Raw genomic sequence first — 288358 nt, forward strand, 5'->3', positions numbered from 1 at the left:
AGTGTGTAGTACCACAGGTCGCAGAAGAACTCACACACAGGCAGCAATGTCTTTCAGGGTTTTTACTCACTTTCACATGGTAGCTGTGAGTCAACCCGGGCGATGCTATGATGGACCAGGTGCAACCAGGTATCCCTTCGGCTGATGTAGGGGTGACTGCTGACTCGCCTTCCTAGCCCTTCTTGTTTGGGGTGACTCCTTACTTGTAGTATTGCGGGGATCACCCAGGGAAGTCGCAACTGCCGTTCTCCCCTTTCTGGCCCGTTTGCTGGCAGCGTGGACCAAGGTTAAGATGGCTCCAGGCTCAATTCTCCTTATGGGCCGCCTCGTTGCTGCTGATGCTGCGGACTCTGTGTAGGTTGGTGAGGCACATTCAGTGCCCTCACCAGCAGGTTTGGCAGGCCAAGTAAATGGGTTCCTGCTCTGGGGACCTGTTTCCCCGTGCGGGCTTGGTCTACCGGTAGTCACCTTACTTAGCCACCTCTGCAGTAGGTGGGTTTCAAGCAGCACCACTGGGTAGCCTCTCTCCCCTGCCAGCAGCCACTACAGGTGCAGGGTCTGAGCATGTCCTGATCATCTACTCCACACCTCAGACGCGGCTCCTCCACTCCAACTCCTCTGGCTGCCACTGCACAACCCCCGCCAGCAGCCACTACAGGTGCAGGGTCTGGCTAGTGTCCTGCTCTTCAGCCCTCCACTCCAGACTCGACTGCTCCACTCCTACTCTTCTGACTGCCACTGCACAAATCTCCATCTCCAGTCCCACTACCTACCACTAGCTGGGATGCGAGGGCTACGCCCCCTCCCTGGGACTGCCCGGGGGTCCCCTCTAAGCTGTGTATGTGTCCTGGTTACTAAGGGTCTGTGTGTCCACACCCTAGTTAGCCTTTGGGATTACCTGTTTTGCACTGACCCAGCATGGGTGCAGTGTACACAGTGGTGCCTGACCAGGTCAGGGGCGCCACATGAGCGCGCCCTAGCGCGCATGAGCGAGGCCCGAGAGCCGGAGACCAGTGCAGGACACAGGGGAAGAGAGGGAGGTGATGCAAGGGAGCCAGATGCAGAGTCCCGGACCGCAGCAGGACGCCAGGATCGACGGACAGGGAGCATGGAGGGCGAGGAGGAGCGGGAGCAGCAGCCACAAAGGATGAGGAGGAGTGGGATCAGCACCCGCTGCGCCTGGGAACCGGATCGGTGTGTGACGGGCGGTGCCGGGATCCTGGGAGCGTGACATCGACCAAAAAAGTTCAGTACACATGCTCAGTGTCCTATCCAGAGGCTGAGTTTTCAAAATAGATGTATGAGTGCTACCAGCATTGCTGCAGAGGTTACAGGGGTGGAGATCAGTCTGTCACTGCTATGACCACACTGCATCAAACTGGTCTGCATGGCTGTTGTCTCAGATGGAAGCCTCTTCTAAAGATGTTGCACAAGAAAGCCCGCAAATAGTTTGCTGAAGACAAGCAGACTAAGGACATGGATTACTGGAACAATGTCCTGTAGTCTGATGAGACCAAAATAAACTTATTTGGTTCAGATGGTGTCAAGCGTGTGTCACGGCAACAAGATGAGGAGAACAAAGACAAGTGTGTCTTGCCTACTGTCAAGCATGGTGGTGGGAGTGTCAAGGTTTGATGCTGCATGAGTGCTGCTGGCTCTTAAGAGCTACCATTCATTGAGGGAACCATGAATGCCAACATGCACTGTGACATACTTAAACAGAGCATGATCCCCTCCCTACAGAAACCGGTCCACAGGGCAATAATTCAACATGCCAACGACCCCAAATACACCTCAAAGATGACCAATGCTTTGCTAAAGAAATTGAAGGGTAAAGGTGCTGGACTGGCCAGGCAAGTCTCCAGACTTAAACCAAACTGAGCATCTGTGGGTCCTCCTCAAGTGGAAGGTGGAGGAGCACAAGATCTCTAACATCCACCAGCTCTGATGTCGTCATAGAGGATGGAAGAGGATTCCAGTGGCTCCTGTGAAGCTCTAATGATCTCCATGCCCAGGAGGGTTAAGGCAGTGCTTGAAAATAATAGTGGCCAAGCAAAACCCTTTGGGCACAATTTGGACATTTTCATTTAGGGTTGTACTCACTTTTGTTGCCAGCGGTGTGTTGAGATATTTAGAGGGCAACAAATGCACACTGTTATACAAGCTGGACACTGACTACTTTACATTGTATCATCAAATCTTCATTGTTGTCCCATGAAAAGATATAAAAAAATAGTTACAAAATGTGAGGGGGGTGTACTCACTTTTGGAATATATTGTTTGTATATATATATATATCTAATATTTAAAGCTCAGTGTAGGTGTGTGTGTGTGTGTGTGTATGTCTGCTAAAAGAATCCGCACCGTCGCATTTACAATCACGAAATTTTGCACAGACGCCCCATGTGACCCAGGGAACCTCATAGACTATGTTTTGACGGGAAAATGTAACAGTTATTCACCAAAATCCTGCCTCCATTTAACTGAATGGAGGTGGGAGCTACTGGCTTTTAATAGCAACTGTCAGTGGTTGCTATAGGAACAAAATAAACTGTTACTATAAGAAGCTTCTGTGTGAGGTAATATGATGTCGGTGGTGAGACGGATAGAGAGAGACAGAGAGAGATAAGACAGAGACACAGACAGAGACAGACGTGGAAAGAGACAGAGACAGACGGCCAAAGAGACAGACAGCCAAAGAGACAGACGGCCAAAGAGACAGACGGCCAAAGAGACAAACCTGGAGAGAGACAGACCTGGAAAGAGACAGCCCTGGAGAGAGACAGACGGGAAAAGAGACACCCCTGGAAAGAAACAGCCCTGGAAAGAAACAGCCCTGGAGAGAGACAAACCTGGAGAGAGACAGACCTGGAGAGAGACAGCCCTGGAAAGAGACATCCCTGGAAAGAGACAGCTGGGCAAAAAGACAGCCGGTCAAAGAGACAAATGGGCAAAGAGACAAATGGGCAAAGAGACAGACGGGCAAAGAGACAGACGGGCAAAGAGACAGATGGGCAAAGAGACAGCCCTGGAAAGGAGACAGCCCTGGAAAGAGACAGCCGGGCAAAGAGACAGCCCTGGAAAGAGACAGCCGGGCAAAGAGACAGCCGGGCAAAGAGACAGCCGGGCAAAGAGACAGATAGGCAAAGAGACAGCCCTGGAAAGAGACAGATAGGCAAAGAGACAACCCTAGAAAGAGACAGACGGGCAAAGAGACAACCCTGGAAAGAGACAGACGGGCAAAGAGACAACCATGGAAAGAGACAGACGGCCAAAGAGACAGACCTGGAGAGAGACAGACCTGGAGAGAGACAGCCTTGGAAAGAGACAGACCAGGAAATAGACAGCCCTGGAAAGAGACAGCCCTGGAAAGAGACAGCCCTGGAAAGAAACAGCCCTGGAGAGAGACAGCCCTGGAGAGAGACAGCCCTGGAAAGAGACAGCCCTGGAAAGAGACAGCCGGGCAAAAAGACAGCTGGTCAAAAAGACAGCCGGTCAAAGAGACAGACGGGCAAAGAGACAGACAGGCAAAGAGACAGACGGGCAAAGAGACAGATGGGCAAAGAGACAGCCCTGGAAAGGAGACAGCCCTGGAAAGAGACAGCCCTGAAAAGAGACAGCCCTGAAAAGAGACAGCCCTGGAAAGAGACAGCCCTGGAAATAGACAGCCGGGCAAAAAGACAGCTGGGCAAAGAGACAGACGGGCAAAGAGACAGCCCTGGAAAGAGAGAGATGGGCAAAGAGACAACCCTGGAAAGAGACAGATGGCCAAAGAGACAGACGGCCAAAGAGACAGAATGCCAAAGAGACAGCCCTGGAGAGAGACAGCCCTGGAAACGACAGCCCTGGAAACAGACAGACCAGGAAATAGACAGCCCTGGAAAGAGACAGCCCTGGAAAGAGACAGATCTTGAAAGAGACAGACGGGCAAAGAGACAGACGGCCAAAGAGACAGCCCTGGAGAGAGACAGCCCTGGAGAGAGACAGCCCTGGAAAGAGACAGCCCTGGAAAGAGACAGACCTGGAAAGAGACAGACCTGGAAAGAGACAGACCTGGAAACAGACAGCCCTGGAGAGAGGCAGAAGGGAAAAGAGACAGCCCTGGAAAGAGACAGCCCTGGAAAGAGACAGCCCTGGAGAGAGACAGCCCTGGAAAGAAACAGCCCTGGAGAGAGACAAACCTGGAGAGAGACAGACCTGGAGAGAGACAGCCCTGGAAAGAGTCAGCCCTGGAAAGAGACAGCCGGGCAAAAAGACAGCCGGTCAAAAAGACAGCCGCTCAAAGAGACAGATGGGCAAAGAGACAGCCCTGGAAAGGAGACAGCCCTGGAAAGAGACAGCCCTGAAAAGAGACAGCCCTGGAAAGAGACAGCCCTGGAAAGAGACAGCCCTGGAAATAGACAGCCGGGCAAAAAGACAGCTGGGCAAAGAGACAGACGGGCAAAGAGAAAGCCCTGGAAAGAGAGAGATGGGCAAAGAGACAACCCTGGAAAGAGACAGATGGCCAAAGAGACAGACGGCCAAAGAGACAGAAGGCCAAAGAGACAGCCCTGGAGAGAGACAGCCCTGGAGAGAGACAGCCCTGGAAACGACAGCCCTGGAAACAGACAGCCCTGGAAACAGACAGCTCTGGAAACAGACAGCCCTGGAAAGAGACAGCCCTGGAAAGAGATGGACGGGCAAAGAGACAAAAGTGCAAAGAGACAGACGGCCAAAGAGACAGACGGCCAAAGAGACAGCCCTGGAGAGAGACAGCCCTGGAGAGAGACAGCCCTGGAAAGAGAAAGACCTGGAAAGAGACAGACCTGGAAAGAGAGAGACGGGCAAAGAGACAGCCCTGGAGAGAGACAGCCGTGGAGAGAGACAGCCGTGGAGAGAGACAGCCCTGGAGAGAGACAGCCCTGGAGGGAGACAGATGGACAAAGAGACAACCCTGGAAAGAGACAACCCTGGAAAGAGACAGACGGGCAAAGAGACGGGCAAAGAGACAGACCTAGAAAGAGACAGACCTGGAAAGAGACAGACAGACAGATGGGGAAAGAGACAGATGGGGAAAGAGACAGGCGGGGAAAGAGAGACAGACAGACACCCACACAGACAGACGGGGAAAGAGACAGACACAGAGATAGAGATAGAGAGAGAGAGACAGACAGGCACAGAGATGGAGACAGACTGATACAAATACAGAAAGATAGAAAAAGACAGAGACATAGACACAGACAGACAAAGAAAGACAGAGAGACAGACAGACAGCGACACACAGACAGAGACTGGGAGAGAGACAGAGAGACAGTTACTATCCCGGGCAACGCCCGGGTACTACAGCTAGTGTATATATATATATATATATACATATATATATATATATTTTTATTTACTATGACATTTAAACCACTGCTAAGTGAAGCAAACCACTGCGTGACTGCATAAGGCTATGTGCGCACAGTGCGTTTTTCGCGGCGTTTTTGCGCGTTTTTCGGGTGCGTTTTTGGCCTCAAAACTGCATAACTTTGCTTCCCCGGCAAAGTCTATGAGTTTTCAATTTTGCTGTCCGCACACAACTGTTTTTTTAAGCTGCGTTTTTGAGCTTGAAAAAAAAAATGGACATGTCAATTCTTTCCTGCGTTTTTCTGCGTTTTCCCCCCATGCAATGCATTGGAAAAACGCAGCAAAACGCAGAGATCAAAAACGCAGCAAAACACAGCCAAAAGCGCACCAAATCGCGGTAAAAACGCATGCGTTTTTTTATGCGTTTTTTCGACGCAGGTACGTTTTTGTGCGTTTTTAGCGGCCAAAAACGCACAAAAACGCAGCGTCAAAAAAACGCAGTGTGTGAACCTAGCCTAATTGTGTCAGCTTGCAATGCACTGACTGTCACAATTCCCCTGTATCCCCATGTATGCGATTTGCATACTTTTGGTGACATACTTCCTAGACTTACCCGACTAGTCTCAATAGAAGGAAATTAAAAGTAGAGCAGGAGTCTAGTAGGCACTTATCTGTAAGGATACAAATTGGATACTTGGGGAATACAGGTGAGTTGTGACTGTGGGCGCATCACACACATATTGTCATATCATATCAGCACTCTGCAGTCACATGGAGACTGCGTTTTAGACTACACAACAACTTTAACAACCTTATTGCAATTGCACCTGTCAAAGGGCATGATATACTGTATATATTAATTTGCAAGTGAACAGTCAGTCCTTCAAATTGATGTGTTGTAAGCAAGTAAAATGAGCACTTAAAAATATCTGAGTGTCTTTTGAATAGGTTTAAATTGTGATAAGACAACAGGGTCAAAGCACCTCCAAAGATTTTGTGGTGTGTTACTTGTATACAGTGGTTAACACTATAGATGAGTGGATTATTTGAAATCCAATTTCGCCGGCATTGACGAATTTTCCCAAAAGTTGGGTTTGAGGCCAATATATTCATGCAAATCTAAACATTGGAAAGCCTGTGATTGATGAGGAAATACACATGTGGGAGAGAGGAGAGCGTAAAGGCCCCTTTACATACTGAGACTTGCTACCGATTCTACCAGCGATCCCAACCTGGCCGGGATCTCTACAAAGTCTCTGGTGAGTTGTCAAACAGGCAGACCTGACCAACGACGCAGCAGTGATACGGACCTGCAGAACGACCTAGCTGGTCATTGGGGATGTGTCAAAGCAGCAATTTGAAAGGGAAGTTGCTAACGAAGTCGTTGTAACGGTGTCAAACACACCGATGCATGCCGCACAGCGGGAAACAAAGGACCAAAAAATGGTCCTGAAAGATGTCGTTAGCGATGTTGCAGTGTGTAAAGGGGCCTTAAGAGAGAAAGGACACAGCTGACTATAAGAGCTCACACTTTACAGGCAGAGATAAAGGATCATGCTGATCATAATGCGGGCGTCACATGGGATGATAAATCGTGCGATCGTACCCGCCTCTGTCGTTTGTGCGTCACGGGCAATTAGTTACCCGTGGTGCACAAAGTCGTTAACCCCCGTCACCCGTACTTACCTCCCGGGCGACGTCGCTGTGGGCGGCGATCATCCTCTTCCTGAAGGGGGGGGATGTTCGGCGTCACAGCGACGTCACACGGCAGCCGGCCAATAGAAGTGGAGAAGCGGAGATGAGCGGGACATAAACATCCCTCCCACCTCCTTCTTCCGCATTGCCAGCGGCCGCAGGTAAGCTGTGTTCGTCGATCCCGGGGTGTCACACGGAGCGATGTGTGCTGCCACGGGAGCAACGAACAACCAGAGCACAGAAGGAGGAACGAGATTATGAAAATGAACGACGTGTCAACGATGAACTAGAAGGTGAGTATTTCTGCTCGTTCATAGGTGTCACACGGTACGATATCTCTGACGATGCCGGATGTGCGTCACTAACGACGTGACCCCGACGACATATCACCAGATATATCGTACTGTGTGACATCCGCATAAGAGCTTACACTCCAAAAGAGAGAGAAAGATAGAGGACCCTCCTGACCATAAAAACATACAGTGTTTGTGTTAAAGAGTTCAAAAGAGGTTCAATACAGTCTTTGGAGACTTGATACACGTGGTTTTGGGGGCAATTTTAGGCTTTGACGTATTTGCCAATCGCAGTGAATCAATTCTCTCCAAATCAAATTTTTGGAAATGATTCAAACTGGCGAATTTTTATTTTAAAAGATTCACTCATCTCTTAGATATAGTCAATATCAACAATGCATAATGAAGTGTAATGGGAAGAATTTATATCACCATTATTACCATGAAATCCTAATACCGTACATTTCCTGAATAAAGTATTATCTCTGCACATTGTTTTAGGTGACAGAATGAAAAACAATCTATATAAAATTATATAAAACTTCATTACAGGCAAGTGTTATATTTACACGCTGATCGGTTTTACAGTCAAATTACAATGCATGTTCCAACATAAGTAAACATTTCTTTGTGACTTGTTACTGTAGATTTTCTATAGGATAATGGAGAGAACAATTTAACCAGATGGTTTCCAAAAATTACATTATCTAGAGCTTAAGTGTCAAACAGCCAACATCCACAGTCACTTTATAGCTCTGCGGGGACTGTAACAAAAGTACTAATGACTATCTGGGAAATAGATAGGATATGCCGGATACGGATTTTGATCACTGCCTTTACTTCATAAGTTATACAACTAGCTAGAACTGTGGGTGTCATAGTGGCATGTAGTAGGAGTTAAAACCCTTCCTGGATAAGGGATTATATATATTTGCCTTGTCCTTCACATATTTTCAACCTAATTTTATTAGAAAACGAAAAGAAAGTACAGCAATAATACGTGTGCATAAATCAAATTTTTTTAATAGGTTTTTGAAATTTTAATTTTTATATATATGTACCGTATATATTTATATATATATGCGTATCTATATAAGTTATATCTATACAGATATATATATGAGTAGATATATGTGTGTATATATATATGTTTGATTTTATATATACAGTTAGGTCCAGAAATATTTGGACAGTGACACAAGTTTTGTTATTTTAGCTGTTTACAAAAACATGTTCAGAAATACAATTATATATATATAAAATGGGCTGAAAGTGCACACTCCCAGCTGCAATATGAGAGTTTTCACATCCAAATCGGAGAAAGGGTTTAGGAATCATAGCTCTGTAATGCATAGCCTCCTCTTTTTAAAAGGACCAAAAGTAATTGGACAAGGGACTCTAAGGGCTGCAATTAACTCTGAAGGCGTCTCCCTCGTTAACCTGTAATCAATGAAGTAGTTAAAAGGTCTGGGGTTGATTACAGGTGTGTGGTTTTGCATTTGGAAGTTGTTGCTGTGACCAGACAACATGCGGTCTAAGGAACTCTCAATTGAGGTGAAGCAGAACATCCTGAGGCTGAAAAAAAAAGAAAAAATCCATCAGAGAGATAGCAGACATGCTTGGAGTAGCAAAATCAACAGTCGGGTACATTCTGAGAAAAAAGGAATTGACTGGTGAGCTTGGGAACTCAAAAAGGCCTGGGCGTCCACGGATGACAACAGTGGTGGATGATCGCCGCATACTTTCTTTGGTGAAGAAGAACCCGTTCACAACATCAACTGAAGTCCAGAACACCCTCAGTGAAGTAGGTGTATCTGTCTCTAAGTCAACAGTAAAGAGAAGACTCCATGAAAGTAAATACAAAGGGTTCACATCTAGATGCAAACCATTCATCAATTCCAAAAATAGACAGGCCAGAGTTAAATTTGCTGAAAAACACCTCATGAAGCCAGCTCAGTTCTGGAAAAGTATTCTATGGACAGATGAGACAAAGATCAACCTGTACCAGAATGATGGGAAGAAAAAAGTTTGGAGAAGAAAGGGAACGGCACATGATCCAAGGCACACCACATCCTCTGTAAAACATGGTGGATGCAACGTGATGGCATGGGCATGCATGGCTTTCAATGGCACTGGGTCACTTGTGTTTATTGATGACATAACAGCAGACAAGAGTAGCCGGATGAATTCTGAAGTGTACCGGGATATACTTTCCGCCCAGATTCAGCCAAATGCCGCAAAGTTGATCGGACGGCGCTTCATAGTACAGATGGACAATGACCCCAAGCATACAGCCAAAGCTACCCAGGAGTTCATGAGTGCAAAAAAGTGGAACATTCTGCAATGGCCAAGTCAATCACCAGGTCTTAACCCAATTGAGCATGCATTTCACTTGCTCAAATCCAGACTTAAGACGGAAAGACCCACAAACAAGCAAGACCTGAAGGCTGCGGCTGTAAAGGCCTGGCAAAGCATTAAGAAGGAGGAAACCCAGCGTTTGGTGATGTCCATGGGTTCCAGAATTAAGGCAGTGATTGCCTCCAAAGGATTCGCAACAAAATATTGAAAATAAAAATATTTTGTTTGGGTTTGGTTTATTTGTCCAATTACTTTTGACCTCCTAAAATGTGGAGTGTTTGTAAAGAAATGTGTACAATTCCTACAATTTCTATCAGATATTTTTGTTCAAACCTTCAAATTAAACGTTACAATCTGCACTTGAATTCTGTTGTAGAGGTATCATTTCAAATCCAATGTGGTGGCATGCAGAGCCCAACTCGCGAAAATTGTGTCACTGTCCAAATATTTCTGGACCTAACTGTATGTATATATATGACGCCCCTGGACTATCAGGTCGTCACAGGGTACTGCACAAACTGCCCTTCCGTGCAGTATTCCAAGTCCCTTATCACTAGAAGTCCCAGAAATTTTAAGCTACATAGGGTTCCAATGGTAGAAATGTTAAATGACCCCTCTTTGGGACTTCTAGTGTTATGGTTTTGGGTCCCTATCTTACGGTGTTGCCTCCAACAGCAAATCAAATCCTACATACACTCAGGGAGGGGAGGTGAGGAGTGTAGTGAGTAGTGAGTGAGTAGGGTTAGTCAGTGAGAGGAGGTTGGGAGTGGTGGCTCCCAAGAGAAGCTGTCTAGGTTGCAGACGGTGGTCTGGACCTAGAGGAGTCGGACCCCCGGTCACAGTGGATTGCGACTAGGTGCCTGGACCTGTTAAGAATGATGGTCAGCAGCCTTTCACTGTCACAGGTCCGGGACCAAAGGCACGGCGGGGTACACGGACCCTAGGTCGGGGAGAAGCTTTAGGCAACCCAGCAATTAACCTGAGGAGAACGGAGCCTTTATGATCTGTTCCCACCCGCTCCAGAATTGGGGCACTAGCGCAACGAGGGGGGGCCTTCCAAACAAGCGGTCCAGGAAAATCCCAAGCGTGAGCCCTGAGAGCAGGTTCCCACACTTAGCCACAGTGGGGAGCGGGGCCCGACAAGTTTCAGTCTAATGGGCCACTATGTTGAAGTTAAACTTAGTGCCAGGAGGCAGGTCACGGATCACCAGGCAACACTGTAGGGGACGGGACCCGGACGAGCTTCCCTGTCTCTCTCTAACGGTTGGACTGTTGCCTTCAATCGGGACTTGGTTGTTGGGAGACCCAGAGGTCCCCTTCACTGACGGATTTGGCAAATTCACGGCGACTCCTAGCCTTGCCGGGATCCGAAAGGCCCCTGCCAATGGTGCTGACTGCTCTTTGTATACCGCTCCGGTACCGCCGGGCCACCACCCGTCCACGGTCCTTTTGGCAACCTCCAAGCAGCCTCTCCTGCAGACAGTCACCGCCGTCTGCTGACCTTGCTGTCTCAGTCCGGGGCACACACCCGGACCAACTTTAGGCTTTCAACTGTCACTTTCTCTGTCACTACTCTCACTGTCCTCCTTCTCCTTCCTCTCCCTAAACTCTAACTGCCTGGTTCTCCCGCCTCCAGGGCTGTGAACTCCTTGGTGGGCGGAGCCAACCACCTGGCCCACCCCCTGGTGTGAACATCAGCCCCTGGAGGAAGGCAACAAGGATTTTTGTGTAGCTTTGGTGTACCTAACTGGGGTGTAGGGTGTGGTGGTGTTATGACCTGTGACCCCTGGCTTGCCCAGGGCGTCACATTCCCCCTTAGCAAAATGCAGACCGTCCGCGGGCTGCCCGTCCAACACCGGTTTTATTTTTCTGAAAAGATATAAAAGGTAAACATACAAATAAAATAACTTCCCACATCGGGAGGTTCATTTCTTAAACGTTACTAACATTTTCAATGGTTGCGGCTGCCGCTCTCTCCCACCCAAGTAACCTGGCCCTGATGCTGCCCCTAAAACCCAGGCAACACCTTACCCCAGTCCTGCACCAAGTTACCCGAGCGGGATCTGTCCTTCCCCTCCAGAGGGTAGCCACCGGTTCCTGTGGTGGCTGGGCCCCAGCCTGCTCCACTGCGGGCCCTCCCTCCAACCTGCCTCTCCGGAGGCGGTAACGGTTAGCTGCAACAACAGATTTTTATTTATTTACAAGCCACTAATGTTTGTGGTTGCCCTGCAAGTTCTCGGGCCTGTTCATAGAAGTTTCTATGCAGCTAGATGGTCCCCACGGGGACAACGGTGCCGGCAACGACCGGTTTCAATCACAGTTGCAGATAATCAGGTTACTGTTCGGTAATCATTTTTCCATTTGTCATCATTTCAAAAACTTTCAACACTTTTAAACACACACGGATGGTGGTCCCAACGGGGACGGTGCAACGGTGCTCTGCTGCCATTACTCCGAGTCCTCGACATCACCTGAGGGAGGGGGCGCAGCACTCACTTGGGACTCCTGGCTGCCCCTCAACTTGACATCCAGCGCGAACCACCCCCTCTTCCCACAGTGCCGGGTGTATTGGACTATGTCGCCCGGCATCAGGTTATGACCGGGGTGCTCCTCTGGCAGATGAGCATTCACATCCCGCCGGGCTACAAACACTTCGGCCTCCAGGCCCGGTTCATAAATAAATCCATAGCTCCGGCGGACATCAAACCGCCTCACCTGCCCTTCATACAGCGGGCCCCGGACCCGGAAGGTAGCTTGTCTCAGGCTCTCCTTCTCCCGGATTGTATGGGCCACCATCTCCGCCTTCTTTCGTTCTCTTTCACCGATTTCCAGGCCCAACGGTACCGGCTCCCTGTCCCAGTATGGCGCTGCTGCAAGCTCCGGCGCACGGGTCGGGCCCCGCGAGACCTGTTGGACATTGCCCACTGCTGGTACTCTGGGCGTCAGGTCCCGCGGTGACTTGGCCTTAGACGCTGCCTTGCATCGGCAACCCGGTGCAACCTCAGCCGAGGTGGGGGGGATGGGCACAGGGGCTTTCCGCTGCTGGGCCTTCGGCACGGAGCGGGCTATCGGCTCCGGCTCGGGGGAACTTCTCGGGGGATGCCTCCGGTTCGGTTTTCGGGGCTTTCCATGGCAGCACCTCCGGTCGACTACGGGCTCCGGCTACAGGTCGGCCCGCCGGGGCGGGCATGCTGGGTATAGCTACCGGTTGCGGTGGTAGCGGGCCTAGTGGCGGGGTCACGGCTTCCGAGACGTGTGGCGAGGGAGGCAGCAGGGCGAGAGGGTTTAGACCGGGTCCCGCAGCCGCGATGACCGGCCCTTCAAGGGCATCGGGGCGTGGGTCACTCACCCTCCCTTCCTCTCCTTCCTCCTCGCGTCTCCGCATGGTCGCTATGACATCCGCCATGTCGGTCTCCCACTCCTCTATGAGGAGCTGCATTTTAACCTGCAGCCTTTGGTAGAGCTGCGCGGTCCGGATCTCCACCCACGCCGCGGTTCCAGGCGCGGGGGCTACGGTGCTGCGGGATGGCATCCACATGTCGCTGGCGGCTTCTCCCAGGAACAAGATGTCTGCAGAGTCCTGGCGTCCCTGCTTTTATAGCCGCGGCTACATGCGACCAGTCGCCATTTCGTCCCCCTCAGCCTCTTTCCGGCCCCTTCTCTCTCGGGGCGGGGTCTTGGCCTTCGCGCCTCCGCTACTCGAGAAGACGCTCGAGCGGGAAATTTTCGCGCCAAAGATGGCGACTTCCGAAATTTTCCGGCCGGACACCTCCGGCGGTCACAAGGCGCACCTCTACCCAACGGCAGAGCGGTAAGATCCTGTTCGTGACGCCAAGTTGTCGTGGGCGGAGGAGGGGACGCCGCGCTCTCCCACTGCTCGGGTCCGGCTGCCGCTGCTGCTGCGGCCTGCTGCTGCTCGGTGGCTCGAGCGATGGGCCGGATCCCGGGGGTTCTCGAGCGGCGCTCCTCGCCCGTGAGTGAAAAGGGATTGGTTTTTGGGATTGTTTATTGTCCGTGACGCCACCCACGGTTGTGGTGATTGTGTTGACACCACCGCTGCTCTGTATGGGGATGAGGGTAGGGGGTAGTTGTCCCGGGGCCCAGTGATGAGGTGGGTGATGAGGGATGGCGGGGCCGGTGCAGGGCTTGGTGGGGTGCAAGGACGCGGGGGCAGCGCTGTGCCTTGCGGCACTGTGGTACCCACTCAGCCTGAGACAGGGACACAGTTCTCGGTAAAACACACGGCTGGAAAGACGGTTCCCACGGACAGCTGCAGTTGTTTTTCCCCAGTAGTTGACGGTGACGGTCCCTTTTCCTGCACCTGAGATGATGATGGTAGCGATGGGTTCCCACCGGTAACCCGCTCCCCGACTTGGATATGGGCCGGAGGAGCCCTACTTTGCCCGCAGGCGCTGGCCCTGAGAAACTGGTGCCCTGGTGGTGGCGGTGTCTCTCTCTAACGGTTGGACTGTTGCCTTCAATCGGGACTTGGTTGTTGGGAGACCCAGAGGTCTGACCAACTTCAGGCTTTCAAACTGTCACTTTTCCTCTTGCACTCCTTTCCCTCCTTCTACTTCAAACTCCAAACCTAATCTCTCTTCTCTCTTCCTCCTCCAAACTCTAACTTTTTCTCACTGCCTGTGTTTTCCCGCCTCCAGGACTGTGAACTCCTCGGTGGGCGGAGCCAACCGCCTGGCCCACCCCCTGGTGTGGACATCAGCCCCTGGAGGAAGGCAACAAGGATTTTTGTGTAGCTTTGGTGTACCTAACTGGGGTGTAGGGTGTGGTGGTGTTATGACCTGTGACCCCTGGCTTGCCCAGGGAGTCACATAAGCAAAGCGCTTTGCTTAGCAACCCGATGTGTACTATGGTTACCAAGCACAGCGTCGTTACACGGGTCGCTGGTGGCTGATCTCTGATCGCTGTGGAGATCTGCCTGATTGACAGCTCACCAGCGACCATGTAGTGACGCTTCAGTGATCCCTGCCAGGTCAGATCGCTGATGGGATCGCTGGAGCATCGCTAAGTGTGACGGTACCTTTACACTATCTGGCTACAACTCACAGGCAGCCTAGTCCAGCTAACTCCACCCCAATCATTCATTAGCAACTTGCTCACATTGGAAAGTTTACACAGGAAGCTGCCTGTCAGGGCATTGAGCTGGGTTATATATTGTTTAACTCTTAACTCTGCTACATCTCCATCGGAGAAAACAAGTATTCTAGGAAAACTTTATCAAGCGGTCCAATAAGTGACACATCCATGGAATCAGGCTTACTTGTCCTATATTATGATGCTATCAGATTATATGGTAAAAACCTGCTGACTGATTTACCTTTTTAGATGTGGATGAACCACTTATTTAATGCTTTTACATGTGTTAGAAAAAAACAAGAAACCAATACCATGAATTCAGAAAAGGTTCTAATAAGACCCTCAGAATGCCTAGAATTAAAAATGAAGTTTTCACCTATACATACTGCGGCAAGTAAGAAAACCTTTCAGGATTTTTGAGGAGCAGAACAATCTGGTGCCAACTTGGAAATAGTGAAGAGCATTACTTAGTACCATCATTTTTATAAATAATCATCTTGGCTATCTCAGAAATAAGATTGACTTGCAACTATTTAGCATATAATTAGTTATGCAGATTATCATGTCACTGCATTGTTACTGTTTTGCTCCTAAAATTCTACAGTTTAACTTTTATTATGTTTTTAGTATTTTGTAAAGCTCCTTTGGCTTTCAGCACTGCCTGAATCCTTCTGGGCATGCTCTCGATCAGATTCAAGCAAGTCTCAACTGAAATTTGATTTCAGGTCTCTTCTACATGGTCCCAATGTTGTTGTATACTGGGTGACTCACTTGGGTATATATACAGCATTTTCTTCAACTCTACCCTCAAGTGTTTGATTGGGTTGAGGTCTGGGGACTGTGGGGGCCAATCAGCATCTCTACTTCATTGTCATCAAACCATCTCTTTGCCAATCTGGACATATGCTTCGGGTCGTTATCCTGTTGGAACACTATGTTGTCCTTTTCATGCCCATAGTACTTGAGTGTATGAAGTAACTTGTATCGTATAATACTCACATATAGCTCAGCATTGAGACCACCATTGTTCCTGGTCCAGTATCCAAAACCTTTGGCTGTGAAATAGCCCCATATCATCAGGCTTTCTCCACTGAACTTGACAGTTCCTTCAACACATCCCCTTTATTCCTTTTTTCTTCCAGACCCATTTGCAATCTTCAGAGCCTAGTCTATCCTTTCCAATCTTATACTGTCCATTTTTCGAACTTCTTTGCAAACTTGAGCCAATGCTTCTATGATGATATTGAAGTTGAGGCTTCTTCTCCTTTTTTCAAGCCACTATTCCTGACTTACATAACGTACGTTGCACGGTGCTTGCATGGATGTCTGTGATCTCACTATTCTGAAGCATACGAGCCACCTCCAGTAACGCCAGAACTTGGCCTTTGAGTAGATGGACGGACTTCATTTCATATTTTTCCAACTGTCATGGCACTCATACAATGCAGTTTGCCAATTTTCTTGTCCGAAAGACTGCTATCGATGAGCGGGATGAAGCTGTTTCTCTTTTCTTGGGAAGTCTTCTTCATGGCTGCTCCTCAATTTGAACTAGAGACCTTTCGCTTGGAAATCAACCTAATAAAACACTGAGCTATTAGGGAATGTGAGAACTGGTTGTAATTTGTAGCACACATGAAGAAAAATAAAATCAAACACAAGAAGCAAAACAGTAACAATACAGCAACATGACAAGAATCTGCATTATTGATCATATGCTAAATAGTTGCAAATCAAATTTATGTATGAGATAGCCATGATGATTGTCTATAAAATGACGGTAGTCTCATGCTCAAAGATGTAGTAAATGGTGAGATCTGGAGCCTGAAAGTCAAAAGTTAGAAACATTGTTACCCTTTTGCTTGTCATTGCATATTCCACTGACTACCAAATGTCAAATGATCTGTGTGAAATGTAAATGTCTCCCTCATCCTGGGAACATAATTATCACATTACTTTCACCTGTGACACCTCACACTCCTCATTTACTATGGTAATTCAAAGTGTAATCCAGTGTAAGCATATGGCTGCTACTCCAAATGAGTGACATCCTATGACAGTAATATCATTCAGGCAAGGCTGATATCATCTGTATAAAATCTCAAATTGAATGGATGAAGGGGTGAAAGGGCAGCGTGCATGTGTAAGGCCTCTGCCACACTCACATTAAAAAAACGTACGTGTTATGTAGTCCGTTTATTGTGTCCGTGTTCCGTATTTTGTGTCCGTTTTTCCCCTCCGTGTAGTGTCCGTATGCATAACGTGTGTCATACGTGTGTACGTTTTCCTGTGCGTGTTATACGTCAGTGTATGTTCCGTGAGCATTCCGTATTTTGTCCGTGTGTAACATGTTTTACAAATTGAGATAATGGTGATTACTTGGAATTAAATGACACATAGGTGTATGTGATTAGGACAGAAATATAAGTTACCTATAAACTGTTTCCTGCTTGTATTCTGCCTTGGAGCACCTATGTGTTGTGACAATATCTTTTGCGATGTCATTATCCACGGAGGCCTTATTTTTTTTATGTTGGATTATATCTCGTTGTTTTGGCGTTAGACGGCACATGTTACAATATGATCATTTTAGAAGAAACAGAATGTGGGTGCATCCACTAATCATGATGCGACCTATGCATGGTCATTTCCATACGTTATTTTTGGAGTTACGTCATTACTCTAAGTTTTTTTCATACTGCCGTTTGACTGTGGAGAGTTTTGATTACCTCCTTAATATTTTACGACGTCATTTGCAACACCAGGACACTTGGATGCAGCTTTCCATTTCCCCAGAGGAGAGATTCATGGTGACTCTGAGGTATATACAGTATTTTGTAAATATTTTTTTTTTTTGACATTTTAATGTTTAATTGATATTTCTTGATGTAATCTCTCTTCATACTATATTTATATTTTTTTTTTCTTGCCTTTCTTAACACAACATATTGATACTTTAAATTCATTGTTGTTTTTAATTTTTTTTTCTTAGATTCCTGGCGACTGGTCAATCTTTTAGGCCTCTGCCACACTCACGTGAAAATCACGCACGTGCTGAGAGACATGTATTTCCTCTGCGTGTTGCGTGCAGGTAAGTACGTGTCTCTGGTACGTGCGGGCCACGTGTGTTCTACATGTGCTATCCGCGATAGCACACGTAGAACCGGTAATTTACATACTCACCTGGTCCTTCCTGCTGTCCGCACTGCTGTCTGTGGTGCTGATCTTCGGCTCCAGCCCTCCCGTCTCCCCGCTGCTGCTGCTGCCAGGCAGTGAAGTGAATATTAAATGAGAATAATGAGCGGCGGTCGGCAGCAAGAGGCAGCAGCGGCAGAGACAGGAGGGCTGGAGAAGGTGAGTTAAGGTTTTGGGTTTTTTTCACTGACACGTGTGTTTTCTCCGGCGCGTGTCACACGGGACCGCATCCACACTACACCCGTGTGGTACGGGTGCGGGCCGTGTGACACCCGTGCTGCGGAAGAAAACACTGACATGTCAGCGCTTTGAACAACGCACACACGTACAAACGCACATGGACACACGTTCCGTGTGGTTTTACGTGTGTGTGCCTGCTACAATAGGGTAGCATTGCTTAACGTGTCTCCGTGCCGCCGGTATGTGTAAAAAATGACAAACACGTGCCGGCGGCACGGATGTGTGTCGCAGGCCTTAGTGCGTTACATTTTGATTTTTTGTTGGGGAGATCATCAACCATTGCCGCTATAGTACGTCACACATGCGACATGATATGGCAACATTTAAAAGAAGAAATGATGCCTCAGCCAAACAGCCAAGATTGGTTGAAGATATCTAAGGGCTTCAAGGACTCTGTGAACTTTCCTAACTGCATTGGAGCTTTGGATGGGAAGCATTTCAGAGTTAAAAAACCACCAAACTCTGGATCCCGTTATTTCAATTATCATAAGTTTTTTTTCTGTTGTTATTTTGACATTGGTTGACACTGATTACCGTTTTATTTATGCAGACATTGGGGCCTATGGTAGTGCCTCAGATGCTCATATTTTCCGTTCTTCAAGATTAGCCCAACGGCTGCAAGAAAATTCATTATTGATCCCACCCCCACTTCCCCTACCTGGTACATCTGGACCGTTGGCACCATATGTCATGGTAGCAGATGCAGAATTTGCATTTTCAAAACATGTGATGCGACCATATCCAAGGAGATCAATTGATGACAGGAAACAGTACTTTAATTATCGCGTAGCAAAAGCAAGACGTTATGTGGAGTGTGCATTTGGTATATTATCTAACAAATGGCGCATTTATCAGACAACTATTCAGTTGCAACCAAACTCTGTCAAATCTGTCATCAAGGCTACCATAGTGCTTCGCAATTTCTGTCGTATACATGAAGGAGGACCTTATGTTGATGATGAATTTCAGATAAACCATGATGTTAATCCAACAGGTGAACCTATGTCTCATAATTCTGTGACATCGGGTTTACAAATTAGAAATTTATTTACTGATTACTTTAATTGTTTTGATGCTAATAATAATAATAATGTTTGATAATTTTTTTATGACAAATTTGGATTGTCGATTTATTCTTTTTCAGTTTAAACTATACGAAAAAGTTTTATTTGTTAAAAAATTATGAGAGATTAAAAATATTTTTTTTTTTAAAGTTAAAAACAGTTAATCCACAACTTGCTTTTATGTTAACAACATGGAGATCTGAATGTTGTATGTATGTGTTTGTAATTTTCTGATATAGCATCATCATGACCTCAAATATTATTATTTGTTTTTTTTTAAAAAAATTGCTAATGTTATGCGTCTATGCAAAGAATGCAATATTATATATACATGGAAAATAAAAACTTCATATTTTGGTGAAATCTTTTTTTTTTATTAATAATATGCATATCATTCAAAAATGTAATGATGTTAACATTTGTTTTTTTTTTAAAAAAAGCTTAATTGCTAGTCGTAAAGAATCATCAAACAAATATTAATTTTTGTTTCTTTCAAATAAAATTGTTCATATACTTTACAAAAATTATTAAACTTGCAAACATTTTTGCAGCGATTACTATGTTGAAAAATTAGTGAACTTAAATAAGTATGTTGGTCTCATGTTGGACATTTAAATTGACATAATAAATTTAAACTTTTGATGTAGAATATAAGAAATCATCTAACAATCACATTTTTTCAATAGAAATGTGTTCCCAAAAAAAAAAAAAAAAAGTCACTCAACATATATGTCAACAGGCACAAAAGATAATCACACATGCTATTTTGTTTTTGTCAAGACTCTGACTTTCAAACATTTATTAAAACACAATTTTTTTTTAAATTTCTATGTATTTTTGGTTACATTTAAAAAACAAAAAAAAAATGTGTCTCATAAGTCTACCAGATCTTCTAGGGAAGTAACCTGAGTGTTGCTGAGTATGTTGTTTTGGGTCGCCTCAGCAATTGTATTTTCAGGAATGGAAGCAGTTGTTTGCTGTACAACATTCCTATTACTAACTACAGTGGTGTGTGGAGCAGTTTGTTGCATGGTTGTTTGGACCAACACATTGCCTGTTGTTGAGTACACCTGTAGGTCTACATGGGTCAATGGGTATTCTGTCTGTGTATGTTGTTGACCTTGAGGATAGTTGACTGATGTTTGTAAGGCTATGTCCGCACGTTGCTTTTTACCTGCTTTTTTGCTGCTTTTTCAACTGCAGCGTTTAATGCCAAAATGGATGTGTTCTGCTTATCAAGCAAAGTCTATGGGAATTTGGGTTTCTTGTCCGCACTATGCTGTTCAAACTGCAGCCTTTTTGTTGCAGAACTTTGGTCAAAAACTCAGCTTTGCAGTGCAAAACCCAAATGGCAAAAACAATTGACATGTGATTTGTTTTTGCCATTTGGGTTTTGCACTGCAAAGCTGAGTTTTTGACCAAAGTTCTGCAACAAAAAGGCTGCAGTTTGAACTGCATAGTGCGGACAAGAAACCCAAATTCCCATAGACTTTGCTTGAAAAGCAGAACACAACCATTTTGGCATTAAACGCTGCAGTTGAAAAAGCAGCAAAAAAGCAGGTAAAAAGCAACGTGCGGACATAGCCTTAGTGTGGTGTGGGAAACATAGTTGAGATTGGATAATGATGAGGCATCATGAAGGATTGTGGGTATGTTGAACCAGAAAACAAGTTAGGTAGAGCACCTATATTTGTGGGTTGTGTAAAGTAACTAGTACTTTGAGTTGGTTGTAAATTCACATAGTTTATGGGTTGCTGTGAAGTTGAACTTTGTACAGTGCTTAAGGCGCTAGTATTGGTTGAAACATACCCTTGTCTAATTGGTGTTGGAAATACTGTACTTGAAGCAATAGAAGGTGGAGCAGATTGTTGTAATACTGGATTAGTGGCAAGTACTGTTGGCATTGTTGTTTGTGTAGAAATGTTATTTTGATTGTCTGTTGTGTTTGTGACTGTATGTTGTTGCATAATGCTACGCCAATTTTCTATTGCTTCAAAAACTCTCACCGGTTCCTGTTCTGCCTGGCTAGCTGAAAGGAGTGTCAGCATAGTAGCACGTACACGTTCCTGCCTATCTGATGCAATTTTGGTTAAGCTAGTAGATAAAGACCGACAAACAATTTCGGCATCTGTTTCTGGAATTAAAGTGTTCATTATGTGAATTATGCGGGTGTCAATAATTTCAGGTAAGGATATTATTTCCTCAGGTCTGCGGATTCTCCTTGCACGGAGAGGTTGTGGTGCAAAACGTGGATGTACGTTTGTTTGTGTTGATTGGGTTGCTGGTGTGGTTGTTTGTTGTGTTGATGACCCTTGGGTGGTGTTTTGGGCACTTTCTGTTCCACCCTCATTTAACTCACTAGCTGCAGCTTCATCATGTTGAATCTCTTGCTTTTCACTGTCTTCTCTGCCAGGTTCTTGTTCAGATGCAGAGGTGGCTGTAGCAGAGGGACCTGCTGTTGGTTGTTCATCAGAATCGTCCAGATTATCCTCCGTTCCATTTTTTTTTTTATTATATAAAATATTAAAATAATTTAAAACATATTTCCAAGATTTTATTTTTAATAAATTTATATAAAAATTAATAAAAAAAAAAACAAACTAAAAAAAAAATTAAAAAAACCCCCACAAATAAACATTAACACTTACTGTGTTACTTCTAAGATGGGTGCTAGGAAGCATATTTGTTCATAGCAAACATATCTGCGTTTGCGGCCTAGGCTGGACGAGGATGGTATAGGGTTCTACTCCCTTCGGTACTGATCACGTGCCGAACGCCAACGCCTTTTTACCAAGTCAACTGTTGATTAAAAATAATTATGTAATTTACAACATTTAGCATAATTTTACACACATTAATATTAACAATTTAAAAAAAAATAAATTTAAATAATAAAAATGTGGACTAACACATGTGGTCATTATAGGAAAAAAAATTATTAAATATATTAATAAATAAAAAGCATTTTAAACCATTCACACATTATAAAAAAATATTTATCTACAATGATATTGCAAGTAATTGTAATATATAATTTTAAAATGTTGAATTTAAACAAATAAACCATTACTTTACCCAAAAATGTAAATAATATTATTAAAAAATATATAAAAAGATATTTAAATTTTTAACAATTTGATTTATAATTCTCCTTCAAGCTGAATTTAACAAACATGCTTGTAAATAGGGTTAAAAATTGATACTAATAAAACATGGTGTTATATTTCACATGACACTTTTATTTGTTAATTAATTTACTGCATGAAATATTGGAAATATTTTTACACATAAAATTACCCATTTAATTTTTGCAACTTTGCAAATTTATGCAAAATTAAAGATAATTTAACCTTTTAAAAATAAATTATTAAAATTTAAAATATTTCAAAAGAATGTTTTTCAAAAATATTTTAACTACAATAACATAACATACACACTTTGAAAAATAAAAAAATATATACAAAAAAGATAATAAAAATTAACAAACTACAACACTTACTATATTTTGCACGCTTTGAAGGTGAACATCTATCCCATGCATTATTGGGGTAAACTTCCTCTGCAACTTGAAGCCAATGGCGGTCAACTGTCAGTCTGTCATGGTAACCATCAACACGTGTATTCCATAATGCTGGGTGAGTCTCAACAGCTGCTATCAGTTTCTCCGTGTCCACCCGTGGAGCCATTATTATTTTTGGAAGGAGAAATTGTGGTCAAAACCGTTCTTTAAGTCCACAGAACAACAACTGCTTGCTCACTCCTTCTGCAAATGCAAACTAAGTTTTGAGCAAAAAAAGTATGTTAGCTAGGCCACCTGCAAGTATTTAAAATTGTAACAACCTTGATTTTTCAAACACGGACCGCACGGATAGCATACGGAGGCCATCCGTATGACGTTCGTGCAAACACGGACTCATAGGATTTAATGGGTCCGTGAGTACGTTATGCCGGAGCAAAACGGACATGTCAGCGCTTTTTCGGCACAGTCATACATATGCACGGAACGGACACACGCTCCGTGCGAAAACACTGACGTGAGGCTATTAATATTGAAATGATTGTGGCAACATAAGCACGTGTCTCCGGTACGTGGAAAAAATGTCAAAAACGTGCCAGAGGCACGGATGTGTGTCGCAGGCCTAATGAAGCACACTCCCAATGGGTGGACCCAGGAAGGAGGAGAATGATTTTTAACACCATCCAAAATGCTGGACAGTAACCAATCAATGGATTAGCAAATTGTTTTTTGTGCACATTCTGACCCATGTTACTCGAAGCCATTAAGGATTTTCTTACAGCTTACTGATAAGTATAGGACTTTCCTGCATTTTTCCACATTCTGTTTTTATAACTGTTTTGCACCTTTTATGTATGTCCTTCAGTTCCTTACTTTGTTAAATATCTATTAAGCAATAGCTGATCGCTGAGTTGTGGAACTGCACAGTACAGTTCTATCAACAGAATAGAGGTCACGGCCGAGTACTGCACGTGTCCCCAATTTGAATGTATATGGGGAGGAACCTGGCTGCGACCACTAAGCAGTTGACAAAAGTTTGCTGTGCTTCACCGCAAATCAGCACATCCAGCCGTAACCCGAGGCAGCGGATTGGCAGGTGTGCCAGGAGTTTTACCCCCACCAATGAGTTATTATTGACCTATTCTAGAAAGTCCCAGATAACCCCTTTAATGCATATGACCTATGTTAAGCTTGTGAGCCGTGAGCACATTCTGTGCTTGCCATTGGGACTTACCAACCTTTCGGTAATTAAGCGCCTTGGGTGTGTGAACTAGTTGGGGATACATTACAGTGGCTGGGTGAGAGCCTTAACAATGAGAGAAGTGTATTTCAAAAATACCCTGAATACAATTCAGTTTGATTGTACATGTAGTGTGTTTATTATTCAAGAGATCCTTATACCAAAAATTCATCCATATTGCATATCGGCATTTCGAACTATACAATGTCTGTTAGAGTTTTTTTTAGAACTCGTCGTGATAACATATCTGCAGTTCTCCTTTGACTTTTTAGGAATCCGTTTGGTAAGTACGACGATTGTCTCCGATCAGCTGGGTTTTCTCATGTGCATTTGTTGGTTGCATTACAATAGGAATTTGACCATCTAGGACAAAAATAACATAAAACTATTATTATTTAATTATTTTTATGATTTCTAAAAGAACAATTAAAATAATCAACATATACAGTATTTATTACTAGTGATAGGCGAATAGTAACTATTCATGTTCGAATAATATTACCGAATACCGAGTATTATTTCAGTAATCATCACGACAAGAAAAATCCTCAGGTTCCCCATTCACTTGCATTAGATTTGTTATTCATGACAAATACCAGAAAAGTACTTTGGGATTCTTTACGAATAATACGAACACGAATCCTTACTAGTCGCACAGAAGTATTTTTACATAATATAGTGAATGAACACTAGAGTAATCTAATATATAAAGCTGAGTGTATGTGTGTGTGTATGTATGTGTGTGTGTATGTGTGTGGATGTGTGCGGAAAATTTAACCCCGCGATTTACAGTTACTCTCCAAAAAACCTGCCTCTATTAAAGTGAATGGAGCTGCAATCTACAGGTTATTAATAGGAGCTGTGATTGGTTGCTATAGGAACAAAATAAATTGTTAGTATAAGAAGCTTATGTGTGAGGTAATAAAATGTCGGTGGGGAGACGGATAGAGAAAGAGACAGACAGAGAGAGAGAGAGAAAGGGAGACAGGGAAAAAGACAGACAGACATAGGGATAGACAGAGTAAAAGTCAGACAGGGAAAGAGACAGACAGAGACAGACAGGGAAAGAGACAGACAGAGGCAGACAGACACAGACAGACAGGGAAAGAGACAGGCACAAACAGACAGGGAAAGAGACAGGCAGACAGGATAAAGGGCAACAAAGAGACAGACGGGGAAAGAGACAGACAGGGAAAGAGACAGGCACAAACAGACAGGGAAAGAGACAGGCAGACAGGATAAAGGGCAACAAAGAGACAGACGGGGAAAGAGACAGACGGGGAAAGAGACAGACGGGGAAAGAGACAGACGGGGAAAGAGACAGACGGGGAAAGAGACAGACGAGGAAAGAGACAAATGGGGAAAGAGACAGACGAGGAAGGAGACAGATGGGGAAGGAGACAAATGCTGAAAGAGACAGATGGGGAAAAAGACAGATGGGGAAAAAGAAAGATGGGGAAAGAGACAGACTGCTAAAGAGACAGATGGGGAAAGAGACAGTCCTGGAACGAGACAGACCTGAATTGAGACAGATGGGGAAGGAGACAGACAGGGAAAGAGACTGACAGACATAGACAGACACAGAGATAGAGAGAGACAGACAGACACATAGATAGAGAGAGACAAACAGACACAGAGATAGAGAGAGACAGACAGAGATAGAGACAGACAGAGACTGATACAGAGACAGACAGAGAGATAGACACAGACAGACACACATGGATAGAGACACACACAGACAGACAGAGACAGACAGAGAGACAGACAGACACACAGAGATAGACAGAGAAAGAGAAAGACAGAGACAGACACACAGAGACAGACAGAGATAGACAGAGAGACAGACAGATAGACAGACACACAGCGACAGACACACAGACAGAAAGAGACAGACAGAGACAGACAGACAGAGACAGACAGACACAGACAGATAGACACAGACAGACAGAGCCTGGGAGAGAGACAGAGAGACAGTTACTATCCCGGGCAATGCCAGGGTACTACAGCTATAAACATATAAAACACATTTTATCGCAGTATTAGATATCAACAAGTCATACATTTGTGGGGATCCACCATAACCTTTTTAGTATGGAGACAGGCTAATCTTCCCCAATAGAAAAAACATTGATTTTTTTTTTATACCTATATAATCATTTTTGTCTCTAGTACTTAATTTGAACTTCAGGAGAATGGATATGGGTAAGGAATGGTAAATAGGTAGCCATCAACTACCTTATGAGAGGAGTCAAGGCCAACTTCAGGATTATATGGAGCACTGGGCATTATCCTAAGAGTGAGCTTCTGTAAGCTCACTACTAACCCTTGCACCCCCTAGCCTGTTTTCACCTTCAAGACCAGACCAATATTTTCAATTCTGACCACTGTAACTTTGTGAGGTTGAAGATCAGGATTAAGGCTGATGTTTAACTATTACTGTGCTGCTGAAGATATAACGTAAATCCAGGAAAGACTGAATGAAGGTGGTTTTAAAATCAACGCGTTTCAGAGTGTCACCCCACTTCTTCATGAGGAAATCTACCAATATGACAGACAACAACATTAATGCAATCTATAAATGGCTGCAAGTTTTTTTTTAAAAAAAACAGCACCATTTTGTTTTATTTGTTTTGGTGCTCTTTTTTGAAAACTTGCAGCCATTTATAGACTGCATTACTGTTGTCTGTCGTATTGGTGAATTTCCTGATGAAGATGTGGGGTGACACTTCGAAACACGTTGAGTAAAACCACCTTCACTCAATCTTTCCTGGATTCACGTCATATCTTCAGCAGCACAGTAATAGTTCCACATCAGCCTTATTCCTGATCTGCTTCGGCTTTTTTGACATGTGGACTCTGCAGCAGCTGATTACATGCTTTGAATCTGGTTGTGTGACACACAACCCAGTAAGGTGAACACATTCCCTTATTACTTTTATATGTGCATTGGATAAGACCCTATTGCGCTTTGTCCCTCCATCTTTTGTATACTTTATGAGATTATAACGCTGGAATGATACCAGTGATTCTGAGACTGTTTTTTTTTCAGGACATATTGTTCTTCCTGAAAGCTGTAAATTTAGGACAATATTTTGTGCATTTATTTGTGAAAATATTGTAAATTTGAAGAAAATTTAGAAAATTTTGCAATTTTCAAAACATTTAATTTTTTGTGTCCTTAAAGCGCACTAATCACCAGGATTTTCCTATACATCTTAAAGTCAGTGCTATACTGGCACTATCAGGCTGATTCTACAGATACCTTTAGTTGTCAGCTAGGATGTATAGGTTTTTAAACACAAGCAAGTGAAGTTTGTAAAATAAGCAGCTTTTTGAATGACAGCAGCTGCCGATCAGCTGATATTTGGGGTTAGTATTCATAGTTCATTTCACCCCGCTGCCTGTCCATCCTCACCCTATCCGTTATTTATGATAATTCTGTTATAGAATCGTTTTAGTAACTGACTAGAAGGACCTTTGCTGATATCATACCCATGTGACCAGAAGGGGCAGGACCTCATGCAACAGAAAAATAATGTTGCTTCATAGTATCAGCTATGTTGGCTGAGGCTCTTTCCCTTCTGATCACATGAGTATGACATCAGCACAGGTCCTTCTAATCAGTTAGTAAATTGATTCAACAATAGAATTATCATAAATAACAGCTCCTCAGCGGCTGTTATTCAAAAAGTTGCTTCTTTTACAAACTTTACGTGCTTGTGTTTCAAAACCTATACATCCAATCTCATAACTAAAGGTATGTATAGCATCAGCATGATACCGCCAGTATAGCACTGGCTTTAGGTTATATAGTAAAATCCTGGTGATTGGTGCGCTTTAAACCAGAGAGTTGGCACACAAAATCATTAATAAATAACATTTCCCACATATCTACTTTACATCAGCATAAATTTTGAAACATTATTTTTTTATACTAAGTTAAAAGGGTTAAACATTTATCAGCAATTTCTCATTCTTCCAATAAAATTTACAAAACCATTGTTTCGTAGGGACCACATCACATTTGAAGTGACTTTGTTCAGCCTAGGTAACAAAAAATGCCCAAACGTTACATCATTCTAAAAACTGCACCCCTCAAACTGCTCAAAACCACATTCATGAAGTTTGTTAACCCTTTAGGTTCTTCACAGGAACTAAAGCAATGTGAAAGGGAAAAATGAAATTTTTAATTTTTCCCACAAAAAAGTTATTTTAGCCACAAATTTTGCATTTTCACAAGGGAAGCAACAGAAAGTGCACCACACAATTTGCTGGGCACTTTCTCCTTAGTACACTGATACCCCTTGTGTGGTGGAAATCTACTGTTTGAGTGCATGGCAGGGCTCGGAAGGGTAAGTGCGCCATTTTTTAGAACACAAAATTGTCTAGAATTGTGTCACTTGATTTTGTTTCAATATCGAAGGTATGGCTTTTTGGCAGTAATTCATTCAAGAAGGCCATTTCTTGTCGGAGTCTCCAAATAGTAAACGGGTGAAGCTGGGATCAACTGTTTGATGTCAGTTCTAAGCTGCTGACAATGCTAAATAGCTTCCAATTTCAAATGGAAGTAAGCATGATGTGTATTTCATTAGCAGCATTAAGTTTCTTTGGCCAACCACAGTGTCTACAGTCAATGTTGCCAATTTCTTGGTACTTCTTGAACAGCACATCTTAAAACCCCTGGTTTGAACGCTTTGCCTGAGACCTCACTGATGCATTTTAGCTACCTTGTTCTTGTTGCTGTGTACAGTCTTGCCACAATATATGACCTGAAACTGTTTTCTACAGCCTCATCTTTGTTGCACAGTTTGGCTTTTCCAAAACCAATTTCAGGCTATGATCGCACTTGGCGTCGTCCTAGTTGCATTTCTAAACGCACGTTTTGGCATTAATTGATTTACCCAAAGTTGTCTTTTTAAGAAATTTAGCGCTAAAAACGCATGCGTATTTACAGCATTTTAGATGCATTTTCAGCGCTTTTTACATGCTTTTTCCCTTGCGTTTTGACAGATGCGTTTTGAACATCAAGACACTGCTAAATAAAAGTTTAAACAGTCAGACAGAAGGAAAAAAGAGAAAAAAAAACGAAAAAACATATATTTTTTGAATTAATAAAGAAAATAGTTATATTTCATGAAATTCTAGAGGTTTTATAATATTTATTGCTAAAATAGCAATAAAATCATAATTTCCTTTAATTTCAATGTCGGAGTATGTGTGTGTGTAAAGGGACATATTAATCCATTATTTTCATGTCAGAAAAGCATGGGTTTTTGAAGTTAAAAACGCACTCTTTCTGCAGCTAAAAAGCAGGTAAAACGCTGCAATTTTGATGGTTGATGCTTTTTGCTACTTCTCATTGTCTTCAATGTTAGCGAAACGCTGCAGAAATGGCAAAAACAATTGACATGCTGCTTCTTTGAACGCCTGTTTTTTGCCATAAATTATGCAAATTAAACGCAGCGTTTTGAAACGCAAAGTGCGGACAAGAAATCTTCCTTTTCCATAGACTATCATGGAAAATCAAAACACATGCCTTTTGGCATGAAAATGCTGCTGCTCAAAACACTGGGTATGACCACACTTTACATTTCCACCTGCATTTCAGCTGCTTCTTAGGTCCGTTTTGAACTGCACCTTTTTCATGCCAAAAGGCATGCGTTTTGATTTTCCATGATAGTCTATGGAAAATGAAGATTTCCTGACCGCACTTTGCGTTTTAAAACACTGCGTTTAATTTGCATAATTTGTGGCAAAAACCATGCGTTCAAAAAACTTTGCCATTTCTGCAGCGTTTTGCTAACATTGAAGTCAATTAGAAGTATCAAAAAGCAACAAACATCAATATTTCCTGCGTTTTACCTGATTTTTAGGTGCAGAAACACTGCGTTTTTTACTTAAAAAACGCATGCTTTTCTAACATTAAAATAATGGAATAATATGTCCCTTTACACACACACACATAGTCCGACAATTAAATTAGTGAAAATTATAATTTTATTGCTATTTTAGCAATAAATATTATAAAACCACTATATTTTCATAAAATATAACTATTTTCTTCATTAATCCAAAAATTATATATGTTTTGCTTTTTTTTCTCTTTTTTCATTCTGACTATTTAATCTTTATTTAGCTGTGTCTTGATGTTCAAAACGCATCTGTCAAAACGCAGGTGAAAAAGCATGTAAAAAGCGCTGAAAACGCATTTAAAACGTGGTAAATACACATGCGTTTTTAGCGCTAGATTTCTGAAAAAGGCAACTTTGGCTAAATCAATTAAGGCCAAAACGTGCGTTCTAAACTGCAAGTAGCACAACGCAAAGTGCGGTCATAGCCTTAAGCCTCCTACACAGCTGTTTCTGTCTCAGTTAATGACTGTTTTAACCTACATACGAAAATGTTGATCTTTATCATCTGTTTGGTATATTTGATTACTCATACACTTGACTATAATAATGCAAAATCTCTGATTTTGTGCAAGAGTACCCAGAAGAATTGCTGCTGATGATGTATATGCGCTATATGTATATTTTAATTACGGGATCCTTCTATTGGCAGTTTTGTATACAGTGCAAGAAACTGTAGATATACAGACCATAGCAAGCAAGTAGTAGTCATGAAGTTGTTTCTGCTCCTAAATAAGATATTATTGTGTCAAATCTTTGAAAAATAGAACCTTGCTGAGACATTTTAGTGTATGTAATTACTTTTCTTTTACCATTATTGCTTTGTGAAATGAAATCTCAGCCTTGCACGCATATATTGCTTATGACAATCTACACTGAAGTTTAAGCCCTGGAATAAACATTTCTGAAGTATTTTTATAACATATTTGTGGAATAATTTAGTATATTGCTTTCTTTATATAGCATCAGTTCTTTTTCCATCTCCTGCAGAATCAAATAGCTATGCTCGATAAGCCATATTTCTCAAGGATTACAGACTTGCGTGTAACGTTTTAAAAAAAAAAAAATGGTGGCGTCAATAAATAACGTGAACTGTGAATTAAATTGATGACGTTAGAGATACAGTATATTGTTTCTGAAATAGAATATCCTGCAATTCAATATAACAAGGAGATCATCATGCGCTTTTTCTGTCCAATACATTTTAGAGTTGAAATGTATCTTACTGTATTCAAATTTGGAGAGCAAGAGTCCTTTGCATATGGTCAATGACATTTCAAAAGCCGACATTTGCATATTGTGAAAGGGCTAGAATCGTCCTTACAGAAACCAAGTAATGGTAAAAATTAAGACCTATAAACTGTTAAAATATCTGGACTCTCTGCCCTGCAGAGGAAATCTCAAAATTTATAGGGCTTTATAGAAAAATCAACTCCTTTACGACATTTGACTTAAGGGGGCTTTACACGCTACGATATCGTTATCGATGTTGTTCCTCATTCCTGTGGCACCACACATCGCTGTGTGTGACACCGCAGGAGCGAGGAACATCTCCTTACCTGCCTCCACCGGCTATGCGGAAGGAAGGAGGTGGGCAGGATGTTTACGTCCCGCTCATCTCTGCCCCTCCGCTTCTATTGGACGCCTGCCGTGTGAGGTCGCTGTGATGCCGCATGACCCACCCCCTTAAAAAGGAGGCAGATCACCGGCCAGAGCGATGTCGCAGGGCAGGTAAGTCCATGTGACGACCGTGCGCGATTTTGAGGGCGACGGGCAGCGATATGCCCGAGTCGCACAAACGATGGGGCGGGTATGCACGCTAGCGATATCGGCAATGATAGCGTAGCGTGTAAAGCCCCCTTTACACTTACGTCAAGGATGAAAAGGGGTTCCCACAAAATGGATGTCTTGGCAATCATGCGGGCACAGGATATGTGCTTGCACGATTGCTGTCAGTAGCTCAGCGTAAGTTGTAGCCAAGCCCCAGCTGTTACACGCTGCCCTGGCTGTTTAACGTCACGATTGCAGCATTTAGGTGCTGGGAGAGGGAGTGTGCTCCCTATCCCACCCAATCGGTACCCCATCGACGTGATCATGGGGGCTAAATCATTGCCATAGCAACCTGAGGTCAACACAACTTCATCCAAGTTAGCCAGCTATGGCAAGCCTGTTAGACCACGTCACGAACATGGTCTAAGAGGCTTCTGTCAATGCAGCTCTGACAGGTATAATGTATTGGAATGCTTGTGCATTGCAATATATTATACCAGCAATCAGAGTAATAAACATTAATGTCCCACATAGGGACTTAGAAAAAAAAAAAAGTTTTTAAAAATTAAAAAAATATTTAAAAAGAAAATCAGAAAATAAAGAACAATAAAAAATAGTATACCAATAAATACGTATATTTATGTAAAAAAAAAAATGACACACATTTTGTATTGCTTCTTCCAGAACAACCCGGTCTATGATACTGTCACACTAGGTAACCCCCTCAGTGGACACTGTAAATAAATAAATATCAATAACTATTTCTTTTCATCATAAAGCTGACAAAAAAGTGAAAGAAAACATGATCAAAAAGTCATACATAAATAAAAATGATATTACTGAAAATGTTTCTATGTTGTAAAAGCAACAAGACAAAAAAAAATATTAAAGTAAAATCGCTATAATTAGTCAGGATCAGCTCACATTTATCCTGCGTTCTACGCTGAGTGCTTACACTGGGGTTTCCATCTAATTCTCTGAAAAACGTAATTCTGATAAAATTCCAATGGAAAATTCACTGTAATTAGGTAGATGGACCAGTGGTTTGGCGGTGTCCATCTTTTTAGACGTCTTTTAGGCGTGCACAAAAGTGCGGTCAACAACAGTCACTTTTGAAAAGACGGACACCGCTGAACAGAGGCCAAACAGAGTCCGGAGTAATTCTGCTGTCTCATTAGTGAGAGGATCCATCGAGGGTTTCACCTAAATCGCTTATGTTGGCGATGTAGATGGAAACCATAATGTAAGTGCTCAGCATAGAGCACAGGATAAATGGGAACTGTAGTACAAATTACCACTAAATAGAATTCAAATCAATCTACAAAAAAAAAAACAAGTCCCCACTCAGGTCTGTTATCTATTAACGGAAATATAGGGGGCTTCCACATTAGTGGTAGCACAAAGGATCTGGAAAAGGGCAATGTCTCCTCCCCAAAACTCAGGGGCTCTGTAAAGGAAGTATGAAAACTATTCTAGGAAACTCTGTGCTCCAAAAGTCATATGTTGCTCCTTTCCTGCTGGGCCCTGCAGTGTGGGCAAACTGTACTGGATAATCGCATGAGGGATATTGCCACATTCAAGAGAAATTGTGTAACACATCAGTATAAAAATCTTGTGACACACCTGTGATGTTAATATGCTTACTGCACCCCTAGATGAATTCCTGAAGGGATGCAAGTTGTAAAATGGTGTCACTTGTGGGGGATTTCTGCTGTTTGGGAAACCTCAGGAGCTTTGCCAATGTGACATGGCACCCACAAACCATAACAGAAAATTCTGAAGTCCAATGTGGCACTACTTCCCTGCGTGGTCCAACTTCTTTTTATTAGAACTTATAAAAATTAAAAAGTTGGAGCTAAAACAACATTTTAGTGAAAATATATAATTATTCTTTAATCATCTCCCAATGGTGTAAAATTCTGTGGCACACCGGTGGTGTTAATATGCTCACTGCACCCCTAGATAAATTCATTGAAGGGTGTACTTTGTAAAATAGTGTCACTTATGGGGGCTTGCTTTTCTGGCATATTAGGAGCTCTGCCAATGGGACATGGCACCTCCAAATCATTCCAACAAAACCTGAACCCCAATATGTTGCTCCGTCCCTTCAGAGCATTGTACTGTGCCACAAAAGTAGTTTTTGACTACATATGGGGTATTGCCGAAGTCAGGAGAAATTATATAATAAATTATGTGGTCCATTTTCTCCTATTACCCTTTTTGAAAGTTAAAACTTTGGGGCCAAAGTAATATTTCAGAGGAAAAAATTATATTTTTTTATTTTCACGGCCCAATGTTATACAATTTTATGAATTGCTCATTACACCTCAAGATGAATTCCTTGTATTTGTAAGTGTAAGTGTAATTTCCAGAATGGGTTCACTTGAGGGAGGTTTTTGCTTTTTTATTGGTTTTAACTGTATGTGTTATTTAACCAATAAGCATTTTTTCTTATCATGTGGCCTGTACTCTCCTATTTTTCTGTAGCTTCTGCTAGCTAATAAGGAAGGCCAACAAAAAAGCAAACAAGCACAAAAGTTGTTGGGTTATGCAAATGAGATATAAAACCAACTTTTGTTTGATTGGTGAAAATACGCTATACATGGGGTTGAAAGTATTGGAGTATCTGCCCTTGCAATGCCCCTGCAACACAAACTGCCCAAATTTGAAGCCTGGAAAACCATAGGACATCTTGAAGCTGGTCAAACACAGATGACAGTGGTAACAACACTTGGAGCATCCTAAAGTGTGACTGTGGAATGGCTTTCAAGAGCTTGGCACAGTACAAAGAAGATGAGGGCAGGGTCGCCCATCTGCCACAACAGCAAGAGATGACCGCTAGTTGACCTTATTGGCAAGTAGGAACATGTGCAGGAATATAACAGAGCTGCGGCAAAGGTTTCTTGCTTCCAATAGACTATGGATATGCATCCAGACCATATGAAATCAGCTTCATCATGTTGGACTGCATGCCTGGCAACCAAAGGTACACATTTCTTTATCTGCTGAACACCGTAGAACCCGTAGAAAGTGAGCTGATGAGCATCGTCATTGCACCTGTGAAGAGTGGTCAACTGTCTTCTGATGTGTCGCAGTTCAGTCTGCAGCCTGACAATCATTGTGTCCTGATCTGGTGTGAACAAGGAAGAGAATTCACGTTTCATGCGAGAAAGGGACTCTTTTGGTAGTGGTGGACTCATGGTGTGGGCTGGCATCAGAAATGGTGATTGAACCGACATCCATGTCATCAGAAACAGATCGCTGACTGCTGTCAGATATCAAGATGATGTGCTGCAACCTATAGTGGTACCCTATGCTGGAGCAGTTAGAAACAACTTTCTTTTCATGGACGATAATGCAAGGCCCCACAGGCCACATCTCATCAACAACAGGAGGCAGAAATTGAACCCATGGACTGACCTTCCCGTTCTCCAGACCAGAAAACCATTGAACATGCTTGGGATGTGTTGGGAAGATGTCTGTCAAACCATCCAATGCAACACTTCTTGAGATAGAAGTTGCCCTGCAGCAAAGTGAAGAAAATCCCGCAAAAACTGCTGGATAATCTGGTCCTGTTCATGCCCTATCACTGTCAGTGTGTTTTGGAATTATTGGGAGTCTTGGGTGACCATACACCCTACTGAACAGTCAATGTGTGAGTCAATGTGTAGCACTCTTGTCTAGTTTGACATGCTTCTGCTTCCCCCCATAAATATGTCGCTTGCTACTCAATCACGATAATTGATCAGGGAATGTGCAGATACTCCTGTCAGCCTTTTCTATAGAGAATAAAAGTTGGTTTTGCATCTTATTTGCATAATCAAACAACTTTCTTTGACTTGTCTTTTGCTTTTCCGATGTTCTTGTTTAATTTTTTTTTAAAAAAAAAACATTTTGTGTATTGCTTCATATTCATTTTGAGATATTCCATCATTTTAGTGAGCTGATATAGGTAATGGAATACAAAATTGCACTTTTTCCCATTTTCCAGTACAGTGTGTGGTGAGTATTACCCGTCCTGCATAAAACATGTCCTCGCACATCTTTGTGGACAGAAAAAAAAAGTTATGGCTCCTGGAAGAAGCAGAAGAAAAAATGAAAAAGAAAAAAAATAATCAATTGGCCACGGGAAGGAATTAAGGATCTGGCAATTTTTATATTTTGTGCATTTTTTCCCCTTTCTTTGAGAACCACAACTTTTTTTTATTTTTCTACATAACTGTATGATGGCTTGTTTTTTGCAGGATGACTTGTAGTTTTCAAAAACATCATTCATTTTACCATGTACTGCATGGATAAACATAGCAAAAAATTGAATGAAAAAAACAACAACACTTATTGTTTGGGGATAAGAATAACCTAGCAAGAAAATATGCACTATAATTATTTTTTTCATGTTTTTACATTTTAAGACAGTTCCACTATGATTGACTATACATGGTTTGCAATACTCTAGTATAGTGGAATTCAGAATCATTACATATATATATATATATATATATATATATATATATATATATATATATATATATATATACATCATTAAGTCTTGACTATAAATATGTCAAATTAACTAGAATTGTAAGCATCATAACGTAAAAAAATGAAAACACCAGAATTGCTTTTTTTCATATATAAAAAAAATGTAATACAATGCAAAATCTCATATAGAATCCCAAATGTTATCAATCATTTAGAATCCTGAACATTATCAATAAAATCCTCAGCTCGCCAAGCAAAAAACAAACCTTTAGGCCGGCGTCACACGGAACGATATATCATGCGATCGCATGAGCAATCGCACCCGCCCGTGGCGCACAAAGTCGTTTACCCCGTCCCACGTACTTACCTCCCAAACGACCTTGCTGTGGGCGGCGAACATCCTCTTTCTGAAGGGGGAGGGACGTTCGGCGTCACAGCGACGTCACACAGTGGCCGCCCAATAGAAGCGGAGGGGCGCAGATGAGCAGGACGTAACATCCCACCCACCTCATTCCTTCCGCATTGCTGGCGGGATGCAGGTATGCTGTGTTCGTCGTTCCTGGGGTGTCACACGGAGCGGTGTGCTGCCTCGGGAACGACAAACAACTGGCGTGCAGAAGGAGGAATGACTTTATGAAAATGAACGATGTGTCAACGAGCAACGATAAGGTATTGTTGCTCGTTAACAGTTGTTTGTAGCTGTCACATGCTACGATATCTCTAACGATGCCGGATGTGCGTCACGGAATCCATGACCCCGACGACATATCGCCCGATATATCGTAGCGTGTGACACCGCCCTTACACCATATCATTTGCAAAAAAGTTGGGGGTTTTAGAAAATGGAGGGAATAGCATAATTTTTTTTACTTTACGAATTTTTTAGATTACTTAAATAGAAAAACCTATACAAGTTTGATATCATAATAATCATCATAGAAGCATGGAGAGCCATGTTGCTAGGTCATTGTTATTAAATGAAGAACACCGTATAAAAAAAAAGACACTTTTTTAATTTTTTTTTTTAAACGTCACTGCACATTTAATTTTTTTTAATAATTTTCCAATGTATTGGATGACAAAATGAATGATGTCATTCAAACCTACAACTTGTTTACCAAAAAACAATGATTTTGAAAGAAAAGAGGAAAAAAAAACCGAATGAGCATAAGTAAAAAAAATTGCCTGTGGTCTCATAAACTTTGTATAATTCGTGTATAATTCGTGAGTAGTTAACTGAACACTATTTCAAGTTTTTGCATCCTGGCTTGGCTTTGGATGACTGTAATCATTAAGATTTAATTTATCTCTTAGAGATATTACTTTGACCTATGAAGAAACAATTCTGCCAATACACTAACAGGCATAAGTGTCCGTGACACACATAGATGAATAGATGACTTCATTACATTATCAAGATTTCACACAAAAACCTTCAAGGGATTTGGCTGCTTCTATAAAATACTTTAGCTCCAAAAAAGATAAGCAATGTTGCTTTATACAAGTAAACCTTACATAAAACTATGTAAAAACAGGTTTAAACAATGTAAAGTAACTTGTACCTGTATCTTTTACATGCGTCATCATCTAAAAAAATATATACATACACACAAATGTACTGATTGTACAATATAGACAGTATAAAGAAAAGTGAGTATGTAACAGGGTGAAAATGTACATAAGATAAAATTGCATGTTTGTTAATGTATATATATTTTTAAGCTATAACTTAAATGGCCACTAGGTGTCACTAGAGGGCAGCCACACTGCTAGACAGTAAGGGGTTACATTAGGTTTCCCTAGTAACGTAGATACAGAGAGACGGTTAAAAATTTCAGTCAGGATCTGAGGGACTGCGCAAGAGAAAGACGGATGTCATTTTCCCGTGTTTGGATTCATAGGATTGCCTGTTTTTTTTTTCCTTTTGTGGACTGCTTACTTGTTTTTTTTTCTTTGGAGCTCCTACTGCCCCTGACGAGGGGAATTCATCTGAGTGAATTTTTCTCCAGAAACTGTTTGGACAAAATCATCTAAGAGTGAATCAGAAGCAGTCTGAGGGGACGGACGCCATCTTGAGTGAAAGACTTCAGTGAGTAACAATTGACCTGAGACCGATCGGTGTATAATAGTCAGTCAGGGACAGATAGATAGATAGGATAAAGAAGAAGGAGGATTATTCTACAGATTATTTACTGAGAAGGAGCGGTGGTTGCTTGCTTATCCTGAGGCGTTTGCTCTGAACCGGAAGTTAGTGAAGGTTAAGCTGTGTTGTGCTGATAATAACAGACTATTCTGCCTTTGCTTCATCACACTATCTGGGGGCAGTGAGGTACAGAATATTGAATAGAGGTACACAGTAGAGGTAGAGGTACAGGTATAAAGGTACATGTACATATATTTACTTGTTTGTGAATGTATATGGGAAGGTGGCCGGGTACTCTAATTGAATTGTAAACATAAGGGGAGGTGGTTGTAAGATTATACCCTTGGAGGGATCACGTGCCATTATCTGTAGTAGTGCACACGGGTAAGCCCCATTAATAGATAAGGGAGGGAGCGGTATAGTGGGGGGGGAATATAGTCCAGTTCATCCCTACAGACCGACACTTGAAGTCCTCCGAGTTGCATAAACTGTCATTGTTTATTCCAGGCTGTTGTGGCCCATACATTGTAAGAGAACTGGTTTTTTTTTATAAAGAAAACTGTTAATCACCATCTTTGTGTCCCTGGGTTTTCCATAGTGCCATCGTATCTTAATAGTCATAACGACAGGCATTCAGTCGTTACAAGTAAACCTCACATATTGGAACATGTTTCATTTTATCTTTTCATGGGAAAATACTAAATATATGACACTTTGATACAATGTAAATCACTCAATGTACAGCTTGTATTACAGTGTAAATTTGGTGCCTTCTAAATAACTTATAATATTAAAACTGCTGGCAACAAAAGTGAGTACACCCCTATGTTAAAATGGCCAAATTGTGCCCAAAGTGTCAATAATTTTTGTGACCTCCATTATTTACAAGCACTACCTTAATTGTCTTGGGCATGGAGTTCATTAGAGCTTCACAGGAGCCACTGTAATCCTCCACCACACTTCCATGATGACATCACGGAGCTGGTGGATGCTTGCGCTGCTCCACCTTCCATTTGAGGATGCCCCACAGATGCTCAATAGGGTTTAGGTCTGGAGACATGCTTGGCCAGTCCAGCACCTTTGCCCTCAATTTCTTTAGCAAGGCAGTGGTGTTGCAATACTTCTCCTTAGCCCAGTTTCCAAATGGAGGAGATCACGCTCTGCTTCAGTATGTCCCAGTACATGTTGGCATTCATGGATCCCTCAATGAACTGTAGCTCCCCACAGCCGGCAGCACTCGTGCAGCCCCAAACCATGACACTCCCATCTCCATGCTTCACTGTAGGTAAGACACACTTGTCTTTGTAATGCTCACATGGTTGCCACCACACAAGCTTTACACCATTTGAACCAACTAAGTTTAACTTGGTCTCATCAGACCATAGGACATGATTCCAGTAATCCAGTCTGCATGTCTTCTGCAAACTGTTTGTGGTCTTTCTTGTGGACCTTAGTATCCATGGTTATGACCGTAGCAGCTAACTAAAGGCCGCTTTAGACGCTACAACATCGCTCAAGCGATCTCATTGGGGTCACGGAATTTGTTACGCACATCCAGCCGTTTTAGTGATGTCGTTGCGTGTGACACCTATGAGCGATTTTGAATCGTCGCAAAAACGTTCAAAATCGCTAATCGGTGACATGCCCATTTATTCCCAATTACCATTGCTGCTGTGTGTACGATATAGTTTGTCGTTCCTGCGGCAGCACACATCGCTGTGTGTGACACCGCAGGAACGAGGAACCTCACCTTACCTGCGTTCGCCGGCAATGCAGAAGGAAGGAGGTGGGCGGGATGTTATGTCCCGCTCATCTCCGCCCCTCCGCTTCTATTGGGCGCCCGCTTAGTGACGTCGCTGTGACGCCGAACGAACCGCCCCCTTAGAAAGGAGGCGGTTCGCCAGTCACAGCGACGTCGCTAGGCAAGTAAGTAGTGGGATGGGTCTGAGCGATGTTGTGCGCCACGAGCAGCGATTTGCCCGTGTCGCACAACCAATGGGGGCGGGTACGCACGCTAGCGATATCGGTAATGATATCGCAGCGTGTAAAGCGGCCTTAACTGTCATTACAAGAGTGGTCGTAACCAAGGATACTTAAGGTCCTGCAATGCCCTCCACATGAGGTAAACAATGTAGTGATTCAGGAGAACTATACTACATTTCTAATTGGAAGTATTTGCAAATATTATTATTATTACACCTACAGTCATGGCCAAAAGTTTTGAGAATGACACCAAAATTGTATTTTCACATGATCTGTTGCCCTCTGGTTTTTAATTGTGTTTGTCTGATGTTTACATCACATACAGAAATATAATTGCAATCATATTATGAGTATCAAAAGGTTATATTGACAGTTAGAATGAGTTAATGCAGCAAGTAAATATTTGTAGTTGACCCTTCTTCTTCAGGACCTCTGCAATTCTCCCTGGCATGCTCTCAATCAACTTCTGGACCAAATCCTGACTGATAGCTGTCCATTCTTGCATAAGCAATGCTTGCATTTTGCCAGAATTTGTTGGTTTTTGTTTGTCCACCCGTCTCTTGATGATTGCCCACAAGTTCTCAATGAGATTAAGATCTGGGGAGTTTCCAGGCCATGGACCCAAAATCTCTATGTTTTGTTCCATGAGCCATTTAGTGATTACCTTTGCTTTATGGCAAGGTGCTCCATCATGCTGGAAGAGGCATTGTTGGGCGCCAAACTGCTCTTGGATAGTTGGGAGAAGTTGCTCTTGGAGGACATTTTGGTACCATTCTTAATTCATGGCTGTGTTTTTAGGCAAGACTGTGAGTGAGCCGATTCCCTTGGCTGAGAAGCAACCCCACACATGAATCGTTTCAGGATGCTTAACAGTTGGCATGAGACAAGACTGGTGGTAGCGCTCACCTCTTCTTCTCCTAATAAGCTGTTTTCCAGATGTCCCAAACAATCGAAAAGGGGATTCATCTGAGAAAATGACTTTACCCCAGTCCTCAGCAGTCCACTCCCTGTACCTTTTGCAGAATATCAGTCGGTCCCTGATGTTTTTTCTGGAGAGAAGTGGCTTCTTTGCTGCCCTCCTTGAAACCAGGCCTTGCTCAAGCACTCTCCGCCTCACAGTGCGTGCAGAAGCACTCACACCAGCCTGCTGCCATTGCTGAGCTAGCTCGGCACTGCTGGTAGTCCAATCCCGCAGCTGAAACAGTTTTAAGATACGGTCCTGGCGTTTGCTGGTCCTTCTTGGGCGCCCTGGAGCCTTTTTGGCAACAATGCAAGCTCTCTCCTTGAAGTTCTTGATGATGCAATAGATTGTTGACTGAGGTGCAATCTTTGTAGCTGCGATACTCTTCCCTGTTAGGCCATTTTTGTGCAGAGCAATGATGGCTGCACATGTTTCTTTAGAGATAACCATGGTTAACTGAACAGAAACAATGATACCAAGCACCAGCCTCCTTTTAAAGTGTCCAGTGGTGTCATTCTTACTTAATCATGACTGATTGATCGCCAGCCCTGTCCTCATCAACACCCACACCTGTGTTAATGGAACAATCACTAAAACAATGTTAGCTACTCCTTTTAAGGCAGGAATGCAATGATGTTGAAATGTGTTTTGGGGGTTAAAGTTCATTTTCTTAGCCAATATTGACTTTGCAAGTAATTTCTGTTAAGCTGATCACTCTTTATGACATTCTGCAGTATATGCAAATTGCCATTAGAAAAACTTAAGCAGTAGACTTTGTAAAAATTAATATTTGTAGCATTCTCAAAACTTTTGGCCATGACTGTACTACATATTGGGATACGATTTTGGAGATGGGAATACCCCTTTAAGCTTTCTTTTGTTAATATTCTTGCTTTGCTAGCATGGAAAATTTCATTGAAAGAGCTTGTTAAAAGGTTATCTACACACAAAAAGGCGTAAGTGGAGCAGACTGCTATCAGACTTTTCATAGATTGTTTAATAATTATCTAATCCTGGGGGTCCCATGAAGGGACACCTGAAAGAAAACCCTGACGATTAGCTGTTTCTGAAAACCACAAGTGATTGAGAAAGCCATTCACTGCAGCTTCTCTCTGTTATGGCCTCAGCTAAGGGACTATCATAGAGAATAGCAAATATATTTTAAGCCCAAAACGCATTACTATATAATTATTCATGAATGTCAAATGCTGCTGCATGTATTTCACATATTTTACATCACCTGATTCCATATCTGTTTTAATCTGTTCTTCCAGGTCCTCCGGAGACACGTAGTACTCATACTCCTCTCCTGATGCTGATTTTGGTTTGCATTTTCCACAGCAACAGTTGCAGCAACAACAGAGGCAGCAGCAAAAGTAACATCCAGTGAGGAGTCCACAAATGGCAAACAAGCTCTAATGACAAAGAGAGATTTAATATCTGATTAGAGGAAATTAGACTGTGCATTAAAGGGAATCTGTCATGTAAAAAAATGCTATGAACCTGCAGATACGGGGTTAATCTATATGGTTATAGCCTTCTAAAACTGCCCAGCTGATGAACTGACAGTCTGGCTAGTGGGAGGAATTGAACTTTATTTCTCTCGGCAGCCTCGGGCTTTCAGTCATAGAGGCGTGACTTCATCTGCCACTCAGTATACAGTGATCATCGACTGATTCAAGATGTCAGTGCCACTGATCACTGTATGTTGGTGACTGAAACCACGCCTCTATGACTGAAAGACCGAGGCTGATGAGAGGAATAAAGTAAATTTAATCCCACTAGCTGGACTTTCAGTGCAGCAGCTGGGAAATTTTAGAACATTATTAACCTACATATTAAACCCATATCTGCAGGTTCATAGCTTTTTTTGACATGACAGGTTCCCTTTAAATAGTTCAAACAAGACACATGCTAGAGGTTGCGCAGCATTGCCTGCCTGCAGATCCATGCTAAAGTTATTGCCAATTTGCACTGAAAAACTGGAAGGTTGGATAAAGGTACAATATGACCGTGTGTAGCAATATGTTATATGGTGAATGTGTAGCGCCCCTGAAGCTATCAGGGCGCTACAAGGTTCTGCATCCTCACCAGAATGCAGTGTCCACCACCTAGGGCCTTGGAAGACCAGTGCCGGTCACATACAAACACTCCAGGTAATCCCAGTTTTCCCCAACAATCCCCCATACAATAGTGCAAAGCTAGGGTCGGACCGATGGATGGCTGCCTAGAGATGGAGCCAGTCTAGTCCACTAGTTGACCAGGTGGGAGGGGCAGACAGTGGACAGTCAGTCAGAGGAGTAGTGAAAGTAAGAGAGTGAAGGTGGACGGGAGGAGACGCACTGACAGGGAGTTGACAGTAACCTGGTGCCCAGGAGGGTAGTTGCCGGTGGAGTACGGTGGACTAATCCTGGAACTACGCATCAACGGGCTACAGGACTTTAGGTCAGGTATAAAGCTCCAGGCAAGCCTGATAACACCTGCACAGCGAGGGGACCATCAAGGACCTTGCTGACCCTAAAAACCCGAGACTCCGTAGCAAAGAGAGAGCCGGGGACAAGACCAGAGACTCCAACCCCACAGGGTTCACGCTACAGTCATACGGACAGCAGTGGCAAGACCACCGGACAGGGACCCCCAGTTGCTCCACGCCACAGGGACCCACCAACCAGAGACAGGTGCAGGGGAAGAAGGTACCAGATTGCTACACTGACACTGGGACAAAGGGGACCTGAAGGTGAAACCAGCCGGCTTCGGGTGAGCAGTTACTACCAGAAAGTGAGTAAAGAACCAGTTGCACTGAACCCTTTGTGTGGACTACTTTCTTCCAACGCCCATCATTACACCAACACTCTGGGGATTGTCCGTGCTTGCGGAGGGTCTAACATCCAGGCTGCCATTCACACCAGCCCCAGTAGTGGACATTGTGCGGCTCCATCCACATAGCCGCAATACCGCAAGTGGCGTCACGTATGAACACTAATCTAATCCCCTGTAAATATATCCCCTTTACAAAAAGGGCCCAGGGCACGGAACTGGGCAACAGCCACCAAAGTGACATTTTCCCCAGTTACACCGCCTGGGACCGAGTACCCCTTATCCCTGGGCGCGACATATAGCCTCCATGGGTCTCATTAGTTGTATGTGTACACCACAGAAAAGAGGGAACTCGCTGGTACTACAGACAAGGTGCAGACAGCATGGAGAGATGTAATGGCTGACAACACAACTTGTAATAAAGAGCCTGAAGATCTCCACTGAGTCTGATTTATGAGAGACGCAACAAACAGAACATGGTGGCAGCGGGGCACAGAACTTTCGTTTGACACACCTGCAACTCCTCAGAGCTTGTGTGTGAGACTGGGACTATACAAAGTATCATAGCAACTGTAAATACAGATTTCCTGTCATTACTAGAAAATGGAGGCTGGTCTGAAACCCCCTCAGAAACTGGATGTCACATCATGTAATCTATCCCAGACGTGGAGACATTGGAAAGAAGAGTTTACTCTGTATGTGGATCTGACAGTGGTCCCCAGTGATGACAAACGTAAAGTAAAGCTGTTTTATTACTTAATTGGGGAAAAAGGCAGAGAAATAGCCCAGACCTCACTCCCAGACACAAACCGCCTTGTCCTAGCACACATTGTGCATGCATTTGATAAATGACCCATGACCCACTTATGATCCAAAGAAGAATGAGACAGGGGAGATATACAAGTGTTCTTCACGAGGCAGCAGAAGGATGGTGAAAATGTAGACAGAGATGTGACAGAGCTGAGGACACTTGCTGCAACATGTGGCTTTGGAAAAATCGGAGACATCTGCAAGAACAAGATGATTATGGAGTTTTGAACAGTCTCCTGATACCCAAGATAACGATGCAGCAAGTACAAGCCAAGAACCAACAGTGATTACTGACTATCAGGGTGAGGGTGCTAGCCAGAGACAGGCAATATCAGAAGGCATATTACCAGTGACACTTCTTATGTTACTAGGGCAGGCAGAATGATCAGAAAGCCTGCTCACCTCAAGGATTATATCTAACTGTATGTATTATAGTTATCTCTTATGGGGTCAGGTTAACCGTTGTGTTTAATTGTTCCTCCAGTTAAAAGAGACATGATGTAGCATTATGTTATACGAGGGGCTGCTGATAAGTTTTTGGCGTTGTGATTTTTTTTGGTTTTATGGTAGCGAATGTTGCATCACATGAAAGCCTTATGTGTCTAATATATCAGTGTTCTATGCATGCGGGAAAACAAAATGGCGGAGTCTAATGCGATATTTACATCAACTGAGAGCAGAGGAGTGCTAAAATTCTTGTTTCTGCAAGGAAAGTCCACAAAGGATATTCATGGTGATACATTGCAGACATTGGGGGATCAATGCCCTTCATATTCCACAGTTAAGAACTGGGTTGCCAAATTTAAAATGGGTCACTTCAGCACCAACGATCAGGAACGTCCTGGACGACCGAGAGTAGTTGTTGTTCTGGAGATGGTCAATGCTGTGCACAACCTCATACTGGAGAATCAACGAATTTTCGCTAAAGCAATAGCAGACATCATGGGGATTTCCCGTGAACATGTTTGTGTCATTATCCAGGAACATGACATGAGGAAGCTATCTGTAAAGTGGGTCCCCAAATGTTTGACAACAGATCAAAAAAGCATGCGAATGAAAACTTCTCAGTCCATTTGTCAGCGTTTCCGGACTGATAGGAACTTCCTGGATCGATAGGTGAGACCTGTATTTATTTGTATGACCCTGAAAACAAGGAGAAGTTGATTCATACATCCTTCGCAAAGATGTTTGTTGAATTTTCTTTACCTAATTTTCAGCTTTGCCCAACACCTGGTCATCTAATGGTTAGACAGAGACCTGGAGAGGCGTACAAGCCACAGTGTCTTGCACCCACTGTGAAATTTGGTGGAGGATCGGTGATGATCTGGGGATACTCTGGGGATGCTTCAGCAAGGCTGGAATTGGGCAGATTAAACTTTGTGAAGGATGTATGAATCAAGCCGCATACAAGATTATCCTATAAAAACAGTTGCTTCCTTCTGCTTAGGCAAAGCTCCCCAACTCTGAGGACTGTTTTTTCCAGCAGGACAATGTGCCATGCCACACAGCTAGGTCAGTCAATGTGTGGATGAAGAACCACCACATTAAAACCCTGTCATGGCCAGCCCAATCTCCAAACTTGAACCCCATTGAAAAACTCTGGAATGTTATCAAGAGGAATATGGCTAGTCACAAGCCATCAAACAAAGAACGGCTTACATTTTTGTGCCAGGGGTGGCATAAGGTCACCCAAAGCAGTGTGAAAGACCGGGGGAAAGCATGCCAAGATGCATAAAAGCTGTGATTAAAAATCATGGTTATTTGACAAAATATTGATTTCTAAACCCTTCCTGAGTTAAAACATTAGCATTGTTGTTTCTAAATTATTATGAACTTGTTTTCTTTGCATTATTTGAGGTCTGAAAGCAATGCGTTGTTTTGTTATTTTGACCATTTCTCATTTTCAGAAAATAAATACAAAATCTTTTCTGCTTAGAAATTCAGAGACATGTCGTCAGTAGTTTATAGAATAAAAGAACAATTTCCATTTTACGCAAAAATATACCTATAAAGAGAAAAATCAGAAAAACTGACAATTTGGAATGGTTTCTTAATTTTTGCCAGAGCTGTATATATCCTTACAATATAAGAACTTATGTACATCAGCTTGAATGACAAATTAAAGGAGTGAATGTTAAACATTGAACCCTCATACTGCTTAGACGCTCAGGTCAGGATGACCCCCATTGTCATTTTACAGAATTTTGCTCGTTTACCTTTGCCCACCAACTAGACAGCATGAAATATGTGTTAACATTTTCTTCTCCAAACTGCTCTGCAACGTACAATCCGAGGGAACCATACTTGTCATAAATATTCCTCTTAGATATGTCGGATAGTATTGAATGAGCATTGTTGATCTCCTTGAATGTTTCAGCTGCTTGGGGATTGTCAGGATTTTTGTCTGGATGATGCCTGAGAGCCAATTTTCTTTCACCATGAGAAGATACAAATGAAAGATGTATTAGTATGTAAGCAAAGCAAACAGAATAGTATAATGTACTGTATATTTATTATTATTATATTTCTATTTTTATTAATCTACATCGTTTTATATAATTTCTGGTTACAATATTTTTATTATTACATATTAGAACATTTATATATTACATTAGTTTAGTGGAACAAAGTAGAAACATTAGACAATTTCTTTGTAAACAGTTCAAATATTTGCGTTTTTTGTTTGAGGAGAGGTAAGCCGGGGAGGGAAGGCGGAAGGAGAGATCTTTATTGGGGAAACCGGGAAAAGAAAGGTGAAATGGGATTAGGAAAATGGTTAGAAGGAGAACTACCATGCATAATAATCATTTGCAAAGACTTCTGTGCAACATCTATATATAGCTTAGTTTAGTTATATCTTCTTTGCAAATATTGAGAATCATTACTTTGAAGAAATATGTACAAGAAAGAAAAAAAGAGGAAAAGGAAAGAAGAGAAAGAGGAAGGAAGGGAGAAAGAAAGGAGAAAATTGATTGGGATATTTGTCAGAGGACTATTTGTGTTTTTAGCTTCAAAATTTCTACTATAGAAGCTTATGGTTTGGATTGCTCTATGTAGGATAGCCAGATACCCCATCTCTTTTGATAGGGTTGGAACCGGTTATTGGATATCGCGTGTTTATTTTCAAATTCGTGGTGCATGGATAGCATCTTGATTATTTCAGAAATATTTGGAACAGTATCACTTTTCCTGACTTTTCCATTTGGCCAATAAAAGTTGTTTGGTGATCAAAGAAATGTGAATCACAATCGGGATCTGCATTTGGTCTAGTTTTTCCATATCCATAGAAAGAAGCGCCATTTGGGGCGATAATTTGATGTTGGAATTTGTAACTCGATTAATTAGATTTGACACTTCCCTCCAGAGATGTCTTATCTTTGGGCAATTCCATAAGATGTGGACCAACGTTCCTTTTTCGTTACAATTTCTCCAACAAAGTGGAGTATTTTTGGGGTCTATGTTATGTAGTTTAGAGTGAGTGAAATACCAATTTGTTATTACCTTATAGAAGGACTCGTGTAGTATAGCCGAAATGTTAGAGGAAAAAGTCGCTTTTAGGCTAAATTGCCAGTTTTCTTCTGTAAATTCCTTGTTTAAAGTTTTCCCACATTTAGCCATGTAGTTTAAAAGAATAGGTTTAGTGTCATTATTTACAAGGTCATAGATATATTTGGTATTCCAGATGGTTTTCTTTTCCGTATTACAAAGGACGTGGTTTATAATCTCTGGAAGGAGATGTTTACCAACCAATAATTTATTAAGGGATTCCCTTAGAGAAATCAATGTTTTGAAGTCCAAGTCTGTGATCTTATATTTTATTTTTAGATCTAAAAAGGAAATAAAATCTTTTCCATCATGTATGTTACTAATTGTTTTTAGGCCAAGATTTTGCCATGAGGAAGGAACCTGCACATCAGTTAGAAATGTTCAAATATTTAGAGAGAAGTTTTAAATTTGATCATATTTCGATATCTTGGTTTTAATCTTACAATAAACTCCGCCAAGCAAGAATAGTAGATGCAAGAGTAGGGTGGTAAGGCAGGGAAAGTTTGGGATTAAGTATATGGGTTAAAAGAAGAGAACGGAGAGAAGAATAGTTGTTTAAAGCAGACTCAAGGTCCAACCATGTCGGAGAAAAATAACTATATAGCCAACAAATACTTTGTTTTATTATATTAGTTTTATAATAGCTTTCAAGGTTTGGCAAACCATATCCGCCTCTGATTTTACGTTTCATTAGATTGGACTTAGAAAGTCTTGGTTTTTTATGATTCCAAATAAACCCATTTAGAATTGATTGAAGTTTACCAATGAATTTTATTGGAATGGTGAGTGGAATAGCCCTAAAGTAGTAAAGAATCTTGGGTAAGATCATAATTTTGTAGGACATGAGTCTGCCTATCCACGTAATTTATTCTTTATATAAATTGTTAGTGGCCTTTTGAGTGGCTTCGATGAGATCCTCCATATTTATTGTTATTAAGGAATGTAAGTTGGCGGTAATTTTGATACCCAAATAAGAGATTGATTTAACTTCCCATGTAAATGTTGAAAACTTTTCTATTAAGTTAATAGTTTTATCTTCCAAGAAAAAGGGAAGTATGTTGGATTTCTCCATGTTCAGTTTATAATACAAGGCTTTGGAAAAGGAATCAAGCACTTCCTGTACTGCTCTAACAGAGTTTATTGGGTCCGACAATGTAAGGATAACATCATCCGTGAACAAGCCTATCTTATGATGGTAATTGCATGTTTTAATTCCTTCTATTTGCTAATGCACTCTAATTAATTCTGCAAGTGGTTCAATGGCTATTACAAATAGTAAGGGAGATAGGGGGCAGCCTTGTCTAGTTCCGTTTGTTATTTTAAATGGGTCAGATAAATTATTATTTGTATATATTTTGGCAGAAGGACATGTATATAGTTATTATAGTTATAGTTATAGTTTTTATAATTTGGTGATAAATCCAAATTTAGCAAGAGCAGCTTCTAAATATTTCTAGTTTATTCTATCAAATGCCTTTTCTGCGCCTAGAGCCAATAACAAAGAAGGTGTTTTCCTATAGTTAATATGAGAAATTAGATTTAATAATCTTCTAGTCCTGTCTGAGGTTTGGCGACCTTCAACAAATCCCATCTGGTCATGACCAACATTTTTTGGCAGTATTGACTTTAATCTATTGGCAATGATTTTTGAATATATCTTGATATCCGTATTTATAAGTTGTTATGGATTGAATTTAATACATATTGAATATAACAGAAAATCTGGACTAATAAAATGGCGCTTGTTTTCTCTATGCAACACGCCCATGTCTGGATTTTTCAGACATTGGGATTTTCCACTTTATCATAAGACATACTTTTATTTTAATACATGCTGAGTTAGCTTAATATAACATTATGAGATGCATACATATATATTACTCGACGTAAGCTCTTTTTGCAACTTAACCAATAGGATTATAGTAGGCACCCCTGGCCCTCAGCCAAGGGGCTTAGATATTATCTCCTGTAACTTCCTAATATATCAGACTTCTGCATTGATCATGACTAGCTGTCTTTGATTTGTGTAGTGATATACATCGCATGCGATAAAGGTCTTTAATTACTAATTTGGAGTACAGGTGTCAAAGGGATAGATGCGTATCATATGAATGGCATCAACCTAAATTAAGGCTTTAACATTTTGGCATCCCAGCGCGGGGCTAGGGCGGACTACAGGTCCGGATGGAGGAAAGCCATGACATCACCTTCACTCTACCTTGACCACAGAGGCCCGGAGATTGCAACTCTAAGGAGGTGAGAAAATCTGTGTTATCTTATCTTAGCCTTCTGTGTTAATTTTTTTTTTCGGGGGAAGAGTGAGGTGTCGGCTAACAGAGTTCAGACACTTGATGACCGACCTGTCTTAAGTCCTAGCTCCTGAACCCGGTCATAATTAAGACTTTGACACCTGTGTTATCGTGCTAATCGTTGTGTTTGCAGCAGGCTGGCTGCCTGAAACGGGAAGTTCTGTTTTGTTCAGTTAACGGCGGCAGAAAAGAGGAAGTGTCACGATAATGTATAGAGCTGTCTTTTGAGTGAAAAAGGAAAAAAAAACCAGCAGCTTTACTTCGAAAAGGTTAAAGTGCCTACAAGTAGTATTCAACCCCCTGCAGATTTAGCAGGTTTACACATTCGGAATTAACTTGGCATTGTGACATTTGGACTGTAGATCAGCCTGGAAGTGTGAAATGCACTGCAGCAAAAAAGAATGTTATTTCTTTTTTTATTTTTTTTTTAAATTGTGAAAAGTTTATTCAGAGGGTCATTTATTATTCAACCCCTCAAACCACAAGAATTCTGTTTGGTTCCCCTAAAGTATTAAGAAGTATTTCAGGCACAAAGAACAATGAGCTTCACATGTTTGGATTAATTATCTCTTTTTCCAGCCTTTTTTGACTAATTAAGACCCTCCCCAAACTTGTGAACAGCACTCATACTTGGTCAACATGGGAAAGACAAAGGAGCATTCCAAGGCCATCAGAGACAAGATCGTGGAGGGTCACAAGGCTGGCAAGGGGTACAAAAACCTTTCCAAGGAGTTGGGCCTACCTGTCTCCACTGTTGGGAGCATCATCCGGAAGTGGAAGGCTTATGGAACTACTGTTAGCCTTCCACGGCCTGGACAGCCTTTGAAAGTTTCCACCCGTGCCGAGGCCAGGCTTGTCCGAAGAGTCAAGGCTAACCCAAGGACAACAAGGAAGGAGCTCCGGGAAGATCTCATGGCAGTGGGGACATTGGTTTCAGTCAATACCATAAGTAACGTACTCCACCGCAATGGTCTTCGTTCCAGACGAGCCCGTAAGGTACCTTTACTTTCAAAGCGTCATGTCAAGGCTCGTCTACAGTTTGCTCATGATCACTTGGAGGACTCTGAGACAGACTGGTTCAAGGTTCCCTGGTCTGATGAGACCAAGATCGAGATCTTTGGTGCCAACCACACATGTGACGTTTGGAGACTGGATGGCACTGCATACGACCCCAAGAATACCATCCCTACAGTCAAGCATGGTGGTGGCAGCATCATGCTGTGGGGCTGTTTCTCAGCCAAGGGGCCTGGCCATCTGGTCCACATCCATGGGAAGATGGATAGCACGGCCTACCTGGAGATTTTGGCCAAGAACCTCCGCTCCTCCATCAAGGATCTTAAGATGGGTCGTCATTTCATCTTCCAACAAGACAACGACCCAAAGCACACAGCCAAGAAACCAAGGCCTGGTTCAAGAGGGAAAAAATCAAGGTGTTGCAGTGGCCTAGTCAGTCTCCTGACCTTAACCCAATTGAAAACTTGTGGAAGGAGCTCAAGATTAAAGTCCACATGAGACACCCAAAGAACCTAGATAACTTGGAGAAGATCTGCGTGGAGGAGTGGGCCAAGATAACTCCAGAGACCTGTGCCGGCCTGATCAGGTCTTATAAAAGACGATTATTAGCTGTAATTGCAAACAAGGGTTATTCCACAAAATATTAAACCTAGGGGTTGAATAATAATTGACCCACACTTTTATGTTGAAAATTTATTAAAATTTAACTGAGCAACATAACTTGTTGGTTTGTGAGATTTATGCATCTGTTAATAAATCCTGCTCTTGTTTGAAGTTTGCAGGCTCTAACTTATTTGCATCTTATCAAACCTGCTAAATCTGCAGGGGGTTTGAATACTACTTGTAGGCACTGTAACTGTTTATGTATACTGCTGTGTATACTGCGAGATACACCGATTTGTGACGATGTGTCCGGTCGATAGTTGATGATTGATAAGGCTTTGGATCTGGTCTTTGGGAATAGAAGACTTGGAAGGAGGGTTTTCTATGTACAGGTGCAGTGTTAAAAAAGTGGGGGAAAGAGCCCTGACTGTTACCTGGTACGGTTTTCCTGCTAAGCAGTGAGTTGAACATTGTATGCGTACTCATTGGTCTTGTTTTAGTGGATGTCAATGTATTCGATTACCTAGGATTGAATACAGTGGGGAAAATCCTTAACTTTGGTCTTAATCAGTGTCATTGATGTTCTGGACGGACCGTCCTTATGTGGTGTATATAGGGTGAACAGAGGTTACTAGTACTTGAAGTAACATATAGTAAGGGTGAATTTAGTTGCTTATCACTCACATGACACTTCTTCCTAGTTGGACAACCCGTTTGTGTTGTGGTTTTGTGGATTGAGATAGAAATCTGTGTATTCTGTGGATTAATAGCGTGATCAGCTGTATTCAGCGTTGGCCGTGAGTAACCTCAGTGACAGCTCAGCTGATCGCGCTATTGCCTTCATTAGCTGCATGGAGGTGACAGGAGCGGCGGTGTCTTCTGCAGCTCAGGTCACCTCCATGCAGCAGAGCTGGATGCGACGCTGGAGCATCCTGGATTACACCGGACATGGAGGGCTTTTTCAGGCTTATTAAAGTGGTGAACCAGGGTATACAGTTAGGTCCAGAAATATTTGGACAGTGACACAATTTTCGCGAGTTGGGCTCTGCATGCCACCACATTGGATTTGAAATGAAACCTCTACAACAGAATTCAAGTGCAGATTGTAACGTTTAATTTGAAGGTTTGAACAAAAATATCTGATAGAAATTGTAGGAATTGTACACATTTCTTTACAAACACTCCACATTTTAGGAGGTCAAAAGTAATTGGACAAATAAACCAACCCCAAAAAAAAATTTTTATTTTCAATATTTTGTTGCGAATCCTTTGGAGGCAATCACTGCCTTAAGTCTGGAACCCATGGACATCACCAAACGCTGGGTCTCCTCCTTCTTAATGCTTTTCCAGGCCTTTACAGCCGCAGCCTTCAGGTCTTGCTTGTTTGTGGGTCTTTCCGTCTTAAGTCTGGATTTGAGCAAGTGAAATGCATGCTCAATTGGGTTAAGATCTGGTGATTGACTTGGCCATTGCAGAATGTTCCACTTTTTTGCACTCATGAACTCCTGGGTAGCTTTGGCTGTATGCTTGGGGTCATTGTCCATCTGTACTATGAAGCGCCGTCCGATCAACTTTGCTGCATTTGGCTGAATCTGGGCTGAAAGTATATCCCGGTACACTTCAGAATTCATCCGGCTACTCTTGTCTGCTGTTATGTCATCAATAAACACAAGTGACCCAGTGCCATTGAAAGCCATGCATGCCCATGCCATCACGTTGCCTCCACCATGTTTTACAGAGGATGTGGTGTGCCTTGGATCATGTGCCGTTCCGTTTCTTCTCCAAACTTTTTTCTTCCCATCATTCTGGTACAGGTTGATCTTGGTCTCATCTGTCCATAGAATACTTTTCCAGAACTGAGCTGGCTTCATGAGGTGTTTTTCAGCAAATTTAACTCTGGCCTGTCTATTTTTGGAATTGATGAATGGGCTATCTAGATCCATCTAGATGTGAACCCTTTGTATTTACTTTCATGGAGTCTTCTCTTTACTGTTGACTTAGAGACAGATACACCTACTTCACTGAGAGTGTTCTGGACTTCAGTTGATGTTGTGAACGGGTTCTTCTTCACCAACGAAAGTATGCGGCGATCATCCACCACTGTTGTCATCCGTGGACGCCCAGGCCTTTTTGAGTTCCCAAGCTCACCAGTCAATTCCTGTTTTCTCAGAATGTACCCGACTGTTGATTTTGCTACTCCAAGCATGTCTGCTATCTCTCTTATGGATTTTTTTTTCAGCCTCAGGATGTTCTGCTTCACCTCAATTGAGAGTTCCTTAGACCGCATGTTGTCTGGTCACAGCAACAGCTTCCAAATGCAAAACCACACACCTGTAATCAACCCCAGACCTTTTAACTACTTCATTGATTACAGGTTAACGAGGGAGACGCCTTCAGAGTTAATTGCAGCCCTTAGAGTCCCTTGTCCAATTACTTTTGGTCCCTTGAAAAAGAGGAGGCTATGCATTACAGAGCTATGATTCCTAAACCCTTTCTCCGATTTGGATGTGAAAACTCTCATATTGCAGCTGGGAGTGTGCACTTTCAGCCCATATTATATATATAATTGTATTTCTGAACATGTTTTTGTAAACAGCTAAAATAACAAAACTTGTGTCACTGTCCAAATATTTCTGGACCTAACTGTATTTTTGTGTTTTTTATTTCTAATAAAGGATTTTTTCGTGTGTGTGTGTGTTTATTTACTGTCACTTACAGATTAATCATGGAAGGTATCTCAGGGAGATGCCTGACATGATTAATCTAGGACTTATTGGCAGCTATGGGCTGCCAAAAACTCCTTATTACCCCGATTTGCCAACGCACCAGGGCAAGGGAAGAGTCGGGTACAGTCCCAGAACTGTCGCATATAATGTATGCGGCAATTCTGGGCGGCTGCTGACTGATATTATTAGGCTGGGGGGCTCCCCATAACGTGGGGCTCCCCATCCTGAGAATACCAGCCTTCAGCCGTATGGCTTTATCTGGCTGGTATTAAAATGGGGGGGGACCGCACGCCGTTTTTTTTAATTATTTATTTATTTATTTTACTGCACAGTATAGACACGCCCACTGGCTGCTGTGATTGGGTGCAGTGAGACAGCTGTCACTCAGTGTAGGGGGCGTGTCTGACTGCAACCAATCACAGGCGTCTGTGGGTGGGGAAAGCAGGGAATACGAGATTGATTAATGAGCGGCCGGCATATTCAAAGTAATTGTTGCCGCGTATTCTCTGCACAGCTGTTCCTCGCCGCGCTGGTGATCGGGGAGCGGTAAGTATGAGAGAGGGCTGCTAACTTCAGTCACTCGGGGGATTAGCGGTCACTGGTGAATCCTTCACAGGTGACCGCTAATCAGTATGCGGCACACAGACAGAGCTGCGGCATGACAATGAAGTCGGGTGAAGTTCACCCGAGTTCATTCTCACCGCGCAACTCTGTCTGCTGTCAGTCGACATGTATCAACGACATTGTGCAACACACAAACGGACATTCCACGTACACATACACGGGCATTTTACACACAAACACGGACATTTTACACGTACACACGGCTCGCATACACCATCACATGGATGCCATACGTACCGGAGAAACGCCCCAAAAAAACGGAACACGGACCCGAAAAACGTACCGTGTCACACGCACTTTTTTTTGCGGAAGTGTGTTTTAGGCCTCAAGTAGCAAGAGGTGTGGAGATGAATCTAGCAGTGTCCGCACCACGTACAAATGTGTTACTCGCACAGTCACCTGGAGAGAATCAGGGACGTAAGAAGTCCGACATCATCTGCTATAGATGTAAAAAACCTGGGCATATCAAAAGATGATTTTTGTAGGAAAATCTCTCAGCACAATAACAGTCAACAGCAATCAGCATTTGATCTGCCTCCACCACCTCCTCCTCCTCCTCTCCAATAGGAGATTGGCAAGCTGGATCCACCACCGTCTTTTAACCTGCTATACAATCATACCCCCAAGCAAGCTAGCGGTCCTACTCCTACCATACAGGTGGAAGTAGAAGGGAAATCCATTCCCTATTTGGTGGATACCGGTGCAGGCAGAAGTGTCATTAGGTTTGCAGATTTACCTGACCCAGATTGTCTCACAGATGAAGTTGTCCCATGTGTGGGTATTGATGAAACCACCCGAAATACCCCAATGACACGTCCTTTGAATCTCAGCCTGCAACCTACACACAGTATGCTTTCATAGCTCGTGGTATCTAACACATGTCCCATGAATCTATTAGGCACAGACCTGCTCAGGAAACTGCATGCTCGTATCTCTTTCAACAATGATGGTACTGTCTCTTTAACTACCCCCCCTGGATCAGGATGAAGTGTCACAAGTGTTCGGTCTCTTCTATATATCCGAAGATGTGAAGCCCACCTCTGACACCTGGCTGTCACAGGTCCCTGATACACTCTGGTCACAAGGCCCAGAAGATATTGGAAGACTGCCAGTCCAGCCAGTGGAGGTGAAGCTAAAACCGGGAGCCTTAGGCTATGTGCGCACGTGTGCGTAATTGATGCAGTTACGCTGCACTTTGTAGTGCAGCGCAACTGCATGTGTCCTGCGTCCCCTGCAGGGGACATGTCAGTTCTTCCGTGCGCTTTGCCGGCAGCCCCTGCTCTGCCTATGGCAGGAACTGCAGGCAGAGCGCACGTTCTCTGCCGGCACCAAACGCTTCAGAACGGAGCTTTTTAGCTGCGATCTGAAGCACACCTTTTAGGTGCGGTGCAGAGCGCACACGTGCGCACATAGCCTTATGTCGCGGGCGGAGGAAGGGACGCTGCACTCTCCCACTGCTCGGGTCCGGCTGCCACTGCTGCTGCGGCCTCTGCTGCTCGGTGGCTCGAGCGATGGGCCGGATCCCGGGGACTCGAGCGGCGCTCCTCGCCCGTGAGTGAAAAGGGGGGGGAATTGGTTTTGGGGATTTATTGTCCGTGATGCCACCCACGGTTGTGGTGATTGTGTGGACACCACCGCTGCTCTGTATGGGGATCCCGGGAGCGGTGACAGGGAGCAGCTTTGTTGTTATTTCTCCCCTCCGTGGGTAGGGGGTTGGTTGTCCCGGGGCCCGGTGATGGGGTAGGGATGGATGGCAGGCCGGGTGCGGGGCCTGGTGAGGTGCAGGGTCGCGGGGGCAGCGCTGTGCCGTACGGCACGGTGGTACTCACTCAGCCTGAGACGTTGACACAGTTCTCGGTAAAACACACGGCTGGAAAGATGGTTCCCACGGACGGCTGCTGTTGCTTTTCCCCGGTAGTTAACGGTGACTGTCTCTTTCCCTGCACCTTGTGTAATGTTGGTAGCGATGGGTTCCCACCGGTTACCCGCTCCCCGACTTGGATATGGGCCGGAGGAGCCCCTCTTTGCCTGCAGGCGCTGGCCCTGAGAAACTGGTGCCTTGGCGGTGGCGGTGTCTCTCTCATACGGTTGGACGGTTGCCTTCAATCGGGACTTAGTTGTTTGGAGACCCGGAGGTCCCCTTCACTGACGGATTTGGCAAATTCACGGCGACTCCAAGCCTTGCCGGGATCCGAAAGGCCCCTGCCAATGGTGCTGGCTTCTCCTTGTATACCGGTCCGGTACCGCCGGGCCACCACCCGTCCACGGTCCTTTCGGCAACCTCCGATCAGCCTCCACTACAGACGGTCACCGCCGTCTGCTAACCTTGCTGTCTCTGTCCGGGGAACACACCCAGACCAACTTCAGGCTTTCAAACTGTCACTTTTCCTCTTGCACTCCTTTCCCTCCTTCTACTTTAAACTCCAAACCTAATCTCTCTTCTCTCTTCCTCCTCCAAACTCTAACTTTTTCTCACTGCCTGTGTTTTCCCGCCTCCAGGACAGTGAACTCCTCGGTGGGCGGAGCCAACCGCCTGGCCCACCCCCTGGTGTGGACATCAGCCCCTGGAAGAAGGCAACAAGGATTTCAGGTCTAGTTTAGGTGTACCTAACCAGGGTGTAGGGTGTGGTGATGTCATTACCTGTGACCCCTGGCTTGCCCAGGGCGTCACATTCCCCCTTAGCAAAATGCAGACCGTCCGCGGGCTGCCCGTCCAACACCGGTTTTATTTTTCTTTTAAACTGTAAAAAGATAAAAACACATACAAGTAGAAGAACATCATCCCACAACTGGAGGCACTTTTCTTAAACGTTGCAAACGGTTTTAAACGGTTACGGCTTCCGCTCTCACCCACCCAAGTAACCTGGCCCTGATGCTGCCCCTAAGAAAACAGGCAGCACCCCTTGACCCCAGTCCTGCACCAAGTTACCCGAGCGGGATCTGTCCTTTCCAGGGGACCCACGTCCATGGGGAGCCCCTGGAACCACCAGAGGGTAGCCACCGGTTCCTGTGGTGGCTGGACCCCAGCCTGCTCCACTGCGGGCTCTCCCTCCAATCTGCCTCTCCGGAGGCGGTAACGGTGGAAGCTGCAACAACATATTTATTTACAAGCCACTAAGTTTGTGGTTGCCCTGCAAGTTCACGGGCTTGTCCGTAAGGAGTCCCTTACGCAACCTTAAACGGTCCCCACGGGGACAACGGTGCCGGCCACGACCGGTTCAATCACGGTTCAATCAGATGACTTCCTCAGTTGATCACTTATTTTCAAAACAAAAACTTTAATCTGCACACTGGTGGTCCCAACGGGGACAACTTTTAGGCGGAGGACCGCCGGCTTAACAGTCCATCCTCAATCGCGGGGCTCTAGTGCCACCTTCACATGGTGCACCACTGTGGACCCCGATGGTAGCTCGCTGCGGGTGATCTTCCTCCATATTCATGCGGGCATGCACATCCGCTCTACACCCCTCTTGGGCATCGATCTCCCTGCACAGCTGCTGTTGCCGCCGCTCCCAGCCGGGAGCACTTTCTGTTTGCTCCGGTTCAGCGTGTGTGGGGGACGGACCCAGCCAGAGTCCCTCCGTGTCGGCTACGACCGGCACTTTCAGTAATGAGGGACCCCGCTGTGACATGGCCTGCTCTGCCTCCTGGCAGCTGCATCCCCGCCGTGCCTCCGGTGCATCTTTGCTGACGGCCTCAGCCTTCGGTTTCTTCCATTGAAGCGGATCAGGGTGGTCACGAGCTTCTGCTGCAGGTCGGTCCGCCGGGGCGGGTTGGCAGGGTACCGCTACCGGTGGTGGTGGTAGTGGGCCTAGTGGCGGGGCAGCAACAGCCAACACGGGTAGCGGGGGAGGTAGCAGGGCGAGCGGGTATGGACCGGGTCCCTCAGCCGCGATGACTGACCCACTAGGGGTACAGGGGCGTGGGTCACTTACCCTCTCTTCCAAGACTCCCTCCACTTCGTGTCTCCGTATGGCCGCCACCATTTCCGCCATGTCGGCCTCCCACTCCTCCAGGAGGAGCTGCATGCGGACCTGCAGACGGCTGCTTAGCTGGACGGTCCGGACTTCCACCCACGCTGCGGGGCCAGGTGCGGGGACCACGGTGTTGTCGGTCGGACTCAGCATCTTTAGCAGCAGCCTCCTCCAGGAACCAGTCAATGGCCGCAGGGTCCTGGCGTCCCTGCTTCTATAGCCGCGGCTACATGCGGCCAACCGCCATTTCGTCCCCCTTAGCCTCTTTCCGGCCCCTCCTCTATCGGGGCGGGGTTTTGGCCTTCGCGCCTCCACTACTCGAGGAGACGCTCGAGCGGGAACTCTTCGCGCCAAAGATGACGGCTTCTGAAATTTTCTGGCCGGACACCTCCGGCGGTAACAAGGCGCACCTCTACCAGACGGCAGAGCGGTAAGATCCTGTTCGTGACGCCAAGTTGACGCAGGAGGAGGAGGGGACGCTGCGCTCTCCCACTGCTCGGGTCCGGCTGCCGCTGCTGCTGCGGCCTCTGCTGCTCGGTGGCTCGAGCGATGGGCCGGATCCCGGGGACTCGAGCGGCGCTCCTCGCCCGTGAGTGAAAAGGGGGGGGGAATTGGTTTTGGGGATTTATTGTCCGTGACGCCACCCACGGTTGTGGTGATTGTGTGGACACCACCGCTGCTCTGTATGGGGATCCCGGGAGCGGTGACAGGGAGCAGCTTTGTTGTTATTTCTCCCCTCCGTGGGTAGGGGGTTGGTTGTCCCGGGGCCCGGTGATGGGGTAGGGATGGATGGCAGGCCGGGTGCGGGGCCTGGTGAGGTGCAGGGTCGCGGGGGCAGCGCTGTGCCGTACGGCACGGTGGTACTCACTCAGCCTGAGACGTTGACACAGTTCTCGGTAAAACACACGGCTGGAAAGACGGTTCCCACGGAGGGCTGCTGTTGCTTTTCCCCGGTAGTTAACGGTGACTGTCTCTTTCCCTGCACCTTGTGTAATGTTGGTAGCGATGGGTTCCCACTGGTTACCCGCTCCCCGACTTGGATATGGGCCGGAGGCGCTGGCCCTGAGAAACTGGTGCCTTGGCGGTGGCGGTGTCTCTCTCATACGGTTGGACGGTTGCCTTCAATCGGGACTTAGTTGTTTGGAGACCCGGAGGTCCTCTTCACTGACGGATTTGGCAAATTCACGGCGACTCCAAGCCTTGCCGGGATCCGAAAGGCCCCTGCCAATGGTGATGGCTTCTCCATGTATACCGGTCCGGTACCGCCGGGCCACCACCCGTCCACGGTCCTTTCGGCAACCTCCAATCAGCCTCCATTGCAGACGGTCACCGCCGTCTGCTAACCTTGCTGTCTCTGTCCGGGGAACACACCCGGACCAACTTCAGGCTTTCAAACTGTCACTTTTCCTCTTGCACTCCTTTCCCTCCTTCTACTTCAAACTCCAAACCTAATCTCTCTTCTCTCTTCCTCCTCCAAACTCTAACTTTTTCTCACTGCCTGTGTTTTCCCGCCTCCAGGACTGTGAACTCCTCAGTGGGTTAAGCCAACCGCCTGGCCCACCCCCTGGTGGGGACATCAGCCCCTAGAGGAAGGCAACAAGGATTTCAGGTCTAGCTTAGGTGTACCTAACCAGGGTGTAGGGTGTGGTGATGTCATTACCTGTGACCCCTGGCTTGCCCAGGGCGTCACACTTACTCCCCTGCAAGCAGCAATACACACTCTCAATTCAACAGTCTGCTGCTATCTATCATCAGTTAGAATGCTATCTCAAGAATGGAGCAATCATACCAACCAAATCTCCAACACACCGTTGTTTCCAGTGAAAAAGAAAACGCAGAAGGGAGAACCAGCCAAGTACAGAATGGTACAAGATTTGCGTGCAGTTAATGAAGCCACAGTGCTGGACACTCCAATAGTGCCTAACCCACATACTCTGCTGGCATGCATCCCATCTACTGCCTCCTGTTTCACCGTCGTGGATCTAGCTAATGCTTTCTTCAGTGTCCCATTAAGTGCAAATTGTCAACATCTTTTTGCTTTTACCCATGAGGGCCAGCAGTATACATGGACAGTGATGCCCCAAGGGGCCCAGAACAGCCCATCCATGTTCAGCCAAGCAATGACTGATGTATTAGAACCATGGAGGATCACTCACCCCAATGTAGTTCTGCTTCAATATGTTGAATGATGACATCATATTGTCGAGCTTGGATAATGGATGCCTCTCTGTTAATGGAGCCTTTATATGAATGCTTGAAGAATCAGCCATTCAGTTTAACACAGGAGATATAGATGCTTTCTACAAGCTGAAAAATATCATATCTTCCTCTCCAGCCCTGGGTTTGCCAGACTATCAAAAACCATTCTGCCTGTTCGTCATGGAGAAAGCAGGACATACAACGGGGGTTTTGACCCAGTCCCATGGAGGAAGACAGCGGCCCATTAGATACTACTCAGCCAGACTGGATCCTGTCGCCCGAGGAGCACCAGTCTGCATGAGAGCTGTGTTTGCAACCCACCTACTGTTGGACAAGACCTCTGACATTGTCATAGGCCACCAGTTGAAGATCAAAGCTCCGCATGACATTACTGCCATCCTGGAACAGACTCAGCCGAAACAACTCTCTGGCGCTCGTCACTTGTGGCTACAGTGCTCCCTACTGCTTCCTGACAACGTCACCATCTCCCGGTGTGCGGTCCTTAAGTTTGTGGTTGAGTTGGCTAAACATTTGACTAAAGTACATTCTCGAGTTTTCTCTTCCATTCCAGCTCCTCAGGACCTAGAAGGCACACACCAGATCCAACCAGGTGAATGGGTCCTCATCAGGAAATTTACCAGACATGCCTTTGAGCCCAGATACGACGGGCCATTCCAGATCCTTCTGATGACTACTACCACTGTCAAAGTTGAAGGAAGACCCACATGGATCCACGCATCTCACTGCAAAAAGATGCCGGACCCAGGAGCAGGAGACAGCTGTCTCCCATCTTCTACCTAAGTCTGATACATTTCACTTTCTTGGGGTTGGTGACTGGTCAAGGGGCAATATCCAGAGAAAATGGTGTGGTTACTTTCTGGTTTAATGTGTCCGTTCCCTCTGCCTCATATCAGTTTGACTATTGCGACATAGGGACATGCCCTACTCCCACTAACCAATATCTTCTACATCAACGGGGTACACATTACATATGTATAACCACTGCTGAAACCGGATGGGGTTCAAATTGTGAAAAATGGTCCTTTGTCGGGTGGACGACTGGCAATGTAAACTGGGGATACATGCCCACTCAAGCTGTAGAACGCAAAGACAAGTTTGGGAAAAACTTACTGGCTCGCATGACACTGACCAAATGGCGCTTGTTTTCTCTATGCAACACGCCCATGTCTGGCTTTTTCAGACATTGTGATTTTCCACTTTATCATAAGACATACTTTTATTTTAATACATGCTGAGTTAGCTTAATTTAACATTATGGAATGCATACATATATATTACTCGACATAAGCTCTTTTTGCAACTTTACCAATAGGATTATAGTAGGCACCCCTGGCCCTCAGCCAAGGGGCTTAGATATTATCTCCTGTAACTTCCTAATATATCAGACTTCTGCATTGATCATGACTAGCTGTCTTTGATTTGTGTAGTGATATACATCGCATGTGATAAAGGTATTTAATTACTAATTTGGAGTACAGGTGTCAAAGGGATAGATGCGTATCATATGAATGGCATCAACCTAAATTAAGGCTTTAACAAAGTGATATAGGCCTATAATTATTAACATATTCCAAATCGCCTTTTGGTTTCAGAAAATACCGATATTAAGGCCTCCAGCATTTCCATTGGAAAGAAGCCTATCTCAGCTGCCTTGTTGTAGACCCTGACCAAATGGGGAGCCAGGACTGCAGAAAAGGCTTTAAAATACTAATTTCCAAACCCATCTGGACCTGGAGATTTTTTAATTTTTAGGTTGGAAATCGTTCTAATCACTTCCTCTATAGTATATATATATATATATATATATATATATATATATATATATATATAGTCCTTTATATAAGTTCTGGCCACTGTAATTCTAGATATTGTACAATAAAGTATGCAAAATGCAATTTTCCTAAAAACTTGCCAAAGTGAGTGGTGCATGCAGCGGATGAGAGCAATGTCTGCCCGTCTAATTGATGACCAGACATGAAGCAGCTTATGCCAAAAATCTTACTCCAGTCCCTGAATGGAGTAACATTTCTGTTGGGGTAATCTCATCAAAGATTTTATCCTTTTAATATATTATAATAATCATATTACACAACACTTTGTACTTAAAATTGCTCATTTATAGAGATGAGCAGATCCGTGGAAATTCGGGTTTGCCGGATTTGGCTGGACTTTAATTAAAAGTTTGGTTCAGGACCCGGACTTGACCCAAACTTGACCCTGGACACTAAACCCCATAAAAGTCAATGGGTACCCAAACTTTGTTGTTGTAAAATGGCTGTAAAATGGTCGCAGTAAGGGCTGTGAGGCTGCAAAAGGAAGCCAAATGGGGGTAAGAGCAGGATGCTCTGCAAAGAAAGTGGATAGTGAATAAATAGAAAAAAATAAATTAAGTGGGGTCTCCCCTATTTTTGATAACCAGAAAAAGTAAAGCAGACATCTGGGGGCTGTTATTATCAGGCTGGAAAGGCCCATGGTTGTGTGGTCCTTCTTAGCCTAAAAGTAGCAGCCTGCAGCCACCCCAGTAGTGGCACATCCATGGCATGCACCAATTCAGGCGCTTTGTCCAGCTCTTCCCGATTACCATAGTGTGCTGGCAATCCAGGTAATACTTTGGATCTGATGTCAGCTGTGAATGGACAGCACCAAGTCCAAAGGTTAGTAATGGATAGTCGTCTATCAGACACCCCCATTACTAACTTGGTAAGTGTACAGTTAAAAAACACACACAGGAAAAAATTGTTTATTTGAATATACTGTAGAATGTACTGTAATTTTTTTTTAAATTCTCAAATGTCCAACATAATCCAATGGTAAATAAAGGTTCTCCCAAACTCCCTCAATCACCAATGTATTAAATAAAAAGAAATTCTCCAACTTCTGATGTAATCCAATGGTTTCATGTCTCATAACACCCATCAAATCCTATGTAGCTTTGAGCCTTGTTCTGAGAATGAGGCTCCATAGGTCACTCCTGGTCAGCGACAGACCCAGAATTTCTCATGCTCATGACATGAGAAATTCCCTACCTACTGCTGACCATGAGTGACTTATTAAGCCTCATTCTCAGAATGAGGCTCTATAGATCACTCGCAGTCAGCAGCAGGTACGGAATTTCTCATGGATGTGAAAAATTTAAGGTCTGCCACTGACCGGGATTGGCTTTTGGAGTCTTGTTTTGAGAATGTTCTCAGAACAAGGTTCCATACATCACTCGCGGTCAGCGACAGGTACGGAATTTTTCACGCTTGTGAGAAATTCCATACCTGCCGCTGGCTGGGAGTGACATATGGAGCCTCATTCTCAGAATCAGGCTCCATAGTATTCAATGGGTGTCATGGGACATTACACTATTGAATTACATTGGAACTTCTAGGATTTATTTTTAATTAATAAATTGATGAACGAGGGAGTGTTGGGGAGTCTTTATTCACAATTAGATTATGTAAGAACTTAAAAAAAAAATTAAATTGATGAACGAGGGATTATGGGGGAATCTTCATTCAAATAAACTATTTTGTTACTGTGTATGTGTGTTTTTTAACTGTACACTTACCTGGTTACTAATGGGGGCGTCTGATAAACACTTTTCCATTGCACACTCCTCGGCTTGATGCCAGCTGTGAATTCATAGCTGACATAAATCCCAAAATTATTTCCCCAATTGCCACGATACCAGGACAATCAGGAAGAGCCAAAGAACCAAAATAGGCACATCTAATGGATACGCCACTTCTGGGATGACTGCAGGCTACTATATTTAAGGTGGGAAGGGTCAAATAGGCCTTCCCAGCCTGATAATACCAGCCCCCAGCTGTTTGCTTTTCCGTGACTGATTATCCGCTTACTTATCTGTGCTGGTTATCAAAAATAAGAGGGACCCCAAGTCATTTTTTTGTATTATTTATTTTGTTCACAGCAGCATACAGGCATAGTCCTCATGCTGAAAAGCTTGTTGATTGACTGTGCTCTACCCTTTCAACAAATTTTATTACCACACAAGCAGCACCCAAACTCTGAACTCGGACATGGACTTCCGTGAAAAGTCTGTGTTCGAGTTCGGGCCTTGGACATCAGACGTCCAATATGAACTCCAAACTTTACAGTTTAGGTTTGCCCATCTAAACTCATTTAGCCTTGCTGCCCAGTTAATTCTTCTCTTTTCTCTGCTTTATGTAAAGATAGGAAGTCACTTTTCCTTGTATGAGTCATGCGTTTCTTCAACTCCTGACCAGCTGCTCTGGGTCTGGGTTGGGCAGGGAGAACACGGTCAGCTTTTCCATGTATGTTGCAGCATTTCAAAATAAAACATACACGGTTGCAGAAGCAAAGTCAGACTTTAATTTATACTGCTTATGAGACAGACAGTATGAATATGATGACAGGTTCCCTCTAATTCTTCCCTCACTAAGTTGTAATTTATCTCAACATAATGAATGCAAAGTAACATTATTTTAAATGTTACTTGCTCATTATCGTATAACCAGATCTAAACCAAAGTATGTAACCTGTGCTTTTTATTGGAACAAAGCAATTTAACAAATAAGTCAAAGTTAAAAATAAAAATTAATAGTTTTTAGCATTCTGCGTAATATATCTTGTGGAGTCGAGGTGTGAAATATTTGATCAGACATAAAAAAGATTAAATAGGAAGAAATAAGAGCTTAATTAATTAAAGATTCCTAACACAGATGCATCCATGTCATCACAATTAATTGCTAAATTAAACAGCATGCTGTAAAAAATACCAAATCAATTTACAATGATAGGATTCAAAATAAATTAAGAGGTGAATTGGTACAAAACTACCAGAAAACTATTCTAATATAAAATGTGCGACAATATATTAGCATGTATTATCATAGTAATTAAACTTTTCAGAATGAATCAGTTAACTCCCAACTAATGCCATAGAGATGAGTACTTAATTCATAAGTGCTATCTAATATCCTCATAATTACTCATTATGCAGAATCTACCAATATTGTCAGTTTTAACAATGATTACTATGTAAATATTCAACCGCTGTCAGTTATGTTCAATTCAATTTTCTTCATTGTGAAATTTTCCATAATAGATTTCACCTTTACCAAATAAAGAAATGAGTCGCTCGTTTATATAAAACATTTCAAAGTAAACTTATATGGACAAATGATGTGGTCAGTAAATAAGGGAAAATGCTGCAACATACTGTACAGTAAATCTATAAACCGCATACAGCTATGTACAGACCTGAAAATGTAAATGTTACATTTATTTAATTTATTGATCACAGTTGACCTATCAAATTTAAAGAAGTTGTCAAGGAAAAAAAATCATGCCTGGTATTACAACTGATGAAAGAATTCATAGACAAAAAAGTACAAATGAAATGTATTTTATAGGGATTTTATGTGATATACAAACACTAAGAAAAAAGTTCCAGGCGGCACTCAAAAGTTGATGGTGCTCAGGTATATGGAAGGCATCCACAATCCAAATGTGAGAAAAGACCGGCACCCCAATATATTTACCAACACTAAAGGGTACTTTAAACACAACGATATCGCTAACGATATATCGTCGGGGTCACAGTGTTCGTGACGCATATCCGGCGCCGTTAGCGATATCGTTGTGTGTGACTAAAAGGAGCGACGATCAACGATCGCAAAAACGTCAGAAATCATTGATCGTTGACACGTCGCTCCTTTTCATAATATCGTTGGTGGTGCATGCCGCTGGTTGTTCGTCGTTCCTGTGGCATCACACATCGCTATATGTGACACCGCAGGAACGACGAACATCTCCTTACCTGCGTCCACCGGCAATGAGGAAGGAAGGAGGTGGGCAGCATGTTCCGGCCGCTCATCTCTGCCCCTCCTCTGCTATTGGGTGGCCGCTTAGTGATGCCGCTGTGATGCCGAACGAACCGCCCCCTTAAAGGACAGATTGTTCAATGTCTCCAGTGACGTCGCTAAGCAGGTATGTGCGTGTGACGCTGCCGTAGCGATATTGTTCACTACGGTAGCGATCACCCCCATGACGAAACAGCGATGTGGGCAGGTACTATCGCTAGCGATGTCGCACCGTGTAAGCATCAAGTATGTGTGAAGTATATAGAAAATGATTCATGCTTTTCTAAATATCTAAAATATCTAAATCTGAAAATTGTGATGTGCATTTGTATTCCACTCCGCTGAGTCAATACATTGTAGGGCCACCACATTGCTGCTCGAAGTCTTTTGGCCTTTTGGGGTATGTCTCTACCAACTTTGCACAACTAGAGGCTCAATTGTTACCCCTCCTTTGCAAAATAGCTCTAGCTCAGGGAGATTGGATGGAGAGCATCCGTGAACAGCAATTTTTAAGTCTTAATGGGATTTAGATCTAGACTTTGACGGTGCCATTCACACACATGAAAATGCTTTGATCTAAACCAGGGTCTCAAACTCGACTGGGCTGGGTATATGGCCTGCACATAGAAAAAAATTGAATTTGGGGTTCGCATTCTTTGCAGGACAAGGTGACATTTTTAGTGATGCCATTTTTTTTTCTATACAACTTTTAATTACTTTTTTTGAACATTTTTAACATTTATTTTATTTTCTAAACTTGCATTCATCGTATGGGTTATGGTAAATTTTTACAGCTTGGGGTATTATGGACGGGACCACAACAAACGTGAACTTTATTGTTTATTTTAGTGTATATTTAAAACAGCCTTTTTAGTGGTAAACTAAAATTTCATGCCTTCTTTTGAAATATTTTTAGTATTTTTTTTTTTACTTTTTTTAGATTTTATCCCTTTCTTGTAAGTAATATCATCTTACAGTTAGCTACAAATATATCAAAAAGACTGGCCTGTGCATCCTATAGGTGTGAACAGGTGCTAGCTGAAAACACAATATAACTACAAAACACATACAGCTGCATGCTAAAATACTAACAATGGTATTCCATTACTGCTATAGGAATATTTGAAAAAAAAGAGATATTTAGCTTATGTATTGGCCAATGCATGGGAGCCCAGTAACCAGCGGCATGGAATATCTCTATATACCGAGAACCTAACTTAAATGTCTCTATCTGGGTTAAGTTAGGTTCCCGGTATATAGAGATATACCTTGCCGCTCTTTACCGGTGATTTTATGAACATGGTGAGTGCCTCTGATCTATCGTTTGGACTTTAAATGTTTTTCCCTGCTCTGGGATATGTCAGGTGAGTACCGTTCACGCAATAGACTGGAGTGGTTAGTACCCATTCCTTTCATGACAGTGCTGAGCTTTCTTGGTCTTGGACACCTCTACTTTAATATGGCCACAACTGACACAGTATGCATGATCATATGGACACACACATATCCCGATCACCGTATGCAGTTCTTCTGGCATCACATATGACATATCCCATGTGCACGCTCTGCTGAGCACCACTGGTTCACACTAAATGAGAGACACAGTAGTGGCCAGATGAAGGGATGAAGCACCATGAGACCCATGAAACATATGACCAACAATAGGCAACACAGAGAAATCCAGCTCACCATGAGACATCAGTCAATATAATTCCAGTGTGTTCGAAATCACATTCTGACCATACGTGCAAATTAGTAGAGGAAAAAAGGGGGGGGCTCAGCACCCCCCTTTTTTTCCAACATGCAACAAATCCAAGGCATCTGAGCTTGCTACGGTAGAAGTTTTTGAATGGAGCTCAATCCTCTAGGCCATTTAAGGTGGTTACTTTACCACTGCCCCAACACTCCCTGAGCAAGGACATTGCAAAACGTGCACTGGAATATGAAGCAGCAGAACCAATTTACTCTTTCTTCATGAACATACCATGAGTCAGTGGAAAGTTGCTATGACTAATTTGCAGCATGCTAATTACCAGGCATTGGGCATACCGATTACTGTTGCCCTCCTTCTCATGTACAGTCAGGGCCAGAAATATTTGGACAGTGACACAAGTTTTGTTATTTTAGCTGTTTACAAAAACATGTTCAGAAATACAATTATATATATAATATGGGCTGAAAGTGCACACTCCCAGCTGCAATATGAGAGTTTTCACATCCAAATCGGAGAAAGGGTTTAGGAATCATAGCTCTGTAATGCATAGCCTCCTCTTTTTCAAGGGACCAAAAGTAATTGGACAAGGGACTCTAAGGGCTGTAATTAACTCTGAAGGCGTCTCCCTCGTTAACCTGTAATCAATGAAGTAGTTAAAAGGTCTGGGGTTGATTACAGGTGTGTGGTTTTGCATTTGGAAGCTGTTGCTGTGACCAGACAACATGCGGTCTAAGCAACTCTCAATTGAGGTGAAGCAGAACATCCTGAGGCTGAAAAAAAAGAAAAAATCCATCAGAGAGATAGCAGACATGCTTGGAGTAGCAAAATCAACAGTCGGGTACATTCTGAGAAAAAAGGAATTGACTGGTGAGCTTGGGAACTCAAAAAGGCCTGGGCGTCCACGGATGACAACAGTGGTGGATGATCGCCGCATACTTTCTTTGGTGAAGAAGAACCCGTTCACAACATCAACTGAAGTCCAGAACACTCTCAGTGAAGTAGGTGTATCTGTCTCTAAGTCAACAGTAAAGAGAAGACTCCATGAAAGTAAATACAAAGGGTTCACATCTAGATGCAAACCATTCATCAATTCCAAAAATAGACAGGCCAGAGTTAAATTTGCTGAAAAACACCTCATGAAGCCAGCTCAGTTCTGGAAAAGTATTCTATGGACAGATGAGACCAAGATCAACCTGTACCAGAATGATGGGAAGAAAAAAGTTTGGAGAAGAAAGGGAACGGGACATGATCCAAGGCACACCACATCCTCTGTAAAACATAGTGGAGGCAACGTGATGGCATGGGCATGCATGGCTTTTAATGGCACTGGGTCACTTGTGTTTATTGATGACATAACAGCAGACAAGAGTAGCCGGATGAATTCTGAAGTGTACCGGGATATACTTTCAGCCCAGATTCAGACAAATGCAGCAAAGTTGATCGGACGGCGCTTCATAGTACAGATGGACAATAACCCCAAGCATACAGCCAAAGCTACCCAGGAGTTCATGAGTGCAAAAAAGTGGAACATTCTGCAATGGCCAAGTCAATCACCAGATCTTAACCCAATTGAGCATGCATTTCACTTGCTCAAATCCAGACTTAAGACGGAAAGACCCACAAACAAGCAAGACCTGAAGGCTGCGGCTGTAAAGGCCTGGCAAAGCATTAAGAAGGAGGAAACCCAGCGTTTGGTGATGTCCATGGGTTCCAGACTTAAGGCAGTGATTGCCTCCAAAGGATTCGCAACAAAATATTGAAAATAAAAATATTTTGTTTGGGTTTGGTTTATTTGTCCAATTACTTTTGACCTCCTAAAATGTGGAGTGTTTGTAAAGAAATGTGTACAATTCCTACAATTTCTATCAGATATTTTTGTTCAAACCTTCAAATTAAACGTTACAATCTGCACTTGAATTCTGTTGTAGAGGTTTCATTTCAAATCCAATGTGGTGGCATGCAGAGCCCAACTCGCGAAAATTGTGTCACTGTCCAAATATTTCTGGACCTAACTGTATCTGTGTCGCCCTGGGCAAGCCAGGGACACAGGTCACACACCACCACACCCTACATCCCAGGTAGGAACATCTAAGCTAACCAAAAATCCTTGTTGCTTTCCTCCAGAGGCTGATGATTCACACCAGGGGGTGGGCCAGGCGGTTGGCTCCGCCCACCGATGAGTTCACAGCTCTGGAGGCGGGAGAAACCAGGCAGATAGCTCAGGGAGGAGCAGGAGTGAGGAGCTAAGTAGAGGAGTTAAGAAAGTGAAAGTAGAAAAGTGGTAAAGGAGGAAAGCAAGTGAGGTGACAGGAAAGAGAGAAAGCCTGAAGACGTCCAGCTGTGTGCAGGACAGATCAGCAAGGTCAGCAACGGCGGTGACTGTCTGAAGGGGGACCGTTTGGAAGTTCCTGGAAGGACCCCGTAGGCTGTGTGCCCGGCGGTCTGGAGCAGTGTTCCGAAGGACAGTCAGCACCAGGGCAGGGGCCTCTCGGACCCCGGCAAGGCTTGGAGTCGCCATAATTTGCCGAATCCGTCAGTGAAGGGGACGTAGATCCCCCAACAACCAAGTCCCGATTGAAGGCAACAGCCCAGCCAGTGTAGAAGAGACACCGCCACCGCACCGCACCGCCACCGCACCCGTTTCTTAGGGCCAGCGCCTGCGGGCAAAGAGTAGAGCTCCCCCGGTCCAGCTTGAAGCCGGGGAGCGGGTTACCGGTGGGGACCCATCGCAACCAACAAGTACACAAAGGTGCTAGGAAAAGGGACATCACCGTCACCTACTGGGAGAGCAAGTGCAGCCGTCCGTGGGACCATCTATCCAGCCGTTTGGTTTACCGTAAAAACTGTGTCAACGTCTCAGGCTGAGTGAGTACCACAGTGCCGCAAGGCACAGCGCTGCCCCCGCGTCCCTGCGCCCACCAGGCCCTGCACCTCCCTCACCATCACCGGGCCCCGGGATCACCAACCCCTACCCACGGAGGGGCAACACAACACCTGGCTGCTCCGTATCACCATCCCCGGGAGCCCCGTATAGAGCAGCGGTGGTGAAATCACCACAACCGTGGGTGGCGTCACGGACAATAAATACTTCCCACACCCAACAAACCCCTTTCACTCACGGGCGAGGAGTGCCGCTCGAGAAACCCCCGGGATCCGGCCCACCGCTCGAGCCACCACTGAGCAGCAGCCGCCGGACCCGAGCAGAAGGGGTGAGCGTAGTGTGCTGACACCCTCCTCCCCGCCCGCGACATATCTCTATCTGATCGGGTGTTTTACACCTTTATTATCATTTCTGTTTAACTTCAGAATTTATTAGGATATCTATGCTTTTACTATATCGCCTTTAGATTTTAATGTGTCGATTGTGTCTATATGCTAGTTTCTAAATATCTGTGTAAAACCATTTTGTGGCAAAGATCTATTTATATTTTTGCACTTGCTTGGTCTAATTCATGAACATGGCTCGAATAGGTTTTGCTGTTCTTTTTTTGTAAATTCACTCTGGTTTTGTGCAGTTATTGCAAATGTGTTTTTTTTATAAGGATTTGGTTTACCATCTCTTACTGTAGTTCATAGACATGGGATTATTTTTTATTATTATTATTTGTTATTATAGCACCATTAATTCCATGGTGCTTTACAAGTGAAAAAGGGTATACATAAAAACTAGTACAACAATCATTAACAGTACAAAACAGACAGGTATAGGAGGAGAGAGGACCCTGCCCGCGAGGGCTCACAGTCTACAGGGAATGGGTGAGGGTACAACAGGTGAGGACAGAGCCGGTTGCGCAGTGGTGTACTGGACTGAGGGTTATTGTACGTTGTAAGCTTGTCGGAAGAGGTGGGTCTCCAGGTTCCTCTTGCAGCTTTTTATGGTAGGAGAGAGTCTGATATGCTGGGGTAGAGCATTCCAGAGTATGGGGAACACACGGGAGAAATCTTGTATGTGATTGTGGGAAGAGGGGATAAGAGAGGAGTAGAGAAGGAGATCTTGTGAGGATCTGATGTCTGAGTCTTACCATCTGTAGTGGAAATCTATATCAAATCAAAATATCTCAATTTTCCTTTTTTGGCTTACTGAATCCAGGATCATAATAAATAGGTACAGAAAAAATAAAAAATTTAGAATTTTTAAAATCTCCAAAGATGTTACCTTTAGCATTTACAGAACTCAAGTTCAAGACTTGAGAAATAAAATCTGAAGAGATATCAGCAAAATCAATATCGTTGATGCATAGCAGTGGGTGCTTCTTCAGAGTGGAACTTTTAGATCATTTCGTGGACAGATACCTCTTTATCCTTGTCATACTTGAAACTTGGGAACCTCAATTAAAAATCTTAAAAAACTTCTCGAACTGTCAAGGATCTTTATTAGTATTGGTTTATTCATGTGGACCTTTTTGGTCTCTTGGCTGCTATTTCCAGAGCAACTGCAACACCTGTTCCTACCATAGTAATGCCCCTCACCCTTGTCAAGGAAGCTTCTATTTAAATAGTCCACACACATTAAAGTTGACTGAACACACAGATTTTTATAATGTGTAAGGGGACCTCTAACACAGCGGATGAGAAAGAAGAAAGTAGCAAATGTGCTGGATTAAACATGCCTAATTCTTTGTACCTAATGAAGATAAACTACTGTCTGACAACAGATTATTCCCTTTCACCTGCAGCAAATGTACTGTATGTGAGGGAGTTGGGGAAGATAGTGTTCAGATCACTGGCGGACACAGACAGAAAAGAGAGTCTGAGCAAGAACAATATATGGGCCCTTTGCAGCCCAACAGCTCATCAAAATGCATAATTCCACCTGCTTTAGAGTTGATAATGGCCTCCCAACCTTTTGGGCCCCTGTGTGACTGCACAGGCTGCACCAATGATATGTCCGCCCTGGGTCCAGATGTATTAGCTTTTTTGGATATACCGTATTTTTCATTTTATAAGACGCATCGGATTATAAGATGCACCCCAAATTCAGAGCAAAAAAAGGTGAAAAAAATGGGGTCCTTCTTGTAATCTGGTGGTGTCTTACCGGAGGGGGCAGTAGTGGTGGTGGAGTAGTCACAGGAGGCAGGGGCAGTGGGTGTCCCAGAAACTGTAGGCTGTGCTGGTGCAGCGGCGGAGGCTGGGGCTGCAGTGGAGGCTGGGGCTGCGGTGGAGGCTTTGGCTGATGTGCTGGGTCAACTGCTGCAGTGGCGGTGGCGGCTGCGGGTGGTGAGGGCTTCAAATAAATGGCACCCGGAGTCAGTACATATTGAGCTCTAGGCTCAGTGACAAGTTGAGATCTCATCTGCGCAAGGGCCACCTCCGGGTGCCATTTTCCTGCAGTATGCTGGAGGGAGATCAATGGGTCGGAGGTGGCGGCTGTGCAGATGAGAGCTTGATCCAAGAGTTCCATCTGAACGCGCACCGAATCCGGGCGGCATTATTGGAAATCCTCATCGCCCAACAACAAGTGTCAGTCCAACCGCCGGAAACCCCGCACAGCCGCCCCAGCCACCGGAGACCCTGTGCAGACCCCGCACAGTGGCTGCAGGCACCGCACAGCCGCACCTTCACCAACCGCCGAAGCATTCCCCCAGCCTCTTGCGACCACTCTCCACCACCCCGGTAAGCTACATTCAGATTATAAGACGCACCCTTCACTTTCTTCCCAAATTTTTGGGAGGAAAAGTGCGTCTTATAATCCGAAAAATACGGTAGCTATCTCATGTATATAGTGCGCTTTTCACTGTGCATCCCTTCTGCACAAAGATGGCCTGAAAGAAGAAAAAAATACAAAATGCATCACAGCTGTTATCAATAATTTTTAGTTGACGGCTTTCTGGATTTCTATGATAGAATTTACATTTCTGATGGTGAATCAGTTGCTTAAATCTAGTTTTGGAAAAGTAATTACATCTGTAAAACCCTTTCATCTACAGTTTAGTGGCCTAAAGAGGAGATGATTGCTTTTCCAAAACAAAATCTTGAAAGATTTAAAGTTCTACTTTCTTTTTATTATAATGGGTAATTTACTTTTAGTCTGGACTGGGGGCCTTACATTTTTAACAGACCATGTTACCGTATATTATTTAACACAAAGATCTTATAACCCTTGGATCATACACGACGCACTTTATTCAGTGGTGGTCAAAATATCAAGACATCTGTATATCTAATACAGCAACAGGGCCCATATTATGTTATTTTAGCAGGGCTTTTTTAACATAGCTTTTTATACCCTATTCTGCTGACTTACAGATATACCGTATTAGAAGGAGTTAAGCTATGCAGGCTTTAAGATGCCGTTAAAAATAATTGCATCTAATAGAAATCCATTATTTTGGTGTTTAAAAATTGTGGGAAAGATAAAGTTGGTTAAAGGGCTTATTGAATTGAAATCATTTTTAAAATGTTCTTGTGTGTACATATTGCTGTAACCTATTTATCAGAGCGACTTCTGCAGTTCTTATAAAGGGAACCTGTCAGCTGATATATGATGATCAAAATGTGGGCAGCATGTATCAGCCACTGTCTGTACAATCACAGCCAGGTATGTTTCACCCTGAAACGCTATGGAAACACATGGTTTAATAGCCGCTGGGGATCGAGCCGTGCAGGCGGGTCCCCAACGGCTTTTCCCCACCTGATAACAGTGATTGACAGGTATTTTCGTACGCGAGTGTAAAGGCAGAGACCTATCAGTTACTATCAGCAGGCAGGGAGAAGCCGCTGGGGACCCACCTGTGTTGGAGGAGTGATGGGGTGCAAAGGCAGCCATGGCAGGGACTACCTTCTTGCTGTAGTGCAGCCTTAGATCACCACTTTGCACCGCTGTCTCCATTCCAATGCAGGTGAAGGGTTGCTGGGACTTGTGGTGCGGGACACTTTTTTTCAAGCTGTAGGCCAGGACGATCTCTCACTTCTTCTGGGCCACTTCCCAGCTGCCGACTGCAGCGGGCCCCAGAGTCCCCAAACACCACACAGAGACTGAATTCTTCTTAACCATAAACTTCTTTTTACTTAAACCAGTCACAAACAATCTTATATCTCACCAATGGCGGGCACGTTCTTTCCTAGTTACAGAGGTCACTATTGCGTTGAACATATCTACTCCAGCTGTCCACTCTGATACTCCACTGCAGTCGTTGCTATTAGCAACCGGAGTTGCATTCAATTTTCTGGCCAGACACTTCCATGGTACTCAGGCCTCCGAGCCCCTCATCCTCTTACTCATCTTCATTCTGTGGGGCAGATTCATATAGTTCTTCAGGGATCTGTCTCCCACCCACAGAGATATCTATAAGCCCTGGGGACGGCGCTCTTCTGTCCCGCTTTGTCAAAACCTACTCCCTCTGCGGAGTCCACTGACCTTCAGCCTGGTGAGGGGGATCTTTGGGTATACGCCAGGGGGTGGCTGAATTGAACCTCATACTGACGACAGTCTGGACACCTTGATGCAGCTGAAGAACACAGGACACAGCAACTTTCCAAAAGGCCTCCAGAAAATCAAGGACATCAAAGGTAACCGGGTCTCTTTTCTTCCACAGACGGCTTCTCTGCAGGGATGCAAACATACTCACCGCTGCTGCCGGCTTGTGCCCTCCCCGCTTCTCCACAGCCATCGATGTGTGCTTCTGCTGCCTCTTACTCCCAGAGCCTGTGCACGCTGCACAGGCCTTCCGGGAGTGCGCTTAGGGTGAGCGCTAGGTGAGATGCCTGAGTAACATGGTAAGTTAGTTATTTACTCTTTTATGAACAGTTATTTACTGTCATGCTAGCTAGTTGCCAGGTTCTGTGTTACCTGTCCCTGTGTCCGCCTTACCATACCTGTCAGTACCTGATTTACCCTCCATACCAGCCTGCAGTAGCCATCCTGTCTGCATCACCTGTCCCGCCTACACCTGCCTGCACTAGAGACTCTACTTGCCCGTACCTAAGCCTGTCTCTGCACTGGGTCAGCTGACACAGCCCCCCCCTGTGGTCCAGTGGGTCCACTGTTGCTTGCCCTCCCTGTGAGAGTAACAAATACTTTACACTGTACCTGAGTATCATATCTTCAGTGTTATCCCATGAAAATATATAATAAAATATTTACAAACGTGTAATCATTTTTGTGATATATAGTGTATTTTCTATCTATATATCATTTTAGTGTACATAAGATAACAGCGAGACATGAACTTAATACATGCACAGTTTTAAGTTTATGCTTCAACATTCCATGTTAGATAGAATCTTATTGAGTGGATGGAAATGTAACATCCTTCCACATTCAGATCTGTAATCTATCACATATCTCAATATATGTAAATGCTTCTGTTGATTTCAGATAGGGCTTCACACAAGTAGCACAAGATGGATGCCAGTAAACACTATGAATGATTAGAGTGTTTTTGCATAGTTAGTAAGCTAGTACCGTATATCTGACATTCAGAAAAAAGTAACTCTGGTTTTGCACTTAAAGAATACCCATCATACAACTGTAGCAGCCCTCCTTATTTAAGGAAACAGTGGACAAAACTGGTTATTTTTCTAAAAAGCACAAAAATGATGATGTGTCTCAAATACCACCTGAAAGGACCAGACTTTCTAGCAGCAGTTCAAACTTCCAGGTTGTGGCAACCTAGTGGGATGCCACAAATCTGAGTGGGATCCCGCAACCCCCCTCACAATGAAAGCATAAGCTCCCACCTGATAATAAGTGGGATTTAGGCAGGGGTGGGATTCAGCCGGTTCTGTCCGGTTCTGGAGAACCAGTTGTTAAAATAGCAGCTGGTTCCCAGAACCGGCAAGAAACAGCTGCGGCGCCCCGTTTCCCTGTATTCATTTGTGTTAGTATCTCTTTAAGACACTGACACAAATAAATCCCCATACCTCCGCGCCGCACTTCCGGGTACAGTGGAGCCTGTCTGCTCCCTGACCCGGCGTGCAGCGACGCGCTTACGCTACAGAGGTCACGGCAGCGTGGGGAGGCAGCTCCTCCTCCTGCTGTCTGTCAGCGTCAGTGTGCAGAGACGAGCCACGGAGGAGGACGGAGGACAGAGGAGAAGCTGCTGGTGCTTGCAGCAGGTAAGCGCTCAGTGAGCCGAAGATGCAGGGAGAGGACCCGCATAAGATGGCAGCTATATAGGGAGAGGCCACATAAGATGGGAGCCATATGGGGAGAGGCCACATAAGAGGGAGCCATATTGGGAGAGGGGCCACATAAGATGGGAGCTATATGTGGCTATATGGGGAGAGGGGCTACATAAGATGGGAGCCATATGGGGAGAGGCCAAATAAGATGGAGCCATATGGGAAGAGGGGCCACATAAGGTGGGAGCTATATGGGGAGAGGCCACATAAGGTGGGAGCGCTATATGGGGAGAGGGGCCACATACGATGGGAGCTATATGTGGCTATATGGGGAGATGCCACATAAGATGGGAGCCATATGGGGAGAGGGGCCACATAAGGTGGGAGCTATATGGGGAGAGGCCACATAAGATGGGAGTGCTGTATATGGGGAGAGGGGCCACATACGATGGGAGCTATATGTGGCTATATAGGGAGAGGGGCCACATATGATGGGAGCTATATGTAGCTATATGGGGAGAGGGACCACATAAGATGGGAGCCATATGGGGAGAGGGGCCACCTAAGGTGGGAGCGCTATATGGGGAGAGGGGCCACATAAGATGGGAGCTATATGGGGAGAGGCCACATAAGATGGGAGCCATATGGGGAGAGGGGCCACATAAGGTGGAAGCCATATGGGGAGAGGGGCCACATAACGTGGGAGCGCTATATGGGGAGAGGGGGCACATAAGATTGGAGCTATATGGGGAGAGGGGCCACATAAGATGGGAGCTATACGGGAAAAGGAGCCAGATGGGACAGGATCTGCAGGGGAAAAGGAGCACATGGGATGAGATCTGCAGGGGAAAGAGGCCATAATGGGATGGGATCTGCAGGGGGAAAGAGACCATAATGGGATGGGATCTGCAGGGGGATAGAGGCCATGATGGGATGGGATCTGCAAGGGAAAGAGGCCAAAAGGGATGAGATCTGTAGGGGGAAAGAGGCCATGACGGGATGGGATCTGCAGGGGAAAGAGGCCACATGAAATGAGATCTGTATGGGGAAGGTCGCCCATTCCAATTTTAGCAGGGCTCCTTTAGTAATAATTTTTAAAAACTGTAGAAAAACCATTTAATACAATATGACTGGAACAACTGGTACTGGACAGGAGAGTGACAGTATAGGAGGGGAAGGAGATTTTACTTTAAATTACTTGTATTTTTTGGTTGAGGAAACTGCGTGAAAATGGGTGTGGCTAACAAAATGGGTGTGGTTACAGAATGGGTGTGGTTTTCAAATAGGCGGAATTTACAGATAACCTGTTGTTAAAAATTTGAATCCCACCCCTGGGTTTAGGATATAAATGCAACAAGTGCAAAAATCAGATTGGATGCAGACTAATGTTATTCAATGAGGCAATGGTGATCTGCAATTTTTTCCTCAGCTGTATTCGGCCTGTATTCCTAATGCTCACCAGGGGGGAACGGCGGTGGTGGAGCGGCTCAGGAAGGTCACAGGAGACCGGGTAGGCGATGCTGCGGGCTCAGGGGAGGGGGTGTTGTGGCTCATGAAGGTCGGCGATACTGTGGGCTCAGGGGTGTAGTGGCGGGCACAATTGAATCACTCAGGTATGGCTTACTAGGGTGACAGTGGTGGAGCGGGATCATAGGAGGCAGGTCACAGGACGCGCTCAGGGGTGTTGCGGCAGATGCCATTGATATGCGGGCGGGCGATCTGCGAAGTTGTCACAACTCGCGGTGTCTCAGTGGCGGGTTCGTTGATCTGTGGGCAGGCGGGCTGCGAGGGTGTCTCGGCGGCAGGTGACTGCCGGCTCCATTGAATTAAATTGAGCCAGCAATCAGCTCAATGCACCTGCTGCCGAGACACCCTCGTATCCCACTCACCTGCAGATCAACGCACCCGCCATCAAGACACACTAGCAGCCCACCTGCAGATCAATGCACCCGCCCCTGAGACACTTTCGCAGCCCCTCCACCCACAGATCAATGCCGCCTGCTGCAACAACCCCAAGCGTGTCCTGTGAGCCTGTCTCCTATGACTCCGCTCAACCACCGCTGCCCTGGTAAGCTATATCTGTTTTTTAAGACTCTCCCCCATTTTCCCCCTAGTTTTCGGGGAAAAAAGTGCATCTTACAAAGCGAAAAATACGGTATTTTACTAGTTTGTAGCATAGAGCACTGTAAATGGTCCGGTAAATGAATGTACTGTAGACTAATAGTTGTACTTTTCTGTATGAGAATCAAACCGATTTCACTGGACAACGAAGAAGCTTCCTGAACACTTTTGGGTGTATCTTATGTAATTTCAGCTGTTGATCACGAAAATCACCTTGAAATTTTCCTGTCGCATACTGGTTTTCTGAAAACTTCTGTTTGAGCAATTATTTTTTCATATTTTCAGGCCGTCCATGTATTGTCCACAATATATGTCCTGTTATGTACCGTAATTTATAGGCAAGCAGGGGCGGTCACTAAGAGTACAGGGTCCCTGTGCAAGAATTGTGTACAGGACCCACCCCCCTCTCCGAGGCTAAAAGTCACCTCTGGGACACGTAGAGCAGCATGTCCCAGAGAGTCTGCAGCTCGGTGACATTACCGAGAAGAGGAAGCTGGCACTGGACACCAAAGAGAACAGCGGTACGCAAGTATATTATGACACCCACACCATATCACACGCACATACACACATTTAATGAATACAAAATTGAATGGGAGCCTCCTTTAACAGTGGTAAGGTTGTTACCAGAAAACAGATTTACCTCTCCATACTGTCCACCCATGCTCCCACTTCAACATATAGTTACTCTACTTCTCCATATTATCCCCCTACGCTCGCACTTCTCCATACAATCCCCCTATACTCCCACACATCCACACTGCCCCTATGCTCCCACTTATCCATACTTTCCCGCTATGCTCCCACTTATCTATATTATCTCCTATGCTCCTGTGGCGCCCTGGACCCCAGGGGTCACAGAATAACATCACATACACCCCCCCTCTCCCAGTCAGGAACACCAGTCAAACAAAACCCTTGTTGCCTCCCTCCAGGGTCTGATGTCTGATGTCCACACCAGGTGGGGCAGAGCCAGGCGGTTGGCCCCACCCACCGAGGAGTTCACAGGCCTGGAGGCGGGAAAAGTTAGTCGGTCGAGTGGAGAAGTCAAGTTCAGGAGGAGAGTGTGTGAGGAGAAAGTCTGTGTGTGTCTGGGTCGAAGCCCAGGCACAATCAGCAAGGTCGTCAGACGGTGGTGGCCGTCTGCAGGAGTTGGTGGAGGTTTGCTGAACCGTAGGACCGGGGTCGGGCGGTGGCCTGCCGGTACCGAACCGGGGAGCAGATTAAAGCCAAGCACCAAGGCAGGGTACTCAGACCCCGACTAGGCTCGGAAGCCGCCGTAAAGGTCGAATTCTCTGATTGCGGTCTGGACCTCAGGGGTTCATTCCCAACCAAGTCCCGTCAGAAGGCAACAGCCCAACCCATCCGGATAAGAGAAACTGCAAACGGGCAGGGATCCAAGGGCCAGCGCCTGCGGGCAAAACGGGCTCTCCCAATACGTACAAGCCGGGGAGCGGACTACCCGTGGGAATCCATAGGAGTCAAACACTTACACATAGGTGCAGGGAACGACAGCCACCATCAACCCGTCCGGGGAAAGTGAAGACACCGCAGCTGACTGCGTGCCCCGTCCATCCAGCCGTTTGGTTTACCAGAGACTCTGTTCTTGTCTACCTGAGTGAGTACACCAGTGCCATCCGGCACCACGCGGCGCCGCAATGTTGCCCCCGCATCCACGCTGCCTCCCCGCATCGGCACCTGCACCTATCCCGCCTCCCTACTCCCCAACAAAGGGCCCCGGGACCAACAGCCCCTACCCACGGGGGGTCAACACCTTAGCTGCTCCCCTCCATCGCTCCCGGGATTCCCTGTTACCAGCAGCGGTGGTGCCCACCATCACCACAACCCGTGGGTGGCGTCACAACCGACATCCCACCACAAAGCTCCCCTTTTCACTCGTGGGCAAGGAGGCGCTGCGTGAGCCCCCGGGTCCGGCCCCGTGCTCGAGCCACCGAGGAGCAGAAGCACCGGACCCGAGCGCCAGCGATTCCCAGGCGAGCGGCGTTCCCAACCCCTCCACCCGCGACACTCCTACTTAGCCATACTGTCCCCCTATGCTCCCATTTCTCCATTTAATCCCCTATGCTCGACTTATCCATACTGTCCCTTATATGTTCCCACTTATCCACACTGTTCCCCTTATGCTCCCACTTGTCCACACTGGTCTCTCTAAGCTTCCGCTTATCTATACTGTCCCCCTATGCTCCCACTTATCCATACTGGTCTCCCTATGCTCCCACTTATCCATCCTGTTCCCCCTATTCTCCCACATATGCAAACTGTGCCCCCAATACTCCCACTTATCCATACTGGTCCCCCTATTCTCCCACTTATGCATACTGTCCCCCCTATGCTCCCACTTATGCATACTGTTCCCTCTATTCTCCCAGTTATGTATATTGTGCCCCCTATACTCCCACTTACCCATACTGCCCCCCATGCTCCCACTTATGCATACTGTTCCCCCTATACTTATACATACTGATCCTCCTATGCTCCCACTTATCCTTACTGTTCCTCCTATGCTCCCACTTATGCATACTTTTTCCTCTATGCTTCCACTTATGTATACTGTACCTCGTATACTTCCACTTATCCATACTATCCCCCCTACGCTCCCACTTATCCATACTGTTCCCCCCTATGCTCACACATTTGCATACTGTCCCCCTATACGCCTGCTTATCCATACTGTTCCTCTATACTCTCACTTATCCATACTGTTCCCTCTATGCTCCCACTTATGCATACTGTTCTCCCTATACTCCCACATATCTATACTAACCCCCTATGCTTCCGATTATCCATAATGTCCCCCCTATGCTCCCACTTATCGATACTGTCCCCCCATGCTATCACTTAAGCATACTGGTCCCCCTATGCTTCCACTTATCCATACTGTTCACTCTATGCTCCTACTTATCCATACTGTCCCCCCTATGATCCCACTTATTCATACTGTCCCCCCTAAGCTCCCACTTATCCATACTGCCCCCTATGCTCCAACTTATCCATACTGCCTCCCTATGCTCCCACTTATCCATACTGCCCCTTATGCTCCCACTTCTCCATACTGTCCCTCATGGTCCCACTTATCCATATTGTCCCCAAATGCTCCCACTTCTCCATACTGTTCCCCATGGTCCCACTTATCCATATTGTCCCCATATGCTCTCACTTATCCATATTGTTCCCCATAACCCCTTTTATCCATACTGTGCCCCCAAGTTCTTATCTCTCCAAACTGTTCCCTTGTTCTTCATATGGTTCCTTCACTTTTAAATACTGTTCCCCCCATTTTCCATGTGGTCCATCCACTCTACACTGTTCTATCACACTGTCACATAATGTGCACTCAGTCTCTGGCAGCAGTCTGACGCTGTGTCATTGCCATCTCTGCGGCACAGTGTGATGCGGTAGACAGTGATGGTCATTAAATATCAATGCTATGCAGCGCGCATTGATGACAGTTCCAGGCACATAGCAGTAACATTTAATGGCGGCTGGCCTATCAGAGGCCGCTTGCTAATGTGGCACCCTGGACAAGCCAGGACGTCACAGGTACTACAACAACACACCCTACACCCCGGCTAGGCACACCAAAGTCAAACAAAAATCCTTGTTGCCTCCCTCCAGGGGCTGATGTCCACACCAGGGGGTGGAGCCAGGCGGTTGGCCCCACCCGCCGAGGAGTTCACAGTCCTGGAGGCGGGAAAAGTAAGGCAGATAGAGTTTTGAGTTTGAGGAGAGGAGAAGTGAAGTGGCAGTGGAGGAGACTGACCGTGTCCGGGTGCGTGGCCCGGGCACATACAGCAAGGTTGGCAGACGGTGGTGACCGTCTGCAGGAGAGGCTGATCGACGTAAACCGTAAGGACCGGGGACGGGCGATGGCCCGCCGGTACCGGATCGGGGAGCGAAGAGAAGCCAGCACCATTCGGCAGGGCTTACGGACCCCGACCATGCTAGGAGTTGCCGTAAAACCGGTCAAATCCGATAGCGAAGGGAACCTCCGGGGTTTCCCAGCAGTCAAGACCCGATTGAAGGTAACAGCTCAAACCGTGAAGGGAAATACAGTCACCGCCAAGGCTACAGTTCCCAGGGCCAGAGCCTGCGGGCAAAAGAGACTCCCTCAGCATCCATCCAAGCTGGGGAGCGGGTTACCGGTGGGAAGCCATTGGAACCGTGAACATAACACAGGTGCAGGGAGAGGCAGTCACCGCCAACCTACCGGGAGAAGAACAACTGCAGCCGTCTGTGGGACCCGTCCATCCAGCCGTTTGTTTTACCGGAGACTTTGCATTCATCATTGGCTGAGTGAGTACCACTGTGCCGTGCGGCACCGCGCTGCCCCCGCGTCCCTGCACCTCACCAGGCCCCGTAACCCGCCTGCCATCCTTCCCTCACCGGGCTCCGGGACAACCAACCCCCCTACCCACGGAGGGGAGAAAACAACATCCAAGCTGCTCCCTGTTACCGCTCCCGGGATCCCCGTCCAGAGCAGCGGTGGTGCCACAACCTCACCACAACCATGGGTGACATGACAATATCCCTAAACCAAACCACCCCCCCTTTCACTCACGGGCGAGGAGCGCCGCTTGAGTTCCCGGGATCCGGCCCACCGCTCGAGCCACCGAGCGAGCAGCAGCAGCAGCCGGACCCGAGCAGTGGGTGAGCACAGCGTCCCCTCCCCGCCCGAGACAACTTGGCGTCACGAACAGGATCTTACCGCTCTTCCGTCTGGTAGAGCAGCGCCTTGTGACCGCCGGAGGTGTCCGGCCGAAAATTTTGAGAAGCCGCCATTTTGGGCGCGAAAAGTCCCCGCTTGAGTGACTTCCCGAGTAGTGGATGCGCGAAAGCCGAAACCCCGCCCCTGTAGAGGAGGAGCCAGAAAAAGACTAAGGGGTACAGATGGCGCCAGGCCGCATGTAGCCCGCTGCTATAAAAGCAGGGACGCCAGGACTCTGCGGCCATCTTTTGGTTCCTGGAAGAGGCCACCGCAGCGATGTACCAACCGTCCCGCAGCACCGTAGCCCCCGCGCCCGGGACCGCGGCGAGGGTGGAGGTCCGGACCGCCCAACTACAACAACGGCTGCAGATCCGTGTGCAGCTCCTCTTGGAGGAGTGGGAGGCCGACATGATGGAGGTGGTGGCGGCCATACGGAGACGCGAGGTGGAGGGAGTTTTGGAAGAGAGGGTAAGTGACCCACGCCCCTGTACCCCTAGTGGGTCGGTCATCGCGGCCGAGGGGCCCGGTCTACACCCGCTCGCCCTGCTACCTCCCCCGCTACCCGTGTTGGCTGCTGCTGCCCCGCCGGTAGCGGTACCCTGCCAATCCGCCCAGGCGGACCGACCTGCAGCCGGGGCCCGTGACCATCCGGAGCCGCTCCCTTGGAAGGTGCCGAAATTCGAGGCCGTCAGCGGAGAGATACCGGAGGCACCTGTAGTGATTGTGCCTGAGCCCGAATCGGTTCCAACAGGCCGCTCCGCTCGAGTCCCCGGGATAAGGCCCACCGCTCGAGCCACCGAGCGAGCAGCAGCAGCCGGACCCGAGCAGTGGGTGAGCGCAGCGTCCCCTCCCCGCACGCGACACTAACATGCGCGACCTTTGAAAGGTAGTGGCCATTAAACGTCAATGCTATGTGCTGGATGCTGATGTCAGCAGGCGGCGCATAGCAGTGACGTTTGATGGCCCATAGGCTCATTCTAATAGGCCTGATCTAACAACCACGGTTACAGGTGGAGCTCCCCCTCTATATCCATCTCAGGGGCCCCCCTCCTGCAGTATATCACCCCTCTCATCTATACATAGTCACGTATTGCAGTAAATCACTCACCTTTTCTAAGCACAGCCCTCTGCTACAGTATATCACCTCTCTCAGCAATATACACAGTCCCCTCCTGTAGTATAGTACTCCTCTTGTATATACACAGTCCTATCCTGCAGTATATCACCCCTCTCATCTAGACACAGTTCATCACCATGGCCAACTATAGAGTCCCCTCCTGCTATATATTACTCTTCTCATCTATCCACAACCCCCTCCTGCAGTATATCACCTCATTTATCTATACAAAGTCCTCTTCTGTTATATATATAACTCCTCTCATCTATATGTGGCACCCCTGACCTGATCAGGCACCATTGAGTACTGCACCCATGCTGGGTGAGTACAAACAGGTAATCCCGAAAGGCTGATTCGGGTGTGGACACACACAGACACATAGTGGCTAGTTCACACACACCATAGAGGGGACCCCTGGGCAGACCCAGGAGGGGGCGTGGCCTTCACATCTCAGCTGGTGGTGCGGTGGAGAAGCTAGTTGCTAGGTTGCAGTGGCAGGCACAGAGGGGTGGCAGTAGTGAGCCGAGTCTGAAGTGAGGAAGCGCAGTGTGCAGAAGGAGGACGTGCGCAAAGTCACTGGTCAGACACTGTACGTGTAGTGGCTGTTGGCAGGGGAGAACGGCTATCAAGTAGTCAGCCTGAAAGACATCTCAGGAAGAAGCGGGGTGATTGAGTACGGGGACTTTTGAAGTAGGCCAGGCCCGCACAGGGAAACAGGTCCCTAGAGCAGTACTCCATTTATTTGACCTGCTAAACCTGCTGGTGAGGGTGCTGGATGTGCCTCACCAACCAACACAGAGTCCGCAGCATCAGCAGCAACGAGGGGGCCCATAAGTGAGATACGGCAAGAAGCTATCTTTACTTGGTCCACGCTGCCAGCAAACAGGCCAGAAAGGGGAGAAAAGGCAGTTGCGACTTCCCTGGGTGATCCCCGCAGAACTTCAAGTCAGGGGTCCGAAACAAGAAGGGCTAGGAAGGCGAGTTGACAGTCACCCCTGGATCAGCCTGAAGGATACCTGGTTCTCCCTGCAGTTTGTCTCAATATCGCCCGGGTTGCCTCACAACTACAAACTGAACGTGAGTAAAAACCCTGAAAGACATTTCTGGACTGTGTGTGAGTTTTTCTGTGACCTGTGTTACTATGCACAAACACCTTAGCACCTGGGGCCAGCCTCACTCTCGGGAGACCATAACACCAGACTGCAGACACCATCAACCCCAGACGCTCGTTAAACTGCAGTGGCGGTCACCCCCTGACCGCAACACCGAGAGTGGCATCACGATTCCTATTAAACTTAACCTGACATACCTGTTGCCAGAAGATTCCCGACACGTGAAGCCCTGTGGCGTCCCTGGAGGTGGAGAAAAGTCCCGGAGGTGACCGCTAAAGGTAACGACCACTGGGCTACACATTTCCACAGTCTCCTCCTGCAATATATTACTCTTCTTGTATATACACAGTCCCCTCATGTACTATATTACGCCTCAGTGCTCTCTTCTATGCACAGTCGCCTTCCATAGTATATTACACCTCAGTCCTCACTTCTATGCACAGTCGCCTTCTGTAGTATATTACTCCTCAGTCCTCACTTCTATGCACAGTCGCCTTCTGTAGTATATTACTCCTCAGTCCTCACTTCTATGCACAGTCGCCTTCTGTAGTATATTACTCCTCAGTCCTCACTTCTATGCACAGTCGCCTCCTGTAGTATATTACTCCTCAGTCCTCACTTCTATGCAGAGTCGCCTCCTGTAGTATATTACTCCTCAGTCCTCACTTCTTTGCACAGTCGCCTTCTGTAGTATATTACTCCTCAGTCCTCACTTCTATGCACAGTCGCCTTCTGTAGTATATTACTCCTCAGTCCTCACTTCTATGCACAGTCGCCTCCTGTAGTATATTACTCCTCAGTCCTCACTTCTATGCAGAGTCGCCTCCTGTAGTATATTACTCCTCAGTCCTCACTTATTTGCACAGTCGCCTTCTGTAGTATATTACTCCTCAGTCCTCACTTTTTTGCACAGTCGCCTTCTGTAGTATATTACTCCTCAGTCCTCACTTCTATGCACAGTCGCCTTCTGTAGTATATTACTCCTCAGTCCTCACTTCTATGCACAGTCGCCTTCTGTAGTATATTACTCCTCAGTCCTCACTTCTATGCACAGTCGCCTCCTGTAGTATATTACTCCTCAGTCCTCACTTTTATGCACAGTTGCCTCCTGTAGTATATTACTCCTCAGTCCTCACTTCTTTGCACAGTCGCCTCCTGTAGTATATTACTCCTCAGTCCTCACTTCTATGCAGAGTCGCCTCCTGTAGTATATTACTCCTCAGTCCTGACTTCTTTGCACAGTCGCCTTCTGTAGTATATTACTCCTCAGTCCTCACTTCTATGCACATTTGCCTCCTGTAGTATATTACTCCTCAGTCCTCACTTATTTGCACAGTCGCCTTCTGTAGTATATTACTCCTCAGTCCTCACTTTTTTGCACAGTCGCCTTCTGTAGTATATTACTCCTCAGTCCTCACTTCTATGCACAGTCGCCTTCTGTAGTATATTACTCCTCAGTCCTCACTTCTATGCACAGTCGCCTTCTGTAGTATATTACTCCTCAGTCCTCACTTCTATGCACAGTCGCCTCCTGTAGTATATTACTCCTCAGTCCTCACTTTTATGCACAGTCGCCTCCTGTAGTATATTACTCCTCAGTCCTCACTTATTTGCACAGTCGCCTTCTGTAGTATATTACTCCTCAGTCCTCACTTCTTTGCACAGTCGCCTTCTGTAGTATATTACTCCTCAGTCCTCACTTCTATGAACCGTCCTGTAGTAATCATTTCTTTTATGCATATACAGTCAATGACTGGAAAAAAAAAGGAATGTGTCATGCAAGAGGGATCACCAAGAACAAATACATTTTATTTAACACATGTAAATTACAAGCAAAGAACTTACAAGTTAAAAAAATTCAAAATAACAAGTTAAAAACATTCAAAATAAAAAAGGCTAAAAAAAAATGCATCCCAAATACGCACTTATAATAAAGTGCTAAAGAAAGTGACCTCCATAGCTAACAGCCCCAAAGAAAAAAAAACACTGACAACAAGAAATAGAAGTGTGACAACCCTTAAGGCTACTTTCACACATCCGGCTGTAGCAGTGCGGCACAATCCGGCGCTCTGCTGAAAAAACGAAACTGTTTTTTTTTGCCGCCGGTTTCGTTTTTTTCCAGCATTGACTTACATTGGCGCCGCATTGTGCCTCATGGGCTTGCGTTATGTCCGTTTTTTGCCGCATGTGGCAGATTTAGCCGATGCGGCGGCCGGATGGAACGTTCCCTGGCATGTTTTTTGCTCCAGCAAAAAAACTGCATCGCGCCGCATCTAGCCGCTGCGGCGCATTTTTCAATGCATGCCTAGGGACGCCAGATGCGGTTTCTTCCACTGCGCATGCTCAGTAGCGTGCCGCAACCGGAAAAAAACGGACGGGCCGCAGGTAAAAACTTATACAAAGGATGCGGTGTTTTCGCCGCGTCCGTTGCATATGTCGCGGGCGGAGGAGGGGACGCCGCGCTCTCCCTCTGCTCGGGTCCGGCTGCCGCTGCGGCTGCTGCGGCCTGCTGCCGCTGCTGCTCGGTGGCTCGAGCGATGGGCCGGATCCCGGGGACTCGAGCGGCGCTCCTCGCCTGTGAGTAAAAGGGGATTGGGTTTTGGGATAGTTTATTGTCCGTGACGCCACCCACGGCTGTGGTGATTTGTTGACACCACCGCTGCTCTGTATGGGGATCCCGGGAGTGATGGTACGGAGCAGCCAGTTGTTGATTTACCCCTCCGTGGGTAGGGGGTTTGGTGGTCCCGGGGCCCAGTGATGGGGTCGGTATGGTGGACAGGCGGGTATGGGGCCTGTGGAGGTGCACGGAGGTACTCACTCAGCCAGTAAACACGACACAGTTCTCGGTAAACAAACGGCTGGTTGGACGGGTCCCTCGGACGGTTACGGTGCTGCTGCTCCCTGCAGTTAGCGGTGACGGCCTCTTCCCTGCACCTATGTAAAGTCTTTTTGGTAGCGATGGGTTCCCACCGGTAACCCGCTCCCCGACCTGGATATGAGCCGGAGGAGCCCCTCTCTTGCCCGCAGGTGCTGGCCCTGGGAAACTGGTGCCTTGGCGGTGGCGGTGTCTCCCCTTAACGGTCAGACTGTTGCCTTCAATCGGGACTTGGTTGTTAGGAGACAGAGGTCCCCTTCACTGACGGATTTGGCAAATTATGGCGACTCCTAGCCTTGCCGGGATCCGAAAGGCCCCTGCCCTGGTGCTGACTGTTCTTCGTATACTGCTCCGGTACCGCCGGGTCACCACCCGTCCGCGGTCCTTCCAGCAACCTCCAAGCAGTCCCCCTGCAGACTATCACCGCCGTCTGCTGACCTTGCTGTCTCAGTCCGGGGCACACACCCGGACCAACTTCAGGCTTGCTTAACTGTTCCTTTTTACTTCTTCACTCAAGCTCCTCTACTTTGCTCCTCTACCACTTCACTCCCTTCTACTTTCACTTCCCTAACTGTTCTGCTCGGTTTTCCCGCCTCCAGGGCTGTGAACTCCTCGGTGGGCGGAGCCAACCGCCTGGCCCACCCCCTGGTGTGGACATCAACCCCTGGAGGAAGGCAACAAGGATTTTAGGTTAGCTTAGATGTACCTGCCGGGAATGTGGGGTGCATGTGATGTTGTGACCCTGGCTTGCCCAGGGCGTCACATTCCCCCTTAGCAAAACGCAGACCGTCCTCGGGCTGCCCGTCCAACACCGGTTTTATTTTCCTTTTGTTTTTCTGTAAAGATAAAAAAAAATGGTAACATATATACAAGTAGAAAAACATCATCCCACATCGGGAGGCTCATTTCTTAAACGTTATAGTTTTAAACGGTTAACGGTTACGGTCTCCGCTCTCTCCCACCCAAGTAACCTGGCCCTGATGCTGCCCCTAAAGCCCAGGCAGCACCCCTTGACCCCAGTCCTGAACCAGTTACCCGAGCGGGATCTGTCCTTCCCCTCCAGAGGGTAGCCACCGGTTCCTGTGGTGGCTGGGCCCCAGCCTGCTCTGCTGCGGGCCCTCCCTCCAACCTGCCTCTCCGGAGGCGGTAAATGCGGAAACGGTAACGGTAACACAACTTATTTACAAGCCACTAGCGTCTGTGGTTGCCCTGCAAGTTCACGGGCATGTCCATAGAAAGTTCTCTATGCAAACAATTTTTCAAGCGGTCCCCATGGGGACAACGGTGCCGGCAACGGCCGGTTTCAATCACAGGAGAATCAGATGACTTTTCGGTTCCATTTCACTTATCATCATTTTTAACTTTTAAACAAACACACTGGTGGTCCCAACGGGGACTGTGCAACAGTGCTCCGCTGCCTTACTCAGATTCTTCTGCTGAGGCGGACCCATCCTCCGCCACCAGCATATCAAACATGCACTGACATGCCTGCTGTGACAGGGATACCCGGTACCCATTTCCACCGGTACGCGGGGTATGGAAAACCACGGGGTCTCCTATATAGCGGGAACGCTCACTTGCCTCTTCAAACTCAGCAGCGGACCCGGGGCTGGGGCCGGAGTCATCATCTCTTGTTCCTGCACCAGGCGGGTTACCGCCAGCTGCCGCAGCCTCCTGGCCTCCAGCATCCAGCACATCAGATCCCTCTGCAGCAGCACGGGGCAGCAGGTCAGGCGAGTTTACACTGAGGCGCTCCAGAAGTAACGGCAAGGATGATGCATAGGTCGAGACTAGGCCGGGCCCCTCAGCCGCAGCGGCCGGTCCTGGTAGGACATAGGGAAGTGGGTCACCAGTCGGTTCTGCTACATCTGTTCCCCCTCCGTACATCGGGGCAGTCGCAATCAGCATCTCCACCTCGTTGGTCCACTGCTCCATCATCCGGAAGATCTGATCCTGTTGGCGTTGGTGGAACGCAATCACCCGGGCCTTCATCCATGCTACGGTCCCGGGCTCGGGGCCTGGCGCAATCACTGCCGGGACTTCTAGCACATGTTTGTTAAGGGGCCGCGGTCCTAGCGGTTCCCCCAGGGATGATTCGGGGACGTCCTGAGTGTCTGCAGCCGGTTGGTCCGCCGGGGCGGACTGGCAGGGTATCGCTACCGGTTGGGCAGGTAGCGGGCCTAGTGGCGGAGCGGCAGCAGCTAACGCGGGTAGCGGGGCGAGAGACAGGGTGAGCGGAGGCAGGCCGGGCCCCTCAGCTTCAATGGCCGATCCCTCGGGAATACAGGGGCGTGGGTCTCTTACCCGCTCCTCCAAATCCTCTTCCACCTCGCGTCTCCGCATAGCAGCCACCACGTCCGCCATGTCGGTCTCCCACTCCTCCAGGAGGAGTTGCATGTGGGCCTGCAGACGGCTACTCAGCGGGACGGTCCCTCAACCACGTCGCCGTGCCGGGCGCGGGAGCTTCCTCGTTGGGAGTTGGGTTGTACATCTTGGCAATCATGCCTTCCAGGAACCCAGTATTGCTGCAGAGTCCTGGCGTCCCTGCTTTTATAGCCGCGCTCACATGCAGCTAGCCGCCATTCCGTCTCCCTTAGCCTCTTTCCGGCCCCTCCTCTATCGGGGCGGGGTTTTGGCCTTCGCGCCTCTACTACTCGAGAAGACGCTCGAGCGGGAACTTTTCGCGCCAAAGATGGCGACTTCTGAAATTTTCCGGCCGGATACCTCCGGCGGTCACAAGGCGCACCTCTACCCAACGGCAGAGCGGTAAGATCCTGTTCGTGATGCCAAGTTGTCGCGGGCGGAGGAGGGGACGCCGCGCTCTCCCTCTGCTCGGGTCCGGCTGCCGCTGCGGCTGCTGAGGCCTGCTGCCGCTGCTGCTCGGTGGCTCGAGCGATGGGCCGGATCCCGGGGACTCGAGCGGCGCTCCTCGCCCGTGAGTGAAAGGGGATTGGGTTTTGGGATAGTTTATTGTCCGTGACGCCACCCACGGCTGTGGTGATTTGTTGACACCACCGCTGCTCTGTATGGGGATCCCAGGAGTGATGGTACGGAGCAGCCAGTTGTTGATTTTCCCCTCCGTGGGTAGGGGGTTTGGTGGTCCCGGGGCCCAGTGATGGGGTCGGTATGGTGGACAGGCGGGTATGGGGCCTGTGGAGGTGCAGGGGCAGCGCTGTGCCGCACGGCACGGAGGTACTCACTCAGCCAGTAAACACGACACAGTTCTCGGTAAACAAACGGCTGGTTGGACGGGTCCCTCGGACGGTTACGGTGCTGCTGTTCCCTGCAGTTAGCGGTGACGGCCTCTTCCCTGCACCTATGTAAAGTCTTTTTGGTAGCGATGGGTTCCCACCGGTTACCCGCTCCCCGACCTGGATATAAGCCGGAGGAGCCCCTCTCTTGCCCGCAGGCGCTGGCACTGGGAAACTGGTGCCTTGGCGGTGGCGGTGTCTCCCCTTAACGGTCGGACTGTTGCCTTCAATCGGGACTTGGTTGTTAGGAGACAGAGGTCCCCTTCACTGACGGATTTGGCAAATTATGGCGACTCCTAGCCTTGCCGGGATCCGAAAGGCCCCTGCCCTGGTGCTGACTGTTCTTCATATACTGCTCCGGTACCGCCGGGTCACCACCCGTCCGCGGTCCTTCCAGCAACCTTCAAGCAGTCCCCCTGCAGACTATCACCGCCGTCTGCTGACCTTGCTTTCTCAGTCCGGGGCACACACCCGGACCAACTTCAGGCTTGCTTAACTGTTCCTTTTTACTTCTTCACTCAAGCTCCTCTACTTTGCTCCTCTACCACTTCACTCCCTTCTACTTTCACTTCCCTAACTGTTCTGCCCGGTTTTCCCGCCTCCAGGGCTGTGAACTCCTCGGTGGGCGGAGCCAACCGCCTGGCCCACCCCCTGGTGTGGACATCAGCCCCTGGAGGAAGGCAACAAGGATTTTAGGTTAGCTTAGATGTACCTGCCGAGAATGTGGGGTGCATGTGATGTTGTGACCTGTGACCCCTGGCTTGCCCAGGGCGTCACACATAGGTTTCACAGCCGGATTGAGCCGCAGTGCTCAAACCGGATGCGTGAAAGTAGCCTAAGAGGAGACAGAGTAAACTAGATTACAATGTGTGTCAGCAATGAACAGCACAACTGTATTGTCAGGTAGGTAATGAACATGTCCCTCAGCAGAAAATAAACTGCCAGGTAAACAAACCAATGCTGGCATATATATATATATATATATATATATATATATATACTAGAAGGTGGCCCGATTCTACGCATCGGGTATTCTAGAATTTACGTATTGTGTAGTTCATGTATGATTTTTGTTATATATATATATATATATATATATATATATATATATATAGATGTTGTTGTGTGTAGTTACCAAGTGTTTGTGTAGGGCGCTGTACATGTTCTGGGTGTTGTCTGGGTGTGACGGGGGGTGAGAGCAGTGTTGTATGTGTGTTGCGTTGTTTGTGGAGCGCTGTGTGTCTGTAGCGTTGTGTGTGTGTTGCGCGGTTTGTGTGTGTGTTGTGTGTTTTGGGGGGAGGTATGTTTTGTGCAATGTGTGTGTTGTGCGGTATGTGCGTATATTTGTGTGTGCAGCGTTGTCTGTGTGTGTGGGTGTCTGTGTAGGGCAGTTGTTTGTGGTTCCCAGTGTGTGTGTGGTGTGTTGTGCAGTGCGCGCGCGTGTGTGTGTGTGTTGGGGGGAGGTGTGCACTTCCCATCGTGCTACATCCCTCATGCAGCGCACTCCCCATCGTGCTCCATCCCCCATGCAGCGCACTCCCCATCGTGCTCCATCCCCTATGCTGCGCACCCCCCATCGTGCTCCATCTCCCATGCTGCGCACTTCCAAACGTGCTCCATCCGCCATGCAGCGCACTCCCCATCGTGCTCCATCCCCCATGCAGCGCACTCCCCATCGTGCTCCATCCCCTATGCTGCGCACCCCCCATCGTGCTCCATCTCCCATGCTGCGCACTCCCAAACGTGTTCCATCCGCCATGCTGCGCACTCCCAAACGTGCTCCATCCGCCATGCTGCGCACTCCCAAACGTGCTCTATCCGCCATACTCCACACTCCCCATCGTGCTCCATCCCCCATGCAGCGCACTCCCCATCGTGCTCCATCCCCTATGCTGCGCACCCCCCATCGTGCTCCATCTCCCATGCTGCGCACTCCCAAACGTGCTCCATCCGCCATGCTGCGCACTCCCGAACGTGGTCCATCCGCCATGCTGCGCACTCCCAAACGTGCTCCATCCGCCATGCTGCGCACTCCCAAACGTGCTCCATCCGCCATGCTGCGCACTCCCAAACGTGGTCCATCCGCCATGCTGCGCACTCCCAAACGTGCTCCATCCGCCATGCTGCGCACTCCCAAACGTGCTCCATCCGCCATGCTGCGCACTCCCAAACGTGCTCCATCCGCCATGCTGCGCACTCCCAAACGTGCTCCATCCGCCATGCTGCGCACTCCCAAACGTGCTCCATGCGCCATGCTGCGCACTCCCAAACGTGCTCCATCCCCCATGCTGCGCACCCCCCATTGTGCTCCATCCCCCATGCTGCATCAGCATCAGCCTCTCTACCCGCAGCATCAGCCTCTCTGCCCGCAGCATCAGCCTCTCTCCTCCCAGCATCAGCCTCTCTACCCGCAGCATCAGCCTCTCTCATCCCAGCATCAGCCTCTCTCCTCCCAGCATCAGCCTCTCTCCCCCAGTATCAGCCTCTCTCCTCCCAGCATCAGCCTCTCTCCTCCCAGCATCAGCCTCTCTCATCCCAGCATCAGCCTCTCTCATCCCAGCATCAGCCTCTCCGTCCCCAGCATCAGCCTCTCTGTCCCCAGCATCAGCCTCTCTCATCCCAGCATCAGCCTCTCTCCTCCCAGCATCAGCCTCTCTGTCCCCAGCATCAGCCTCTCTCATCCCAGCATCAGCCTCTCTCCTCCCAGCATCAGCCTCTCTGTCCCCAGCATCAGCCTCTCTCATCCCAGCATCAGCCTCTCTGTCCCCAGCATCAGCCTCTCTCCTCCCAGCATCAGCCTCTCTGTCCCCAGCATCAGCCTCTCTCCTCCCAGCATCAGCCTCTCTCCTCCCAGCATCAGCCTCTCTCATCCCAGCATCAGCCTCTCTCATCCCAGCATCAGCCTCTCTGATCCCAGCATCAGCCTCTCCGTCCCCAGCATCAGCCTCTTTGTCCCCAGCATCAGCCTCTCTCATCCCAGCATCAGCCTCTCTCCTCCCAGCATCAGCCTCTCTGTCCCCAGCATCAGCCTCTCTCATCCCAGCATCAGCCTCTCTCCTCCCAGCATCAGCCTCTCTGTCCCCAGCATCAGCCTCTCTCCTCCCAGCATCAGCCTCTCTGTCCCCAACATCAGCCTCTTTCATCCCAGCATCAGCCTCTCTCATCCCAGCATCAGCCTCTCTCCTCCCAGCATCAGCCTTTTCTGTCCCCAGCTGATGCCTTTTCAGTCCCCAGCATCACCCTCTTTCCTCCCAGCCTACCCCAGCCTCAGCCTCCCCCAGCATCAGCCTCTCTTCTCTCAGCCTCCCCATCCCAGCCTTCCCCAGGATCAGCCTCTCTCCTCCCAGCCTCCTCCAGCATGCCGTGCTCCTCTGCCGACACTCACAGATCCGATCGCATACACTCAAACACACCCACACACACCCGATCGCATACACTCACACACACCCGATCGCATACACTCACACACACACACACACACATTGACGATATTGCACATACGCGCTCATACTCACAACATCCGGAGATACCACATGCTTCTGGCCATGTGATCCTCCGGCAGGTCCTGGAAGCTCACAGCACAATATCGCCGCCGAGAAGCAAGCGATATCCCAGGATGTTGTGAGTATGTGGATGCGATGTGATGTGTGTGTGAGAGTGTGTGAGAGTGTGTGTGTGTGTGTGTGTGCTGTTATGTGTGTGCGTGTGTGTATTTTTCGCCGCTGCAGGACCTTGATGCGCTGGTAACTATGCTACCATGGTTACCAGGGCATCTCGTCCCCCGCTCGCACGGGAGCCCACACCAGCATACGCCGGCCAGCCCCAGCAATGCGAGGGTATGTGTCGGCTGGTTTGGCGGCGTACGCTGATGTGGGCTCCCAGGGGTACAGTACTCACCTGGTAGTCGTAGCTCCGTGACCGTGTCGGTTCAGGGAATGCGGGGGGGGTGGGGCCAGAGCTAGCGTGCATTGCGTGAGGGGGGCGGGGCGTGGCCGAGTTGCCAATGCCTGCAGGGTGCCGGGGCGAGAGGCCAATCTGTGGGGGGGAGGAGCCTGGGCGAGCGGCCGGCCAATCCGTGTGGGGGCGCAGCCTGGGCGAGGGCCAATCCGTGCGGGGGGGCGGGGCCATGGCGAGCCCAGCGGCCAATCAGCTTTGTGTCACCGTAAGGACACAATTTTGGAGCAAGACAGACAGACAGACAGACAGAATAAGGCAATTATATATATAGATATACACAGATATACGTATATATATGTAGAACTCCACACTAGAAACAAAGGTACAGCAGAACATTGAATCAAATGGTGGTTGGAATTATATCAATATTACACCGAATCCCGAGGTCTACAGGTGCATCTCATTAAATTAGAATTTCATCCAAAAGTTAATTTATTTTAGTAATTCAATACAAAAAAGAAAACAAATATATTATATTTAGTCATTACACACAAACTGATCTATGGTGAGTATGGCTTACAGCCAATGAAACCCCAAAAGTCATTATCTCAGAAAATTAGAATAATTACCACAAAACACCTCCAAAGGTTTCATAAGAGTTTAAAGTGGTCCCTTAGTCTGTTTCAATAGGCTAGACAACCCAAATGTCATTAACTCAGAAAATTAGAATATTATATAAAACCAACTGAAAAAATTATTTAAAAATCAGAAATGTTGGCGCCTACTGAAAAGTCTGTACAGTAAATGCACTCAATACTCGGGGCTCCTTTTGCATGAATCACTGCATCAATGCGGTACGTCATGGAGTCAATCAGCCTGTGGCACTGCTGAGGTGTTATAGAAGCCCAGGTTGCTTTGATAGCAGCCTTCAGCTCGTCTTAATGGTTAGGTCTGGTGTCTCTTATCTTCCTCTTGACAATACCCCATAGATTCTCTATGGTGTATAGGTCAGGTGAGTTTGCTGGCCAATCAAGTACAGTGATACTGTGGTTATTAAACCAGGTATTGATACTTTTGGCAGTGTGGACCATTGCCAAGTCCTGCTGGAAAATGATATTTCCATCTCCAAAAAGCTTGTCGGCAGAGGGAAGCATGAAGTGCTCTAATATTTCATCGTAGACGGCTGCGATGACTTTGATCTTGATAAAACACAGTGGACCTACACCAGCAGATGACATGGCTCCCCAAACCATCACTGATTGTGGAAACTTCACACTAGACATTGAAGATATTCAAATTCATTGAGATGCACTTGTATATAAAAATACTGGAAAAGGTCATGTTGTCTGAAGAAGAAATACCATTGAAATGGTGTTTCAGCAGGACATGTGCAGGGATCACCACCGGCTCACCCCAGCAGCTGGTGGTGGTGATAACCCCTTCAAGATTTAGGACATACCGTTATGTCTTAGGTCGTGAAGGGGTTAATACACTAACAACATTTTATAGAAAAAAAAAGGGAGCCAGCACGATCTGAAATTGGCATGCATCATATAAAAAGTGAAAATTCACAGATTTATTCCAACTGTACTGTAATATAAATGAGATTTTTAGCAAATAATTGATCAATTTTTTGAGCCACCCCTGCCAACGTCACGGCAAATCTCAATAGGGGGGTCCTACTCTATATTCTGTATTTCATGTGCCGCGGCCTCCTAGATAAAGTTAAAAGCAGAACCATAATGGAGCACACATACCTGTAACCTGTATATAGCCGCTTCCATGTTGCAAAAAAGGCAATTGTGGATAGAGACCAGCCTAGGTCCCAGCATGTGGAGCAAGCTCTACACATACCAGGACTATATCAGAACTGATCCTCCCAGTGCCAAACAGCAACCATTGATAAAGGCAGACCAGATCCAAGAATGGTGCTTAATTAGCATTGCCTGTGGAAAGGGTGGGCACATGAAATACAGAATATAGAGTAGGACCCTAACTTTCCCTAACTTTCCCTACAATCACGTACCAGTCTATCCCAGAAGAAGATGCCGCTCCCACGTCGCAGGCATGGAGTCTCACGATGATGGGTCCCGGTGCAGCGCTGAAGGGATGCAGCTCCTCGGTCTTTTCCTTTGATCTTCTCCCGCTGGTAACGGATTCTAGTCAGTCTTTTAGTCCCGGGGCACACCGAGCAGAAGAAGGGAGGTCACAGCCCCTGCACTTGCACTCAGGGTGCGATGCTCTGCAGTCAAGTTGTCACAGCCCCTGGATTTGCACTCCGGGCGCGATGATGTGCAGTCCGGGAAGATCCTCAGCGAAAACAAAGTCCTGCAGCCCGTGGATGGCAGGAACCACTTCCACAGGGTGATTCCTCCACGAATCCGCGGGATCCCAGCAGTGGTGCGGTCAGTGCGTCTCAAGGGTCGGTTGTTCCCCTCCCCGTCCCTGTCTTTACGTCCCACTTCAGTCAGCACTCCGGGGGAAGAACTGGGTTGTGTAGGTGAGTCACCGGCCTCAGAGTCGATGTGATCACTACGCTGGGAAACGTCCGTGACGTCAGTCGTGTTAGCAGCGCCACCCCCTCCGGGTACTGTGGTAGGGGAGTCAGGCTGGGATCGGCAGGGACGCAACATATTTCGGTGCACAGTGCGAATGCTGCGACTGTCTTCACCCTGTACTCGGTATACATGCCCGTTGGGGTAGGGGCGTTCGATTACCCGGTAGACTTCAGTCTCCCACTTGGCTCGAAGTTTCCCTTGTGGCTTCTTGATACGGAGCAGGACTAGCTGTCCCAACTTCAAGGGTTGCTCTTGCACGGGGAGTGGGTCAGCATGTATCTGGCCCTGGATTTGTTGGCTCACCAGCCGGTGTACAGTCTCCATCTTCTGTCGGTGAACATTTAGCCAGGAGGGGTAGTTATGGCAGACATCATCTCCAGGGCGGAATAGGTTCAGGTCATGGACCCCTTTTCCGGGGCGGCCAAAGAGAAGGGTGTTTGGGGTGTAACCAGTCACGGAGTGGACCTGGTTGTTGTAGGCCCATACTAGATCGGGAAGGAATTGGGGCCATTGGTCTTTCTTATCATCGGCCAGGGTGCGGATCAGCTGGAGTAGAGTCCGGTTGAAGCGTTCACATGCACCGTTCCCTTGTGGGTGGTAAGGAGTGGTCCTCGACTTCTGAATCCCATACATCCGATGCAGCTCTTCGATGACTCGGCCTTCGAAACAAGCCCCCTGGTCGGAGTGCAACCTCTCCGGACACCCATAGACGTGGATGAACTGTCGACAGATGGCCCGTGCAGCCGATTCAGCCGTCTGGTCTTTGGTAGCAACAGCGACAGCGAATTTTGTGAAGTGATCCACCATGACTAGGCAGTACTGATAGCCACTGCTCGCCGTCCCAATCAGCAGATAGTCCACCATCAACAGCTCAAGGGGCCTGGATGTTTTAATTGTCTGGACAGGTGCCCGCTGCTCAGGGGACTTGTGTAGTTCACAGGTGCGACAGGTCTGGCAGACGTCTTCAACCAGCTTGCGGAGCCCCGGACAATAGATGGACTGTTGAATCCACCGAAAGGTCTTGTCTATTCCGAAGTGTCCATTCCTTTTGTGGGCTTGGGCCACCATCTCACGGGCCAATTGATCAGGCACCACAACTTGTGTGCATTCCTCCAGCATGTGCGACAAGAGAACCTTCCGGTATAGCACTCCTTCTCTCAGAATCAGCCGGTCCCACTGACTGAGCAGGGTCAAGGTCCCGGTAGACAGTCGTGCCCGTATATCGGCGGGAGGCTTCTGCTGCCGCTTCACCCATTGTTTGAGTAGAGCCCATTCAGGGTTCTGATCCTGGAGCCTGCACCACTCCTGGGGTGGCAAGGCGACCCCCACTGGAGTTCCAGCTTCGCCCACAACGAACTGGCGGTAATCCATCATCTGTTGGGCGAGCTTTGCAAAGTCAGGCGTCTCGTCCCCTTCTAATTCTTCATCCCGGTCTCGGTTGAGTAAGGGGTATGACACTCTAGACAGGCTGTCCGCATTTTGATTCTCAGCTCCAGCCCTATATTTGATCTTGTAATTGAACTTGGAGAGCCGAGCCATCCAACGCTGCTCCATGACTCCGAGCTTCGCATTTTCTAAGTGGGCCAACGGGTTGTTATCGGTCAGGACTAGTACTTCAGCCCCCGTGAGGTATCCTGCAAATTTCTCCGCCATAGCCCACGTTAGGGCCAACAGCTCCAGCCGGAACGAGCTATAATTGGTGGGGTTCTTCTCGCCCTCATGTAGGGACCGACTGGCATAGGCTATGACCCATTCCTTGCCTTCTTGGACCTGTGAAAGTACTGCCCCTAGACCCTGTAGGCTGGCATCGGTGTGTAGTTGGAAGGGCATTGGCATATTGAGGAATGTCTTCCGACTCGAGCTGAGTACGCCGGAAGAACATATAGCGCAATGTTCCCGCATATGTGGTCGGCCCATAGGTGTTCTCCAGCACCCGCACCAAGTCATCCAACGTACGCTGGCCCCTAACCGTCTCCAGCCTGACTGTCGTCCACGCTTCCCCCTCTAATGTTAGCATGGCCATTTCTGCTAAGGTCTTAGGATCAGTGTTATACATTTCCCCCACTATCTTAAGTTGTTCAGTCCATTCAGTTACAGGATAGTTCCGTCCGTCAAACTTTCTCACCTGATTGACAATAGACGGCGGGGGAGCCGTCCGGTTATAAGTTACTACCGGGGGATGATTTTGTTGGTCACACATCCTGCCGACTACGCCACATGAAGCGACCGGTGGTAGGGCCGCGGGTGTGTGTGTATGCTCTATTCCAACAAAATCCCCATACTCAGATTTTACCGGTAGTAACATTTCTTTACTAGGAAACATATTTATAATACAATCAACCGAACTATCTGCGCACATGTGTATAGTGGAGTCCCCCGGATCTACACTCCTTCCGGGTACGCAGCAAAAAGAAAGGAAGAAAACAACAAAGAAATGGCAGCAACTTTCCCTAACTTTCCCTACAATCACGTACCAGTCTATCCCAGAAGAAGATGCCGCTCCCACGTCGCAGGCCTGGAGTCTCACGATGATGGGTCCCGGTGCAGCGCTGAAGGGATGCAGCTCCTCGGTCTTTTCCTTTGATCTTCTCCCGCTGGTAACGGATTCTAGTCAGTCTTTTAGTCCCGGGGCACACCGAGCAGAAGAAGGGAGGTCACAGCCCCTGCACTTGCACTCAGGGTGCGATGCTCTGCAGTCAAGTTGTCACAGCCCCTGGATTTGCACTCCGAGCGCGATGATCTGCAGTCCGGGAAGATCCTCAGCGAAAACAAAGTCCTGCAGCCCGAGGATGGCAGGAACCACTTCCACAGAGTGATTCCTCCACGAATCCGGTGGCAAAAGAGCCCTGTGTTCAGAGAGACCACACGCAGCTCTCTCCTGGCTAAGCTCCGGGGCTGAATAACTTTCCCGCACTTTCTCTTCCTGGTTAGAACACACAAGCTCCTGAAGGGGATTTCCCACCTCTGTGTTTGTGATTGCACAGTCTGACACTGCCCCCTTGTGGGCAAGGGCTGAAGCAATATTCAAATCCATTTCTACATTAATGATGCAGTCTGAATTGTTGATCCCATAACACTGGGACCTGGGCTGGCCTCTATCCACAATTGCCTCTTTTGCAACATAGAAGCGGTTATATATACAGGTTACAGGTATGTGTGCTCCATTATGGTTCTGCTTTTAACTTTATCTAGGAGGCCGCATGGCACATGAAATACAGAATATAGAGTAGGACCCCCCTATTGAGATTTGCCGTGACGTTGGCAGGGGTGGCTCAAAGAATTGATCAATTATTTGCTAAAAATCTCATTTATATTACAGTACAGTTGGAATAAATCTGTGAATTTGCACTTTTTATATGATGCATGCCATTTTCAGATCGTGCTGGCTCCCCTCTCTCTCTGTTTGGTTGTAGTTATGCTACAAATGTCTGGTGGCTGGTCACCACCATGCTATGCACGCCTGATCTTGGTTTGCAATATATTCCTCCTGTTGGTAGCTGTACACATTCAGTTGCCTCACCCTTTCCACAGGCATTGCTAATTAAGCACCATACTTGGATCTGGTCCGCCTTTATCAATGGTTGCTGTCTGGCACTGGGAGGGTCAGTTCTGATATAGTCCTGGTATGTGTAGAGCTTGCTCCACATGCTGGGACCTGGGCTGGCCTCTATCCACAATTGCCTCTTTTGCAACATAGAAGCGGTTATATATACAGGTTACAGGTATGTGTGCTCCATTATGGTTCTGCTTTTAACTTTATCTAGGAGGCCGCATGGCACATGAAAAACAGAATATAGAGTAGGACCCCCCTATTGAGATTTGCCGTGACGTTGGCAGGGGTGGCTCAAAGAATTGATCAATTATTTGCTAAAAATCTCATTTATATTACAGTACAGTTGGAATAAATCTGTGAATTTGCACTTTTTATATGATGCATGCCATTTTCAGATCGTGCTGGCTCCCCTCTCTCTCTGTTTGGTTGTAATTATGCTACAAATGTCTGGTGGCTGGTCACCACCATGCTATGCACGCCTGATCTTGGTTTGCAATATATTCCTCCTGTTGGTAGCTGTACACATTCAGTTGCCTCACCCTTTCCACAGGCATTGCTAATTAAGCACCATACTTGGATCTGGTCCGCCTTTATCAATGGTTGCTGTCTGGCACTGGGAGGGTCAGTTCTGATATAGTCCTGGTATGTGTAGAGCTTGCTCCCCATGCTGGGACCTGGGCTGGCCTCTATCCACAATTGCCTCTTTTGCAACATAGAAGCGGTTATATATACAGGTTACAGGTATGTGTGCTCCATTATGGTTCTGCTTTTAACTTTATCTAGGAGGCCGCATGGCACATGAAATACAGAATATAGAGTAGGACCCCCCTATTGAGATTTGCCGTGACGTTGGCAGGGGTGGCTCAAAGAATTGATCAATTATTTGCTAAAAATCTCATTTATATTACAGTACAGTTGGAATAAATCTGTGAATTTGCACTTTTTATATGATGCATGCCATTTTCAGATCGTGCTGGCTCCCCTCTCTAACAACATTTTATGCACATATACACACACATTTAATCAATAGAAAAAAAAAACTTAGTGGGCATGCTTCTTTAAGGCGGGCTTTGCACGTTGCAACATCGGTAACAATGTGTTACCGATGCTGCAGCGATAGTCCCGCCCCCGTCGCACGTTCGATATATAGTGAAAGCTGTCGTAGCGATTATTATCGCTACGGCAGCTTTACACGCACATACCTGCCGTGCGACGTCCATCTGGCCGGCGTCCCGCCTCCTTCCTTAGGGGGCGGGTCGTGCGGCGTCACAGTGACGTCACACGGCAGGCGGCCAATTGAAGTGGAGGGGCGAAGATGAGCAGGATGTAAACATCCCGCCCACCTCCGTCCTTCTCATTGCAGCCGGGAGGCAGGTAAGGTGAAGTTCCTCGCTCCTGCGGCTTCACACACAGCGATGTGTGCGGCCGCAGGAACGAGGAACTACATCGTACCTGTCGCTCCCCCGGCATTATGGAAATGTCGGAGGCTGCAGCGATGATACGATGACGACGATTTTGCGCTCGTTCATCGTATCATCTAGGATTTACACACTACGACATCGCAAGTGACGCCGGATGTGCGTCACTTTCGATTTGACCCCACCGACATCGCACCTGCGATGTCGTAGTGTGCAAAGCCCGCCTAAGTCAAAAGAAAGTTTCTCTCTTCAAATATCTTCTGTGTGGTAATAAGGCTTTGTAAAATATCTTGAATTATTTACTATACATGAATAAGCTTCGGCACTCTGTTTATTACTGCTGTGTTGTAATAGTTTCCACTTATTATTCCATAATAGTAATTGAAATTTGCATTTATATAAGAAATCCCTTCTAAGGGGGATTCAATTTGATTTTCAATCACAAGTCTGTGCGTCTGTTTCTTTCAGCTCTGACGTGGTTTCTTCCACGACTGTCTCTCCCAACAACTGTACACACACAGTAGAAGAATATTTTTTATATTTCTTATATTCGTAATCAAAGTTACTCATCTCACCTACCAATAATTTTAAAGTTGTGGCAGATTTCTTTTTAGATACCACTCTACAAAAGTCTAAAGTAGGTGTGTAAAAAATGAAAAATGCTTTAAAAACAGTAATGTAATGTAATGCTACTATTAGGGGGCACAGGAACACAGAGTGGAGGTAATGCTCTTAAGCGCAGTTTCGCGCAAGCCCACTAGAGATCTCTAGCACCAGAGCAGGGATGTAATAGAGAGGTCGGTTGGCCGAAGGTCATTGCCGGGATGTCACGTCAAGAACAGAGGAGCAAGCGAAGCCAAAGTAAGATGAGAGCTGGGAGTCAGAAGCCAGGAGATCACGTCAGGAGGCAAAGGGAAGCAGTAGTTATTATAGCACAAACCAGGGTTAGAAGCCTGAGACAAGTAAGTATAGAGGAGGGACTAGAGCGAGGACAACAAGCGGAGAGAGGAGAGAGAGACCAGGAAGACAAACAAGGCAGGACAGATGGAGGTCAGGGGAAGGAGTACTGGGTAGCGAGAGACCAGGAGGACAAACAAGGAGGGACGGACGGAGATCAGGGGAAAAAGTACTGGGTAGCGGGACAAGATCAGACAAACTCACGGAAACCAGGAAGCACAAACTGCAAAGCAGAAACTATTACTGGCAGCGTTCCAAAGGAAACCACTCCAAGATAATCCGGAGTGAGTCCCGGAATGAGCTAGAACAGAATAGGCGCCTCCGAAATGACCTAACCCCTGGAGGATACCAACAACAGGACAACAAACACATACAGTAGCTCTGCATGGGCAAAGCCAAGAGTGATTCATGACATGTAAATATTTTATTTATGTGAATGATAAAAAAAGAAATCTAAATCAAATTAATTATTTGAATCTCATCAGGGAAATTGTCCTAAACATGTTAGAAAACTAAACTAACTAGATCTTATGTGGATGTAGGTTTGCACAATTTCTTCTGTGTCTTCATATAAATCCAAACACACTTGATGATGTCGAAATCAGGGCTCTGTGGGAGACCATATCATCGCTTCCAGAATGGAGGAGGGGGCCTGGAGAGGACAGTTGTGAGGCTCCTATACAAATTACATAATCAAATTGAGATTCCTACTGATAAACAGAACAAAAGTTCATAAGCTCAGCTGAACACTGCATCCATAAGCCTTTATGTTTTTTCTTGAGGCTATGGGGTTAGCAGTGTATTATAGATAGATAGATAGATAGATAGATACTGTAGAGATAAATAGATATAGATAGATATTGTTCATGAAAATGATATATTTCTCCAAGAAAATTATTGCAATTACACATGTTGTTATACACATGTTTCCTTCTTTTGTGTGTATTGGAACAACGAAAAAAAAACAGATAAAACAATGGAAGTTGAACAAACTTTCAAACAAAACCCAAAATTGGGCAGCATAAAAATTGTTGGCACCTTTTCAAAATTGGGGATAAACAACTTTGTTTCAAGCATGTGGTGCTCATTCAAACTCACCTGTGGCAAGAAACAGGTGTGGGCAATATGAAAATCACACATGAAACAAGTGAAGAAACGGAGAAGTTGACTCAATCTTTGCATTGTGTGTCTCTGTGTCACACTAAGCATGGAGAAGAGAAAGAGGAGAAGAGAACTATCTGAGGACTTGAGAAGTCAAAATTTTTGAGAAATATCAACAATCTCAAGGTTATAAGTTCATCTCCAGATATCTTGATGTTCCTTTGTCCACAGTGCACAACATAGTCAAGAAGTTTACCATCAATGACACTGTAGATAATCTCTTTGGATGTGCATGGCAGAGGAAATTGATGAAAGGTTCCAAAGCAGGATAGTCGAGATGGTGCATAAGCAGCCCCAATCAAGTTCCAAAGAAATTCAAGCTGTCCTGCAGGTTCAGGGTGCATCAGTCTCAGCGCAAACTTTTTTTGGTCGCAATGTCGTGCCTAGTATCAGAAAGCTAGGTATGTGCCCAAGGTCATGGGTCTTCCAGCAGGACATTGACCCCAAGCATGCTTCAAGAATCACCCAGATATGGGTGGAAACAAAGCGCTGGAAAGTTCTGAAGGGGCCAGCAATGAGTCCGGATCAAAATCAGTCTCATAGAAAACCTGTGGAGAGATCTTAAAATTACTGTTGGGAGAAGACGCCTTTTAAATATGAGAGACCTGGAGCAGTTTGCAAAGAAGAGTGGTTCAAAATTCCAGTTGAGAGGTGTAAGAAGCTTGTTGATGGTTCTAGGAAGCGATTGATTGCAGTTATTTATTCCAAAGGGTGTGCAGCCAAATATGAATTTGACGGTGCCAACAATTTTGTCTAGACTGTTTTTGGGGTTTTGAGTGAAATTATGTCCAATTTTCCGTCTTTCTATGTTTTTTTTTGTGTTGTTGCAATACACACAAAGGAAAAAACCGTGTGTGACAAAACATGTGTAACTGCAATAATTTTCTGGGAGAAATAGTTCATTTTCTGAAGCAATTTCAAAGGTGCCAACACTTTCAGCCATGATTGTCTAATACACTGCTGACCCCACTACTCCAAGAAAAAAACATAAAGGTTATTGGGCACAGTGTGCAGAAGGCCTTCATAGAGAGAACTTAAATGTATATGGTGTTGGTGAATAAAGGATCCTCACTTTTTCACTATTTTGGATGTGAAACCTCCACGTATATATATAATTTTAAATCCATCTCCACAAGTAACTTCTATGGTCCCGATAGGGATTAAATGTCAGACTTTGTTCATCTTGCCTTCTGTGCTGATATTTACTCCCAATCAGAGGCAAGTGTGCCGTAGTTTCTCCACTAGAGACAATCCTTACTAGGGATTTGAGTTGTCAGGAAAGTAGTACTTCCCGGCTGCAGATTTTTGTGAAAAAATAAAATGTGCCTTACTGTCATGCTTGCCAGGTGTAGCAAGCGTGGCGTGGTCTGAAGCACAACAAAAAACCACAAAAACAGAAGGGCACCAGGGACGTAAAAACAACGGGAGGCCCTGGAACTAGAGAGAAGGTTTTGGTGGGCACCTTCTACCCTCACCTGCAGCTGTCCCTTCTCTCCTTACCAGTCCCTATACAGTCTCCGCAACTGTCGCCAAGCAGGAACCTGGAACCCTCGGAAGACTCTTTGGTAACCCTGACTAGTGAGGGGCAGGTGGAGTTCACTAGACCTCACCACTGTACTAACAACAAACCAGGGAAGTAAAGACAAACAGGGGAAAAATAACAACCAAAAGGATATAGCCTGAGCACAGGAACTAGTCTTGCAGGACCTTCCTCAAAGGCGGCCAGGACACAAATGACTTTGTATCTTCTGCAGAGAATGCTGTGATACACCACTATTTAAAGCTGAAGGGCATGCAGCTGATCACTCAGCAATGAACTGCTTTGGAAAAGCTGCAATAGCAAAACTGGCACTTAACCACTTCATTGCCAAGAGAAATGAAACCCATTTAAATGAAGAGAGCCAGATGAGAGGCTCCAGTCCAAAGGCTGTCACTGGTCTCAACATGCAGGGAGACGATCATGACACTTACTCCCCGTCCCCAGGTCAAGCACTGAATACCCGATGCTGCTTATGGTGTTTGTTGTGTCAGCAGACAGCAAGAGGCAACAACTGAGCCAGCGGACTCAGTGAAGCACAGTTTATTTTCTTTACAACAAACTGCACCTGAATCAACAAGGTTGATAAAAACGAAAAACCCCTTTAAAGAGCCAAAAGTTCAGAACATTCCCTGGCTGATAATCTCCCAATGTCTCCTCAATGTACATGTTTTAATATTTTTATTGGAGCATTAAAATTATATACTGGGATGACTTTTTGGACATCACAGTTACTTAGGTTGAAAAAAGACCTAGGTCCATCTAGTTCAACCTTCCTCCACCAGTTCTACATTTGGTCACTTAGGCGGGCTTTGCACGTTGCGACATCGCAAGCCGATGCTGCGATGTCGCACGCGATAGTCCCCACCCCCGTCTCAGGTACAATATCTTGTAAAAGCTGGCGTAGCAAAAATTATCGCTACTCCAGCTTCACATGCACTCACCTGCCCTGCGACCGACGCTCTGGCCGGCGACCCGCCTCCTTAGTAAGGGGGCGGGTCGTGCGGTGTCACTGCGACGTCACACGGCAGGCGGCCAATCGGAGCGGAGGGGCGGAGGTGAGTGGGATGTAAACATCCCGCCCACCTCCTTCCTTCCGCATATTCTACGGAAGCCGCGGTGACGCCGGTAGGAGATGTTCCTCGCTCCTGCGGCTTCACACACAGCGATGTGTGCTGCCGCAGGAGCGAGGAACAACATCGGACCATCATGTCAGCGTAATTATGGATTATGCCGACGCTGCACCGATGATACGATTACGACGCTTTTGCACTCGTTAATCGTATCATCTAGGCTTTACACACTACGATGTCGCATGTGATGCCGGAAGTACGTCATTTTCAATTTGACCCCACCGACATCGCACCTGCGATGTCGTAGTGTGCAAAGCCCGCCTTAGTCATTTATAACCAACAATGTTTTGTGTACTGAGGAAATCATCCAGCCCTTTTTTAAAAGCTGTTATAGTATCTGCCATTACTACATCTTGTGGTAGGGCATTCCACAGTCTGACTGCTCTAACTGTAAAGAACCCTTTCCTATTTAGCTGTCTGAATCGCTTTTCTTCCACTCGCAGTGAGTGCCCCCTGGTCCTTAGTATTGTCTTTGGAAGAAATAAGTCATGTGCGAGTCCTTTATATTGACCACACATGTATTTATACAAATAAATGAGATCTCCTCTGAGATGTCTTTTTTTCTAAGCTAAACATATCTAACTTTTTCAACCTGTCATCATATAGGAGACCTTCCATTCCTTGTAGTAGTCTAGTTGCCCGCCTTTGAACTGGCTGTAACTTCTGAATGTCCTTTTTAAAATGTGGAGCCCAAAACTGGATCCCATATTCCAGATGTGGCCTTACAAGTGATTTATAGAGGGGTAACAATACGTTGGGATCACGGGATCTAATCTCTCTTTTTATACACCCTAAAATCGTGTTTGCTTTAGCAGCTGCTGCCTGACATTGAGTGCTGCTGCTCAGCTTATTTGTAATGAGAATACCCAAGTCCTTCTCCTGATCTGTAGTCCCGAGTTTACTTCCATTTAATGTATACGGAGCTATAGATTACTCCGTCCTAAGTGCATTACTTTACATTTATCAACATTAAATCTCATTTGCCAAGTATCTGCCCATTCTGACATCTTATCCAGATCTTTTTGTAATATTTTACTATCAAGGTCAGTTTTTAATATCCTACATAGTTTGGTGTCATCAGCAAAGACTGACACTTTACTATCAATCAAATCCACAAGGTCATTAATAAAGAGATTAAAAAGAATGGGTCCTAGCACAGATCCCTGCGGCACCCCACTGCTGACTATAGCCCAATTAGAGAATGTACCTTTTATGACTACTCTTTGTTTCCTATCTTTTAGCCAATTCCTTACCCAGTTGCATATAGTTTCCCCTAGTCCTTGCTTCTGGAGCTTTAGTATAAGGCTATTATGTGGTACAGTATCAAATGCCTTTGCAAAGTCCAAATAAATAAATTCATAAATGAGAAATAATGATATAATTAGGGGTCGCTTTGTTATGTCATTGATTCACATTACTTGATCAGCATACTCTAAATTATTGCTGATATTATCACAACCCCGACTTAACAGTAAAAATTTCACTCCAGATTAATAGTTCTTTACCATCTGCTTATATTCTACATGAAATGCTGCTGTCTGTTGGAATAATTGTAAGTCTCTGTAAGAATAAGACCAATATTAGTTAAACAAATTATTTTCTAAGTAAAATAACAGAAGGTAAATAAAGCAAATTATGGGAGAGTGGTGTATATACTCCGGGGATTTGCTATCTGGCAATATGTAATCTAAGCAGGGTCTATCTGCTGTGCCATTTCTACTCTCATTGGGTTTCAGAACAAGTTTTTGTGTTTAAACAACTAAAGAATATGAATTTGTCAATTAAACTTATGTGAAAACCTGTTTCAGCATATGTATACACTAATCAGCAGTGGTAATATGTATATATACTGCTAACGTTGTTAATGGAAATGAGGATTTGTCACATACACTTGTGGAAAATACTCCAATAAAGAACACTTTGCATACATTCATTATTTAATTTTCCTTTAGATGGGTTATCTGGTTGTTTAAACTTGATGGCCGACATTCAGGTTAGGCCAACTATTAGTGATGAGTGAGCACTATCATGTTTAGGTGCTCCTTCTGTGAAGCCCTGCAGGTCGCCTCAGGGTCTTCATGTGCTGGAAATCATCCGGCAACAGGAACATCAGGTTAACTTCAATAGGAATCGTGATGCCACTCTCGGTAATTGCGGTCAGGGGGTGACCGCCACTGCAGTTTAGGGAGCGTCTGGAGCTGATGGTAAATGCAGTCTGGTGTTATGGCCTCCCGAGAGTGAGGCTGGCCCCAGGTGTTCGGGTGTAGGTGCGTGTAGAACCACAGGTCGCAGAAGAACTCACACACAGGCAGTAATGTCTTTCAGGGTTTTACTCACATTCAGATGGTAGAGTGAGGCAACCCGGGCGATGCTATGGTGAACCAGGTGGAACCAGGTATCCTTCAGGCTGACTGTCAACTCGCCTTCCTAGCCCTTCTTGTTTGGGGTGACCCCTGACTTGTAGTACTGCGGGAATCACCCAGGGAAGTCACAACTGCCGTTCTCCCCTTTCTGGCCCGTTTGCTGGCAGTGTGGACCAAGTAAAGAGCTTGCTTCTTGCCCCGTCTCACTTATGGGCCCCCTCGTTGCTGCTGATGCTGCGGACTCTATGTAGGTTGGTAAGGCACATTCAGCACCCTCACCAGCAGGTTTAGCAGACCGAATACTTGGTTTGTTGCTCTAGGGACCTGTTTCCCCGTGCGGGCCTGGTCTACCAGGAGTCCCCTTACTTAGTCACCTCGCTCCTTCCTGAGGTGCTTTTCAGTCTGACTGTGTGGTAACCGAACTCCCCCTCTGACAGCTACTACACGTGCAGGGTCTGACTAGTGACACCGCGCATGTCCTCCTTCTGCGACTGCACACTGCGCTTCCTCACTTCAGACTGGTTCACTTCTGCCTCCCCACTGTGCCTGCCACTGCAACCTAACAACTAACTTCTCCACCCCACCACTAGCTGAGATGTGGAGGCCACGCCCCCTCCTGGGTCTGCCCAGGGGTCCCCTCTAAGATGTGTGTGAGAACTAGCCACTATGTGTCTGTGTGTCCACACCCTAGTCAGCCTTTGGGATTACCTGTTTATACTGACCCAGGCGTGGGTGCAATACTCAGTGGTGCCTGACCAGGTCAGGGGCGCCACACCTCCATCCCCCTCTACACCGGACACCTGTTAGTTTTTCCTTTACATGTAGCTGACAGGGCCACAAAGCCGTGTCAGGCCAGTCGCAGAAACCCCACAAAACTACTGGCCCAGTGACAAGTAACCCCTGAGGCTTACCGGGTCAAATAAAAAGTTCGGGCCCGACATTGATCTTGGATATCTGGCTGGATGCTGGTCCCCATATAAGTCTATGGGGACCTGAATCCAGCTCTTTAAAATGATGATGGAAGGGATAAAGGGATTGGAGCAGGTGCATTATACTTACCAGTCTCTGCGTGGCTCTAACGCTACTTCCTGGGCCACTCATTATCCTTCATACATATTCACTGCTTCCTCCACCCACCAGCAGTCCCTGCATCTCTGATTGGTTGCAGTCAGACACGCCTCCACCCTGTGTGACAGCATGTCTGACTGCAACCAATCAGAGATGCTGTGTGTGCGCCTCTATACTATAATACACAGCACAGATAAAGCATACGGCTACAGGCTGCAGTCCCCAGTCATGTGCTTATATTGACTGTGTATCAAAATAAAAGGAACCACATTTGGCTTTTTTAAAAAATTATTTAAATAAGTAATTTAAATAAACCTGTGTGCGGTCCCCCCAATTTTGATACCCAGCCATGATAAAGCCGACAGCTGGGAGCTGGTATTGACAGGCTGAGGAGGCCCATGCTTATTGCCCCCCCCCCACAAGTCTAAAAATAGCAGCTTACAGCTGTCCAGGATTGTCGCATCCATTAGATGCAACAATCTTGAAATTTTACCCAAAAACACCCACTTGTGACATAATCCACACAAGGTCCCACAGCAATCCTAGCTCTGCTACATCTGAAGTGACAGCACGTGGCCATAAAACATGACTTATGACCCACTGTGAGCTTCAGGCTGAAGAAAATGACTGAGCTGCAGCAATGAGCAGTGATATTAATCTGGTTATTTGAGGTCATAGCTCGAGGTTCCCATGGTGCTCCAGCTGAGATCACAAGTCACTTGACCTCAGGTGACTTCATTGAACTAAGTGACCTCAGGTGATGTTACCTGTGATCACAAGTGGAGGACCATGGGAACCTCCAGCTGTGAACGCAAATAACCTGAGTCTCATCACTGCCTATTGTGCGGCTCATTCTCTGCCTGAAGCTCACAGTCAGCGGTCATGTTTTATGGCCACGCACTGTCACTTCAAATATAGCAAAGCTGGAACCATCGTGGAACCTCGTGTGAATTATGTTGGACCTAGTTGTTTTGAAAGTTAATAAACGGGTGAAAGAGGGTGGGTTTCTTTGTGTTTTATTTTTTTTCACTTACAAATTAGTAATGGGGGGTCTCATATACACCTCCCATTATTAATCTAGGGCTTAGTGGCAGCTGTAAGCTGTTATTAACCCCTTATTACCCCAATTGTCACCGCACTAGGGCAATGGGAAAGAGACGGGTAAAGTTCTGGGATTGTTGCATCTAATGGATACTGTTGTGAATACGTTTTCCAGTTTGGGGCTCCCTCTTGTGGTCAGTGCTGGTGGTGCAGTTGATGTGTGGAATGAAAGCCACACACCTGTGGAGTACTGGTAATCAGGGTCAGATTGGGCTATTTAACTGAGTAGTTTTCTCTGGTTACTTGCCGGTGGTGAATGTTTCCTGTGTGTTAAGGATATTCTGTAACCAGCTCTGCTCACTTCCAGAACTCCGCTCAGATAAGTGGTCTTTGCACCTCTGCTGTTTCTTTTTCATTTCTTGTTGCTTTTTTCTGCTTTGATACTAATACATGATTCCTATTTTGTCTGTGTGGAGTTTTTGGTGGAATGGGATCATTCCCTGCTGGGAGTGTCTGTATACTTAGCTCCATGATTTTGTTTGTCATGCTTGGTATTAATTCAGTCCCTCATCTGTATTAGTGTTTTTGGATCCCAGTAACATCAGAGTGCTAATACAGTGGGGGAGAGGTTGTGTAACCTCAGGATTTTTCCATATCAGAAGTGCTGGTATATATTAGGGTTTTTACGACTGCAGACAGTTGCTCTTTCCTATCCTTTCGTATAAAGATAGTTTGGACCTCACCTTTGCTGAATCTGTCTTTTCTGTCTTTGTATTGTATTTTTCTATATCACCGTAGCCTTTACATGTGGGGGGCTATCCATCTATTTTTGGGGACTGCTCCGAGGCAGATTAGCTTTCTTATATTTCTATCTGTGAGATTATTTAGTTCTCCGGCTTTGTCGAAGGCGTCCAGGTCAACATAGGCATGCCCCACGGCTACTGCTAGTTGTGTGTCAGGATTAGGTCTGCAGTCCGTTAAGTTTCCAGTCACTCTGTTACCTTTTTTGGGATTCCACATTTTTTGATCCTCCTCGGTCCCTGAATCATAACAGGATACGACAAACCTATTTTTAGGCTGAGGGGCTCAATAAGCATGAGCCTTCCCAACTGAGAATACCAGCTCCCAGCTGTCGGCTTTATAAAGACTGGATACCAAATTGGAAGTGTCCGCTATTTATTTAAATAATTTAAAAACAAGTCCACATGTGTTTCCTTTTATTTTAATACACAGCCAAGATAAGCATACGGCTAGAGACTGCAACTTGCAGCCATATGCTTTATCTGTGCTGGATGTCATAATACGGGGGGACCCTATGCAAGTATTTCATTTATTTATTTACTTTTAAACATCAATCTAGATGCAGACACAGCGCCTCTGATTGCTGCTAGTCAGACACGCTGTTAAACCAGCTGGGGGCGCTGTCTGACTGCAACCAAATCAGAGACGCCGGTGGGCGGGGGGAAGCAGTGAATATGTATGAAGGATAATGAGCGGCCCGGAAAATAGAGTGAGCAGTCTGGAGTTACAGCCACGCTTGCTTTATTCTCATTTTCTTTCTTTTTTCTTTGATTTTTTTTTAGTACCCGGGTAGCCAAACCTGGATCGTTACCCGGAGTTCCCAAGAACTCCAGGCCTGGGGTTGCTGCTCGTGTTCTTTTGAACCTGTGTGGAATTTGGACTTTTATAATCCAGGTCTGCCAATCACTACTCACCATAGTAGACGCTGGGAATTTTTACATGTCTGGTGGGTGCTATTTCCAGATGGTGAAGCGCAGCAACGAATTAATAAAAACTTAAACATTTAAAATCTTTTTTTGATACATCTAAGGGCTTTTGTAGCCAGAAACGTGTCAGAAAAAGATTTTAAATCTGCAATGCCAAAGAATCCTATACATACCGTTCTTAATGGATAGCCAATAAAGAAAAATATTTTATATACCTGGGCGGAGGTGCTGATTTTCTTGTTTCTATATATTTATATGGTGACTTAAGCGGGCTTTACACGCTGCGACATCGCTAGCCGATGCTAGTGATGGCGAGCGTGATAGCACCTGCCCCTATCGTTATGCCAATATGTGAAGATTGCTGCCGTAGCGAACATTATCGCTATGGCAGCGTCACATGTACTTACCTGCTTGGTGACGTCGCTGTGACTGGCGAACCGCCTCCTTTCTAAGGGGGCGGTTCGCTCGGCGTCACAGTGACGTCACTAAGCGGCCGCCAAATAAAAGCGGAGGGGCGGAGATGAGCGGGACGAACATCCCGCCCACCTTCTTCCATCGTCATTGCTGGCGTGTGGCAGGTAAGGAGAGGTTCTTCGTTCATGCGGCGTCACATGTAGCGATGTGTGCTGCCGCAGGGGCGAGGATCAACTTCGCCCAAGCGACAGCAGCGATAATTGGGAGAGGACCCCCATGTCAACAAGGAGCAATTTTGGACGTTTTTGCAACGATCTAAAATCGCTCCTAGGAGTCACACACGAGATCGCTACAGCGGCCGGATGTGCGTCACAAAATCCGTGACCCCAACGAGATCGCTGTAGCGATCTCGTAGTGTGTAAAGCCACCCTTACTCTAATATTCGGTATAAAAATATATACCGTATTTATTGAAGGTCAATTTAATTAGAGGATGAGAATTTAATATCTAAAGATTACAATGCACTTGCTAAGAGACGTGGCACATTGAAGGACTAACTAATGTTTAAAGAGCTAAAACATATTTTTATTAAATATTAATCTAGTGGGTACAAGAGCTCCTGCTACACAGCTCCATGAATCAGTGTTTGATCTGTATACTCTGCTTGTCATCTATCTAAAGGGTGCTTTACACGCTGCAACATCGCTAGCGTTTGCTAGCAATGTCGTGCGCAATAGCACCTGTCCCCGTTGTGTGTGCAATATGTGGTGATCGCTGCCGCAGCGCCACACGCACATACCTGTTCAGCAACGTCGCTGTGACCGCCGCACAATCCCTCCTTCAAGGGGGTGGTGCGTTTGGCATCATAGCGATGTCACTGCCGCGTCACTAAGCGGCCGCCTAATAGCAGAGGTGGGGCAGAGATGAGCGGGCGGAAGATCCCGTCCACCTCCTTCCTTCCTCATTGCCGGCGGGAAGCAGGTACAGTGAGTTTCCTCGTTCCTGCGGTGTCACATATAGCGATGTGTGCTGCCACAGGAACGGCAAACAACTTCGCTACTCACCTGTCAACAATTTTTGGTTTTGGAGCGACCTCTCCAATACCAATGATTTTTACCTCTTTTGCGATCGTTTTAGGTCGCTCAGAGGTGTTACATGCTGCGATGTCGCTAATGATGCCGGATGTGCGTCACAAACACTGTGAGCCCGACGATATATCGTTAGCGATGTCGCAGCGGGTAACGCCCCCTTAAGTCTAAGTTCACTTTGGTACAGTGCTCTCTGTCAAGAAGTAAATCAAGACTTCTGTATTCCGACAGAAAACTCAATGGAGCCATTCACTCGAAGGAATAACAATCGGGGTCCTCGTCAAAATACCGTTTATAAAGGATCCACCAGGAAACCAGACGTAGTGCTCAATGTAGAACACAGTATCAATGGGTATTACCGTAAAAAGAGCATTTTGGTGGAATAGTGGGGGCTGCTACCTATCAAATCACTGCAAATCAGCTATTTCGAAAATATTAATGGCAAAGCTGACCATAAAGCATCAGCCCCTTATAGGACCGATTTGTCTGTCGCGAGCAGATGTCACTTAGTGCTCCATGGCAGATATATAGTATCCTCCATTTTGATCGCATTCTATTGCTTCTGTAGCAGTGCGATCAGTTTCAGACGCCTGAACTGATATACATAGACAGGCTCCTGCTGTAACTACTGGACCGGTACCAATAGTAACAAGGCACATGCAGTGTTTCACAGGGGGAGAGTGCAGCCCAATCATTGCATGGTTGCTATAGCAGCTGTAGGCTAAACTATAGACAGACGCAGGTTATAATACGCTGTCAGTCACTTACAGGCAAGGTAATGCATTGCACTGCATCTGCCCAATTCCAGCCTTGCTGAAGCATCGCCAGATGATCACCAATCCTCCACCATATTTCACAATGGGTGCAAGACACTGTGGCTTGTACGCCTCTCCAGGTCTCTGTCTAACCAATAGACGGCCAAGTGTTGGGCAAAGCTGAAAATTAGATTCATCAGAGACGATTACCTTACTCTAGAAACTGGGCAGGAATTGGGCAGATTAAACTTTGCAAAGACGTATGAATCAAGCCGCATACAAGGTTATCCTAGGAAAACAGTTGCTTCCTTCTGCTCAGGCAATGTTCCCCAACTCTGAGGACTGGTTTTTCTAGCCGGACAATGCACCATGCTACACAGCTAGGTCAATTAATTTGTGGATGAAGGACCACCACATCAAAACCCTATCATGGTCAGCCCAATCTCCATACTTGAACCCCATTGGAAATCTCTGGAAAGTAATCAAGAGGAAGGTGGATAGTCACAAGCCATCAAACAAAGAACTGCTTAAATTTTTGCACCAGGAGTGGCATAAGGTGGCCCAAAAGCAGTGTGAAAGACTGGTGTAAAGCATGCCAAGACGCATGAAATCTGTGATTAAAAATCATGGTTATTCCACAAAATTGATTTCTGAACTCTTCCTGAGTTAAAACATTAGTATTGTTGTTCTAAATGATAATGAACTTGTTTTCTTTGCATTATTTGAGGTCTGAAAGCAATGCATTTTTTGTTATTTTGACCATTTCTCATTTTCAGAAATTAAATACAATTTTTTCTGCTTGGAAATTCGAAGACATGTTGTCAGTAGTTTATAGAATAAAAAAAAATAAATTTTACTCAAAAATATACCTAGAAAGAGAAAAATCAGAAAAACTGAATTTGCAGTGGTCTCTTAATTTTTGTCAGAGCTGTAGGTTGTAAATATGATGGGAATCTAGACATAAAGATGACACAGCTCATTAGTCGGTGGGGACAGTCGGACCCTGCTGGTGTGCGTCTAACGAGAGATCTATCCCCAGTAGCTTGCTATTACTACTTTCCTATAATGGCATAATTTCTTCTTCCCCTTTTTCCAAGAGCCATAACTTTTTTATTTTTAGACATTACAGCCACATTGAGGGCTTGTTTTTTGCTTGACGAGATTTACTTTTTAATGACATGATTCGTTCTGCCCCATTATTTTTTTACTTAAGTGGGGAAAAAAATTCAGAAATTTGTCCAAAAAAATGGCTCTTTTGTCATCATTTTCCAAGACCCGTAACATTCTAATTTTTTTAGATCAGGGGATGTGTGCTGAGTTATATTTTGCACACTGAGCTGACATTTTTATTTATACCATTTTGGGGTAGATAAAATGTTTTGATCGCCTCTTACTGCATTTTATTGCAATGTGCGGCAATCAAAAACGTAATTCTGGAGTTTTGATTTTTCTCTCCTTATGCCATTTACTGATCAGATTAATTTATTTTAGATTTTGATAGCCCGGACATTTCTAAACATCACAGTATTAAATATGTGTATTTTAATACTTTATTATTGTTTTATTTTTAATGGGTGCTGGTATTTCACAGCATGTTCACTAAAATTCAACAGCCAGGTTCTGGTTCATGCTGCCCATAGTTGGGGCACATTAATTTAATGACAAGACCGTTTAATGTAACAATCTGTAGACTCATACAGGTGCATCTCAATAAATTAGAATATTATCAAAGTTAATTTATTCCAGTAATTCAATACAGAAGGGAAATGCATATATTATATAGAGTCATTACAAACAGAGTGGTCTATTTTAAGTGTTTATTTTTGTTAATGTCGATGATTATGGCTTACAGCTAATGAAAACCCAAAAGTCATTATCTCAGAAAATTAGATTATATAAGACTAACTGAAAAAATGATTTTAAACTCAGAAATGTTGGCGCCTACTGAAAAGTATGTACAGTTAATGCACTGAATACTTGGTCAGGGCTCCTTTTGCATGAATTACTCCATCAATGCTTGGCATGGAGGCGATCATCCTGAGGCACTGCTGAGGTGTTATGGGAGCCCAAGTTGCTTTGATAGCAGCCTTCAGCTCATTTGCATTGTTGGGTCTGGTGTCTCTCATCTTCTTGACAACACCCCATTCTCTATGGGGTTTAGGTCAGGCAAATTTGCTGGCCAATCAAACACAGTGATACTGAGGTTATTAAAACGGGTATTGGTATTTTTGGAAGTGTGAACAAGTGCCAAGCCCTCCTGGGAAAATGTCATTTTCCATCTCCAAAAAGCTTGTTTGCAGAGGGAAGCATGAAGTGCTCTAAAACTTCCTGGTAGACGGCTGCGCTGACTTTGGTCTTGATAAAACACAGTGGACCTACACCAGCAGATGACATGGCTCCCCAAACCATCACTGATTGTGGAAACTTCCCACTAGACCTCAAGCAGTTTGGATTGTGGCCTCTCCACTCTTCTTCCAGACTCTGGGACCTTGATTTCCAAATGAAATGCAAAATTTATTTTCATCTGAAAACAACACCTTGGACTACTGAGCAACAGTCCAGCTCTTTTTCTCCTTGGCCCAGTTAAGACGCTTCTGGCATTGTATATTGGTCATGAGTGGCTAGACACAAGGAATGGAACAGTTGTAGCCCAGGTCCTGGATACGTCTGTGTGTGGTTGCTCTTGAAGCACTGACTCCAGCAGCAGTCCACTCCATGTGAATTTCCCCCAAATTTTTGAATGGCCTTTTTTTTAACATTCCTATCAAGGCTGCAGTTGTCCCGATTGCTTGTGTACCTTTTTCTGCCACGCTTTTTTCTTCCACTCAACTTTCCATTAATATGCTTAGCTACAGCACTCTGTGAACAGCCAGCTTCTATATCAATGACCTTTTGTGGCTTACCCTTTTTGTGGAGTGTGTCACTGACTGCCTCCTGGACATCTGTCAAGTTAGCAGTCTTCCCTATGATTGTGTAGGGTATTGAACCCGACTAAGGGACTATTTTAAACTCTTAGGAAGACTTTGCAGGTGTTTTTTGGTAAGTCTAATTTTCTGAGATAATGACTTGTGTGTTTTCATTGGCTGTAAGCCAAAATCAACAACATTAACCGAAATAATCACTTTAAATAGATCACTCTGTGTGTAATGACTCTATATAATATATGTGTATCCATTTTTATATTGAATTACTGTAAAAATTAACTTTTTAAAGATATTCTAATTTATTGAGATGCACCTGTACCTTATGTTCTACATCTATGCAATACAGATCTATAAAAGACGAATTAACCGTCGTCATATTTAAAGAAATCTAGTGTGAAGTTACCTGTAACTTTTTTTAATTTCATCATGAGTTGCACCTTTCTCCAATCCAAGAATTTGATATAAGGCTTCTCCTGATGTGGACAAAGAACGCTGCCTTTCTTCAGACATTTTATCCTGAAATAATTGAGGTAAAATCAGTATTACTATCCTTTACAGTTGAAGAAAGAGGTCAGCAATGCAACGCACAGATGTGGACAATGCAGTGGTGAATTAAAATTATATTATTAAACAACCTAGAATACAGCTTAATATAATAGAATCAAAATGTAATATGATGGGTCACAGGAGAATCAACTTGTGAAAATATGTAGAAATATACATAAACACGTATCTGGATACTTAAAATAGAGCTAGCAGAGCCGTATATACTTTCCTAATGCACAATCAGTAACCTTGGACTAAACTAACGACAGGCTCTGATATTTCAGTGTTACTCTCTAACAAAATCAATTACGGTGAATCTGAGAGACACACTTAGGGCGGCTTTGCACGTTGCAACATCGCACGTGCGATGTCGGTAGGGTCAAATCGAAAGTGACGCACATCCGGCGTCACTTTCGACATCGTTGTGTGTAAATTCTAGATGATACGATTAACAAGCGCAAAAGCGTCATTATCGTATCATCGGTGCAGGCTCCGACTTTTCCATAATTATGCTGCCGCAACAGGTATGATGCTGTTCCTCGTTCCTGCGGCAGCACACATCGCTGTGTGTTACGCCGCAGGAGCGAGGAACTTCATCTTACCTGCCGCCGGCGGCTCTACGGAAGGAAGGAGGTGGGCGGGATGTTTACATCCTGCTCATCTCCGCCCCTCCACCGCTATTGGCCGCCTGCCGTGTGACGTCGCTATGATGCCGCACGACCCGCCCCCTTAGGAAGGAGGCGGGTCGCCGGCCAGAGCGACTGTCGCAGGGCAGGTGAGTGCATGTGAAGCTGGCATAGCGATAATTTTCGCAAAGCCCGCCTTACAGTTATATGAAAATGTTTGGGAGCCCCTATTAATGTTAACCTTTTTTCTTTACAACAATTTGGGTTTTTGCAACAGCTATTTCAGTTTCATATATCTAATAACTGATGGACTGAGTAATATTTCTGGATTGAAATGAGGTTTATTGTACTAACAGAAAATGTGCAATCCGCATTTAAACAAAATTTGACCGGTGCAAAAGTATGGGCACCCTTATCAATTTCTTGATTTGAACACTCCTAACTACTTTTTACTGACTTACTAAAGCACTAAATTGGTTTTGTAACCTCATTGAGCTTTGAACTTCATAGGCAGGTGTATCCAATCATGAGAAAAGGTATTTAAGGTGGCCACTTGCAAGTTGTTCTCCTATTTGAATCTCCTATGAAGAGTGGCATCATGGGCTCCTCAAAACAACTCTCAAATGATCTGAAAACAAAGATTATTCAACATAGTTGTTCAGGGGAAGGATACAAAAAATTTTCTCAGAGATTTTAACTGTCAGTTTCTACTGTGAGGAACATAGTAAGGAAATGGAAGAACACAGGTACAGTTCTTGTTAAGCCCAGACGTGGCAGGCCAAGAAAAATATCAGAAAGGCAGAGAAGAAGAATGGTGAGAACAGTCGAGGACAATCCACAGACCACCTCCAAAGACCTGCAGCATCATCTTGCTGCAGATGGTGTCAATGTGCATCAGTCAACAATACAGCGCACATTGCACAAGGAGAAGCTGTATGGGAGAGTGATGCGAAAGAAGCCGTTTCTGCAAGAACACCACAAACAGAGTCGCCTGAGGTATGCAAAAGCACATTTGGACAAGCCAGTTACATTTTGGAAGAAGGTCCTGTTGACTGATGAAACAAATATTGAGTTGTTTGGCCATACAAAAAGGCGCTATGCATGGAGACAAAAAACCACGGCATTCCAAGAAAAGCACTTGCTACCCACAGTAAAATTTGGTGGAGGTTCCATCATGCTTTGGGGTAGTGTGGCCAATGCCGGCACCGGGAATCTTGTTAAAGTTGAGGGTCGCATGGATTCAACTCAGTATCAGCAGATTCTTGACAATAATGTGCAAGAATCAGTGACGAAGTTGAAGTTATGCAGGGGATGGATATTTCAGCAAGACAATGATCCAAAACACCGCTCCAAATCTACTCAGGCATTCATGCAGAGGAACAATTACAATGTTCTGCAATAGCCATCCCAGTCCCCAGACCTGAATATCATTGAAAATCTGTGGGATGACTTGAAGCGGGCTGTCCATGCTCGGCGACCATCAAACTTAACTGAACTGGAATTTTTTTGTAAACAGGAATGGTCAAATATACCTTCATCCAGCATCCAGGAACTCATTAAAAGCTACAGGAAGCGACTAGAGGCTGTTATTTTTGCAAAAGGAGAAACTACAAAATATTAATGTCACTTTTATGTTGAGGTGCCCATACTTTTGCACCGATCAAATTTTGTTTAAATATGGATTGCACATTTTCTATTAGTACAATAAACCTCATTTCAATCCAGAAATATTACTCAGTCCATCAGTTATTAGATACATGAAACTGAAATAGCTGTTGCAAAAACCCAAATTGTTATAAAGAAAAAAGGTTAACATTAATAGGGGTGCCCAAACTTTTTCATATGACTGTATACTTCAAAAATAACAGCGGACGTTTGATAGTCTAGCCCACTAGCAATACAGTCCAACTTAAGAACTACTTCACATCACCAAGAACTGCACAGCTAGCCAGGAAGCAACCGCTGAGCCCACTCGAATTGCCCATGGGAACTGGTCTTCTCAGCCTGACAATGTAAAGTGCCGGAGAAGGCCAGTTCTGTGCGATGGTCATGGTGGTCCTCAACCCAACCCGGAACAGTACAGACATGGGGGGCAAAGTGGAGTGCGTGTTATGTGGTGTGGAGGTGGTGATACATGCTAGCTGCTGATTGTCTGTGTCCTGTTCACGTCTATGGGCCTTATGCTACGCTTGGTCAGGAAGGAGGCAGGCAGCCAGTAACACTTGCATCACTTTACTGTGTAATTTGCCAGAAGAAAGTTTCACACTGTACAGCAGACTCGTCATCATCATAATCTTTCAGGTACATTAACTCCAGCTTCCGGCTCGGCTTTGCAGGGACGGCCGTAATGGGGCAACTTAACCTCCCGCTTCTTCAGACCCACTTCACCAGCATGGTGTTGGGACGTTCAGCTCGGCTAACGGACAGAAGGACCCACTTGCCCTCTTGCTGCAACTGCTTTCTCACAGGTACCGGCAGATAACGCCTCCGGTAGGAGCACCCCAATTTCTCCTTACATCTCCATTACACTCTGGACTTATGTCCTGCTGCAATAGAGCCCCTTCTGACAACTTTGCTTCTCTTCCTGTCTTTCTCTTGCTGTTCCTGTAGCAGGGACCAGGGGATGGCAAAGGTATGGGCTTCCTTGACTCCTTAAATACTGTCCCTGCCACCTCCACCCTTTTGCACTCCACTCTTCTCTTCTGTCACTCTTGAACTTTGCTCTTGATCTGCACTGTTTCATAGCCTTTCCCTATATGCCTGAACTAGGAAGTTCCTTTTCCTATATATCTTCCTGTGCTAATGAGCTCTCTCTCACTTAACTCCGTGCTGCCCTGTCATCTACCAGTCCATCCCTTCTCTCTGAGGGACCCGGGACCCATGACCTCTAGTGGCAGCCAGCCGTACAACACAGGAAAAGGTTCATTAATGCAGACAGTTTACAAAAATCCAATACATTGCAATTTCATCATTCACTAGCAGAGAAGTGGGGGCGGTAGAATACACGTCACTCTAGTACAACCTCACAATCTGGAACTTGGGGGCCTTGAAAGGTGGCATCTGATCTTCTCGGCTTCACTGCACACTCTGGAACTTGGCGGGTCTTAACAGACAGCAATGGTCTTCTCGGCTAGACCGTGCTGGCCCGAGCTGGGAGGTATTTACAGGCGACCTCTGCGGGATGTCAGTAGACCTAGTTTCTTCCTGAGCAGTAGGGTGAGCAATCTGCACTCCTACTCGCATGTCTATTTCCTTCTGTTTGGCATCAACTCCCTCCCTTCTATGATGTCCAGAGCTTTTCTATTTGGCTGCTGCACCTCTGCTATCACCTATCCTCGTGTCTCTCTAAATCTCCTCCCTGAAGAAGCAGTTGTCTTAGGCTATGTGCACACGTTGCGTAAATACATGCAGTTACGCTGCGCTTTGTAGCGCAGCGTAACTGCATGCGTCCTGCGTCCCCTGCACAGTCTATGGAGATTGTGCAGGGGCCGTGCGCACGTGGCGTTTAAGAGCGCAGCGCTTCGGCTACTGCCGAAGCGCTGAGTAAAAAGAAGTGACATGTCACTTCTTTCCTGCGCTTTGCCAGCAGCTCCTGCTCTGTCTATGGCAGGAGCTGCAGGCAGAGCGCATGGAATCGGCTTTCACTACGGACATTTCTGCAGCGATTTAAAGCGCACATGTGCTCTTCAGATCGCTGCAGAAATTTCTGCAGTGACTGTACGCAACGTGCGCACATAGCCTTACTCTTTAGATCCAAGTGGTTTCCTTGACCAGCAGAGGGCAATGTTCTGCTACCATCCCTGTTAGATCTGATGGAAACAGCAGGCTGTTATATCCACTTCCTTACATAGTCATGGACAAACGTTTTCACACTGATGCAAATTTTAATTTTCCCAGTTTGCTCTTTCACCATTTTTAGATCTTTCAGTCAGATGTTTCTGTGGTTACTGAAGCACAATTATCAGCATTTCAGAAGAATTTTTCAAGATTTCTGCAATTCAATCTAGCATGCTGGATATCAGCTTCTGGGCCAAATCCTGACTCATCAAAATGCATTCTTCCTTAATAAGAGCCTGGCGTTTATCACAATTCTGTGCTTTTGTCTGTCCTCCAAATTTTTGAGACTTTCTAAGGAACTGGACCTATGATTGCGTTTCCCCCAAGAAGATGCCGCCAATCACAACAATGATCTGTAATGTAAGGGTGGTGTCACACACAGCGATGATGACAACGACGTCGCTGCTACGTCACCATTTTCTCTGATGTTGCAGCGACGTCCCGTCGCTGTCACTGTGTGTGACATGCAGCAACGACCTGGCCCCTGCTGTGAGGTCGCCGGTCGTTGCTGAATGTCCAGCTTCATTTTTTGGTCATCGCTCTCCCGCTGTGACGCACACATCGCTGGGTGTGACAGCGAGAGAGCAACGAAAGGAAGCGAGCAGGGAGCAGGAGCCGGCTTCTGGCAGCTGCGGTAAGCTGTAAACAGGGTAAACATTGGGTAACCAAGGGAAGACCTTTCCCTGGTTACCCGATATTTACCTTCATTACCAGCGTCCGCCGCTCTCGCTGCCAGTGCCGGTTCCTGCTCTCTGCACATGTAGCTGGAGTACACATCGGGTAATTAACCCGTTGTGTACTGTAGCTAGGAGTGCAGGGAGCCAGTGCTAAGCAGTGTGCGCGGCTCCCTGCTCTCTGCACATGTAGCTGCAGTACACATCGGGTAATTAACCCGATGTGTACTGTAGCTAGGAGTGCAGGGAGCCAGCGCTAAGCAGTGTGTGCAGCTCCCTCCTCTGCACATGTAGCACAGCGACGCGTGTCGTTATGATCGCTGCTGCGTCTGCTGTGTTTGACAGATAAGCAGCGATCATAACAGTGACTTACAAGGTCGCTGTTGCGTCACAGAAAATGGTGACGTAACAGCGACGTCGTTGTCGCTATGTGTGAACCCAGCTTAATGCATGATAGAGATAAGTGTTAGAAATGTAAGATAGGAATGTATAGTGTGTAAGCGGTAGCAGTGTTGATAATGATAATGTAATGTAAAATGTTCTTGTATAATGTAAAGTATAGCAGTCTTATGGAGGATGTGATCATGCAGAGCATTATAATGTGTGTGTATAAAAATGTAGGTAAAAGGTCAAGTCTACCCAGCAACAGGCTGTAGAGGCAGACATAGTCAATATTGGGACTGGCCCACAGGGGATTGGTTAGCCTGCAGGGAAAGAAACAGGTTTCCTTTTAGAACTTCAAACAGGGATTACTTTGCAGCTAAAGCAGATGTAATTCAGTGCTCAGCAAATCCTTATGACATGGGTGTCCCTACATCAAAAACTACTACATGTAGTATTTAGCATGACCGCCATGATTTTTAAAGACAGCATCAAGTGTTCTAGGCATGGAATGAACAAGCTGGATAAATGTAACAACATCTATCTTTTTCCATTCTTCAAGATTGACTTCTTTTAGAACCTTGATTCATGATGGAGAGTGATGCTTAAATCCTGGTTCGGATTGGCCCACTGAGAAATCAGCGAATCTTCTAGTGGGCCCCACTGTAGCATGGACAGTGACAAGAAATGGAAGGCTTCTCCCCCTCCTACCCTAGCATAGCTATTAACTGCTCTGCTAATCTGCATCCATAGCTGCGCACTACGTCGTTCTAGTCCTGTGGTCGCGCTAGGTGTTGGAGTCAGACTGAAACCTATACGGAAGAGGTGCCAAAGACAGTAGTTTCTCCCGCACAGGTGTCAGTCTGAATTCAACCCCTACACAGCAGAAGAAGGAGGGAGTGTGCTGCTGTGGATGCAAATTAGCAGAGCTGTGAAAAGCTGTGCTAGATGACACCCCTCTTGCAGAGGTGCTAAACTGACCAACTTAATTGTTCCCTGTCTTCACCCCCCAGCGTGATGAGACTTTGGGTAGTGGGGACTGTGAGGTTACCATAACAGCCACATGCTGTGCAGTCTGTGTCGCGTGCGGGGAGTGGACGCTGCGCTCACCACGCTCGGGTCCGGCACTGCTGTTGCTCGGTGGCTCAAGCGGTGGGCCGGATCCGGGGACTCGAGCGGCACTCCTCGCCCGTGAGTGAAAAGGGGAATGGTTTTGGGGATTTATTGTCCGTGACGCCACCCACGGTTGTGGTGAGGTTGTGACACCACCGCTGCTCTGGACGGGAATCCCGGGAGCGATGACAGGGAGCAGCTTGGATGTTGATCTTCCCCTCCGTGGGTAGGGGGATTGGTTGTCCCGGGGCCCGGTGAGGGAGGGATGGCAGGCGGGTTACGGGGCCTGGTGAGGTGCAGGGTCGCGGGGGCACCGCGGTGCCGCACGGCACGGTGGTACTCACTCAGCCAATGACGAATGCAAAGTCTCCGATAAAACAAACGGCTGGATGGACGGGTCCCACAGACGGCTGCGGTGGTTCTTCTCCCGGTAGGTTGGTGGTGACTGCCTTTCCCTGCACCTGTGTTATGTTCTCGGTTCTGGTGGCTTCCCACCGGTAACCCGCTCCCCAGCTTGGATGGAGGCTGAGGGAGCCCCTTTTACCCGCAGGCTCTGGCCCTGGGAACTGTAGCCTTGGCGGTGACTGTATTTCCCTTCACGGTTTGAGCTGTTGCCTTCAATCGAGTCTTGACTAATGGGAAACCCCGGAGGTTCCCTTCGCTAACGGATTTGACCGGTTTTACGGCGACTCCTAGCCTGGTCGGGGTCCGTAGGCCCTGCCGAATGGTGCTGGCTTCTCTTCGCTCCCCGATCTGGTACCGGCGGGCCACCGCCCATCCCTGGTCCTTACGGTTCACGTCAATCAGCCCCTCCTGCAGACGGTCACCACCATCTGCCAACCTTGCTGTATGTGCCTGAGCCACGCACCCGGACACAGTCAGTCTCCTCCACTACCACTTCACTTCTCGACTCAACTGCACTCTCCACTTCAACTGCTTCCTTTTCCCGCCTCCAGGACTGTGAACTCCTCGGTGGGTGGGGCCAACCACCTGGCTCCACCCCCTGGTGTGGACATCAGCCCCTGGAGGGAGGCAACAAGGATTTTTGTTTGACCTAGGTGTGCCTAGCCGGGGTGTGGGGTGTGTTGTTGTAGTACCTGTGACGTCCTTGCTTGTCCAGGGCGCCACATCTGCACTCTCACTGCTGTCAATCCTCACAGTAGGAGCTTGTTGAGGCTGTGATTTGATTGCTGCCCACACCTCCTCTCCTCCCTTTTCTGCTAATATTATTATCAACAAGACTCCTTCCTGAAGCTCAGAAGACTGATATGGGAAGCAGTTTTCATTTTTAAATACTATTATATGTGAAATACTATTTTATGTAATATATGGTAAAACTGACATGTCAGTGTGATGCCTCAGGTCGGTATGAGTTTATAGATACCAAATATGTACACTTTTACTTTTATCTAAGGGGTTAAAAAAAATTTGTTTGTCCAAAAAAAGAATGGCGCTTTTTCTGCCATTTTCTGACGCCCATAGCGTTCTCATTTTTTAGGATCTCTGGCCCAGTAATGGCTTATTTTTTGTGTCTTGAGCTCACAGTTTTAATTATACCATTTTTGTGAGGATGCTATATTTCAATCGCCTGTTATTGCACTTAAAAAAAAAATTGTGGTCACAAAACACGTCATTTTGGAGTTTGAATTTTTTTTTCTTGCCACGCCATGTACCGATCAGATTTATTGATTCTATATTTTCATAGATTGGCCATTTCTGAACTCGGCAATACCAAATATGTGTATATTTTTATTTTTTAACTGTTTTATTTTCGATGGGGCGAATGGGTGGTGAATTTTTTCATACTTTAAAATATTTTTTTTTACATTTTTTATTTATTTTACTAGTCCCTCTAGGGGACTTTATCACTGCACAGTCTGATCGTTTGTTCATTTCTGCTGATCAAAACAACACAGCTCTGATCAGTGGAAATGCAGCATTCCTGTGAGCATTCCTGTGAGAGTAGCTGCTCTGTCCGCTCACACAGGAAATATGTCATGATAGCGACAGGAGTCATCACATGACCTGTCGCTACCATGGCAACCTCCTCGTGATCGCGTCACGGGCCTCAGATGGCGGCGAAGAAAGGCGCAATCCCCACCGTGGCCATTTAAATTGCAATGTCACATTTTGACAGCACAACCTAAGTGGAAAGCAGGCGTGGGTGGATCACTGATAGCACCACATGTCTGCTGTTTAAATCAGCAGACATGTGCAGGGATCACTGCTGGCTCACCACAGCAGCCTCCAATGATTACCGCTATATGACCAAGCATGTAACGGTATGTCCTTGGTCGTAAAGGGGTTAAAGTCAATTCTCCTGGCATTTTCAGCTTGGAAGATACTCTGTACTTTGCAAGTTAATGGGAAAGCTCTAAAACACCCAAAGATGCCCATTTCAACCATTGTTTTCGCCATTATTAAAAAAAAATTGCAGCCAACAATCATCGGAAAAATGCTGAGAATACAACCAAAAAACAACAGATTAGATACATAAGGAAATTAAATTATAGATTTTTCTGAATCATCTTCTTAAAAACTTTGCAGGTTCTACTGAGTGCAAAAATCCTACGAAAGCAGCCATGGTATTAAATATAATTTAATCCATTTAACCCTTAAAAAAAAAAAAAAAAAATATGTTTACACATATTCTAAATGAAACATCCAAAATGGTATAAAAATGGTGTAATTTGCAGTCTGTGTTGAAATAACACAAGTATAATAACTTCAATAATTCGCAATTGTGAGCACAGCGGTTTCAATTTAGTTTTGTATGATACCTTAAGGAATTATGTTGCTGTTCTGTAAACTAACTCCACCAGCCAAACCTTATATGCCTGAGGGAAATCTAATGGCAATTATAGGTGATAAAGTTCATTATTCATTTCCTTTCTGTTTCATGTTTTATTGACTGGCTTACTACTTAAGCGATTTAGCATCAATTCAATTTATTCTTATTGTTTCTTATTTCTCTTTTAGCAGGCCAGTAAATGCCTCGTTCAAGTTGCGCTGGCGTTCTAAGTATTTTTTTCTCGTGAACACAGAAAAGTTTAAAAAATTTTAAACATATTAAAATATTAAATCATAAAATGAAATAATAGGCTGCGGTCACACTGTGGCGGAAAACAGCAGCGGCTCTGCGCCGCTCTGGTCTTGTCACCGTTTTCCTGCACATACATCTTATATTGCAAGGAAACAGCCTCGGGTTCACCACGATTGGACTTGTGGTCTTGCAAGTGAAACAGCTGTTGCCCCGAAATAAAAAACAATAGTGCAGGAAAACAGGTGAAAGACCACTGTGGCATCAGTTTTCAGCCGCAGAGTAAGCACTACACATGAATGCTGCCTTTTAGTTTGCACCGTCTAGTAATTGGCGCTCTTCTCTGAAAATGTGCAAAACAAGAATGCCGCGGAGACACCATCACATGTTTCTCAACGCTGGCAGGAAACTAGCCAGGTCTTTCACCGGGAAGGAACAACCATGGGAAGGCAGTCTCCAGTCAAGGAGACCACCTATGCCAAACATGGTATCCATCCACAGACAGCTGTTTCGGGGTATTTGCCCCTCATCAGTGTGGAGTAGGAAACTGGCTAGTGAGAGCAATGCCTAGTAGAAGACTACATAGGTAAGGATGGTTGACCTTGGGGAGATCAACATCTAAAACCGCGGATACCATGTTTGGCATAGGTGGTCTCCTTTACTGGAGACTGCCCTTCCCATGGTAATCCGGGCTCATACAGCCATCCGTCCTCACAACCGTAGGAAGGGGGTATTTACAGGGGATTTATTTGTCAGTGACGATACAAGTGGGTTGCGGTGAGGGATGGTGACACCGCCGCTGCCTTGTATGTGGGTGCCCGGGGCTGATGGAGCGGGGCAGCACGGATGGAATCCCCTCTACGGGTAGGGGAGGTGTAGTCCCGGGGCCCAGGTGAACGTGGTTGGTGATTGCAGAGAGGGTCATGCAGGGTTGGACCAGGGATGGTTGGTGTACTCACAGTTCCAAAGAATTGCACACGAAGTCCATTGGTAAACCAAATTGCCAGTGACCGGTCGCCGCCTGTATTTGGGTCCCACACCCGGGTGTAGCAAACAGGGGTCCCTTCCTCCTGCAATAAGTGTTTGTGTCTTCACTGGGACAACTCCGCTTGGAATGGGGAAGTCCACTCCCAGTACTGTGTGTGTTGGGAGCTGTGGCCCGCGAAATCTGACCCTTGGGATCTCTGTGGGTTCTGATGGACACCCTATCCCCCCCATTGGGCTTCCGTTTCGCTCTCTGGGCTTCTTTAGAACAAGGCCTGAAGCCTTGTCCCCGGCTGGTCAATTGACAAGGGGCTTGCAACCTTCCTCGCCCTAGGGTCCAGGTACTCCGACTGTGCACGGCCTCCGGACCAGATTCCCGGTGTCGGCACCAGCGGGCTACAACCCCGGTCCACTTTAGGTCTCCCGCGACCGGATCTCCGTCACCTGTGGTCCTGCTTGGCGTCTGCCACCTAGTCCGGTAGTCCAGGGGCCCCAACCCCTGACTCCACTGCACTTCACACTCCTCTACTGTTGACTGTCCAGACTAGACTACTGTGTTCCCTCCCCTGATACCTCAAGACCCCTAGGTGGGCGTTCCCATCCACCTGGTCCCACCCACTGGTGTGTCCCTATTGTCATGAGGGGGTGACTAGGCTTTACTGGCTGGTGTTGTGCACCTGGGTGTGGATTTTTGTGTTGGTGAGCCAAGGAGGGTGGAGATTTGTACCTGAGAGATTTGTACAACCTCTGTGACTACCTGGTTTTGCCAGGGCATCACATTATCATCACCGTCTCCCTGTAATGTGTAGATCCTGATCTGAAATCATGTGTCTTCTTCTCCGCACTTGTTCTCCGACTCTCACATGTGAGAGAATCAGATCACAGTAAAATGGCACTCATCTCAAACTTGGAGCAGGGCTTGAACGGAGTGTCATTCGCATATCGCATCCGATGCTTTCGTATCAGATGCTGTACGCTCGACTGACCCTAGTCTGATGAGAATACCCCTTTTGGACCAAAAGTACTGCAGGAATAAAGAGGTGCAAAATATTGCTCATGTTAGTGTCGCGGGCGGAGGGGACGCGCTCCCCACGCTCGGGTCCGGGGCTTCTGCTGCTGCTGCTCGGTGGCTCGAGTGGTGGGCCGGACCCGGGACTCGAGCAGCACTCCTCACACGTGAGGGAAAAAGGATGGTTTGTTTGGAGAGAGAGTTCGTGACGCCACCCACGGGACATGGTGATGATGGCACCACCGCTGCTGGTGACGGGGATCCCGGGACAGATGGTAGGGAGCAGCTAGGATGTTGTCCCCTCCGTGGGTAGGGGGGTTGGTGATCCTGAGGCTGTATAGCTGGGGGTGCAGGGTTGTAGGGACAGCGCGGCGCGGTGCCGGACGGCGCTGGTGTACTCACTCAGACAATCACTGACAGAGTCTCTGGTAAACCAAAACGGCCGGATGGACAGGTCCCGCAGCCGGCTGCAGTGTTGTTGTGCTCTCCCCGGATGGCTGATGGTGGCTGTCTTTCCCTGCACCTGTTAGAATGTTCTAACTCCTGTGGTTGCCCACCGGTAGTCCGCTCCCCGGCATATAGGTGCCGTAGGAGCCCGTTTTGCACGCAGGCGCTGGCCCTTGGATCTCTAGCCTGTGGCAGTGGCTGTATATCCTCACGGTGCGGACTGTTGCCTTCTGTCAGGACTTGGTTGTTGGGAAACCCCTGGGGTTCCTGTCACACTCGGATTTGACTATTGACGGCGGCTCCAAGCCTGGTCGGGGTCCGATGGCCCTGCTTGTGTGCTTAGCTTCACTCCGGTCCCCGGTCCAGGACCGGCGGGCTGACGCCCGACCCCGGTCCTTATGGCTTTGCAGAGTTCCACCAACTCCTGCAGATGGCCACCATCTGCCAACCTTGCTGTCAGTGCTTGGGCTCCGACCCAGACACTTGCAGTCTCTCTGCTATCAAACTCGACTCCAAACTCAATCTGACTGCTTTTCCCGCCTCCAGGCCTGTGAACTCCTCGGTGGGTGGGGCCAACCGCCTGGCTCCGCCCCCCCTGGTGTGGACATCAGACCCTGGAGGGAGGCAACAAGGGTTTTTGGTTGACTGCTGTAACTGTCTAGGGTGGGTGTGGCGCCCTGGACAAGCCAGGGGCCACAGGTAACAACACACACACACCCCCACCCCCAGCAGTTTCACAGCAGACATCCCCAGTGAAACTTGATTCCTTTCCTCGGGCTCAGACTGACACACCAGGTGGACGGAGTCAGGAGATGGAGTCGCCCACCCAGGAGTTAGCTGGCCTGAGGCAGGAAACAAGCCCAGTCAAGTCCTAGGAGAGGAAGAGAGAGGAGGTCTGCAGAGAGGCAGACGCAGACTGGGGCCTAGGATTGGAGCCTAGGGCCCTCGTGCAGCAGAGAGTCAGGCAGACGGTAGTGGCCGTCTGCAGGGAGCCGGGGAGACAGTTGGTGGAACCGTAGGTAGCCGGGGCTTGGCGGTGGTCCACCGGTACCGAACCGGGGAGGAGCGTGTACGGAGGTGGAAGAAAGGGCTTACACCACCAAACTGGGTCAGGGGAGAAACAACAACCGCAGCCGTCTGTGGGCACCCGTCCATCCAGCCGAGTGTTTTACCAAGGACTGTGTCGTGATTACTGACTGAGTGAGTACCCCGTGCCGTGCGGCACAGCGCTGCCCCTGCGACCCTGCACCTCACCAGGCCCCATAACCCGCCTGCTACCCATCCACCTACCTCACCGGGCCCCGGGACAACCAACCCCCTACCCACGGAGGGGAGAACTAACATCTAGCTGCTCCATACCATCACTCCCGGGATCCCCATCCAGAGCAGCGGTGGTGTCACAACCTCACCACAACCGTGGGTGGCGTCACGGACAATCTCCCTTACCAAATCCCCTTTTACTGTGGAGCCTGGGATCACAGACCGGGTCACGCCACCGTGATACCCACAGAAGTGACCCCGTGGCCCGGATCTGAGTACCCCTGGTCCCCGGGCGACACATGGGGGTATGTTTATGTTGTTATGTATGTGACTACCTGGCTAGTCCAGGGCATCACATTAGCGCCAAAGGATTTATATTGTCTTTTATAAAAGGGAAATACTTCCTGAAAGCTAACACCTTCAGACCAGCAAGTCAGGTTTCCATTATTCAGACCAGGAGAGTGCTTTTGAAAACGAGATTTAGACTCTGATTGTGTATTATGGTCCTTAGAGGCGGAGCACCCGGACTCTGCAACCCCGGCTGCGGAGCAGTCAGTTCCTTCTTTCACAACAGCGGAGGTGGAGTCTCTGGAGTTGCCGGTTCCACCACCGCGCGGCATCCCGACGGCTGTTGGGACCGCAACAGTAAAATTACAGCCTATGCCAGCTAGAGAGTCGAGGCCGGACGCTGACGTCCCCTACTGGGAACGACACCAGCCAGAGCTGAAACCGGAGGTGACGAATCCAGACCAGCAGCAATGGGAGGTTGTTGCCCGTGCTGAGAGAGAAGGATTATCTAAGGAAGGCCACCTTCCGTGTCAGAGGGCCGTGGGGCAGAGGACATGTAAAACAGTTTAACCCCGACAAAGAGTGGGGTTTCCTCTGGGAGGCGAGCCTCTCTGAAGAAGTATTTGTCGCTCGGAGAGATATAGAGCAACATCTCCCGAGAAACCACCCGGGTCGTAACCTGGAGCCGGGAGAGGTGGTCACCCACACTCGGCATTGGAGTGAACAGGGCTGGTACGCTCTAGATGTGAAGCGGCTCGCTATGGTTAATGAGCGGGTTCTGCCAGCCGCTGCCATTGACTACCAGCCTCCAAGTGAGCGGTAGTGTAAAATGCAAATGTTATTGCAGAGCTGTTAGGCATCTGTGTTTCCTTTATTATTTTCCTAAGTTTGTTATTTTTCATATAGAGAGAATGGTAGAAGATAAGTGTTTAATCAACAAGGCTTAAATGAACAGAGAGAGTTACCTGATTGACGAGAAGATTATACTGTATAGTGTGTACCCCAGTGCATGGATTTCGTTACATATATGCACCAATGTTATATTAAATATGGACCATGGTCATAGGACTGGTTGTGACCAACACAGACTTGTGTATTGTAAATAGTTGCACCTCCTGTGCCCACCAGAGTTGTCTTTCACAACACCCGGGACCTTACCCTGGTCACGAACCCACAATAGGTATGCAGCGGGTCAGGTTGTTTTGGTGGCTGGTTAATGGGATCCGGGACATTGGGACTGGACTGTCACAGGAAGAGGCTGCAACGGAGCAGGTTGAGCCTCCGCTACTAACTTAACTGGTAGCGTTCCATCGTTGGTTTAACAAACTCTAAAGTTACGTAATGTTCAAGTACCCAGCCTCCCTAATGTGGGATGTATCTTGTAAATAAAAATGTTCCTTTTTCTACTTTTGTAGTTTTGAAAAAAAAATAAAACCTCTGATGTCCTGTAGCTCGAGGACGAGCAACGTTTAACCAAGGGGGAATGTGACGCCCCTGGACTATCAGGTCATCACAAGGTATTGTATAATCTGCCCTCCCGTGCAATATCCACCTCCTTCTTGGTTATGGGTCCCAAACTACATGGTGTTGCCTACATTAGCCAATTAAAACCTAGGTACACTCTGCACCACACTCACCAGACACACCAGTGGACGGCCTGAGTGGAATAGGGTCGCCCACTTGGGAGGTTGGTTAGAGGAGGTCAGGAGTGTCAGGAGTAGAGAGAGTGTTGTGTTGGAAGTGAAGTTGAGAGGAGGTCAGGAGCAGGGCTCCTAGAAACTGTCTAGGTGGCAGATGGTGGTCTGGGCCTAGAGGAGCTGGACCCCTGGTCACAGGGGATCATGGCAAGGGGCATGGAACTGTCGAGGAGGACAGCCGGTGGCCTTGCACCATCACCGAGCTGGGACCAGGGTGCGACGGGGTATATGGACCCTAGGTCACGGAGTAGCTTCAAGCAACCTGACAATTTACCCTGCGAGAATGGAGCCTTCAAGATCCGCTTTCCACCCGCTCCAGAATTGGGTACTAGCGCAACGAGGGGGATAGGACTTTCCACTAAAACGGTCCAGGAAATCCCAAGCATGAACCCTGAGAGCAAGCTCCCACACTTAGCCATAGTGGGGAGCGAGACCCGGCAAGTTCCATACTACCGGGACCAACAGAGAAGTAAACTTAGTGCCAGGAGACAGGTCACGGATCACCAGGCAGCACCATTGGGGACAGGACCCAAACTAGCTCCCCTCAGCGGCAGCGGTATCCAGAACTTTGGTTTATCCAGTTGTTGGTGTCAGCTTAATGGACTGAGTGAGTACGCAAGTGACCCCCTTCACTCCCCATGGCAGTCACCCAAACACCATCACCGAGTCCCGGGGCAATCTCTCCACCCGTGGAGGGTTCTAACACCTGGCTGCCCCATTCCATCACCCCCGGGTACTCCCAACTGCAGCGGTGGTACTCCAAATTACCACACACCATGGGTGGCGTCACGAACTCTAACACAATCCCCTGTAAATACACCCTTCACTTGAGTGGCCGCACGACCCCCAGGTCCGGACACCCTTCGAGCCACTGCGGATCCAGATCCGAGCAGCCCGGCAGCTGACACGAGGGGTGGCACACTTTTTTCCACAGTTTTCTAGTCAACGTTTTAAGCCCCAATTCAGCAAGCAGTACTGTTTGAAATGTCTCAAAAATGTTGCTATTTATGGTGCATTTGATGGGACTTTTATGCCAATTCCAACATTTTGGGGGGGCGAGGCCAAGCCGTGACAAGTGATGTGACAAATTCATGATCCTTATGCTTCAAGAGTGGCGTAAATTACAACATTAAGGTACACCATTCTCTAACTTGAGTACATTTACATTTCTTATGCTGGAGTATGGCAGCTGAAAAATGTGTGAAATTCATTAAGAGGCTTGATCACTGGACGCATATTACTGCAGCTGACCCATAACGTTTAGTTTCTTAAATTCATCCCTTCCTAGCAGTAACACAAGACTTTAAAAAGATTTAACACATTCCTCATATGTGTCAGAATAAGAGATGAGCAAATTTATTCAAGGGAAATTTAATTTTACTCGGATATCCAAATATACAAAAATTTGTATTTTTGAGAATGAAGATTTTTGTAAATTTGCTTCGTGCAAATTCACCAAATCGGTATCAGGTCAGTCAGACGGTTAGGGCTGCTTCTCACAGAAAATCTCGCATTGGAATCGGACACATGTTAGTGAATGATTCAGCTCTCATCTGCGATTTTTTTCTCAGTCCAAATCGGACTGAGAAAAAAATCGCAGCATGCTGCTTTTTTGCGAGTTTCTACTGCGAGTCTCTCCAATGCAAGTCTATGGGAGCGTGTAAAAAATCGGATGTCACGGGACGGCACTCACACCATCCTAGTGACATCCGATTTTCTAAATACATTTCTCGCATGCTTCCTAAAACACTGGAAACGAGCGATGTCTCACATTGTCTGTCAATCACTATTCTCTGTCAGTTGGTTTCTCCCTCTCGGTCTCTATTCTCTCTGTCGGTCCGTCACTATCTCTGTCCCTCTCTCACAGTCTGTCGGTCATTTTCCCCTCCTCTCTCATACTTACCGTTCCACGATCCCCGGCGTGGCGCTGCACGGCTTTCTCACTGCTGCGGCGGCTTTCACTATTGTGAAAAAGCCGGCCGCTCATTAAACAATCTCGTATTCCCTGCTTTCCCCGCCCACAGGCGCCTATGATTGGTTGCAGTGAGACACGCCTCCACGCTGAGTGACAGGTGTCTCACTGCACCCAATCACAGCAGTCGGTGGGCGGGTGTATACTGTGCAGTGAAATAAATAAATAAATAATTAAAAAAACCGGCGTGCGGTCCCCCCCAATTTTAATACCAGCCAGATAAAGCCATACGGCTGAAGGCTGGTATTCTCAGGATGGGGAGCTCCACGTTATGGGGAGCCCCCCAGCTTAACAATATCAGTCAGCAGCCGCCCAGAATTGCCGCATACATTATATGCGACAGTTCTGGGACTGTACCCGGCTCTTCCCGATTTACCCTGGTGCGTTGGCAAATCGGGGTAATAAGGAGCCCATAGCTGCCACTAAATCCTAGATTAATCATGTCAGGCGTCTATGAGACACCTTCCATGATTAATCTGTAAGTTACAGTAAATAAACACACACACACACATGAAAAAATCATTTATTAGAAATAAAAAACACAAACAAATTCCCTCATTACCAATTTAATAAGCCCCAAAAAGCCCTCCATGTCCGGCGTAATCCAGGATGGTCCAGCGTCGCTTCCAGCTTTGCTGCATGGAGGTGACCGGAGCTGCAGCAGACACCGCCGCTCCTGTCACCTCCAAGCAGCAACTGAGGTGAGTAGCGCGATCTACTGAGGTGTCACTGAGGTTAATCGCGGCCACCGCTGGATCCAGTGGCGGCCACCGGGTAACCTCAGTGACAGCTCAGCTGATCGCGCTACTCACCTCAGTTGCTGCTTGGAGGTGACAGGAGTGGCGGTGTCTGCTGCAGCTCCGGTCACCTCCATGCAGCAAAGCTGGAAGCGACGCTGGAGGTCCGTGGATTACGCCGGACATGGAGGGCTTTTTGGGGCTGATTAAATTGGTGATGAGGGAATTTGTTTGTGTTTTTTATTTCTAATAAATGATTTTTTCATGTGTGTGTGTGTTTATTTACTGTAACTTACAGATTAATCATGGAGGATGTCTCATAGACGCCTGACATGATTAATCTAGGATTTAGTGGCAGCTATGGGCTGCCATTAACTCCTTATTACCCCGATTTGCTAACGCACTAGGGTAAATCGGGAAGAGCCGGGTACAGTCCCAGAACTGTCGCATATAATGTATGCGGCAATTCTGGGCGGCTGCTGACTGATATTGTTAGGCTGGGGGGCTCCCCATAACTTGGGGCTCCCCATCCTGAGAATACCAGCCTTCAGCCGTATGGCTTTATCTGGCAGGTATTAAAATTGGAGGGACCGCACGCCGTTTTTTTAAATTATTTATTTATTTCACTGCCTGTACAGTAAAGACCCGCCCAACGGCTGCTGTGATTGGTTGCAGTGAGACACCTGTCACTCAGCGTGGGGGGGTGTCTCACTGCAACCAATCATAGGCGCCTGTGGGCGGGGAAAGCAGGGAATACGAGATTGTTTAATGAGCGGCCGGCTTTTTCAAAATAGTAAAAGCCGCTGGAGCAGTGTGAATGCCGTGCAGCGCGGCGTCGGGGATCGGTGAGTATGATAGAGGGCTGCTAACTTCAGTCACTCGGGGGATTAGCAGTCACCGGTGAGTCCTTCACAGGTGACCGCTAATCAGGACGCGGCACAGACAGAGCCACAGCATGACAATGAAGTCGGGTGAAGTTCACCCGAGTTCATTCTGATCGTGCGGCTCTGTCTGTGTCTGCTGTCATCTGCCATTCAGCTCTGCTACATGGCTGTCTGTGTCTGCTGTCAGCGGCCATGTAACAGTGCTGAATGGCAGATGGCATAGTAAAAAATACGCATTACACACGCATTACACACGCATTACACACGCTAGTAAAATCATTAATTTATTCAGAAAAAGCATCGCACTTGCGTTGCACTCGGACCTAACGTGAACTAAAATCAGCCGAGTTTTTTTCAGCCCAGTCGGACCGATTTTACTCGCATAAATGTGTTTCCAGCCTTAATGTTTAAAACACAGAAAAAAGCTTGTAATCACCTCACCACTCACCTGTGTAACCCCTTTCCTGCACGCCATCCAGGTCTCAGAGCCGCCTTTTCTTTTCCTCATTGCACCAAATCTCCTGGCCTGTTCACTCTTAGCCAGGACTTCTGGGCATGAACAGACCTCATATATCACTGCGCACTGCATGTCATGAACATGTGAGATGCAGTAGCCAATGCGGCTTCGTCAAGGTCAGAAGTCCCGACCTAGAGTGAACAGGTTGAAGATGTGACAATGTAAAGAAAAAGACTGGAAGGCGGAAAGTGAGCCTTCTCTTTTGCCATTGTAGCTCAAATCTGTTTACTCATGGTCAAGACTTCCAGCTGCGACTGGACCTCAGAGATCACTGCATGCTGCATGTCCGTGTGGCTAGCGACAGGGAAAGAAGAGGCGGCTCAGAGGACAAAAAGGTGGACAGTGAGGGACGGACAGATGAGCAGTGAGGAGAGAGTAGTTTTGTGTTTTACATCTTACAAGTATTATGCGCTAGGATATAAAAAGACCCCAGAGCATACTATGGAGTATTCAAGTTGCAGTGATTAACTTCAGTGCAAATCAAATTTCTCAGGAAAATCTGCACATTTTGTGCAATTCTAATGTTGTCAGAATCACTCATCTGTAGTCAGAAAATATATTCATGCAATTTTTTCTAATATTTAACACTGGCAGTAGGAGTTCTTTTCTCCTTCTGGAAATTCTGGTAACTGAGATTGTTATAGGAATGTGGGCAATCATCTGCAAGTTATATCTGACTCTTGTTATCATCTGGTTGAAGAAAGGATGAGCCATTACAAAAATAATTAAACAATAAAAATCCAGCCTGCTGAGAGATGCTTCTTTCAAAAGTAGGGAGTTTGGGACAGTGGGGCTGCTCCTACTCATAGGGGAGCATCTAGGAGGAAAAGGCAGGATATTTGCCCATGGGAGAGCCATCTGGCCACCTAATGTGGTGATCTGAGGCATCTCCAAGGAGGTAGAATTTTTCAGCACACATACCCCTCCTGGAGTGGGATTCAGACGTTCTCTGAGCTCATTGTCAAATTGACAGCAAGCTCAGAGAAGTAATAAACCACCTGTTCCCTGAATTTAATTGTACTCACATCTTTCAGACGCAAGTACAATTTAAGCCCTGACTGCCAGCAATTCCAGGTCAGGGTGACATCAGCAGCATGATCAGGTCAGTTGATCAAACAGCTGATGACACTTCATTGCTCAGCAAAGGTGGTTAACATCATCATTGCAAGCTCTCCCAAAAGGAGAAATGAAAGGAAATCAAAGGAAAGGAGGAATGTGAACAGACAGTGGAGTGAGGGGGAGAAAATGTATGAGGAGATAGTATGGGGAAAGTAAACATATGAGGAAAAGGAAAATCTATTGGGAGACAGTATGGGGAGGGTGGAATGTGTAAAGAGACTGAATAGGTAGGGGTGGAAATATGTGAGAAGAGAGTATGAGGAGCAGGGGAAATGTATGAGGAGACAATATGGGGAGGTGGGGATTTGTGATGAGTCATTATATAGAGGGGAAATAATGTGTGAAGAGTCAGTATAGGAAAAGAGGGAAAAAATGTGTGAGGAGACAGTATAGAAGGGGAAATGTTTGACGGGTCAGTAAAAGGGGGAGTATTAGGGGACAGAATGGGGGAGAAAGGGGAGAAATATGTGAGTGGATAGTATACACATGAAAATGTAAAGGGTACAGCATAGAGAGTGGGTTGTGTGAGGAGGCAGTATATTTAGGGGGCAGCGTGGGGTGACAAAAATATGTGATGATCAATATTTGGAGAGAAAAGTGTGAGGGGATAGTATGGGGGAGAGAAGTGTAATGTGACACAGTACAGACACTGGGTCATTTGGATGGACAGTGTGAGGGCACAGTATGTAGGAAACAGTATGCAAAGGGGGTAGGAATGTGAGAAGGGGGCACAGTGTAGAGATTTGGCAGTATAGGGTGGATCATTATGAGGAGGATAATGTGAGAAGGGGGCCCAGTATGGAAAGGAGAAGCCATGTACCATAAAAGGGAGAGTGTGGGCATCATATTTTGTACTGGGAGCACAGTGAGGGACAATTCTTAATTCGGGGGCACAGAATAAGGCAGATATTTTTAAGGGCACCATGTTAGAATGTGCTGCAGAAGACCGAAGAAGATAGGCATCTGTAAAGATGAGCTGTGCATAGGAAAAGTCATCATGGCATCTGGATAAGATGGAAAAGAAAAGAAAGAGAACTAATCCAGCCAGAGAAGATGTTACCTGAGTATAAATGTTTATTTCAGATACTGACTATGTCTCATCAGTAGTGTGGTTCCTGTATGGTCCATAATCGGATGATGGCAGGTAACAACAACTATCAGTATCTCCTTACCATTGTTAATTATATACTAGGCATTGTAGGTTCATGCAATACAATTTTATATAAGTCTGGCCTGACATTACAATTAATCTCTGTACTAAGCTTGGTGATATATTCCTGTACTGATGATGGTTCTAGTGATAGGTTTCTGTACTGATGGTGGTTCTAGTGATGTATCCAAGTGCTGTTATTGGGTCTGATCCTTTACATATGTAACAATCCATAGCTTGTCACATAACATACATGGCTATGTTAAAAAAGTAGGGTGCAGTCTAACACAGAGTGACTGCAGACTTTGATCACAAAACAATCACTTTAATCATAAAAGTAAGAACTGTAGTGTGCCCAATCCCAAAAGCGTGTAATATACGCACTAGGTTTGACTCTGCTTTCAGGTTCCAGTGATTATCACGTGACCACTGATATGCGTTTTGCATTCTCACAGTTACCTGACAGCTATCTTTTCTTTCTGCTTCTCTCTATGAAGGAGGGGTTGTAGTTTTTCATTAAACATTGAGGGAATTAAAAAGTGCAGCTCGTTGGCATGTGACTGTAAGTGTGCAACTAGCATACAAGTGGTCACATGACGACTACTCATTGTATAGGAGGGATGCGATTCCCCTATGCTGATTCATATGAGATTGTTGTGTTCAAATTATATATACAGTACAGACCAAAAGTTTGAACACACCTTCTCATTCAATGAGTTTTCTTTGTTTTAAGACTCTGAAAATTGTAGATTCACATTGAAGGCATCAAAACTATGAATTAAAACATGTGGAATAAAATACTTAAAAAAGTGTGAAACCACTGAAAATATGTCTTATATTCTAGGTTCTTCAAAGTAGCCACCTTTTGCTTTCATTACTGCTTTGCACACTCTTGGCATTCTCTTGATGAGCTTCAAGAGGTAGTCACCGGAAATGGTTTTCCAACAGTCTTGAAGGAGTTCCCAGAGATGCTTAGCACTTGTTGGCCCTTTTGCCTTCACTCTGCGGTCCAGTTCACCCCAAACCATCTCGATTGGGTTCAGGTCTGGTGACTGTGGAGACCAGGTCATCTGGTGTAGCACCCCATCACTCTCCTTCTTAGTCAAATAGCCCTTACACATCCTGGAGGTGTGTTTGGGGTCATTGTACTGTTGAAAAATAAATGATGGTCCAACTAAACGCAAACTGGATGGAATAGCACGCCGCAGCAAGATTCTGTTGTAGGCATGCTGGTTCAGTATGCCTTCAATTTTGAATAAATCCCCAACAGTGTCACCAGCAACGCACCCCCACACCATCACACCTCCTCCTCCATGCTTCACGGTGGAAACCAGCCATGTAGAGTCCCTCCTTCACCTTTTCTACAAAGACACGGTGGCTGGATTCAAAGATCTCAAATTTGGACTCATCAGACCAAAGCACAGATTTCCACTGGTCTAATGTCCATTCCTTATGTTCTTTAGCACAAACAAGTCTCTTCTGCTTGTTCCCTGTCCTTAGCAGTGGTTTCCTAGCAGCTATTTTACCATGAAGGCCTGCTGCAGAAAGTCTCCTCTTAACAGTTGTTCTAGAGATGAGAAGATGTGTCCAAACTTTTGGCCTGTACTGTATATGAAATATATGTAAAAAACAAATTGTGGCTACGTCCATTTAGCACTAAAGAAAGAGGTAATCAATGTAATGCTTGAGGGGCCTGCAAGTAGAAATGAGTGAACCTGAGGTTCTGTTCAGAGTTCGGATACTTTACGTGCAAACTTAACCTGCACAGGCAACGCTGTGCTCTGGTACGCCTGGTGCTCAGCCCTGTGCAATCTACTTGCAGTGTTTGAACGGCTCGCACTGTGGGGTAACATCAGCGTAATAGGATGCAGTATGCAAACAAAAAAAAATTTAAAACGCCTACCCACCCTCCCCCGGAAGTGATCTGCTTATGGCTGGCTATATGTGGGCAGAGACTCAAACTGACAATCAGTGTTTTTGGACCTTCTCGGGCAAGGTTTGGATACGTGGAGGCTCGGTTCATTTGATGCCAGCGAACCGAACCTACAAAGGTTTGTTCAGCTTTACCGGAAAGTCAACTAGGCACTGGGAATGCAACCCAACACAATCAACCAACCAACCAGCCTTGTGGGCAGTTATAATATCCTAAAGATGTATAGTGGTGGATATTAAAAAATAGGTCACAAGGGTTTTGCCACCTAATCTGAAAGCAGCATAATGTAAAGATAAAGACCCTGGTTCCAGCAATGTGTCACTTACTTGGCTGCTCGCTGTAGCTCCAATAAAACCATAGTTTTATCAGCATCAGATTGACTAGTAAACCTGTGTGACGCCCTGGACCCCCAGGGGTCACAGTACAGAACACCACACACACACACTCTCCCCTGGGTAGGTGACACCAGTCAATCAAATCCTTGTTGCCACCCTCCAGGCTTGATGTCCACACCAGGTGGGGCGGAGCCAGGCGGTTGACCCCACCCACCAAGGAGTTCACAGGCCTGGAGGAAAAGCAGACAGTTCAGTTCAGGACAGTGGAAGTGAGAGGAGTAAAAACTGTGTGTGTCTGGGTTGGAGCCCAGGCACGTTCAGCAAGGTCGGCAGACGGTGGTGGCCGTCTGCAGGAGTTGGTGGAGGTCAGCGGAACCGTAGGACCGGGGTCGGGTAGTGGCCCGCCGGTACCGAACCGGGGAGCAGATTGAAGCCAAGCACCAAGGCAGGGTACTCAGACCCCGACTAGGCTAGGAGCCGCCGAAAAGGTCAAATTATCTGATTGCGGTCTGGACCTCAGGGGTTCATTCCCAACCAAGTCCCGTCAGAAGGCAACAGCCCAACCCGTCCGGATAAGTGCCACCGCCAAGGGCCAGAGATCCAAGGGACAGCGCCTGCGGGCAAATGGGCTCTCCCGACACGTACACGCTGGGGAGCGGACTACCCGTGGGAAGCCATAGGAGTCAAATACACATACACAGGTGCAGGAAAACGAGAGCCACCATCAACCCGTGAGCGAGAACACCGCAGCCGGCTGTGGGCCCCATCCATTCATCCATTTGGTTTACCAGAGACTCTGTCCTTCTGTGTCTGAGTGAGTACAACAGTGCTATCCGGCACCGCACCGCACTGCACCGCAACATTGCACCCGTGCCCACGCTGCCTTCCCGCATCCGGCCTCTGCACCTGCACCTATACATCCTCCCTACTACCCCAACCGGGCACCGGGACCAACAGCCCCTACCCACGGAGGGGTCAACACCTTAGCTGCTCTCCGCCATCGCTCCCGGGATCCCCCGTCACCAGCAGCGGTGGTGCCCACCATCACCACAACCCGTGGGTGGCGTCACGACCGACATCCCCAAATACCCACCAACAACCTCCCTTTTTCACTCGTGGGCAAGGAGGCGCTGCTCGAGCCCTGGGTCCAGCCCCGTGCTCGAGCCACCGAGGAGCAGAAGCACCGGACCCGAGCACCAGCGATCCCAGGCGAGCGGCGTTCCCACCCCTCCGCCCGCGACACCTGCTGCCATGTAGTCCTTCATGCTAATAGACTTTGTACAAGTACGCCCCCACCACTGATTGGCAGTTTTCTGTTTATGCACAGTGTACACTGAAAGCTGACAATCATGGGTGTGGGTGGGGTTATACAGACCAGCATTTAGAGAACTGGTTGATCTGCACTAAATAAAATGGGGATTTTATTAAAAGTATCCAAAGTGCCCCAGTAGGGGATGCATAGCTGGCATCAGGATCTCTACCCCTACATCATGTTGCTCTCAGAAGAGGTAGCAAAACATAGTAACTGATAGAAGTAATTAACCTACATGATACCACAATATGGACATAAAACATTATGCTTGTCGCCTTGACAGACTTGTCAAAGCCATTACACAAGATGAATGAAATGACAGTGACGGCTATCTGAGCAAAGGTCACAAAAATAGTCGGATAGTAGGAGTTGTAATATTAATATGAGTGGAGGTGTCAGTAAATGACGTGTAAGGCAGTAATGATGGAAATGTCGTCTGACCTGGCTATGACGGTGAAGTCAAAGCAATCTCCACGTGAAGCATTAGCTGCCCTCGCTATTATGTAACCTAAGGCTTTATTATTGTAGTATGTCCTATAATCTCATATTAAGAAGAAATAAAATAAGTTTAGCCATCGCTTACCTGCGGAAATGCTCCTGCCTTTATTCCTCTCCAGGTAAGAGCATGGAGCTTGGGGTAGCGATAGGGTCAAATTACTCATTGTCACTTTGAAATTGTATCCATGAGCTCTCCTGAAAACCTAAGAAGTGTTAAAATATTAATGAAGCCAGGTAGCTGCTGTGATATCACAGATATAAGGGGATCTTGCAGGTATAACCATACAGCAATATATAGACGGATGGAGATACAGAGCTGACTGTATACGAAGATGAGACGCAGGAGCAAAACCTACAGCGAGAAAATTATATACAGGACTAATTGGGCAAAAACTTTAAAAATTAATGGCTAATCTTATGTCTTAGCTACACAATAAGACATTTCCCAAAATGAAGCAAGTATCTCTTTTTATAAAGCCCCAACTAAAATCAGGTATCTACCACATATATGACTGAAGAATATCTTGTTTTATATTGTATTCCAACATTGGATTTCCTACTTATAGTCTTTCTTTTATTTATGGAGTTTCGATCAACATATATTACATGCGCATAGCGCCCCCTAGTGGTGATCAAGATTAAATTCTATGCTTTGCCGAAAACTATTCCACAACTTTTAGAATCTTTCAAGAAATCCTTTATGTAAAGTCTCCTTGAAATGGCTAGATTGAATACTTCGACTTGGCAAAAAGACTTAAAAGCAAAAAAATCTGTTGTATTTTTAATTAAATCTGGTGAAACAAAATCTATACACTTTAATATGAGTCCATTACAAAAGAGAGTTCTGGAAATAAGCAAAACCCTCTGAAGCTTCCCCATGCAGAAAAGAAACCATTTTCAGATCCTCAATTGATCACAAAAGTGAGTACACCCCTCACATTTTTGTAAATATTTTATTATATCTTTTCATGGGACAACACTGAAGATCTGACACTTTGATACAATGTACAGTAATCAGTGTACAACTTGTGTAAATTTGGTGCCCTCAAACTCAACACACAGCCATTAGTATCTAAACCACTGGCAACAAAAGTGAGTACACCCCTAAATGAAAATGGCCAAATTATGCCTAATTAGCAATTTTCCCTCCGAAATGTCATGTGACTCATTAATGTTACACGGTATCAGATGTGAATGGGGAGCAGGTGTGTTACATTTGGTGTTATTGCTCACACTCTCTCATACTGGTCACTGGAAGATCAACATGGCACCTCAAGGCAAAGAATTCTCAGAGGATCTGAAAAAAATAATTGTTGCTCTACATAAAAATTGCCTAGGCTATAAGAAAATTGCCAACACCCTGAAACTGAGCTACAGCACGGTGGCCAAGACCATACAGCAGTTTAATAAGACTGATTCCACTCAGAACAGGCCTCACCATGGTCGATCAAGCGTTGAGTGTACTTACTCAGCGTCATATCCAAAGGTTGTCTTTCTAAATTAGATAGGGGTCAGCCTGTTAGTGCTCAGACCATACGCCACACACTGCATCAATTTGGTCTCCATGGCTGTCATCCATGAAAATAGCCTCTTCTAAAGATGATCCACAAGAAAGCCCACAAACAGTTTGCTGAAGACAAACAAACTAAGGACATGGATTACTGGAATTATATCCTGTGGTCTGATGACACCAAGATTGTGTCAAGCGTGTGTGGCAGCAACCAGGTGGGGAGTACAAAAACAAGTGTGTCTTGCCTACAGTCAAGCATGGTGGTGGGAATGTCATGTTGTGTGGGGATGCTTGAGTGTTGCTGGCTGTGGAGAGCTACAGTTCATTGAGAAAAGCATGAATGCCAACATGTAATGTGGCCTACTGAAGCAAAGCATGATCCCTTCCTTCGGAAATTGGACCACAGGGCAATCTTACAACATGATAACAACCCCAAACACACCTGCAAGACGACCACTGCCTTGATAAAGAACCTAAGGGCAAAGCTGCTGGCCAAGCATGTCTCCAGATCTAAACTAAACGGAGCATCTGCGGGGTATCCTCAAACAGAAAGTGGAGGAGCGCAAGGTCTCTAACATCCACCAGCTCCATGATGTCATCATGGAGGAGTGGAAGTAGATTCCAGCGGCTACAGGACTAGAATACATTTTGGCCACGCATCCGAATTCTTCTGCCACTTGTAGATCTCTTTCTAGGTCCTTTTGTTGACAGAATGCTTGTAAGGATGCTGATGAGTATGTTCGTAAATGTAGAGTCTGTCCCATGACTAAAGCTTCTCGTCAGACTCCAGCGGGTTCTCCTGCCTATCTCTATCACAGTCATGGACCCACTTGTCCATGGACTTTGTCACTTTTTTACCTAATTCTGATGGTAATACTGTTGTTTGGGTGGTGGTGGACTGTTTCAGCAAGATGGTTGATTTTATTCCACTTCTAATGTTGCCTGCCGCTAAGAGCTTAGCTACGTTGTTCATTTCATGAAGCTACATGGTGTTCCCAAAAACATTATTTCTGATAAAGAGGTCACATTTTTTGGCTAGATTTTGGCATGTTTTTTTTTTCTCCAGATTGGGTCTCAGTTTGTTATTTTCCTCAAGGTACCATCCCAAGACTAATGGTCAGACTGAGGAGATCGAGCAATATTTGAGATGTTTAATTTAATCTAATCAGGAAGACTTGTCAGAGTTTCTGCCCCTTGCTGACTTTGCTTTAAATAAGTGTATCTCCACAGCTACCGCGCCTTTTTTTGTTGTGGGGCTTTTCATCCGTTTTTTGAGGTTTGCAGTCCTTCATGCCAGAGGAGGAGAAATTTTATTCCCAATTGATTGAAGTCTGCAGGGAGGTCTAAAGGAGTCTTTTGGTGACTAGTGACTGGGCCAAAAAGAGAGAAAACTGCAGACTGGCTGGGGGAGTTTGTGTTGTTGTCATTTAAAATGTATATCTTAAAGTGGCGTGTAGGAGATATGATCCCAAATTTGTAGGTCTGTAGAGGATTACTAAACTTTTGAATCCTGTAACTATTAAGCTTAAACTCCCTGTAACTTGTAAAATCAACAACTCGTTTAATTTTCCCTTCTAAAGAGATTGAAAGGGACGCTTAGTCCTCTGGACATTAATTATTGAAGTGTATGTGGAAGATCGGGAGTATCAAATAGAGTGAGATCTGGGATCCAGGCACTGTTTGCAATAGCTTGTCAAGTTGAAGGGTTACGGTCCTAAATATAACTTCTGGTTAATTCGAACGACCTTCATGCGGATCGCCTGATAAGAGAGTTTCATCAGTGTTGTCAGAGTGGTTCCTGATGGTCCATTGGCCCCTTGTAGAAGGGAGGGTACTGTCATGGCTCAACTCCGAAGCTCCATTCGGTGACCTCTGGTTATGTGGCCTGTTTCACTCTGTTAGACCACAGCCTGCTTTGTCTATGTTCAACTGCTGGTAGTTATCTTGTCTTTCCTTTCTTTTGCCCTGTTGCCTGTTTACTTCTATTCAGGTGTTTTCACTTTCTAGCTTGGTTTGCCTTATCACATCTTTGGAAAGGCCATTTAGTCTCACCATGTACATGCTTACTTTGCTGGCTATATTCCAAGAGAGATGGATGTTTGGAGTCCCAGCTACTCAGTTAAGGATTATCCGAATCATCTCTAATGCTTTTTCCTTTGTTTTTTTGTGAGTTTTCCTTCTAAGCACTCTTCCCATCCTGTTACATTTAGGCTATGTGCGCACTTACCGGATTTTGCCGCGGATTTTTTGCGGTTTTGCTGCATGTTTCGCTGCAAAAAATGTTCATAACATCTCTGCAGTGAATCACCAGCAAAACCTATGGGCAAAAAAAATCCTGTGCGCACTAGGCGGAATTTGATAGCTGCATGTTTTGCTGCGGGATTCCCGCAGCAAAAACAATTGCATGTCACTTCTTTTCCGCACGTCGCTGCGGGATTTCACTCCATTGACTCCAATGTTAATCATGAAATCCCACAGGGAATAACGCAGGAAGCAAATTCTGTGCGGTTCACTGAGTTTTCCTGCGTTATTCCCTGCGGTATTTCGCGGTTTACCTGCGGTAATGTACATCGCTTGTCTGCGGTTTTGCAGGGAAGTGATGTCATTACAGGAAGAGGAAGCAGAGCAGAGAGTAAACACACACAGATCACAGACACACACAGACATCACAGACATAGATCACAGACACATAGAACACACATAGAAAAAAAACGGAAATATATAAAACAAAGAACGTGGGCTCCGCTGCATATTTACCGTCCAGCCGAGGTAAGCACACAGCGGCGGCCCGGTATTCTCAGGCTGGGGAGGGAGAGGGGCAGGGATAATGTCCCCCGCCTCCCTCCCACCTCCCGCAGCCGAGAATATCAGCCGCAGCTGTCGCATGCATTATGCGGCAGCACCGGCGTGTCCTCGGCTCTTCTTGCTGCCGTGTAGCAGTGGCAGCAAGGTAATACAAGGGGTTAATGGTGGTGGATCACCGCCATTAACTCCAGGCTTGATCATGGCAGCGTCTATGTGACAGCTGACATGATCAACCCGTAAGTAAAGTGAATAAAACACAGACACCGAAAAATCCTTTATTTTAAATAAAACAAACAAGCCTCGTTCACCCTTTTATTAACCCCTCCCGCACCAAAGCTCCGGCGTAATCCACAGGTCCTGCGCTGCTTACATCCAGCCGCGACTGTCACAGACACAGCGCTGAATGAATGCAGCAGACAGCAGAGGTAATTACCGGTCATTTCCCACGGCCGGTAATGTGAACTCACTGCCGACCGTAGGAAATGCAGCGATCTGTCCTCTATCTCCCTATCTATCCCTCTATCTATCCCTCTATCTGTCTGTCTATCTATCTATCTATCCCTCTATCTATTCTTCTGTCTATCTATCTACTATCTCAGAATTAAATGATTTTTTTTTTTTTTTTTCAATGTGCTTTATTGCATTGAATTCAATAAAGCACATCCCAACCCGCACGCGGCAAAACCACGGCAATACCGCGAACAATACCGCGGTGAAACCGCAGCAAACCGCATGCGGTTTTCGGGTGCGGTTTTCCGCGGTTTTTTACCGCGGGTGCGGTAATCTTTGAGAGCATGCGGAATTTTCTCAAGAAAATTCAATTTCCCAGTGCGCACATAGCCTTAGAGTCTAGGGCGTTTCCACGCATTACATTGCTTATATCAGTTTCTTCCCTTTTCCTTCATCTCTCTGTATGACTCTAAGGACACGTTCTTAAATTACACCAAAAAATTGTTAAAGTACTAGAGGTATCAGAGTAAGGGCTCGTGCGCACGTTGCGTAATTGCATGTATTTACGCTGCGTATAGCACTGCAACGTAAATGCATGCATCCTGTGTCCCCTACACAATCTATGAAGATTGTGCATGATACATGCGCACATTGCTTTTATGAACACAGCGATTTGGGTGCTAAAATTTTGACCAAAATCCTTGCGTTCATAAAATGAGCATGTTAATTATTCTGTGCGCTATGGATGCAGCTCCCACTCTGTCTATGGTGGGTGCAGCAGCCATAGAGCATGAAATCTGGATTTATTCTGCTGAAACACTGCATCAATTATGCAGTGTTTCTGCAGTGATTTGAGGCGCACATGTGCTGTCAAATCGCTGCTGAAAATTCAGCAGGTACGTGCGCATGAGCCCTGAGACCAAAAGAAAACAATAACCTCTAAAATCAATAACTCTTTATTGTATAAAGCTAAAATCCCAAGCAAACAACATATGTCGTTTGCTTGGTATGTTTGAACACGTTCTTAGCCCTGTGTATCACCCTCTGCCTGTGTTCATTTAACTTATTGTTGCTTTTTGTCACACTTTGTTTCATAGTTGAGGGTACAGCTAAGGACGCTCAGGGTCAGCAGACGTTGAGTGGGGGCGCCATTACGTAAATTTTGGGTGCCAACCTCTGTTCTCAGGCAGGGACAAATCAAGGTCAGATTTATGGCTTCTTTTAGTCTCAATAGGGATCTGTTGATTGTGAGTGGTGGGACTCAGTCATAACAAAACCTGTTTGACTGTTGCATGTGGTCACAGTAGAATTTTTCCTTACATATTCAATAATTATGTTAAACTCTATAGATTGTCTTTTATTCTGGGCCCTTATTACATGTAATTTCTTAAAGGAGTCATGTTGCTATCTAAAGGAGCACAGCACCCCCCAACAAGTTAGAATGATTGACAGAGCCGGCGGCATTGCTCACCCTCTGGTTCAAACTGTGAGCTTTCCCTTGCTGCTACCAGAGGCAACTTTCATCCTGCAGCATCGGGGGAGAGCAGGGACAGCGATCCAGCCAGCTTTGGAGCAGCACTTCCAAGCTATATAGCAAACAACTTGCGAGCGTGCACTCCTTGCATAGAAGACTGTCCAGTGGCTGGTAACATTGGCAATGTACTGTACAGTACAGATTTAAAAATCCTTCTGTTCTTGAGAATAGAGATTTTAGGAAAGAGATAAGTCTCCAAGTTGCTTGTTTTTACAGGCACTTTGCAATTTTACCTATTTAATTAGATAAGACAACCCCTTTAAAGTCTTCTTACTTGTCTATATAATCCCTCTGACTGCTCTAAACCTGTTCACTTTTAAAGTAATTATTTTAATAATAAGTTATAACCCGTTTTCCTAAGGGTCAACCATCCGTAAGAGCACTATATGCGTAGATTCAAAATCAATATTCCAGGTCACCAAGAGGTCTCATGTTCTTTCTCTGGGCAAAGATCAATCCCTGACATCCCTGCCTTTTATGCTCTAGATATTTCGGTTTTTGACGTAATACCTTTTTTAATTGCAAAATCAAAATTTTATTTAAATATATTAATAAATACATGATATTAAACTTATTTGAGATGAGTAAGCCCAATGAGTATTTCTAATTTATTCTGAAATTATGCCCTAAAAAAATTATATACAATTGACTTAAATTCTAAGTGTTCTCAGGAAGAAGCCAATTTATGAATACTTCTTTATCAACTAGTATCTAGAATTTTACTAAAAAGGTAGAAACAAGTCCATCCAAAAGTATTAAAGAAACCTATGTAGATAAGATCATATATCCCAAACAAAGGGTCTCAGAAGAGTTGCCCTGGCAATATAAAATACATGATATCAATGACGCCCTGGACCCCAGGGGTCACAGGTCACTACACAACACCATACACCCCCTTCCCTGGACAGGTCACACCAGTGAAACATTAAATCAGGTCAGCAGAACCATAGGACTGGGGTCGGGCGGTGGCCCACCAGTACCGAACCGGGAAGCCGATTGGAGCCAAGCACCAAGCAGGGTACTCAGACCCCGACTAGGCTTAAAGCCAACCTCTAGTCAAATTCTCTGATTGCGATCTGGACCTCAGGGGTTCATTCCCAACCAAGTCCCGATTGAAGGCAACAGCCCAACCATTTCGGATAAGTGCCACCGCCAAAGGCCAGAGATCCAAAGGGCCTGCGTGTGCGGTCAAAGGAGCTCCTCTGGCACATATACGTCGGGGAGCGGGCTACCGGTGCCCAGGCATTGGAGTCAACATACAAACACAGGTGCAGGGAAACGACAGCCACCATCAACCCATCCAGGGAAACACTGCTGCCGGCTGCGGACCCCGTCCATCCAGCCGTTTGGTTTACCAGAGACTCTGTCCATCTGTGTCTGTGTGAGTACACCAGTGCCATCCGGCACCACACCGCGCTGCACCGCGACCCTGCACCCTGCGAGCCCCCATCCTGCGGGAATCCAACCCGCCTCCGGGCCCCGGGACCAACAGCTCCTGCCCACGGAGGGGTCAACAGCTAGCTGCTCCCCGCCATCGCTCCCGGGAACCCAGTCACCAGCAGCGGTGGTGCCCACCATCACCACAACCCGTGGGTGGCGTCACGAACTCCAACCATCCCAAACCCCCTTTTCACTCGTGGGCGAGGAGCGCTGCTCGAGCTCCGGGTCCGGCCCCGTTCGAAACACCAAGGAGAAGGCACTGAATCCGGGCGCGGTCTCCCCGAGCAGCCCCCACGGCAGGGAAGCTGGCCCCCGCCTTCTACAACTTGGCGTCAGGAACAGGATTGAACCAGTCTACTTACCGGTAGAAGTGCGCCTTGAGGTTCCCGTCAGCAGCGTCCCGCTGAAAAATCTGAAGATCCGCCATTTTGGGCGCGAAGATTTCCCACTCGAGTAGTCTTCCCGAGCAGTGAAGGCGCGAAAAGCGAAGCCCCGCCCCCGAGAAGGTGAAGTGCTGTGGAAAGACCAAGGGGGGGCGGGCGAAGATTAAGCCCCATGTGGGGATAAGAAGCAGGGATGCCAGGACTCTGCAACCGTCTTGTTCCTGGATTCCGAGCAAGAAACATGTCCGCCCCATCCAGCAAGCCTGAAGCCCCGGAGCCGGCACCCAGAACACCGGCGTGGCTGGATGCCCAAAGGATGCTGCTGTGTCGCCGCAGTCAAGCGGAGATACGCCGACTGATGGATCGATGGACGGCTAAGGTCGGGAGCTGGTTACAGTCGAGCGGTTGTACGAAGCAGAGACCATTCTTGAGGAGCGGGTAGGTGACCCACGCCCCTATGTCCTTAAGGGACCGGCCGCTGCGGCTGAGGGACCCGGTCTACCCCCGGCTCCTATATGGTCTCCCCCGATGCCCGCGCCGACTGCCGCTGCTTCCCCGCCCGGACCGCCGACGTCTCCACTGGCAACAGAGGCCGCGGCCCTGGCCCGAGGAGACCCGACTGCAGGGTGGACCGCCAGCGTGAAAGGAGGGGCTGCAGTTTCCGTGTGGGCTGCAGGAGTGGCGCCCGCCTCGGACACTGAGGCTGAGACGGCGTGGGGCCCATTGCCGCCGGGAACGGCGACATGGCTGGAAAGGAAGCTGGCTCAGTTCTGCATCCAGGTACGGGTCGAGTCGATGCAGCAGGCTCTGGGCTGGAAGCAGGAGATAGAAGAGATGGCAGCCGTGGTGCGGGCGAGCGAGAGGCCCGCCTCGGGGAAACTTCCCCTGCAGGATCAAGCCTTCCCAGATCTACTCGCCCGCCAGGAGGTGGGACCCGTTCCTGATGAGGCCCGTGAATCACAGGTGTCCCAAATCTCTGTGCCAGCTCTGGGCGTGAGGAGGGCGCGCCTGGGTGCTCAGCTGCACGTCCAAGCCTCCCCGCCACCTACTCACGATGAAAAGTAAGGCAGCGGATTCCCGTTGCTAAAAGACCTGTCCCCGTTGGGACTCTTCAGCAAGTCCCTGTTGGAACCTACTGTTGTTTTATGGCAGCGCTGAGCTGTTAAAGCGCCCGTCCCCGTTGGGACTGATGTTGCCCCTGTTGTCCCCACTCCCCAAAGAACAAGGCCGAGAACTTGCAGGCCACCCAAAAACTATTGGGCTTGTAAATATTCCCCCCACTTGCCCTTCCCGCAACTGCCAGTCTCCGGAGAGGCTGGTTGGAGAAAGGACCCGCAGCAGAGCAGGCTGGGGTCCGGTCACCACCAAGACCGGTGACCATCCTCCGGGTGGGGGGTCCCCTTGGACGTGGGGCCCCTGAGTGACTGCCGGGTGCGAGACACTGTACCCGTTCCCGCTTGGGTAGCCTGGGCCAGGTTCCTGTTTCTGGACTGGGGAAAAGGGGTGCTGCCCACTTCTTAGGGGCAGCATCAAGGTCTAGGTTGCTTGGGTGGGAAAGCGGAAGGACATGGACCTGTTCCCTGTTATTAACAAAAATGTTCCCGTTTGTAACGATTCAAGATTGTGTGTTATGATCCGGAACCATGGAAGACCACCACAAATCATTGGCAAAAGGTGACAAGAGCATTGGCATCTAATCTGGCCGCCATCCCCTTACTAACCATCACAACTAGAAGTAGCCGAGGGGTGAACTAACATCCTGTGCACCGCGAACCCAGCCGGAGAACTAACTATCCTAAAGGTAGGAAAGATTAATAACTCTCTGCCTCAGAAAATAGACAAGAATAGCTAGCCCCCCACATTCAAAGACTGCGGTGATATAGGAAAAACACAATACACAGGTAGATGACAGGATTAGCAAAAGGTGAGGCCCCCGCTGACTAAAATAGGAAAGGACAGGAAAGGGACTGATGGTGGCCAGAGAAAAACCCTGCAAAATACCAACTTCCTGATAGTACAAAATGGCCCTCAGATCACCCGATCTGAACTCCGTCCTATACCAGGTGCCCTTGTCATACCAATGAACAGAAAACAAGAATCATAACAAAGTCAACAAGCCACAAACACATGGACCCAAAGGAGCTATACTCCACACAGAACTGCAGGGAGTTCCTCAACAATCCACTAAGGGGGAAAATCCCTGCAAGCAAATAAACTGAAACCAACCACAGCAAATGACAAACCCAGATAAACAAAAGAACCAGACAATAAATAAAGAGCAAGCACTTATCTGGGGAAGATGTGGTGTAGAGCAGGATTAAGCAGGCTGGAGATACAAAGAACAACTGACATCCGGCAACAGCCTGCAATCAGACCAGGATTTAAATAAGCAGAGAGTTAGCAAAGGAAACACCCACTGCACAACACACCTGGTCCAAGTCCAAACCATTCCTGGCCACCAGAGGGAGCCTCCCAGCAGCCAAATCATAACTAACATTCACAACAGTGCCCCCCCCTTGAGGAGGGGTCACCGAACCCTCACCCACGCCACCGGGTCGCTCGGGATGAGCATGATGGAAGGCGCGAACCAACCTGTCCGCATGAATGTCAGAAGCCACAACCCAAGAGTTATCCTCCTGCCCATAACCCTTCCATTTCACAAGGTACTGAAGCTGACGCCTACTGCGACGGGAATCCAGAATTTTTTCAACCTCATACTCCAGATCCCCTTGTACCAAAACAGGGTCAGGAGGCGCTTCTGCAGGAACTGCTGGCTCCACATGTTTCTTCAACAAGGACTTATGGAAGACATTGTGAATCTTAAATGACGCAAGCAGAGTCAAACGGAAAGATACAGGGTTAATAATCTCTGAAATCTTATAAGGTCCAATAAATCTGGGCTTAAATTTAGGAGACGGAACTCTCATAGGAATATGTTTAGAGGACAACCACACAATGTCCCCTACTGTAAACCGGGGACCAACAGTCTGACGCCGGTTGGCAAACTTTTGGGCAGTCTCTTGAGACTGAAACAATTTATCTACTACCTGCCCCCAAATCTGCTGCATTCTGTTGACCACCGAATCCACCCCCGGACAGTCAGACGCCTCAAGCTGCCCTGAGAGGAACCTAGGGTGATACCCAAAATTGCAGAAATAGGGGGACACCAACGTGGTAGAGCTAGCTCTATTGTTAAGGGCAAATTCAGCCAAAGGCAAAAACGAAACCCAGTCATCCTGATCCGCAGAAACAAAACACCGTAAATAGGTCTCCAGGGTCTGGTTAGCCCTTTCAGTCTGACCGTTGGTCTGGGGATGAAACGCCGAGGAGAAAGACAGCTGAACACCTAATTTGGAGCAAAAAATCCTCCAAAACCTGGATACAAACTGCACCCCTCTGTCAGAAACAATGTTTTCGGGAATACCATGCAAACGAACAACATGTTGGAAAAACAAAGGCACCAACTCTGATGAAGATGGCAACTTAGATAGGGGAAGCAAGTGGACCATCTTGGAGAATCTGTCACAGATCACCCAAATCACAGTCATTTTCTGAGAGACGGGAAGCTCTGAAATAAAATCCATAGAGATGTGCGTCCAAGGTTTGTTAGGTACAGGCAAAGGCAATAATAGCCCACTAGAATGTGAACAACAGGGCTTGGACCTAGAACAAACTCCACACGACTGCACAAAACGACGGACATCTCGGGACAGGGAAGGCCACCAAAAAGAGCGTCTCACAAGATCTCGAGTACCAAAAATGCCTGGATGACCCGCCAAAACAGAGCAATGAACCTCAGAGACAACTCTGTCTCTCCATTGGTCTGGGACAAACAGTTTCCCTGTAGGACATCTCTCAGGTTTATCCCCCTGAAATTCCGCTAGTGCCAACCGCAGATCAGGCGAAATAGCCGAGAAAACTACACCATCATTCAGGATAGTAGACGGTTCGACAACCTCCAAAGAGTCAGCGCAGAAACTCCTGGAAAGGGCATCGGCCTTAACATTCTTGGTGCCCGGCAAAAAAGAGACCACAAAATTAAACCGGGTAAAAAACAAAGCCCACCTGGCCTGCCGAGGATTCAACCTCTTGGTCGATTCCAGATAGATGAGATTCTTGTGGTCCGTAAGCACCACAACTTGATGCCTAGCCCCCTCCAACCAATGCCTCCACTCTTCAAATGCCCATGCCAATAATTCCCGGTTCCCCACATCATAATTCCGTTCAGAAGGAGCAAACTTCCGAGAGAAAAAGGCACAGGGCTTAAGTTTACCCAAAGTAGCGTCTCGTTGAGACAGAACAGCACCTGCTCCGATCTCCGAGGCATCGATCTCAACTTGAAATGGGCGAGACACATCAGGCTGCTGCAGAACTGGGCAAATAGAGAAAAAACGAGTGTATATGCAGAAATTTTTTTATTCAAAAAAAGACACAAGCAAAACAGCAATAGAACAAGGATTAAAAACAACTGCCACAAAATCAAGCGGGGCATAAATGGTGAAGAAAAATACAGTATGTAGGCCGCCAGCAGTCGTGGGAGAGATGAACGTGTGGAAATGTAGTACAAAGAGATACCAAGTTGGTTGGAAAATAGTAATACAATCAAATGTTCATCATCCCTGTTAGCCGTGGGAAAAATAGGTGGTCAAAAGAAAAAATATAGTCAACCAGTAATTGGTAATATATAGCCGTGGTCAAGAGGAAATGCAAATTATAGTATCGTTCTCTAGGCTTAATACAGTAAACAGTAATTAATGATATATAGCCGTGGTCAAGAGGAATGCAGAGTCTAGTTCTTTCTCAAGTCGTGGCCAGGGCGTATGGAAATTAATGCATACACATAATGACCAAAGGCAATAGATTACCAAAAACATCTTTTTGTGAACATATTATCAAAATTATAAAGTGCAAGTGCACTTACCATTCACAATGTCATGTGACTATAGTGTGGTAAAGTACCGCATGACAAAAAAAAAAAATTTTTTTGGACTGCTGGCAATAGGCATATACAAGAATCATCACATAATGCACATACCCAAATAGAAGAAAAAAGGGATCACCACGAACGCGCGTTTCGCGAGGTGTTGTTGCTTCATCAAGGAGGAGACCCTACTGGCAGTATAGAGCTGCTGGATATAAATAGCCTAGTAAATTAATCTAATCCAAATCAGGTGTCGGTTCCCCAAGGAGGAAGTGTGTACAGAGGCGGGTCAAACAATCAATGATCCAATAGGTCCACGGCTCACTACAGGCATGTGTAAATCATACAGATCCTGCAATATGGTAAATAAAGAGATCTATCCGGAACTGGTAAATCTCCCTTACTTTATCCATCAGAGTGAATCCAAATGCACGACTATAAGAAACATCATTATGAGGGACATACCTCTATGTGTTAAAAGAATAGAACCCGCTAAAATGAAAAAGCGGTGCTGTGCACGGGGATCCGGGAAGTCCCAGCACGCAGAGCGCTTCGCCCCCTAGCCAGACCGGAAACGAGCATGCGACGCCACGGACGCGTAACCATGGCAATCGCATGCTCCAACCAAGCCATAGGCCAACGAGGGCGGAGGACGCTGCGGATGGGAACACCCCCGGAAATCCCGCCCATCGAAACACACTGCATGATGACACATGCCACGCAAAGCCGTGACATTTGACACTGAGGTCCGATTGATTGCAAAGACGTATGTAATAGTAAAAAGGTGTAGTGGCCATAAATAGGGCGCTGGAGAAATAGAAACATAGCCAAAATATAACATATATATACCACAAGACAAAAACAAGTATGAATGTCCCCGCATAAAATAGCAGATGTCATAATCAGGGATGTATTAATAAGTACAGTTAGGTCCAGAAATATTTGGACAGTGACACAAGTTTTGTTATTTTAGCTGTTTACAAAAACATGTTCAGAAATACAATTATATATATAATATGAGCTGAAAGTGCGCACTCCCAGCTGCAATATGAGAGTTTTCACATCCAAATCGGAGAAAGGGTTTAGGAATCATAGCTCTGTAATGCATAGCCTCCTTTTTTTCAAGGGACCAAAAGTAATTGGACAAGGGACTCTAAGGGCTGCAATTAACTCTGAAGGCGTCTCCCTCGTTAACCTGTAATCAATGAAGTAGTTAAAAGGTCTGGGGTTGATTACAGGTGTGTGGTTTTGCATTTGGAAGCTGTTGCTGTGACCAGACAACATGCGGTCTAAGGAACTCTCAATTGAGGTGAAGCAGAACATCCTGAGGCTGAAAAAAAAGAAAAAATCCATCAGAGAGATAGCAGATATGCTTGGAGTAGCAAAATCAACAGTCGGGTACATTCTGAGAAAAAAGGAATTGACTGGTGAGCTTGGGAACTCAAAAAGGCCTGGGCGTCCATGAATGACAACAGTGGTGGATGATCGCCGCATACTTTCTTTGGTGAAGAAGAACCCGTTCACAACATCAACTGAAGTCCAGAACACTCTCAGTGAAATAGGTGTATCTGTCTCTAAGTCAACAGTAAAGAGAAGACTCCATGAAAGTAAATACAAAGGGTTCACATCTAGATGCAAACCATTCATCAATTCCAAAAATAGACAGGCCAGAGTTAAATTTGCTGAAAAACACCTCATGAAGCCAGCTCAGTTCTGGAAAAGTATTCTATGGACAGATGAGACCAAGATCAACCTGTACCAGAATGATGGGAAGAAAAAAGTTTGGAGAAGAAAGGGAACGGCATATGATCCAAGGCACACCACATCCTCTGTAAAACATGGTGGAGGCAACGTGATGGCATGGGCATGCATGGCTTTCAATGGCACTGGGTCACTTGTGTTTATTGATGACATAACAGCAGACAAGAGTAGCCGGATGAATTCTGAAGTGTACCGGGATATACTTTCAGCCCAGATTCAGCCAAATGCCGCAAAGTTGATCGGACAGCACTTCATAGTACAGATGGACAATGACCCCAAGCATACAGCCAAAGCTACCCAGGAGTTCATGAGTGCAAAAAAAGTGGAACATTCTGCAATGGCCAAGTCAATCACCAGATCTTAACCCAATTGAGCATGCATTTCACTTGCTCAAATCCAGACTTAAGACGGAAAGACCCACAAACAAGCAAGACCTCAAGGCTGTGGCTGTAAAGGCCTGGCAAAGCATTAAGAAGGAGGAAACCCAGCGTTTGGTGATGTCCATGGGTTCCAGACTTAAGGCAGTGATTGCCTCCAAAGGATTCACAACAAAATATTGAAAATAAAAAAATTTTTTGGGTTTGGTTTATTTGTCCAATTACTTTTGACCTCCTAAAATGTGGAGTGTTTGTAAAGAAATGTGTACAATTCCTACAATTTCTATCAGATATTTTTGTTCAAACCTTCAAATTAAACGTTACAATCTGCACTTAAATTCTGTTGTAGAGGTTTCATTTCAAATCCAATGTGGTGGCATGCAGAGCCCAACTCGCGAAAATTGTGTCACTGTCCAAATATTTCTGGACCTAACTGTATATTATAGCCATACTATGAGCACTTCATGGTCCATAACCCGTGCACACAAGAAGGAATGAGAAAAAAAAAAAATGAAAATTATATCCCATGTCAGCTGACCGGTCCCAACACCCGACGTGACACACCATGGAATGCAGGCGCGTTACCCCTGGCACGCGCAACCAGAGGGCAGAGCACAAGCATCCACAGTAAGCCACAAAGGGCCAAGGGACGTCATGTTGGCAAAAGGAAATTGAATGGTAACTATTCACTTAGGCGGGCTTTGCACACTACAACATCGCAGGTGCGATGTCGGTGGGGTAAAATTGAAAGTGACGCACATCCGGCATCGCATGCGACATCGTAGTGTGTAAAGCCTAGATGATACGATTAACGAGTGCAAAATCGACGTAATCGTATCATCGGTGCAGCGTCGGCGTAATCCATAATTACGTTGACGCGATGGTCCGATGTTGTTCCTCGCTCCTGCGGCAGCACACATCGCAGTGTGTGAAGCCGCAGGAGCGAGGAACATCTCCTACCGGCATCACCGCGGCTTCCGTAGGATATGCGGAAGGAAGGAGGTGGGCGGGATGTTTACATCCTGCCTATCTCCGCCCCTCCGCCGCTATTGGCCACCTGCCGTGTGACGTCGCTATGACGCCGCACGACCCGCCCCCTTAGGAAGGAGGTCGCCGGCCACAGCGACGGTCGCAGGGCAGGTGAGTGCGTGTGAAGCTGGCGTAGCGATAATTTTCGCTACGCCAGCTATCACACGATATTGTACCTGCGACGGGGGCGGGGACTATCGCGTGCGACATCGCAGCATCGGCTTGCGATGTCGCAACGTGCAAAGCCCGCCTTACTGTGAGACAAAGGTCCCTATAGTACATATTGCAATAAAAGATGGATAGAGGACAACCACAGGTATCCCTGAATCGAAAAATTAAATATATATATCAGGGATGTTTATGCAGCATATGTGTACACGGGTCAGGGACCAACAGTCTACCAACAAGGTGGCGCAATATATAAGACGTATATTAAAAAAAAAAAAAAAAAATTTGATAATACAGGATGAAAAATGAGAACAGTCCATGTTAGAAATGTCCATAATTTTCAGGGCCGATGGTCGTGATTGCTGAAGAGACCCGAAATCACTGTAGGAAAACTCCATATCCGGGGAACCAATAGAGTGTCTAAACAGGCCAAAAACGATACTAGATAAAGGGAATAGATAACACATATGAGACATCCAGCAGATAGACAAACAATATACATGCCAGATAAACTAAGTAAACTAGAGGTAGATAGACAAGGTTAAAAAACAAAAATAAAAGACCAGATGATACCAAGGAAAAAAGGGAGAATCCACATGGGATCGGTACCCTTACAAAAAAGAGACAAAACTGATGTCCTCATTAAGACCGCGGGGTGTAAGGGTCCCAAGATTGGTAATCCAGCGAGCTTCCACCTGAGCCAGCCTCTTCTTTAAGTTACCACCTCGGGACCCTCCATGGACAACATCAATGCCTCTAATCATAAGTCCTGATGGATCACATCCGTGGAATCTCCTTAAGTGCCGCGGTAATGTCTTCAGGAGACTCACGTCATCAACCCCAGAGGCAGCACGAATGTCACGAACGTGCTCCCTGGTACGTACATGCAGCTCACGTGAAATGAGCCCTATATATACCAGAGAGCACGGACAAGTGGCATAGTAAATCACATGTGTGGTGGTACATGTAATATAGTGCCGTATGTTCAGTGTCCGTGTCCCATCAGATGAAGAAAAAGTCATGGCACGGAGGATATTTGGACATGCGACACATCATCCACAAGGAAAACATCCATGTGTCAGGCCGCGAGATCCAAAGGGGTTGGAAAGTGGAGGGACATAATAGCTCTTTACCAGGATGTCACGGAGATTTTTAGAGCGTCGGGCGGTCATAAGGGGGCCTGAGGGAAGAATGTCTGCCAGGATGAGATCTGTGCGTAGCACAGGCCAGTGTCTACTAAGGATGTCCCTCATCGTTTTCCATTGATTGTTAAACGTGCCTATAAAACGAATGGGAAGGTCGGCGGGTGACTGTTGTTGTTTAATATTATAGTGCAGTAGTCCCGTGCGGGGAGTCTTTTTCGCACGCAAGTAACCTCGCTTGATGCAACGGTTGCTGTACCCGCGATCCTGGAAGCGGCGTTTGAGTTCCATGGCCTGTTTTTCAAAGGAATGGTCCGTAGAACAGATCTGCCTCGCCCTCAAGAATTGGCCGGTCGGGATGGCGCGTATAGTTGCAGGAGTATGGGCTGAGGATGCATGCAGCAGGGCATTGACCGAGGTGGACTTACGATACATGCTGGTCTGAATGCAAGATAATGAGTCCACCTCAATATTGATGTCAAGAAAGTCAATGCTCCTGCTGCTGTATTTATACGTCAGCCTGATGTTCAAATCATTATTATTTAGTTGACCCAAAAAATCATCAAGCTGCTCCACTGTGCCCTGCCAAAAAAACAACACATCATCAATATATCGAAACCAGCACTGCACATGGGAGCTGGCACAAATGCCCCCATTGCCAAACGCCAACCTCTCCCACATGCCGAGGAAGAGGTTGGCATGTGCCGGGGCACAGGCCGCCCCCATGGCAGTGCCGCGTTGCTGTAAATAAAAAACATCCTTAAAAATAAAAAAAATTGTGTGTAAGGGCAAAGTGGAGCAGCTCAAGGATAAATAGGTTCAACTCGCCATCACGACCGCCCATCTCGAGGAAGAGGCGGACCGCCCTCAGGCCATCAGAATTCGATATACATGTGTAGAGGCTCTCCACATCTGCTGTAACAATCAGCATATCATGATCCATAAAGATGCATTCTATTCTCCTCAGGACGTCCATCGTGTCACGAACATAAGAGGGCAAAGTTTCCACAATAGTTTTAAGATGGTAATCAATAAATTTACATATTGGGTCACATAAGCCCTCTATGCCGGACACGATAGGACGTCCCGGGGGGTTGAGGGCATCTTTATGGATCTTAGGTAAAAGATAGAAAGTAGGTACCTTAGGATATTTAGTGGAGAGCCCCTCCATCATTTTTTTATCAATGACATCTTTCTCGCAGAACTGGGGCAGAAGTGAATCGCCTTTTAAGCGCTGGAAGGCCACAATAGCCTCAGGGGTCCAATGCTCAGCATCAGCTCCCTTCTTTGTCAAATCTGTCAGAGGTTTGACAATGGCAGAAAAATTGGCTATAAATTTATGGTAAAAATTAGCAAACCCCAAAAACCGCTGCAGGGATTTTAGAGAAGTCGGTTGCACCCAGTCGTAAATAGCCTGAACCTTAACCGGGTCCATTTCGATAGTGGAGGGAGACAGGATGAAGCCCAAAAAGGAAATCCTTTGCACCCCAAAGAGGCACTTTGACCCCTTAACGTACAGTGCATTATCCTTAAGTATCTGAAAAACATCCCGTACTTGCCCAACATGAGAGTCCCAATCATCAGAAAAAATCAAGATGTCATCCAAATACACAATCAAAAATTTACCAATAAGGTCCTGAAAAATATCATTCATGAAGGCCTGGAAGACGGAGGGTGCATTAGTGAGCCCAAAAGGCATCACTAGGTACTCAAAATTCCCCTCAGGAGTATTAAAAGCCGTCTTCCATTCATCACCCTCCTTAATATGGATGAGATTATACGCACCCTTGAGATGCAGTTTCGTAAACCATTTGGCACTCTTCACTCTAGAGAACAGATCAGACATCAGAGGCAAAGGGTACTGATATTTGACCGCAATTTTATTAAGAAGACGATAATCAGTACAAGGCCTCAACGAACCATCTTTCTTAGCAACAAAGAAGAAGCCGGCACCCAAAGGAGAAGATGAGGGCCGAATGTGCCCCTTCTCCAATGATTCCCTGATGTATGACCGCATGGCATCATGTTCGGGCACAGACAAGTTGAAAATCCGCCCCTTGGGAAATTTACAACCGGGCACCAACTCAATGGCACAGTCACAGTCCCGGTGTGAGGGCAAAGAATCAGATTCCTGGTCATTAAATACATCACGGAAGTCAGACAAGAAGGCCGGAACATAAACTGCCTGAGCAGACGTGGAGGACACTGAAAGGTCCTGATGTACACCTTGACAACCCCAACTAGCTACCGACAAGGATCTCCAGTCAAGAACAGGATTATGGGTCTGCAACCACGGAAATCCCAGTACCAAGGTATCCTGTAGATTATGCAATACTAAAAATGTACAAGTTTCCTGATGCGCTGGTGCAACTCTCATAGGCACCTGGGTCCAAAATTGGGGTTTATGTTCTACCAAAGGGGTAGCATCAATGCCCCTTAAAGGAATAGGAGTTTGTAAAGGAACCATGGGAAAACCACAATCCCTAGCAAACCCAAAATCCATCAAATTGAGCGCTGCCCCTGAGTCTACAAAAGCAAATGCAGAAAAGGAAGACAATGAGCAAATCAATGTGACAGACAAAAGAAACTTTGGTTGCAAAGAACCCACAGTAACAGAAGTAGCCAATCTCCTTTCACGTTTAGGGCAGACAGAGATGTTATGAGAAGCGTCTCCACAATAGAAGCACAGTCTATTCTTCCGTCTGAACCCCTGCCGACTAGCATTAGAAAGGACCCTATCACACTCCATAGGCTCCAAAGGCTGTTCCACAGGCACAAAACCAGCAGGTATCTTCCTGCGCTCACGTAAACGCCTATCAATCTGAATGGCCAAGGTCATAGAGGCATCAAGACCAGAAGGGACGGGAAATCCTACCATTACATCCTTCACAGCATCAGCAATACCCTTCCGAAAAAGAGCCGCAAGCGCATCATCATTCCATTTGGTAAGGACCGCCCACTTTCGAAATTTCTGACAAAACGTTTCTGCAGAATCCAAACCCTGAGTTAAGGACAACAAGACCTTTTCTGCTTGGTCCACAATATTGGGTTCGTCATATAATAAACCCAAGGCCTGAAAAAAGGAGTCCACATCACTGAGAATCGGATCATCAGACGCTAAAGAGAAGGTCCAGTCCTGAGGGTCACCACGCAGCAAGGCGATGACAATCTTAACCTGCTGTACGGGATTCCCTGAGGACTTAGGGCGCAGGTCAAAAAAAAATGTACAATTATCTTTGAAGCTCAAAAATCTCGACCTATCTCCCGAAAAAAATTCAGGAACAGGAATCTTAGGCTCTGCAAGGGGAGTCTGTGCAAGATAAGACTCTATACGACGAACCTTAAGGTACAGTCACACTAGACAACTTACCAGCGATCCCAACAACGATAGGGATCGCTGGTAAGTTGCTAGGAGGTTGCTGGTGAGATGTCACACTGCGACGCTCCAGCGATCCCACCAGCAACCTGACCTGGCAGGGATCGCTGGAGCGTCGCTACACGAGTTGCTGGTGAGCTCACCAGCAACCAGTGACCAGCCCCCAGCGCCGCGTGGAAGATGCTGCGCTTGGTAACTAAGGTAAATATCGGGTAACCAACCCGATATTTACCTTGGTTACCAGTGCACGCAGCTACACGTGCAGAGAGCAGGGAGCAGCGCACACTGAGTGCTGGCTCCCTGCTCTCCTAGTTACAGCACACATCGGGTTAATTACCCGATGTGTGCTGCAGCTAAATGTGCACAGAGCAGGGAGCAGCGCACACCGCTTAGCGCTGGCTCCTTGCTCTCCTAGTTACAGCACACATCGGGTTAATTACCCGATGTGTACTGCAGCTAAATGTGCATAGAGCAGGGAGCAGCGTACAATGCTTAGCGCTGGCTCCCTGCTCTCCTAGCTACAGCACACATCGGGTTAATTAACCCGATGTGTCCTGCAGCTACATGTGCACAGAGCAGGAGCCGGCACTGACAGTGAGAGCGGCGGAGGCTGGTAACAAAGGTAAATATCGGGTAACCAAGCACAGGGCTTCTTGGTTACCCGATGTTTACTGTGGTTACCAGCCTCCGCAGAAGCCGGCTCCTGCTGCCTGCACATTTAGTTGTTGCTGTCTCGCTGTCACACACAGCGATCTGTGCTTCACAGCAGGACAGCAACAACTAAAAAATGGTCCAGGACATTCAGCAACAACCAACGACCTCACAGCAGGGGCCAGGTTGTTGCTGCATGTCACACACAGCGACATTACTAGCAACATCGCTGCTACGTCACAAAAGTTGTTCGTTAGTAGCGATGTTGCTAGCGATGTTGCTTAGTGTGACGGGGCCTTTAGCATCAAGATGAGCAACACGCTCACCCAATTCATCCATGCTAGAAAAAGAAATCTTCCACAGAACCCAAAGAAGAAGAGGAAAAATACCCAAAAAAAAAATGTTTTGTCAGCAGCTTTTTTTTTTTTTTTCCTTCTTAAGAGTACCCTTTAAATTTGTTGGCCGGATGTACTGTTATGATCCGGAACCATGGAAGACCACCACAAATCATTGGCAAAAGGTGACAAGAGCATTGGCAACTAATCTGGCCGCCATCCCCTTACTAACCATCACAACTAGAAGTAGCCGAGGGGTGAACTAACATCCTGTGCACCGCGAACCCAGCCGGAGAACTAACTATCCTAAAGGTAGGAAAGATGAATAACTCTCTGCCTCAGAAAATAGACAAGAATAGCTAGCCCCCCACATTCAAAGACTGCGGTGATATAGGAAAAACACAATACACAGGTAGATGACAGGATTAGCAAAAGGTGAGGCCCCCGCTGACTAAAATAGGAAAGGACAGGAAAGGGACTGATGGTGGCCAGAGAAAAACCCTGCAAAATACCAACTTCCTGATAGTACAAAATGGCCCTCAGATCACCCGATCTGAACTCCATCCTATACCAGGTGCCCTTGTCATACCAATGAACAGAAAACAAGAATCATAACAAAGTCAACAAGCCACAAACACATGGACCCAAAGGAGCTATACTCCACACAGAACTGCAGGGAGTTCCTCAACAATCCACTAAGGGGAAAATCCCTGCAAGCAAATAAACTGAAACTAACCACAGCAAATGACAAACCCAGATAAACAAAAGAACCAGACAATAAATAAAGAGCAAGCACTTATCTGGGGAAGATGTGGTGTAGAGCAGGATTAAGCAGACTGGAGATACAAAGAACAACTGACATCCGGCAACAACCTGCAATCAGACCAGGATTTAAATAAGCAGAGAGTTAGCAAAGGAAACACCCACTGCACAACACACCTGGTCCAAGTCCAAACCATTCCTGGCCACCAGAGGGAGCCTCCCAGCAGCCAAATCATAACTAACATTCACAACAATTGTGCCTCCCGTAAGGGAAGAAATGAAAAGTACTGCTTGATGTTTACATGTTTTGTTCCCGTGTTTTTATATCTTTTCAGAAAAATAAAACCGGTGGTGGACGGGCAGCCCGCGGACGGTCTGCATTAAACCAAGGGGGAATGTGACGCCCTGGACCCCAGGGGTCACAGGTCACTACACTACACCATACACCCCCTTCCCTGGACAGGTCACACCAGTCAAACATTAAATCCTTGTTGCCACCCTCCAGGGTTGATGTCCACACCAGGTGGGGCGGAGCCAGGCAGTTGGCCCCGCACACCGAGGAGTTCACAGCCTGGAGACGGGAGAAACATAGTCAGTTAGTCCAGTGGTGGTCAAAGAGTCCAGTCCTGGGCAGGAGTGAGGAGTAAGAACTGTGTGTGTCTGGGTCAGAGCCCAGGCACTTCCAGCAAGGTCAGAAGATGGTGGTGGCCGTCTGCAGGAGTTGGCGAAGGTCAGCAGAACCGTAGGACCGGGGTTGGGCGGTGGCCCACCGGTACCGAACCGGGGAGCCGATTGGAGCCAAGCACCAAGCAGGGTACTCAGACCCCGACTAGGCTTAAAGCCAACCTCTAGTCAAATTCTCTGATTGCGGTCTGGACCTCAGGGGTTCATTCCTAACCAAGTCCCGATTGAAGGCAACAGCCCAACCATTTCAGATAAGTGCCACCGCCAAGGGCCAGAGATCCAAAGGGCCAGCGTCTGCGAGCAAAGGAGCTTCTCCGGCACATATACGCCGGGGAGCGGACTACCGGTGCCCAGGCATTGGAGTCAACATACAAACACAGGTGCAGGGAATGACAGCCACCATCAACCCATCCAGGGAAATACTGCAGCCGGCTGCGGGCCCCGTCCATCCAGCCATTTGGTTTACCAGAGACTCTGTCCATCTGTGTCTGAGTGAGTACACCAGTGCCATCCGGCACCACGCCGCGCTGCACCGCCACCCTGCGAGCCCCCATCCTGCGGGAATCCAACCCCCCGCCGGGCCCCGGGACCAACAGCCCCTACCCACGGAGGGGTGAACACCTAGCTGCTCCCTGCCATCGCTCCCGGGACCCCCGTCACCAGCAGCGATGGTGCCTACCATCACCAGAACCCGTGGGTGGCGTCACGAACTCTAACCATCCCAAACCCCCTTTTCACTCGTGGGCGAGGAGCTTGAGCTTCGGGTCCGGCCCCGCTCAAGCCACCGAGGAGAAGGCACCGGATCCGGGCGCGGTCTCCCCGAGCAACCCCCACGACGGGGAAGCTGGCCCCCCACCCTCAACATATCCAGTTGGCATCTTTCCATGTAATGTAGGTCAAAATGCAAAGCAAACATAAAAATGAAAGTATATAATAAAAAGTCACACAGACTTACCATATGCCTTCTTACTGCTCATGATAATCACGCATTTATTGCAAAGAAACCTGCACGTTTACAGTAGAACATGTTCACTAGACTAATACATGTGATCTAGAACTTCAGAAAAATTTCTGTAACTTTTATTCTGTCAGAATTAGTGAGGAGTGAGCATGAGTGGCACTACTCGATATTCAATCAGGCACGCTCGTTATGTGGCGCCCTGGACAAGCCAGGGGCCACAGGTAACTACACCACCACACCCTACACCCCGATTAGGCACATCTAAGCCAGACACAAAACCCTTGTTGCCTTCCTCCAGGTGCTGATGTCCACACCAGGGGGCGGAGCCAGGCGGTTGGTCTCCGCCCACCGAGGAGTTCACAGTCCTGGAGGCAGGAAGGGGAAGTTCAGTTAAGCTAGGGAAGTGAAGGAGTGAGCAGATCAGTTTTGACAGTGAAAGTGAGAGGAGCAGAGAGTAGCTGAACAGACTGAAGTGAGTCCGGGTGTGTGGCCCGGACGGAGCAGCAAGGTTGGCAGACGGTGGTGACCGTCTGCAGGAGTGGCCTATCGGAGTTTGCCGTAAGGACCGTGGACGGGCGGTGGCCCGGCAGGACCGGACCGGTACACAAGGAGAAGCCAGCACCATTGGCAGGGGCTTTTCGGACCCCGGCAAGGCTAGGAGTCGCCGTGAATTTGCCGAATCCGTTAGTGAGGGGGACCTCCTGGTTTTCCAAACAGTCAAGTCCCGACAGAAGGCAACCGTCCAACCGTGAAGGGGAGACACCGCCACCGCCAAGGGCAACCGTTTCCCAGGGCCAGCGCCTGCGGGCAAAAGGGGCTCCTCCGGCCTACATCCAAGTCGGGGAGCGGGTTACCGGTGGGAACCCATCGGAATCAACATAGAACATAGGTGCAGGGAGAGACAGTCATCACTAACCTACGGGGAAGAAACAACCGCAGCCGTCTGGGGGACCCGTCCATCCAGCCGTGTGTTTTACCGAGAACTGTGTCGTCGTCTCAGGCTGAGTGAGTACCCCCGTGCCGTACGGCACAGCGCTGCCCCTGCGACCCTGCACCTCACCAGGCCCTGCAACCCGCCTGCCATCATTCCTACCTACCCCATCACCGGGCCCCGGGACAACCAACCCCCTACCCACGGAGGGGAGAAATAACAACTCAGCTGCTCCCTGTCACCGCTCCCGGGATCCCCGTCTAGAGTAGCGGTGGTGTCACCAAAATCACCACAACCGTGGGTGGCGTCACGGACAATATCCATAATCAAAACCCCCACAACCAATCATCCCCTTTTCACTCACGGGCGAGGAACGCCACTCGAGTCCCCGGGATCCGGCCCACGGCTCGAGCCACCACCGAGCAGCAGCAGCAGCCGCAGCAGCGGCAGCCGGACCCGAGCAGTGGGAGAGCGCAGCGTCCCCTCCTCCGCCCGCGACAGTTACTTGGCCGAATATTGAGGGTGATCGAGCAAAATCTTCAGTCCTCACCCTTTATGTTTTCCGGCTGTTACAACAGCCATTCAACATGCAAGGATTGCCTGCCAATCAAGGTAATGCCGTAACCATGTGGGCTACTGGCATCACTCCAATTGACCGGTCACATAGTGTCTTTAGATCAACATAGAAAGAAAAATCCAGCGCAGTTCCTCAGGATGAGTTAAAATCCATTTATTGGTAACAACTCTTTAAAAAATATATAAATCTCCGGTAAACAGCAGATATAAAGAACCACACAGTATAACATGGGACTACGCGTTTCGACGTGCTGTCTTATTCATGTTCTTTCCCCCTTTGTGATAGTGTCTTTAGGTCTTGTATGAGACCCGAGGGTACGATGCTCAGCATACTGTCCTCTAGAAACAGTTCAAGGAGACTTGATGTAGGAGGGAGTGCTTAGATTACATCAGGCATATAGGCAGTGTTGTAATCTTGCACTCTTTAGTGATTTTTCAGTGGAACTAAAGGGTGTTTTTAGTCTTGTTTAACTTAATTAATAAATAATTTCAAAAAAAGCATATGGTTCCCCCTATTTTTGATAACCAACCAAGTCCATAATTATTTGACCCTTCCCAGCCTTGAAAACACAGCCCACAACTGCCTCAGAAATGGCCCTTCACATTAGTTGCGCCAATTCTGGCGCTTCACCCCAGCTTTTTCTTATTGCCCTGGTGCATGAGAAATGGGGTAATATTTTTGTGAGTTGATGTCAGCTGTGAATTGTCAGCTGGCATCAAGCCCAGGGGATAGCAATGGAGAAGCATCTATCAGACACCCCCATAACTAACCCAGGATGTGTAAAGTGAAATAAACATATACACACAGGAAAAATAGTTTATTTGAATATTCTCCCAGACAATCCCTTGTTCACCAATTTATTATTTTTTAAAAGTCCACAGCTTGATGCTGTGGGCTTGATGCCATCTGACATCACACAGCTGACATGAACCCTAAAATATATTACCCCGATTGTCACCGCACCTGGGCAATCGGGAAGAGGCAGGGCAAAGCGCTAGAATTGACACATCTAATGGATGAGACAAATCTGGGGTGGCTGCAGACTGCTATTTTTAGGCTGGGAAGGGCCAAATAACCATGGACCTTCCCAGCCTGATAATACCATCCCGCTGCTGTCTGCTTTACCTTTACTGGTTGTCAAAAATAGAGGGGACGCCATGCGCAGTTAATAATAGTAAGAAGAACATGTTCCAACAGCACATGCGCAGTGTATGTGTGCCACCAAGTGCCCCGTTACCTTCAGGTCGTCTCAGGGTCTTCAGGGATGGTGCGTCCTGGGTCCTTCTGGTCACAGGTAGGTTGACTTCTATAGGATTCATGACGCCACTCTCGGTATTGCGGTCAGGACGACCGCCACTGCAGATTAGGGGACGCCTGAGCTGATGTTGAATGCAGTTAGATGTAGTGGCCTCTCGAGAGTGAGGCTGGCCCCAGGGCCCAGTTTGGGTGTGTGGAACCACATGTCACAGAATGACTCACACGCACAGCAGGAATGTGTTTCAGGGTTTTTACTCACTTCAGGTGGCAGGGGTGTGTAACCCGGGCAGTGCTATGATACTCCAAGTGGAAACCAGGCTCCTTCAGGCTGACTTATGAGGATGGCTACTGACTCACCTTCCTAGCCCTTGTGTTTTTGGGGTGACCCAGACTTGCAGTCCTATGGGGTCACCCAGGGAAGTTGCTTCTGCCTGTTCTCCCCTTTTTCGGCCCGTCTGCTTGTAGCCTGGACCAGGTCACTCCAGCTACTTGCCTCTTGTGAACTATGGGCCCTCTCGTTGCTACGTGGCTCCGGACTCTGTGGTGTTATGGTGGAGGGTATGAAGTACCCCCACCTGCAGGTTGAGCAGGCCAACTGAATGGGCCCCTGCCCTGGGAACCTGTAACCCTGTGCGGGCCTGGTCCTCGCCTGGCAGTCACCGTACTCAGCCACCCCTTTGCACTCCAGCCTTGGGTGGCACTACCAGGTGACCATTCTCCCCCGTCAGTAACCACTGCACCTGCGGTGTCTGACTAGGGACAGCCTCCAGGTTTCCTCCTTCCGACTTCTCCCCCCTGAGCTTCACTGACTGGCTCACTACTCCCTCCCCTCTGTGCCTGCCTCCGCAACTTAGCATCCAGCCTCTCTACCACACCCCTTGAGTGGAGATGGAGGCCACGCCCCCTCCTGGATTCCCCAGGGGTCCCTTCAAAGGTCATTGTGGGAGACCTGGTTATTATGCGCCTGTGTGTCTACACCCCGGTCAGCCTTCTGGATTTCCTGTGTTGTAGTGTCCCCAGCATGGGTGCAGTACTCGTACTCAGTGGTGCCTGACCAGGTCAGGGGTGCCACATTCCCCCTTAGTTATCAACAGTACGTCCTTGGGCTGTAAAGACAAACATTTTAAAATGCATAAAACAGTAAAACATTATAAAAGCATCATAAAACATTATAAAACCACCAGGTACTACTTTCAACCACCCTCCACCCACAAGTCCGTTACCCACCCAAAACCCTCTCAGTAGGCAGGTCACCGGTCCTTTTAGCAACCAGGTCTGGGCCATCCGATTCCCCAGACCTTTCCTCCAATCTTCCTCTCCTGGGGCTGGTGGTTGAAGGCAAACCCCTTCCTTTGTTGAGCCGTGTCTTCGGCCTCTTCTGGCAGGATGTAGAGGCAGCTTTCTTAGTCGGTGATGTTAGCGGATAACCCTCTCTTGTGGTGCCGCGCCTTCGGCCTCTTCTGGCAGGAATGTAGAGGCAGCATCCACAGTAGATACAGACAGGATACCCTCTTTGTGGTGGAAAGCCAGGCCCCATAAACAGGCATGCTCTCTGGTCACAGGCGAGCCAGGCCCCTAAACAGGCAGGCTCTGGTGGGGGTACCATTCAAGGTAACTACATACACTGCGAGAGTTTGTAGCTATAGCCAGTTCATAGCCTAATGGTCCGTAGTAATGCACAAACCAGGTGCAGAATTGATAAAGAGTTCTCACACTAGTTCATGTGGGCACATTTCTTAAACTTTTCAAACGTTGGAAACTTCAAAACTGTTCAACTGTAACTTTCTTTACATGGACTCTCTCCTCTCACTGGCGCTTGATGCTGCTCTTGCGCTGTCATCTGATGCTTCATCTGGATCTGTGGCTGTATCTCCATCTGTAGCTTTGTCTTTATCTTTGTCTTTCTGCTTATCTGGGAAATGCTGCACAGGGGGTGGTTTCGCTCTGGTTCGGCGCCGCATTCTGCTGGCTGGATTCTGCTTTACTGCCACCTCGCTGCCTGCGGGCTCCCAGGTGACATACATGCCAGGCATCATGAGGGCCAGCGCTTTTTCGTCAGCAGGGGGTGTCGGGCTCTCTTCATCCCAGCGGGAGTAAGGCAACATTTCTGGCTCCGGCCTCCCCTCAATCACACAAGGCGCTGCGTCCTCCTCCGATGGTTCCGAGGTCAGATTCTCAGCCTCCAGGCCTCCCCTCCCCCTTAGTTCTCCTGAGCACTCCTCAGGCAGCAGGGCTGGGGACAGGCTTCCCTCCTCGGGACAGGGCGGTGGGTTTTTAGCCGCGGGAGTTACTGGGGCCACTCTGGATGAGCACCTGGGGAGTAGGTAGCGACCCACCATGTCTTTAGGGAATCGCGTCTCCAGATCCGCCTTAAATTTTAAGAACTCGGGGTCTTCTCCTGGTGGGGATGCAGGACTCGATCCCTTGGGCTGTGACTGGGGTGCGGTGACTGCTTCGACCTTGCAGGCCGGGGTAGATGGCCTTGCGGCCTGGTCTTGGCGGGCCGAGCCTAGTATGGTGGCGGCCTGGTCTTTGCGGGCCGTGCCTAGCGTGGCGGCGGCTTGGTCTTGACGGGCCGTGCCTAGCGTGGTGGTGGCCTGGTCTTGATGGGCCGGGCTGGGCGTCGCTGCTGCGGCTTGGTCTTGGCAGGCCGGGCTGGGCATCGCTGCTGCGGCCTGGTCTTGGCGGGCCGGGCTGCGTGTCGCTGTTGCGGCCTGGTCTGGCCAGATGGGACACTTCTACACCAGACATCGCAGCAGAGACTTCAGTCGGGGTCGCAGCATGGATCGCCTCCGGAATCACAGCAGGGATCGCCTCCGGGATCGCAGCAGCGATCGCGGCGGGCATCGCAGCGGCCTCTGAAAGTAGCGCCGGCGGGGTCAGCACACCCGATCGGAGAGGGCCAGTATGGGACTCACCCAGGGCTAGATCGGAGATGCTCTGCAGCAGGGTAACCATCGCTGGTGTGGGCTCCGGATGGGTGTGGGCGGCACCTCCACGCAGGCCTCGCTGCACAGACATCTGCAGATTCCTCATGGCCAACACCATCTCCTTCCACCACACAGCTATCTCCCGTCTGCTCTGCTCCTTCATCCTGTCAGCCATCCTCCCGACTTCAGCCTTCAGCTCAGCGTCAGTCACAGGCCTGATCCATCCGAGCTCCTCCTGGCCTCCGCTTGCAGAATCCATCTTCTCTCTGCATCCACCTTCATCGCTTGCAAGGTCAGAACGCTGCAGGGGTTCTCTGGGTAGCCACACCTCTTCGTGGGCGGCTACTTCTTCTAGTGCGGGCTTCTGTTGTTCTTTGGCGCGCTTTTCATGGTGGCAATATAGCGGCGCTTCAAACTTTTTAAGCGGACCGCCAAGGCACATGGTCACCTGTCTTAACAGGTCTAGTCCTTATCCTGTTCGTGACGCCAGAGTTGTGGCGCCCAGTGCCCCGTTACCTTCAGGTCATCTCAGGGTCTTCAGGGATGGCGCGTCCTGGGTCCTTCTGGTCACAGGTAGATTGACTTCTATAGGATTCGTGACGCCACTCTCGGTATTGCGGTCAGGACGACCGCCACTGCAGATTAGGGGACGCCTGGGGCTGATGTTGAATACAGTTAGATGTAGTAGCCCCCCGAGAGTGAGGCTGGCCCGAGGGCCCAGTTTGGGTGTGTGGAACCACAGGTCGCAGAATGACTCACACGCATAGCAGGAATGTCTTTCAGGGTTTTTATTCACTTCAGGTGGCAGGGGTGAGTAACCCGGGCAGTGCTGTGATACTCCAAGTGGAAACCAGGCTCCTTCAGGCTGACTTATGAGGGTGGCTACTGACTCACCTTCCTAGCCCTTGTGTTTTTGGGGTGACCCAGACTTGCAGTCCTATGGGGTCACCCAGGGAAGTTGCTTCTGCCTCTTCTCCCCTTTTTGGCCCGTCTGCTTGTAGCCTGGACCAGGTCACTCCGGCTACTTGCCTCTTGTGAACTATGGGCACCCTCGTTGCTACGTGGCTCCGGACTCTGTGGTGTTATGGTGGAGGGTATGAAGTACCCCCACCTGCAGGTTGAGCAGGCCAACTGAATGGGCCCCTGCCCTGGGGACCTGTAACCTCGTGCGGGCCTGGTCCTCGCCTGGCAGTCCCCGTACTCAGCCACCCCTTTGCACTCCAGCCTTGGGTGGATTTCGGGCGGCACTACCAGGTGACCGTTCTCCCCCGTCAGTAACCACTGCACCTGCGGTGTCTGACTAGCGACAGCCTCCAGGTTTCCTCCTTGCGACTTCTCCCCCCTGAGCTTCACTGACTGACGGGCTCACTACTCTCTCCCTTCTGTGCCTGCCTCCGCAACTTAGCAACCAGCCTCTCTACCACACCCCTTGAGTGGAGATGGAGGCCACGCCCCCTCCTGGATTCCCCAGGGGTTCCTTCAAAGGTCAATGTGGGAGACCTGGTTACTATGCGCCTGTGTCTCCACACCCTGGTCAGCCATCTGGATTACCTGGGTTGTACTGCCCCCAGCATGGGTGCAGTACTCAGTGGTGCCTGACCAGGTCAGGGGCGCCACATATGATCATGGCAAACTTTATACAAGCCAGACACTTTAGCGTGAAGCAACATCGCATCAAAACGCACATGCACAGTATATCACCGCAACTCAAAATTCATACAGGCCAAATATATGAATGTGAAGCAATAGTGCTTAGAGGCCTGAGATTGCCAAATGGTACAATTACCGTATGAAGGAGAACTGTCCACATTTGTATGGTTAACATCAAGTAGCATGTACAGTTAGGTCCAGAAATATTTGGACAGTGACACAATTTTCGCGAGTTGGGCTCTGCATGCCACCACATTGGATTTGAAATGAAACCTCTACAACAGAATTCAAGTGCAGATTGTAACGTTTAATTTGAAGGTTTGAACAAAAATATCTGATAGAAATTGTAGGAATTGTACACATTTCTTTACAAACACTCCACATATTAGGAGGTCAAAAGTAATTGAACAAATAAACCAAACCCAAACAAAATATTTTTATTTTCAATATTTTGTTGCGAATCCTTTGGAGGCAATCACTGCATTAAGTCTGGAACCCATGGACATCACCAAACGCTGGGTTTCCTCCTTCTTAATGCTTTGCCAGGCCTTTACAGCCGCAGCCTTCAGGTCTTGCTTGTTTGTGGGTCTTTCCGTCTTAAGTCTGGATTTGAGCAAGTGAAATGCATGTTCAATTGGGTTAAGATCTGGTGATTGACTTGGCCATTGCAGAATGTTCCACTTTTTTGCACTCAGGAACTCCTGGGTAGCTTTGGCTGTATGCTTGGGGTCATTGTCCATCTGTACTATGAAGCGCCGTCCGATCAACTTTGCGGCATTTGGCTGAATCTGGGCTGAAAGTATATCCCGGTACACTTCAGAATTCATCCGGCTACTCTTGTCTGCTGTTATGTCATCAATAAACACAAGTGACCCAGTGCCATTGAAAGCCATGCATGCCCATGCCATCACGTTGCCTCCACCATGTTTTACAGAGGATGTGGTGTGCCTTGGATCATGTGCCGTTCCCTTTCTTCTCCAAACTTTTTTCTTCCCATCATTCTGGTACAGGTTGATCTTTGTCTCATCTGTCCATAGAATACTTTTCCAGAACTGAGCTGGCTTCATGAGGTGTTTTTCAGCAAATTTAACTCTGGCCTGTCTATTTTTGGAATTGATGAATGGTTTGCATCTAGATGTGAACCCTTTGTATTTACTTTCATGGAGTCTTCTCTTTACTGTTGACTTAGAGACAGATACACCTACTTCACTGAGAGTGTTCTGGACTTCAGTTGATGTTGTGACCGGGTTCTTCTTCACCAAAGAAAGTATGCGGCGATCATCCACCACTGTTGTCATCCGTGGACGCCCAGGCCTTTTTGAGTTCCCAAGCTCACCAGTCAATTCCTTTTTACTCAGAATGTACCCGACTGTTGATTTTGCTACTCCAAGCATGTCTGCTATCGCTCTGATGGATTTTTTCTTTTTTTTCAGCCTCAGGATGTTCTGCTTCACCTCAATTGAGAGTTCCTTAGACCGCATGTTGTCTGGTCACAGCAACAGCTTCCAAATGCAAAACCACACACCTGTAATCAACCCCAGACCTTTTAACTACTTCATTGATTACAGGTTAACGAGGGAGACGCCTTCAGAGTTAATTGCAGCCCTTAGAGTCCCTTGTCCAATTACTTTTGGTCCCTTGAAAAAGAGGAAGCTATGCATTACAGAGCTATGATTCCTAAACCCTTTCTCCGATTTGGATGTGAAAACTCTCATATTGCAGCTGGGAGTGTGCACTTTCAGCCCATATTATATATATAATTGTATTTCTGAACATGTTTTTGTAAACAGCTAAAATAACAAAACTTGTGTCACTGTCCAAATATTTCTGGACCTAACTGTATGTTCAGTGCATGATAACAATATATACGCACTTGATCAAACAGAATTAATATCATTACTTGTAGTGCGTACGAGGTATAAATGAGATGAATATCCCATTTGTACACAGGAAAAAAAAAAACAGATAAAAAGAAAAAATCTATACAAAGAATGGTAATAGATGGGACAAAGTATATAGATGGATAAGAATGTAAATTCAATAATACCACTTTTAATAGAGTGAAGAATTTCCATAGGGTTAAAATGAAATGTATGTCAAAATAAGAGTGCCAATGTGTAAAGATATACGGTAATGCAAATGAGCACTAAAAGAATATAATAAAAAAAACATAGCTAAATATGTTTCAGATAAAACTGAAACAAAAACATATACAGTGGTTACGAAAAGTATTCAGACCCCTTTAACTTTTTCACTCTTTGTTTCATTGCAGCCATTTGCTAAATTCAAAAAAGTTCATTTTTTTTCTCATTAATGTACACTCTGCACCCCATCCTGACAGAATAAAAACAAATGTAGAATTTTTTGCAAATTTATTAAACAAGAAAAACTGAAATATCCCATGAGTCTTCTTAGGAGTGATGCAACATGTTTTTCACACCTGGATTTGGGTATCCTTTGCATTATTTCTTGCAGATCCTCTCCAGTTCCATCAGGTTGGATGGTGAACGTTGGTGGACAGCCATTTTCAGGTCTCTCCAGAGATGCTCAATTGGGTTTAGGTCAGGGCTCTGGCTGGGCCAGTCAAGAATGGTCACAGAGTTGTTTTGAAGCCACTCCGTGCTTAGGCTCATTGTCTTGTTGGAAGGTGAACCTTCTGCCAAGTCTGAGGTCCAGAGCACCCTGGAAGAGGTTTTCTTCCAGGATTTTGTCTGTACTTGGCTGCATTCATCTTTCCTTCAATTGCAACCAGTCGTCTTGTCCCTGCAGCTTAAAAACACCCCATAGCATGATGCAGCCACCACCATGTTTCACTGTTGGGATTGTATTGGGCAGGTGATGAGCAGTGCATGGTTTTCTCCAAACATACCGCTTAGAATTATCACCAAAAAATTCTATCTTCATTTCATCAGACCAGAGAATCTTATTTCTCATAGTCTGATTGTCCATCGTGTGGTGTTGTTGTTGTTTTTTGGGTTTTTTTTGTTTTTTTTTGCAAACTCTATACGTAAAGCATACATAAAGAGATCTTTAGAAAAAGTATTTCCTTTGTTATATGCTAATGAGCGCAGGGACTAGTCACAAGGGTGCTAGTTCCCCCTGTAGCGCCCCTGAGCCACCCAGGGCACTACAGGGAACTGTATCCTCTCGGGGATGCAGGGCCTACTCCCTAGGACTTGGAACATCAGTGCCAGAAATACCCACACACACCAAACTCCTAGTTACCACTTCACACCAGGGGGCACTGCCAAGTCAGACAAGGGGAATGCCACCTAGAGGGCGGAGCCAAACCAGGGAACTAGACAGCCTGGTGGGAGGGGACTGCAGTCAGTCAGTCAAGAGAAGTCTGAAGTAGAAGTTAAAAGTGAATTTTAATTGAGATTTTTTTGGAATTAAAAAATCCCCAATAAACCAGCGCTGATAAGAGGTTTTTTTGTTGTTAATATTTTATACTTTTTATTGCTATCCTTGTTTTTAGACACAGATTTATTCAAAACAATTCACACAATAGAAGAAAAGAAAAATACACCACATATGGTAGAAATAAAAATAAATTAAGTAATTAATAGTGCAGCAAACAGATACCAGGTGTCTGGTTGCAGTACCCCGGCCGGTAGTATAGCAATTATTAAACCTAGTATAGTGTATTAAGTGATGTTTCAAGGCATATGATATTTAATGCCAATTGAAAATATCACTGCAACCTGATTTTTCAGATACCTGGAGAATTTTTTTCTTCAATCCATAAGCACAAAAGTTTTTAATAGAGGCTGAATATATTATAAGCAGCAATTTCAGCGTTCCAAGTGCCTTTAAATGAAGTTGAAGAAACTGCACTTCAAGATCGTAGTGAGGATGAGGTAGAGCCCCAGCTCATCAAGTGTTCCAATAGGAGTTTACCTGCAGTCAAGTTCAGGCATCAAGCTTCCACATACTGGGTGACTGCACGATACTTTCTCCTCCTAGAGATATAAAGTCATTTCCATGCAGGAGTCTCCTATTTGCGCTCCTACAGTCAAGTTCAAACATCAACCTCCATAGGCTGGGTAACTGTACGGAACTTTCTCCTCCTGGAGATATAGAGTAGTTTCCGTGATAGGGACTCCTATTTGCGCTCCTAGCTTAAACGGAGCAGAGCCACACAGCACTATTCCGTGCTATTTCACAGGATGGTAGTTGAATCAGGCACGCAGCTTCTCATGCTCCTTTAGTGACAGCCCGGGCGTTCGCCACATACAGGGCTGGATATTCGCAAGGGGGAGAGGGGCTGCTAGATTATCGGCACCTCGCAGGGTGAGCTGAGCAAATGTCCAATCCGACGCGCATTTCGGGGGCGTTACCGGTCCCCTTCCTCAAGGATCGAGGATTAATTTATTTTTTTTTCTACCATATGTGGTGTATTTTTCTTTTCTTCTATTGTGTGAATTGTTTTGAATAAATCTGTGTCTAAAAGCAAGGATAGCAATAAAAAGTATAAAATATTAACAACAAAAAAACCTCTTATCAGCGCAAGTTTTTTGGGCATTTTTTAATTCCAAAAAAATCTCAATTAAAATTGATTTCTGATTCCAGGCAAATTAAAGGGGATTTTTGCCTATAAACCTAGCTGCAGATTTAATGGTTATTGGGGTCAAGCGCTAACAATTGTCTGTAGACAACTTGGTATAACCTTAAGAAGTTAAAAGTGGACAGATGTGCCTGAGAGCTTTGTCGTGTAATGGTGACCCGGGGGCACAGGAGAGTGGTTGCCAGGGCAGGTACACACGGGTACCGCTGGGACCAGAGCAAGCATGGGGCACAGGGCCCTAGGTCAGGCGACAGTTTCAGACGGCCTGGCAAATACAGTGCCTACAAGTAGTATTCAACCCCCTGCAGATTTAGCAGGTTTACACATTCGGAATTAACTTGGCATTGTGACATTTGGACTGTAGATCAGCCTGGAAGTGTGAAATGCACTGCAGCAAAAAAGAATGTTAATCTTTTTTTTTTTTTTTTTAAATTGTGAAAAGTTTATTCAGAGGGTCATTTATTATTCAACTCCTCAAACCACCAGAATTCTATTTGGTTCCCCTAAAGTATTATGAAGTATTTCAGGCACAAAGATCAATGAGCTTCACATGTTTGGATTAATTATCTTTTTTTTCCAGCCTTTTCTGACTAATTAAGACCCTCCCCAAACTTGTGAACAGCACTCATACTTGGTCAACATGGGAAAGACAAAGGAGCATTCCAAGGCCATCAGAGACAAGATCGTGGAGGGTCACAAGGCTGGCAAGGGGTACAAAACCCTTTCCAAGGAGTTGGGCCTACCTGTCTGCACTGTTGGGAGCATCATCCGGAAGTGGAAGGCTTATGGAACTACTGTTAACCTTCCACGGTCTGGACAGCCTTTGAAAGTTTCCACCCGTGCCGAGGCCAGGCTTGTCCGAAGAGTCAAGGCTAACCCAAGGACAACAAGGAAGAAGCTCCGGGAAGATCTCATGGCAGTGGGGACATTGGTTTCAGTCAATACCATAAGTTACGAACTCCACCGCAATGGTCTCCGTTCCAGACGAGCCCGTAAGGTACCTTTTACTTTCAAAGCGTCATGTCAAGGCTCGTCTACAGTTTGCTCATGATCACTTGGAGGACTCTGAGACAGACTGGTTCAAGGTTCTCTGGTCTGATGAGACCAAGATCGAGATCTTTGGTGCCAACCACACACGTGACGTTTGGAGACTGGATGGCACTGCATACGACCCCAAGAATACCATCCCTACAGTCAAGCATGGTGGTGGCAGCATCATGCTGTGGGGCTGTTTCTCAGCCAAGGGGCCTGGCCATCTGGTCCACATCCATGGGAAGATGGATAGCACGGCCTACCTGGAGATTTTGACCAAGAACCTCCGTTCCTCCATCAAGGATCTTAAGATGGGTCGTCATTTCATCTTCCAACAAGACAACGACCCAAAGCACACAGCCAAGAAAACCAAGGCCTGGTTCAAGAGGGAAAAAATTAAGGTGTTGCAGTGGCCTAGTCAGTCTCCTGACCTTAACCCAATTGAAAACTTGTGGAAGGAGCTCAAGATTAAAGTCCACATGAGACACCCAAAGAACCTAGATAACTTGGAGAAGATCAGCATGGAGGAGTGGGCCAAGATAACTCCAGAGACCTGTGCCGGCCTGATCAGGTCTTATAAAAGACGATTATTAGCTGTAATTGCAAACAAGGGTTATTCCACAAAATATTAAACCTAGGGGTTGAATAATAATTGACCCACACTTTTATGTTGAAAATTTATTAAAATTTAACTGAGCAACATAACTTGTTGGTTTGTAAGATTTATGCATCTGTTAATAAATCCTGCTCTTGTTTGAAGTTTGCAGGCTCTAACTTATTTGCATCTTATCAAACCTGCTAAATCTGCAGGGGGTTGAATACTACTTGTAGGCACTGTACCTGCATAGTGAGGGGACATTCACGGACTTCACTGACCCACAAATCCAGGGACATCAGCAGTAAAGCAAGGATCAGGGTTCGGACGCATACCTGCCCTACAGGGTCCACATGGCCGCCGTATGGAGGAGACTGCCACCGCAAAAGGACAGTCGGGCCCCAAATGCTCACTGCTACGGGGACCCAACCACACTGAGAGTGCCGGGGACAGAGCAACCAAGTCATCAACTGGCACTGGAAATACAGGGACCTGTACCAGCTGTCCAAGGGTCCGGAGTGAGTAGAGACTGTTAATTAGAACCCCGGTGTGGCCTCCATTATTAATACATCACATACCTCCCAGGCTCAGCCCTACCTGCGGAGGGCCTACCACCACAGCTGCCATTACCACCAGCCCTGGGAGTACCCACTTCAGCAGCGGCAGTTCCACAACATTTACCGCAACCCGCAGGTGGCGTCACACAAATGACTCTTATCTCCCCTGTAAATACTCCTCATTAAAAAGCACCCAGGGCACGGGAGCGGCAACGTCCACCAAAGTGACATTCCCCAGTGATACACTGCCCGGGACCGAGTACTCCATTCCCTAGGCAACACACCTCAACTAATCCACCCTCTTAGCTTGTTAGCACGCCCACAGAGGTGTGATAACATATTATTCAATGCCCGGCGTCATTGGCGATGATGCACGTACCTGTGTCCGTAGTCACTGTCTCTGATGCCGGGTTTAGGGTCAGTGTGCATGATCAGAAGTCCGAGCACTTCTGGTCATGCACACTAAACCTCTCTAAAGCTGTGACGCGTACGCCCGGCTTCATAGTGCACATGACCGCAAGTTCCGGGACTTTTGATCATGCGCATTGACCCAAAACCCGGCATCTGAAGAGGTGACAATGAACACAGGTATGCGCATCACCGCTGATGACCCTGGGCAATGAGCATTGAATAGCAAGATGTGACTCCCCTGTGGGCGAGCTAACATACTAAGAGGGCAGACTAGTTGGGCGAACTAACTAGTCATTGTGCTAATTAGCATATCATAAAGGATCTTTAGAAATACATTTTCTAAAGATCTCTTTATCTATGCTAGTGTATATAGGGACAGTTAGGCAGGGATTAGAAATATGCACCCAGAACTGCTCGTGGTTCTCAGTGCATACAGGTTCACTTTAATCCTGTCACACTACACCTAGCTACTGATGAAGATACATGCTAGTTTCGACACGCGTTGAGTGTTTCTTCTTTCCTGACTGCTCTCTTATATTCCTTTTGCAAGTCGTTCCTCTTATCGTATCATCAGTCCCTTTTCATTTTTCAGCTGCGCTGGTATAATGGTTCTTATTATTTATATTTGTACTGTTTTATAACTTCCTTATTTATATAGGATTACTGAAGTGGACACATTTGTTTATTTGCTACGTGCTTTCATCTTGTACATTTATTGCACTTCATAATTTGCCTGGGATTCAATTTATGTACATGCTCATGAGGTCTCGTTCAGGGCTGCACTGAAGTTTTATTATGGACTTTTGGGTTGCACAATATATCATCAGAGCTAATTGTTTTTTTAATGTTTTTAATAGCTTGTGTGTCTAACATATTTGTTAAAGATTATTTTATTTTTATGGTTTCTCTGCGGTGATCCCCAGATTTGTATATATTTCTTTTCTCCCTTTTTTCTATTAGTTTGGCATATGCAAGTTTGATCCCCTAATTATTGAGTGGTGCCCATTAATCTCTTTTGGTACAGCATCTGTGATGCCCTGGCCTATCAGGTCATCACAGGGTATTGTGCAAACTGTCCTTCGGTGCAATGTCCACCTCCTCCTTGGTTACAGGTCCTTAATCTATGGTGTTGCCAAAACCAGCTAATCAAAATCCTAGGAACACTCTGCACCACACCCACCAGACACACCAGTGGACGGCCTGAGTGGAATAATGTCTCCCACTTGGGGGGTTGGTTAAGGGGAGGTCAGGAGTGTCAGGAGTCAGTCAGTAAAGTGTAGGAAGTGAAAGAGAGAGGAGGTCAGGAGCTGGGCTCCTTGGAAGTACTAGATAGCAGTTGGTCTGGGCCTGGTAGGAGCTGGACCCCCGGTCGCAGGGGATCCTGACAAGGGGCACGGCATTGTCGTGGAGGACAGCCAGCGGCCTTGTACCATCACCAGGCAGGGACCAAGGCACGACTGGGTACGTTGCCGCTAGGTCAGGGAGTAGCTTCAGGCAACCTGACAATTCACCCGACGAGAACGGAGCCTTCAAGATCCGCTCTCCACCCGCTCCAAAATTGGGGTACTAGCGCAACAAGGGGGATAGGACTTTCCCCACATACGGTCCAGGAAATCCCAAGCGTGAACCCTGAGAGCAAGCTCCTTCAGTTAGCCACACTGGGGAGCGGGACCCAATTAGTTTCATGCTATAGAGATCAACTAGAAGAGAAAAAAGTGCCAAGGGAAAGGTCACAGATCAACAGGCAACACCAGCAGAAACAGGACCCAAACGTGCTCCCCCTCAGCGGCAGTGGTGACCAGAACTTTGGTTTACTAAGTTGTCGGTGTCATCGTCATTGGACTGAGTGAGTACGCAAGTGACCCTTACCTCCCCAACGGCACATCCCTGTCAACATCTCTGAGTCCCGGGGCATCCTCCCTACCCGTGGAGGGATTAAACACCTGGCTGACCACTCCATCGGGTACTCCCAGCTGCAGCGGTGGCACTCCACCTTACCACACACCACGTGTGGCATCACGAACTCTCAATACACCGTCCCCTTCATTCGAGTGGCCGCGCGATCCCCGGATCAGGACGCCCCTCGAGCCACCGCAGATCCGGATCCGAGCAGCTTGGTTGCTGACACAGGGGCGGCACACATCCAATAATTCAAAATTAACATTTCAGCCAGTCGGCCTTCATCAGAACTACACAACAAAAAATTACACATACATTATGTCTTAGACAAAACTAAGAATATGTCAAATATATAAGATTAAACAAAAAAATTCAAACGAATAAAAAATGCACTGAAACAACTGAGTAATAGCAGATCATATGCAATAAAGACATCAATAGTTGTAATGTGCTGGTGGATAGCTCACAGATCACGAGACACATAAAATGCTACATAGATTGAATGTATAGAGTGTAGGGTGTATCTTTATTGGTTTTCTGTAAACATTTATAAAAATATTGAAAATTTGACAACAAATATTGGACTTTTTGAACTTTAAATTTTTATGCCCTTAAACCAAAAAGTTATATCGCACAAAAATTAATGATTGATAATAATTAATCATTAATAAATAATATTTGCCATATGTCTATTTTACATAAGCACTAGAGATGAGTGGACCCGTGGAAGGTCGGGTTCTGCTCGTCCAGCTGAACTTTTTGAAAGTTTTTTAAAGTTTGTTTTTGGACCTTTCATGGCTGTTTTACTGTTACTAGAGACTTGTGACAGGATCTGGGCCAGAGTCTCTCTTTGCTATCTGAGACTCCTCACATTAAAAATATTCCCTTTCCTTTGGTGCTGAAAGAGTTAATACCAATGTTGCTTTCCAGCAGATTCTGATTCCTGGCCTTAGGTGTTTCCAGTTGGTGACCACTCCCTTCCCCTATATATGGTCACATCTCCCAGTAGAGGGGGCCAGTTATTCTGAATCCATTCTATAGCAAGGCCTTGAGGTGGAAGGAGCTGCTGAAGCCCTTGTTGCAATGAAGTGGTGGTGTAGGCTGCAGTCCTGGTGTCTGACTGCAGCCGTGAAGTTGAGCCTTATCCTTTGTTGTTTCCCCTGTCTATTGTACCTTCCCTTCTTGTTGTATTAGTGCAGTGGTGGCACTAGTGATCATCACCTGCCAACTCATTAGACAGGATTATTACAGGGTCTCTCAGAGCTTCAGGTATCCTGTTTGTCGACAGGTGCGGAACCTGTATAGGAACTGACTAGGAGTGCAGGGTGCAGCTACAGGTGAGCATAGGAGGTGTCCCATCATCCCTCTCCCTAGCACAAGGGCTCACCATTGTTAAAGTGTTCCCAGTGTACCCCTTGTTTGTTGTGGTAAAACGTTTGTTGTGTCTCTGGCCCCACAGTGGACCTTCTCCAAGTTTGTGCATGACAGGACCCGGACTTGATCTCAACCTTATTTGAAGTCACAGACTGACAGTTCAGGTCTTCGCCCACATACAGTCAGCCATAAACAGATCACTTCCGCGGAAGGGTGGGCAGGTTTTTTCCATTTTTGGGGGGGTTTACACTACATCTGTGACCACACTGTCGTTACCCCCAGTGCGGGCCGTTCAAATACTGCAAGTGGCTCATACTGGGCTGAGCGCCGTTTATACCAGAGCACAGCGATGCTCGCAGGAGTTGAGTGATTTGCATTTTCAAAGCACTTAAACTACAAACTCGAATTTTCTTTTCCTGAAAAACTCTGAGTTTTTACCGAACACTGAACTTTAGGTACACTCATCTCTAATAAGCACTATTTCTGAAGCATAATTTTTTTGTTAAAAAGTTGGAAAAGTTAAAGGTTCATCAGCAAGTTCTCATTTTTCCAACAAAATTTACAAAACCAGTTAAATTTACAAAACCATTTTTCTAAAGGGCCATATCACATTTGAAATTACTTTGAGACTCCTATGTGACAAAAATATCCAAAAGTGACACAATTTTGAAAACCGCACCCCTCAAAGTGCCCAAAATGACATTTAAGAAGTTTATTAACCCTTTAGGTGCTTCATAAGAATGAAAGCAATATGGAAGAAAAAAAATATTGCTTTGGCCCTAAATATTTAATTTTTCTCCTGAGTACGCCTCATATGTGGTGATAAATCTACAGTTTGAGCACACGGGAGGGCTCGGAAGGGAAAATTCCCTTTTGACTGCAAAATTGGCTAGAATCATTAGCGTACACCATGTCGAGTTTGGAGAGCCTCTGATGGGCCTAAACAGTGTAGCTATCCCACAAGTGACCCCATTTTGGAAACTAGACTCCTAAAGGAATTTATCTAGATGTTTGGCATGAACATTGAACCCCCATGGACTTCACAGAAGTTTATAACGTTGAGCCATGAAAATAAACAAAATATATTTTTACCTCAAAATTGTTACTTCAACCAGATAACTTTTTTTCACAAGAGTATTAGGAAAAAATACATCATAAAATTTGTTGTGCATTTTCTTCTGAGTAGAACGATACTTCAAATGTGGTGGAAATCTACTGTTTTTGGTGCATGGCAGGGCTTGGAAGGAAAGGAGTGCCATTTGAATATTAGACCGCACAATTGACTAGAATAGATAGCGGCACAATGTCGTATTTGGAGAGCCATCAATGTGAGGTCTTGTTTTTTGCAGGAAGAGTTGACATTTCTATTGGTACCATGTTTGGAAGCACAACATTTTTGGATCGTTTGTTATTCTCATGTTTGGTAGGTAGTATTAACATGAAACAGCAATTCAGGAGTTGTTTTTTTGCATTTATTTCTTTTTATATTTTGCAAGTTTTTTGTTTTTTTAACCTTGGTTAACTTTTTTACTTAGTCCCTATGTGGGACTTTAACTTTTCTTAGTGTGATGGCTAGTATAGTGCATTGCTATGCAGTAGCTTGGTAATGCATTATACTGTCAGCATCAGGCTGCAGATCACCTGTCAGACCCTGCTGCAGGCTAGGTCTGACAGGTCACCGTATATGGCAAAGCTGTGGAAAGATAAGGCGCAATAGGGTCTTACCCGGTAGACAAAGGGTGGTGAATGTCAGGAGAAACACTCACCTGGTAGGGTTGTGATAGTCACAACTCCTTTGAAAGCATGTAGATAACGTGGACGGCAGCGGACCCGCAGCAGGAGTGGTTTAAATCAGCAGGGGAAATGCAGGATTAGAATACCGCCCCAAACCACAGGAGTCCAGGTGGAGATAGTAAAACTCTTTTCTTTATTTTCACAGGTCTTTACACAGGTCTACGCGTTTCAAGGACATATCCGTCCTCTTCCTCAGGACAAATGTGCAGAGAATACTCTAGTAGTAATACAGAGTATTCTCTGCACATTTGTCCTGAGGAAGAGGACGGATATGTCCTTGAAACGCGTAGACCTGTGTAAAGACCTGTGAAAATAAAGAAAAGAGTTTTACTATCTCCACCTGGACTCCTGTGGTTTGGCGCGGTATTCTAATCCTGCATTTCCCCTGCTGATTTAAGGTCACCGTATATGGCAGAGCTAGAAGTCATCATGTGACCTCCGGCTGCCATGACAAGCCTCGGCTCCCCCGTGATCATGTTACAGGAGAGCTGGAAGAGTTAAGAGAAGCACTCACTGCTCCTCTGAAACGTCTATGGGATCGGTATTAATCAGCAAGTTCCAATGTATATTTACAGTAGGCGGTCCTGAAGCGGTTAAAATGTCCACAAAAACCTTGCACACCACTGATGTCAGACTTAGCGGAAGGTAGCTGCCTGGATCCACCCTCTTACCTTTCTTAAATATCAGTACCACATCAGCCATTCTCCAATCCTGAGGCACCAACCCTGTTACAAAAGAGCCTAAGAAGATGAGATACAGCGGTCTGTCAATTACTGAGCTCAATTCCCTCAATATCTGTAGATGAATGCCATCTGGCCCGGGAAATTTGTCAATGTTTGTAAGAGGGTGACTGAACCTCTGTAAGCCTCCCTGAAGACCTGCGGTGTTGTGATTTACTGTTGTGGTTGTGTATTGATGTATTTATTGGTGTTATTTGTGTGAAACTATCTGTATACAGTGGAACCTCGGTTTCCAAGAACAATGCGTTCTGGGAATGTGCTCGTAAACCAAGTTACTCGTCTAGCAAAGCAAAATTTCTCATAGCAAATAATTGAAATTCAGACAATTCGTTACACAACTTGTGCAATGTCCCATCCTAGTCCCCTATTGTGCCATTCCACACAAGCACAAATACACACACACACACACACACACACACATATTATGCTCACCTTACCCTCTGTTCCTTAGGCAGCCTCCTGGTTCTAGTAGTCTGCAGGTATGTGTATCCGGTAACCATCACGCGACTATGCAGGAGCTTAAGCTGTCAGCAGCAGACGTCATACACAGGAGCCGCTTGCCTCTGATTGTCCAGCGCGCTGATGTCAAAGGCATGAGCTGCTTGCCTCTAATTAGTCAGCGTGCTGCCTTTGAGAAGCGCTGACAGTGGAAGTTCCTCCATCGTCACGATGGTTATCCGATACACATACTGTACCTGCGGACTACAAGAACCAGGAGACCGTCGAGGGAACGGAGGGTAAGGTAAGCATAATATATGTGTGTGCGTGTGTGTTTGTGTGTGTGTTTGTGCGTGTTTGTGCTAGTTTGTGCGGACTGCAAGATCGAGTCAGAGAGTTTTGAAAGTATGGAACCGGAAGTGTGTGCAGTGAGTATTTGCTCGTACAGCAAAGATTGCTCATAAAGTGAGATACAAATTTACAGCAAGCTTTGCTCGTATAGCGAAATACTTGCACACCAAGTTACTCGTAAACCGAGGTTCCACTGTAGTGTAATCAGTATGTCTTAGGCGGGCTTTGCACGTTGCGACATCGCAAGCCGATGCTGCGATGTCGCACGTGATAGTCCCCGCCCCCGTCGCAGGTACGATATCGTGTGATAGCTGGCGTAGCGAAAATTATCGCTACACCAGCTTCACATGCACTCACCTGCCCTGCGACCGTCGCTCTGGCCAGCGACCCGCCTCCTTCCTAAGGGGCGGAGATGAGCAGGATGTAAACATCCCACCCACCTACTTCCTTCTGCATATCCTACGGAAGCCGCGGTGACGCCGGTAGGAGATGTTCCTCGCTCCTGCGGCTTCACACACAGCGATGTGTGCTGCCGCAGGAGCGAGGAGCAACATCGGACCGTCGCGTCAGCGTAATTATGGATTACGCCGACGCTGCACCGATGATACGATTACGACGATTTTGCGCTCGTTAATCGTATCATCTAGGCTTTACACACTACGATGTCGCATGTGATGCCGGAAGTGCGTCACTTTCAATTTGACCCCACCGACATCGCACCTGCCATGTCGTAGTGTGCAAAGCCCGCCTTAGTCCCACTGGGTACCATAAGATAGCGCTGAGCTCCCCTAGTTAGAGGCAGGAGTGTCAGGCACAAAGTAATAGTGGTGGGGTAGCTAGGGCAGGAAAGATAGCCTGGCCCACAGTTACAGGGAAAGGAGGGAGGAGGAAAAGAGGGACAGGGAGTTAGATCAGACAGAAGAAATATGGAAGGAATGCAGTAGTAGAAACAGAGCGGCTCCTGGGAGCAAGTGAGGAGCGCTCCTGCGGAGAAGGGACAGATGTGATGTGCACAGTACCCAGAAAGCATGGGGGCCAAGCCTTGGGGCAGCCACCATGGGCATGTTTCGTAGAAACTCCTTAAGTGGGAATCACCCTAGTCAAATGTCCAAATCCGTAGTGAGAAGGGCCGGTGCTCCAGGAAGCCGGTGGGACTCTGTGACTGCCAGAATGCTGAAAATGATATTGAATTGTGTGTCCCGTCCTAAAGAAAGGTTTTGCCTCCCTTATGGGGAAGATGTTGTAACTGCATTTGTGATCTGTAGTAAAGTTCAAGCGTTGATAAATGGAAGCAACACCTCCTGAGAGTGGCTTCCCCAATACCCATGTGCTACACCCTATTCCCTTTTCATGTAGCGGGCCGGCTGGACACGCGACTACAACCCCCAGCCTCGGTTGAACCCTCGGCCGACGTTACAGTTTAATTTGCACAGCTTTCTCTGTATGAGGGCAGTTGGACCATAGGTCTTTAACTATAGCTTTTTGCTTTTTAAATGTTTTTTATTGTGTTGTTCACCTTTCTTGTGTCAATTTTGTAAAATAAAATAATAACTTTATGGTGATCCTCCTTGTATGAAACTTTCTTTTCTCCATATATTGGACCAGTTTAATTTGCTCAGATGCAGATGTAGCGCCCCTGACCTGGTCAGGCACCACTGAGTACTGCACCAATTCAGGGGGCAGTACAACACAGGTAATCCAGAAGGCTGACCGAGGTGTGATTACACAGGCGCATAGTAATCAGGTCTCCCACATGGACCTTTGAGGGACCCCTGGGAAATCCAGGAGGGGGCATGGCCTCCATCTCCACTCAAGGGGTGTGGTTGAGACTGAGCCTGGTTGCTAAGTTGTGTAGGCAGGCAGAGAGGGGAGGGAGTAGTGAGCCAGTCTGAAGTGGAGCTCAGGGAGAGCAGACGCAAAGAGGAGACCTGAGGCTGCCACTAGTCAGACATTGTACGTGCAGTGACTATCGACGGAGGAGATCGGTCACCTGGTAGTGCCACCCAAAATTCTCCCAAGGCTAGAGAATGCAACGGGGTGGCTGAGTACGGGGACTGCCAGGGAGGTACCAGGCCCGTAAGGGTTACAGGTCCCAGTGCAGAGATTCATTAAATATTCCCTGCCAAACCTGCCTGAGGGGGCACTTCAGACCCCCAAGACAATACCACAGAGTCCGCAGCCACGTAGCAACGAGAGGGCCTACAGCTCACAAGAGGCAAGCAGCCGGAGTGACCTGGTCCAGGCTACAAGAAAACGGGCCGAAAAGAGGGGAGAACAGGCAGCAGCAACTTCCCTGGGTGACCCCCATAGGTATTTCAAGTCGTGGTCACCTCAAAAACACCAGGGCTAGAGAAGGCAAGTCGGTAGTCACCCTCAAATGTCAGCCTGATGGAGTGCCTGGTTTCCTCTGGTTAATCCCAGCTATGCCCGGGTACTCACCCTGCCATCTATTGTGAGTAAAAACCCTGAAAGACTGTCTGGACTGTGCCTGAGTCATTCTGCGACCTGTGGTTCCACACACCTACATAGGGCCCTGGTGCCTGCCTCACTCTCGGGAGGCCACTACATCTAGCTGCATCCAACATCAGCCCCAGGCATCCCCTAACCTGCAGCAGCGGTCCCCTGACCGCAATACCGAGAGTGGTGTCATGAAATTCCTAAAAGAAGATAATCTACCTGTGACCAAACCATCCCGTGGAGTCCCTGAAGGTAATGCACCACTACACCTGGGCTAGGCTCCACACAGGCATACTTTTTCTTGTGTTAAATTAGTTATATCAGGTTAGTTAGTTAGGTACATATGTTGCTTTAATCCTAATTTTTTCATTTTTACAAGAGTAACAGGAGAAAGTGGACCATGCAGTTTCTCCCGAGTAGAGATGAACGAGCCTCTAGAGGCTCGAGTTCAGTTCGATTCGTCAAACGGAGGCCGCGTTCGAGTTCGGTTCGACGAACCGTTCGATGGCAGGCAAACACAAACACATTATAAATGTACACATACAGTTAATAAACATTGCTATAACACTTACAGGTCCCCGCGACGCGTCCTGAACTCTGTCTCCCGCCGCTTTTCCTTCCGATAATTGCTGCATCCTCCTGATAACCAGCACTGATAATAGGACCTTCCGTGACGTCAAAAAAGCATGTGACCAGTCACGTGTCTATTATGTTATTGGCTACAGACTGGTCACATGGCTAGACGTCATTGCTAGGTCCTGTCAGTGCATCTCTCCGGTACGTGGTGCTCGTTTGTGCATCCCCGTGCACATGGTCGGCTCCCCGTTCTACTTCCCCGTTCCGTTATTCACCGGCTGCCACAGCCGGTCGATAACGGAGATCACCGTTGCTATAGCAACGCGCCTGTCAGCGGTGACAACACCGCTTACAGCCTGCAGCCTCTGCTACTCACTGAGTGATATAGACTGCACGGGAAGCAGCAGCGTCTTCCTCCCATGCAGTGTTGTCTGATGTAGCAGAGCTGCATGGGTTGAAGGAGAAAGAAGACCATGGATCGTTGAGGGATGCGAGGGAGTAATGAACATGGAGTCTCTAAGTGTGTCTGTGTATTTATTTCTATTAAGGTATTTTTTCTCTGTGTGGTGTCTTTTTTTTAACCCTTTATTGGAGATTCTTAATGGCCAGGTAAAACTTGCCTGACATTAAGAATCTCTGACTTAATACTAGCTAGTAAAACAAAGCTAGTATTAACAAATTATTACCCAGCAAGCCTCCCGTCACCAGGGCAGCTGGAAGAGTTGGATACAGCGCCAGATGAAGGTGCTTCTATGAAAGCGCCATTTTGTGGGGCGGCTGCAGATTGCAATTCACAGCAGAGGGGCCCAGAAAGCTCAGACTAACCTGTGCTGTGGATTCCAATCCCCAGCTGTCTAGTTGTACCTGGCTGGACACAAAAATGGAGCGAAGTGCCTGTCAATTTTTTTTTTAATCATTTCATGAAATTTATGAAATAATTAAAAAAAGGGCTTCCCTAGTTTTTTTTGTTCCCAGACGGGTACAAATAGGCAGCTGGGGGTTGGGGGCAGCCATACTTGCCTGCTGTACCTGACTAGCATACAAAAATATGGCGAAGCCCACGTCATTTTTTTGGTGGGCAAAAAGCTCCTGCATACAGTCCTGGATGGAGTATGCTGAGCCTTGTAGTTCTTCAGCTGCTGTCTGCTCTCCTGCATACACTAGTGAATGGAGCATGCTGAGCCTTGTCGTTCTGCAACTGCTGTCTTCTCTCCTCCATACAGACAGACAGCAGCTGAAGAACTACAAGGCTCAGTATACTCCATCCAGGACTGTATGCAGGAGTTTTATGCGCCCCAAAAAAATTATGTGGGCTTCACCATGTTTTTGTATGCTAGCCAGGTACAGCAGGCAGCTACGTGCTGACCCCAACCCCCAGCTGCCTATTCTTACCCGGCTGGGAATCAAAAATATAGGGAAGCCCTTTTTTTTTAATTATTTCATGAATTTCATGAAATAATTAAAAAAAAATGACGTGGTATTCGCCCAATTTTTGTGTCCAGCCAGGTACAACTAGGCAGCTGGGGATTGGAATCCGCAGCTCAGGGTGCCCAAGCTTTCTGGGCACCCATGCTGCGAATTACAGTCCGCAGCTGCCCCAGAAAATGGCGCTTTCATAGAAGCGCCATCTTCTGGCGTTGTATACAACTCTTCCAGCTGCCCTGGTGACGGGTGGCTCGCTGGGTAATAATGGGGTTAGGGCTAGCTGTATATTATCAACTGGCCCTAACCCCGAAATTCATGGTGTCACGTCAATATTAGAAATGGCCACCATGAATTTCTAGTCCAGATAAAAAAAAACACAACACACAGAAAATTTTTTTTATTAGAAATAAAACACAACACAATTAGTGGCTCCATCTTTATTGAAATAAAGAACCCCCCCCCCTCCGCAGTAATCCTGGGTCAAGGGTCCCGCACCGTCCAATCCGGATCCAATATCATCTTATCGGTTTGCTGGAAGGCAAAGCGATCAGATGATGTGTCAGGTTCAAGGGCCTGAATCACATGACATAGCAGCTGATTGTATAAACGGCTTTTATATAATCAGCTGATGCGTCAGTGCAAAAAAAAACTACACACTTCAGTGCAGACCCCTGTCCGACAGCATCAGCTGATAGTTTAGCTGGCCGGGCAGTAAAAAGCCGGCCACACCGCTCGACTTATAGTGTCAGCTGATTCCGTCAGGTGACCGCATCAGCTGATCATCGCCAGGTCTGAGAAAGAGAGAGAGAGAAAGAAGAGAGAGAAAAGAGAGAGGAGAAAGAGAGAAGAGAGAGAAGAGAGAGGGAGAGAGAGAGGAGAGAGAATAGAGAGGAGAGAGAAAGAAAGAGAGAAGAGAGAGAGAGGAGAGGAGAGAAGAGAGAGAGAGGAGAGAGAGGAGAGAGAAAGAGAAGAGAGACAGAGAGAAGAGAGAGGAGAGTGAGCGAGAGAGAGAGAGGGAAAAAGAGAAAAAGAGAGACTGAGAAAAAGAGAGAGAGAAAAAGAGAGAAAAAGAGAGAGAGAGGAGAGAGAGCAAGAGAGAGAGAAAGAGAGAGAGAAAAAGAGAGAGAGGAGAGAGAAAAAGAGAGAGAGAAAGAGAGAGGAGAGAGGAGAGAGAAAGGGAGAGAGAGAAAAAGAGAGAGAGAGGAGAGAGAAAGAGAGAGAGAAAAAGAGAGAGAGAAAGAGAGAGGAGAGAGGAGAGAGAGCAAGAGAGAGAAAGAGAGAGAGAGAAAAAGAGAGAGAGAGGAGAGAGAGGAGAGAGAAAGAGAGAGGAGAGAGGAGAGAGAAAGGGAGAGAGAGACAGAGAGAGAGAGGAGAGAGCAATGCAGCCTCATTCCCTGAACTGATCCGATTTTAGAGGTGTGTCCTGAGTCTCACAGCTGATGTCCGGCTCCTCCCCTCAGTGCATAATTAAATTAAATTATAATTATAAATATATAATAATTATAATTTAAAATTAAAAATAAAAAAATAAATTAAATTCTTTACCGGGACCGGGACTAGAACTCGTAAAGTTATGCTTCTTAAGCGAGCACTCTATCCACTGAACTACTGCCTCTGTGGCTTTATCCTGGCTGGTATCAAATATGGGGGGAACCACATTTTTTTAAATTTATTTATTTATTTTACTGCACGATATAGACCCGCCCGCCGGCGGCTGTGATTGGTTGCAGTGAGACAGCTGTCACTCATCGTGGGGGCGTGTCTGACTGCAACCAATCATGGGCGCCGGTGTGCGGGGAAAGCACGGAATACCTGATTGAATAATGAAGCGGCAGCCATTTTCTAAAGAGGAAAAGACACCGCAGATTTGTGACAGCCGTGCAGCGAGACGCCCGTGATCGGTGAGTAGGAAAGAGAGAGGGATTGTGCTGGGGTCGCAGGACGCATGCAGACTGCAACATGTGCACAAAGCCATACTGTGAAAAGCCACGTTTTTGTTGATCGAACCGTTCTCGAACCTAACTTGAACTGTCGAGCTTTTAGCAAAAAGCTCGAGTTCGAGCTCGAGCTCAAACACCCCCCAAAATCATTCAAACATGAAAATGGCAAACCTCAAGCCTCGAACATCGCTCAACTCTACTCTCAAGTACTCCATATGTGATGGAAAACTACTATTTGGGCACACTGCACGGCTCGGCAGGGAATGAGCACTATTTGAATTTTGGAATAGATCATTCTGTGAAAACAAAAAATCTTGCCATTTTTCTACTTAAATGTTGCTTTGGCCCCACAGTTTTAGTTTTCAAAAAGAGTAATAGAGAAAATGGACCATACAATTTGTTACACTATTTTTCCTGAGTTCGCCAATACCCCATATGTGGTCAAATACTTCTTCTGAGGCACAGTGCAAAGCACAGAAAGGAAAGAGCATCATATTGTATTTCAGATTTAGTTGGAATAGTTTGAGGGTGCCATGTCACATTTGTATAGCACCCCTGACTATATCAGGGTGCTACAGGGAACTGCATCCTGTCCCCCAGAGTGCAGGGCCCAACCCCCATGGTTCCAGGTTCCCAATAACCAGTGTCACACCATTAGCACTACAAATCCCAACCACACCTCACATCAAACCTGTCAGATACACTAGTGGGATGATAAGGCTGGAGTAGGGCCACCCACCTAGGGGTCAGGCAGACTGGTGGAAGGTAAGTTTCAGTGTGTTCAGAGGAGTTGAGAGTAGCCCTCAAAGAGTGAGGAGCTGGGAGTAGTAGCTCCCAGGTAGTGAGACCAAGGTTGGGTCGCAGATGGTGGTCCAGGACCACAGGAGTCAGGGACCGGTGGCAGTGACATTGGAAAGGGTGTGATGGACATAGTCTAGGAGGACTCTCGGCATCAGAACCCCAAAACAACTGACCGATACCGAGAACGGCGGGGTACAGGACCCTAGATCAGGAGCAGGTTCATCCGTCCTGATAATTAACCTGGGAGGGAGAGTATCTTCATGAACTTTCTTAAGAGCTCAGAGATTGAAGGCATCAGCACAACGTGGGGGATAGGGTTCTCCATAAAAAGCAGCCCAATTGAAATCCCAAGTGCCGGCCATCAAGAGCATAGCTGCCCTACATACAGGTAGCGGGGCCCCAACAGCTTCATGCCAAGGGGCCACAACAGAAAACTGTGCACGGAGGCAGGGACCGGAATATCAAGTGACACCGGTGGGAGCGGACACCTGGACAGGCTCCCTTTATAGAGACTGTGGTGCACAGAGACTTTGGTTTATCTTCAGTGTGAGTGTCTGCTTTATAATCCTCATCCTGCACCACGACTACCCACAGTGAGTACTTTGTTCCCTTGCACCCTGCTCTCCCAAATATCCCACACCATTACCTCAGAGGCCGGGGTCTTCCCTACCTGCGGTGGGACCGACACCTTGATGCCCCCACACCACCTGCCCCGCTAATCCTTCCACCAGCGGTGGTAATCCCATTACCACAACCTGCAGGTGGTGTCACGAACTTCTCCCCTGTAAATATTCCCCTTCCAAGGATCAGAGTGTTAGCCGAGCCTGGGTGTGGATCACTCGAGCTACGACCACACCAGATCCGAGCACCGCGGTCTGCTTCGGGGCGGAACATTTGTCTCTGGAAAACACCCATGGAGTCAAATGCAGTGAATGTTGCAGAATTAAAAAATGCAGAAAACACCCTGTAGTGCTCGTACATTGTGCCCAGTTCGTGCTTCTGGAGATAAACACCCCATAAAGTAAGTTGGTCTCCTCACAATAACAATGCCAAACGTAGACATTGACATAGTTTAGGCACATTGTGGTGCTCAGAAGGGAGGAGTCATTTGGATTTGGGAGTGCAGATTTTGCTGGCTTTCTTTTCTTTTTGGGGGGAGCTATAGTGCTTTTCCAGAGTCTTTGTGCTACCAGTAACGTGGAAGTCCCCTATATTTCCATTAACAGGTGATGGACCTGAGCAGGGAATTGTTATTTGTGGGTTGAGTTGAATGCTACTTGTGGTAATTTAGGATACAGGACATTTTGGATTAGTTCACATTTATCCTGTGCTGTGTGACGAGAACTTAAATTAAGGTTTCGATCTACATCTCCAAAAGACGTGATTCGGGTGAAACTCCTGATGGATTAATTCACTAATGAGGCAGCAGAGTTTGGGCTCATGCGCACGTAACTGCTGATTATTCTGCAGCTATTTGACAGCACATATGTGCTTCAAATCGCTGCAGAAACACTGCATAATGAATGCAGTATTTTTGTAAAAAAAAAGCCGTTTTCATGAGCTCGGGATGCTGCCCCCACCATAGATAGAGTGGGAGCTGCATCCAGAATGCACAAATCATGCTGCTTTTATGAACTCACGGATTTGGGTTAAAATTTTAGCACCCAAATCGCTGCGTTCATAAAAGCAACGTGCGCACGTCTCATGCACAATCTACATAAATTGTGCAGGGGACGCAGGACGCATGCATTTACGCTGCAGTGCAATACACAGCATAAATGCAGGAAATTCGGCAACGTGCGCATGAGCCCTTACTTTGGACTCTGTTTGGCCTCTGTTCAGCGTTGTCTTTCTTTTCAAAGGTGAACAAAACTGCTGTTGACCGCACTTTTGTGCATGCTTAGAAAGACGTGTAAAAAAAGATAGACAACCCCACACCACATGCCAGACAAAGTTCAAAGAGACTCTTTCTGCCACATAGTGAATTTTCAATTGGAAATCCTGTCTGCGTCACTTTTTCTGAGATTTACATGTAAACCTCGGTGTATGTGTGAAGCCCCACAAGTGCCGTGTCGGTGCATTACCTTCAGGGACTCCACGTGGATGAAACCGTCTGGTCACAGGTAGGGAACCTTCTTCTAGGATTGTCGTGACGCCACTCTCAGAATTGCGGTCAGTGGGGACCGCCACTGCCGATTGAGGGACGCCTGGGGCTGATGGTGGGTGCAGTCAGTTGTAATAGCCTCCTGAGAGTGAGGCAAGCCCCAGGGCCCTGTGTAAGTGTGTAGAACCACAAGGCGCAGAATAACTCCACACAAGCAGAATGTCTTTCAGGGGTTTTACTCACAGAAGGTGGCAGAGTGAGTAACCCGGGCGTAGCTGGGATGAACCAGGCTGGAACCAGGTGTCCTTCAGGCTGACTGATGAGGGTGACTACCGACTCGCCTTCCTTAGCCCTTTGCGTTTTGGGGTAACCCCGACTTTTAGTCCCTATGGGGGTCACCCAGGGAAGTTGCTGAAGCCTCTCTCCCCTTCGTTTTGGCCCGTTTGCTTGTAGCCTGGACCAGGACACTCCGGCTGCTTGCCTCCTGTGAACTATGGGCCCTAACTGTGGCGACGTGGCTGCGGACTCTGTAGTGTGGTCTTGGGGGTATGAAGTGCCCCCTCATGCAGGTTTGGCAAGGAAAGGTGGATCTATCCCTGCACTGGGACCTGCTACCCGTTTGGGCCTGGTAACTCCCTAGCAGTCTCCTTACTTCCCACTCCGTTGCTCTCTCTTTAGCTGAAGATGGATTTCGGGTAGCACTACTAGGTGACCGTTCTCCCCCGTCGGTAGTCACTGCGCGGACGCTGTTAGACTGCCACAGCCCCAGGGGTCTGCTCCTGACGTCTGCTCTCCCTGGACTGCTGCACTAAACCGGCTCACTGCTCCTCCTCTCCTGTTCTTGCCTACGCCACCTAGCAACCAGGCTCTCTACCACACCCCTTGAGTGGAGATGGAGGCTTCGCCCCCTCCACTCCTCAAGTGGAGGTGAAGGCTTTGCCCCCTCCTGGGATCCCCAGGGGTCCTCTCAAAGGTACATGTGTGAGACCTGATCACTATGCGCCTGTGTAGTCACACCTCGGTCAGCCTTCTGGATTACCTGTTTGTACTGTCCCCAGCATGGGTGCAGTACTCAGTGGTGCCTGACCAGGTCAGGGGCGCCACATTCCCCCTTAGTTATCACCAGCACGTCCTCGGGCTGCAAGACAACATTTTAAAATGCATAAAACATTAAAACATGGTAAAACTTTTAAAACCACCAGGTACCATACATCACCACCCTCCACCCACAAGTCCGTTAACCCACCCTAAACCCTTTCAGGAGGCAGGTCACCGGTTTCTTTTGGTAACCAGGTCTGGGCCATCCACTTCCCCAGACCTTTCCTCCAATCTTCCTCTCCCGTTGGCCGCGCCTTCAGCCACTTCTGGCAGGATGTAGAGGCGGCTTTCATGGTCTAGTGGTCTTCAGGGCATACCTGGCCTGGTGAAGCCGCGCCTTCAGCCACTTCTGGCAGGATCCAGAGGCGGCCTTCACAGTTGGTGCTGACCAGGTACCCTCTTTGTGGTGGAGAGCCAGGCCCCATAAACAGGCATGCTCCCTGGTTGCGGGCGAGCCAGGCCCCTAAACAGGCTGGCTCTGGTGGTGGTACCTCTGGGGTAACTATTTACACTGCGAGAGTTTGTGGCTATAGCCAGTTCATAGCCTTAAGGTTCATGGGTTTCTCACATTAGTTCATGTGGGCACATTTCTTAAACATTAACGTTGCAAAACTTTTCAAAACTTTAACTTGCTGTACTTCTTTCTTCACTTTACGCAGATTCCTCCTCACCAGGGCTTGGGCCTGTAGGGCTGCGGCACCTGTTGCTTTCTCCATCTCTGTCTTTTCTTTCTTCTTCTGTATCTGTTTCTTTTTCTGTGTCTGTTTCTTTTTCTGTGTCTGTTTCTTTTTCTGTTGAGACAGCAGGTTCACTGTAAGGATTGCTGGAACATGGTGTAACATCCAGTGCATACCATCCTCGTTCTCCTTGGTGCATGGTGAATTCCACTGAATCTCCTGTCCGTAGGTTCCTTCCTGGATGTCCTCTAGGCAAATGGGCTCTAACGTCTCTTCTGTTAACAAAGATGCCTTCTTTCATTCCAGGTACAACTATAAAGCCATATCCTGATTTTAAACTAAAGTCTTCCACTACTCCACGACAAAGTGGGCCTCTGACCTGGGATTTGGCTCTCCTTAAAGACCGTTTCTCTTCCAAGTCTCTGGCTGTTACTTCATCCTTCCTATTCGGAGATTGCTGTGCAGGGGAAAACTTTGTTCTGCTGCGGCGCCGTGTCTTGCGGGCTGGATTCTGCTGGGTTGCTACTTCACTGCTTGCAGGCTCCCAGGTGAGGTTTCTGGACAAATCTTCCTCAGCGGAGGGTGTCGGGCTCTCTTCATCCCAGCGGGAGTACGGCAGCATCTCGGGCTCTTGGACTGGTGCTGCATCCACTGCTGATGGCTCTGGGGTCAACTTCTCAGCTTCCTGGCCTCCCCTCCCCCTTAGTTCTTCTGAGCACTCCTCTTGTGGCAGCGCTAGGGATGGATTTTCATCAGCAGGCCAGGGCGGGGAACCCTTTGGCATGAATGTTGCAGGAGTCTTCCTGGGAGTATACGGAGGGAGCAGATACCGGTCCACCATCTCCTGTGGGAACTGGGCCTCTAGGTCAGCCTTCAGCTTCCAGTATTCGGGGTCCTCCCCCAGCAGGGACTTCCTAGCAGGGACTTCCCTAGACTGGGGAGCGGTGTCTGCTCTGGCCTTGCAGGCCGGGGTAAACAGTGGTACAGTCTTGTCTTGGCGGGCCGCGCCCTGCATGGCGGCGGCCTGGTCTTGACGGGCCGCGCCTGACATGGCGGCGGCCTGGATCAGCGTCGCTGTCGCAGTCTCAATCAGGGTCGCAGCTGGAGTCTTAGCGGGCATCGCTACTGCGGCCGGTTCTTGGCGGGCCGGGCAGGGCATCGCTGCGGCGGCCTGAATTGGCGTCGCAGCTGCGATGGGATCTGTGCAGGCTGGACTGGGCGTCGCTGCAGCGATCTGGGCTTGGCGGGCCGCACCTGACGTGGCTGCGGCCTGGTTCAGCACCTCACTTGCGGCGCGGACGAGCGTCGCTGCTGCGGTGGGGTCTTGGCGGGTCGGGCCTAGCATGGCAGCGGCCTGGGTCAGCGTCGCACCTGCGGCGTGGAGGAGGGTTGCGGTGGCAGCCGGATCTTTGCGGGCCGGGCAGGGCATCGCTGCGGCGGCCTGGGCTTGGCGGGCCGCACCTGGCGTGGCTGTGGCCTGGTTCAGCGTCGCCGCGCCGGGCATCTCATCAGGGACCGCGGGCGTGGAAACAGGGGTCGGGGCACTCGCGCTGGCAGTGGCAACACAGGACTCACCCATCGGTAGCATCATCGGGGTCTGAGTCGTCGCCGCTCGGTCTGGCACTCGTCGTGCGGTTCTTCTCTCGTAGGCCTGAACCGCTGCAGCCATCTCCAGAAGCTCCGTGCGTCCCTCGCTGATCTGCCGTATAACCCTGGCCTCCAGTTGGTCGCAGAACTGGGCAAGCTCTTGATACCACCAGGCAGCGGAGCCTGGCTCTGGGTCTCTGCATCCAGACGCCATTTCCTCTGCGTCTCCTTCTTTTAACAGCAGGCTTCTGGCTCCCTTTCTGTCCCGACGTCTCTGAACGCCTCCGCTCTCATCACTTGCGAGGTCAGGACTCTGCAGGGGATCTCTGGGTAGCCACACCTCTTCGTGGGCGGTAACTTCTCCCAGCGCGGGCTGCTGTTGTTTTCCAGCGCGCTTTTCATGGTGGCAATATGGCGGCGCTTCCAATTTTCCAAGCGGACCGCCCAGGCACATGGTCACCTGTCTGAACAGGTCTAGTCCTTATCCTGTTCACAGCGCCAGATGTGAAGCCCCACAAGTGCCGTGTCGGTGCATTACCTTCAGGGACTCCACGTGGATGAAACCGTCTGGTCACAGGTAGGGAACCTTCTTCTAGGATTGTCGTGACGCCACTCTCAGAATTGCGGTCAGTGGGGACCGCCACTGCCGATTGAGGGACGCCTGGGGCTGATGGTGGGTGCAGTCAGTTGTAATAGCCTCCTGAGAGTGAGGCAAGCCCCAGGGCCCTGTGTAAGTGTGTAGAACCACAAGGCGCAGAATAACTCCACACAAGCAGAATGTCTTTCAGGGGTTTTACTCACAGAAGGTGGCAGAGTGAGTAACCCGGGCGTAGCTGGGATGAACCAGGCTGGAACCAGGTGTCCTTCAGGCTGACTGATGAGGGTGACTACCGACTCGCCTTCCTTAGCCCTTTGCGTTTTGGGGTAACCCCGACTTTTAGTCCCTATGGGGGTCACCCAGGGAAGTTGCTGAAGCCTCTCTCCCCTTCGTTTTGGCCCGTTTGCTTGTAGCCTGGACCAGGACACTCCGGCTGCTTGCCTCCTGTGAACTATGGGCCCTAACTGTGGCGACGTGGCTGCGGACTCTGTAGTGTGGTCTTGGGGGTATGAAGTGCCCCCTCATGCAGGTTTGGCAAGGAAAGGTGGATCTATCCCTGCACTGGGACCTGCTACCTGGGCCTGGTAACTCCCTAGCAGTCTCCTTACTTCCCACTCCGTTGCTCTCTCTTTAGCTGAAGATGGATTTCGGGTAGCACTACTAGGTGACCGTTCTCCCCCGTCGGTAGTCACTGCGCGGACGCTGTTAGACTGCCACAGCCCCAGGGGTCTGCTCCTGACGTCTGCTCTCCCTGGACTGCTGCACTAAACCGGCTCACTGCTCCTCCTCTCCTGTTCTTGCCTACGCCACCTAGCAACCAGGCTCTCTACCACACCCCTTGAGTGGAGATGGAGGCTTCGCCCCCTCCACTCCTCAAGTGGAGGTGAAGGCTTTGCCCCCTCCTGGGATCCCCAGGGGTCCTCTCAAAGGTACATGTGTGAGACCTGATCACTATGCGCCTGTGTAGTCACACCTCGGTCAGCCTTCTGGATTACCTGTTTGTACTGTCCCCAGCATGGGTGCAGTACTCAGTGGTGCCTGACCAGGTCAGGGGCGCCACATATGCACTATGTATAAAGTACAGGATAAATGTGAGCTGCGCCTTACTGCGATTTCTGGAAGGCTGAATAAACAAATCAACAGAAGTTGAAGAATTGGGTCTATTTATTTATTTTTTACGCTGTACACTTTGCAGTATAAGTGATAAGGCAGGTGTTTGTGTGTATGAGGTTTCAGAAATCTCATAGACTTTGCTGGTACTGTAAAAAACACCTTTTTATTAGCATGGATTTGCATAAAACTAAGACAAATCTGCAGCTAAAAAATGCAGCAAAAACTTACCAAAAAAGCCTTGTGTGAACATACCCTTATATAGTTTTTTTAAAAAAATTTGGCTACTATTACACTAAAAAACTATTTTTTTATAAAATAAAGGTTTTTAGCATCATTGAATTTTGAAGGCCATAGTGGTTTTTTTTCTTATGATATAGTCATGTGTAGGCTTTTTTGCAGGATGAGTGGGAGTTTTTATTGGTACCATTTTGGGCCACACAATCACAGAAACAGCAATTCAGGAAATGATTTTTTTGGGGGGGTTGCACCATTCGCTGTGTCATAAAAATTATCAGTATAAATACAGCGATACCACATTTATATTGATTTTTTATGGAAAAAAATTGTTGGTGATACCTCTGTTGTGGGTCCTAAAGTGAGATTTCCAATCTCTAAATGCATGCATGGAAATAAACATCAAGGTCCAGACCTGTGTGTGAATGACCTTTTATGGGTGTCTACTTATAACATCAGGTGGAAGTGTGCTTCCGGGGTTCGGATTCTAGGTGGCTGGGTCCGTATTATGTTGCAGTACCAAGCCAAAAGCAATTTTCAGGCAAATACGGTTCCTGATGAAATACAGCTGCAAAGCAGCGAACAGTTTTGGGTAAAGCCGAAGCCCAAATACGTCTTCTTAAACAGTGCCCAGGCCCTAGTTGGTTAGGAGATGCTACTTGCTAGGCCGCCAGTCCAAGACGGGGATCTTTGTACACACTTTGGGAACTGGCCGCCTTCATGCTCTGATGCGTGTGTCTGCGCAGGAAGCAATGGCCCACCAGAATAGTCCTCTCCTACAGCCCGGGTCATCTCTCAGGCCTAGTTTGGATTGGATCACAGTCATCTACTGCGTTGATCACGGGTGTTCCACTGGCACAGGTCAAGGTTTGCTAGTGGTGTGGGTCACGGTCTTCTACTGGCGCAAGTAAGAATCCAGTCCAATTTATAATATTAAAGTGCCTGGGGTAACATATATCCAGTAGGTAGCAGGCGCAGAGCTTGTTATTCACATCTTCTGTTTTACACAAAGCCACATTTGTAATGGTAACATGTGGTGGAACTTTACAAGAGCATTGCATGAATACTGCATAGCTGACTCCATTTCAACTGTTTACTGACCCCAGCCCACTTTCAGCAGTACTCATCTCCAGGCAAGTCCAGTATTTTGTCATGAAGGCTCCCGAGTCCAGTCTGCACATTGCCTTTTTAGCCCTACTTCGCCTGTGCTGTCTCCGGGTTACCCATAACCTATACATATATCTCATTGTTCTCTCGTCCGTACAGTTATAAACAAACACTCTCACCCATGTGAAACGAGAAAGGGGAGGACCTACAACAGGGAGAAGATGCACCTGCACTCAACTGGTCCCTGTACAGACTGAAAAAACGTAGTTGCGCGATTAAATACACCACCTCTGACCTGACTTCCTAAAAGGCCGTCATGGGTTTCTCATACCTCCCAAAGAACCAGAGACTCTCCAATGGGAGAGGAAGATATGCAGGAATACACAAAAACCCAGAATGTTTGGAGGATGGATTCCTACTTTTCTTGGTTTCAATCCATCAACAGTTACACTACAGTTCAAAAGTTTAAGGTCACCCAGACAATTTTGTCTTTTCCATGAAAAAGCATACCTTTATTTATCAAATAAGTTGCATAATCAATAGAAAATATAGTCCAGACATTGACTAGGTTAGAAATAATGATTTTTACTTGAAATAATGATTTTCTCCTTCAAACTTTGCTTTCGTCACAGAATCCTCCTTTGCAGAAATTACAGCTTTGCAGACCTTTGGTATTCTAGCTGTTAATTTGCTGAGGTAATCTGGAGATTTTTCACCCAATGCTTCCAGAAGCATCTCCCACAAGTTGGATTGGCTTGATGGGCACTTTTTGTGTACCATATGGTCAAGCTGCTCCCACAACAGCTCAATAGGGTTGAGATCTGGTGACTGGGCTGGCCACTCCATTACAGATAGAATACCAGCTGCCTGCTTCTTCCCTAAATAGTTCATGCATAATTTGGAGGTGTGCTTTAGGTCATTGTCCTGTTGAAGGATGAAATTGGCTCCAATCAAGGGCTGTCCACAGGGTATGGCATGGCATTGCAAATGGAGTGATAGCCTTCCTTATTAAAAATCCCTTTTACATTGTACAAATCTCCCACTTTACCAGCACCAAAGCAACCCCAGACCATCACATTACCTCCACCATGCTTGACAGATGGCGTCAGGCATCCTTCCAGCATCTCTTCAATTGTTCTGCGTCTCACAAATGTTCTTCTGTGGGATCCAAACACGTCAAACTTCGATTTGTCTGTCCATAACACTTTTTTCCAATCTTCCTCTGTCCAATGTTTGTGTTCTTTTGCCCATATTAATATTGCAATAAAAACTAGACGTTTGATGCTAGAATAGTCATTTACCACATTAACAATGTATAAAGTGTATTTCTGTTTAATTTAATGTTAGCTTCATTGAAAAAAAAATGTGTTTTTCTTTAAAAAAATAAGGAAATATCTAAGTGACCCTAAACTTTTGAATTGTAGTGTATGTTGTAGGTTGTGTACTACTGTTTGTGTCCAGACTGATTAGCTCAGTATCTGCAGTGATATAACCCCAATGAGACTTTTGACTTGGTGACAATATCCCGATCCAGTAGCCTTTACTACTACCTTCTGTATACCCTACAAAACTCAGCATAAAAAGTATTTTTACAGGTAAGAAATATCCTCTTTTTTATGTATTACCACAAGAGGGCACTGCTCTATCGGCGAAAGGAAAAAGCAATGAAACTATAGTGGCTGACTTGCTTTAAATGCAAAGCACTAAATACATGCTAAATATTTCATGTGCCATAAGATTGATTATGCAACTTTTATTATATCTCAGAAACATCATAAGGCTATGTGCGCACACTGCGTTTTTTGACGCTGCGTTTTTGTGCATTTTTTGCAGCAAAAAAACACACAAATAACGCCCCCGCGGCAAAAACGTATCAGAAAAACGCATGCGTTTTTGACGCGTTTCGGTGCGTTTTTGGTTGCATTTTCCGGCGTTTTTGATCTCTGCGTTTTGCTGTGCATTTGGAAAACGCAGTAAAACGCAGAAAAGAATTGACATAGCTATTTTTTTTTCAGCTCAAAAATGCAGCAAAAAAGAAAAGTTGTGTGCGGAGAGCAAAAATGAAAACTCATAGGCTTTGCTGGGGAACCAAAGTCATTTTTTTGAGCCCAAAAAACGCACCCGAAAAACGCGCAAAAACGCACTGTGCGCACATAGCCTAAAGGTGAGATCAATAGGGGGTCAGTCCTAAGAACTAGAAACCTTATCTGCAGGTAGGCTGAAAGTGTACCGAAAATGTACCGTAAATACAGAGAGAATAAGTACACGGCCCAACTTAAAATGCAGTGAAATTAATTTTAATGCAAAATAAAAATCTTCTAACCTTTTGTTTTAACATTAGTGTTTTCATGGACAGACACAAAAAATTCATAAGAAGGGCTGGAGATCCTGCGTATCCTTGGTCCCTTTACCTGTCAACCCAAAACTATTAAGTATGTGTAATAAAGGCTGGAATACAAAGGAGCGCAAATAGGGTCTTATCCGGGTGAGATTAAGAGGTTAAAGCACTGAGAGGGGCTCACTTTGATGGGTTGTGACAGTCACAGCGACTATACTGGCGTATAACACAGCTGCTGCAGTCCCACATGGGAATAGACACAGGAAGGGTTAATGCCGTGCTGTCATTGAATAAGATGACACTAGGAAAAATTAAAATTAAAAAGCAAAAGGTACAAGCAGGGTATAAATAGATGCCTCATCTATTTACACCCTGCTTGTATTTTTGTTCTTTAATGTGAATTTGACCTGATGAAGGAGAAAGACATCTCCGAAACGCATTGTTAATAAAATTACCATAATTTTTTCCTGGAGTTTCCGTCTATTCACAGCAGCGTGGCATTAACCCTTCCTGCACCATTCTAACCCAAAACTCACCTTTCCTGCACCATCCTAACACAAAACTCACTCTTCCTGCACCATCCTAACACAAAACTCTTGAAAGTTTCAACAATTGTCTCATGTTGTCCTCTGACCCCAAGCTAATTTTTTACTGTAGTAGGTGTTAGTGGAGAGGATTAGAAAGTCTAGGAGAGAGTGCAGCTATAGTGAACTAATTCATGTGATGATGATGATGTCACAGAACCTGCAAAGTCACAGTAGTGATGAATATGGGTTATGTTGTCATAATTAAACATTTTTGTGAAATTGCCTGCCAAGGCAAAAAACAGGCGGTGACATCACAGATGAATACGTGTGCTGGGAAGTTGAAATCACTAGCAGTGTTGAACAGTCAAATGTCTGTACTTAGGTAAAAGAGTGGCCTAACTGAAAAAACATAATGTGTTTCTTTTAAAGGAAACTTGTCAGCACATTGTAGTAGGGGGGCTGTGCCCCACCATGTACGTGTACCATGTTTTATAGACTGTTGAATACTATAAGATGTATATTTTGTATTAACGGCTGCCATCTAGCAGCAAGCTTGACTTTAGATTAGATGTTATATAAGGTAGGGATAAGGTAGTGGAAGAGAGGATTGGTAGATGGTAAGAAAAAAGACAGGAGGGAAGGCTCGAGAAGGGACCAGTAAAAAATAGGGTTCAAGTGACAAAAGACGTGGTTTCGGTGCTAGGGCCAGTCAGGGAACCTTGAGGTAACCTCAAGCTGCCCGGAGCCTACGGCTTACTTGATGGGCTTAGAGAGTTGTCCGGCTATAGAGCCGTCGGGGCTCAGAATCGGACAAAGTTGAACGGAGTAAGGAGAAAGGAGACACAGACCCTGGAGCTTGAGGACAAGGTAGTGGGGGACAGGTCGAGGAGTAGTACTCAACACTGAGAGGAAAAAAGGAAAGGAAGGCCATGTCTGTTATAATGGTGTGAAGAATAAAAGTGAACGCTTCTGATTGGCTAAGCAAGGATTTTTCCTTGTGCTTTGTGTTTATTTCTTTTGACTTACAGGGTTAGTAATAGAGAGGTCTCATAGACTCCTTCCCATTGCTAACCTCGGGCTTTATGACAGCTGAAATTTTTTTTACAAAACACAGTAGTCATTAACCCTTTATATTACCCCGATTGCCACTGCTCCTCGGGATGAGTCGGGTAAAGCATTGGAATTAGCGCATCTAATAATTCTGGGCTCCAATTCTGGGGCGGCTGCAGGCTGCTATTTTTAGGCTGGGGAGGGCCCAATAACCATAGGACCCCCCAGCCTGAGAATACCAGCCCCCAGCTGTCCATTTTAGCTTGGCTTCTTATTTGAAATTTGGAGGGACCTCACAACATTTTTATTTATTTTTTTTATTTATTTTTAAAATGCACTTGGTCCCTTGTATTTTAATACACAGCCAAGATAATGCACACAGCTAAGGGTTGCCACCTGTAGCTGTCTGCTTTCTATTTTGCTGGTTATCAAAATACATGGGAACCCTACACCATTTTTTCCAATTATTTATTTATGCTTACACTCCACTTCAGGGACCCGGACAGCTAGTGTGAAGGCAACCAATCACAGGTGCCAGCATAGAGGATGGGGGGAAGCAGGACTGCAACTAATTACGGACACTGTTACAGAGGATGGGCAGGGGAATCAGCGCATATTCATAATCATAATCATTAATGAGCGGACCTGGTGACAGTGTTACAGCGACATCATATTTTTTATCACTGCGCCCTCAATCACAGTAATGCCAGTAAAAAAGATGGCTACAACATCACTATGATTGGCAGGCAATTCCAACCTGTTTAGTGGCTGAAAATCAGGCTAAACATGTGGGAAAGGGACTCTAAGCTCATGAGGTGAATACCAAAATGCTCGTCGAGTATCAAACATCGTGAATACCGTACTATTCGTGGGGATAACAAATAGAGCCAAATATATTCGTTCATGACTAAAGATTAGAGATGAGCGAACCAGCCGCGGTTCGGCTCGAGTTCGGTTCGTCGAACGGAGGTCTCGTTCGAGTTCAGTTCGGCGAACGTTCGACGAACCGAACTCGAACCGCATAGGAAACAATGGCAGGCAATCACAAACACATAAAAACACCTAGAAAACACCCTCAAAGGTGTCCAAAAGGTGACAAACAACTCACAACACAACACAAACACATGGGAAAGTGACAAGGACATATACTCATGCGAAAACAAAAGAGCTGGACAAGGAAAAAGAGGAGGAGACACAGATATAGGCATGGCACGCCCTTCTAAAATCATGTAAAACACCACAAGGTGACTCCAATCGGAGTTCTCCTTTTTTTCCAAAAATTGGGCCACACACACACACACCCACCCCTTCAGTGGCAGCACTTGTGCCCCAGTTGTACACTTCACAGCTAGATTTGCATCAAGCACATTCAAAAATATGCCATCCTTTTCCGTCCTCAGGATTGCACCGGGGTAGGTAGCAATGTCTTTCCTGATCCCAACTCTGTTCATCTTGGACCATTTTTAAAAACAATGTAAGCAAGGGTTACTCCAAGCAGAGTCTCCCTTTTTTCCAAAAATTGGGCCACACAGACACTCACCCCTTCAGTGGCAGCACTTGTGCCCCAGTTGTACACTTCACAGCTAGATTTGCATCAAACACATTCAAAAATACGCCATACTTAACCGTTCCCAGGATGACCCCGGGGTAGGTAGAAAAGTCTTTGCTGAACCATGACTTGTTCATCTTGGCTCCTTTTAAAAAACAATGTAAGCAAGGGTTACTCCAAGCAGAGTCTCCCTTTTTTCCAAAAATTGGGCCCCACACACACCCACCCATTCAGTGGCAGCAGTTGTGCCCCAGTTGTACACTTCACAGCTAGATTTGCATCAAGCACATTCAAAAATACGCCATACTTAACCGTTCCCAGGATGACCCTGGGGTAGGTAAGTAAAGTCTTTGCTGAACCATGACTTGTTCATCTTGGCTCCTTTTAAAAAACACAGCAAGCAAGGGTTACTCCAAGCGGAGTCTCCCTTTTTTTCCAAAAATTGGGCCCCACACACACCCACCCATTCAGTGGCAGCAGTTGTGCCCCAGTTGTACACTTCACAGCTAGATTTGCATCAAGCACATTAAAAAATACGCCATACTTAACCGTTCCCAGGATGACCCTGGGGTAGGTAGATAAAGTCTTTGCTGAACCATGACTTGTTCATCTTGGCTCCTTTTAAAAAACACAGCAAGCAAGGGTTACTCCAAGCGGAGTCTCCTTTTTTTCCAAAAATTGGGCCCCACACACACCCACCCATTCAGTGGCAGCACTTGTGCCCCAGTTGTACACTTCACAGCTAGATTTGCATCAAGCACAATCAAAAATACGCCATACTTAACCGTCCCCAGGATGACACCGGGGTAGGTAGCAAAGTCTTTCCTGATCCCAGTTCTGTTTATCTTGGATCATTTTTAAAAACACAGCAAGCAAGGGTTACTCCAGGCGGAGTCTCCCTTTTTTTCCAAAAATTGGGCCACACAGACACCCCATCAGTGGCAGCACTTGTGCCCTAGTTGCAAACAGGATGTTTTGATTTGCATCAACCACATTCCAAATCCACAAGCATTTACTCTCCCCAGGATGACACAGGGGTAGTAAATTCCTTGTGGATCCATTACTTGTTCATTTTGATGAACGTTAGTCTGTCCACATTGTCACTGGACAGATGCGTGCGCTTATCTGTCAGCACACACCCAGCAGACACGTTCAGAGACAACGCTGGCAGCTGGACACGACAAAATCTCCAAGGCATAAGTTGAGAACTCTGGCCATTTTTCAAGATTTGAAGCCCAAAATGAGCAAGGCTCCATTTGCAAAGTCATGGCATCGATGTTCATTTGGAGATACTCCTGTATCATCCTCTCCAGCCGTTGACTATGTGTCAGACTTGTTGTCTCTGGTGGCTTTGCAAAGGACGGTCTAAAAAAATTATGAAAAGATTCAATAAAATTGCTGTTACCAGCACCAGATACGGTGCTACTGGTACGGGTAGACTGTTGAAGATGACGAGACCGTCCCATGTTTGTCAAGTTACAACTGAAAGATTCACTCCCTGCACCTGCACGGTTGTTTGGTGGAAAAGCCGAGCTAAGATTGAGTAACAGCTTCTGCTGATACTCCTGCATACGTGCGTCCCTTTCTATGACTGGAATTATGTCACAAAATTTGGACTTGTACTGGGGATCTAATAGTGTGGCAAGCCAATAGTCATCATCACTTCTAATTTTGACAATATGAGGGTCATGTTGGAGGTAGTGCAGCAAGAAGGCGCTCATGTGTCTTGCGCAGCCATGCGGACCAAGTCCACGCTGTGTTTGTGGCATAGAGGTGCTAACCGTTCTTTCTTCCTCTGACATCTCCCCCCAACCTCTTTCAACTGAAATTTGACCAAGGTCTCCCTCATCCGCTGAGTCTTCCATGTCCATGGACAGTTCGTCCTCCATTTCTTGATGTTCTCCTGCACCTTCCTCAACATTTCGCCTGCTACCATGCGCCCTTGTTGATCCCTGTCCCCCATGGTCCCATGCCTGCCGCGTTGGTGATGATGAACGTCTGGACCTTGGTGATGTTGTTGTGTCTTGCGCATATAAATCCTCCTGTAGTTCCTCCCATTCCTGTTGTCCCACCCCCTGACTCCGAATAGTGTTTAGCGTGTGCTCCAGCATGTAAATGACTGGAATCGTCATGCTGATAATGGCATTGTCAGCGCTAAACATATTCGTCGCCATGTCGAAACTGTGCAGAAGGGTGCATAGGTCCTTGATCTGAGACCACTCCATCAGGGTGATCTGCCCCACCTCTGCATCTCGTTGGCCCAGGCTATACATCATGACGTATTGCACCAGGGCTCGGCGGTGCTGCCACAGTCGCTGTAACATGTGGAGAGTTGAATTCCAGCGTGTCGCCACATCGCATTTCAGGTGATGAACCGGCAGGCCGAAAAACTTCTGGAGCGATGCAAGTCGCTCAGCTGCGGCGGTTGAACGGTGGAAGTGAGCAGACAGTTTTCGTTCCCTGGTCAGAAGGCCATCTAGGCCGGGATAGTGTGTTAAAAATTGCTGGACGACAAGGTTCAACACGTGAGCCATACAAGGCACGTGTGTCACCTTGCCCAGGCGAAGGGCCGCACCCAGGTTTGCAGCATTGTCGCACACGGCCTTACCAGGCTGCAGGTTGAGTGGAGACAACCATTTATTACACTCAGTCTCCAGAGCTGCCCACAACTCAGCCGCTGTGGGACTCCTATTTCCAAGACAAGTCAAGCTAAAGACCGCCTGATGCCGTTGCGCTCTGCTGCCAGCATAGTAATGAGGGGTGCGTGATTCCTGTGTGCGACATGCTGGTGTAGCGCGGACACACCTTTCTTAGAGAAGTAGTGGCGACTGGGCATCTGGTACTGGGGCACAGCGACAGACATAAGGTCTCTAAAATCCTGTGTGTCCACTAGGCGGAAAGGCAGCATTTCGGTAGCCAAGAGCTTACAAAGGGATAAAGTCAACCTCTTAGCTTTGTCATGGGTCGCAGGAAATGGCCTTTTATTTGTCCACATCTGAGGAACAGAGATTTGGCTGCTGTGTGTAGACGGTGTTGAGTAGGGTGTCCCTGGAAAAATTCAGGTTTGTGAGGAAAGTGCAGGCATAGACATGATGTTGCCTTCATCCAACGTTGGTGCTATCGATGTCTGAGAGAGCTATACACACGTACTTGTTTCCCCTTCCAACCCAACTGACGACCTACCAAGCAAACTGCCTGTTGCGGTTACAGTGGTGGAAGTTGTGCGTGGAAAACCAGGTGTGACAGCTGTCCCCACAGTCCTAGAAGATGAAGAGCGTGCGGATGCACTGGAAGGGGCAGGCGGTGGATGGTTCGCTCCGCTAGGCCGCATTGCAGCACGGTGAGCTTCCCACTGGGACATATGATATTTATTCATGTGACGATTCATGGAAGAAGTTGTCAAACTGCTGAGGTTTTGCCCTCTACTAACAGAATGACGACAAATTTTACAAATCACATAATTTGGGCGATCTTTTGCTATGTCAAAAAAGGACCAGGCTAGGCAATGCTTAGAGGGCATGCGACCTGCTGAGCCCCCCCGACTAGTGCTCAGAGGCAGAGTGGTGGCTGAGGATGCAGTTGTAGACGTGCTACCAGTGCTCCGACTCTGTCCAGGAAGGCGCAAGGTAACTTCGTCGTCGGTTGCATCCTCCTCCACCGCCTCTGTTGACCTCCTCGAGTGCCTGACTGTGGGTTGACAGTAGGTGGGATCTAGAACTTCCTCGTCAATTGTTGTGTTTGCACTCCCCTCACCCTCAGACCGAGCCTCTTCTTGCCCTGACCGAATATTTAAGTTATCATCCCAATCTGGTATCTGCGTCTCATCGTCATCAGTATGTTCCTCATTGTCTATAACAACAGGTGTTACAGTTTGTGAAAAAGGGTCAACATTATGCTCAGAAACTTGGTCCTCACGGCCTGAATCAGAGTCACAAAGGTTCTGGGCATCACTGCAGACCATTTCCTGGTCTCTACTCACTGTAGCTTGGGAGCAGACTTCTGATTCCCAGGCTATAGTGTGACTGAACAGCTCTGCAGACTCAGCCATCTCAGTTCCACCATACTGTGCAGGGCGGATGGAGACTTCAGAGCTGGGAGAATGCAAGTGTGATTGGGCTGACAACTCAGAGGACTGGTGTTTTTTGGATGCGGTGGTTGAGGTGGCGGAGAGGGCACTTGTTGGACCACTTGAGATTCATTCAAGCATTTTCCTTTTTTGGCCATCATCTACCTTTGTTCCAGTTGTTTGCATCCATAAAAAAGGGAGCACATCGGATTGTCCACGGTAAGTAGTAGACATCTTACTTTTGCTGGAAGATGGTCTATCTTCAGCAGATGTTAATGGAGCTTTGCCACCTTCCCCACGGACAAACCCTTTTTTTCCTTTTCCAACACGCCTCTTCCCCTTTCCACCAGCATCTGTCATTTTGCCACTCATTTTGATTGCAACAAGATTGTGCACTTAAAATGTGGTAGTAAAAATTGAGAGGTGGTGTAGATTTCAGCGGTGGTCTAGCTTTATTAACAGCAGAATCAACAACAATAATTATCCCTGACAATGCAAGTACGGCCCTTAAACTGGCAGCATAGTTTGCTAGTATAATGGCTTAGTAACAATGAGTTTGAGTGTGCAATGCAGGCAGACGTGCTGCAAATATCTTTGCACTAGTGGGACAATACAGAAGTCCAACAGCCACTTTTAGGATGCCACTAAGTTTCCTCAGTGTTTGCTAGTATAATGGCTTAGTCACAATGAGTTTGAGTGTGCAATGCAGGCAGACGTGCTGCAAATATCTTTGCACTAGTGGGACAATACAGAAGTCCAACAGCCACTTTTAGGATACCACTAAGTTTCCTCAATGTTTGCTAGTATAATGGAAGGAAGGAAAAAGATCCGGCACAACCTCTTCTAAGATAAAATCATCCAAACTTTATTTGTGAATATTAAAAAGTTTAATATTCACAAATAAAGTTTGGATGATTTTATCTTAGAAGAGGTTGTGCCGAATCTTTTTCCTTCCTTCCACTACTTCCAACTGGTTGGGACTTACCGGTAGATTCCAGGCACCCGCAAGGATCAGCAGCCCGGGCGGCAGGTGAGCTGAAGAAAATCCTTCGTTTGCTAGTATAATGGCTTAGTAACAATGAGTTTGAGTGTGCAATGCAGGCAGACGTGCTGCAAATATCTTTGCACTAGTGGGACAATACAGAAGTCCAACAGCCACGTTTAGGATGCCACTAAGTTTCCTCAGTGTTTGCTAGTATAATGGCTTAGTTATAATGAGTTGGAGTGTGCAATGCAGGCAGATGTGCTGCAAATATCTTTGCACTAGTGGGACAATACCGAAGTCCAACAGACACGTTTAGGATGCCACTAAGTTTCCTCAGTGTTTGCTAGTATAATGGCTTAGTAACAAATGAGTTTGAGTGTGCAATGCAGGCAGACGTGGTGCAAATATCTTTCCACTAGTGGGACAATACAGAAGTCCAACAGCCACATTTAGGATGCCACTAAGTTTCCTCAGTATTTGCTAGTATAATGGCTTAGTAACAATGAGTTTGAGTGTGCAATGCAGGCAGATGTGCTGCAAATATCTTTGCACTAGTGGGACAATACAGAAGTCCAACAGCCACTTTTAGGATGCCACTAAGTTTCCTCAGTGTTTGCTAGTATAATGGCTTAGTAACAATGAGTTTGAGTGTGCAATGCAGGCAGACGTGCTGCAAATATCTTTGCACTAGTGGGACAATACAGAAGTCCAACAGCCACTTTTAGGATGCCACTAAGTTTCCTCAGTGTTTGCTAGTATAATGGCTTAGTAACAATGAGTTTGAGTGTGCAATGCAGGCAGACGTGCTGCAAATATCTTTGCACTAGTGGGACAATACAGAAGTCCAACAGCCACGTTTAGGATGCCACTAAGTTTCCTCAGTGTTTGCTAGTATAATGGCTTAGTAACAAATGAGTTTGAGTGTGCAATGCAGGCAGACGTGCTGCAAATATCTTTGCACTAGTGGGACAATACCGACGTCCAACAGCCACGTTTAGGATGCCACTAAGTTTCCTCAGTGTTTGCTAGTATAATGGCTTAGTAACAATGAGTTTCAGTGTGCAATGCAGGCAGACGTGCTGCAAATATCTTTGCACTAGTGGGACAATACAGAAGTCCAACAGCCACGTTTAGGATGCCACTAAGTTTCCTCAGTGTTTGCTAGTATAATGGCTTAGTAACAATGAGTTTGAGTGTGCAAAGGGCAGGAGGGTACAGTGGCAGGGTTGTGGGTCTGGGTAGAGGAAAGGAAGCCTCACTTTCTATCCCTCCTAATGGGGAAATGCAGCGAGGAAATCCCTGACCTTAGCTACACAGACGCTGTCATCTTGTGTAGCTGTTAAAATCTGTTTTCACGGCCCTGACTGTCACCTATGGCTCTGACTCTGCCGGTATTAGCCCTTACAAGGGCTGAAAGAAACTTCTATCCCTATTCTGTATAGCGCTGTGTATGGAGCGTACACAGCAGTATCGGAGACAGGAGCTACGCCAGCGGTGACTGACACCAAGACGCAGAAGGCAGATAATGGCGTGCTGGAGGAAAATGTCCGTTTTTATAATGCAGGGACATGTGACATGGACATCCTATCACACATGCCGTTGCTTCTCTGGCTAAAAGTCCACTTAGCTGTGTGTGTGTCTGGGATTGGCTGACATGCTGGCCCGCCCCACTACACGCGCGCGCTTAGGGAAGGAAGACAAGGAAAAAAAAATAAAAAATGGCGATCGCCATTATCCAAACAGCAGTGATCTGAATGCGCTGTTCCCGCACACTATACACTGAAATTTCATAATAGTGTGAGTCACAGAGGGACTTACACTATTACAGCGGAAAGCCAGCTAGTAATTAGCTTGTCTTTTTGCTGCTAGAGAACCGTTCTCGAACATATCTAGAACTATCGAGCTTTAGCAAAAAGCTCAAGTTCTAGTTCGATCTAGAACAGCCCCCAAAATCACTCGAGCCGCGAACTGGAGAACCTCGAACCGCGAACCGCGCTCAACTCTACTAAAGATAAACAGTTAAGGAGCAATCATTTTTCAGAATCATAAGGATATATCTGTACGCCTAGGTGAATATGTCTCACTGGTGCTCTTATTGCAGTAGTTGTCTTGAGCAGGAATGCATCTGATGTCCAGACTCTCCACAGAAGCTACAAACATCCAGTTTATGATGCCACCTGATCCTTTGTTGATTACAAAATGGGTTGTAGCAATGAAAAAAGTTGTAAAAACGATGCAAAGAATTTACATGCTCATTCTTTGAAATCTGCACCAAAACGCAGGTATTTGACAAAACAGTCAGTGTTGTGTCCAATGAATGGGAACAACCTGTTGTATATATTTCTTGCATTGCATATTTTTCCTCCTATCAGGAAATTCCTTATTGTTACTAGGTAGATTTAGACTGTATGAAGTTTGTCCCTATGTTCCTCCCTTAGTTGGCTTCTGTATAGAATGCTCCTCTCTTCCTCCTTAGTTTAGTCTAGAGAGGAACCATTGCTGAAGACACATGTCTACAATCCTGTACAGATTATTCCTTTTCACCTGCCTCTACTTTGTACTTAATACAAGATTCTAGTAGAAAACTACAGCGTTTCTCCTGGTGTTCCTACAAGTCATCGTTTCTGGCTGAGTTGAACCATCTGTTGATGCAGGGAAAGTGTGAGTACAATCATATAGTTATCTAAGGGACTGATAATACGAGCTCTTGGGATTCACAGCTACCAGGAAGAGACAGAATAGTCAGGAAAAAATCTGCAGGTGTTTATGTGTGTGTGTGTACATCAGAATTCAGATATCTCAGACTTTGCTGGTATTGTAAAAATAGAAACAAAGGAGGACAAAGGAGTTTTAAGGTGAAAAAAGTTAAAAGGTAGTTTTTATTAAGGCAAATATATTAAAAAATGGAATTCTGCATTTCCATATGACACTATAAATAGAAAATAGAGCCGGTACACAGAGGTAGTACAGTGGGTAAACAGACAAAAGTGACCAGGTATGCGCCCTGTGTCAGGTGACCTAAAAATAATCGCCGGATGATCGGCTAACACTAAAGGTCAGGAATAATACCTTGGACGCCTGGTAAACAAAGCCTGCGGGTGGAAGCGATGGGTAGGCAAGCGGTGATGACCGGATATACGCCCTGTACCTAGAAGCCTAAAGGAAATCGCCGGGTGAGCGGCTAACAAAAGTCAGCGGTAATACCTGGGGCACCGGTGCACAAAGCCTACAGATGGAAGCGCTCCACGCGGTGGTGTTTTTCCCCTGTCTGTCTCCCTTTCCTGGTGTGTTGTTTCAGTGCAGCGGTGAGGCTAGCGTCCATTACCTGCCAACTGCATAGCCAGGCACTAATGTAGGGTTATCTCAGGACTTCAGGGTCCGGCTCGGCGACAGGTGAGGAACCTGAATAGAGACTGTTTAGAGGCGTACAGGGTACAGCGGCAGGTAAGTGAAGGTCTACCATTGTTAAAGTGTCCCCGGAGTACCCCTTGTCTTGTTGTGGTGTTTTCCCCGTTTAAGTTGTGTTTTTGGACTCACACCGGACTCACCCCTAGTCCGTGTGTGACAACCACCATGGACCTGACTCCCTAAAAGGTCATTGAGGGGTATCTCATACCTTCTGAAATACCAGAGGGGAGGCCGAAACACACTGCCTACAAGGGTGGAGGAAGGTATGCAGGATGACACAAAAACCCAAAGTGAGAAAACTAAGAACGTTCATATAAAGTGAAAGAAATAGGTGCTGGAAAAGGAAACAAACTGACTCTCAACTCCGACTAGTTCAAGTGGGATGTGGTGCTGATCAAAAAGCCACAGCAAGGGGCTGACTACTACTGCTGTACAACATTTATACTGCCAGAATTAGTGGCACTATAGGTCACAACCACACTAGTATCATTGGCTGAACATAGAGAGCCTGCACCCTCCAAAACTTCTGGTCATGGTGACATCTCAATCACCAGTGCTGTCCATAGAATGAATATGGCAGTGCCTAATGACAAAAGCAGACATCATAATAGCAGGTCCAGGTTCAGATATGTCACTCTATTACTCCGTAAAGTCTGATATTTTTGTGCATGTACAAGCTTAATTGTAAAATACTGTAGAATATGTTGACGCTATATAAGTACAATTTCTATTAGGCTAAGTTCACACTTCCATTGTTTTGTATCAGTCACAATCCGTCGCCTTGAGGAATTACGGTATCCTGCAAAATATTTTGCAGGATTCCAGTTTTTCCCCATAGACTTCTATTGGCGACGGAATGTGACTGATGATGCTGCGTTGCATCCGCTGCGTCGCGGTCAGTCGTTTTTTGACTGGCCGCCGGGCGGGAGCAACGCAGCATGTAACGTTTGTTGTGCAGTGGAATCCATTGGATTTCGCTGCGCATGCGCTCTCTGGCTCCCCGCACAGGTAACCAGCATAAACATCGGGTTACTAAGCAACGCGCTTTGGTTAGTTACCCGGTATTTACACTGGTTACATGTGCAGGGAGCCCGTGCTAAGCGGTGTATGCTGGTAACCAAGATAAATATCGGGTAACCAAGCAAAAAGTGCTTTGCTTTTACCCAATATTTACCCTGGCTGTGCACGGAGCCAGACACTTCACCGCTCGGCTCCGCCCCCTCCCGCACTCAGCATGTACACACACACACACACACACTTACACTCACACTTACACTCACTTGTCCTGCAGTCCCCGCGGCACTGACGTCCACCCACCCCGAACTCCACCCCCTGCACACAACGGAATCCGACAAAGAATTCTGTTCTTTGTCATCCGTTGTCATCCGTTGTACAGCGCATCAGTCACATGCGTCAAGCGACGCATGTGACTGATGCAAAACAACGGAAGTGTGAACTTAGCCTTATGCTCATGAATCTAGAACTTTAAGGGACTTTGAGCTGTCAGTGTACCAAAAAGAAATCGTGAGATCTCGATCCTACAGAGTATTTGTGGGATGAGATGAACAAGCTGTTCAGAATACCTGTTATACAACTGGCTCACTTGCTCAAGCTGAATCCTTTATTTTACCCTGTTTTTATTTTTCTCACAAATAATTAAAAGAAAATAAAATTAATATTTTACTAATAAAGAGGCACCTATTTACCCTCATAATGTGTATGCAGGAAAAGTGAAAATTACTGAAATTGCAAGTGCGAGAAGTCAATATGTACCACCAATCATTTTGTCACCACACTAATCTGAGAGCTCCACATTGGATTACTTAAATGACAGACGTAGGGCCATTTTACATTATGATTTCTGATTTGTAAAATTATATGACATCAGAAATGTATAAAAAAAAAATAGCCTCCTCAATCTGTGTATCAGAAGTACATTAAATTATCTCAGTGCCCAAGGTAAGACCCAGTATCTAAAAACTTCTTGTATTCTTGTGCCAACAAAAATTAAAATTCTTAATTGTCTCTAGTAAATAACTTTGAGTTGGAAAGAAATTAATCTAATCAGTACATGAGAGTTCTAGATGCAGTTCTGCACATAAGAATGCAGCCTTTGGTCTGGTTTCTGAAGATATGTCTTCTTTATTTTCCTGACCGGACTCCTAACCTTAGGGGTACTTCTCACATAGCGAGATCACTGCTGAGTCACAGCTTTTGTGACGTACCAGTGACCTCATCCTCATCATCGATCTCCCTGTCTGTGACACCAAGCAGCGACCTGGCCCCTGCTGTGAAATCGCTGATCGTTACACACTGTTCTGGTTCATTTTTTGCTCATTGGTCTCCTGCTGTGCAGCACACATCGGCGTGTTTGACGGCAGGAGACCAACGAGCACCGACTCTGTGAAAGCAGGGTACGCTGGTTACCAGGGTAAATATTGGGTAACTAAGCAAAGCGCTTTGCTTAGTAACCCGATGTGTACCCTAGCTACATATACAGGGAGTCAGCACTGGCAGCCTGTAAGCGGTGTACGCCGGTAACCAGGGTAAATATCGGGTAACCAAGCAAAGCGCTTTGCTTAGTTACCCGATACTTACCCTGGTTACCAAGCGCAGCATTGTTACACGAGTCGCTGGTGGCTGGTCGCTGATGAGATCTGCCTGATTGACAGCTCACCAGCGATCCTGACCAGGTCATATCGTGGTCGGAATCGCTAGTACATCATTTAGTGAGACGGTACCCTAAGATTTGCTTTTCTGGCAATTAGTTTTGCTTTGTGATTGTTACCTCTTATTACTTTTATCTTTTCTTATCTTATTTGGCTATTAGTTCACATTTATCAACATTTTAAAATTAAAAGATGCTATAATTGTTCATTATACTGCGCATTTGACACTAATTTGTAAAGTTTAGTGATTAGCTAATTACTAACCCAGAGTTGTATGGCTATTTCCAACTATTGCAGTTAGGCCTAGTTAAGCGATAAAAACTTCGTACACTTTGTACACTCGAGTACTATGGGTATGAAAAGGATGACATTATCTTTCAATTGTCATTGTACTCACATAATGCAGTTTGCCAATTTCTTCGCTGAGAGACTGCTATCGATGAGCTGGATGATGCGGTTTCTCTATTCTTGGGAAATCTTCATGGCTTTTACCTCAATTCGAACCAGTGACCTTTCATTTTGGAATCAACCTAATAACACACTGAGCTATTAGGGAATGTGATAACAGGGGGTAATTTGTAATATACAGGAAGAAAAATATTTTTCCACTGCCAGGACCAAACAGTAGCAATGCAGTGACATGATAAGAATCTGCATAACAAATCTTATGCAAAATAGATGCAAGTCAAATTTATGTCTGAGATAGCCAATATGATTGTCTATAATGAAGGTATTCTCATGTTTGAAGCTGTAGTGGATGGTGAGATATTGTCACATGGAGTTGTGCACAAACTTCACTGACTGTCATGGCGGCGTTGGGCTCTGTTCACATTGCAGATTCCGACATTCCACCCGATGGTTTCTCTGGTGTCTGCGAGCAATCAACACAGGCAGACTTGGGCGTTGACCTGCTCTGTGCTGATTCATAGGTGAGAAGATAAGATAACTGTGAAAGAAAGCGCAAAAATAGGGTCTTACCCCAATATGTATAGGGTCAAATACGAGTAGAACTACTCACCAAATGGAGTTGTGAAAGTCACAACTCCTATAAGTGCATGAAATCCAGGTCAAACGGCAGCAGCACCCCACAGGCAGATAACAGAGAACAATAGAGACGGGCTTTTCATACCGCGCCAATGACCACTGATGAACGTTGTGAGATTAATGTCACTTTATTCCAGGTCTACGCATTTCAGGAGTCTCTGCTCCCTTCCTCAGGACAAAAACAGGCATAAGGAACATCAAATCTCCTTATGTTCCTTATGCCTGTTTTTGTCCTGAGGAAGGGAGCAGAGACTCCTGAAATGCGTAGACCTGAAATAAAGTGACATTAATCTCACAACGTTCATCAGTGGTCATTGGCGCGGTATGAAAAGCCCGTCTCTATTGTTCTCTGTTATCTGATTCATAGGTGGGCTAGCGAGAGTTAAGGTGGTGTCACACACAGCGACAACGACAACGACGTCGCTGCTACGTCACCATTTTCTGTGACGTTGCAGCGACGTCCCGTCGCTGTCGCTGTGTGTGACATCCAGTAACGAGCTGGCCCCTGCTGTGAGGTCGGCGCTCGTTGCTGAATGTCCAGCTTCATTTTTTGGTCGTCGCTCTCCCGCTGTGACGCACAGATCGCTGTGTGTGACAGCGAGAGAGCGACGAAATGAAGCGAGCATGGAGCAGGAGCCGGCATCTGGCAGCTGCGGTAAGCTGTAACCAAGGTAAACATCGGGTAACCAAGGTGGTTACCCGATATTTACCTTAGTTACCAGCCTCCGCCGCTCTCGCTGCCAGCGCCGGCTCCTGCTCTGTGCACATGTAGCTGCAGTACACATCGTGTAATTAACCCGATGTGTACTGTAGCTAGGAGAGCAGGGAGCCAGCGCTAAGCAGTGTGCGCGGCTCCCTGCTCTCTGCACTGTGACATGTAGCTGCAGTACACATCGGGTTAATTAACCCGATGTGTACTGTAGCTAGGAGAGCAAGGAGCCAGCGCTCAGTGTGCGCGGCTCCCTGCTCTCTGCACTGTGACATGTAGCTGCAGTACACATCGGGTTAATTAACCCGATGTGTACTGTAGCTAGGAGAGCAAGGAGCCAGCGCTCAGTGTGCGCGGCTCCCTGCTCTCTGCACATGTTGCAGCACTGTCGTTATGATCGCTGCTTCGGCTGCTGTGTTTGACAGCTAAGCAGCGATCATAACAGCGACTTACAAGGTCGCTGCTACATCACAGAAAATGGTGACGTAACAGTGACGTCGTTGTCGTTGTCCCCCTCCCACCAGGTACCTTAAGGGTACCTGGTGGGAGGGGGAATCAGATCAGGCCTGGTCAAGAGCATGGCCAGATAGGAGACTCAGGCATCCTTACCATTGGGGGTATCCCTGGAAATAGGGATAGCATAGGGACCCCTTCTTCAAGCACTCATTAGGCAAGAATGAACAGCTGACATGGGCGCAAGTCACTGGCAGCACATGGCAGTGACATCATGCGTTGTCCATTGCTTACATGCTGAAGTCAGCTGCTAACTTCTGCACAGGCTGCAGAAAAGGACGTTGCGCATTGTTGAAGTTTCGAAGGTGAGTAAAATTGTTTATTTTTTTAATGCATTTAAGAACAGTGGCAGAACAGAAAAAATATACCAGGATGTTTGGTTTCTACGAACTCGTACCGATGTAAGGCATCATACGGGCAGATCAGATTTACCGAATAGTGCACGTGGTAAATAAAAGACCACCCAAACAATCATGCACTTTTTTTGCAATTTCTCCACACTTGGAATTTTTTTCCCTTTTTCCAGTACAGTATATCGTAGAACTAATAATTATGGAAAAATAAAAAAAATTATGGCTCTCTGAAGAAAGGGAGGAAAAAACTAAAATGAAAAACAGAAAATCACCCATGGGTGAAGGGATTAATTATATTTCGAACTTAGGAAAGAGCAACTTGAAAACGCTTTGCTATCTTCTTATAGCCTTTTCCTGATTTGTGAACCTCCACCATTTTCATTTTCAGAGTGCTAGGCAGCTGCTTAGAAGACCCCATGCCTGCTGTTTTTTTTGGCACAATGTTAGAGGAGGCTGTGTTTTTATAAAGCTGTGAAACTTGCATCACCTGGCCTTTCCTAATGATGATAGTGAACAAGCCATAACCCTAACAGGCTATTTGAGGTCTGAAACATTGGTCAAAGTTACTTAAGCACACAAATCTCCCACGGTGACTTTTGCATCGGCCCATTTTCCTTTTTGTAATTTATAAAATAGGAAAATATACAGTGCCTTGCGAAAGTACTCGGCCCCCTTGAATTTGTCAACCTTTTCCCACATTCCAGGCTTCAAACATAAAGACAAAAATTTTAATGCTATGGTGCTGAATCAACAAGTGGGACACAGTTGTGAAGTTGAATCAAATGTATTGCTTATTATAAACTCTTGTTAAAAAAAGAAGAAACTGAAAATTGGGGCGTGCAAAATTATTTGTCCCCTTTACTTTCAGTGCAGCAAACTTACTCCACAAGTTCATTGAGGATCTCTGAATGATCCAATGTGGCCCTAAATGACTGATGATGGGAAATATAAGCCACTTGTGTGTAATCTAGTCTCTGTATAAATGCACCTGCTCTGTGTTAGTCTCAGTGTTCTGTTTAAAGCACAGAGAGCATCATAAAGACCAAGGAACACAACAGGCAGGTCCGTGATACTGTTGTGGAAATGTTTAAAGCCAGATTTGGTTACAAAAAGATTTCCACAACTTTAAACATCCCAAGAAGCACTGTGCAAGCATATTGAAATGGAAGGAGTGTCACACCACTGCAAATCTACCAAGACCCGGCCATCCCTAATACATTTCATCTCAAACTAATAGAAGACTGATCAGAGATGCAGCCAAGAGGCCCATGATCACTCTGGATGAACTGCAGAGTTCTACAGCTGAGGTGGGAGAGTCTGTCCATAAGACAACAATCAGTCGTACACAGCACAAATCTGGCCTTTATGGAAGAGTGGCAAGAAGAAAGCCATTTCTCAAAGATATCCATAAAAAGTGTTATTTATAGTTTGCCACAAGCCACCTGGGAGACACACCAAACATGTGGAAGAAGGTGCTCTGGTCAGATGAAACCAAAATCAAACTTTTTGGTCACAATGCCAAACAATATGTTTGGCATAAAAGCAACACAGCTCATCACCCTGAACACACCATCCCCACTGTCAAACATGGTGGTGGCAGCATCATGGTTTGGGCCTGCTTTTCTTCAGCAGGGACAGGGAAGATGGTTAAAATTGATGGGAAGATGGATGGAGCCAAATACAGGACCAATCTTGAAGAAAACCTGTTGGAGTCTGCAAAATACCTGAGACTGGGATGGAGATTTGTCTTTAAACAAGACAATGATTCAAAACATAAAGCAAAATCTACAATGGAATGGTTCAGAAATAAAGGTATCCAGGTGTTCGAATGGCCAAGTCAAAGTCCAGACCTGTATCCAATCGAGAATCTGTGGAAAGAGCTGAAAACTGCTGTTCACAAATGCTCTCCATCCAACCTCACTCAGCTCGAGCTATTTGAAAAGGAAGAATGGGCAAGAATTTCAGTCTCTCGATGTGCAAAACTGATAGAGACATCCCCCAAGTGACTTGCAGGTGTAATCGCAGCAAAAGGTGGCGCTACAAAGTATCAACTTAAAGGGGCCGAATAATATTGCACGCCCCAAGTTTCAGTTTATTATTTTTTATAAAAGTTTAAAATAAGCAATAAATTTCGTTCAACTTCACAATTGTGTCCCACTTGTTGTTGATTCTTCGCCATAAAACTTAATTTTTTAACCTTTATGTTTCAAGCCTGAAATGTGGGAAAAGGTTGAAAAATTCAAAGGGGCTGAATACTTTCGCAAGGCACTGTGTATATTTATTTTGCCTAAAATACAAAGGAAATATGTAATCTTTAACTTTATACCTTTTAGAGATAATTTCATCTTCAACTTGCTTAACTGTTCAAGATAATAGTAATTTTTACCAGGGGTGCCCAAACCTTTATGTGCCACTGTATATAATACAACAAACGGGAAAAGAATATGGCATAAATTGAATTTTATTTTCAGATTTCATTAAAACAACAATTATAGATGCTCAACAAGTGTGGGAGATGGACAGGGACTTCCCAAAAGTAGTTGTGCAAGTTTCGCCTTTAAATGTATCTATACCTTTAAATTTACATACATGTGTACCTTAAATAATTCTATCAAATGTAAGTACAGTTATCAATGACAAGTATCTAAAGTAACAATAGTCTATTTATTATGGTATAGTACCTATAGATATTTATTATAAACTATAAGAACATCCCCTCTGATTAAGTCAAATGGAATGTGAAGTGTGTACTTTTTGAGTGAATTTTATAGATAGACACTGCATGTGGAAAGAAGTTAAGTTTTATGGGTATACCCGATTTATATGGTATATGGGTCAGCCTCATTCACCGTTCCCGCCACCCCAACGCACATTTCGTGAATTACTTCTTCAGGAGATATCTGCCAAAGTATATACCAGGATGTGGGACATATATACCAGAATGGGTGAACATATACAGTACAGACCAAAGATTTGGATACACCTTCTCATTCAAAGAGTTTTCTTTATTTTCATTACTCTGAAAATTGTAGATTCACATTGAAGGCATCAAAACTATGAATTAACACATGTGGAAGGAAATACTTAACAAAAAAGAGTGAAACAACTGAAAATATGTCTTATATTCTAGGTTCTTCAAAGTAGCCACCTTTTGCTTTGATTATTGCTTTGCACACTCTTGGCATTCTTTTGATGAGCTTCAAGAGGTAGTCACTGGAAATAGTCTTCTAACAGTCTTGAAAGAGTTCCCAGAGATGCTTAGCACTTGTTGGCCCTTTTGCCTTCACTCTGTGGTCCAGCTCACCCCAAACCATCTCGATTGGGTTCAGGTCTGGTGACTGTGGAGACCAGGTCATCTGGCGTAGCACCCCATCTCTCTCCTTCTTAGTCAAATAGCCCTTACACGGCATGGAGGTGTGTTTGGGTTCACTGTCCTGTTGAAAAATAAATGATGGTCCAACTAAACGCAAACCGGATGGAATAACATGCCGCTGCAAGATGCTGTGGTAGCCATGCTGGTTCAGTATGCCTTCAATTTTGAATAAATCCCCAACAGTGTCACTAGCAAAGCACACCCACACCATCATACCTCCTCCTCCATACTTCACGGTGGGAACCAGGCATGTAGAGTCTATCCGTTCACCTTTTCTGCGTCGCACAAAGACATGGTGGATGGATCCAAAGATCTCAAATTTGGACTCATCAGACCAAAGCACAGATTTCCACTGGTCTAATGTCCATTCCTTGTGTTCTTTAGCCCAAACAAGTCTCTTCTGCTTGTTGCCTGTCCTTAGCAGTGGTTTCCAAGCAGTATTTTACCATGAAGGCCTGCTGCACAAAGTCTCCTCTTAACAGTTGTTCTAGAGATGTGTCTGCTGCTAGAACTGTGTGTGGCATTGACCTGGTCTCTAATCTGAGCTGCTGTTAACCTGCGATTTCTGAGGCTGGTGACTTGGATAAACATCCTCCGCAGCAGAGGTGACTATTGGTCTTCCTTTCCTCATGACACTTTCAAAGTTTGCCCAATTTTTCGGACTGGCTTACCTTGATTTCTTAAAGTATTGATGGCCACTCATTTTTCTTTACTCAGCTGCTTTTTTTCTTGCCATAATACAAATTCTAACAGTATGTTCAGTAGGACTATCAGATGTGCATCCACCAGACTTCTGCACAACACAACTGATGGTCCCAACCGCAAGAAATCCCACTTATTAAACCTGACAGGGCACACCTGTGAAGTGAAAACCATTTCTGGTGACTACCTCTTGAAGCTCATCAAGAGAATGCCAAGAGTGTGCAAAGCAGTAATCAAAGCAAAAGTTGGCTATTTTGAAGAACCTAGAATATAAGACATATTTTCAGTTCTTTCACACTTTTTTGTTAAGTATTTCATTCCACATGTGTTAATTCATAGTTTTGATGCCTTCAATGTGAATCTACAATTTTCAGAGTCATGAAAATAAAGAAAACTCTTTGAATGAGAAGGTGTGTCCAAATCTTTGGTCTGTACTGTATACCAAGAAGCAGCCCAGCATGGGCGACATTTATACAAGGATGGGAGACATTTATACCAAGATGGGGGAGATATGTACCAGGATGGGGCAAATATATACCAGTATGGGGCCAGGATGGGGGACATACTGTATACCAGGAATGGACCTAGGATGGGAGACATTTATACCAGTAAAAGGATATATATACCAGGATGGGTCCAGGATTGGGGACATATATACTAAAATGGCGCCACGATGGAGGACATATATACCAGGAAGTGGCCCAGGATGTGGGATATCTATACCAGGATGGGGCATATATACAGTATACCAGGTTGAGGGATATTTATTCTTGGAAGGGGGACATATATACCAGCCTGAGCCCAGGATGGGGGACATATATTTCAAAAATGGGCTCAGGATGGGAGACATATACCCCAAGAAGGGGCCCAGGATGAGAGACATATACAAGGATGGGGAACATACAGTATGCACTAAGAAGGGGCCTAAGATAGGAGACATAAAATGTGCCTAGGATGAGGAACATATATAGCAGGATGGTGGACAAATATAGCAGGATGGCATACATATATATCCAGATGGGCACGGGATGGGGACATGTATAAAATGAATGGGGGACATATATACCAGTATAGCTCCAGGATGAGGGTCATATACCAGGAAGGGTCCCATCGTGGGGGACATATATACTAGAATCGGCCGAGGACAAGGAACATACTGTATATGTCAGAATGTTATGTTTCCCAGATATACAAGGATGGGGAACATATATGCCAGGAAGGGGCACAAGATGCGGGACATATATGCCTGGAAGGGGCTCAGGATGGGAGACATTAGTACAATATGGAGGACATTACTACATAATGGAGGAATGTAGTCGACACCTATGTCTTTATAGGATTTAGAATGCTACATCGGCCCATACATCTTACTATGATATAGGGGGGTCAGGGGGTAAGGTCCAAATTTCGGCAGGACGCCACAGCTCGTCCAATTCATGATAAGCTATGGTGTTCGGAGTGACAGAAATCTCACTGCAGAACTCATCAAGGATCACCAGTGTCTGATTCCAGTAAAGCCCCTCCTCAAGACCGTTGAGAACAATGCTGATCTTGATTAATCAAGTCTATTGTGTTTATCTTTGGCAGCTTCATAAAGCAAGTAGAGGTTACAAGGCAATAAAAAGATAAAGCCAATGTAATGATGGGATAGCTGTGGTTAAATGTTGACTAGATTAGTGTGCTACTGAGAAGTTACTGAGACTAGTCAGTACATGACAGCAACTATGCAAATTGCAGATTTGCAGTCACTAGACTGAAAATAGAAAGAAATTGAAACAGAGTGCACATAGCACACTATCACGATTAAGCAAAGTGACAGAGTGACTACAGAAATTTTGTCTGGAGCCCCTTAAAGGGAACCTGTCAGGTTCCATATGTGTTCTTGTGTCGCCCAGGGATAGGGAGTACTCAGAGCCGGGCCAATGGGGTCGCTTCTAGAGGTATCACGGTGGTGTGACCTGGTCTGTGATCCCAGGCTCCACAACAAAGAAAAAGGGGAATATGTACAGGGGTGATTGTCTGTGACGCCACCTGTGGGTTGCGGTGATGAGATGGTGGCACCACCGCTGCCTCTGGGGACCGTGCCCGGGACTGATGGTGTGGGGTAGCAAGGTGGGATCCACGGGTAGGGGAGTTGTAGTCCTGGGGCCCAATTGGGAGTTGTGTTGGTGAGAGGGATTGCAGCGAGCGGGAAACTTACAGTGCGGTTGTCCTGGTGTGGGATGAGGCTGTTTTCATGTGTAGGGTCAGGAAGCACAGAGTCCAGTACTTAACCAGAAATTGCCGGTGTCCGTAGGCCTTTGGTACGGTGGTGTTCGGATCCCACACCCGGTACACGAAGCAGGGCCCTCTCTCCTTTGCACTCCAGCTAAGAGTCACCTTCTCTGTTTCGGACGGGGGGAAGTCCTCTCTTTGCACAAGTCCGGGGTCCCGTGCACACTACCGGCAGGCCACTACCCTGCCCCGGTCCACTACAGGTGCCCCTGAGCCTACTCTCACTTCCCCAGCAGCCCAGGAGCCACAACCCCTGACTGCTCTCCTCTCCTTCTCCTTCCATTGACTGACTCAACTCCTCCCCTCCTGCTCTTTTTCTTACACTGGGGGGAGGGGGTGGCTGCCTCACTGTACCAGTGTGGGATCAGGTGGTACCAAGGAGGTTTAACTCTTCCTGTGACTACGTGGCTGGCCAGGGCGTCACATTCCCCCTTGGTAAAACACAGACCGTCCGCGGGCTGTCCGGACACCGATGGGTTTTTATTTTCCAGGAAAACTGCAAAAATAATAAACATGTAATGCATATAAAACATAAAACATCTCATCCCCCTAAGGGGATGCACATCACTTTCAACGATGCTAAACTGTCCTTCCCGCCAGTCCATAAAACAACATTTTTACAACTGCCTCCGCTCTCAGTACAGGGCACATGTTCCGTGCTCCGACTCCTGCTCAGGAGCCAGGCCCACTCGGGTGCCCTCAGCTCCGGCTACAACCGCCCTCGTTAACTGCCGAGAGCCCCAACGCTCAGTAGCCTGCTCCTCCTCTCAGCAGGTGCACTCCCGCTGCTCCACAGCTGGGACGGAGTATTTGGGAGCTGTTGGCGCTGCAGCTGGGGGAGATTTCAGGACGGGTGCTGCTGTCGATGCGGCCGGGCGGACTGCCGGGACCGACGTCATCTCTGCTGCTGCCGGGCGGACTGTCCGAGCCGACGTCATCTCCGTTGCGGCCGGGCGGACTGCCGGAGCCGACGTCATCACCGTTGTGGCCAGGTTCGGGGCCGGGTGAGATGTCATCGGGGTTGCAGCCTGGCTCGGGGCCGGATGGGATGTCATCGGGGTTGCAGCCTGCTGTGACATCTTGCCGCTCTTGTGTCCAGGAACGGAATTTTGCAGAGTCCTGGCGTCCCTGCACTTTACAGTTCTGGTTACATGCCACCGCTTCTCTGCCCGCCCCCCTTGGTCTTTTGCAAAACCAGGTAGTCACACAGTTTTAGGCCCCCGCATAACACCGCTCCCACACAGGGTGAAAGCAGCCGGCAAAACCCTAGTCACCCCTGCAGGGAAGGACAGATACACCAGTGGGCGGGACCAGGCAGAAAGGAAACGCCCACCTAGGGGTCTGGAGAGCCCAGGGTGGGAAAACAATTCAGATCAGTTTTGGAGTGAAGTGGACTTGAAGTTTGGGGAGGAGTTAGGAGGAGAAGCTGACAGGTGTCAGGGTTGGAGCCCTGACACATTGGCTAGGTGGCAGACGGTGGTCACCGCCAGCAGGAGACGGGAAGACGGCTCGGCAGATCCGATGTGGACCGGGGCAGGGTTGTAGCCCGCCGGTACCGACACCAGAGAACCGACCCGGAAACTGTGCACACAAGGGGGTACTTGGACCCTGAAGCCAGGACTGGCACCGACGGCTTAGCTAATTAACCAATTGAGGGCAGGATTCCAGGTCCTGCCACAACCTAAGTCCCGAAAAGTTAACAACCACCCACAGAGAGGGATAGGGCATCCGCCAGGGCCCGGTAGATCCCACGGGTCAGCGTCTGATGGGCACGGCTCCCAACCAGAGGACTGGGAGCGGACTCCTGCGTTACACACCGGGAAGTCTACATAAGAAAAACACAAAATGCAGAGGGAAGGGGCAGTGACCATCAGCCCGGGTGTGGGACCAGATACACCCGTCTGCGGCAGCCGGCCACCATCACCTTGGTTTACCAAAAGACTTGTGTGATTGATTCAACAGTGAGTAACTTTCCCGACCTGATCGGGTGCACCAGCCCCTGCCATTATCATCCCCTGCACAGAGACACTGGGCCCCGGAGCATCCATCCCCGCCCACGGAGGAGTTAACATCCAGCTGCCAGCCTATCGCCCCTGGGAGCCCCACAACAGCAGCGGTGTTGCTACATCTCACCACACACCGTGGGTGGCATCACAGACAGTTTTTAACAACCCCCGTACAAATACGTCCCCCTTTTTATTCGAAGTGTCCGCGTGACCCCCGGGTCCAGTAGAGTCCCTCGAACCATACCGCAGATCTGGATCCGAGCAGCATGGCTGCTGGCGCGGGGGCGGCATAGGTGCGATATGGAAACCGTTGGCAGGCAGGAGACTTACAAAAGACCACAGACAGGTGGGTACAATATGGAAACTGCTGGCAGGCAGATGTCCAGAAAACCACAGACAGATGGGTACGAAATGGAAAATGCTGGTAGACAGATGTCCAGAAGACCACAGACAGGTGGGTGTGATATGGAAACTACTGGGAGGCAGGGGATGTCCAGAAGACCACAGACATGTAGGTGCGATATGGACACCGCTGGCAGGCAGGAAACATCTAGAAGACCACAGAGAGTTGGATGTGATATGGAAACTGCTGATAAACTGGAGACGTCCAAAAGACCACAGATAGGCAGGTATGATATGGAAACCGTTGGTAGACAGGAGAGTCCATAAGACCACAGACAGGTGGATTCAATATGGAAGCTCTTGGCACGATATGTCCAGAAGCCCACATACAGGTGGGTGTGATATGGAAACTGCTGGCAGACTGGAGATGTACCGCCCCCGTGGAAGCAGCCGAGCTGCTCGGATCTGGGTTTACTGTGGCTCAAGGGTCTCCGGACCCGAGGGTCATGCGGCCACTCGAAGAAAAGGGGGGTATTTACAGGGGAGTTGATGTATAGTTAGTGACGCCACCCGTGGTGTACGGTAAATTGGGGATTACCGCCGCTGTCGCTGGGAGTACCTGGGGTGATAGAGTGGGACAGCAAGGTGTTGTAACCCTCCACGGGTAGGGGGATGCCCCGGGACTCGGTGAGGGGTGCCGTGGGGTGCAGGGGTCACTCTCGTACTCACTCAGTTCATAAGCAGACACCGACAACCGGGTAAACCAGTCCCGGACCGGTGATATTGCTAGGCTGCCAGCTGTCCTCCTCGACAAGTCCGAACACCTCGCCACAATCCCCTGCAATCGGGGGTCCGACTCCTCTAGGCCCAGACCACCATCTGCAACCTAGACAGTACTTCAGGAGTCACCACTCCCGACTTCCTCTAAGCTCCGCACAGCTCGAGGGCTACTTCCCAACCCGTCTCCTCTCACCCTCACTACACTCCTCTACTCTCTGACTACACTCATCACTTCCCCTCCCTGACCCCCCAGATGGGCGACTCTATTCCACTCAAGCCATCCACTGGTGTGTCTGGTGGGTGTGGTTCAGGTTGTATCTAGGATTTGATTTTCTGTTGGAGGCAACACCATATAGTTAAGGACCCAGAAACAAGAGGGAGGCGGAATACTGCACAGCAGGGCAGCTTGTGGAGTACCCTGTGAGGACCTGATCATCCAGGGGCATCACAGAGATGTCCAGAAGACCACAGACAGGTGGATGCCATGTGGAAACCGCTTGGAGGCAGGAAATGTACAGAAGACGACAGAAAGGTGGGTGCGATGTGGAAACCATTGGCAGGCAGGAGACGTACAGAAGACCACAGATAGGTGGCTGTGATATAGAAACTGCTGGCAGGCAGGAGATGTCCAGAAAACCACAGACAGGTGGGTGCAAATGTGGCGCCCCTGACCTGGTCAGGCACCACTGAGTACTGCACCCATGCTGGGGACAGTACAACACAGGTAATCCAGAAGGCTGACAGGGGTGTGGAACACAGGCGCATAGTGATCAGGTCTCACACATGTACCCATGAGAGGACCCCTGGGGATCCCAGGAGGGGGAAAAGCCTTGACCTTCACTGGAATAGTGGAGGGGGCCAAAAGCCTCCATCTCCTCTCAAGGGGTGTGGTAAGAGAGTCTGGTTGCTAGGTGGCGTAGGCAAGAACAGGAGAGGAGGAGCAGTGAGTCAGTTAGAGCAGAACTCCATAGGGCTCAGTGAGGAGCAGACCTGTGGGGCTGTTGCTGTCTAACAGCGCCCGCGCAGTGGCTACTGACGGGGGAGAACGGTCAACTAGGAGTGCTACCTGAAAGCCAGCTTCAGCTAGAGAGAAAGCACGGAGTGGGAAGTAAGGAGACTGCTAGAGAGCACCAGGCCCAACCGGGCGGCAGATCCCGAAGCGAAGATAGATCCAGCTTTCTTCTGCTAAACCTGCCGGTGTGGGGCTCTCAAAGCCCACACCACAACACCACAAAAGCCGCAGCCACGTAACCGCAGTGAGGGCCCATAGGTCACAGGAGGCAAGCAGCTGGAGTGGCCTGGTCCGGGGAACAAGCAAACGGCAAACAAAAGGGGGAGAGAGGCTGCAGCATCTTCCCTGGGTGACCCCCATAGGGACTCAAAGTCGGGGTCACCCCAAACCACCAAGGGCTAAGGAAGGCGAGTCAGTAGTCACCCTCATAAAGTCAGCCTGAAGGATACCTGGTTCCCATCTGGTTCATCCCAGCTACGCCCGGGCTACTCACCCTGCCATCAAATGTGAGTAAAGCCCTTGAAAGACAGTTCTGCCTGTGTGAGTCATTCTGCGACTTGTGGTACTACAAACCTACACCGGGCCCTGGGGCTTGCCTCACTCTCAGGAGGCTATTCCAACTAACTGCACACACCATCAGCCCCAGGCGACCCTCAACCTGCAGTGGCGGTCCCTACTGACCGCAATACTGAGAGTGGCGTCACGATCAAAAACCGAAGATTCCCTACCTGTGACCAGCACCAGCTACGTGGAGTCCCGGAAGGTATGCACCGATACAACACCTGTGGGGCTTCACATCTGGCGTCACGAACAGGATAAGGACTAGACCTGTCCAGACAGGTGACCATGTGCCTGGGCGGTCCGCTTGAAAAATTGGAAGCGCCGCCATATTGCCACCATGAAAAGCGCGCTGAAAAACAACAGCAGCCCGCGCTGGAAGAAGTTACCGCCCACGAAGAGGTGTGGCTACCCAGAGATCCCCTGCAGAGTTCTGACCTCGCTTGTGAAGAGAGCGGAAGCGTCCGGAGACGGCGGAGCAGAAGAGAAGCCAGCAGCTTGCTAATGAAGATGGCGTCTGAGAGCAGAGATCCAGAGCCAGGCTCCGCTGCCTGGTGGTGTCGGGAGCTTGCCGAGTTCTGCGATCAACTAGAAGCCAGGGTCGGAAGGCTGATCAGAGAGGGACGCGAGGAGTTCCTATGGATGACCGCGGCGGTTCGGGCCTACGAGGAGAGAGCCGCGCACCGAGTGCCAGATCGGGCGGTGACAACTCAGACCCCGATGCTGCCAACGATGGGTGAGTCGAGTGATGCCCCGGCTAGCGCAAGTGCCCCGACCCCTACTGCCACGCCCGCGGTCCCTGAAGAGGCGCCCGGCGCGGCGACGCTGAACCAGGCCGCAGCCACGCCAGGTGCGGCCCGCCAAGCCCCGGCCGCCGCAGCGATGCCCTGCTCGGCCCGCCAAGCCCCGGCCGCCGCAGCGATGCCCTGCTCGGCCCACCAAGACCCGGTCCCTGCAGCGATGCCCAGCCCAGCCTGCACAGACCCCATCGCAGCTGCGACGCCGATCCAGGCCGCCGCCATACAGGGCGCGGCCCGCCAAGACCAGGCCGCCGCCATGCCAGGCGCGGCCCGCCAAGACCAGGCCGCCGCCATGCCAGGCGCGGCCCGCCAAGACAAGGCTGACGTACCATTTACCCCGGCCTGCAAGGCCAGAGCAGACAAGGCTCCCCAGGTTCAGGAAGTCCCTGCTAGGCAATCCCTGGTAGGTGAGGACTCCGCATACTGGCAGCTAAAAGCCGACCTGGAAGCTAAGTTCCCACGGGAGATGGTGGAGCGGTACATGCTCCCTCCGCACACCCCAAAGAGTATCCCGACAGCTCCCGCAGCAACCACGGCAAAGAGTTCCCCACCTGGGCCGGCAGAAAGAAGTCCATCCCCAGCACTGCTACCCAAGGAGTGCCAGGAAGAACTAAGGGGGGGAGGAGGCCAGGAGGTTGAGGGGCTGACTCCAGAGCCATACCCAGAGCCAGAGATGCTGCCTTATTCTCGCTGGGATGAGGAAGACCTGACACCATCTGCAGAAGAAGAACTGCCCAAAAGCCTTACCTGGGAGTTTGTGAGCTGCACCCTACAGAATCCAGCCCGTAAGACACACCGCAACAGAATGCAACTATCCTCTGCACCGTCATCTCCAGAGCAGAGAGAAGTCACCGCCAGAGACCTGCAAGAAAAACGAGCCCTGAGAAGGTCCAAAGCCCAGGCCAGAGGACCCCTTTTCAGAGGAGTAGTGGAGGATTTTAATCTGAGAAGTGGATATGGATTCATCGTAGCACCTGGTATCAAAGAAGGGATATTTGTCAACAGAAGAGATGTGAGAGCTCATCTGCCTAGAGGACACCCTGGCAGAAATCTAAAGATGGGAGATTCAGTCCAGTTTACTATGCATCAAGGCGAAAGAGGATTGTATGCCCTGGACGTAACACAAAGTCCTAAAGAAAGAGAAGGAAGACAAAGCAGAGAAAAAGAACCTACGGATGAGACGACCACAGACGACGACAGAGAGCAGGAAAGCAGCAGGTGCCACCGCCATACAGGCTCAAGCCCTGGTAAAGAGGAGTAAAGTAAAGTAAAGAAAGAAGTTACCAGATGAAGTTTTGAAAAGTTTTGTTTTGCAACGTTCACGTTTAAGCATGTGCCCACAAAAACTATTGTGAGAAAACCATAAACCTTAAGGCTATGAACTGGCTATAGCCACAAACTCTCGCAGTGTAAATAGTTACACCAAAAGGGCACCACCGCCACCAGAGTCAGCCTGTTTAGGGGCTTGGCTCGTCTGCAACCAGGAGGAGCCCGTCCGTATATAGGGCCTTGGCTCACCTGCGACCAGAGAGCACGCCTGTTTATGGGGCCTTGGCTCACCACCACAAAGAGGGTACCTGGTCAGCACCAACTGTGGAGGCCGCCTCTGCATCCTGCCAGAAGAGGCTGAAGGCGCGGATCCACCAGGCCAGGTATACCCTGAAAACCACCAGCCCATGTAAGCCGCCTCTACATCCTGCCAGAAGTGGCTGAAGTCGCGGCCAACGTGAAAGGGTTTTGGGTGGGTTAACGGACTTGTGGGTGGAGGGTGGTGATGTATGGTACCTGGTGCTTTTAAAAATGTTTTACATGTCTTAATGTTTTATGCATTTTAAAATGTTGTCTTGCAGCCCGAGGACGTGCTGGTGATAACTAAGGGGGAATGTGGCGCCCCTGACCTGGTCAGGCACCACTGAGTACTGCACCCATGCTGGGGACAGTACAACACAGGTAATCCAGAAGGCTGACAGGGGTGTGGAACACAGGCGCATAGTGATCAGGTCTCACACATGTACCCATGAGAGGACCCCTGGGGATCCCAGGAGGGGGAAAAGCCTTGACCTTCACTGGAATAGTGGAGGGGGCCAAAAGCCTCCATCTCCTCTCAAGGGGTGTGGTAAGAGAGTCTGGTTGCTAGGTGGCGTAGGCAAGAACAGGAGAGGAGGAGCAGTGAGTCAGTTAGAGCAGAACTCCATAGGGCTCAGTGAGGAGCAGACCTGTGGGGCTGTTGCTGTCTAACAGCGCCCGCGCAGTGGCTACTGACGGGGGAGAACGGTCAACTAGGAGTGCTACCTGAAAGCCAGCTTCAGCTAGAGAGAAAGCACGGAGTGGGAAGTAAGGAGACTGCTAGAGAGCACCAGGCCCAACCGGGCGGCAGATCCCGAAGCGAAGATAGATCCAGCTTTCTTCTGCTAAACCTGCCGGTGTGGGGCTCTCAAAGCCCACACCACAACACCACAAAAGCCGCAGCCACGTAACCGCAGTGAGGGCCCATAGGTCACAGGAGGCAAGCAGCTGGAGTGGCCTGGTCCGGGGAACAAGCAAACGGCAAACAAAAGGGGGAGAGAGGCTGCAGCATCTTCCCTGGGTGACCCCCATAGGGACTCAAAGTCGGGGTCACCCCAAACCACCAAGGGCTAAGGAAGGCGAGTCAGTAGTCACCCTCATAAAGTCAGCCTGAAGGATACCTGGTTCCCATCTGGTTCATCCCAGCTACGCCCGGGCTACTCACCCTGCCATCAAATGTGAGTAAAGCCCTTGAAAGACAGTTCTGCCTGTGTGAGTCATTCTGCGACTTGTGGTACTACAAACCTACACCGGGCCCTGGGGCTTGCCTCACTCTCAGGAGGCTATTCCAACTAACTGCACACACCATCAGCCCCAGGCGACCCTCAACCTGCAGTGGCGGTCCCTACTGACCGCAATACTGAGAGTGGCGTCACGATCAAAAACCGAAGATTCCCTACCTGTGACCAGCACCAGCTACGTGGAGTCCCGGAAGGTATGCACCGATACAACACCTGTGGGGCTTCACACAATATGGAAACTGCTGGCAGGCATGAGATGTCCAGAAGACCACAGACAGCTCGGTGCGATATGGAAAATGATGGTAGACAGGAGATGCCCAGAAGACCACAAAGAGTTGGATCATGGATGTGATATGGAAACTGCTGGCAAACTGGAGACGTCCAGAAGACCACAGACAGGCGGGTGCGATATGGAAACTGCTGGAAGACTGGAGACGTCCAGAAGACTACAGACAGGTGGATGCGATATGGAAACCGCTGGGAGGCAGGAGACATTGAGAAGACCACAGACAGTTGGATGTGATATGGACACTGCTGACAAAATGAGACGTCCAGAAGACCACAAACAGGTGGGTGCAATATGGAAACTGCTGGCAGGCAGGAAACGTCCAAAAGACCACAGACAGGTGGGTGCGATATGGAAAATGCTAGTAGACAGGAGATATCCAGAAGACCCCAGACAGGTGGGTGCGATATGGAAACCGCTAGCATGCAGATACTGAGCAGGTTGAAGTACACAGAGCAGCTGAGAGTACCCATGGGCATGACGCACCTCAGGGCCTTGGGGTACTCAGTCCCGGTCCTTTAATCACGGGAACGTATTACAGGTGGCCGGTGCCCGGTTCCGTGACCCTGGGAAATGCTTAAAAAAGGGAGGAAAATAAAAGGGAAAATAAAAATAAAATGTTTTTCGTGACACGACTTGCGGTATGCGGCTATGTGAGCAAAGCCGCCGCTGCAAAGCCTCTCACTACTGGGGCTGGTGGTATTGAGCAGCTTGGGTGTTATGGCTCTCTGCAAGTAGAGCTAGGCCCCAGGGGAGGATGATGGTGGTTGTAGTATGGTGAAAGTTGGTGATACAGAGTGCGGGAAGAATTCAGACAACACAGGGGCTGCAGCTTAACTTGTTCTTTACTGGACACCACTGCTTGATCCTGTGCTGACACTTGCTCTCTATATAAGGCGCTACTTAAACCAGGCGCCCTGTTGCACTATTGATACTGCCTAGCGGTGGACACAACTATTTTTCCTCGTGCTAACATTTGCTCTTTGTGTAAGGTGCTTCATACACCTGCTTTAGTGCTCTCAGCCACTATTCAGATTACCTACTTTTATGCTGATATTGGTCATTTATATAAGACGCTGCTTTAACCTGATATTGCGGTTCATATCGCTAACTAAAATGTTCATAGTATCATAGTATCATAGTTTTTTAAGGTTGAAGGGAGACTCTAAGGGGCACTTTGCCCGCTGCGACATCGCAGGCCGATGCTGCGATGCCGAGCGCGATAGTGCCCGCTCCCGTCTCAACTGCGATATCCTTGTGATAGCTGCCGTAGCGAACATTATCGCTACGGCAGCTTCACATGGACTCACCTGTCCTGCGACCGTCGCTCTGGCCGGCGACCCGCCTCCTTATTAAGGGGGCGGGTCGTGCAGTGTCACTGCGACGTCACACGGCAGGCGGCCAATAGAAGCGGAGGGGCGGAGATGAGCGGGATGTAAACATCCCGCCCACCTCCTTCCTTCCGCATATCCTACGGAAGCCGCAGTGATGCCGGTAGGAGATGTTCCTCGCTCCTGCGGCTTCACACACAGCGATGTGTGCTGCCGCAGGAGCGAGGAACAACATCGGACCGTCGCGTCAGCGTAATCATGGATTACGCCGACGCTGCACCGATGATGCGATTACGACGCTTTTGCGCTCGTTAATCGTATCATCGAGCCTTTACACACTACGAGGTCGCATGCGATGCCGGAAGTACGTCATTTTCAATTTGACCCCACCGACATCGCACCTGCGATGTCGTAGTGTGCAAAGCCCGCCTTAGTCCATCTAGTTCAACCCGTAGCCTAACATGTTGATCCAGAGGAAGGCAAAAAAAACCCAAAAAAAAACAATGTGGCAAACAAGCTCCAATGGGGAAAAAAATTCCTTCCTGACTCCACATACGGAAATCAGACTAGTTCCCTGGATCAACACCCTGTCATAAAATCTAATATACATAACTGGTAATATTACATTTTCCAAGAAAGGCGTCCAGGCTCTGCTTAAATGTTAGTAGTGAATCACTCATTACAGCATCATGCGGCAGAGAGTTCCATAGTCTCATTGCTCGTACAGTAAAGAATCCTCGTCTGTGATTATGATTAAACCTTCTTTCCTCAAGACGTAGCGGATGCCCCCGTGTTCCAGTCGCAGGCCTAGGTGTAAAAAGATCTTTGAAAAGGTCTCTGTACTGTCCCCTCATATATTTATACATTGTGATTAGATCCCCCCTAAGCCTTCGCTTTTCCAAACTAAATAACCCCAAGTTTAATAACCTGTCTTGGTATTGCAGCCCACCCATTCCTCTAATAATCTTGGTCGCTCTTCTCTGCACCCTCTCCAGTTCAGCTATGTCCTTCTTATATTTCGGTGACCAGAATTGTACACAGTATTCTAAGTGCGGTCGCACTAGTGACTTGTACAGAGGTAGAACTATATTTTTTTCAATAATGTTGCTTCATTACTTACCCCTATTACTGGCAGGAGATGTCTGATGAAGGCCATCCCGTGCCCGAAACGTCACATTGTCATCCCCCTGTTTTTTAAAATAAACTACACGCATATTATATTTGAAGAGTGCCTTGTATTTACTTGAATACGTTTGGTTTGGAAGCCTACAAGTGCACCTTGACTTCTCTGTACTTCTGTGGCTGTGCCTTATCCTGCCAAAAGTAGCCTGTTACCCAATCTGGGGAAAAAGGGCATGGACGTGTGTGTTTGAATGGTATTTAACGGCACTGGTCTTCAAGGAATCCCGGGATTAGCACCACACCTGTTACTGGAAGCAATACCCTATGGTACCTGACGCCTCAGGGGCACCACAGACATGTCTTGGTGAGCCTTATACAAAGCTTCTACTGATGCTAATATGGAATCATGGTGGGCCATCTGCAAAGCCCGTTGGGGAGCACAGAGTCTAGCAGACCAGGGTGTTGGAAGCATGGCATGGATCTGGGACAAGTTCGTAACATAAGATTTGTGCTGCAAGGTACACCGCTGCTGGCAATCATTTTGATGAGCTGAGGTTGCCACGCACCCTGTACTGCCCTAGCTCCGCCTGCTTTGTTGCAACAGACCAAAAATGACTTGTAAATTCCAATATTTTAGCAGAACATTGTGTTGCCCCAACATTTTGTGACTTTGAAAGCGTTTTACACCATAATTCTGGCGTAAAAGCTTTGATGAATTATTTTCCATTCTTTAATATGTGCCAAAACAAATCAAGTGGCATTAAAAAGTGCTTACACTTAATATAACTTAATGTCTGTGGTGAATTTAACTGCTGCTTTCACTGATAAGGAAAAAGAAAATAAAAAAGTGACTTTTGTGGTTGAGAAACCTTGTGTAGAGCTAGATATCCTAATAACATTAACTCCCTTATGGTTTGTTTCATAGCATAATTAGATTTTTAAACAGTATTTGACAATATAGGAAGCTTGTGGTTCAACTGACAGGAAATGGTTCTTTTTTATGAACCCAAGTGACGTCAATGTATTCACTGTTAGTGTACTTCCCTTTTAAAGAAAATATTACTAGATGCATGGAAGTAATGAAAACAGTCATCGCAGCTAACATCTTTCATTATCCAGTTTTGCTTAAAAAAGGAACCTTCTTTTGTTGGCTGGCTGCTTAGTGCTCTTTTTATTGATGGAATCCTTTTTATTTATCGTTTCTATAAAATGTTTAAAAAAATAGGCAAATATTAATAGATGGAAAATATTGATCTATTTTAAATAGGAATATAAAATGTATGAAAAAAACGATTTACTTTCAACTGTACTCAAAAGTGACAATGACACGATTCCTCCTGTGTGTCTTGGACATAAGTGACCATTTGTTGCACTGTGGATTCCGGGTGTGCTGATCTACAAGAATGTTGATTGAAAGCTCAGTTATTCAATCTAATGCAGGGGTGTGCTGTGCTTTTTATGTTTTCCATGACAGCTCAGCCGTCCAGTCTGTGAGTGGGAGCTTCTGGGTTTTTCCAGTGTGTCCTGCTCGGTCTGATTGCCCAGCTATTTAGCTAAGTAGTCAGTCCCAGAACACTGCCAGTCTTAACCTTCCTTCCGTTCAGTGGTGCTTATTGGCCTCAGTTATTAGTGTGCTGTGGATGGATCTTATGATGCCAGACCTCTGACTTTGTTTGACTATTCGTTTGCCTTGTTCTTTTACTTTGATCCACCACCCTCCCATATGCTAACTCCAGAATTTGACCTGACTACGCCTCTGTCTATCCCCTAAATCTTGACGTGCTTTCCTGGTACCTGACCCCGGATCATTTGACTATCCTGTTTCTTGACTTGTCTGTGTAGTGACCAGTGTCACAGACAGATTAAATGCAAAATTATTTTCAATTATTTTGGATTTAGCTGTTCTTCCCAATATGCATGAAATAATGATGTTAGGGCTCTTTCTGCAGTCTGTGATCATCGATCCGATCTTGGATCGCAATACAAGGACTGACTGCGCATCTCCAGGATCAAATGTGGCAGCCTCATAGAAATATGTGAAGCTGTAACACGCTCAGGTTGAGAGATGCGTGGCTAGTCTGCTCATTGATCAGAGATCAGATCGATGGTCATGGACATCTGAAAGAGCCCATATACTAATCAATCACAACATTAAAACCACTGACAGGAGAAGTGTTTAACAAAAACTATCTCTTGACATTAACATAGGGTGGGGTCAATGGGTCGGATAGATTTTGACTGTTAATCAAGGGACAGACATATTATTGGGGCATCCTGTCCAGCCGAACAGAGGCCCAAAATTCAAGGGGGCCAACTTACACATCCAAATAAGGTGGAATTGTGCAGTAGCATGACCTATTAACTAAAGGGACCATATACTGTTCTTGCACAGGGTCCCTCTTCTGTCTATGTCAACAACTGTTTTAATCATACTATGTAAAGGCTAGATGGCTGATTCTACAAAATATCATGTTCTTGTTCCAGTACACAGTGGTTAGTACCTGCTAAAAGTGGTCAAAGAAGGACAAGGTGTGAGCAGTGGCGTAGCTAGTGGTTAAGCTCAGGGGGGCAAAACATCTGAATGGGCCCCTAACCTGGTAACTACTATAGTATCACGCCTTAATGGGTATAGAGGAACCTCAGCAGATGACCACGCTGTTACTCAAAATAAATCTACACAAAGGCCAACACTGATATTACCGCCATATGATGACCATATAGTGGTAGATATCAGTCCTGCAGTACATGTGAGAGATTATAGTACAGTTATAGGTGGTGAGTCACTGGTGACTTACAGCTAATGTTCTTTCTGATGAACTCATTCACTTTTCTCGTCTTTTCTTTCTGGCCCAACCCGACATGACGACTTCTCCAGCCAGGGCTCGTCTGCAGAAATTACAACACAGACTCATCTGACTTCTCACATTTCCAACCCCGACTCCATCTATTCCTGATTTCACAAACCCCTCATCCTCCTGATACCCCAATACTGAGCCACTGCTGCCATATGTGCCCCTGCTACTGCACATGCTGTGTGGTACAATAACAGTGCTCTTCTTACCACCCCACATAATAATGCCACCGCTGTACCCACACATGGTAATAATGCCTCATTTGTGCTCTCTAGATGGTAAAATTGGCCCCTCAAAAATGTTATTGCCCGTGGAAAGTGCCCTAGAAAAGTGTCCACATTTTGCCCCTAGAATGGAATAATGTCCTCAGTGTGCCTGTGACGGTCACAATACCCTGAGTGCCACTATAACAATAATGCTTCTTAAGTGTCCACTACTTAACATTTAAAAATGTCTCCTGAGTCTCCCAGGTACACAATATTATGGTCCCCATAGCTATCTATACAAAGTATGATGTCCACACAGTTCTCTGTACAGAGTATGATGAGCCCACAGCTCCCTATACACAGTATGATGGGCCCACAACTCCCCTATACAAATTATAATAGGTCCATAGCTCTCCTATACAAAGTATGATGGACCCACTGCTCCCCTATGCACAGTATGATAAGCCCACACTGCATATTATCAGGCCCTTATAATATATAGCCCCCCCACACACATCCCCTTATTACATACATGTTGTCAGGCCCTTATATAAGGAACCCTGCCTCTCCAGGACCAGGAGAAGATGGGGGGATGATATGGACTGCCCGCGTGCGAGCTTTGGCGAGTGGTGGCCGGAGGGGTGAGCCCGGCACCGCAGCCTGCACCGAGATTGGACTCCTGAGTTTATTCCCTAAACCTGGGTACCTGAAGGGCCCTGGAGTGTCGTAAGGAGGCCTGTTCCCGAAAGTTAAAATGTTTTGATATATGCCAATGTTTCTTTTTCCATGCTTTTCTTCTCCTTCTTCTTTTTCCCCCTGCTTCTTCCTATCTTTTATTGGGTCCCGGTAAAAGGGACGTGTTAATTTGTTTATATATAACAAAAGTTAGTTTTTTGAGGTGTTGTTTGTTGTCGCAACCCCGGAGTGTTACGTTTTTGGTCTGGAGGAGTGTACCGCCCCTGCAACCAGGTCATTACAGGGTATTAACCCCTTAACGACCGCCGATACGCCTTTTAACGGCGACAAATTAGGGTACTTCTTCCGATCCGCCGCTGTTTAACGGCGGTCGGAAAAAAGGGTCTAGCGCCCCCCAGAGTCAGAAAATTTCCGGGGTCTCAGCTGCCGGGGGTAGCTGAGACCCTGGAGATCATGATTCTGGCCGGTTTTTCCGGTCCCCGCTCACCTGATGTCCAGTATACACCGTATACCGATGATCAGGTTACAGTAAATGACCGCGCCGGTAAAAAAATCATTTATCTCCCATCTGGCATAAACAAACATGTCAGATGGGAGACAAATCTCATCCTTCGGTCCTCTCCAGTCCCCCGGTGTCGCCAAAGTGTCCCCCCACCCCCCGCCTTCCTCCCAAAAATCCAACATGGCGCCGCACATACTGGCGCGCACAGCAGCGCGCCGGCCGCATTTCCCCCTTTCCTATGGTTTCTGTCGCATGTGCTATGACACATACGACAGAAACCTGCTCCCCAGGCCCTGCCAGGTCACCCCCTTTTCCCACCCCGGTGTTCCCCGGGGTCCCCCGTACCTGTCAGCTCTGAACCCCCGCGGCCCCCTCCTCCTTCACAGTGCGCGCCGGTCACACTGCAGAGCGCGGCTGTCAGCTTCCTGTGTCTGACTCAGAGACGCTGGCTGCTGCTGCTGTGGAGCCTTCAGCTGTGACCCGGGGAGGGTGGGTGCAAATTCTTTGCACCCACTCTCCTCAAATGGAGGGTCTGCACTCCTAGAAAATGGGGGATACGTTCCTTGAACGTGCCCCCCATATTCTAGAAGGTCCAGAATCGCCGCGGGACTTTCACAATGGATTAGAGCAGGGACCCGATTTTTTTTTTTTTCAATAAATTGGCCAAAGAGGGAATGTTTTTGGGGAGTGTTTTTTCAAATAAGATTTTTTTTGTTGTCAATTTTTTTTTTTATTACTGTCAATTAGTTATGTCTGGTATCAAATAGACGCCGTGACCTCACTAATTGCTGGGCTTGATGCCAGGTGACATTACACATCTGGTATCAACCCCATTTATTACCCCGTTTGCCACCGCACCAGGGCGCGGGATGAGCTGGGGCGAAGCGCCAGGATTGGCGCATCTAATGGATGCGCCACTTCTGGGGCAGTTGCGGCCTGCTATTTTTAGGCTGGGAAGAGTCCAATAACCATGGCTCTTCCCACCCTGAGAATACCAGACCCCAGCTGTCAGCTTCACCTTGGCTGGTGATCTAATTTGGGGGGACCCTATGTTTGTTTTCTTTTTTTTTAATTATTTATTTATTTATAAATAATTTAAAAAAAACAGCTTGGGGAGCCCTCCAAATTAATTACCATCCAAGGTGAAGCTGTCAGCTGTGGTTTGCAGGCTACAGCTGTCTGCTTTACCCTAGCTGGCTATCAAAAATAGGGGGGACCCCACGTCATTTATTTTAATTATTTTTTTTCTTTTTGGGCTAAAAACAAGGCTAGGCACCCTTTAGTGTCACATGAAAGGCACTAAAGGGCGCCAGCTTAGAATATGCAGGGGGTGGGACGTTATATATGTTTGACATCTATCCATTCATCCATTGTAGCATTTTAGGCTCTGCGCCCACGATCAGGGTTTGCAGCGTTTTGGGCGCAGTGTTTTCCCTGCGTCCATGGCGCTGCATTGTGCAGTAGAAGCACAGTGGAAGGATTTTTAGAAATCTCATGCCCACTGTGCTTCTTTTCTCCGCAGCATAAACCGACCTGTGGCACAGCTTCCCGAGCCTCAGCATGTCAATTTATGCTGCGGAGACAAGAGTGCTCTCTGCAGGTAGAATAGAGCTAAAGTCCACAGCAGCCTGAACCCAAATCGTGGGTATGGGCAGCTGCGTTCTCCCATGGACAACACTCACATCTCTGCAGGAAGGCTGGCACTGTGTACTAGACGCCGTGTCGCTGGATCATGGCCACATAGCCTAACAGTGAGAAATTTGTTGCACAGCAACATTTTTGTGAAGTACCTGTGGATTCAAAATGCTTACTATACTCCTGAATAAAATCCTTGAGGGGTCCAGTTTCCAAAATGGAGTCACTTGTGGGGGGTTTCTAATGTATAGGTACCCAAGAGGCCCTGCTAATGTGACATGGTGCGCGCAATTTATTTCAACTTTTCCAAAATTCAAATGATGCTCCTTCCATTCCAAGCCCTCCCATTAATCCAAACAGAGGATTTTGTCCACATATGGGGTATCCCTGCGCTCACAAGAAATTGGATAACAACCTGTGGGGTCCACGATTTGTTGTTGCCTCTTGAAAAAGTGAGGAATGTGATGCTAAAGAAACATTTTTGTGAAAAAAATGAAAATTTTCAATATGGCAACCTAAGCTTATCAAATTCTGTGAAGTATTCGTGGATTCAAAATGCTCAATATACACCTAGATAAAAGCCTTGAGGTGTCTTGTTTCCAGAATAGGGTCACTTGTGGGGGACCTCCACTGTTTAGGCACTTTAGGGGCTTTCCAAATGCGACATAGCGTCCACTAATTATTCCAGCCAAATGTTCAGTCAAATGGCACTTTTTCCCTTCCGAGCCCTGCTGTGCACCCAAACAGTTGATTTCCACAACACATAAGGTATCAGCATACTCAGGAGAAATTGCACAATAAATTTTATGCTCCTTTTTTCCTTTTACTCTTGTTAAAAAAAAAGCTATGTGGTTGAAGTAACAATTTTGTGGTAAAAATTGTATTTTTTTTATTTTCACAGCTCAACATTATAAATGTCTGTGAAGCACCTGGGGGTTCAGGGTACTCACCAAACATCTAGATAAATTCCTTGAGGGGTCTATTTTCCAGAATGGGGTCACTTGTGGGGGACCTCCACTGCTTAGGCACATCAGGGGCTCTCCTAATGCAACATTGTCACGGCCGGGCGGTCGGGCAGACCCAGGAGGTGGATCCACTGGACCGAACTCGAAGATGGTGGTAGGGAGTCCGGCAGCTGAAGCACTGATGGGCAGCAGAACAGTCCGTGCAAGTGAAGGCAGCGGAGGAGTCCCTGGGACCACGGAGTCACAGATGGTAGTCCTGGTGACGTAGCTCAGGTTCGGAAGCCGAGATGATATCAGGCGGGGTCCGGAACCTCAGGAGCGAGATGACGGGTCACCGCAGGGATCCGAGATGGTACGGACTGTCAGATGGCAGACGGACAGTGTGCGGGGTTCAGGATACGGCTGACTGGATGGCGAGGCAGGTACGGCTCTACAAAGAGAGATAGGTGAGTACAGGCACATAAACACCAGGAGACCTGACTCCTAGCTCAGGGAACACGAAGATCAGGCCCCGCCCCCTTGGACAATAACCCCCTTTATACCCAGTACCTGTTCAACCTCATTTCCTGTTAATGGACGCTGGCCCTTTAAGAAAGGGTCAGTGACCGCGCGCGCGCCCTAACGCGCATGCGCGCCGCCCGGGTGCCAGAAGCCAGGGAAGGAGGCTGAGAGGAGGACGCAGGAGAGCCGGCCAGGTCCTGGGAAGCCGTCGGGCGCCGGGATCGGGGACCAGGGGGCCTGGGACGGACGGAATCCGGGGGCTGAGGAGCGGGCAGCGTGGCAGGTGAGCCGGGGAGCGGGGGTGAGGACCCGGGGAGCGTGACAGTACCCCCCCCCCCACGCCCCCCACCCCGCAACCGGGACATGAAGGCACGGATAAGAGGAGTGCCCACGTTCTCCCTGGGCTCCCAAGACCTATCCTCAGGACCATACCCTTCCCAGTCCACCAGGAAGAACTGCCGACCTCGAACAGTCTTCATGGCCACGATATCCCTTACCGCATAGATGTCGTCATCGGCAATAGGTGGAGGGGCCGGACTGGCAGCATCGGAGAAGGGACCAAGGATAACCGGCTTGAGCAGGGAGACGTGGAAGGAGTTGGGTATCCTCATCGTGGCCGGGAGCTGTAGCTTGTAGGAAACCTCATTGATCTTGCTGAGGACTTTAAACGGCCCAATGTAGCGAGGACCCAGCTTGTATGATGGTATCTTCAGGCGGACGTACTGGGAAGCAAGCCAGACGAGGTCTCCAGGAGAGAAACACGGAGGGTCCAGACGTCTCTTGTCGGCGTGTCTTTTCATCCGCAGGGAAGCACGCCCAAGGGACGATTTGACAGAGTCCCAAATGTTTGCAAAGTCACGGGCTACTGTATCTGCAGCAGGGACATCCGAAGAGGGGGATACAGGCAATGGGATGGAAGGCTGAAGCCCGTAAACAACATGGAAGGGAGAGCTGGAGGACGACTCACTGAAGTGGTGGTTGTGGGAGAATTCAGCCCAAGGTAGAAGGGCGGACCAGTCGTCATGATGGGCATTGACGTAGTGACGTAAGAAAGAGGTCAAGATTTGATTGACCCTCTCTACCTGGCCATTAGACTGAGGATGGTATGCAGATGAAAAGTCCAGAGTCACTCCCAGATGGTTACAGAGAGCCCTCCAGAAGCGGGAAGTGAACTGAGTTCCTCTGTCTGATACGATGTGTAATGGAAAGCCATGCAAGCGGAAGATGTGTTGTATATAGGCGTCCGCGAGTTCCTGAGCAGAGGGCAGTCCAGCCATAGGGACGAAATGGGCCATTTTAGAGAACCGATCCACCACGACCCATATGACTGTGTGTCCGGATGACAATGGCAAGTCCGTAATAAAGTCCATAGCTATGTGTTGCCACGGAACTGAGGGTATTGGTAGAGGCAGAAGACGGCCATAGGGCAGGTGTTTGGGCGTCTTGTTCCTGGCACAAGAGGAACAGGCAGAGACAAAGGCGGCGACGTCAGTGCGAAGGGATGGCCACCAGTAATGGCGTACAATCGCACCCCATGTTCTCTTCTGGCCTGCATGGCCGGCTGTTTTTGAGGCATGACCCCAGTGTAACACTTTTAGCCTGTCGGTCTCCGAGACATAGGTCTTCCCGGGTGGTATTTGGGCCAGAGTGACGGGAGCCACCGGAACAATCTTGCTAGGAGGGATGATAGGTTGGGTAGTCTCTTCCTCCTGCTCCATGGGCATGAGGGACCTAGACAAGGCATCGGCGCGTACATTCTTGTCCGCGGGTCGGAAGTGGAGCTGGAAGTCAAACCTGGCAAAGAATAAGGACCACCTGGCTTGCCGTGGGTTCAGTCGCTGAGCGGACCGCAGGTATTCCAGGTTCTTGTGGTCCGTGTAGATGGTCACGGGGTACACTGCTCCTTCCAGGAGGTAACGCCACTCCTCCAGAGCTAGTTTGACCGCCAATAATTCTCGGTCACCGATGGTGTAATTCCGTTCAGGTGCTGAGAAGCTCTTAGAAAAGAAACCGCAAGTCACCATCTTCCCGGAGGAGGATTTTTGCATGAGCACTGCTCCGGCTCCTGAGGAGGAGGCATCCACCTCCAAGGTGAACTGGCGGTTTAACTCCGGTCGGTGGAGTACAGGAGAGGAGGCGAAAGCTCGCTTCAAAGAGCAAAACGCGGCGTCAGCCGCAGGTGACCAGTCCTTTGGTTTAGCCTCCTTTTTGGTCAAAGCGGAGAGAGGAGCAGTCAGGGCGGAGAAGTGCGGGATAAACTGGCGGTAGTAGTTGGCGAATCCCAGGAACCGTTGGATTGCCTTCAGTCCAGAAGGAGGAGGCCAGTTGAGTATGGAGGAGACCTTCTTTGGATCCATCTGCAACCCAGTACCCGAGATGATGTATCCCAGGAAAGGAAGAGAAGACTGCTCAAAGACGCACTTCTCATATTTGGCGTAGAGACGATTCTCTCTCAGTCTTTGTAGAACCAGCTTTACGTTCTCTCTGTGGGTCTGGAGGTCCGGAGAGAAGACAAGGATGTCATCCAGATAAACTACTACACAGAGGTAGAAGAGGTCCCGGAAAATGTCGTTCACCAGTTCTTGGAATACGGCAGGAGCGTTACACAGACCGAAGGGCATCACGCAGTATTCGTAGTGCCCGTCGCGAGTATTAAATGCGGTCTTCCATTCGTCCCCAGAGCGGATACGAACTAGGTTGTAGGCACCCCGAAGATCCAGTTTGGTGAACACACGGGCTCCTCTGAGCCGGTCGAACAATTCGGGGATGAGCGGTAGGGGGTACTTGTTTTTTATGGTGATCTGATTCAAGCCCCGGTAGTCAATGCATGGGCGAAGGTCACCCTCTTTCTTCTTAACGAAGAAGAAGCCTGCTCCCGCAGGAGAGGAGGATCTCCGGATGAATCCCTTTGCCAGGCTTTCCGTGATGTATGTGGACATGGCCCTGGTTTCAGCTGGAGACAACGGATATATCCGTCCTCGAGGTGGTGTTGTTCCTGGGAGCAGGTCGATGGTGCAATCGTAGGGACGGTGTGGCGGAAGTACCTCAGACTCCTTCTTGTCAAAAACGTCCGCGAAGGACCAATAGGCCGAGGGCAGTTCCGGTAGGTTCTCTGGAGCCGGGGGACGTCGGATTGGTTGTAGGGACTTTAGACATCTCTCATGACAGGCAGAGCCCCAACGAGTGATTTCGCCAGTACCCCAGCTGACTGATGGTTCGTGTGTCCGCAACCAAGGAAGTCCCAGCAGGATTTGATGGGACATGTGTGGAAGGACGTAGAGAGCGATGTTCTCGGTGTGCAGAGCACCTATACGCAATTCCACCGGCTTGGTGATCCAGGAGATGGTATCAGAGAGGGGTCTCCCATCCACCGAGGCAATCACTAGGGGCTTATCGAGTGGAGTAACAGGCAGCTGGTACTTGTCCACCGTGGCCTGCTGGATAAAATTGCCTGCTGCTCCGGAGTCGAGGTATGCCTCAGCCGTGAAGCGCGTCTCTCCTGTTGACACTTGTACCGTCCACATAACTGGGTCTGAGAGAGTCCCAGCACCTAGGGTGGCCTCTCCTACCAACCCTAGGCTTTGGAGTTTCCCGGCCTTTCCGGACAGGAGCGTAAGAGATGAGTGCCCTCTCCGCAGTAAAAGCAGAGGCCTTTGGCGAGCCGCTCTGCTCTACGTTGGTCAGACTGTCGTACTCGGTCAACCTGCATGGGCTCGTGGACAGGAATCCCAGCTGTTGATGAGTGAGGCACAGAGGACTTCTGTGGAGGAGGGGAGTGCCGTACTGCACGTCTCTCACGATACAGCTCTTTGGAGCGTTCCTGGAAACGAATGTCCACTCGAGTGGCTAGGGCAATCAGGACATCTAGGGTGGAGGGCACGTCACGGCCCGCCAACTCATCCTTGATGCGACTCGAGAGTCCTTCCCAGAAGGCGGCTGTCAGGGCCTCATTATTCCACCCGAGTTCAGAAGCCAAAGTACGGAAACGGATGGCATATTGGCCCACCGTCAGTGTTCCTTGACGTAGGCGGAGGAGGGATGAAGCAGACGCAGAGGCGCGTCCCGGCTCGTCGAAGGTGCTGCGAAAGGCCTGCAGGAAGTCTTGAAGGTTCTTGGTCATGGGGTCCTCCTTCTCCCACAAGGGGTTCATCCACGCCAGCGCCTCGCCCTCCAGATGAGACATTATAAAGGCGACCTTGGCTTGGTCAGAGGCGAACAGATGTGGCAGCTGCGTGAAATGAAGGGAACACTGGTTTATGAAGCCCCTGCAGGTCTTGGGATCTCCAGCATAACGAGGTGGTGACGCCAAACGGAGACGGGAAGCATCTGAAGAGGCTGCCACTGGTGCGGGAGCCATGGCTTGCCTAGCTGGGGACCTGGGTGCCGCAGGCGTCATTGATGCTTGTAACGTGTACAGGCGGGTGTCCACGGAGGTCATAAATTGCAACATGCGGGTCTGGACTTCATGCTGACGTTGGAGTTCCTCTTGCAAGGCCGCTAGTGCTGCAGCGGGATCCATGGCCTGATCTTACTGTCACGGCCGGGCGGTCGGGCAGACCCAGGAGGTGGATCCACTGGACCGAACTCGAAGATGGTGGTAGGGAGTCCGGCAGCTGAAGCACTGATGGGCAGCAGAACAGTCCGTGCAAGTGAAGGCAGCGGAGGAGTCCCTGGGACCACGGAGTCACAGATGGTAGTCCTGGTGACGTAGCTCAGGTTCGGAAGCCGAGATGATATCAGGCGGGGTCCGGAACCTCAGGAGCGAGATGACGGGTCACCGCAGGGATCCGAGATGGTACGGACTGTCAGATGGCAGACGGACAGTGTGCGGGGTTCAGGATACGGCTGACTGGATGGCGAGGCAGGTACGGCTCTACAAAGAGAGATAGGTGAGTACAGGCACATAAACACCAGGAGACCTGACTCCTAGCTCAGGGAACACGAAGATCAGGCCCCGCCCCCTTGGACAATAACCCCCTTTATACCCAGTACCTGTTCAACCTCATTTCCTGTTAATGGACGCTGGCCCTTTAAGAAAGGGTCAGTGACCGCGCGCGCGCCCTAAAGCGCATGCGCGCCGCCCGGGTGCCAGAAGCCAGGGAAGGAGGCTGAGAGGAGGACGCAGGAGAGCCGGCCAGGTCCTGGGAAGCCGTCGGGCGCCGGGATCGGGGACCAGGGGGCCTGGGACGGACGGAATCCGGGGGCTGAGGAGCGGGCAGCGTGGCAGGTGAGCCGGGGAGCGGGGGTGAGGACCCGGGGAGCGTGACAAACATGGTGTCCGCTATTGATTCCAGCCAATTTTGCAGTCAAATTGTACTCCTTCCCTTCCAAGACCTGCCGTGTGCCCAAACAGTTGATTTCCACCACATATAAGATATCACCAAACTCAGGAGAAATTGCACAATAAATTTCATGGTGATTTTTTTTCCTGTTACCCTTGTGAAAAAAAAGCTACCTGGTTGAATAACAATTTTGTGGTAAAATTTTATTTTTTTATTTTCATGGCTCAACGTTATAAACTTCTGTGAAGCACCTGGGGGTTTAGGGTACTCACAAAACATCTAGATAAATTCCTTGAGAGGCCTAGTTTCCAATATGGGGTCACTTGTGGTGTTTTTTTGCTGTTTACGTACCTTAGGGGTCCTCCAAATGCGACATGGTGCCCGCAATCTTTTTCAGCCAAATTTCCTTTCCAAAATTCAAATATTGCTCCTTTCGTTCCAAGCCCTCCCATTTGTCCATACAAAGGTTTCAGACCACATGTGAGGTATCACCGCGCTCATAAAAAAGTGGGTAACAAATATTTGGGTCAAAGTTTTGGAATTACCTCTTGAAAAAGTGAGAGAATTGATGCTAAAGCAACATTTTTGAGAAAAAAATGACAATTTTCAGTATGACAACGTAACGTTATCAAAATCTGTGAAGTACCTGTGGGTCCAAAATGCTCACTATACCCCTCGATAGAAGCCTTAAGGGGTATAGTTTCCAAAATGGGGTTACTTGAGGGGGGTTCCTGCTGTTTAGGTACCTCAGGGGATCTGTAAATGCAACATGGTGCCCGCAATCTGTTTCAGCCAACTTTGCTTTCCAAAATTCAAATATTGCTCCTTTCGTTCCAAGCCCTCCCATTTACCCAAACAAAGGTTGCTGACCACATGTGGTGTATCGGCGCACTCATAAGAAAGTGGGTAACAAAGTGTGAGGTCCAATTTTTGGTGTTACCTCTTGAAAAAGTAAGAAAATTAGTGCTAAAGCAACATTTTTAGGTAAAATGTTAATTTTTATTTTTTTTTCATTCCACATTACTTTAGTTCCTGTGAAGCACCTGAAGGGTTAATAAACTTCTTGGATGTGGTTTTGAGTACCTTGAGGGGTGCAGGTTTTAGAATTGTGTCACTTTGGGTATTTTCTGTCACCTAGGCCTCTCAAAGTCACTTCAAATGGGATGTGGTCCCTAAAAAAATGGTTTTGTAAATTTTGTTGAAAAAATGGGAAATTGCTGATGAACTTTGAACCCTTCTAACTTCCTAACCCCAAAAAATTTTGTTTTAAAAATTGTGCTGATCTAAAGTAGACAAGTGGGAAATGTTATTTATTAACTATTTTGTGTGACATAACTCTCTGGTTTATGGGCATAAAAATTAAAAGTTTGAAAATTGCAAAATTTTTAATTTTTTTGTGAAATTTCAGATTTTTTCACAAATAAAAAAATATCATCCTAAATTTACCTCTAACATGAAGCCCAATATGTCACGAAAAAACATTCTCAGAATCACCAGGATCCATTGAAGCGTTCCAGAGTTATAGCCTTATAAAGGGACACTGGTCAAAATTGCAAAAAATGGCCTGGGCATTAAGTACAAAACTGGCTTCGTCCTTAAGGGGTTAAATGTTACCCCATTTTTCCCGAGCAGGAGAAGAGTCCACACACACACACACTGACAGGAAGGAGTTAAAAATTCTTCAGCATGAAGTTTTAGCCTGCATGACTCATCCTGTCTCCTTAAGCAGGTGTGCAGTTCCCCATGACAACCTGATGGGAGGGGGGCCTGAAATGAGGAGTGAAGTGGAGAGAAGACAGAAAGTTTTGTCAGAACGAGACAGGCTGTGATAGAGCACACACCTGAGGCTGAGAGCTCCTGCTGTGGAGATGCCTCGAGACCAAGGCTGATAACATCTGAGGAAGGGAATGGAGCTGAGGACTGGGGATCTTTGGAGAATGTTGTACCCAGTGGCGGTTGGTGTTGTGCTCGCTACCGGGCAAGAGAGAGACAAAGAGGCTGCAAGTTCCCAAGATGCTCCATGCCATGGGGATGGCATTAACGCACCGAAAAAGAGTGACCCCCAGATCACGCCACCGGACCCTTTCTCCTACCTGCCCGGGACCGACCAGAGGCTACAGGCGGCGAGGACCAGCACCCGGGTGCGATGTGGAACGGATTTTAAAATAAAGAGAAACTGGAACCTGCACTCCGTGACTGGTGTGAGTAATGCCGCCACCCTGTGCACCCGGTGTCCCTGAGGACTGTTGCCCTGGGTCTCATAAACCTCCCAGGACTCCCCCGCTCCACCCGTGGGGAGCGATTCCATCTGGCTGCTTATAACACCTGCCCCAGAGAGAGACTGTGCAGCGGTGGCTGAACACTTGGCCGCATACCACGGGTGGCACTGCTAGCATCCTCCGTCCTCGTCTAGTACCGTTTCGTGGGGGAGAGCAGTGGCAGAGGAGGCCGAGACCTCAGTGGTCGCCGTGAGCGATGGCAAGCTCCCCAGGAACTTCGTTACTCTCCTTCCATCCCCCCTTGTCACACTGGACTGACTGTTGGACTTTGCCTTTTATTGAAACCCACTGGGGTCACGGAAGCCGGGTCGGGCCACTCACAGCCTGACCCCGAATACCACCGGCCCGGTGACCGTGCAAGCCCTGCAAGCCCCGGTGCGGGCGTTTCACTCTTCTCTAGCAATACTGGCTTCCCCTTTATTCCCTGTCCTCTATGAGGAAAAAAGACTTGGATACGGAAATGTCTGATAGCGCAAGGCTTTACTCTAGCTGTAGTGGCAAAACTCTTGACACCCTCTTCTTCGAGGAGATTAGACATGGAGCCACAGGAAAGAAAAGTGGCCATCATAAATTGGATTGTAGCATTGTGCTGGGTTGTGTTATGACTCACAAGACCAGTATGAGCAAAAGCAACCCAGTGGAAACTGATAATGTGTCTGAATATGTTTTGCAAGAAATAAAGCCGGGTACGCCCAAATGGATTAAAAAAGGTGAATTTATTTGTGCAGCAAATTCAGTGAAGAAATAAAATGTTTCGGCCTAGCATCACGTGCTGCCTTGGAAAGAACTGTCTGCATTGGTGGCGTGGGGATGACAGCTGCTGTGGCAGACACCGCTGTCATGCCCAAGCCACCAATGCGACAGTTCTTTCCAAGGCAGCACATGAAAGTGATGAAGGTCTGATACTAGACCGAAACGTTTTATTTCTTCACTGAATTTGCTGCACAAATAAATTCACCTTATTTGCATCCATTTGGGAGTACCCGGCTTTATTTCTTATTATATGGCCTTGGACCCTTCTGGTGCACCCCAATATATGCCAGGAGTGCCACGGTATTTCACATTGAATATGCTTTGTAGACTTGAAACATGCTGGAAGTTATGTGACCGCTATCTGCTGTGTCAAGTTGTTGATGAAGATGAACTGTTCAGTTAAATATTGTTGTTTAAAATGAACTTGTCTCATTGTGAAAACAAATCGCCATCCCGTTCTGGCCAGTCGATGTCAGTGGCAACATGAGGCCTGTAACAGGCATAGTGCCTATATCTTACAAGTCTACACAGTCAGCCAGGACCAGGACTTTTATGTAGCCTGCTGGGGTGTCTGGAGTCGATTCCTTGCCCAGGACTACCGACCTGAGCCACTCTACTGATGCACTATGAAAAGAATGTAATTTGAAGGAATCAATGTGATGCTCCCAGCAATATTCTACTGGATTACTTTAAACTTCTGGCATTCATATGGATGTTACATTGCAGTATCCTAATTGCCGAGATTTTAAGCTGGGAAACTGTCAATGTATAAAATCTTATAACATCTTTGTGCCTGATACAACATGACTCCTTCCGGTCTTGTGGAGTCCATACCTTGACGCATCAGAACTGTTGTTGGGAGACTGTATTTCAATGTTATTAATGATAAACAGTTAGGGGTACTTTACACGTTGCGACATCGCTAACATCGGCTAGCGATGCCGAGGGGGATAGTACCCGCCCCGTCGCACATGCGATATGTGGTGATTGCTGCCGTAGCAAACATTATTGCAACGGCAGCTTCACACTCACATACCTGCTCGGCGACGTCGCTGTGACTGACGAACTATCCCTCCTTCAAGGAGGTGCGTTCGGCGTCACAGCGACGTCACCGCGACGTCACTAATCGGCCGGCCAATAGAAGCGGAGGGGTGGAGATGAGCAGGACATAACATCCCGCCCACCTTCTCCCTTCCGCATTGCCGTCGGGACACAGATAAGGAGATGTTTGTCGCTCCTGCGGGTTTACACACAGCGATGTGTGCTGCCGCAGGAGCGACAAACAACATCGTACCTGCGGTCGACCCGACATTATGAAAATGACCGACGCTACACAGATCACCGATTTTCGACGCTTTTGCGATCGTTTATCGGCGCATCTAGGATTTACACGTTGCGATGTCGTTACCGGCGCCGGATGTGCATCACTAACGATGTGACCCCGACGATATTTCGGAAGCGATGTCGCAACGTGTAAAGCCTGCCTTAGTCATGGCACTATGGGGAGATAAGGTATGCACACCAGTGACTATGTAAGGGGAATACATGTAATAGCAGAAACTGCTATGTGAATACTGACATGAGAAATTCAATAGCTATATGTAAGAATGAAATGTGAAAAATGGAACCTGCATTACTGCCATGAACATATGAATAAAGAGAAATTTAGCTACTGAATTGATCAATGCAATAGAGCCCCAACACTACGCCAAAGTATTTCTCTACGTTGGGGTCCCTAGCTTGTGTGTGTCCTCTCATGCAGTTAAAAAACTTACCGTGTATGGGAAGCTGAGACCCAGGCTATATATACGATGTGGATTGGCAATAGGTGTGTATGGGGAGGGTTCACAAACGAAAAACTACTAACAAATAAGAAATAACGTTTGGAACTCCATTCTATGTCTGAACTGGGTGCAGTAATGCAGGTTCCATTTTTCACATTTCATTCTTACATATAGCTATTGAATTTCTCATGTCAGTATTCACATAGCAGTTTCTGCTATTACATGTATTCCCCTTACATAGTCACTGGTGTGCATACCTTATCTCCCCATAGTGATGTTTTTTTAGGTTTTTGCACCCAGTTCAGACATAGAATGGAGTTCCAAACGTTAGTCATGGCACTATCATTCAAAATTATATAGAAGCAGTAGTTTTACTCAAGGGAACCAATCAATTTTGATTTATTTTAAAAGTGGATTTGCTCATTGGCTATGTCATCATTGGAGTTATAGTTATGCAGTTATAGCAGTGGCGTAGCTAGGGGTTCAGCTCAGAAGGGGGACATCTGTATGGGTCCCCAACCAGGTAACCTTGATTAAAACTATGGTGGCCTAATTGTGGGCACAGGGGTACCTCAGCAGATGACCCACCACGCTCTTAAGGGCCATTTACATGCTGTAACATCGCTAACGATATATCGTCGCGGTCACGGTGTGTGTGACGCACATCCGGGTTCGTTAGCGACGTCGCAGCGTGTAACACGTATGAGCGATCTTAAACGATCGCAAAAGAGGCAAATAATCATTGGTAAGTGAGACGTCGTTCACTTACCAAAAATCGTTGTCTATTCAGTAGTGAGGTTGTTTGTCGTACCTGCGGCAGCACACATCGCTATGTGTGACACCGCAGGAACGAGCAACTACCTTGTACCTGCAGCCGGCCGCAATGAGGAAGGAAGGAGGTGGGCAGGATGTTCGTCCCGCTCATCTCCGCCCATCCGCTTCTATTGGATGGCTGCCGTGTGACGTCGCTTTGACGCCGCACGTACCACCCCCTTAGAAAGGAGGCGGTTCGCCAGCCAGAGCGACGTTGCAGGGAAGGTAAATCCGTGTGACGGGTGTAAGCGATGTTGTGCGCCATGGGCAGCGATTTGCCCGTGACGCACAACAGATGGGGCAGGTACGCTTGCTAGCGATATCGATAGCGATATCGCAGCGTGTAAAGTACCCTTTGCTGAAAAAAAAAATCACTTCACAAAGACCAAAACTAATATCATCACCATATAGTGACCATATATTGTAGATACCAGTTCTGTAGTACATTGTAAAAGATTACAGTGCATTTATAGGTAGTGAATTAGAGCTGACGTTCTTTCTGATGGAGTTATTCACTTTTTCCGTCTTTTCCATTTGGCTCATACCGACGCAACATCTTCCAGCCACAACTCGTCTGCAGAGATTACAACAAAGATATAGTTGACTTGTCACATTTCCTGCACTGTCCCCATCTATTCCCGACCTGCACAATCCCCTCATCCTGCTTTCACCCCCACTGCTTGCCGCTGCTGCCATATGTGTCCCTATTACTACACCAGCCGTGTGGCACAAAAACATTGTTTCTCTTACTGTCCCACATAATAATGTCCACCAGTGTGTCTCTTACAAAGTAAAATACCTCCTTTGTGCCCTTTAACTGGTAATATTGTTCCCTAGAAAATATTAAAGTGAAACTTTCAGGTCAAATATGCACCCAGAACCACGAGCAGTTCTGGGTGCATATTGCTAATCCCTACATACACTGTGTGCAGAATTATTAGGCAAATGAGTATTTTGATCACATGATACTTTTTATACATGTTGTCCTACTCCAAGCTGTATAAGCTTGGAGCCAACTACCAATTAAGTAAATCAGGTGATGTGTATCTCTGTAATGAGGAGGGGTGTGGTGTAATGACATCAACACCCTATATAAGGTGTGCTTAATTATTAGGCAACTTCCTTTCTTTTGGCAAAATGGGTCAGACAAGAGATTTGACGGGCTCTAAAAAATCCAAAATTGTGAGATGTCTTGCAGAGGGATGCAGCAGTCTTGAAATTGCCAAACGTTTGAAGCGTGATTTCTGAACAATCAAGTGTTTCATGGCAAATAGCCAACAGGGTCACAAGAAGCGTGTTGGGCAAGAAAGGCACAAAATAACTGCCCATGAATTGAGGAAAATGAAGCGTGAAGCGTGAAGCTGCCAAGATACCATTTGCCACCAGTTTGGCCATATTTCAGAGCTGCAACGTTACTGGAGTATCAAAAAGCACAAGGTGTGTCATACTCAGGGACATGGCCAAGGTAAGGAAGGCTGAAAAACAACCACCTTTGAACAAGAAATATAAGATAAAATATCAGGACTAGGCCAAAAAATATTTTAAGACTGATTTTTCAAAGGTTTGATGGGCTGGTATCATCAAAGTTAAACTTGTGGGACCTTTTCGGGTTGAGGATGGAGTGAAGCTCAACTCCCAGACCTACTGCCAGTTTCTGGAAGACAACTTATTCAAGCAGTGGTACAGGAAAAAATCGGTATCATTCAAGAAAAACATGATTTTCATGCAGGACAATGCTCCATCACATGCATCCAACTACTCCACAACGTGGCTGGCCAGGAAAGGTCTAAAAGATGAAAAAATAATGACATGGCCCCCTTGCTCACCTGATCTGAACCCCATAGAGAACCTATGGTCCCTCATAAAATGTGAGATCTACAGGGAGGGAAAACAGTACACCTCTCGAACAGTGTCTGGGAGGCTGTGGTGGCTGCTGCCTGCAATGTTGATCGTAAACAGATCAAGCAACTGACAGAATCTATGGATGGTAGGCTGTTGAGTGTGATCAGAAAGAAAGGTGGCTATATTGGTCACTAACTTTTTTTATTATTTCTAAATTTTGTGCAGTTATATTGGCTTGCCTGGTGAAAATAAACAAGTGAGATGGGAATATATTTGGTTTTTATTAAGTTGCCTAATAATTCTGCACAGTAATAGTTACCTGCACAAACAGATATCCTCCTAAGATAGCCAAATCTAACAAAAAACCCATTCCAACTTCCAAAAATATTAACCTTTGATATTTATGAGTCTTTTGGGTTGATTAAGAACATAGTTGTTGATCAATAATAAAAAAAAATCTCTATAAATACAACTTGCCTAATTCTGCACACGGTATAACTGTCCCAGCCTATAGTAGCATAGATAAAGAGATCTTTAGAAAAAGTATATCTGAAGATCCTTTATCAGATGCTAATGAGCGGAGGGACTAGTAGCAAGGACGTTAGTTCCTGCACTCATTCTGTCCTCTTAGCATGTTAGCACGCCCACGTGGAATTCTAGATGGTTGTTCCACTGAATGCATAGGCTGTAGCAGGGTAGAAGTCTGAATCTTTTTAGAATTGGCAATAAAATTAGTCACATGCCCATTTTCCGTCTCTTGTTGCATTTACATGTATGTAAAGTGCTGTGGAATTAATAGCGCTATATAAATTAATAAAATTATTATTATTAATTATTATTATTATTATTTACAATCCCGCCTCAAAATTCTAGACAGTCCTTGCAATAAGTGCATACGCTGTTCCAGAGTAGGAGACTGACTCTTTCTAAATGCTATAGATAGCAACTAGAGTTGAGCGAGTACCTAGCATTTCGTACTCGCTATACTTATAACGAGTTCTGTCTAATACTTGCGCATTCGTTCCGAATAGCATGTGCAATGCAAATCAATGGGGAATACTCGCAAAGTAATGAGTAACCTGAATAGTACGGCATTCAGGTTACTCGTTACTTTGCAAAAAGGAAAATCTGCCGAGGCAAATGTTTGGGCACCCATTGAGATTTATGTGCTCAGATAACTTTAACTAAGGTTTCAGACCTTAATTAGCCTGTTATGGTAATGCCTTGTCCATTATCATCGTTAAGAAAGGCCAGGTGATTCAGATTTCACAGCTTTATAAAACTCCAGCGCCTTCTAATTTTGTGTTAAAAAACAGCTGTCTAGCACTCTGAAAATTAAAATGGTGAAGGCCCACAAAGCAGGAAATGGCTATAAGAAGATAGTAAAGGGTTTTCAAGTTGCCGGTTCCTCAGTTTCAAATGTAATTAAGAAATAGCAGTTAACAGGAACAGTAGAGGTTAAGATAAGGTCTGGAAGACCAAGCAAAATTTCCATGAGAGCTGCTAGTAGGATTGCTAGAGGCAAATCAGAACCCCCGTTTAACTGCAAAAGACCTTCAGAAAGATTTAGCAGACTCTGGAGTTGTGGTACATTGTTCTACTGTTCAGAGACACCTGTACAAATATAGCCTTCATGGAAGAGTCATTAGAAGAAAACCTCTCCTGCATCCTCACCATAAAACTCAGTATCCGACGTATGCAAAAGAACATCTAAATAAACACCACGTCACACTAAGCAACATGGCTAGCAACATCGCTGCTGAGGCACGACTTTTGTGACGCAACAGCGATGTTGCTAGCGATGTTGCTGTGTGTGACATCCAGCAACAACCTGGCCCCTGCTGTGAGGTCGCTGGTTGTTGCTGAATGTCCCGGACCATTTTTTAGTTGTTGCTCTCCCGCTGTGAAGCACACATCGCTATGTGTCACAGCAAGAGAGCAACAACTGATTGTGCAGTGAGCAGGGAGCCGGTTTCTGCGGACGCTGGTAACCAATGTAAATATCGGGTAACCAAGAAGCCCTTTCCTTGGTTACCCGATATTTACCTTCGTTACCAGCATCTGCCGCTCTCACGCTGTCAGTGCCGGCTCCTGCTCCCTGCACACATAGCCAGACTACACATTGGGTAATTAACCCGATGTGTACTCTGGCTAGGAGTGCAGGGAGCCAGCGCTAAGTGGTGCGCGCTGGTAACCAAGGTAAATATCGGGTTGGTTACCCAATATTTACCTTAGTTACCAAGCGCAGCATCGCTTACACGCGTCGCTGCTGGCTGGGGGCTGGTCACTGGTTGCTGGTGAGATCTGCCTGTTTGACAGCTCACCAGCAACCTGTGTAGCGGGCCAGGTCAGGTTGCTGGTGGGATCGCTGGAGCGTCGCTTAGTGTGACGGTACCTTTAGTCTAATGCATTTTGGAAACAAGTCCTGAGGACCGATGAGGTTAAAATGGAACTTTTTGGTCACAATGATCAAAGATATGTATGGAGAAAACAGAAAAAAGGCTTGGTACCACGTTAGCCAATTGAAAAAATATTGATTGCTCTCAGTGGGAAAAACAAGATTATAATCTTGTAGTTCTGATACCTTTTAATGGCTAACGTAAATAAAGTAAACGGTGTTACAAAGCAAGCTTTCGAGATTTCTTAGGACTTTTCGTGAGGCATGGTATAACAAAGTATCTGAAGAAACACAAATATATCCACAAGCAGAGCAGTGGCATGGTATTATAAATGGACATTTTAATAAACAAACACTGAGCTTAGGAAGTGTTACCTCAGTGTTTATTTATGTAAATGCTCATTTATTATACCATGCCTCTTCTCTGTTTGTGGATATATTTATGTTTCCACAGAATTTCAGCAAAAGAACATATCGCCAACCATTAAGTATATGGGTGGAGCAATGATGCTTTGGGGTTCTGTTGCAGCCAATAGTACAGGGAACATTTTACGGGTACAGGAAAGAATGAAGTCAATGAAATTTTAACAAATTTTTGATGGAAACATAATACCAACTGTAAAAAAGCTGAAGTTGAAAAGAATATGGCTTCTACAAATAGAAAATGATCCTAAACACAAGTCAAAATTGTAGCACCAGCGTCCCTGCACCAATCATCCTCATCACAGCAGGGATGCCGTCTCACTCTCCTCCACAGGCGGCTGATACCACACTGCCTTCCTTCTCCACAGTACCCCACATATGCGTCCTCTGCTTCCTCCTCTCGGGGCCTGTGCATGCCACACAGGTCTCCTGGGGGTGACCCTAGTGCAGCTGCCCTTCTTTTAAAGGGCCAGCACATAAATCCTGGAAGTGCCTCTCAGCCTATCGCTGAGAGGCACTGGGTACTTAAGGCACTCTCCCACTAGGGGAGGGGCATGCGCAACATTGTTAGTTAGTGGTTTTCTCCTTTGCTAGCCAGTTGGCAGGTCCCCTTCCTCACTGTGCATCCCCGTTTTAGTGTGCTTTGTTATCCTTGTCACAGTGCCCTGGCCGTACCTGTGGCGCCCCAGGACCTGGTCGCCACAACAGCATTGCCCTTCCAAAGGGTTAATGCTGAGCCTGGAGGTAATGGGGAGGTCCATTGGCCAGCAAGTTTAACATCCACCGCAGTTCTCCCTCCGGCCAGCAGGGGGAGCTCTGAACCTGGAATTCCAGGGAGCCTTCCTCAAGTCTGACCTGAGGGAGGAAGTAGAGTCAGTCTGTAGAGAGGAGTGACAGTGAGCAGACGCAGAGTGTGCTGTCCTGTGGATCTGGGGCCTAGAGCTAGAGTAGCTTGGCCCAGGGAAGCAGGAGTAGCAGAGAGGCAGCGAAGAGACTCGGACATCGTAGTCTGTGACCACCAGGGCTTAAAATACTCCCTGGTAGCCGAATCCGAAGGGCAGGAGAGCTGCAAGCACCTGGCCCATAAACAGCCCGAAGGTACAGCTGCAGCATCAGGGCCCGGTGTGGACTCCAGCAGAGAAGCACCAGAGAGGGCCTGCGCAGCCTACTATAGAGGGAAAGGGACGTACCATCAGTCCCAGCAGCAAAGAGGGCCATTGCTGGATTCAGAGAAGAAGGGTCCTATCATAACAAAGAAAAGCACAGGAGTAGGCCTCATACTCAGCTGGCCAGAAAGATCACCCCAACTACTTCCAGGCCGACCGGATCCCCATCACCACCTGTAACGGTCTCCCAGGACTGGACTGTTCCCAAAGTAAAAGAGGAAAAGGTAAAGAGACTGTTGTTTGTGCCTGGTTCTTTCATTGCCTGTCGGCCCTGCACCGTGTTAGCCACACAACACCATAGACTTTCACGAGCACTAACAGAGTTCCCGGGGTTCCGCTCCACCTGTGGGGAGTAGTACCACCATTGCTGCCATAACATCACCCCGGAGGCCTCACACAGCAGCGGCGGCTTAATAGCCACAGACCATAGGTGGCGTCACGAACACAAACTTTAATTCAAGCCACATATTTTACTGACACCCACCAGGGCCATGGAGCCGGGCCCAGCCACCACTGACTACCACCGGACTAGTCCGGACCGGCACCGGGTGTCCCACAGCCCTCGGGTGGGCGAGTCAACTTTGGCGTCACGAACAGGATTTCGTGCCCGGTCCCACCGGGTACTGTACGCCTGCAGAAACTGTGTTTAAAAGACTGTTACTGTTTGCAAGCTGCCGCCGCCATTAGCCTCGCCGAGCGCAGGAAGAAGGGGGGCGTGCCTGACAAAGAGCGCGAAGGGAGCGCGCCATCAGAGCAGAGCGCCGTTAACCCCGCGCGACCCAGAAGGGAATTTGAAAAGTGAACGGAGCCTGGTAAGGTTCACTAAGGGGGAGGAAGATGTCCGACTCGGAGGGAGGGCAGGTGGCTGCCATAGCCCGAGATGTCGCGGCACCAGCCAAAGCAATCCCAGTCGCCGTCGCCCCAGCCCCCGCTGTAGCACCGGTAATGCCGATCACAATGCCGTACATCCCGGGAGCAGAATGGCTGCCGCAGTACTCCGGGGAGTCCCATACCTTGAGCGACTTCAGAGAAAGTCTGCACAGCTTGTTCCGGGTGTATCCGCTGACTGAGAGCCAGAAGGTGGGCATATTAATGGGGCAGCTGTGGAGCCCCGCAAACGCTGTAGTGTCGGTGCATTACCTTCAGGGACTCCACTCAGCTGGATCTGTCTGGTCACAGGTAGGGAAACCTTCTTTGTAGTTTGTCGTGATGCCACTCTCAGATTTGCGGTCAGTGGGGACCGCCACTGCAGGTTAAGGGATGCCTGGGGCTGATGGTGAGTGCAGCCAGTTGTAGTAGCCTCCTGAGAGTGAGGCAAGCCCCAGGGCCCTGTGTAGATGCGTAGTACCACAAGGCGCAGAATGACTCAACACAGGCAGGATGTCTTTCAGGGTTTTTACTCACAGTTGATGGCAGGGTGAGTGACCCGGGCGTAGCTGGGATGAACCAAGTGGGAACCAGGTGTCCTTCAGGCTGACTTGTGAGGGTGACTACTAACTCGCCTTCCTTAGCCCTTGGTGGTTTGGGGTAACCCCGACTTTGAGTCCCTATGGGGGTCACCCAGGGAAGATGCTGCAGCCTCTCTCCCCTTCGTTTGCCGTTTGCTTGTCGCCTGGACCAGGCCACTCCAGCTGCTTGCCTCCTGTGACCTATGGGCCCTAACTGTGGCTACGTGGCTGCGGCTTTTGTGGTGTTGTGGCGTGGGCTTTGAGAGCCCCACACCGGCAGGTTTAGCAAAAGAAAGCTGGATCTATCTCCGCTTCGGGATCTGCCGCCCGTTTGGGCCTGGTACTCTCTAGCAGTCTCCTTACTTCCCACTCCGTGCTCTCTCTTTAGCTGAAGATGGATTTCGGGTAGCCCTCCTAGTTGACCGTTCTCCCCCGTCAGTAGCCACTGCACGGGCGCTGTCAGACTGCACAGCCCCAGGGATCTGCTCCTCACTCGAGCTCCCTGGACTCTACACTGCTCTGGCTCACTGCCCCTCCTCTCCTGTTCTTGCCTACGCCACCTAGCAACCAGACTCTCTTACCACACCCCTTGAGAGGAGATGGAGGCTTTTGGCCCCCTCCACTATTCCAGTGAAGGTGAAGGCTTTTCCCCCTCCTGGGATCCCCAGGGGTCCTCTCATGGGTACATGTGTGAGACCTGATCACTATGCGCCTGTGTTCCACACCCCGGTCAGCCTTCTGGATTACCTGTATTGTACTGTCCCCAGCATGGGTGCAGTACTCAGTGGTGCCTGACCAGGTCAGGGGCGCCACATTCCCCCTTAGTTATCACCAGCACGTCCTCGGGCTGCAAGACAACATTTTAAAATGCATAAAACATTAAAACATGTAAAACATTTTTAAAAGCACCAGGTACCATACATCACCACCCTCCACCCACAAGTCCGTTAACCCACCCAAACCCTTTCAGGAGGCAGGTCACCGGTCCTTTTGGTAACCAGATCTGGGCCATCTACTTCCCCAGACCTTTCCTCCAATCTGCCTCTCCCGTTGGCCGCGGCTTCAGCCACTTCTGGCAGGATGTAGAGGCGGCTTTCATGGGCTGGTGGTTTCAGGGTATACCTGGCCTGGTGGATCCGCGCCTTCAGCCTCTTCTGGCAGGATGTAGAGGCGGCCTCCACAGTTGGTGCTGACCAGGTACCCTCTTTGTGGTGGAGAGCCAGGCCCCATAAACAGGCATGCTCTCTGGTCGCAGGCAAGCCAAGGCCCTATATACGGACGGGCTCCTCCTGGTTGCAGACGAGCCAAGCCCCTAAACAGGCTGACTCTGGTGGTGGTGGTGCCCTTTTGGTGTAACTATTTACACTGCGAGAGTTTGTGGCTATAGCCAGTTCATAGCCTTAAGGTTTATTTCTCACAATAGTTTATGTGGGCACATTCTTGAACTTTAAAACGTTGCAAAACAAACTTTCCAAACTGGTCAAAACTTGCTGTACTTCACTTGAACTTATGCAGACTCCTCTTCACCAGGGCTTGGGCCTGTAGGGCTGCGGCACCTGTTGCTTCCTTGACCTCTTTCTTCATCTGTGGTAGTCTCATCAGTGGGTCCTTTGTCTTTTCTTTCTTTATCGCTGTCTTTCCTGTCTTCATCTGTTTCTTTAGGACATGGTGTTACATCTAGCGCATACCAGCCTCTTTCGCCTTGATGCATGGTAAACTGCACTGAGTCTCCCATTTTTAAGTTTCTTCCAGGATGTCCTCTGGGCAGATTAGCTCTGACGTCTCTCCTATTGACAAAAATGCCTTCTTTGATACCAGGTGCTACGATGAACCCGTATCCTGACTTGAGGCTGAAGTCCTCCACTACTCCTCTGCAAAGGGGTCCTCGGACCTGTGCTTTGGCTCTTCTCAGGAACCTTTTTTCTTGTAGGTCTCTGGCCGTGATGTCATCTCTCTGCTCTGGGGATGGCGGTGCAGGGGAAAACTGAGTTCTGCTGCGGCGCTGTGTCTTGCGGGCTGGATTCTGCGAAGTGCAGCTTACAAGCTCCCAGGTAGGGCGGTTGGGCAGGTCTTCTTCGTCAGCAGGAGGTGTCAGGTCTTCCTCGTCCCAGCGGGAATATGGCAGCATCTACGGCTCTGGGACTAGCACTGCTGCTGGCTCCGGGGGCAACTCCTCAGCTTCTTGCCCTCCTCTCCCCCTTAGTTCTTCGCTGCACTCTGGTCGTGGCAGCGCCGGGGATGAGTGTTCCTCAGCTGGCCCAGGCGGTGGACTCTTCAGCGTGGTTGCTGCAGGGGTTGCCTTAGGGGTGTGCGGAGGGAGCATGTATCGGTCCACCATCTCCTGTGGGAACTTGGCCTCCATGTCAGCCTTCAGCTGCCAGTATGCGGGGTCCTCCCCCAGCGTGGGCTTTCCAGCAGGGACCTCTTTGGACTCGGGAGCGGTGTCTGCTCTGGCCTTGCAGGCCGGGGTAAATGGTGATGCCATCTCTTGGCGGGCCGCGCCCTGTATGGCGGCGGCCTGGTCTTGGCGGGCCGCGCCCGGCATGGCGGCGGCCTGGTCTTGGCGGGCCGCGCCCTGTATGGCGGCGGCCTGGTCTTGGCGGGCCGAGCCTGGCGTGGCGGCGGCCTGGATCTGCGTCGCTGTTGCGGCCAGTTCTTGGCGGGCCGGACTGGGCATTGCAGCCGCGGTCTGAATTGGCGTCGCATCCTCGATGGGGTCCGTGCAAGTGGAGCTGGGCATCGCTGCAGTGATCGGGGCTTGACGGGCCGCACCTGGCGGGGCTGCGGCCTGGTTCAGCATCTCACTTGCGGCTCGGACGAGCGTCGCTGCTGCGGTGGGGTCTTGGCGGACTGGGCTCAGCAGGGTGGCAGCCTGGGTCAGCGTCACACCTGCGGCACGGATGAGTATCGCCGTGGCAGTCGGACCTTTGCGGGCCAGGCGGGGTGTCGCTGCGGCGGCCTGGATTTGGCGGGCCGCACCTAGCGTGGCTGCGGCCTCGCTCAGCGTCGCCGCGCCAGGCGCCTCTTCTGGGACCGCGGTCGTAGCAGCAGGGGTCGGAGCACTTGCGCTGGCCGGGGCAACTCTGGACTCACCCATCGGTGGCACCATCGGGATCTGAGTCGTCGCCGCTCGATCTGGCAGGCGTCGCGCGGCTCCCTCCTCGTAGGTCCGAACCGCCGCAGCCATCTCCAGAAGCTCCATGCGTTCCTCTCTGAGCTGTCGCATAATCCTGGCCTCCAGCTGATCGCAGAAGATAGCAAGCTCCCGGCACCACCAGGCAGCAGAGCCTGGTTCTGGGTATCCACGTCCGGACTCCATTTCTTCTCTCTGCAGCAGCAGGCTTGTGGCTCTCTTTCCTTCCCGCCGTCTCTGGACGCTTCCGCTCTCTTCACAAGCGAGGTCAGAACTCTGCAGGGGATCTCTGGGTAGCCACACCTCTTCGTGGGCGGTAACTTCTTCCAGCGCGGGCTGCTGTTGTTTTTCAGCGCGCTTTTCATGGTGGCAATATGGCGGCGCTTCCAATTTTTCAAGCGGACCGCCCAGGCACATGGTCACCTGTCTCAACAGGTCTAGTCCTGATCCTGTTCACAGCGCCAGATGTGGAGCCCCGCAAACGCTGTAGTGTCGGTGCATTACCTTCAGGGACTCCACTCAGCTGGATCTGTCTGGTCACAGGTAGGGAAACCTTCTTTGTAGTTTGTCGTGACGCCACTCTCAGATTTGCGGTCAGTGGGGACCGCCACTGCAGGTTAAGGGATGCCTGGGGCTGATGGTGAGTGCAGCCAGTTGTAGTAGCCTCCTGAGAGTGAGGCAAGCCCCAGGGCCCTGTGTAGATGCGTAGTACCACAAGGCGCAGAATGACTCAACACAGGCAGGATGTCTTTCAGGGTTTTTACTCACAGTTGATGGCAGGGTGAGTGACCCGGGCGTAGCTGGGATGAACCAAGTGGGAACCAGGTGTCCTTCAGGCTGACTTGTGAGGGTGACTACTAACTCGCCTTCCTTAGCCCTTGGTGGTTTGGGGTAACCCCGACTTTGAGTCCCTATGGGGGTCACCCAGGGAAGATGCTGCAGCCTCTCTCCCCTTCGTTTGCCGTTTGCTTGTCGCCTGGACCAGGCCACTCCAGCTGCTTGCCTCCTGTGACCTATGGGCCCTAACTGTGGCTACGTGGCTGCGGCTTTTGTGGTGTTGTGGCGTGGGCTTTGAGAGCCCCACACCGGCAGGTTTAGCAAAAGAAAGCTGGATCTATCTCCGCTTCGGGATCTGCCGCCCGTTTGGGCCTGGTACTCTCTAGCAGTCTCCTTACTTCCCACTCCGTGCTCTCTCTTTAGCTGAAGATGGATTTCGGGTAGCCCTCCTAGTTGACCGTTCTCCCCCGTCAGTAGCCACTGCGCGGGCGCTGTCAGACTGCACAGCCCCAGGGATCTGCTCCTCACTCGAGCTCCCTGGACTCTACACTGCTCTGGCTCACTGCCCCTCCTCTCCTGTTCTTGCCTACGCCACCTAGCAACCAGACTCTCTTACCACACCCCTTGAGAGGAGATGGAGGCTTTTGGCCCCCTCCACTATTCCAGTGAAGGTGAAGGCTTTTCCCCCTCCTGGGATCCCCAGGGGTCCTCTCATGGGTACATGTGTGAGACCTGATCACTATGCGCCTGTGTTCCACACCCCGGTCAGCCTTCTGGATTACCTGTATTGTACTGTCCCCAGCATGGGTGCAGTACTCAGTGGTGCCTGACCAGGTCAGGGGCGCCACACAGCTAGCCGGCGCGGCCCAGCGTGAAGTGAAGTCCTGGCCTGATACAGATAAAGGGACAGCAACCCAGATACTGGCCACGCTAAAGAGTACTTTTGACACCCGCACCACAGCAGAAATAAAGATGAGATTCTTTGGGTGCAAACAACGGGCCACAGACAGCATAAGGGACTATGCCTTAAACTTGCAGGAGGCCCTGAAAGCAGTTAAACAGGTGGACCCAGAGAGTGTACGTGAAGAACACAAACTCCTAACTGAGCAGTTCATAGAGGGGCTCCTGTCAGATGCCCACAGCTGCGTATCATGGTCCTGCAGAACCCTGCTCTGGACTTTGCAAAGTTTAAGGACCAGGCCATCCGGGTACTGAGGGAATCTACACCGAATGACCCAGTACCCCTCCGGCCTCTTGCTATCACGTACCCCGGGGTGGTGCCTGCAACACGAGCCGCTGCAGGGGCTGAGGCGCAGTCCCTGGATAAGGATCCCACTGCAGAGCTCAGACAGCAGGTCCAGGAGCTGACCAAGAGTGTAGCTGCCCTTACCAAGACCGTGCAGTCTCTACAAGTGACCCCATCGCCTGCAAGAATCGAGTTGGCCTCCAGCCCAGATGACGTCCCATGGATGCGACAGAGGAGGATTCCGCCGACCCGAGGAAAAGATATGACTCGCCCACCCCAGGGCTATGGGACACCCGGTGCCGGGCCGAACTAGTCCGGAGGTAGTCAGTGGTGGCTGGGCCCGGCTCCGTGGCCCTGGTGGGTGTCAGTAGAATATGTGGCTTGAATTAAAGTTTGTGTTCGTGACGCCACCTGTGGTATGCGGCTAATAGGCCGCCGCTGCTGTATGAGGCCTCCGGGGGATGATATGGCAGCAATGGTGGTACTACTCCCCACAGGTGGAGCAATGCCCCGGGGCACAGTTGGTGCTTGTGAGTGTCTATGCAGATGAAATAACAGAGGCAACTCCAAGGGTACAGTTTCAAGTTCTTTACTCACAATTCTTGTCACAGTCCTGCAGGAACCCTTGGACTGCTGGGACCACTGTCAGGGACCTCCGCCGTTTCTGGGTGATTCTTGGAGTAAAAGCCGGTACCCTTCTCTTAAGTGTCTCTGTCTTCAGCTGTCTTCCTAAGCCTTGCCTTTGTAGGATGAACCTGGCTTGGCCTCCACAACAGCCTCCAGGCTGGGGAGTCACCTGTCGGCTGATTATCCCTTTTCTAGAGGTACTGCTGTGGGCTATGGCCCGGGGAGTTTACAACTTTCCCTGGGCCTCGGTTTTTACTGTTTGGAGATGATTTTGCACTCCTCCGGTTTCTAGGGACCGTCCCCTGTTGCAGCTTGATCCCTCCACCGATGTTCCTGTGGAACAGGCCACCGCAGCTCTACAGCTACCCGTGGCCCTGGGACCCCTTCTGTTCTCTGCTTGGTGTCACCTGGACCCTCTGAGTCCCAGGATCTTCACCAGGAAGCGTCTCTTTCTTTCCTTTCAGCTCCTGACTGACTTGGAGCTCTTTTTCCTTTCACTTCTCCTCCTTGCCTGCCTCCGGCAGGCCTCCTCCTCCTTCCCCACTCTCTCTTCAACTCCTTCTTCTCAACTCACTAAACTAGACCTTCCTCTCTGTGTCTGCACTCTTGTGGCTCCTCCCACCTCCCCAGTTGCTCTGTTCTACCCTATAGGAGCAGGGATGGGTCTTACGGCCCCTCCCAGCATGCAGCATGGGCGGGGAACTGCCACTTTCCCTGGTCCCAGTGTGTTCCTAGCAATGGGTGTAGTGTAGATTTACCAGGGGACCGGTGTTCACTCCTTTCCTCACCCAGAATGGGGCATCACACCACTGGATGGGGTGCAATGACCTGTGGCGACGGAAGCCTCAGGGGCGCCACAGATACAGACCGGTATGATTCAACGGGACAACCGATCTGCCGCCGCTGCAGTCAGGCGGGCCATATTGCAAGACACTGTCCTTTAAATGGGCCGAGCCTGGGGCCAGGAGCCAACCCCCAGGTGTAAGGAAGCCCGGCTCAACCCCCAGTCGCAGCAAGTATGTGGGAGAACGCCCGGTCCTTCCTATTGTGCTGGATGGGATCCCTTTGAATGCCCTCCTGGATACGGGGTCCCAGGTAACAACCATCCCTTATAAACTGTACAAAAGATATTGGGCTGATTCAGACATTGACCATGGCCCAGATGATGATTTAACAATTGTGGCCAGTAATGGTCAGCCCTTACCTCAAATTGGGTATAAAGAAGTAACCATTAAAGTGGGGCGGGTAGAATTGCCATGTCAGGGGATGATAATTGTAGATATTGATCGCAAAGAATCTGACCCACTGCTAACCATTGGTACAAATGTGATAGAAAATTGTATTGCCGAAGTGATAATTTTGTTGCAACAGGCGTCTGAAACTGCCAGCTCCGGGCAGCAGCGTGCCCTACAGAGGGAGATCAGAGCCCTGATGAGGAGGCAGCAGGTAGAGCTGGCCGGAGGAGAAATTGGCAGTGTGAGGGTAAGGGACCCCCTCCCCATTGCAATACCCCCAAGAAGTGAAATGTTGATATGGTGTCGGGCAGCAATAGGCCTCAAGGGTCAGGATTACCATGCCTTGGTAGAACCGGTGTATTCAGACAGTAGGCCTGGAGTCTTGATAGCCAGAGGGGTAGCAGACGTTCGCAAGGGGAGAGTGCCCGTCCGTGTCCTGAATTGTGGGGAGGAGGAAGCCAAATTGCCCCGGTATGCCACTGTAGCAAAACTGTACACTGTCAGCAACAATACCATCAAAGCAGTGGAACCCTTGATCCCTTCCGATCAGGCGGAAGACATAGGCTCCAAGGGGCAGCTGGAAGACTGGTGCCAAAAATTACATGTGGGCACCGACTCCACCCCCTCACACCAAAAGCATGGGGTTTACCGGGTGGTACAGGAGTACGAGCGGGTCTTCAGCAAACACCCCCTAGATTTTGGGCAGGTGAAAGGGGTTAAACATCAAATCCCCACGGGTGATCATCATCCCATTAAAGAGAGATACCGCCCTGTGCCCCCCAGCACAGTATCAGCGTGCCAAAGAAATGTTACGGGAATGAAGGAGGCTGGGGTTATCAGACATAGTTGTAGCCCCTGGGCAGCTCCACTAGTGCTCGTAAAGAAAAAAGATGGTACAATGAGAATGTGCGTAGATTACAGGCAAATTAACCGCATTACACATAAAGATGCTTATCCACTACCCCGAATAGAGGAGTCACTAACAGCCTTAAAGTCAGCTAACTATTTCTCCACCTTGGATCTCACCAGTGGGTATTGGCAGGTTCCCGTGGCAGAGGCGGACAAGGAGAAGACTGCATTCACGACACCAATGGGCCTCTGCGAGTTCAACTGTATGCCATTCGGGCTCTGCAACGCCCCAGGGACATTCCAAAGGTTGATGGAGTGCTGCTTGGGCCACCACAACTTTGAAACCGTGCTGTTGTACCTGGATGACGTCATAGTCTACTCCAAGACTTATGAAGACCACCTGAGGCACTTAGCAGAAGTGTTTGAGTCCTTGTCGAAATATGGCCTGAAGATAAAGCCGTCCAAATGTCACCTCTTGAAGCCAAAGGTACAGTACCTGGGTCATGTGGTCAGCGCAGAAGATGTGGCACCTGATCCGGAGAAAGTCACCGTAATCAAGGACTGGCCAAGACCCACCACGGTAAAGGAGGTGCGGCAGTTCCTTGGGCTGGTGGGCTACTACCGAAGGTTCATTGATGGTTTCACAAAGATAGCAGCGCCCCTTCAAGATCTCCTGGTGGGCCAGCCAAAGCAGGCTAAGAAGCAGAGCCCTCCATTTGAATGGAGCAGCCAAATAGAAACATCCTTTGTCCGGCTGAAAGGGGCTCTCACGGGAGAAGAAATTCTGGCCTACCCTGACTACAGCCAGCCGTTTGTACTGTACGCCAGCAACGTGGGACTGGGAGCAGTTCTGTCCCAGGTGCAGGGAGGCAGAGAGAAGGTGATAGCTTACGCCAGTAGGAAGCTTCGGCCCACAGAAAGGAATCCAGAAAACTACAGTTCCTTCAAGCTGGAGTTCCTCGCTATTGTTTGGGCAGTGACTGAACGCTTCAAGCACTATCTGGCATCGGCCAAGTTCACCATCTTCACGGACAACAATCCGTTGACACATCTGGCAACAGCCAAGTTAGGTGCGTTGGAACAGCGATGGATGGCCCGGCTGTCTAACTTTGACTTTACCATCAAGTACCGGGCTGGCAAGAAGAATAACAATGCTGATGCGCTGTCCAGAATGCCTCACTTACCCGAGTCTGGAGAAGACCTGGATGAACTCGAAGAGATAGAGTTACCGGCTTTCCATCACCAAGGTGTTTCCCAGTGTGAGCATGCTGTAGTAGTGAAGCGCTCGAGCCAGCACGAGGTCTCGGTCAACCCATTACTCCACCATAATTGGGAAGAGACACAGAACGGTGACCCGGCCTTGCAATTGGTCAAAGAAAAGCTAGCACAAGCGGAGACCCATCTTGGCCCAGATGCTCCAGAAGAAGCCCAGCAGCTGTGGAAGGAGCGGGGACGACTGTTCACGTACCAAGGCAAGCTCTGCAAGAGATATGTCAACTGGCGAACGAATGAACTCGTCTGGCAGATAGTGGTCCCACAGAGGGATGCTCCAATGGTCCTAGCAGCTTACCATGATAACGCAGGACACTTCGGGTGGAAGAAGTTGGAGACCCTACTCCGCGATCGGTTCTACTGGGTGCACATGAGAAAGACAGTCGAGAAGTGGTGCCGAGACTGTGGTCCGTGTAACCTGAGGCGGAAAGATGATACCAGCCAGAGGTCTCCCCTACAGCCAATTGTTACGAAGCAGCCCCTGGAGTTGGTGGCCCTGGACCACGTGAAGTTAACACCAAGCCGGTCAGGCTATGTGTACGCCCTCACCATTGTGGACCATTACTCTCGTTTCCTGGTAGTAGTGCCTGTGAAGGACCAGACAGCCAGAACAGCAGCTAGAGCATTTCAGGCATACTTTTGTCGACCTCACGGTTACCCTGAGAGGGTACTGACTGATCAAGGTCCTGCATTCGAAGCAGAGGTGTTCCAAGAGTTCTGTAACATGTACGGTTGTAAGAAAATCAGAACAACACCGTACCACCCCCAAACTAATGGATTGTGCGAGAAGATGAACCATGTGGTCATTGATATGCTCAAGACTCTACCTCTGGAAGAAAGAAATCAATGGCCGGAGAAGTTACCAGATCTGGTAGACCTGTACAACCATATCCCAGTAAATTCGACCAACTGCAGCCCTGCCTACCTGATGCGAGCAAGACCTGGCAAGTTACCTGTAGACTTTGAGATGGGGACTGTGTCACCTGAAGCGGTTCAGGAGATAGAAGATTGGGATACAGAGCGACAACAGCAGTACCGCAAGGTCCAGGAATGCGTAGAAAGGAGCCTGTCCCAAGCAAGAATGAGACAAGAGCAGCATTACAATCAAACAGCTCCAGCAACTCCTTTAGCACCTGGAGAACAGGTCTTCAAGAAAAAGCGGAGGGCGCATAAATTAGATGATCAGTGGGAGAATGAACCCTACACCATTATTCCCTCCAACTTTGACAATAGTAAGGTGTGCCTCATAAGCAAAGATGAAGGCAAGACCTATCAAGCAGTTTCTCGAGACCGCCTGAAAGCGTGCCCCGAACAGTGCAGAACCCAAAAAGAAGTAGAAGGAGTACAAGAAAGTCCCCAAAGTCAAGAAAAAGAGGGAGAGATGATCCAAACAATCCTTGGGAAATTCCCCAAAACTTGGACCCGAATAAACAATGCCATAGTGGTACCAGTGTTGACGTTCCCGCAGTTGGTCGAGCCAGAAACAGAAGAGGTTCCAGATCTACCTAAAGAACCGTCCGCTCCAACACGAGATGACACGCCAGCAGTGGAACAGGAGAATCAACCCCCTGTCAGTGGTGAACCTGTCATACCCTTGGCGACTCTTGGACCACATAGGCACTCATCACGCATACCTATCAGGGTTAGGCCTACCTGTAGTGCTGAGGTAGAAGACACACCAAGTAGTCAGGGGCAGACACCAGAGCTACGCAGGTCCCAACGCAGCACTCGGGGACAGCCCCCTCCAAGGTATAGAGAGTAAAAAGAAAGAGTACTTATTAGAATGTAAATAGTTAGGTGAAATGTCTGTAATGTTGTGTATAAAATGTTTTTCTTTTTTTGATTGAGAAAATGGACAATTGGGCCACTGGACTATGGGTGGCCAACACCTAGCTGTACATAGTTAGCACCAGTGTGCTCAGCACCCCTGAAGGAAAACCCGTCCGGCGTGCATAGAGTGGGGTCATCAATGCTCTGACGCACGCCCAGAGCCTACGTTGGGGGTTTTATCGCGGCGGGTCCCCCATGGAGCAGTGTAATGGACACCCGGCTGGGAGCCACACTGGACTCTTAAAGTTGTTTAAGGTAGTAACATGTATGTCTTGTTTTGTTTTCTACAGTCCGGGAGTACTGAATTTAACTAAGGGGGAGTGTGGCGCCCCAGGACCTGGTCGCCACAACAGCATTGCCCTTCCAAAGGGTTAATGCTGAGCCTGGAGGTAATGGGGAGGTCCATTGGCCAGCAAGTTTAACATCCACCGCAGTTCTCCCTCCGGCCAGCAGGGGGAGCTCTGAACCTGGAATTCCAGGGAGCCTTCCTCAAGTCTGACCTGAGGGAGGAAGTAGAGTCAGTCTGTAGAGAGGAGTGACAGTGAGCAGACGCAGAGTGTGCTGTCCTGTGGATCTGGGGCCTAGAGCTAGAGTAGCTTGGCCCAGGGAAGTAGGAGTAGCAAAGAGCCAGCGAAGAGACTCGGACATCGTAGTCTGTGGCCACCAGGGCTTAAAATACTCCCTGGTAGCCGAATCCGAAGGGCAGGAGAGCTGCAAGCACCTGGCCCATAAACAGCTCGAAGGTACAGCTGCAGCATCAGGGCCCGGTGTGGACTCCAGCAGAGAAGCACCAGAGAGGGCCTGCGCAGCCTACTATAGAGGGAAAGGGACGTACCATCAGTCCCAGCAGCAAAGAGGGCCATTGCTGGATTCAGAGAAGCAGGGTCCTATCATAACAACGAAAAGCACAGGAGTAGGCCTCATACTCAGCTGGCCAGAAAGATCACCCCAACTACTTCCAGGCCGACCGGATCCCCATCACCACCTGTAATGGTCTCCCAGGACTGGACTGTTCCCAAAGTAAAAGAGGAAAAGGTAAAGAGACTGTTGTTTGTGCCTGGTTCTTTCATTGCCTGTCGGCCCTGCACCGTGTTAGCCACACAACACCATAGACTTTCACGAGCACTAACAGAGTTCCCGGGGTTCCGCTCCACCTGTGGGGAGAAGTACCACCATTGCTGCCATAACATCACCCCGGAGGCCTCACACAGCAGCGGCGGCTTAATAGCCGCAGACCACAGGTGGCGTCACGAACACAAACTTTAATTCAAGCCACATATTTTACTGACACCCACCAGGGCCACGGAGCCGGGCCCAGCCACCACTGACTACCACCGGACTAGTCCGGCCCGGCACCGGGTGTCCCACAGCCCTGGGGTGGGCGAGTCATACCCTAGATACCAATTGGTCCCTGTTGTGCTACCTGCTACAGCCTTCCCGGTCATACCTGTTCTCACTAGAGACTCTGCCTGCCCATCCTGGACAGATTGTTTGCCTCACCCGCCCCGGCTGCACCTGCTGTATCGGTGACTCTGTCCATCTAGTCATTAGACTCTGCCTTTCCCTCCTGGCCATGGCCGTACCTGTTCTCACTAGAGACTCTGCCTGCGCATCCATGCTGTCTGCTACAAAAAGCTTTTACAAGTTGTGATACTTGCCATAGGGGGTGCTATTAGGTACTTACCATGCAGGGTTCCCAAACTTTTGCATCTGCCCATTTTTATTTTTTATTAATTTTAAAATGTGAAAGATGAAAATGTTTTTTATTCCCAAAATTCAAAGGAAATGTGTCATTTTTAACTTTATGCATTTTAGAGATCATTTCATATTCAACTTGATTAACTGTTCACAACAGTAATTATGACCAGGGGTGCCCAAACATTTAAATACCACTGTACATAACATATTGGTCAGGAGTCTACTGTATACATGAAACTATTTTTTTGCAGTGTACGCATTGCACAACACTTTATAATGTGAAAAGTTTCCTAAGGGGACATTATTCTATATCACCCTTACTTGATCTTGGAATATGAGAGCAATGGAATGCATAACTACTGAAAACTTAAATGACCTTACAAGTTTTTGTTCACTAGAAATCCAAAACATACATCTACAAGTGCATCTCAACAAATTAGAATATACTAAAAAACTAAATTTATTTCAGTAATTCAATACAAAAAGGGAAACACATATATTATATAGTCATTATACACAGAGTGATCTATTTCAAGTGTTTATTTCTGTTAATGTTGATTATAGCTTACAGCCAATGAAACCCCAAAAGTCATTATCGCAGAAAATTAGAATAATTACCACAAAACACCTGCAAAGGCTTCCTAAGTGTTTAAGATGGTCCCTTAGTCTGGTTCAGTAGGCTACACAATCATGGGGAAGACTGCTGACTTGACAGATATACAGAAGGCAGTCATTGACACACTCCACAAGGAGGGTACGCCACAAAAGGTCATTGCTAAAGAAGCGGGCTGATCACAGAGTGCTGTATGCAAACATATTAATGGAAAGTTGAGTGGAAGGAAAAGTGTGGTAGAAAAAGGTGCACAAGCAACCGGGATAACCGCAGCTTTAATAGGATTGTTAAATTTGGGGGAGATTCACAAAAAGTGGACTGCTGCTGGAGTCAGTGCTTCAAGAGCCACCACACACAGAAGTCTCCAGGACATGGGCTACAACTGTCACATTCCATGTGTCAAGCCACTCATGACCAATAGATAAAGCCAGAAGCGTCTTACCTGGTCCAAGGAGAAAAAAAACCGGACTGTTGCTCAGTGGTCCAAGGTGGTGTTTTCAGATGAAAGTAAATATTGCATTTCATTTGGAAATCAAGGTCCCAGAGTCTGGAGGAAGAGTGCAGAGGCCACAATCCAAGCTGCTTAAGGTCTAGTGTGAAGGTTCCACAATCAGTGATGGTTTGGGGAGCCATGTCATCTGCTGGTGTAGGTCCACTGTGTTTTATCAAGACCAAAGTCAGCGCAGCCGTCTACCAAGAAATTTTAGAGCACTTCATGCTTTCCTCTGCCGACAAGCTTTTTGGAGATGGAAATTTCATTTTCCAGCAGAACCTGGCACCTGTCCACACTGCCAAAACTACCAATACCTGGTTTAATAACCACAGTATCAGTGAGCTTGATTGGCCAGCAAACTTGCCTGACCTAAACCCCATAGAGAATCTATAGGGTATTGTCAAGAGAAAGATGAGACACCAGACCTAACAAGGCAGATGAGCTGAAGGCTGCTATCAAAGCAACCTGGGTTTCCATAACACCTCAGCAGTGCCACAGGCTGATCGCCTCCATGCCATATCGCATTGATGTAATAATTCATGCAAAAGGAGCCCTGACCAATTGAGTGCATTTACTGTACAAACTTTTCAGTAGGCGGCAACATTTCTTATATAATATTCTAATTTTCTGAGATACTGACTTTTGGGTTTTCATTGGCTGTAAGCCATAACCATCAACATTAACAGAAATAAACACTCGAAATAGATCACTCTGATTGTAATGACTCTTTATAATATACCGGTATGTGTTTTCCCTTTTTGAACTGAATTACTGAAATAAATTAACTTTTTAAGGATATTCTAATTTATTGAGATGCACCTGTATGTAAGCTATGGGAATTGTCACTGACAGTGGCATTTCTAGAGTTCTATGGGCGCCAGTGAGAACTTGTAATAAAAATCCTGTTATATTATCTGCTATCTTGACAATCTGTCTACTGAAAAATATTAGTAAATCTAATGTAATATATTGTATGTACCACAAAAATAGTGAAATTTCGAGCCTCCACTCTCCTGGGAAGATTTACAAGTGTCTACTGGTATATGTATATTTGTTCTCATTCAGCCATAAGAGTTAAGGCCCCATCTAACGATATGTCGACGGGGTCACGGAATTCGTGAAGGACATCCGGCGTCGTTAGCGATGTCGTTGTGTGTAACAGCTACGAGTGAGTGTTAAAGATCAAAAATACTCACCTAATCGTTAATCGTTGACACTTCGTTCATTTTCAAAATATCGTTGGTTGTTGTGGACGTAGCTTGTTTGTCGTTCCTGATGCAGCACACATTGCTACGTATGACACCCCAGGAACGACGAACAACAGCTTACCTGCATCCTCTGACAACGAGGTGGGTGTGCCGTTAATGTGGCTGGTCTCCGCCCCTCTGCTTCTATTGGTCTGCTGCTGTGTGACGTCTGTAATACTATTGTATGTTCTGAGGATTTCGATAGCGTTAGGGCAATGACCACCAGAGACGAGTTCTTGGTACAAGATGTTTATAACATGTAACCACGGTAGATACACAACGGCACAAACACAGTAGAACACACATGAAATACCTTCCCGAAACGGAGCGAAGGGGATTCCCGGGGCCACGCACCGGACTCCCCCAGGGAGACCACCAGAGCGAACCCCTATACAGGGACTGTCCGGCAATCACCCCGGAAGGCCTAAATGCGCAGCAGCCGGGACACAAGGGGCAAGTGGTAAAAGTCCAGGAGTGTCCGTACGGGATGATAGTCCGGAGTGGTTACGAACCAGAAGGAACCGGGCAGAAGTGCTGACCAAAGACGGCAGACGGAGTCCGGGCACAGCTTGAAGAAACCGGGTATGGTCCAGAGTCTGTCGGTAGTCTTTCAGAAGGATCCAAAAGGCAATCAGGAAGTAGAAGCAGCAAAGCAGGAGCACACAGCAAGCAGTATACTCAGGCACTGGACTAGGCTTAGAGGCGGCCTTTTAAGCAGCTGGACAGGAAGTAGGGCAACAGAACATTAAACTCCATGTTAACTGAGGGCAAGCTCTTTCAAAAGAGAACTGGAAAACCCGGAAACCTGACAACGTCACTGTGACGGCACCTGAACCGCCCCCTTAACGAAGAGGTTGTTCGCCACCCACAGCGACGTTGTTAGGAAGGTAAGTACGTGTGACGGGTGTTAGCAATATTGTACGCCACGGGCAGCGATTTGCCAGTGACGCACAAACGACAGGGGCGGGTGCTTTCACGAGCGACATCGCTAGTGATGTCACTGCGTGTAAAGTCCCCTTTAATGTAAATAATTACTTCTGAACTGCTTAAAAACTTAAAAGGGGTTGTGTTTTAAACAAAGTAGAATTGAATCAAAAGATCTTGTAATAATAATTCCAAGGTCCAGTCCTAGTCAACTAGGTTAGGACCGTGAAGAAGGCAGACAAGGCCGCCGAAACGCATAGTCCCATCTGCGATTTCTCCTGCCAACTAACTGTTGTTCCTGAGCCTTGTGGGTCGTGTTATTTTTATGGAAATTACAAATAAAGAAGAAGTTTTACTACAGCACCCGTGTTTACCAAGTCTTTGCTGGATTTCCTCCTTATTCATTCCTATTGTGGATGCACTCCTGTCCATGTCTGTGCAAGGCTTTGGTTGTCGGTTGAGTTGGGACCCAAGTGGCTCTCAGGCTGGAGATCAACCTTTTGCCTACTTGTGTATATATATATAGATATAGATATATATATATATATATATATATATATATATATATATATATATATATATATAAAAATATATATATATAAAAATATATTTTTGCTTTTAAAAGAAAACCATGCTTTATTTTGATTTTTTTTTTACACTTTAACCTCTTTTTGTAAGTAATACAGCTTTACAATTAGCACCATATAGTAATTTTGGCTAACATCTTGTAGTAATATTCCCATCCTGTTCCTCAGCCTTTAGTAATGTCCCCCATCCTGTTCCCCTTCTTGTAGTAATGTGCACCATCCTGCTCCTCATTCTGTAGTAATGTGCCATCTTTGTTCCCTTGTAGTAATGTGCTCATCCTTCTTTCCATCCTATAGTAATTTGCCCATCCTTGTCCCCATCTTGTAGTACTGTGTCCATCCTTGTCCACATCCTGTAGTAATGTGCCCACCTTTGTCTCCATCCTGTAGTAATGTGCCCATACTTGTCCCTATCCTGTAGAATTGTGTCCATCCTTGTCCCCATTCTGTAGTAATGATCCCATCCTGGTCCTCATCCTGTAGTAATTTACCCATCCTTGTCCCCATCCTATAGTAATGTGCCCATCCTTTAGTGATGTTCCCATCCTTGTCCCCATCCTGAAGTAATATGCCCATCCTTTTCCCAATCCTAAAGTAATATGCCCATCCTGGTCACCATCCTGAAGAAATGTTCCCATCCTGTGGTAAAGTGTCCATCCTAGTGCTCATCCTGTAGTAATATGCCCATCCTTGACCCCATCTTGTAGTAATGTGCCCATCCTGGTCCACATCCTGTAATAATGTGCCCATTCTTTTCCAAATCCTGAAGTAATATGACCACCCTTGTCCTCATTCTGAAGTAATGGGCCCCATCCTTGTGCCCATCTTGTAGTAATGTGCCCATCCTGTGGTAATGTGTCCCATCCTTGTTCCCATCCTGTAGTAATGTGCCCA

At 47.3% G+C, this 288358-nt stretch overlaps 1 protein-coding gene across 1 annotated transcript; it reads right to left on the reverse strand.

Moving 5' to 3' along the window:
* Positions 1 to 24157: 24157 nt before the first annotated feature.
* On the reverse strand, positions 24158 to 147837 carry DNAJC5B (DnaJ heat shock protein family (Hsp40) member C5 beta). The gene is made up of 5 exons (XM_075316328.1): positions 147761 to 147837; positions 121720 to 121832; positions 47113 to 47326; positions 42510 to 42684; positions 24158 to 24384 (listed from the first exon to the last, which is right to left on the reverse strand). Exons 2-5 carry the CDS (start codon positions 121824 to 121826, stop codon positions 24290 to 24292), a joined length of 591 nt encoding a protein of 196 aa, XP_075172443.1. The 5' UTR covers positions 121827 to 121832; positions 147761 to 147837; the 3' UTR covers positions 24158 to 24289.
* Between the last annotated feature and the right edge of the window lie 140521 nt (positions 147838 to 288358).

Source organism: Anomaloglossus baeobatrachus, chromosome 6, assembly GCF_048569485.1.
Source record: "Anomaloglossus baeobatrachus isolate aAnoBae1 chromosome 6, aAnoBae1.hap1, whole genome shotgun sequence".
Lineage (NCBI taxonomy): Eukaryota > Metazoa > Chordata > Amphibia > Anura > Aromobatidae > Anomaloglossus > Anomaloglossus baeobatrachus.

Excerpts from the sequence above, each read along its gene's own strand:
- DNAJC5B (XM_075316328.1), bottom strand. The coding sequence starts at position 121,826 with ATGTCTGAAGAAAGGCAGCGTTCTTTGTCCACATCAGGAGAAGCCTTA. Across the intron at positions 42,685-47,112 it reads TGTCTAGTTGGTGGGCAAAG|AGCTTGTTTGCCATTTGTGG; the intron begins GTAAACGAGCAA and ends CTTTGTCATTAG. Across the intron at positions 24,385-42,509 it reads TAAAACAGATATGGAATCAG|ATGGTCAAATTCCTATTGTA; the intron begins GTGATGTAAAAT and ends TTTTTGTCCTAG.